The sequence below is a fragment of the Xenopus laevis genome, chromosome 5S (assembly GCF_017654675.1).
Source record: "Xenopus laevis strain J_2021 chromosome 5S, Xenopus_laevis_v10.1, whole genome shotgun sequence".
NCBI classification, from domain to species: Eukaryota; Metazoa; Chordata; class Amphibia; order Anura; family Pipidae; genus Xenopus; species Xenopus laevis.
In genome coordinates, this window is record NC_054380.1 from 117,849,999 (window position 1) to 118,138,356 (window position 288,358).

The window sequence follows — 288,358 nt, forward strand, 5'->3', positions numbered from 1 at the left end:
CATTGGTCTAGACGGTATTGATGTGTGGGTCAGGTAAAACCCGACCAACACCCGATCCTAAACCGCCCTCCCTCCACCTGCGCTTGCCTGAGCCTGACATCCAGCTTCCGTTTATAGACCAGTGCCGCCAATGTTGTCACAAAAGGGGCGGGCAATCAGGCGTGCATCTATAAAAAAGGAAGCCGAAAGTCGGAAGCCAGCAGTGCAGGGTGGGTGGGCAAAAGTGGTGCGAGGTCAGCCTGATCCCGACCCGTGGCTGGCTCACACATCACTACTAGACGGGTATACTCTATCAATCAGTAGTAAGTTAAAGTAGGGACACCCCGACATTAGAACTTGTGGTATGCCAAGTGCTTCTTTGGAAAACAAGTTCCTAGGTAAGTACTGTATATATTTACTTTTTAATTATTTGCTTGGTCAGGTAATACAAATAATGATCATAAATCCATTTCCTACTGTATGTCATTCAATTCCAGGCTGAGTAATTATTATAGTCCAAGTGCAGAAAGCTCTGTGCAGGTATGGGATCTGTTATCGGACACCCATTATCCTCCGATTTACAGGAATGTCAACTCCCATAGACTCCATTCTATCCAAATAATCCAAAATGTTAAAATCTGTTTCGTTTTTCTCTGTAATGATAAAACAGTACCTTGTACTTGACCCAAACTACGATATAATTAATCCTGATTAGAGGCAAATTTAGCTTTTTGGGTTTATTTTATGTTTAAAAGATTTTCTATTAGGCTTAATGTATGAATGATCCGTTATCTAGAAAACACCAGGTCCCAAGAATTCTGGATAACCATACCTGTACTATATTTTGGCTGTAATACTCAGGATATCACCTCCAGTTGTACATTGTTCTGGCAAAACCAAGGGCAGCTTGGATCTTTTTGCAACCAGAGGTAGCATAGACTTGGAGATATGTGAGGAAATGCCCTCTAGTTATAATTTGATCACTTTTTCCTGTGTGTTGCAGAATTTCCTCATATACTTAATAATACATTTGCAATAAATTTCCTACCACATGAACATTTTTCCCAGCATTTTAATGAATATATTTCGGTGACTTGGATGTTTTTGGCTCAAAGGGTAAAATGGTTTTTATCTTCTTAATGCTGAAGAACACCTTCTGAAGACAAAAGCAAGGGGCGACGTTGGAAAATAGCTACTGAGCAAAATCATTAATTTTCTATCCAAATCTGGAGAAAAATCATGAAAAGTTTCAGATGTCAGAAAAGGTTGATAAAAAAAAGAAAAATATCTACTTTTAATAAATCTGAAATAGTTTTTGTAGCATTATTGAGGGTGCTATGCACTTTATGTGGAAGGGAGGTGCATGAACACAAACGCACCCCTTAATGTTTACTGTAACAGCACTTGGGATCTGGCTGCCCCTCTGCACAGGACTGGAGCAGAGCACAGAGCCAACAAATACAAAGAAATCGTGTCCTTACAGGGAGGCAGAACTGTATTCATGGGGAGATAAAGCACTCTGCAATCTGGTTTGGAATTCAAAACCTGCAGCGGTGTTCTAATGTGCAAAAAAACACAAAGTGCAAAAAACATGTAGGCTTGTGCCAATTATTTGCATTTTGCACAACGCCATGCACTTCATAAATGTCCCCTAGTTTGTCGTGCATTGTCCTTTTGAGACACAGTGGTTTACGACTCCATTCTTGGAGAGTACTTTGTTAGGAAAATTAAACTGTCTTAATTGGTACAAGGGCACAGACTTCAATCCAATCAGCAATGCAATGTTTATGGCTTCCCTATGCCTTTCTCGTGCTACTAATACAGCCTGTACCAATAAATGATAAAGCCTATCACACACTGCCACCTCCTGGTCAGAACATCAATACACAGGCAGCATTATGTAGTTAATTCCAACTTTGGTATAAAAGAAACTTGACAATTACTTAAATAACAAGGTTACCCCAAAGTAAAGCATCTTCTGCAGTAAATGACAAAATTAAATGGTCTAAAAATGATAACTTTGGCTGTAACCTTTACTTCGATTCTGCAGTTAGCTTACAGGAACCAAGGTTCTTTCTCTTGTTCCAATTAAGCTGGCCATAGACGTACAGCTTTTAGCCTTTTATCTAACGAACGATCACCCTAAGGGTGAATTGATTTGTCCTCATTTATGCAGCTACAGTTTGTATGCAATTAGCTAGCAGTTAAGCAAGCACAATACAATAAAATAGGGATGCACAGAATCCCGGATATGGTTTGAGATTTGATTGAATCCAAGCTATTTTCAACAAGATTCAGAATCGGTCGAATCCAAGAGCCTGGTAAAATCAAATCCGGAACCTATCTAATTGAAAAAATGCTTGCACTTCTGCATTTCCGTGCTGTGGAAGGGTTTGGCTTTGGTTTGGTATTCAGACAAATCTGTAACCCTGAATTCGGGTATTTGGACAAACCCTAAAATGCAGGGTTCAGTGCATCTCTACAATAAAACAGCACTACATGTTTAATAAGAATAACTACTATATCATTGCCAACATGAACCATAAAATGGTTAACATGGCAACACCCAAGGTGACTGGCAAGTACTGCTGCGACTGGGCAGGATAATTTTACAGATGTTATTATTTTAATATTTAATTCCATTGCTGCATGAGCTTCAATTGCAACTTGATATAGTCAATTTTTCTCTGTTCTGTGCAGCAAGTGCAGTGACCTTCTATGGTCTATTGGAGGCGTTCAAAAATGATCTTAATATTTGTGTTCTGGCAGCTGAAAGGCCAGCTCTCACAGGCTGAGCTGACCCACAAGAGCATTCTGGATGGGATGAGGAAGCAGATCTCACAGCTCACTTAGGAGTTACATCAAAGGGATATCAGAATGGCGTCCAATTCAGGCATCGACTGGGAGAGGAAAATAGGAGCTGAACGGGAGAGAGCAGAGAGAGAGGCTGCAGAACACAGGGTGAGCTCCAAGCTGTGTTTGTAATTTGTGCATATGTTCTATCCTCTGCCTTTATCCTGTCTCATGCTAGTTCCCTTAAAGAAGAACTAAAGCTTAACTTAACAAATAGGCTAGAAATGTTGTACATTATGTTTTGGGCTTCTTTACCAGCCCAAGGCAACCACAGCCCTTTAGCAGTAAAGATCCGTGTCTCCAAAGATGCCACAGTAGCTCCCCATCTTCTTTTTTGCTGATTCACTGCACATGCTCTGTGCTGCTGTCACTTACTGAGCTTAGGGACCCACTCACAATATACAGTACACATAGAATAGAAATGTCACAATATAAGGCTGATTAGTAATTAATACAGATAATTAATACATGGCAGCACAGAAACCAGTGCAATTAGCATCAGAATTTAATAATCAGCCCTGTAGCATAAGCTTATATTACAGACCAACCTCATTTTCTGCTGGATAATTAGTGACGACCCCTAAGTTTAGCTTCTCAACAGCTGCTCAGAGCCCACTGAGCATGTGAGTGTCACAGACACTTTCCAAGATGGTGACCCCCTGTGACAAGTTTGAAGTCCTGGATCATTGCTGCTATTGACAAGCTGAAACTTTAGGCTGGTGCAATAAGTTCAGTATATAAAATATGGCATTTTTAGCCATTTTAATTTTTAGGGTTTAGCTCTCCTTTAATAAGCTTTTATTTACATTATCTTACTTTCTGTCCCTATTCATTATGCTCCCTTTGCAGGTGTCTCTAAATGCACTGGAAAACTTAAAGGGATACCGTCGCAGGAAAACATGTTTTTTTTTACAAAATGCATCAGTTAATAGTGCTACTCCAGCAGAATCCTGCATTGAAATTTGTTTTTCAAAAGCGCAAACAGATTTTTTTATATTTAATTTGAAATTTGTGGCTAGACATTTTGACATTTTCCTTAATGCCCCCAGTCATGTGACTTGTGCTCTGATAAACTTCAGGCACACTTTACTGCTGCACTGATTCTGCTGATTGGACTGAGAGGAGCTCTGTAGCTGCCTGCTGTTACCGGTGAGGGTTGCCGAATATCAGAGTTATCAGGCAGGGCTTGTCATTTTGGGTTTAAAATTAGACCTAAATGCTTATTAGCAATAATAATGGATTAGGATGTGTAAAGCTAAATTACTGAAAGTCATTATTCTGCCACCAGATATGCAGTTAGGGATGCAGTCTTATTAGGCATAGACACTTTCAGTTGAGGAACTTGCCGATGTCTTTTTCTTGGGGCAGGCTGTGAATATAAGGATATCCACTGGAGAATATTTGAATAGAGTTTTTGGGGAGGTTAAGGGGTATATTTATCAAAGAGTGAAGTTAATAGTGAAGTTCCCCCACAAGAGTGAAATTCTTCCACTCTCCATTCATTTCTATGGGATTTTTATAGGCGTATTTATCAAAGGGTGAACTTTCACTTTCACCCATTGATAAATACGCCTTTCAAAATCCCATAGAAATGAATTGAGAGCTGCGGAATTTCACTCTAGTGGCGAAACTTCACTCTTTGATAAATTTACCCCTAAGTCTTCCTAAATATTAATTATTTTCCTCCTATGAACATGTTATATACATTCATTGTTACACAATTAAAAAAGTTAGTTTTAAAACCTATAACCCCATTGTTTCTTTTTCTTTACATATTTAATTTTTTCCATATGTTCTCTTTCTTTATACATTTGGTAAATATTACAGACACTGGATAGTTCGGAGCAGGCAATTCAGAGGCTGCAGAAGGAGCTGCTGCAGACACAGGAGAAATTGGAGCTGATAGTGCAGAGAAGGGAGTCTGAAATCCAGAATGCAGTGGATAGGTAAGCCATGCTGAAAGGAGGTGGCGGGTTCCTCTAAGGAGCAGTAACATTCATCTCCTGGTTTTTATGTTATTAAGTGTAAAAATAAAATATGTATGGAATGAGTAGCAAGAAAAATCAAAAGACGATGGAAAAAACACAGAGGGCACCAATGCCCCAAACTACATATAGATACTTTTGAATACATAAAACATTTCCTATTGCTGTTGATCTCTCAATTTAATGCAGTTAACTTTTTCATTTTGATAATCCATCTCAAGTTCCAATTCATTAAATAAAGGAGAAGAGGAGTCCTTTCCATGCAGTTTCTCATATATCCTTTGAGAGAACAGAAATGGGTGTATTTTTATTGTATCAATAGCTATAATGGTGACAGTTGTTGTAGCATTACATTCATTGTTCCAAACCACTGTTTTATTTGCCCATTGAGTTTGGGCATCAGAAATCACAGCAAGTCTGGTAACCACAAGCAGCAATTTTACTTTATTAATGAATATATGGCAAAGTGTCTCTTACATGTCATCGCTATATGGTAAAATATGTGCATGTGTGACAAAGAAGCAACTTTGTACACACTATCACATCAGAGTCTGCCATCTCAATAGTTACACCTATTCTGACGCACGTCTACATTTTTTTGACAAATTTATTCGCCCATCACTAGTGTTTTCTCCTTAACAGAGAAGATTCTGTTTCAGACCTGAGCTTAATGGAACTGGTTGTGGACAGTGTTGGGATCTGTTGGTTTTATATTGTTTGTATTGCTACCCCTGTGTTTTCTTTCCCACTTTCCTGCTATATTTTTGCCAATAATTGGAATCTGTTGCTCTGAATATGGACAAAATATATGTAAAAACCCTTATGTCCATAAAGTGTCATGGTATGTCCCTTTGACATAATCAGTGGCGTAACTACCGGGGGAGCAATTGGGCTCAGGGCCCCCGGGCAGCTCGCGCGCCACTGACTCCAGCAGCAGAAAATGGCATACGGAGGGGGGCGGGGGCCCGGCTGCATGTCCCGCGCCAGGGCCCACCCCCTCTAGTTACGTTACTGGACATAATGGGGGTTATTTATCAACGTCTTTTTTTTTTTTTTGGTCGGAAAAAACACAATTTTTTTCATAGAGAGTTTTTTTTTAATTTTTGAGATTTATTAAACTCCGATTATGTTGACTGTACAAATAAAAAAGTACTCCAACTCAGTTTATGTAGAAGTCAATGGCAGATGTCATGTTGATATCCTGATCTGCGCTGGGTTTTGTAATAATAATAATACGAAGATTTTGTGTTTTTCGGATGTCAAATCCAAAAAAAGTCCGAGGTTTCGGGCGTTGAATCCAAAAAAGTTGTAGTTTTCGGCGACAAATCAGAAAAAGTTTTTTCCCCGCGCAGGAAATTTTCAGAGAAATGTATTGATAAATAGAGGGAAAAAGTGTATATGGATTTGGTCGAAGTAGTTTTCAGAAAATAGGGAGAACTTTTCGGATTTTGATAAATAACCCCTAAGTGTTTATTTGGTTACATCAGTCTTCATTCTCCCATTGTCCTCAACGAGTATATACTAGGAGAATTAAAGGCAAACCTGGACCATAGGGCCCTACACAGATTTTCCTACTCTACACTTCCCACTCAAACCCTTCAGAACTGCAAATTCAAAAAAAAGTTTTCTTTTTACAGCTTAAAAATAAACTATGTTCATGCATTGACTTGAGTTGGCTACTTTCTCCTGTCTTCTGTACCGTAGATCTCAAGAGCTGTTGAAGAAACAGGAGCAGGAGCTGAGAATGGTGCAGGAGCGGCTGAAGGTTTATGAGCAGGAGCTGCAGACTTTCAGGTCTCAACAAGGTGCAACTTTCAGTGGAGGATCACTGGAGTCTAAATTCTCTGAGGTTTGGAAGGAACAAGCTACGGGATCACCAATATCTACAGCAAATGTGGATTCCTCTGTAGATCTAGGTGAAGACCTCGCCTCTTCGGTAAGGAAGGGAAGCAGGGAAGGGATCTTTGTTTAATATTTGTAATTAGAATCAGTCCTTTGAAACGGTCAATTATTGCAAAATTATAATGTTTATTTAGATCTTTGTGTTTCTGCCCAACTTTATTATGAACTCTGTCATCCATAGTAGCCACTGCAAACTTGGGCATCATTCTGTGGTGTTATAAAGGTGATTCATTTGCTGTATATCAACTTTTCTTTGCAGTTTCCCGTTCCTCCCACCTCCCCAGCAAATGCCGTAACCTCACGCTTCCTCCAGGAAGAGGAGCAGCGAACACATGAACTTTTGCAGCGACTGAATGCTCACATAGAAGAGCTGAAACAGGAGAGTCAGAGCAATGTGGAGCATTTCACCCAGTCCAGGTAATGCAAGGGAAAGCACTTCACAAGGAGCCCCAATTAGGATAGAGGTGAACTTCACATTATAGCAAATATCTGCATTGTCTGCATTTTGCATTGTCACCAAAAAATAAATATTATGCACGTTTGTAGGCCTAAACTCTGCTTAGTACAAGTATGGAATCTGTCATCAGGAAACCTGTTATCCAAAATACTCCGCCTCCCATAGACTCTATTATATCCAACTAATCAGAAAATTTTAAAATGATTTCCTTTTTCTCTGTAATAATAAAACAGTACATTGTACTTGATCCAAACTAAGATACAATTATCCTTATTGGAGGAAAAAATAGCCTATTGGGTTTATTTAGACTTAAAGGGATCCTGTCAAAACGCATCAGTTAATAGTGCTGCTCCAGCAGAATTCTGCACTGAAATCCATTTCTCAAAAGTGCAAACAGATTTTTTTATGTTCAATTTTAAAATCTGACATAGGGCTAAACATTTTGTCAATTTCCCAGCTGCCCCTGGTCATGTGACTTGTGCCTGCACTTTAGGAGAGAAATGCTTTCTGGCAGGCTGCTGTTTTTCCTTCTCAATGTAACTGAATGTGTCTCAGTGAGACATGGGTTTTTACTATTGAGTGTTGTTCTTAGATCTACCAGGCAGCTGTTATCTTGTGTTAGGGAGCTGCTATCTGGTTACCTTCCCATTGTTCTTTTGTTTGGCTGCTGGGGGGGGGGGGAAAGGGAGGGGGTGATATCACTCCAACTTGCAGTACAGCAGTAAAGAGTGATTGAAGTTTATTAGAGCACAAGTCACATGACTTGGGGCAGCTGGGAAATTGACAATATGTCTAGCCCCATGTCAGATTTCAAAATTGAATATAAAAAAAATCTGTTTGCTCTTTTGAGAAATGGATTTCAGTGCAGAATTCTGCTGAAGCAGCACTATTAACTGATTCATTTTGAAAAAAATGTTTTTTCCCATGACAGTATCCCTTTAAGGTATGAAGATCCAAATTAGAGAAAGATTCATTATTCAGAAAACCCCAGGTCCTGAGCATTATGGATAAATGGTCCCATACCTGTATAGGAATAGCACTGGATACAATAAAAACTGAAATTCTGTGCAGTTCAGATCAATGCATGTTCTAAGCTTTGTTTCAGTTTTCTTGCTTTATAATTCCTGAGACAACACTAGTTCCAAAACATTTCTACTGTTTACATAATAACCCAACTCCTGTATTTATATATTCTCATTAGTCTCATTGCTTATCATTGTGGTCAGTAAAACTCTATCAACATTTTTATTGTCTATTCAGTAGTCATTATCTTGCTTTCATGTATCCTCACTGAAAATCTTTAATAGCTATTCCTCTTGAAGGTTTGTCCTAATATTCTTCACAATTTTATGTTTATGGGCTGTTCTGCCTGTCCGGATCTCAAGATCAAGGTCTGCATCTATTTCATATTATGTTTTATTATTAATAAATTATTTTATTGCATTGAATTGGTTTCATTTCATTTCTCCCCAAATGTATTGCAAGGTCTCTAATTGCATCCGGGTCTGCCTTGTCTGGATATAAGCAGTTGAAATGGAATAAGTGATTCACAAAAGTTTTTTTTGATGCCGGCGAATTTTTGCCGCAAATTTTCGCGGGCGTTTCGCACATTTATTCGCTGGTGGTGAATCGCGCAAATTCGCCGCGAATTCGCACCTGGCGAATAAATTCGCCCATCACTAGGAGTAAGCATATCCAATCCAATGTTTTATCTAATCCTACTCCAGCCTCCATTTCTTTAACATTTGCCAATTTCTATTCCCGCCTATCCATTATATATTTTCCTTGTTTGGGATTCACAGTATTGCTGAAAATAACACTGGTTACAATTGCTTATAATAATGTAACCCTTTCTTGGCAGGAATATCCAGGGCCACACTGTGGGGTTAACAGTATAGATCCAGTGTCGGACTGGCCCAGCGCGACAACGGGAAAAAACCCGGTGGGCCCGACCCTCATGGGCCCCTGCCGGGCCAGAACCCCTCTCGAGTTATTTCGATTTGGCAAAAGCAAAAAAACAGCACCGCATGCGCATGCGTGGTGAGTGATGCAAAGCGATGTCATTGCACATGCGCGCCGAGCGCCACCGTTGTGCATGAGTGACAAGCCGGCGCATGACAGTGGGGGGGGCAGAGGGAAGCCCTGGACAGCAGTCCTGGTGGGCCACCCAGTCCGACCCTGTACAGATCCCAAGCCTCCACTAAGCCGGAGATTTGCAAAATCTGGATAAGATAAGGGCCTCCACCCAGGGCTAAAACCAGATATTGGTGGACATACAGTATAACTCTCTGGGAACTGCAGTGGCAGTGATAACTGTACACAATGTAACAGACAAACCACACAATAGGCAGTTAAGCAGTAATTTGTAATGTTAGAAATGCAATATATGCAATGCAATAAGAATGGTTAAATAACAATAACGCAATGACTGTTAGACAGTATAATAATGATCACCCCTTGTATGTAAATGTCCACTGTCACTTTAAGAATGGTGAGTGTGCACACTATGGGGCAAATTCACTAATCTCCGAAAATTCGCCAGCGACGGCTTCGCTAACATCGACACACTTCGCCAGGCCGAAATTCGCCAGGACAAAGCTAATTCATGCTAAAATGCGAAGTTGCATCCAGGGCCCCGAACGATGGCGAAGTTTCATAAGCGTTAATTCGGCAAGCAAAACAAAGTTGCGCTAGCATTGGCTAATTTGCATACGGCGGGAAGTTAAATTTCAATGGACGTATATGTTGCAGCAAATACATTACACTACATAAGCCCAGGGAACCTTAATAAAAGACAATAAAGTTGTTACTGTATATTGCCCTACACATGAGCCCAGTGTATAGTTTATGTGCCATATGTAAGGAAATGTAGGGGGGAAGCGGGTACACTAAAAAAAAAAAAAAAATTACGATCTTTTGCAGCCTATCAAAAAAGCGTTTTTTGGGACTTAGAAAAATTTTCAATTTTTTATTGAGGACATCCTATCTACTCTATTGCACTTCGCCTGGTCTGAGGTGGTGAAGGCAAGTCTGGCGCAAGAGTTACATTCATTAAAATCTGCATCTTAGTGAATTTGCGTAGTTACGTCCATTCGCCAGAGTGAAAATTCGCTTGACGATAAGAGTGCGAAGTAGTGCTAGAATCTATCTCCTTCACTAACGAATTCATGCCAGCCCCGGAAAACAGCGAAGTACCGAAATTACGTCAAGCTGGCGAATTTCGCCCTTTAGTGAATTTCCCCCTATGAGTCTGCAGGGATATATTAGTAATTCCAAAGTAGTATGATCAGAGTTATGTGTTGCAACACCAGATTGATGCCCCCCGGGGTGTGTAAAGTAATGGTCTCACCAACTCCCAGTGATAGTGAAAGAGATCCTGTGAGGCAGAGCAGATACAGGGAAGCAGTCTGGCAGCTTTAATCCACACTGAGCTTGGAATGCTGGTGTAGGGAAAGGCTTCCTGAATTCCTGAGGAGATCCACTGCAAGTGTCACGGAGGCTGATGGGAAATCCACAGTCCAGATCTGGTGTACACGCTGGCAACTCACTACAGGGCTGAAGTCCTATCTATCCTACAGGGATTACTTCCACTAACTATCATGGCTGACTGGAAAGGGTTAACTAACTCCCAATGCTCTGACTATGGGATTCCCTATATGGGTAAATATTCTATAGGTGAAATCCCTGGCTTCCTACTCAAACAAATCAGCAGGAACGCTTGCGAGGGGACATGATTACACTTTACAAGTACATTAGAGGACATTATAGACAAATGGCAGGGGACCTTTTTACCCATAAAGTGGATCACCGTACCAGAGGCCACCCCTTTAGACTAGAAGAAAAGAACTTTCATTTGAAGCAACGTAGGGGGTTCTTCACAGTCAGGACAGTGAGGTTGTGGAATGCACTGCCGGGTGATGTTGTGATGCTGATTCAGTTAATGCCTTTAAGAATGGCTTGGATGATTTTTTGGACAGACATAATATCAAAGGCTATTGTGATACTAAACTCTATAGTTAGTATAGGTATGGGTATATAGAATTTTAATTAAAAGTAGGGAGGGGTGTGTGTAGGGATGCTGGGTTTTCATTTGGAGGGGTTGAACTTGATGGACTTTGTCTTTTTTCAACCCAATTTAACTATGTAACTATGTAACTATGTAACTATGTAACTATGGAACACTCACAGCAGAGAGAGGGTAGTGATGGGCGAATAAATTTGCCTGGCACGAATTTGCAGCGAATTCCCGCGTTTTTCCGCCAGAGAATAAATTTGCGAATCTCACATGAAAATTCGCCCGCGTCAATTTCCGATTTTCACGATTTTTCAGTGAAAATGTCAGATTTTCACGTTTTTTTGTGAAAACTTTCAAATTTCACGATTTTTAAGTGAAATCCTTCAAATTTCAAGATTTTTGAGTGAAAACCTTCAAATTTCAAGATTTCTGAGTGAAAACCTTCACATTTCAAGATTTCTGAGTGAAAACCTTCACATTTCAAGATTTCTGAGTGAAAACCTTCACATTTCAAGATTTTTGAGTGAAAACCTTCACATTTCAAGATTTTTGAGTGAAAACCTTCAAATTTCAAGATTTATGAGTAAAAACCTTCAAATTTGAAGATTTTTGAGTGAAATCCTTCAAATTTCAAGATTTTTGAGTGAAATCCTTCAAATTTCAAGATTTTTTAGTGAAATCCTTCAAATTTCAAGATTTTTTAGTGAAAACCTTCAAATTTCAAGATTTTTTAGTGAAAACCTTCAAATTTCAAGATTTTTTGAGAAAATGTTAGAATTTCACTATTTTTTCGGGAACTTTCCGATTTCAAGTTTTTTCATTAATTTTTCACAGTTTCACGAATTTTGCGGGAAATTCGCAAATTTTTCGACGAACCGAAATGGGACTAATTCACCCATCACTAGAGAGGAGAATTCTCAGGCTGGCTCTCAGTAGTTCTCTGCAGAGACCATGCTTTCTTCTTCACTTCTTCCCTGTTCACCTCACTTTCATTTTGGCTCCAAACTTCTTTCAGAGAGAGTCCTCTGTCAAAAGAAACACCACATTTCTTTCCTTCTATTGTGTAATCATGGGCTTCTGTATCAGACTTCCTTTTTTCAGCATAAACTTACAAGGCTAGGGCATGCTCAGTTTGCTCCTCTCCCTGCTGTAATCTGAGCTCAGAGCTATGAGTGAGCAGGGATAGACTCAGGCAGGAAGTTATGTCACACCAAGATAATATAAACAAATACAAGAATCCTCTGCACTCAACCCATTATCAATATATTTAAGACAGAGACATTTTGTGCATACTGCTACTGAAAAATGCCTTACCCTTTAAACAAAACAGGGATTGTTTGTCCATATATTGCAATATATTTAAGCTGGCCAACTACGTCAAAGTCATCCCATATCTGGCCAGTCCTATGCTCAATTTTATCTGATTCATTAAGAATTCTATTGCTTCATTATACATTTTACAAAGGGACTAAGTTTTACCTGCAACTTACTTGCTGCTTTCAAAGTAAAACTCCCAAACTTGGCTGCCCTTTTATTAGACACCAGTGGGATCACCTGACTATAGCTGGGAAGGGTGGGAGCTACAACATGGACCTGGTCCGTTTTTGGCGAAATTGCACCAGCGTCCAAAAAAATGGATGCCAGTGTCCAATTTTTTTGACGCCTGTGAATTTTCACGGCGGTTTCGTGAATTTCTTAGCCAGCAGCGAATCGCGGAAGTTCGCCGCAAATTTGCACCTGGCAAATAAATTCTCCCATCACTATTAATCACACATAGCAGTGGCATGGAAACTATGTCATGGGATTAATGTGTATGTCACTATTACTGTATAATGATTTATCACCTAAGGGAAATGCTAAAATACTTATAACAACCCCCCCCCCCCCCCCCCAACAAATGAAATCTTACCTGTGGCAGTTCCGGCTGAAACTCCTGCCATCAGATCCAAAGGGGTCCAAAATTTTCTGAAAACCACTCTGACCAAATTTGCACGGACTCTCCCCCCCATATTTATCAAAACATTTTCACGAAAATTTCCTGTGCAGGAAAAGAATAGATAAAATCGTGAAAAAAAACCCTAATTCCCCGATTTTTTTGTCTTTGTTTCCCAAAAACTGCGACTTTTTCTTATTTGACACTTGAAACCTGTCACTTTTTTTGGATGAAATCTTCAGATTATTGAACAAACCCAGCACAAATCAGGATTTCTTCAGGCTGTCAACGGGACATCTACCATTGACTTCTACATGAACTCAGCAGGTTTGAGTTGGAGTACTTTTTTATTCCTATTTTTTAAATCTGAAAAAATGTGACTATTTTTTTTCTATGGAAAAATAGTGTTTTTCCCCTTTAAAAGGGGAGTTAAAAGGAGGTTAATAAATCTCAAAAAAAATGTTGTACTTTTTTCTACGAGTTTTTCCCCTTTAAAAGTCAGACTTTAATAAATAACCCCCTAAGTGATACAAAGTGTAGATGTGCTGTAATATGACCTTATAATATATTTTGTGCTTTAGTGGGACCAGTGCATTTATTGCTCCTAGGAAACGTGTTAGAGAACCCCTCTGACTGCCTACTGTTACACAAGTGTCATCAATGCCTGGAAAACATCTCACACACTGTACTTCCACTGAAGTCAATGAGAGTCTCAGGAAGCAGGTGCAGTTTGCATGTCTGCTTACATGACACTAGCCCAATGCCTAGTGCTGAATAGTGATGGGCGAATTTATTTAATCCGTGGCGAATTCCCGCAATTCGCTGCCAGCGAATAAATTTGGGTAACCGCCGCGAAAATTCGCCAGCGTCAAAAAAATGGACGCCGCCATCCGTTCTTTTTGGACACCGGCGAATTTGCACCAGCGTAAAAAAAATGGACACCGGCATCAAAAACTGACGCCGGCGACAAAAACAAGACGCAAGTCGAAACGCCCCAAATTCACCCATCACTAGTGCTGAAGCCACAAAAGACCCGAAGCCATGAAAAGAGCCTAAGTTTTGTTGTACAGGATCCCGTGATTTCTTATGGTGGGCATTATGGTATGATGGTTGTTTTATAGATCATTAAGTTTTATAAAAAGAAAAATAACAGAGACAGTAAGTCTTAGTACAAGCTCTGCTTCAAAACAGGAAGAATGTCATTAAGTAATTCTGTTATTTCCCACAAGATGGCAGTGTCCTCACTATTATTTGAATTTTAATATATTATATTTGGTGAAATGTTTACATTCCTTTGCTATTAGTTTGTTCTTAGAACTAATGGCACGATGTGGTGATCCTGGGGTCCTTGTGGGGTCACTCATTGCCAGAATCCTCCTCTCCTGAAATCTTAGACATAATATTCAGAGCCAGTCCTTTGACAAAACTACTATAGGGCCTGCAGGGGATATTGTGGCTCAGTGTAAGGTGTGGAAGGGCTCGGTGCACATTTGGCACCGTTACCATGGGGCTTTTGTTACATTAATGAACCTGACAAAAAAGTCTTAGGACCCAAGACAAGGGCCGCAGTCTGCAGGTGAATCTTCAGGGTGTAGGACATTAAATACAGTAAAAGCCATTTTATGAAGGCTTTGCACTGTAATCTAGATTTCATTGTATCTGTGCAATATAAAAGCTTTATACCTCAATAAAAAAAGTTCTTTAAATGCATCCCTTCACTTTACCAACCTGGCAGTACCCGAAGCAGGTTACTACCAGCCCAGATATTATCAAAGTATATTATTTTCCTGTTGAGCAGAAGACATTTAGGCAACAGCAATGAAAGAGCATAATGACCGCACTTTACCTTGACTCTCATAGTTGCTAATAATCTGCCCGCTGGCCTGTGGCTTCCTTGGAGAGGGTTTCACTGCTGAAGAGAGAATGTGCAAGAGAATGCATTGAGGGCAGGACAGTGTATCCCACAGAGAGCAGAGAGGACTTTATATATATATATATATACAAACACACACACACACACACGTGCTGTACTATGGCCACTGCTTTGTTTTGTAGCTGTACTAATTGTCTGATTGCAACAGCATAGCTATCCAGAGAGCATTGTTCTGTAGTGATGAGCGAATTTATCCACCAGCCATGGATTTGCGCCGAATTTCACCACGCCCATTGACTTTAATGCATTAGGACCAAAAAAGTCGCCATAAGAAAAACTCCCCTTGACTTTAATGTATTTTGCAAAATTGTCCATTGCAGGCTCAGCATCTGACCAAAGGGGCACAAATCTGCCATTCACCCTTTACTGACTGTAGTGACATGAACCCACCATTATAAGATGACTGGTGGCACTGGGTCCTCACTCTCGTCCCCTCCAGTCTGCTTGTCCTGTGAAGGGACAATAAGGAGCAGGTCAATGTATAAGAAGCTGGGGTCCTGCCTTATGTCCATAACTGACAGTCAGTGCTCCCGGGATGTGATGAGCAGGGAGCTGGTGTAGTGTCAGAGCAAAGCTCACTGCAAGATGACAAGCAACACAAGCTTTTACTTCCCAATCCCCTATATTCAGCATGGGGATTTGATAGGCTGCAGTGCCACAACCCTTTGAATTTACCCCCACACCAGGGTTCTCCAGCATCAACTCTTAAGAAAAGGCAGGACAGAGCATTTGCACTTTGTGCAGCTCTCCATATTTGGACACAAGAATCAGCAGCAATGTGTATAAAAAATGATGCAAACATGTACGTATTGCAGCTTGTATACAAATGATACCCGGTGTCTGGACACATTTATTGGCATATTTCTGAAACACTATTCAGTTTATATTCATTTACATTTTAATTGCTTACAAGCATTTCTAGAATGATGTAATGTTCATTAATGCACTGAAACATCTGAAATACTGCCATCTGGTGTCTATTTAGGTTGTTGCAAACCTTTGAAGAACGGCTTTAGTGATGCACATAGATATCTATGCCGATATTATTTCACCAGAAGATCAATATATCAAGTCAATATCTGTTTTATTTGTAATAAGTAGGTAGGGCAAACTGCTGCCCTTTAATTAGCCTCATACCTCTGGCCCCAGCATAAAATAAGTCTTAGATTTCCAAACTGACTGATGCCATGATGCCCCCAGATTACTTCAGACCTGGGTTGACATCTTCCATGTTGGGGTTTATATTAATTGGGTGCAAATTAGATGGAGTGGGTGACTGGGCTGTTATTGAGGGAGAGTGAACGTGTGCCGGTGCATCTTCCACGCCCCAATTAATAGTCAGCAGCAATATTTAGTTCTGCTGGCCATCATGTGTACTTATTAAACGTGCACACTGGGTTTCCAAGCAGTTGTTGTCTACTATGGGATGCTGGGATTTCAGATGCCATGCAGGGGCAGATGTATAAACGGTGCGCCTCTAGGCTGCTTACACTCCTCCCACCCTTCCCGCTTACACAACCCCACCATTCACCTCCTTTGCAGTTCCCCCGATTTCTGGTACTGGGGACTGGGCTGATGGGAGATTCAAACAACTCAACTCAAAAAGAACTCAAGTCAAAATCTCCTTGCCACCCTAGGCCTCTGTGGCCTACCCACAAATCCAAGACAGGTGCCTTGTGTTACAATGATTGCCCTATTCTATATAAACAACACTACCCTATATAAATATATGTTTGGCAGACCCCCCCCCCCTCCAGTACTATAGGCAGCCCTGTTAATAAATATTATTGTATTTATTTTCTTGCATCTGTCATTAAAGAATCAAACTCTCTGATTGTATTTTATTATTATTTAGAGATTAATATTTGCTAAATATGTGTGTTATCTTTACATTAGAGCACATCAAATAATTTTATTAGGGATGCACCGAATCTACTATTTTGGATTCGGCCAAACCCCCGAATCCTTCGCAAAAGATTTGGCCGAATACCGAACTGAATCCTAATTCGCATATGCAAATTAGGGATGGGAAAAACATTTTCTACTTCCTTGCTTTGCGACAAAAAGTCACACGATTTCCCTCCCTGCCCCTAATTTGCATATGCAAATTCGGATTTGGTTCCACCGGGTAGAAGGATTTGCCCGAATCCTGCTGAAAAAGGCCAAATCCTGGCCAAATCCCGAATCCTGGATTTGGTGCATCTCTAATTTTTATTCCCAATCGGGTTTTGCACACTTGGTGTGAGAAGGAATCCCCAATAAAAGAAACTAGAATCAAGCGCCTATAACATTATGCACATGTTCTACAATATATTGTGTTTTGGTGCTGCATAAACAAATGCAAATAACTTTTAGATTGATGAAGAGAGCGATATTCTGAGACGATTTTCAATTGGTCTTCATTTAATTATTATTTATGGGTTTTTTTAAAATTATTTGGCATTTTGTTTAGCAGCTCTCCCGTTTGGAATTTCAGCAATAATCTGGTTTCAAGGGTCCAAACTACCCTAGCAACTAGCCAGTGGTTTGAATGAGAAACTGGAACACGAGAAGAAGAGCACCTAATTAGAATGATAAGGAATAAAAAGTAAAAACTTGGTTTAATTGAAGCCTCACAGAGCAATCATTTTTGGCTGCTGGTATCAGTGATCCTCATTTGAAAAGTAGAAAGAGTTAGAAGAAGAAGGCAAATAATTCAAAAACGATAAAAAAAATTAAGACCAATTGAAAAGTTGCTTAGAACAGGCCATTCTATATATACTGAAAAGTTATCGAGCTTTATATGATGTCTGGCCAATAGGGGGGGATATCTCACTGGCATCTATTGAATGAGGTTTCCTTTTATCTTGCTGGAGAAATAAACTAATGTAGCTCCATGCAGCTGAAGGGTTTTAATGAAAGAAAAGCTAATTACTTGGGATAGGATCCGTTATCTGGAAACCCGTTATCCAGAAATCTCCGAATTACGGAATGGCCGTCTCCCATAGACTCCATTTTATCCAAATAAAACAAATTTTTAAAAATGATTTCCTTTTCTGTTATAATAATAAAACAGTACCTTGTACTTGATCCAAACTAAGATATAATTAATCCTTATTAAAAGTAAAACCAGCCTATTGGGTTTATTTAATGTTTTCATGATTTTCTTGTAGACTTAAGGTATGAAGATCCAAATAAGGAAAGATCCGTTATCCGGAAAACCTCAGGTCCCGATCATTCTGGATAACAGGTGCTATATCTGTATATTGGATTAGCAAATGTAATTAGTTAAAATGTGGCAGTTATTGCACACAGCAATTTAGATAAGGGATAAGCAATGTCACATACTTTAGGGATTTAATTGAGTGAAGTCCATAAATTTCTGTACCTGCTACCACTGACAATGGTACAAAGTCTTCCCGCGAGTCGCAAGGGTGTGAAGTATCACATATTCCGAGGGCATTAAACTGGTCAAATAAAATTTCAAGTGTGCACCCGTGAGCTCCGCCGGGCTAAATAGCAATCAGTTCAACTGCAGCTCCAAAGGTTAAAAGAACACACCCAAATTCCTCTTCTAAATGGGTTTGTTTTGCCACACAGCCATAAATATATTGTGCCTATAAATTCTACTCACATATCACAGTTTAAAGTTCTACATTTTTAATAGAAGGAGCAAAACAGCCTACCAGGAAACTGGAGCACAATTTCATCTTGAGAGGAACATGCTATGGCTCTACACCAACAGCTCAGCCTGTGGCAGAAGATATTGCTAGGGATCCTTTGCTTCCCACTGCTCCCCATCTACTTCTGTGTTTCTTACCTGTGTGAGTATTGCATTCCACCACCTGATTAGACTACTGTTGTCTTTAAGCTGTTGTTGAACTACATCCCAGCATGCAAGAGAGTTCCAGGTTGGAAATTATTTTACTAAGCTTTTCTATGAACACTGACAGTTCTGTGGCCCATATGAGTTAAAAATCCAAGCCTTTTTATTTTCACGTAATCATCGCATATTGGTTTGGTGAGCTTTAGCTGGTTAAAAAAAGGCTGGTTTCTAAGCAATCAGTAATAAATACAACCAATCAGTATTGATTATAATAACTGAGTGTAATCTCATTGTGCCCCAAGTTTAATTGAGATTATACTCCGGTCCTAGTTTTCACAAGACGGTGTTTGGTATTTGGGATTCTGCTAAAAACTAAGAACCGGATTATTTTCTCAATGCCGACACATCGGATCATGTCATTGTGTCCTTCTTGGTATAGCATTATCCTTTACATTGGTACGCACAATGAAAATTCTACTGTGCAGGTCTGTGCTGGCATTTCTGTATTTAAACACAAGTTTTTAAAAGAGAAGGAAAGGCAATATTTACTTGGGAATGCCAAAAGTTAGGCACCCCAAGTGATTGTATATACTTACCTGACACCCTGGGCCGGTGCTCCGATCAGGAGAAAACGGCACCGGCCTAGGGTTCTTCTAGCGAGCACCACGGAGCGATTGGTTTCTTCTTCTTCTTTTTTCGCGTGGGTGTGCATGTGCAGTAGCGAGAAAAGTCGCTATTTCTACTGCATATGTGTCTGCCCTGGGAAATTTAATGAGTAAAGAATCAAGAAGAGGATCGCTCCGTGGTGCTCGCTGGAAGAACCCTGGGCCTGGGCAGCTTTTTCCTGAGCACTGGCCCAGGTTGTCAGGTAAGTAAATTTTGGCACCCCCAAATAAATATTCACTTAATCAGAGTTTTCTTATGAGCACTTTTGCACATTCCATTAGTTTTATATTTTGTAGTGAACCCCACTGCAGAAAAAAGCAATTCCTATGTTAGCAACCCATATAGCAATCCATTGACATTAATGGCAAACACCTGTCACTGCACATAATGTATAGGGTGGATTTTGGCCCAAATGATTGGCATTAAAATAAATGGCTGCCTGTAGTAACACCAGTGAGGAAAACACGCCATGTGACACTAGCGTTAACCAGGCATTCAGTCTAACTGCTCAGAATCAAAGTGCCAGCAAATCTAGAAAAAATCAATATGCAAAAGTACTCAGAGCAGCCCTCCTTTAGGAATCACAATAAGGGGCAGATTTATCAAGGGTTGAATTTCGAAGTAATGGGAAATTTTTTGAACTAGACAAATACAAGATTCCTCTGCACTCAACCCATTATCAATATATTTAAGACAGAGACATTTTGTGCATACTGCTACTGAAAAATGCCTTACCCTTTAAACAAAAAAATTTTTTGAACTCCCATATCTTTGGAATTCGAATAAAAAAAGACCTATAGAAATTTATTTTAAAAAAATCGAAGTTTTTAATTTCGGGTGAATGCTGTCTTCGAATCGACGTTTAAGCACATTCGATCGAATTCGAATCAAGGTATTTGCCCCAAAAAACTTTCATTTTTCAAAGTCCACCAAATGACTCCAAATAGGTTCTAGGAGGTCCGTCAAAGACTAAAATAGCAATTAGGCAGGTTTGAGATGGTGAATGGTTGAAGTTTTAAAGAGGTACATGATAAATTTCGATATTCGAATAGTCAAATTTTTTTCAAATTCAGGTAGAATTTTGGCCTATTCGATAGCTTGATATTCAAATTTTTTTACTTTAAATTTTCACCTTGACAAATCTGATAAATCTGCCCCTAAATGTTGAGATGTGTGATGGTGGCACATCCCAGGTCAACAATATTTGCTTACGTTAGAGTAGGAAGACAAATCTGAAATATTTGCAAATCAGAAATCAAATACAACTGTTTGGTACCTGTGTGGATACGGCTAAATTTGTTTGACAAAATATTCCACAAAGGCACATGAAAGGGAGTGCAAAATCCATTTTGGTATGCAGACTGCAGAACTATAACATTCAGCCTCTTTGTGCTACAGGTCTGCAATACCTACACAGAATTACATGGTTGCCTTTCAAATCCACTCTGTATACTGGGACCACTTATGTGTGGCATCTCTATATAGTAACTTTTCATGTTCTGTATTTGCTTCATTTTCTTCTTCACCAAAACATATTGCCTACCTCTGTTAGGTGATATGAATTTTGATATATGTAACCACCTTATTAGCATTTAAGCTTTGCTAAAAAAAATACATTTCCAAAAACAACCAATGCAAGTCTTAATATGAGTTCCTGTCTGACCCTGGGGCAAACTCTGTCTCATAGTCTCTTTATACCTATAGAAAACAGGCAATGCTTAAAAGATGGTGTTTATGGATGGATGTCTCCCTACCCTTCAGAAAAATAGGATAGGATGAACAATTTTTAAAAACCACAAATTACAAATCACATTCCCAGCCCTATACCCTTGAAGTTAGGACTTTAAAAGGCACCAGAAAGACCATCTTTGAGTTGTACCACCCGAAGCACAAGTTTGCTCCACAAAGTAGAACAGATGTTATTGTGCATTGGTGACCAAATCAGGGTTTACTTCAATTTACATTAATCATGGTGCAAGGAGGCTTAAAGGGGATGGGGTAAACCAGAAATATTGGGAGAAACCTATGATAACTAAACTCTCTAGTTACGATATATTGTTAAGCTGGCCATAGATGTTGAGATTTTTAAAAGATCAGATCCTGATCGGGAGACCACGATCTTCTCAGAATGATCGTACGAATTTACCATCAACTAAAAAGACCAATTTGCCAGGAAAACAAAGGGGAGCTGCCTGCTTGGCCCTGCAAACATAGAAAGATTGCACTGGGGCCGACAAAGATTTATTGACCTGGCCGATCAATTTCCAGACAGATGTTGGCCGAAAAATCGTAAGATGTACGATCCTTCGAATCCCACTAACCCCACAATAATTTCGAAGGATTGGTCGGGCTTCCCTAAAATCGTCCGTTCGGCAAGAAGAATTGTCGCGTCTATGGGGAGTTGCTTTCCTGTAGTGGTGTGGGGTTTGGACAAGAAAAGTAATTTTTACTTTCACAGCAGACATTTCAGAGGAGTATTCTAAAGTTGGATTACAAGGTTTTTCTATATTCAGCAGCAACCCATGTTCAAAAAGACATGTCAGGACCTGGACAGCAACAAATCTCAAGTCCGGTAAAAAGTACAGAAATACAGCAGCCTGCATACATCTGTCACAAGCACGCTCTTTTCTGCCCTTAATCATAAACTTACAGGCCAATATAATGGACACATGGTTTACCTTTTATAGGGATTTAAATAGGAAACAATTTAAAGCCACTGAAATATGATCAATTTTTAAGCCACTGTAAGAAAAGCTTATCTTCTGTTCTTTTACATTTTCATTTTTTCCACCGCTTTTGCATGTGATTTTTTTTTTATGTTCCCAGGCCTCAAAAGAAAGAAGAAAAATGAACTGGAGGAAAACAACGTAGATATTGGTGAGCTAAGTCCTTTTACTGCCATCACTTGTATAGTTGTTACATGGTTATATAGTAAAATGGACCAAAGAGTGCGCTTCTCCTGTACTTACAGTATTTATTCTCAGTGATTGCTATATGTTGATTTTCTGCAGGTCATGTGGAGAGTGGCCATTTCATCCGGAAGACTACAGGTATGGCAAAAAGTAACATGCATAAAACTGTAAGTTAAGAAAAAAACATAATTATTGTAATACCTTTGTACTATTAACACCAATATCATGTTTTCTACGTGGTCAGACTAAGAGGTTCCAGAATGTAGTGGAAAGGGAAGTGAACTCATAGAAATAGATGGGCAAATGATACAGGAAAGAAAGGGTATGGCAATGCAATGTTGTATAAACCCAGGCAGTTGGTTTGAGTTAGAGGTTGGGTTAACAGCGAACCAGGGCCAGATTTACATTGTGGGTGCCCCTAGGCCCACAACCGTTCATCGCCCCTGTCCCCTCCGGCGGGACAGGAGCAATGGCGATTGGTGCACGGAAAATTGAAAAAAATTATTGTATCTCCAGCGCATCCCCAGTGTTTCTGAACCAATGTGGGTGTGGTCGGCAGTATGCCGCCCCCCTAAAATTCTGCCGCCCCAGGCCCGGGCCTAGGTGGCCTTTCCACAAATCCGGGCCTGCAGCGAACAAAGGTAAAGGAGAGTACGTTTTTAAGGAGAAGGAAAGGTGAAAACACAGGATGGTGCCAAAAGTTAGGCACCCCTAGGGATGGGTGAATTTTTTCGCCGTGTTTCGCCATGGAAATGACGCCCATAGACTTGTATGGCGGCGTGCGTCAAAAAAACAAAAAGGCGCTTGTCAAAAAAATGTTGTTGCGCGGTGAAATTTTTTTGACGAACGCCTTTTTTTTGACACACGCCGCCATAAAAGTCTATGGGCGTCATTTCCATGGCGAAACACGGTGAAAAAATTCACCCATCCCTAGGGGTGCCTAACTTTTTGGGCGTAGACTTTAATGGGCATCGGCGACAATTCGCCGGCGGTGAATTTTAAACGAAACTGGTCAAATTTGCCCATCCCTAGGCACCCCCAGTGATTGTGTTTACTTACATGATACCCCAGGTGGTGCTAACAGAAGCACTGGCTTGGGGAATCAACTAAATACAATACTGGGGGGGGGGGGTGTTGTGCCTAACTTTTGTCACCCCAAGTGATTTAATCTTTTCTTCTTCTTTAAGGAAAGGTATTGGGGTATCAGGTAACTAAATACAATACCATGGGGGGATGTTGTGCCTCACATTTGGCACCCAGAGTGATTTTACCTTTCCTTCTTCTTTAGGGAAAGGTATCTGGTATTGTGAATTGACTAAAGTCTAAAAGAACTTAGGCCTGCAAATAGGGATTTCCATGAGTATCTTTGATAATACATTCCTTCACTCTCCTGCCACACTAGGATCAGTACAACAAGAGAAAAGTATGGTCCAGGTTTATTCACCCATAGTAGTCCATAATAAATTACTTTGCATTGGTCTCTCATTCCTTATTTTAAGTATGGAAGATCGTGTCTAGACATTGTACCCTTTGTCAGGCTTATGAGTGGTAGTTTATGGAATAAAAGGGACATTCAACCAGAAACAGACCCAACTGGTTGACCTGCATGTTGCTTTACTCTAGGGATACACTGAATCCAGGATTTGGCTTTTTTCAGAATTATTCAGATATGACCGAATCCAAGTGCCAACTCCTAAAAACCATGTGACACAAACAAGGAAGTAAAAAAACTTTTAACCACGCACTGTGTGTGCAGTTGTTTTTCACCCCTTGTTTCCCTAATTTGCATATGCAAATTAGGCTTCAGATTCAGTTCGGTACTCGACTGAATCTTTTGTGACGGATTCGGGATTTAGCTAAATCCTAAAATAGTGGATTCGGTGTATCCCTACTTTACGCATTCCCACAAATACAAAACCATACAATGTACGGCTGTATCCAGTGGTTAAGTGTCTCCAAGACTTTCCCTTTAGGAATCTAGCACAGTTATCACCTATGATCACACTAAATTCAGGTATGTAAAGATGGGGTGAAGGACATGTGCACCTGGTGAGAAGTGGGTGTGGTAGTTATGGCTTTCACCTGGTTTTGCATACCTGAGCTCCCTTTATAATTTACATAGTCTAGTCGAATCATCAAGGCATCTGCTGCTTTATAATTCAACAATATTTAGGGTGGCCGTGACTTTCTCTCGACAACCCAGTGAGAATATATAAATACTACAGTTCTTTATAAGACTAGTCAGGGTACTGCATAGCACAATAGACTAAACTATATTATAATATTCTTCCCTGTACGGTTTTTATGACCGTCTGTGGAACAAATAAAATGTTCTTCAATTAGACAAGACGCCGCGGCGAGATTACACCCAGTATTATGTGAAATAATAACTTGCTTTATTTCCCTTCACACAGAGGAGGATGGAACGTTCTGTGCGGATGGAAAGAATGAAGAAAAATGTCACACGGCATTCAGTAAGAAACATAATTTCATTTAAATCGGAAGCCGGCGCATCTCCTAATATTCAGCAGTGTTCTAGGGGTTACATTCTCTGCAAATCTGCCCACGATTACTAAAAATCCTGCAATAACACATACAGACTCTGCTACAGCTTTATTAGCTCAACTAATCTCAGCGGGGCTGATGGAAACCCAACTCAAGTTATATTTCACATCCATTTGTGCCTTACAGCTGCATGTTCTCCAAATACCTAATTTGTTGTTCTCCAAAGGGAGATTACGGCACTGCTTAGTCAGTATGTGTCTTCAATAGCAGAGATTTGTTACTGTTTAGATGGTACCAGCATATAATTATATACTTCATAACTAGCAGGATGCATTTAATAGAGGGGGAGAGCAGAAATACTAATTAAGCAATTTGTTTAACTGTGGAACCACATGGATTGTTTATTTGGTCATAGAATCATCTGACTTCTGCTTTAGAGATATTACGCCCGAGGTCCTCCAGCTGCTGCTGAACTGCAATACCCAGGCAAAGGCTGTCTGAATTTAAATAGAGTGGGAAACAAAAGCAGTTCTTGAAATTTGACATCCCTGTCACGATCCTATGATATTCTCTAGAGAGGTCTGGATCACCAAACAGCACTCTAATTCGATATGTCAGACCAACCACATGATTGTCGAAGTCACAAAGCAAGCGCTGACTTAATTTATGCAAGTTTTATTTTTTGACAACGTACTTTCATTTCAGAAATATACTACTGAAAAGGCGTTACCGTCTATGACAAAATGACATCTTTGTGGTTTATATCGTGTATTATACGGAAAAGGTTTTCCACCTCATTAGTGCATGACTATATGTAAACCCCTGACTAAACAAGACAGGACTGCTGTGCCCTATTTTTATAGAAGCAGAAGGCATCCACCCAATACATAACTTAACAGTCTAGACAAAGAAAGAGAAGCATGTAAACAAAGCACTTAGCTGACTGGGTTCTGAATACAAAATGCATTTTTTCAAGAAGGTACTGTATTTTGTAAGCTTTGTTCATATGCAATATAAAATCACAACCATAGTGCAGGCAGACTACACACTCCTCCAACGCTGGCAGGCTAACTACAAGCACCTTCATAGTTTGCAGGTCGGCTACATACAGTTTACATGTGGCACATTGGCTACATATACCAGGTTGAAGGTTGTCTATAAACCATTATAGCCTGCAGGTTGGCTCCATACATCATCATAGGTTGCAGGTTGGCTACATACAGCCTCACATGTGGCACGTTGGCTACATATAACAGGTTGAAAGTTGTGTATAAACCATTATAGCCTGCAGGTTGGCTCCATACAACACTATAGGCTGCAGGTTAGCTGCATACAGCCTCACATGTGGCACTAGGTACATAAAGAGTTGAGGCTATGTCTACATACACCATTACAGATTGCAGGTTAGATATATGCACCATCGTAGGCTGCAGAATAGTTACATGCACCATCAAAGGCTGCAAGTTGGCTACATACAACATCATAGACGGCAGATTGACTATATACAGCCTCACATGCAGCACTTTGGGTACAAAACAGGTGGAGGGTCATCTACATACACCATTATAGCCTGCAGGTTGGCTCCATACACCATCATAGGCTGCAGGTTAGCTACATACAGTACATCCTCACATGTAGCACTTTAGGTACACAAAGAGTTGAAGCTATGTCTACATACACCATTACAGCTTGCAGGTTAGCTATATGCACCATCATAGGCTGCAGAATAGTTACATGCACCATCAAAGGCTGCAAGTTGGCTACATAAAACATCATAGACTGCAGGTTGACTATATACAGCCTCACATAACAGGTTGAGGGTCATCTACATACACCATTAGAGCCTGCAGGTTGGCTACATACACCAACAAACTCCAGCATAGGTTAGCAGTTGCCTACATACAGTCTCACAAGCTGCACGTTGCCTACATACTCTATCCCAGGCTGAATGTTTGGTTCATATACTATTACAGCTTGCATGTTGGCTTCATACAGCATCATAGGCTTCAAGTTGGCTTCACCTTCATTAGATGCTACATGCATCATCATAGGCTGTAAGTTGGTTACATGAACAGTCATAGACTGCAGGTTGACTACATATACCATTATAGTATGCAGGTTACCTACATACACCATCATAGTTTGCAGGTCGGCTACATACAACTATAGGATACAGGGTCATCAATGACACTCTCATGAGCGGTAGGCTTGCTACATACACCCTTGTGGGTAGCAACTAGCAACATATATCCCTCTGGCTAAATATGACAGCATGGAATGCAGGCTTGCTAAATATACCCTTGTAGGTATGCAACTGTTCAAATAAAACTACATACAGTTTCAGTCCTGTAAAACTTTAAAGCCAGTCAAATGAGTAATAAAACTTTTCAAGACTACTGAACATACCCACTGCATTAGACTCATTACCAGACACTGCACATAAAGATTTGTTGTTGGCCATACTTATCTCGAAGTCTACAAATCCAAAGAGACTGTCCAAAGACTACAAATCCTGCAGGTTTCAATTGGGCAGTATATAGTTCATATATACAAGTGGTGGAAGTACCATATAAATTATGTTTGGATTTGTGTAACAGAAATACTGTAACTATATGTTACTTCAACAAATGCACAGGCATACAATACCCAAACCAGATGCCATAATGCCCTGTATAATGATTTTGAACACAGCACTGAAGTCTTATCCTTTCAAAACCTACATTTTAATTGAATCCACATGATATCAGAACAGCTGCACTGGTTTCAAATTAATATGTGCCCTGTGGCCTATAGAGTTCAGAGAAGAATAATAAAGTGCAGTAATAGAAATATAGAAATATAGTGGATCTCCAAGTTGTGTTACTAAATGGATTAACATTCTCAATAGTGTCTGATTTTAATGAAAATTTTCTTTTTTTTCTGGTGTGGCCGACTCCCCATTCTTTCATGCACTTTTCATGCCGACAGGAACCTCTTCCAGTGCATTAATCATTTCTGAAAATGAAAGACGTTTCCCTATCTTTCAGAAAACATAATTTCATTGACTATGCTATATTTGCATACAGCACTTTCTGAAGATGGACAATTTTGGCAGAATTTTATTATAGGATATAAATCATGCAAAGTGAAATAATGAGCTATGTCACACTAACAGAAGCCATCTTTTTTTTTTTTTCTTCCTTTTTTTAGGGTGCCGTAAAGCTGTCATTTATAACGCTAATGCATAGTTTCCAAGGTGTAATGATATATAGTTTTGGAGAAATAATAAAGAGCCTTTAGCTGGTAAAAACATTTTTATGCTCATGGTACTGTGTGCATATGGCAGTCAATAGTACTGTAACAGATTAAATCGCTGTGGGCCAGAAATTTATTGCAATAAGGTTGGTAGAAAATTTCCATCCATCCATTAATTTCCATCCATTAATTTCCATTTGCCTTAGTACCACTCCCGCATCCCATTCACTGTTACAGATATGTTATCCAGAATGCTCAGAACCTGGTGTTTTCTGTATAATGGATCTTTCCATAATTTGAATTTCTATACCATAAGTCTACTTAAAACTCATTTAAATATTAAATAAACCCAATAGGCTTTTTTTTGACACCGATAAGGATGAGTTGTATCTTAGTTGGGATGAAGTTCAAGCTACTGTTTTATCATTACAGAGAAAAACTCCCATAACTCACATTTTTGTGGTTACATGATCGCATCTGTCACATGACACTTAGAAATTCCAAGAAAGAAAGTTATATTATTAATGGGGCAAATCTACCACTACTTCTATCTAAAGAGCCTGCTCAAAGGTCTCTACTAAAACAGTACACGTTTATACCGTATAACTTTTACGCTTTATAAATAAACACTTTTATTGTGGTTATCTCCAAACATGTCATAATAAGCTATACTATAATGCAACCCTTCTTCAATAAGAAATAAGGCAAAGCATATTAGAAAGAGGACAGATAGTACAGGTATGGGGTGTGTTATGGGCCACATGAATTAAGGGCCATCACCAATAAACTTCATTGTAATCAAATAACTCAAATTTGTAAAAACAATTTCCTTACTTAGATTGTTCTCTTGGATCCTACTTAGACTTGAAGGTCTATCTATGATTCAAAGCTGGGTAGACCCAGAACAAGTCAAAGTAGAAACTGGATGATTAGAGGGTTAAAATATAATGTTGCTCTAGGGCAGGGATCCCCAACCTTTTTCACCCATGAGCAACATTCAGATTTAAAAAGAGTTGGGGAGCAACACAAGCAGGGAAACCGTTCCTGGGCAGTGCCAAATAAGGGCTGTGATTGGCTATTGGTAGCCCCTATGTGGACTCTTCATCTACAGGAGGCTCTATTTGACAGTACACCTGGTTTTTATGCAACCAAAACTTGCCACCAAGTCTGGAATTAAAAAATAATCACCTGCTTTGAGGCCACTGAGAGCAACATCCAAGGGGTTGGAGAGCAACATGTTGCTCACGAGCTACTGGTTGGGGATCACTGCTCTAGGGGTAGGAGGCAGGTAGGGCTGGGTAAGAAAGCAGTCGTAAGCCCCCTCAAGGTAATCCACTAATACAGGGACCTCAAGTGCACATCATTAGGCTTGTTATTATTTTAGAGCAGTGATCCACAACATGTTGCTCCCTAACCCCTTTGGATGTCGCTCCCAGTGGCCTCAAAACAGGTGCTTATTTTTGAATTCCAGGCTTGGAGGCAAGTTTTGGTTGTATAAAAACAAGGTGTATTGCCAAACAGAGGCTCCTGAATGTTATCAGTCCTTTACTTGGCACCGCAGGAACTTTATTGATTCTTGTGTGGCTCTCCATCTCTTTCTATATTTGAATGTGGCAATGACAGTATCCCTTTAAAGGCATATTAAAACACTAGCCATTGTTCCAAGTATAACTAGGGTTGCAAATAAGTAAACACACATTGACCACAGTTTAACTGGTTTTCTATTCTGGGCCTCCCTGGGGGGGGGACCCCACAGTTTGAGAATCTCTCTAATCTATTTGCAGTTGCTTTCTCTGCTTCCAGTGGATCTATGAGTAAAGAAATCCCAAAAAGGAGCCAGGAGGAAATATATTAAAATATTTATTAGAGATAAAAGTGCACTCACAATATTTTTCTTGTGGCATTTCCTGTGAGTCTCAAACATTAAGGGGCAGATTTATCAACGGTCGAATTTCTAAGTGATGAACTCCCATAACTTCGAAATTTGAATAAAAAAAGACCAACCAAAATGTATTAAAAAAATCAACGTTTTTTTCGCGGTGAATAGGCTGTATTCAATCGTGCAGATTCTTGCAGACACGGAGCACCAGCAAATTTAAAACATCCATTTATTTCAAAATCATTAAAATGTGAAAACAGAGCATAATGAGCTCGATAGCTTTGACTCGTTTCGTGTATTCAATTGTGCGAATCGAAGTAAGATCGTTTTCGATTGAATTCAAAGTCCACCAATTGACTCCAAATGGGTTCTAGGAGGTCCCCCATAGGCTAAAACAGCAATTCAGCAGGTTTTAGATGGCAAATGGTCGAAGTCAAAGTCTTTATGCCATGATCACATTTTTCCAAACAGTAACAATAAATAAAAATAAGATAAAAGCTTCTTACTCTGCACAGCGCATTGTCCTATGCATGGGTCCCACCAATGGGTGTGCCTGATCAATATCTATGAGCAGATAGTCAGCAGGTTTAATTTTTCCATCAGATGAGGGCAGCACCAGCGTACGGATATGGTACTCATCTGATTGGCCCGTAGCCTGCCTGTATGATCCAACTGGTAACTTCCAATGATTGTGCCACTTTTTTGGCAATATATGAATTCAGCAGCCTCACATATGTAATGGTATTTACCAGGATAAGGTACTGTATTTACCTATGGATCCATGTTTAATACACTGTTATAACCTTTAATTTTCTTTTGCAATACAGAGTATCCATGGGACAAGAAAAACCTAAAATCTCTGCAGGTAGACCTTGTGGCATTGGCAAAGCTGGATGCATATGCTACAAAGGTACAATTAATCTTGTTATTGCTTTGATATAAACCTGCACAATGTAACTACAATATTAATTCATTTGAAATGTGATATCATTAGCGCTAGTGAATGAATCATTAACTCTTGTGTATTTAACTAAACTTCAGCTGTGTGATGTTTAAATTTGTTGTTGTATTTAAAAAAATATGTACTTATGTATACACTGAATCAAACAGTACTGGAGCTGCTTCTGGGCCATGACTGTGTATAAGAATAGGGGGTCCAAAAGGAAAGTGCTACAGAAGATGAGTTTGAGCAGGGGGCTCTATTAACTTTTGGAACCTAGGAGGGGGTAAAGTCTGGGAGGGAGCACGGGCCACAGCACATGCCAAAATATATTGAGTATGCAGTGTATTGAGTAGTCCTCCATACTGTATGTTTGTCAATCTATATTCACCAATACAAACATACCTTGTGTAGGATATTGGTAACAAGAAAATTAACAAGAAACAATCTCTCTCTCTCTCTCTCTCTCTCTCTCTCTATCTATCTATCTATCTATCTATCTATCTATCTATCTATATATATATAATAAATGAAAGAAGACCGCACTCAGAGGACTTTCGCAAGAAAACAAGCCCACTCTAGCCATCCTCAGGAGGTGCTAGCCGAAACGTTGAGGAATAAACGTCACAGCCCATGGGGGCTCGTTTTCTTGCGAAAGTCCTGTGATTGCGGTCTTCTTTCATTTATTATATGCAATTTAGTTGCCAGCACCAAGGCAAGTACCTACCTTACTGCGGAGTGCACCAGTGCAGATCTATATATATATACAGGCCCCGTTTGGTGGAGAGCCCACCAAGGCCTGGGCCTAGGGTGGCAGGATTTTAGGGGGTGGCATGCTGCCAAACCACACCCACATTGGTTCAGAAACACTGGGAAGGTACAGGAGATACGATAGTTTTTGAAATTTCATGTACACCAATCCCCAGTGTTCTGGTCCCAATGATGAAAATTTGATTGAATAAAATAGAGGGCACAGGGCGACGAACGAGAGAGAGAGAGAGAGAAAAAGTTTACATCTAAACTTTTACTGCCCAGAGGGCTGAATGAAATTTACTCTCTAGCTAGTTACCTTTGAGTAAATGTGTGTGATACAGTTGCTTCCAACCTAGAGAAAAATTTTGGAATTAAATGGTTTGGTCTATAGGCTGTGGTTTATAAGAAAGAGATTATGCAGTTTTGAAGAATCAGGAGCTAGTTTAAGTTGATATAATGATGTTTATTTGAAACTGTTGCACCTTGGATACATAGTTTCCGCATCTCATTGTTTTTAGCCTTCACAGATGGTCACATTTGATACACAAAAATTATACATTTTAATTGAAGGGCTCTACAGCTTTTTGCACATGTTTAAAAACTTTTTATTTTAATTAACACGAGATTTGTATAGTCCTTGATATGGCCTTATAATACACTGGTTTTAATAGTCACTTAATAAATATGAGTAGATTCTCCCTAATATATATTATAATGTGAATAGGGTGATACTTTCTAATTAACATATGTGGTGTTTTAAATACTGACATGATGATTGGATATGAGGGTGATTTAATGATTTCCTTCACCTGTTTTCATCCTGACGACGGCTCCGTGTGAGTCGAAACGCGTTGATGCACCATGCACTAATAAAAATATTTTGATATATATCTGAAGGGTCAATGCCGTGAGTGCTTTCACTGGACTGCTATATATATAGAAAGCCGTGGTCTCACGCACTCCAGTTAATCACTTGATTTAAATTTTATTCACCACATTTTATTATATAAAAGCATTAACGTTATATATATAGTGAGTAAAGTACCCCCTCTTGTAAAATATAAGGATATTATAAGTTACCAAGGAGTTTCATGACCATATAAAAACACGAGGCCGAAGGCCGAGTGTTTTTATACAGGTCATGGAACTCCGAGGTAACTTCTAATATCCTCATATTTTACAACTGGGGGTACTTTATTTATTATAATACACAAATTTCAGTGAGTCATGTGTCAGAAATGACATCAGAACTCACCGTTTATAACTGATGACATCAGAACTCACCATTTATAAGGATATAATTTACAGGATATTCATGGCTTTTGTGTATAAATATATATTCTGTAGGAGGCTGTGATTAGTTTACAGTTGAGAGGAGAAGCAGTTTCCCATTCCAGGCTAAAGTGTTCCCTGGCAGTTCTGAAGTTGCCCTGGAGTTGCCCTAATCTTTAGAACAGAAGTTCCCATGTACTCAGCCTCTATGGATGGTTGGTTATGGAAAACCTGAGGTGGTGTTAGGAGGCCACAGTAGGAGAAGTCAGTGTGAGGAAAGATAAGCAGATAAGGGTAATTGCCTGAGCAACTAGAGGCTCCAGTGAGGAGACCAGAAGGCATAGTACTCCTTGAGTGGTTGAGTCCCTAGGCTTAGTAGCAGTCACCACTCTGAGCATCCTTCTTGTGCTAAGGACTAGTTCACTTATAACTAGGGATGTAGCGAACTGCCGATTTGGTGTTGGCGAACGCCGGCAAAAAATGCGAATGTTCGCGAACAGTTCGCGAACTTCGAACACCCGCTAAAATCGTTCGAATCGAATGATCGAAGGATTTTAATCGTTCGATCGAACGATCGAAGCATTCGATCGAATGCTTTTCATTCGATCGAATGCTTACAATCGTTCGAACGAATGGAAATCGTTCGATTTTTAGCGGTCGAAGGAATTCGAATGGTCGAACGATTTGTATTAGAATCGAACGCAAACTCAAAATGCGAACGTCGCGCGACGTTCGCGAACATTCGGCGGACGCGAACGGTCGAAGTTTGCGCGAACAAGTTCGCCGGCGAACAGTTCGCTACATCCCTACTTATAACTAGTACTACCTCAGAGTGTTGCCAATACTATGCCTGTTTAACATTATCAAGTAGATGAATTTGTCTGAAGGATCTGTGAAGTGATTAAATATTGTATTGACTACAAAGTACCACAACAGAGATTGAGTGAGATCTAGCAACTATTTATTTGTTTTGTTATAATGAAACAGTTCTGTGTAAATCATTGCGGTTAACCCTTTTTCTGCCAATACTGTGAGACCATACCTGAGAGAAAGAGTTCCATGTAACCATGCTCTACTGAGAGGTGCAGGGAGTTTCAACTATCTGAGTACAAGCAGGGTAAAAACCAGGCAGGTCCTAGGTACCAATGACTTGTCCATCTTTAAAACAGCATTACAGGTAACAAACAAGTGACAGGCACATCATTTAAAGGAGCCACACTCTATGAGCACTCTGCAGTCCAAGTTCTATGTCGATTCAACCTCTTATCTAGAGAACAGAAACCTGAGCATTAGTATATAGAGTCTGCATCATCATTCCCCATAAAGACACTTTACACTTTCTGCTTTAGATTTACATTGTAGCTAGAATAGTTAGTTTTGGCCTAAGGAGATTTGCCTAGGACATCTAGACCACAGATGGAAAATGGGTTGATGTTGGAAGAGTTTTGGGGGTGCTTTGTGTAAAATAATGTTATGGAAATCCCCCTACTTAACTGTGTCTGATATTAATCATCCTGGTTATTCATCCTTTATATTAGGTGAATGGCCACAGGACCCTTGAACTTCTAGTAAAGGATCTTCTCTGTGATGCTTCTACAGACTTGGAGAAAACACGAGCCATTTGGATATGGATCTGTCAACACATAGGTGCCTTAAACTACTCATGGTGTTTCCTTAAAGGGCTGGTTCACCTTTAAGTATGTTATAGAATGGCTAATTCTAAGCAACGTTTAAACTGGCTTAATTTTTTTCTTTTTTATAGTTTTTTAATTATTTGCCTTCTTCTTCTGACCCTTTCCAGCTTTCAAATGGGGTCGCTGACCCCATCTAAAAATAAATGCTTTGTAAGTCTACAAATATATTGTTATTGCTACTTTTGGTTACTCATAATCAACCCTGTTTTACCCAATTGCTGCCAGATCTGCCCCCTTTACATCACAACTCCACTTATACTACTTATACTGTACAGAGGGAGTAGAGATCATAAAGAGATGGTGTTTCTTATGCTTTCATTCATAGGCCAACAAAGGTATGCTTTTGCTTTTTTGCTAGAGAATGATGCAGCTGAGACAAAAAATAAAGGTTTGGTTCCACCTGATCCAGAAGCCACCTTTCAGAGCAAGAAGACCTTCTGTACTGGTTACTCCTCACTGTTTCAGAGGATGTGCAGGTAACGGGTTCTGGGGGGAAAATAAGACATATTAACCATTCTTTTCTAAGTTTTACACTTGCAATGTTTTTCTTACAAATGAGCAGTTGTGTGCATGTATCACAGACTAATTTTAAAGTACAGATATGGGACCTGTTATCCAGAACGCTCAGGACCTGGTGTTTTCTGGTTAAGGATCTTTCCTTTTCTAATTTGGATCTTTACATCTTAAGTCTACTAGAAAATCATGTAAACATTAAATAAACCCAATAGGCTGGTTTTGCTTCCAAAATGGATGAATTACATCTTAGTTGGGATCAAGTACAAGGTACTATTTTATTATTACAGAGAAAAAGGAAATCATTTTTAAAAATTTGAATTATTTGATTATAATGGAATCTATTGGAGATGGATGGATAATGGGTTTCTGGATAATGGATCCATGGATAACAGGAAAGTATTGAGGCTTTATGTGACCCTAGGCCACGATTTATAGCCCTGTGCTTGCTCTCCATTCACTATGGCAAGGGCACATGTGCTGGGAACTAAGAGGTGCAAAATTGTTCCCCAAAGAGTCCATACACTAACCTTTAGGGCAGAAACACACTCTCAGATTCGGGGAGATTAGTCCCCCAGCGACAAATCTTCTCTTCTCCGGGGCAACTAATCTTCCCGAACTGCCTCCCGCCGGCTAGAATGTAAATCGCAATTGATACGCTTCGTTTTTCGAAGTCGCCCTAAGTTGCCACACGAGGAAACTTCGGATGAATTTGGAAAACAAAGTGCTCTGAGTGCCATCCTGCAAGTGATTTCGATTATAGCCGGCGGGAGGCAGTTCGGGGAGATTAGTAGTTGCCTCGAAGAAGAGGCTTTTTACCCACGGGCGACTAAATTTCCCTGAAACTGAGTGTGTCTCTGCCCTTAACCTAATGTTGGCATGTCCAAGTGAGCACTGTATTTACTGTATGCCCTTAGTGTATATTATAGATACATCCAGTTTTACCTTGATGCTACACCACCAAGTCTTTAACCAAGTATCTATCAATCAATAGGTAACTTCCCATTGTAGGCTTAACTATTCCTACAGCTAGCTGCCCACTTAGACTAACTAGTGCATGAAATGTTTTTGTGAATATACTCAACATCATATGATCATTTGTGGATACAGCTAGTTAAGGTTAATCCTTTTCAGCTAATTAGGATGGACCTTTCTTCATACAGGTTAGTCCCTTGTAAAACTTGCCTGGCAGCTAAAAACTGATATATTAAAGTATCTAAATTTCCCGTATCTGAATCCGTGGCCGTAAAGTAACTAATGTCTTCTGGCACTGACAAGAAACCCTCTAAAGATTTAATTTTACCTACGGCTGTTTCTGACCGTATAATATTAAGAGTTTTGAAACCTATTAGAAAAAAACATAGATACATAGATGAGCATTTTTAAAAGGATTTCTTCACATTTGTAGGACCCAAGTCATCTAGCATATGTCTCCTAGCAGAAAGTATCCAGGGGACAAAGCTGTTTGGTTGTAGGGAAGTTAATTTCAAGGATGACTGTATGATACATTAATGGCGCCCAAGCGCTGATGTGATTATAATGAGACATAAATAACCTTCTGGTCAGACAGAATGACTGCTGCTTTATAACACCAAATGATCATCTTCAGTACAATCTGTGCTCCCAGTCTTGCTTCCTTCTGTCTGAGACTGTCAAATAAGCTCAAATATATTTCCAGCTCAACGCAAAAGTGTGAAAACCACAACTATTCTCTATGCAATGTGGCAAACAGACATATCCTTGTATACACATCTCTGCAAAAACAGAATGTCACTAACAGCTGTTGTATAACAATTAATGGAAAATGTGTTCACATTATAACAAAGTGTTTGCAGCCTTGCAGACATCCGGTGTAACACTGTGTGCGGCTACAGAAAAGGACAGACATTTTCTGAAGGGCCTAATCATGCATGGAACACAGTGTATCTGGAAAACAGTTGGCACTTACTAGACTGCACAATGGGAGCAGGTTACGTTGATGACAGCATGAACAAGTTTACATTTCAGTGAGTATTGAGTGATGTCATTTTGCTGTCTTCTCTCTTTCATTGGCTCAAAAAGATACATGTATAAATTAGGTAAACTTAATGAAGAGTGAAGGCAGCTTCAGTGGATAGATTTTACAGCAAAAAATTTAAAGTTTGGGAGAAGTTTGTTGAGAGAGTCCGATATGTAATAATTCAGAGATTAAATATTTTATATATTATGGGTCTCATTTTAGCATACTAAATGAACAATTGAATTTGATACAATAGGTGTGCAACTGCTGGGAACACAAATGCTATATATAAAATAACTGTCACTATATTTTGTTTTGCTCCAATGCACCCATTACACATGTAAACACTCACAAATGAACAGAAAAATCCTCTTCTAAGTTCTTTTGCAATTTCCATTCATTATTCTATTTTTAGTTTTGAAACTGTTTTGAAACAGCACCACCTGCGATAGCTGAAAATAAACTTCCTGAGAAAAGGAAGGATCTGCTGAAGCTGTGCTGCTTGAAAAATAAAGTAAGTGAGCAAAGAGTCATTTGACATTTTTCAGGTCAAATCTAATCAGTGCAATGTCACAAGCCTTTCCTTTTCTCAGAAAAGTCATTTTCAGCCACCAGTTTCCAGATGAACAAGACCACCAGCAGGTGGCTCAGTTTTTAAAAAAAAATATTTTGCAGGTGTACAGAAGCCCTGTACTTTACACCAGTCATTGAACAAGTGTAAGGTCCAGGGCTGAACCAAATTTCCTTGTACCCCAATATCCTTCCACTGTTAATGGGATTATAAGAACAATAATACAACAATATCTGTAGAACTGCAGCCTAAAACCTGTGTAGAGTTTAACATGTTTTGCACGTGGTCATTGGCATTTCAGTATTCGAATCATTCCAGATACAACGAGTTCTATTTTCTGACACACCCTGCACTCTTCATTGAAGACCACTTCCCAGAGCGGACGCATTACCAACTCCTAGAGTTGCCTTTGTTTCAAAACCAGTTTGAAGGAAATGTCCATCGTAGAAGCCACTTTTACACTCTTGGGCTGGGCTCTTCTCACCCTCATACATCTTCCATTGAGACAGGTAATGGGCAAACATCTGGCTATGGCTTAATAAATCTGAAATAAATTCTTTGAGCAGTGTCGGACTGGGATGCCAGGGGCCCACAAGAAAACCTTATGCTGAGGGCCCACTTTCTAAATTATTATACCTCCTCTCCTCACTCAACCACTTTATTCTCCTAGTCTCTTTTCTCTACATATTTTACTCTATTCTTCCAATATTAAGCATATTTGTTCCCATAAAGAGAGAATGACCATGAAATAGGCCAAATGGTTAGAAGCAAGAGGCCTACTGACCCTGGGCCCACCGGGAGTTTTCCTGGTATCCCTGTGGGCCAGTCCGACACTGTCTTTGAGTTTAATTATATTACCACTTGCATATTTTCCTCCAAATGTACTGTATGTACTGATGTAAAACAGAAAAATGTATGTTGTACTGCAAAGTCCTCTTCTTTATACTGTAGCACCACCCATATAATATAATGAGAACTCAACCTTCCAACACGGAACACGCGCTACCAAACCATATAGTCCATAAATATTTCACCAATGAAAGGCCAAGACTTTCTCAGTGCGAATATCATCACAGTTTTATTTCAAATGGTTATTCTTTTTCTCCTTTTTCTGAACCACCTATTTGCAATGATAATTTATATTTCCCTCATTTCATATACATCAAATCACTACTAATCGCTGTGTTTTTTTTTCTATCCTATCTAGTGAGAGGGAAGGCCTGTGTTACTATTGAGAGAAGTCAACAGATACAATTCATCTTTTCCTTAAATGAAACAGAGCAGCCAGGTTTGATAAGGTTGACCAAACATGGAACTATTTTTGATGTATACCCTCTTAAAACTGGGCAGCATCTTCTACAGATATTTGCTAAGAGACCTGATGTAGATAAAGCCTATCGATTAGTTCTGGATCACGTAATAGACTGCAAAGCAGTGGATAACAGTGTAAAGATTCCTACGATTCTCAGCAACCCTGTTGGTCCTAGTTGGATATCGGAGAAAGCAGGGCTCATTCAACCCTCACACGTTGATCCAATCATTAATACAGAAGATGGACGCTGCACTGTTGGGTTTGTTCTAGAAAGAACAATAAAGCTCACTAGCAATTTAAAATCTGATGAAGTAAAAAACATGCCAAACCATGTCATACAGTGGAGGCAGAAACGTAAGGTTGAGTTCCAAGTTCATCTCCCACAGCCTGGTACTTATGTTCTGCAGATATTTGGTGGTTCCTCAGGCTACATCTGCAACTATCTCATAACCTGCTCCAACCCCAGTGTAAAATGGAAACCTTTTCCTGCTGTGCTTCATAATCCAGTTGGCCCAAACCCAGATACAGAGAAAATCGGAATTCATCCTTCTTCCCACCCTGAGCCAGTCATTAATACAGAGGATGGATGCTGCAATATTAGCTTTGCACTTAATAAAGTACTCCATATCAGCAGTTGCTTGAAGTATGAAGATGTAAAACCTCTACGAAATCATATAATCCAGAAATCCCAAAAGAACAATGTTACATTTAACGTTCGTCTTCCACAAGCTGGATCCTATGTCCTCCAGATTTTTGGTGGCTCCACTGGTTACATCTGCAACTACCTCTTGATTTGTACAAACCCTAATGTCAAATGGCCTCCTTTCCCAGCTGCACTTCATAACCCAGTAGGCCCAAATCCTGAAACGGAAAAGGTTGGACTTTGCCGTCCTTCACACTCTGAACCCATCATTAATACTGAGGATGGTAGTTGCATTATTAGCTTTGCATTAGACACAGTTCTGAAACTGACCAGCAGCTTGATATCTCATGATGGCCAAAACATTCTCAACCATGTTTTACAGAAGTCCCAGAAGGATAGGATTGAGTTTAATATTTGTCTTCCACACTCAGGTTCTTATGTTTTCCAGATATTTGAAGATACTATTGGTTATATTTGCAACTACCTCTTGACTTGTACAAACTATAATTTCAAATGGCCTCCTTTCCCATCTGCACTTCACAATCCAGTTGGCCCCACCCCAGAAACAGAAACTATTGGACTCCTCCGGCCTTCACATCCTAATCCAATCATTGAAAGTGAGAATGGCTGTTGTACCATAAATTTTGAACTGGAGCGAGATTTATGCGTTTTTCCTACACTACATTCTGAGAAACCTCCAATCACACCTGGAACAGAACATCGGTACACTTTTCAAATGCATAAACAGAATACCATTGAAATTATGGTTCGTCTACCCTGTGCTGGGACCTATGTTTTACGTGTAAATATAATGCCGAACAATAGCACAGAATATACCTCACAATGTAACTATCTGATTAATTCTACCAACACTTCAGTCAAATGGCCTGTGTTCCCTTTGGCATATGAATCTTGGGCTAAGAATTTTGAGCTGGTGGAACCTTTAGATGGAGTTCTTCCAGAGAAGAGCCCCGTTTACTTTAAGCTCCGGGTTCCTGGGGTGGAAAGTGTATTGGTTAAAGCAAAAAATGATTTTCCTTTGAGTCTTAGTGAAACGGGATACTGGGAAGGAACCTGCAATACAAACGACTGTAAATATATTTATGTCATTGTTTGCCATAAGGCCCAGCCACATTCTCGTGACTACATCTTGCAGTATCAAGTGGACAACAGACAATAAAACTGTTTTGTGATTGTTTCCAGTCCTAACCCATTAGGACTATGTTTTTGTATGTACAAAATAAAGAAGGCATATTTCCTGACCCAATATAGATCTGTACATATGGAAATGTTATATTTGCTTATACGGACAATTGTATTTGTTTAAATTAATTTTCTTAACCCTATATTATTTTTTTTCTAATTTGTGCTGTCTCATAGTATTTATCATATATATGTAAACACTACATTTTACAAATAATTTTCTATATTATATTAGTTTGTTCTTTGCCCAATGTCTTTATAGGCTCAGTTTTCTTGCACAGTGGAGCCATTCCCTGTGCTACAATGTTTTGTGCTTTTCAGACACAGTGGCGATCCTGGGGTTTCTGCTGATGCTGCCCACCTCTCCTGCTCCGAGCTTAAAACGTTAGCGTCAAGGGGGGCTGCATCACTAGTGCAATGAGCGCTATAGTGCTCTCTGCATTTTTGGAGCAGAAAATTTGGCTCTAAGGGTAAGGTTACTTATGCTACTATTTCAGAAGATTAGTCGCCCAGCGACAAATGTCTTCTTCTACGGGCAACTAATCTCCACAAACTGGCGGGATGGCACTCGGAGTGCTTCGCTTTACAAAGTCGACTGAGACTTCAGGCAACTTCTAAAAGCCAAATTGATTTGACTGCAGTTCGGGGAGATTAGTCGCCCGACTAAGAAGAAGCGATTTGTCCCGAAATAGCAGCGTGTGCCCTGGCCATTTAAGTTACAGGAGGCAGCTTTTTACCCTTGTAACTGTCCACTTGCTGCCACCTGAGGCAAGGTTCTCAACTGTCTTCATGGCAGGATCGGCACTGTTCAGAAATCAGCATGAAGACAATGGTTCCATGTGGAGATGAAGCATGCAGTTGGAAAATGTTTGCTAAACATGCTTTTATTTCAAAATGTTATTTACTCAAGTCTTATAGACAAATACAAGAGTCCTCTGCACTCAACCCAGTATCAATATATTTAAGACAAGAGACATTTTGTGCATACTGCTACTAAAAAATGCCTTACCCTTTAAACAAAACAGGGATTGTTTGTCCATATATTGCAATATATTTAAGCTGGCCAACTACGTTAAAGTCATCCCATATCTGGCCAGTCCTACGCTCAATTTTCATCTGATTCATTAAGAATTCTATTGCTTCATTAAACATTTTACAAAGGGACTAAGTTTTACCTGCAACTTACTAGCTGCTTTCAAAGTAAAACTCCCAAACTTGGCTGCCCTTTTATTAGACACCAGTGGGATCACCTAACTATAACTGGGAAGGGTGGGAGCTACAAGTCTTCCTTTATTTCTTGGATATTGTGTTGGTTTATAAGGGTAGTACTGTTATTAGAACTGCTCTAGTCATAGGTGGATTTTCATTAAGGCTTGGGGAGTCAAAGCCTCCTCAAACCTACCTGACACCTCAAAGAATGAGAAAAAAAATCTCCCTTACGGAATGCCACTTGCTAAACACGGGAAAAACTCCTGCTGTGCCTGCAAACTCTGATGCTGTAGAATCCGCTTCACTCTGATTGGAGTGTTCCCCTTGAAGCTTCTCCAATCAGAGCACAGTTCTCATAACAGACTGTAAAATCAGTACAAAGGAGAGGGCGGACCTGTGGAGACACTAGGAACTGAAGGAACAGCAGAAGAGAAGGCAGATAGATAAGAAAGATCTTAAAACTTTGTGCAGTTTCCTCCCCAGCTCTGAATATTTGCAGCACCTTTCATCCCCCCCCTCACTTTATAGGTTATGAGGACTGAAGTCAACGTAATTCAAACTGCTTCACAAGCTGAAATTATTACTCCTAGTTAGGGATGGGCAAATTATTTTGCCTTGTGTCGCCACGGAAATGACGCCCATAGACTTGTATTGCAGCGTGCGTCAAAAAAAAATTTTTTGTCGCCCATAGACTTCTTGACATCAGTGGTGTAACTAGATATTACTGGGCCCCACAGCAAATTATTTTTCAGGCCCCCAAAATGTTTAGAGGTTGAGGTTGTTTCTCCAATATTTATTGAAATTGTATATGAATTAGGGCCTCATGGGGCCCCTATACCTCCTGGGCCCCCCTGCAGCCGTAGGGTCTGCTTCCTCTATAGTTACGCCCCTGCTTGACATTTTGCCGCCGGCTAATTTTTGGCGAAACGAAAATTCGTCCATCCCTACTCCTAGTATCAATGGTGTCTCACTCACCCTTGTCCCAACCCTAAATTAAACCTATCACTGAAAAGGGGAATTTTGCTTGAGGGGGTGTTTGCACATTTTTCCTTATTTCCTTTAGTCTGTTCAAAAAGTCAGGTTATAAGGGAACAAAAAGAAAAGTATATGAAAGAAGAGAATGAGATAAGAGTGGAGAGTGACAGAAATGGAGGAGTAACATAATTCTAAATTGAAGAGACTTATAAGGAAAGGGAAGTGGAGGGAGTGGGGTCAAAAGACAACACAAAAGGAAAGAGCAATATATGTGAACATTTTTGTTGGATAAAATACCTATGTTGTATTTTAGTGACCATTTATGTACATGAAACTGGTGTGGGAGGCAACTGTATGGAAAATTAGCAATTTTCCGAATCCTGCTGAAAAAGGCCGAATCCCGAACCGAATCCTGGGCTCAGTGCATCCTTAGTTTTTACACCATTAATATTCTGATATGGAAAAGCTATCGTACCTTCACTTTTGCATTGTGAAATCAGAAAGAGCCATAGGAGGTGGGGGTGTTTGTTTTAGCAGCTACATCTGATATTAACTTTAAAGGGGTTGGTTCACTTTTAAGGCAACTGTGCATTCAGTCTTCATTACACATTTGTAAATAGTTTGTTGAATGATTTGCCTTCCTCTTTCTACTCTTTCCAGCTTTTGAATGGGGGTCACTGACCCCGGCATCTAAAAACAATTTTAAGATTTTAGTGGGATTGTAACTATTTATTACATATCTTTCTATTTAGACCCTCTACTACTCATATTCCCATCTCTTGTTTAAGCCACTGCCTGGTTGCTGCAAATAAGACTTTAACAACCCAATTGCTGCTGAAATACCATATTGGGTACCTGCTGAACAAAACTCTAAATAACTTAAAAACAATAAAAAATTAAGACTTATTGCTAATCATCTTAGAATATTAATGTCTGCATGATACTAAATGTTAATTTAAAGGTGAACAACTATTTTAAGTCATCCCATGTATGGCCAACTGTAAAAATCACCCTCCTTCAATGGCTTTAGTATCTTGGGCCATGCTAAAACCAGGGCACAGTGAGTAGTTTATTAGTTCTTCTCATGTTTGAGCATGTTACCTCTGGGTGCTCTACTTTCTTCCCTCTTTCTTCTTATGGTCTAAAACCATATTGGTGGATTAAATGACTCCTAATGAAACTGACCCTAGGATGAGTTTGTAAGGGGCCCTCCAGCTGTTAACCCCTTGCAGGAAACAATAGTGAGACGTAGTAATTTTTAAATAAAATCCGGTGCACCTTAGCACCCCGTTACCATTCCGACAAGCCTTCCCGTCTCAGTAATCCGGTGCTCGACCAGCACCCCTTTACTATTCCGACCGGGACCACTCACAGTCCTTCTTCATGCCCCAGGCCTCTTTAACCCTATCCTGTGTCTTCCCTATATTCTGGATCCCTAACTTGTGGGGTATCCACGGAAAACTAATTTCCACCACACTCCTAGGTGGGGCAAGAAACTACCCATGCTAACTTCCCTATCTCAGACACCTAGTGCCTGCTAACTACAAAGTACTATGCTAGGTTCTATCTTTCTTTTCTTCCTGCTGTAGCTCTTCTTCAGGACGGCTCCTCCTTCTCTGTCAGCATCCTCCCATTAAAAGATCTTAACTCTAAGGTGTGGCCTCCTTTTATACCTTCCCAGGTTCCCAGTCACTGCTGTATCACTTCCTCTGCATGTGCTGGTTTGTTGTTGTGAGACTGTTATTTGAAATTAGACTGTAAGCTCTCTTGGGAGAGGGATTGACGTGAGCGAATCATATGTAATATGCTGGTACTAAATATAAAGGATGTAAAGATTGATTTTGATTTTTTTGGAGCTCTGAGACATCCAGACTGTCCTTGGTTCAGTATTATACTCTTAAATTTGGGCAAAATCCCCCAGTGTCCCTGTTGGCTCAGTAAGTCACAGCAGTAATTGGTAGTGGCGGGAGAATAAATTTGCCAGACACGAATTTGTGTCAAATTCCGCATTTCACTGCAAGCAAATGAATCATCTGCATCAACAACAATAGACGCGAGTCAAAATTGTCGCGCGTCAAAGTTATTCGGACACCCATTGAATTTAATGCATTTGGACCAACTAGTCGCGCGTCAAAATTGTTTTGACTACCATTGACTTCAATGCTGGTCAATTTTTTGCCGTTTCGCAAATTTCGCGTTTAACAGCAGTGATCCGCCCATTACTAGTAATTGGAGTTAAGCTCTAATGTTCCATGGTGCAGGGAGCAGGACTCTTAGCTTGGGCTAACTTTCTGTACAGCTGTCTCCTTCCTGGTGTGCTAGTCCTTTACTTGTTAATATGTTATTTTCTGCTATTCTTTCTATTTCTGCCGGGGCTATACATTTACATTTTTCAACTTAAAATGCCCCTAAGTTTGAATTTTTCATAGGCAGCCCTTATTAAAGCTAGAAGCCTGAACATTAATGAAAAGTACATGGTGTATGACGACCTGGAAAGCTTCTATTCCCGTGTAGCGCAATTAAATTATATTTTTATGCATCCCCTGCTACAAATTGGGAGAATAGATTGTTTTATTCCTTGTGTTCTGGGAAAAGTTGGCAACAAGGCAGCAGCGGGAAGCACAAAATCAGATTCAAAGAGTTGCCCTGCATGTGTTTTAACTTTTCTTCATACCCCTTGGCATAACAATTAGCTTTCACTGGATAATACTTTCTTAACCCTTGCTTGTTTCTTTAATATTCTTGGATTTATTTAGTTCAGCCTTTGAATCTTAATCCTCTTTATTAAACATTTTTTTTAAAAAAATGAGAACAATCATGGATAGGTCCAAAGTCCAAAGCATGCTCAATTAAAAATGAAGCACAGTGAAAAGCGAAACAGCCTAGAATTTACATGTACGTGAGTTTTCTGTGAACCTTGTGAGTAAAGTGATTGTCCGGCAATACCAAGCTGGGTGTATTGGTCATCGTCATGACAATCAAAACCTCTGGGGGCAGATTTATTTGAGGGCGAAGTAGCTAACGCTAGCGTTAATTCACTAGCATTACCGCCTGCAGGGACATCGACAATTTACTAACGGGCGCAGGCGTCACTTAGCTAGCGAAAGAGATAGACGATAGCGTCATTCGCACTCGCGCCAGGTGACAATGATATGGACGTTACTCCACAAATTCAATGAAATGTGGATTTTACTTTAATCAGTGGGCAGGTGCTTATGCACTGGAAGCTGGTCACATCATCCATGGCCAGTGGCCTTGGCCTGCTCACCATTTGTGGCAATGCAGGGGAGGGAAAAAATTATATATTTTTTTCACTGTGTCTAGGTTTGCCACACGGCCGGTATTTTACCGGCCTGGCCGGTAAAAATCATGGCTGATCCCAATGTTATTAATAGGCAAAAAAGATAAATATATGGGACGGCCAGTATTTTTTTCCAGGAAAGGTGGCAACCCTAACTGTCATTGGCATGCCAAGGTATTCACACTTCTCAATGATGGGGCTGGAGGCCAAATGTAATATAAGGGTGACTGCTATTGTTAATTTTGCCATAAAAGTAGGTATGTACACTGTAAATTTGTTTAGAGATGAGTTCATATTTGGTAGTTGATTTAGCCCAGTGATCCCCAACCAATGGCTTGCAAGCAACATGTTGCTCACCAACTCCTTGGATGTCAATACAGTGGTCTCAAGTCAGGTGCTGATTTTTTTTTTTAATTCTGGGTTTAGAAGCAAGTTTTTGGTTGCATAAAAAACAGTTATCAATCACTGCCCTTATTCCCCCCACCATGAACTTTTTATTAAGCTTGTTTTGCTTTTCAACTCTTTTTACATTTGCATGTGCCTCACAGGTTTAAAAGCTTGGGGACCCCCATTGTAGCCAAATAGTAAATGAGTTGGGTAGGGACAAAAGCAGAAGGCACAGAATGTCAACTTCTTTTGGAAACATTGGGATGAGGGTCTGGGGACCAAGTATTCTCCACAGAGTGGATCACTTTTGCCAAAATAGCTTACATAACCAGCTTTAACAGTTCAGCAAACCTCACCAAACCTTCACAACTGGATGCAGATGTTCTACTTATAACAGTCACAATTCCTGGGAAAAGAAAACCTAATGGGCTTTCTTCACTTACTCTAAGCGTCTGCCATTTATGGTTCTTATAGCCTTCCTAACTTAAAACTATACTATAAAGGATAATGATAAAACTTTACCAAGAGTTCTACCCTCATATCATAGAACCAAATTGGTTAACCAAGGTGATAGTATCATCCCTTACACACAAACAAACTTAACAAAGTGTTATTTAACGAACAAGCCACTGAAGTACTGACTAGGGAGACTAGGCTACTGAGTGATACAGACACAATCAGACTATTACAGGAACCTACCAGGGTGCTGAGGTGGCTTACATCTTACATACTCATTTGGTTCTACCGCTGAGAACAAGGTTAAAAAGTTTCCCTAATTAATTTCTGTTTTTGTATAATTCTTGTGTCCTCAGCTGGAAGTTAAAGGCAGAGCCAGTGCTGCACCATTTTTATCCGTATGGTAAATAAACCTCAGCTTTTTCTACTTACATGTATACCGATAAAGCTACTTCTATCATAAAGTATCATGAAGATAGCACAACCCAGCATATGGCAGCTAGTAAACTAACCAGAGGAGAGTTAGTCTACATCAATTCATTTGAAAACAAGTTAAACAGTGAATATGAACCCTTAATTCAGACCTGTCTATTTGATGTGTTCCTGCTTGTCAGAATCTCTGCCTGGCTTCATGAGTTATTGATTTCTACTTCTGCTGAGTCTTTATAAGGTGCCTAAAAATCACCCTATGTCTGCTATCTCCTGTAAATACAATAACTATAGCACCATTTTACAGTTATAGAGTCTGCTCAGCCTTCCTCTGATGCGATAACTGCTTGCCTCCCATGCATTTCATGGAACCCCCTTCACTTACAAGGAAACATTGACATTTTGTAGGAATGGGGTGAAAGTACAAAAGTATCAGGGATTTGCACAAATAACCATATGTTACTTGTGGGCAAATTTATTCTCCCAAGTTCCCTTTCTGTATTATAGCTACACACACAACTGACTTGCCCCTAATAAACTGGACATACACACCCTGGGCTATGCTAAACTGGCCTATGGAGTGTCAGCCAGACAGCGCAGATAGCTGGTGATCACAGTATATAAGTACCATCTATGGCACGGGCGATGTCGTTATACTTTTGGTTCAGATGTGACTCCTGAGAGCATTGTTAAATCCATCATGGGAGAGTTATGGTATATAAGATCGCTCGCTCCTGGGACACTGCTTCATTATGGAGGGGCTTCACTCTGTAGCCTTCGAGCCATTGCAGTTTTCTTTCTATAAGGAGTCTCTTTTATTATTGCTGTCATATTTTTATTTCAAGAACACGATTCTGTTGATTCTGTTGTGGGTTTTTTTTTTTTTTGTGGTGGGCTCTGGATATTTTGGTTTGGTGGAGGGGAATGGAAGTCAGATTGGACAGAGATAAGACTTTGAAACTGGCTATCCATTGGGTGTTGTTGGAATTGGTGAGGGTGTGGGGAGGGGAGTTGTTCAATATGGACAAAGGGGTGGACTTTGATAGTTGGCCATCCTATATGGGTGGAATGGGGAGGGAGTCTTCTGGTGGTGGGTATCTTAAGTGGACTTATTTTACCTAATAAATTGGACACTAATGTCCATCCACACCGATGCACATGGCCATCTCTTGTAGGCAATTTACATATACAGACACATATTTGTGCCTCCATAAAACACACAAAAGCTGTGCCCTGTGCTATTTTGCTAACGTCTGCAGATGTCCTGGAATACTGGGAACTAGTGTTGCACCTTACTCATTGCATCGGGCTGCAAATGAGCCCTCTTTTGGATGCCAGTAGACTTGTTAGGACTCCTGATTCCTGAGAAGGCCTATGGATATCTGAAGACATGGATGGCATCAGCTTCTGCATTAGAACTACTCATAAACACTAGTTTAGTAGTCAGCAAGCAAAGGCTCTTTAATAAACAGCACTTCCGATCTAAGGGCTGTGTAGTTGTGTTGAGAATATTCCCCTATCTGTCAGTTGTTTGAAGGTTATATTTTTTTTCTCCAGCCTTTCGGCTTTATTAGTATGTTGAATATAATCATGTTTGCCAGCTTGCATGGCTGCTGTCTATTCTAATGAAAAGCATGTTAACTGCTTGATATATTCCTTCATTTCCATAATGTTGTTTGTGTTACATGAGAGCAATGACGAACTATGGCTAGATGATTGATACACTGATTTTTTACTATAACTGTGCCCATTTCATGAGCTAAGGGGTCCCTAATCCAAGGATGGACATTAGTGATGTGTGAGTTGACCCAAACCCTACTGGGGTAACAGGGCAACCCACACATTACTAATGCAAAGGAGCCTTTTCCAACTACTGTTTTAGGGTGATGGCCAATGGGGAGATTTGACACCTGCAGTCAATCTCCCGAAAATGCCTCTTCGCAGACTGTTAAACCCTATGCCTCCCAAAGTCACCTGAAGTTTCCTTGTTAAGCAACTTCTTATAGAAACATTGGGATGAAGGGCTGGGCACCAACTAACCTCCCCAAAGTGGATAATCCTTGCCAAAATTCAGTAGTTTACGGACCCGATTTTAACAGTTCAGCAAACCTCACCAAACATTCACAATAGGTGCAGATGGTCCACTTATAAAAGTCTCTTAAAACACTGTAATGCATGGTTAAAATGGGAAAGCAGAATGAGTCAGAGGTTCTGAAATTAAGAATGGGAATATTAAAGTGGTTTCACAAAAACATATACATTTTTATATTACATTTTTTGTTTTGTATAGAGGAAGTTAAGGAGCATTGCGTAGAAAAGATATGGCATTGCTTTAATGGAGGGATGTTCCTAGTAAAGTTGTTTAGGCCATGGCTCAAAGCAAAAGGACAATGGAAGGGCAGGGGCAAAATGTAAAGAAATTAACCTGACCAGACCAGAAAGGTAGTCCCTGGGGAAGGGTCAGAGAAGGATGATGGAAAAACATCCAGTTGGTTGTTGTAGGTGAAATTTAACCATTTCTTTCAGCAGCCTGCCCAGTGCGTTTAGTCAGTAAGGGGTTAACCTGCGCTGAGTCATGATGATTACTGTCAATAGCCAGTACGGATCTCTAGTACATCAGGAGCATAACATTTCACATTTTAGAAAACAATAAACTCCTATCCACAGCAGAAGAAATGCTCATAATGCTGTATATGGTAGTCATATCCCAATGAGTTGGAAAATAATTCATTGTAAAGAATCCTTCTAGGCTGTTGCTAGAATGTTATCCAGGTGCAGGCACAATCCTATAGGCCCGCTTAATGAACGCTGGACTGGTCTTTAAGTAACTATTATAAAATGATCCTACATGGAAATCATTTTAACTTCAGCTCTAATTACCAATCTGATTCCGCAATAAAAGACTCTGTTCTTCTCAATGTGAGTTTCTCAAATGAGATATTTTGAAACTGGTTAAGTTAAAGGAGCCCAAATGTGTGTTAGTCACAGTGATATTTCAAGGGGAAGTAAAGTAGAAACTGGTTGGGGCATACTGTATGACAGAAATATTTTTAGAATTGTATTTATTAATGGGTGAAAGTTAGAACTCGCAATTTAATAAACAGGGTTATAAAAATCCCATAGGGCTGATTGGAACGTGGGTGAGTTTTTATTTATTAAGCTCAAAATTCACATGTTAATAAATCTACCCCTTAAAGAGATATGCTTTACAATATGTTATTTACCCCGTAGGCACTAATAAGTAAAACCTAAAATAATGTAAGATTAAAGCACAATAATGAACGTTTAAAATAGGAAAGGAGAATGTGTCTATTTCACAAAAAAACAAAACGTTTTATTTTATAATTTTGTGTTGTATGTCGAGGGTAACTAAAGTCTGGCAGCCTGTAGCATATAAGTGGATGCAGGATTCCCTTGGCGTCCCACAATGGGGAAAAAGCAAAGGCTTTATTAATCCATGTTAAAAGACATGCTACATGGTCCGCTAAAAGTTTTTCGGGCACAGCTGCCCTTAATAATAAGCATAGACAGGCCCGGATTTGTGGGAAGGCCACCTAGGCCCGGGCCTAGGGCGGCAGGATTTTAGGGGGGCGGCATGCTGCCCAACCACACCCACATTGGTTCAAAAACACTGGGGATGCACAGGAGATACAATCTCCATGAAAATTTGCACGAATAAAGGGGAGGGGACAGGGGCGACAAATGGCAGTGGGCCTATGGGCGTCCGCTATCTAAATCGGGACACTGGGAAAAAACCTGGTGGGCCCCAGCTCTTTTGGGCCCTGTGGGCCCAGACCCGCTCCCTGCACCACCTCTTTACTTCCATCCTGCACTTCCTGATTACCTCCTGGACCCCTGACACGCCAGCAAAATGAATGTACGCACGTGCAGCTTGTCGGAAGGTGGTTTACTGGCAGTTTGGACTTTGTGGCTCAGCGGCCCGGGGGTGGTGTGGGCGGCCCCTGAGGCTGTGACCCCAGTCCGACTCTGATCATATGCTTATGATTAAGGGCAACTGTACCCGAAACGCGTTAAGTGGACCATGCAATGTGTCTTTTAAAATGGATTAATAAAGGCTTTCGTTTTTAAAAAACTCCATCTTCTTCTTTTCCCCATTGTGGGAAACCAAGGGAATCCTGCACCCGGTTACATGCTGCAGGCTGCCAGACTTTAATTACAAAATTGCGGTGAGTCGGAGCGGTTACTTTTTTCTATTTTCTGCCATGAACTGTGGTTAAGGGATATACGTACATGGATTGAAGGCCTTGGATTAAAAATGTTGTGGTTATATAGGGCATTGGGGATCAGGGCTATTGGTGCAGATGTAAAAGGAAGTTTATGTCAAACTGTTCTGCCTCGTTGAGGGGTTTTTTGTTCTCAAGACAAGCCCAAGACAAAGCAGGTTACTAAAACACAGAATCTTGCAGGAAGGTACCAGAGACAGAGATCATTGTCCTAAAAACATCTCTAGTTAGATAAGTATGACAGTAATATGAGAGATGCAACATGGTTATACCCTGGCTGCAATCTTTCCCTTTTCACCAGTTAAGCAGCTGTTCATTGTCCTTGCAACATTGCCGTCTTATTACTGTGCCATAGCTTAGTTTGTTTTCATTAAAATGCTACTGGAGAGATTTCTATGAGCTTGTATTATATTTAATCTCCAGGAGATGGAGCTCCAGTTCAGCTCATGTGTGCCTACCAAAAGCCAAGCGTGTTCTGCTGCTCTCAAGCTGGCGTGCCTTGTGCTGCCTCACACAGATTGCTCAGGGTGAGACCCAAACACATTCCCAATACTGCCTGATACAGTATGTGCAACAGGACTGTCAGTATCCTGCAAGCCAGCCTAATATACCTGCCTAGCACAATATCTTCTCCATTCCAAAGCATTTCTGAACTGTCAGCTGTACAATAAATAGGTGTATACAGTAAACATACAGATTACAAAAGGTAAAGAGAGCCCTGTGCAAAAGAGTTTACAATCTAAAAGATTCCAGGCACGGACCTGAGCATAAAAAATATGTTTATTGCCCAACAACCCATACAAACTTAGGAAAGCTGATCTTTTTTCAACACATATATTGAAACTGCATATCAGTCTAGAGCCCATGCCCTCCTTTCTGCTGTTTCTCCAACTGCCAAACATATAGACACCAATGTGATGTAGTGGGCGATTAAAAGGTATCTATAGTCAGAAAACAATTGGTGCATGTATTGGTAGAGAGCATAAAAAAACATTTTGCAAAGGTATGTGATCTGTTATCCTGAAACCAGTTACCCAGAAAGATCCGAATTAGGGGAAGGTCATCTCCCATAGACTCCATTTTACTCAAATAATTCACATTATTAGAAATAATAAAGCAGTAGTTTGTACCTGATCCCAACGAAGATAAGATTAATCCTTATTGGGCACAAAACAATCCTATTCGGTTTATTTAATGCTTACATTATTTTATAGCAGACATAAAGTATGGAGGTCCAAATTATGGAAAACCCAGGTCCCGAGCATTCTGAATAACCAGTCCCATACCTATAATGTACTTGTTATAAAATATAAAAACATGCGTTCTTCTACTCTGATCCCACTACTAATGAGGGCTGGGGACAGTCAATGGGAACAGTGAGTGAGTCAGAAGATATTATGGAGGTGGAAGTGGTCACAGAAAGACCCAAGGGCAGACTCCCCTTTGTGACCTGAAGCTTCAGGAAACTGTGAGTATACCAAGGTTGCACCTGCACATCATAGTGCATTTTATAAGGCTTCAAGGTCAGTACACAAGCCACACATTAACATGATATTCTAAATTCCTGTTGGCTGATGACGTTCTGCTCAGGGGACAGAAGTGACCCCAGATTTCACTAGCAAGAGGATCGGAGCTGCCCAAAACTCAGCCCTGTCTTTCTCTTTATCCACTGCTGATAAATATTTGGCAGCTGGGCCTATTCTTTAAATAATTGACCCTGGGGATAAAGGTACATATAGGGTTTTGACCCAGACAGCCCGGTTTTTTGAAGGGCTGCCCGGGTCAAAACTGCCTGCCCAGTTTTCCAAATTAGGAAAACCGGACAGGATTTCCTAGGATTGATATGGCGATCGGCTAATCACTGATCGCCACATCATGGACCCGCCCCTGATGCTGCAACATGCCCCCATCGTATCATGGCCCCGCCCCATGACATCACAGCCCAGCCCCCAACACGCCTGTGCCCACCCCCCTGCCCAGAGTTCCACCACACAGAAGGTGGCAACCCTAGGCACGTGGCATGTTTTCACCAACCAAGATCTACAATATGCAATGTCTCCCACTCCAATCCATGGGAACCTTGCAGCAGGCAGGGAAAATTTTGATTAAAGGGGATATTTATCAAAATCTGAATTTTTCTGATTTATTAAAATAAAAAAGTCCAACCAAACTAGAATCAACGATTTCACCTTATTTATCATTTAAAAAGCATGATTTAATTGGATAGGGGGAAAACTCGAGAAAACCGAGAGAAAACCCAAATGGTACGATTTTTCAGAGGTTTTTTTACGAATCGTATGATTTTTTTAGAGGTTTTTCCGAAAAGCCAGAAGTTTTTGGATTTTTGCCTGAAAAGCCCGAAATAGTTGGATTTTGAGCTAATTCCAGCGCAGACCACAGAAACGTCCAAATAGAATTGAGATCTCAGATAGGGATTCAGACTTTTTGCAACCTCAGTGTATAATCAACTTCAAAAAGTTTTTTTTTTTCACAAAAAAATCAGGTTTTACAGTAAAGAAAACTTGAATTTTTGGAGTTTTTAGCATTCAGACTTTAAAAAAACAACCCCTAATGGTGCTTAGCAGGACTTCTGAAATCTGTGGCAGAAAAATGTGCTGTTTTTTTACAGCAGCAGCATAACAATTGTATGTATATAGGTTACTTTGTACTGAAACCAGAACACAGAGATCAAGGCAACACTGGGCCAGGATAGAGCAAATTAAAGCACAAAAAAGATTTTCTTCCTGGGGAGGTGTTATACTACTATATAAACCTATATTCATTCTCCCGGAGTGCCAACAATAAAGGGAAACGGGCTGGCCATGGACGATTTTCGGACCGTGAGTGGAGAGTCCCGACATTTTTCGTCCGGCCGAGATCGGTCATTTGGTCGATTGGACAGGTTAAAAAATTTCTGTCGGCTGCTGATAATATCTCTGCGTGTATTGCCGATCGTACGATTTTCAGAGGGAGACTGTCACTAGTGTTGTCAGACATAAGTATCGTACGATTGCTGTCAGGGGCAGAACATCGGCTGATCTGTTCTTTTCTACTTTATTTGATTGGAATGGTTAGTGGCAGGTTGGAGATGGGGAAGTCCGATCGTACGTTGATCGGATCTTTGCGTCTGTGACCATCTTAAATCTTTATAGAATCGGTAGTGTTTATGCAGTTGCAGATCAACTCTTATTTGTATTTATAAATTCAATATCTTATTAAACATAAATCAAATAAACTCAGAGCCTTTATTTATCCATAGGATTGCCATATAATGTGTAAAAGACAGCTGCTTATCTGCTTATCTTCATGTTTGGTTTATTGTAACGCTGATACGGCCAGGCACATGTGTGTTTAGCTTGGTGTAATGCTGATACTGTACAGTCTGATCCCTGTGTTTATACGAGTAACTATATATACAGTACACAGGCCAGCTGCATCTGATAATCTGCCAGTAGCGATAACACCTTGGGATTAGTTGGCTTTATGTTATACCATACATTTACTATTCCATTTCTCTTTTACCACTGCGCTTTTTTTTGGGAGGGTTTACTGATGGGTTACTGATGTGACCTTTAATACTTTAATCATGCATTGTCTGGTATTCTTGTGTATATATATATATATATATATATATATATATATATATATATATATATATATATATATATATTGGCTCAAAAGAAGCTAGCACACACAGGACTTATGGAGAAAACGTTTCGGCTAGGTCCCTAGCTTTTCTCAATACTATGCCATTGTAAATACTAATACATAGCTCTGCACCCAGGCACCTTATACCAGTATACGTACTGTGCCGGCATTTCCAGTTCTATATATATCGTATATATATATATATATATATATATATATATCGTATGTATATATATATCTCAAACAAGGGAAAGTTGTGCTCACCACTAGTTTTTAAAATCATTAGGCGGGGGTGCAATGAGGCTGTGACCACAAAATACATATAGACAAATAAAGATTCCTCTGCACTCAACCCATTATCAATATATTTAAGACAGCGACATTTTGTGCATACTGCTACTGAAAAATGCCTTACCCTTTAAACAACACAGGGATTGTTTGTCCATATATTGCAATATATTTAAGCTGACCAACTACGTCAAAGTCATCCCATATCTGGCCAGTCCTATGCTCAATTTTCATCTGATTCATTAAGAAATATATATATATAATACATCTAATTTGTGCTCATGAAAACTCTATTTGGAAATGAATTTGAATTGAATCTGTGCTATTATTGTGTAACACTAATTTGGTTACTGTCTCTTTAAATCACCACTTACCCTTGGCAATCCAGGGGCCCTGAGTCCCTTTTGCATTGAAAAGTACTGGGAACTGGGAATTACAGCGCAGTGCCTCCACCTAGTGAACACTGAGGAAGACACCTCAGGGGGTTACACTAGGAATAATAAAACACACAGTTTGCAATTTGAACCAATATAAACTTTATATAAACAAAAAGTAAACACTTGGGCAACTAATACCCTCTGCACTCCTACACTGGGGACACGTGGGACACTCCCTAAACCACTATTAGGTGCTTAACTGTTGCTTCACACAGTCCTTGGTAGATATCACAGTCCTTGGTAGATATCACAGTCCCAATCCTCCTGAAGGGGTTAATAATCACACAGTTCAAATGATTGTCCCTTCCCCAGAGCTCTTACTCCCCAGGTAGCGCTACCTTATTCCCCAAAAGTACCTCTCCCTTTTGAATGTTGGCAGCAGCTCTCTCGTAGCAGGTAAAGGGTTAACAGCTGTCTTCAGTATGGGGCCCCACGCTTGTATCCGTGCCAGTATCCTCCCTTGGGTGGCTCACTCACCGGGGTGCTCTCAGAGGAATTCACACTGGAGATCACACACAGCTCTGCAGCAGAATCAGTCTCACTAGTGGCACCTTTCTCCTTCTGAGTTTGCAGCAACTTGGCAGGGGACAGGCTGGGCTCAATCTCCCCAGATTCAGCAGCTTCTTCTCTGCACCTCACAGTCTTACAGCTACTCACGCTGGCTCTCTCAGCTCTCTTCCTGGGAGACCCTGTGCTTTTGGCTCCAAAGTCAGGCACACCCTTTCTCCCCAGGATGCACTGGGGTTCCCAGCCAATCGGGTCACTATCCAGCATGCAACTGGGCTGGATGATGTCACTGGAAGACAAACAGGGGAAGGATTCTTCCTGTCCCCTACATTCTCCCCTTGGACAAACCAGCAACGACCTCGCTTGCCGTATGCCCTGGCATGCCTGAACAGTAAAACAATCAATAATGTTGGTGTCACTACTGTTACCTGAGACCCTAACATTTGCCCTACATGAAGACCTGCGCTTACCCAGACCCAGTCCTTTAGATCTATCGGGGGTATCAGAGGTTTCAGGGACCACCTTCATGCCAATAGGGTTCTCCACAGTAGTCTTCTCTCGACTCAACACCTTATCCTCTTCAAGGGAGTCACTCTCACAGATGGAAGGCTCATAATAAGACTTCTGTACTGTAACATTTTTGTAAGTCTTACAATTCCGGGCCTGATGACCCATCACTTGGCACTTGTAACATCTTCCAAAGAAACTTCTACGCCTGCGGCGTACTTTACACAGTGCAGATTGGGTTTCACCTTCATCAGGAACTGGACAGTTTGGCTGGATGTGGCCAAGCTTGCCACACCGGTAACACTTAGGAATTTTCTTAGCCTCAGCTGGGGGTGGTCTGGCTCTCTCTGACAGTTGAGCTTTTAACTCCTCCAACTCTTTGCGAAGCTTCTTGTTTTCCTCCAACAGTTTAGCATCAGCAGGGGATTTCTCTGTATGCCCTGAAGTGGGACTTCGTCTGACCCTCACATAGGCATCCGCCTCCTCTCGCCGCACTCTCTCCATCAGAGCAATGTACCCAGGGGGTAACTTATCCTGGTAGTGTGCTCTAATTGTCATGGCAACAGGGTCACTATTCAGGGTCCCTCTCTTCAATTGGCGAATTCTCAGAGGATCCATTTCACCGTCTGAAATTGCACCACGGCTCACTAGCAGTCTCAGGCCTTGTTCTAGCCGCACAAGATAAACAGACAAATCTTCCTTCTCTTTTTGAAAGGTAGAGTGGAAGCGATGAAGCATCTCTGTAGCACTCTCTACAGGGCCAAACGTCACCTCCAGGACTTCAATCAGATCACCTGAAGTAGCATCAGGGTGGCCAACCATATAGGATTTAACAACATCCACGGCAGGACTGCGGAGACTCTCAAGGATCTTCCTTCTCATAGTCGTCTCGGGGCCAGTCCAATCTCTCACGGACACAACAGTGGAGTCTCTCCAGCTCTCAAAGGACTCTTCACCAGTAGGTACAGGATCTGTGCCGGAAAACACTTTAAGTCTCTTAAAATTACCATTCCAGGCCAGCTGTGTTAGTTGGTCAGTCAGTTGTCCCAGCGCGCTCACAATCTCTGGGGTATCCAGCCGGCAACCAGAGCTATGCCGACTCCCCTTGGAGACCACGCTCTCACAGGATGGACATCTCTTTACTTGACTCTTCCCAGCTGGTGAATCAAACAATGTCTTGTCCCGCAGCACACTTTCCTGTGCCTTCACAGCATACTGAGTAGTAAGGGCATCACCCTGGGAAGTTAACTCATCTGCATCATCAGACATATCAGGCAGAACAATCTTCCAGGGCCCTTCACTTTCAGCATCAATATCAGGGGGAACCCGGTCACGATCTATCTCTTTAGGGCTTTCTATAAGAACATTTAGTAGGACCCCAGCAGAATCTCTCCGTGACGCAGCCACTCTTGGGCGGTAAAAAGTCTGTTCCCCATCAAGAATTTGGTAAATAAATTCTTCTTTCACTCTGGGCACCATAGGCCCTACAGCGGCAACCTTTCGAGGGTTAAGTCCCAATGCAGTACACCACTGGCGAACAGTTTGTGGAGTTTCAAATGAAGACATATTTTCATCAAACATATCCAGCTTCCCAGTCGACATCTCAGCAGTGCCTCCAAAATGTAACACTAATTTGGTTACTGTCTCTTTAAATCACCACTTACCCTTGGCAATCCAGGGGCCCTGAGTCCCTTTTGCATTGAAAAGTACTGGGAACTGGGAATTACAGCGCAGTGCCTCCACCTAGTGAACACTGAGGAAGACACCTCAGGGGGTTACACTAGGAATAATAAAACACACAGTTTGCAATTTGAACCAATATAAACTTTATATAAACAAAAAGTAAACACTTGGGCAACTAATACCCTCTGCACTCCTACACTGGGGACACGTGGGACACTCCCTAAACCACTATTAGGTGCTTAACTGTTGCTTCACACAGTCCTTGGTAGATATCACAGTCCTTGGTAGATATCACAGTCCCAATCCTCCTGAAGGGGTTAATAATCACACAGTTCAAATGATTGTCCCTTCCCCAGAGCTCTTACTCCCCAGGTAGCGCTACCTTATTCCCCAAGAGTACCTCTCCCTTTTGAATGTTGGCAGCAGCTCTCTCGTAGCAGGTAAAGGGTTAACAGCTGTCTTCAGTATGGGGCCCCACGCTTGTATCCGTGCCAGTATCCTCCCTTGGGTGGCTCACTCACCGGGGTGCTCTCAGAGGAATTCACACTGGAGATCACACACAGCTCTGCAGCAGAATCAGTCTCACTAGTGGCACCTTTCTCCTTCTGAGTTTGCAGCAACTTGGCAGGGGACAGGCTGGGCTCAATCTCCCCAGATTCAGCAGCTTCTTCTCTGCACCTCACAGTCTTACAGCTACTCACGCTGGCTCTCTCAGCTCTCTTCCTGGGAGACCCTGTGCTTTTGGCTCCAAAGTCAGGCACACCCTTTCTCCCCAGGATGCACTGGGGTTCCCAGCCAATCGGGTCACTATCCAGCATGCAACTGGGCTGGATGATGTCACTGGAAGACAAACAGGGGAAGGATTCTTCCTGTCCCCTACAATTGCTTATAGTAAACAAGTTTCATTGAGACAAGCTACAAATGACATCACTAAGCAATGTTTATAGGAATATTTTGTTTTACAATGGGCTATTTAAGCTTTAAGGAGTTCTTTCCTATTGCATGCCATTACACCCTAGTATAACTACGACCTAGGAGTGTCCAGACTGATGTGTGATTTCAACTTCCTAATCTTTACTGCTACGGATGGATCTCAATGGAGTTACCTTCATAGGTGTTCCAAAGTCAGCCAATCAGAGTCAGTAAATCTGTATAATAATCAAGCAATCCAATCTAGATCAAACAGTATCAGATCAGGGGAAAGTTGAGATGACTGGTGAATAAGGGACGTTAATGCCTTTAAGAATGGCTTGGATGATTTTTTGGACAGACATAATATCAAAGGCTATTGTGATACTAAGCTCTATAGTTAGTATAGGTATGGGTATATAGAATTTAATTAAAAGTAGGGATGGGTGTATGTATGGATTCTGGGTTTTCATTTGGAGGGGTTGAACTTGATGGACTTTGTCTTTTTTCAACCCAATTTAACTATGTTACTAACTAACTATGTAACTATGTAACTACTGCTGTTTGTGCACTCTAAGATTAACAAAGAAGGATGGGGAAGCAATCTGGACTAGAGTTAGCAGATAATGTAATAAATGTACTAAAGTTTGCACCAGCTTGCACTTGTTAGCAATAGGGATGTCGCGGACTGTTCGCCCGCGAACTAATTCGCGCGAACATCGACCGTTCGCGTCCGCTGAATGTTCGCGAACGTCGCGCGACGTTCGCCAATTTGGGTTCACCAGTAGGTACAGGATCTGTGCCGGAAAACACTTTAAGTCTCTTAAAATTACCATTCCAGGCCAGCTGTGTTAGTTGGTCAGTCAGTTGTCCCAGCGCGCTCACAATCTCTGGATACTGCTCTGTATTGTAGGGACAGAACTCTGCAGGGATTTGAGGGACATTTTAGGTTAGGTAGCTTTGCTGGCTAGTAATCTACCTTCTACTGCAGTGCTCTGTGTGTAGCTGCTGTGGGCACTGCTGCTGATCTCTCATCTGCTGACTGCTGTAATAACCCAATAGTCCTTGTAAGGACTGCTTTTATTTTCTTTTTTGTTTTTTTACTTTGCTAGTTGCTACTATAAGAGCCCAGTGCTATTAGTCTAGCTGTGTTGGGGTGGGGAGTGGGACTGGTGTGCTGCTCCTAGTAGTTCAGCACCAACCAGAATAATTTTTTTTTTTTAATATATATATATATTTTTTTATTTTACTTATCTCACTGTTCTTTAACGTGTCCAGTGCTGTTTGCTGTTCTTCATAGTAGTGCACCAATAGTAGTGCACTTGCAGGCATTATTTGCCCAGTGTGTTCTTCAAACAACGGCCACCTAGCTGTGTGAGCTTGTTCACATTCTGTCTAAATATCAATAATAATAATCAATAATAATACCGTCTCCAGAAACACCACCTGAGTGACGTTTTTCAAGCAGTAATAATATATTCCGTATCCACTGCTGTAGTGTATACGTTGACCTTGCAGGCATTGTTTGCCCAGTCTTTAACCAAGTGCCACCTAGCTGTGTGAGCTTTTTCACATTCCGTGTCCAGAAACATCACCTGAGTGACGTAGTGTGATTTCTGCCCTTTACAGCACAAAACGCAGCGCTGTGTCAACAATGTATTTTTCAGATACATTTTTGCCCTTGATCCCCCTCTGGCATGCCACTGTCCAGGTCGTTGCACCCTTTAAACAACTTTAAAATCATTTTTCTGGCCAGAAATGTCTTTTCTAGCTTTTAAAAAACCTTCCCATTGAAGTCTATGGGGTTCGCGACGTTCGCAAACCGTTCGCATTTTTGACGCAAGTTCGCGAATATGTTCGCAAACATTTTTTCCGATGTTCGCTACATCCCTAGTTAGCAATACTTTCAGACAGGTTACCAGTTAACTGTTACCTGCTGATTGATGCAAACTTTACAGCTTGCATTACATTGTCACAACAGAACCTTGCATATCATGCTAGTTTTCCTTTGTGCCATGAAAACAAATGATAGGCAAGATAGATACAAATAAGAAATATGTATGGATCCAGGGGCGTTTCGGTGGTCCTTGCTGCCCCCTTTGCACATGACGCATACCATTTAGAGCCCTGGAGCGGGTATAGGGGGGCTGCATCGCTAGTGTGGAGAGCGCAATTGCATTCTATGCATTAGCAGAGACAAAATTCAGATTTAAAAATCAGAACTTCGGCTGCCATCTGAGGCGAGTTTCTAAACTTGCCTCACGGCAGCAGCGCCCTTGTTTGGATCTATTTTTAATGCTATATTTAGTACTCATGTTTTGACCAAAAGATTAAATTTGTGCCAGTGGTGTAGGTATAGAGGAAGCAGAGGCCCAGTGGACAGGGGACAATGTGAGCGGGGGGGGGATGGGGAGGGCAGTGGCGGCTGTTGTGTGGTGTGCCAAGAATTGAGGCTCTGTTTGGCAGTACACCTGGTTTTTATTAGGGATGCACTCAATTCACTACTTTGGATTTGGCCGAACCCTCGAATCCTTCACCAAGATTCAGCCAAATACCTAACCGAATCCTAATCCTAATTTGCATATTCAAATTAGGGGTGGGAAGGGGAAAACATTTTTCACTTCCTTATTTTGTGACAAAAAGTCATGCGGCATATGCAAATTAGAATTCGGATTCGGTTCAGACGGGCAGAAGGATTCGGCCAAATCCGAATCCTGCTGAAAATTGCCAAATCCTGGCTGAATCCTGAACCAAATCCTGGATTCGGTGTATCCCACATTTTTACACAACCAAAACTTGCCTCCAAGCCTGGAATTCAAAAATAAGCTCCTGCTTTGAGGCCACCGGGAGCAACATCCAAGGGGTTGGAGAGCAACATGTTGCTCACGAACTACTAGTTAGGGACCACTGATCTAAAAGGCATATTTACCTAGGGCTGGATTTAAATATAATGGTTGAGCAGGCTGTTGGGAAAGGTCCATACACAGGGCATTGTGTCACTTTAACCCAACAGAAATCTGCCCAATTCTTTTTGGTCAGGCATGCCAATGAGATGCCCCATATACAGGTCTACAGAGTTGGCAGTTTTTATGGGCCTTTGTTTAATTCTTGCACATGGGTTTACACCTCTGTTAACAATGCCTTAAAATTATCCTGGTTTTGTACTACCCATAATAACAAAGGAGTTAAAACTGGAATAAAAACAGTTCACTTGTCTCCTCTTTCCTGTAAGTCAGATCAATGTATTGACTCCTTAATATCCCAAATGTCCATCCATGCAATGTATTGGAATCCAATTGCGTATTTGCACTATTACCTTCACTAAAAATAACTTGTAGTCTCTTACCCTTGTAGTGTTATGGATCCCTAGTTTCTCTTACCCTTTCATATGACCTATGTGCTTACAGTTTATGAATGTTGGGGTGTCAGGTATTGGACAATTAATTATAATTCTCCTTCTCCATTAGTATAGGCAACAATGCCGCCTCCCATTGATTATCAGCAGTAAGAAGTGGTTACTGATACCAACATTAGACTTCTTATTGCTGCTCACTTTGTCATTGAATGAGGTTAACAGTCACTTTGCTGCACTGCAAGTTTAGGCTCACGCTTTCCCTTTAGTGGAAACCTATTTAGTATCAAAATGGTTATGCTAAATGATCGTACCTCTTTGCAAAGTGTTTTTATGTTCACTTTCACACCTCATTGACTGCATTAGCCGAGACGTGCCCATACATTGTCTAATCATGTGTCGGCTGTAAAACTAAACTGCAAGTCTGGGAGAAAAGACTTTCTTTGGATCACTGCCGTTCATTTAAAGACAGGGAGCTCTATAAGCGGCAGCCAGAAAGATTAACCACGGCTCGGAAATGGAGGGCTCGCTGTTTATTTTCTGCCACAGCTGTGATTTTATGAACGAGGGGCACACAGAGGTTATTCACTCATGGGCACCATATTCATTAGTGACAGTTATATGGTTACTATACAGTTTGGTAAAAGGAATTCATTTTTATATGATTCAGTACCATCATGAGTCAATATAAAGAGATAGACTTGGAGGTGGCAATGAGCCAAATTAGCATTAGAGTCCTAAGGACCACCAGAGAAACTGACATCTTGGCTTCCTTTTGCCACAAGTAAATGGATCAGCGTCAAGCAGTATAGAGGTTATATAGGCTTATGGTAAAAATTTGAATCAGGTAAGGGAATTATGCCCAGACTGCGACTGGACCCACCAGTAGATCCTCTTGTATTCTGGCAGGCCAGTCGCACAATGGGTTTGTAATGACTAAAATAAACAGTTATGGCAAATGTTGGGGGAGGGGGGTTAATTATTTAATGGTCGGGATACTATTTTCTGAAAAAGTGCACAATGCACACATATCATACATCCCAACTGTCCTGTTTTTTGGCGGGACAGTCCTGATTTTGACATCTCAACCTGCGGCAGTCCCGGGTTTGTTAATGAAATATTCTGACTTTCTCTTTGATCTCCTGCACTGAACAGCCAGAACAAGATACAATGTTTCTAACTCAATTGGCTTTTGGCAGATAGCACAAAACAGTCACCAGGTGCACTTCGATACATTTGTAACAATTTAAGAACAACAAAGAAACAACCGTAACAATTTAAAATAAGCAGGTCTCTTGGGAAAACGGTGACTTGCAGCTTAAACTGCAATTTAGCCAAACTGTAATAACACATAAAAACCACAGAAATGTGTTCAAACTTTCATAACCTGCCAAATTGTGAAAAATAAACATGGTAATTAGGGGTTGTGGCAAAGGACTCCGCGTGGAAAATCTTTCTTTCCCTCTTTCTATTTTCAAAATGTTGGGAGGGATGCCCATATCATTAACATTATCAGCACTGAAAATCTGTGGGCACTGTTGGAATGGTTATCTCTGATTCTGCATTGTGCTGGTGGCACTCTTACCATTAAAATACACCTAAAAAGTGTATTTGTATTTGTAAATACGACCAAAATTAAATACCTAGGCCAACATGTGGGGTGCTGGGCAAATAGCTCGCTGGCTTTACATTTTTATTATTACAAATACGTAGCTAAATACAGAAAGCTCCTCATTACAGAAAGGCAATTCCCAATAGAGTCCATTTTAAGCAAATAGTCCTAATATTAAGAATGATTTCCCCTTTCTCTGTAAAAATAAAACAGTTCCTCGTACTTAATTAATTAAAACTAAGCTACATGAATCCATATTGGCGGTGAGACCAGTTTTGGATTTATTCAATGTTTAAATAATTCTGAGCAGACTGAAGGTTTAGTGATCCAAATGACGGAAAGATAACAAAGGTCTCAAGCATTTTGGATAACAGATACTTTACCTGTATTTTGTATATATATATATTAATGAGGACTGAAGGGGCACAACTTGGCAGTGTATCTCCTACAGGTGTGGGACTTGGCAATGCCCGGGACCTGGGGTATTCCGGTTAAGGGATAAACTGCAATTTGGATCTTCATACCTCATTAAATAAAGCCAACAGGCTTGATTTTGCTTCCAATAAGGATTAATTATATCTTAGTTTGGATCAAGTACAAGGTATTATTTTATTATTACAGAGGAAAAGGAGATCATTCAATCATATCATATATATTAATGAGGACTGAAGGGGCACAACTTGGCAGTGTATCTCCTACAGGTGTGGGACTTGACAATGCCCGGGACCTGGGGTTTTCCGGTTAAGGGATATTACTGTAATTTGGATCTTCATACCTCATTAAATAAAGCCAATTGGCTGGTTTTGCTTCCAATAAGGATTAATTATATCTTAGTTTGGATCAAGTACAAGGTATTATTTTATTATTACAGAGGAAAAGGAGATCATTTTTAAAAATTTTGATTATTTCTATAAATTGGAGTCTATTTGAGACAGCCTTTCCGTAATTTGGAGCTTTCTCGATAATGGACCCCATACCTACAAGTTTGGCCCTGTCAGTTACTCTGCCTCTGTTTAAGGGTCTGCACAAGACCAACCTTCAGTCGAGGCAGCATAATTGCCTTTAGGCTTTGAAGCAGGTCACACAATGTAATAAAGGAAAACTTGGGGAACACTGCTCTGCTCAGCCTGGATGTGATTTCTGCAGGTTAAATGGGCCAGCGGCGTACGCTGCAAGTTTCTATATCTGAAATCTATGTCCGATTCATTGCTCTGCTTTATCCTGTTAGTGAAGAGTTGTCATTCACAGCCGCTAGATGAAAAACAATTTATCCAAGTGGAACAGAAATGAAAGATTCTTTGGGAAATTCTCTCGCACATAAATGCCTCCGTATCACAGAGAAGAGAAATATAAGATTTGCTTGTTTGAACTGATATACAGCTGGGATCATAAAAACAGAACAGAGAGTGTAAAGTCTTGAGTACAATGGGAGTCTCACCTGGATCTTTTTTTTGGATATATATATATATATATATATATATATATATATATATATATATATATATATATATATATATATACAGAACAGACACCGCATGCTGCCCTTTTCTAGCTCTGCCTCTGCACTGACAAATCACTTGCAATTATACATTCTGCTTTGGGGGTGCTGCTGAATAGACAGATATCATACTCTGGCTCATACACCTCTATGATCAGCTTTATATTGTTTTATTTGTTAAGACGCCTGACCAATCGATGGGAAGAACAGAAAGTGAAGAACAATAGCACTGGAGATGCTCTTCTCTATCTTTAAAGGAGAACTAAACCCTAAAAATGAAAAGGGCTAAAAATGCCATGTTTTATATACTGCACTTATTGCACCAGCCTAAAGTTTCAGCTTGTCAATAGCAGCAATGATCCAGGACTTCAAACTTGTCACAGGGGGTCACCATCTTGGAAAGTGTCTGTGACACTCACATGCTCAGTGGGGTCTGAGCAGCTGTTGAGAAGCTAAGCTTAGGGTTCGTCACTAATTATCCAGCAGAAAATGAGGCTGGCCTGTAATATAAGGTGATGCTACAGGGCTGAGTATTAAATTCTGATGTTAATTGCACTGGTTTCTGTGCTGCCATGTAGTAATTATCTGTATCAATTACTAATCAGCCTTCTATTGTGACATTTCTATTCTATGTGTACTGTATATTGTGTCCCTAAGCTCAGTAAGTGACAGCAGCACAGAGCATGTGCAGTGAATCAGTAGAAAAGAAGATGAGGAGCTACTGGGGCATCTTTGGAGACACAGATCTTTACTGCTAAAGGGCTTTGGTTGCCTTGTGCTGGTACAGAAGCCCAAAACATAATGTACAACATTTCTAGCTACTTCTCTAGTTTAACTTTCCTTGTCCTTTAAGCAAGAACAGCCAATCCTCATTCCATGATATCATGATGATCCATATCTCCCAACGGTCCCATTTTAAGCGGGACAGTCCCGATTTTATAGGTGTTATTCACTTTCAAAAAGTATTTCAGTTGGTTTCAGATGGTTCACCAGAATAGATACTTTTTCCAATTACTTTCTATAGTCTTTTCTATTTGTGCCTGTTTTTTTTCTAATATTGAAGATTAAAGTTTCATTTTTCACCTTGTGTTTTTCTGAAGCAGCTCTGGGAGGGTCGCTGACCCTGTAACTGTTCTAAATTGATACATTAAGTTGATACATTTGTTATCTTTGTCCCTGCTGATCAGAATCCCTGGGTTTCATTACAGGCAGTTGTTAGAATTGATACAATAGTTGCTAATACTCCAGAGATGCTGCTGAGAAATGGATCAACTCAATGTTGCAAAATTGTAACAGTTCAGAGTCTGCGCCTGAATTACTGAGCTGTCAGAGACAGGAACATCAAACTTTAAAGGGATGACTTGCTTTCTCAAATTAGGGTCTCTGACCCCATCTAAAAGATATATGTTCTGTAAGGCTCCACATTTATTGTTATTGCTGCTTTTTATTAATTCTATTTCTATTCAAATCCTCTCCTATTCATATTCAAGTCTATTATTCAAATCAGTGAATGGTTGTTAGGGTAATTTGGACCCTAGCAACTGGATTGCTGAAATCACAAACTGAAGAGCTGCTGAATAAAAAGATAAATAACCACAAATAATAAAAAATGAAAACCAATTGCACATTTTCTCAGAATATCCCCCTCTACATTATACTAAAAGTTATCTCATAGGTGAACGACACCTTTAAACTTTTTTTTTAACTTATAGAGGGGCCCTGGCCACTTATGTTTTTTTTAACTGGTTGGTGGGAGGTCTGACCACCAATGTTTTTTTTTATTTTTACTTGTAGGAGGGACTAGCCACTAATGTGTTTTATTTTACTTTTAGAGGGGAGCCCCATGGCGCCCAGAAAATTTTGTGATACGGGGCCCTCTGAATTCTGATGGCACCATCCAGCTTTCCTTTAAACAGAATGAAAGTTGAATGCATTCTGGGAGATGCAGTTCAGTAACATCTGGGCCACAAGTTTAAAGGGGTTGTTCACATTGGCTTTACCTTTTAGTATGATGTAGAGAGTGATATTCTGAGACAATTTGCAATTGGTTGTTATTTTTATTACTTGTGGTTATTTATATTTTTATTCAGGAAACTCATCAGTTTGTGATTTCAGCAATCTGGTTGCTAGGGTCCAAATTACCCTAGGAACCATGCACTGATTTGAATAAGTGATTAGAATATAATTAGAAGAGGGTCTGAGTAAAAAGATGAGTAGTAAAAAGTAGCAATAACAATAGCTTTACAGAGCATTTGTTTTTAGATGGGGTCAGTGACCCCCCTTTTGAAAGCTGGAAAGAGTCAGAAGAAAAAGGCAAATAGTGAAAAAATGTATAGAAAATAAATAAGGAAGACAAATTGAAAAGTTGCTTAAAACTGGCCATTCTATAACATAGTAAAAGTTAACGTAAAGGTGAACCACTTTATTGCCATTGGGGATTAGGAATTGTAGGAATTAACATCCCTGATTATCTATTGGGGTTCGCTCAATCTGATACCCATATAATAGAAATGTCAGGGCTACACTCACTTAACTAGCAGCTCCAGTATTCAGGACTGGCAAAGACAGGGCCTATTTATTAATGTACTCTCTCTACTGAAAGCTTTCCTGCACTGCTGGTTCTGACTCCAGAAACAATGTAGCAGTGTCCTGCTGATGTATATTGGAACGTTATGTAGAATGGCTGTTTTATTTCATTAGCTACACTTTTGCTCTAATAACAGCCCAGGCCACAGTCGCTGCACAAACCTGCTGATTCTGTGTGTCATTTCCAGCAGTCGCCAATAGATGGCAGTGTCGCTCAAACCTGCGCTGCCGGGAGAGTTTCTTTCCTTCAGGTCAATGTAAGTAATTTTCTTTCAACAATAGCGGAGGGGAGGAGGGGCTGCTATTGATTGGCTGGGGGTGCGTATTCCTTGTGTTCTTTGATTGGCTGGGAGGTGTGAGGGGTGTGTGTTTTGGACCTGAGACTGGATGGGAGACAGAGGGGGGACAGCGGGTGAATTTGGAAGAGAGGAGTGTAGTGAGATAGATGGTGGAATGAGAACTTGACCCCCCCCCCCATTTGAGCTTTTGCGCTTCCAGTGAGCACTTTACTACTGTGAGACTGGGATAACCCTGCGCCTATGGACTGCGACCCCCGCACCCCGACATGTCTGACTCCCTGCACTGCCGCCTGGATGTGCATCTCCAGCACCCGGGGACCTTAACCCTGCTCCGGAGCAGAGGAACATGGGAGATCCGTGCTAAATAAGGAGCTAATGTTGCGCTTTCTCTCTGGGACACCCTGACCAACTGCAACTTGCAACTGGATTTTTCTTCCCCTTTATTCTTCATGTTGTCTCCTTCACGTGTTCGGGGATCCTGTGAATTCTGTTTGCCTTGTGCCATGGAACTAAATGTGCTGCTGCTCCTGTTCTCTATGGGCTGCCAAGTGGGAGCTGTGGAAGGTAAGAGACAGTGGGGGGAAGAGACAGTGGAGGGAAGAGACAGTGGGGAGAAAGATGAGAGAAAGTATGGGGGTGGAGATGAGAGACATTGGGGGGAAAGGTAAGAGACAGTGATTGGAAAGATGAGAGACATTGGGGGGAAAGGTAAGAGACATTGGGGGAAAGATGAGAGACAGTGGGGAGGAAGGTAAGAGACAGTGATTGGAAAGATGAGATACAGTGGGGGAAAGGTAAGAGACATTTGGGGAAAGTGACAGTGGGGAGGAAGGTAAGAGACGGTGTGGAGGGAGGTAAGAGACAGTGGGGAGGAAGGTAAGACACAGTGATTGGAAAGATGAGAGACAGTGGGGGAAAGGTAAGAGACAGTTGGGGAAAGAGACAGTGGGGGGAAATGTAAAAGACAGTTGGGGGAAGAGACAGTGGGGGAAATGTAAGAGACAGTGGGGGGGAAGATGAGAGACAGTGGGGGGAAAGATGAAAGACAGTGGGGGGAAAGATGAGAGACTGTGGGGGGAAGAGACAGTGGGGGAAAGGTAAGAGACAGTGGGGGGAAGAGACAGTGGAGGCAAGGTAAGAGACATTGGGGGAAGGTAAGAGACAGTGGGGGGGGAGAGACAGTGGAGGCAAGGTAAGAGACATTGGGGGAAGGTAAGAGACAGTGGGGGGGGAGGTAAGAGACAGTGGGGGCCCCAACACAAGACACAAGGGGATGGGGAGACACGTGAGGATTCCCAATCCCCCAGCCCCCCCCCAAACATAGAGGTCTGCCTAGGAATGGGGGTTATTATAGCCTCTCTTCTTGTGTCATTTAGATGGAAGCCCTTGGCTACCTGTCAGCATGTCAGCCCCCCACAAGGATGTCATTTTAGGGATTGACATAACCCTTCTGAATTGTATTCAATTGTAAGGTCTCTGTGTGAGAAAAAGCCTTTTACATCAATGTGTGTAATGTAAACCCATTACTGGGAATATGCTGGGCAGATTTGGGATGTGACAGGTGTGATAGATATAGGGGACACCTGTTAGAAGCAAGAAGGTCGGTGAGTTTGGGAAGGTGCCATTCAGGTGGATCATCCAATTCAGGCATCACAACTGGGGTAGGGAGGAGCCCAGCGTCAGATGGAAAGAACATAGATAAAAGTACACTGGATTTATAAGATTGTGTCATTTCTTTTTATATATTTGGGTGTCCAGCATGTTGCCCTAAAAAAAAAAAAAAAAAATATATGTGTCTGTTTTGTTTCCATCGCCTGCTTGTATGGTTGGACCTAGTGTGATTATTGGAATAGATTGGCATTGTGGTGAGACTGTGTTCTCCAGATGTGTGCTGCTGCTGGCCTCCCTTTGCCTGGCTAACACCTCACAGGGTACCTGCTTGGGTTGCTAAGATTCTGTCTCCCAAGTCCTCCCGCTCCATTCACATGCCAATTCCAAAGGGATGGAGCTGCATTGCGGTGCTGATGGTGTTTGAAGCACAGGGTGATAGGGATGGACAGGGCTGGAAGGTGGGAGTTGCGGCAGGATGAAGTGATATCTGGGCTGTGTCTAGTCTGCTGAGCGTGACCAGAGACACTTCGTGAGCCTCTTTTCTTTCCAGAGACTTTCTACTGGAACTGCAGCAACGTGACACTGTCCATCAGTCCTGCCCACTCTTGTCTCTGTCTCGTCTCTTCCCTGCTGCCCATAGCGCCACCTGCCCTTGTTTTCTCCATTACTTCCCATTTTCACTCTTCAGCCTGTTCCTCTCAGCCAATGCTTCCAAAATGCTTCCCTCCGTAATAGGCATCAGCTACACAAGCTGATGGGTTGCATTTTTTGGAACAGAGCTGTGCTGTAGTTCAACAACCATTGGGAAGAGGATGATGGGAGTTGAAGTTCTATAGCATCTTGAGAATTTGTTCTCGATTCATAGTTGTTCTTCTTGCTACCCCAACATTTCCATAAATCCCACCAGCTTCCTTCTTCTCATTGTCATTCTCTAAGCTTTTAGATATTCCCTATCAATTCTCAGTGGCCCTTCCCAGCACATCTGTCTTTCCTCTTATATTGTGTTTCTCTGGCTCCCCTCTTTCCCTGGATTACTATTCTGTACACTGTCTGCTTTCAGCCGCTCACTAATCATCCTCAGCCTCCCTCCCTCGCGCTCACCATGCTGCCTTTTTGTCTAAAAAACCTATTTTTTCCTGACAGCAATCAGTCCAACACTTCTCATTTGCTGTGGAGCTCGTACAGTACCTCTGTGCCTCTCCCCAATGCCTTCCTCCCTCGCTGCTCCATTTCCATTCCTATTTCACCCCTGCTGCTTTAATTTTACTAACTACAATCTCACATCTTTTTCCCTTGTTATCCTTATCTGACCCTGCATTGTTCTCCTCTCTCGCTGTCTTACTTCTCATACAATTGGCCAGAGCTCCTTAGGATTTATTCAGTAGTGTGACAGTGTGCGCTGCCCTGGGGGTGCTGGGGATTTGGGGGAGAGGCTTACTTTGGACATATCCAAAGCCGTGATCTATATCACAAGGAGTTACAGCAGTGAATTTGCACCAAGCTGAGCTGATATAGTCTCGGGATCTAAAGCATGCATACGAGAGGCACTAATCATTTAATTTATGGTGCTATATAAATTGATGATGATGTTCTTCAGGGTAGCGAAGAAAAAGTAATGTGCATAGTTTTTGGGGCAAGAGGAAGTGAAGAGCTAGTAGGGAAAAGGAATTCAGAAAGGCGTGAGCAGGCATCAGTTAGGGAGTGGGGGTCGGAATTCTTGCTGAACCGACTGTTAGGTTGGATGCAAGGGATAGCAAGGGAATAGGACTTGGAGAAGGAATGTAGTTAGCTGAAGCAGGGCCTGGGGCAAAATACCTCTAAGGGGCCCTGGTGTGTGCATAACACATGACTATACAACCTGCAGCAATCCAATTGTTAGGTTCAGCTCTGCCAAGGACTGTAGGATGTCAGGAGTTGTAGTCCATTCATAACCAGGTAGCCCTTTTAAAAGCTTTACTGAGCCCATCTAGCCTTGCTGCGGAGCCCACGTTATTTCACATTATCTGCCCAATCCATCAACAGAAGAGTTGAATCTGGAAGTTGGGCAAAGAGAAGGTCCCTTACTTGTCATCTACTGCAGCAGCTGTTCTGCTGAGCCCCCCAAAGGTAGCTGGTAGGCACATGAACGGCAATTCTGTGTGTCGGGTGTGGGCATGTATGCTTGAAGAGAGGGCTTGTTACACAGGGTACAGCCTTGGGAAATTAAAGTGTTAGTGAATTGATTTGCCTAGAGAGGTGAGCTCTGAAGGAATGTTAGAAAAGGTAGGGCTGTGCGCTCAGGGATTCCATGGGTTGTTGCTACTCAGGTAACCAACTCATCTATTATCTTGGTTTTTCCTAAACAATGGAAGGTGCTGGCCCAGTTATAATTAAACTTGCTTTATCCATAAATGACCAGGATTAGATATACGGGGACCCAGACAATATGTTCCGTCTGAGGCCCCGAGAAAATATGTAATTCAAGGATGTCCAACTTGAGCTGTTATTGATAGTTCACCAACAGATTACTATATGCTCAAAATATATAACTATTATTAAGCAAGATCTTGTCCTTTATGGGGGTTTCTGTGAAGCCAGATGCCCTATTGAGCAGCCTATAAATCTGTGGCCTGTCTGTTTTCCTCTTTTGTGGAACAATTTTTTGCAAGTGTGATGTTTCTCTGAAGTCGGAGCAGACTGTGTCACATTATCCAGTCTCTCGCATTGTTCGAGGTGTTGGAAGCCATTGTGCCGCTCATACGCATTATAATGCAAGGCCTTTGCATTTGCCTAATGGAGCAGAGAGCTGCCAAAAAGGGAAAACCTCCCGCCTTTTGGGCGCTCTCTGAAAAAGATTGAGGTTGTGAGAATGCATGGGAATTCGGCAGCACTGAAGGAAGAGTGAATGGCCTCATACTGAAAAGAGCATGGAATACTAGGGCAGATGTTGCCCCATAAAAAACCTTTAGAGGGCCACTTTTACCCACCCACTGATATTAGCTTCCAATTGCACTGCATTGGCCAGATAATTACTGTTACAGGGGGCATACTGTATAAGAGTAAAAAAAGTATTAAATAAATAAATTAAATTAAGTAAATAAATCCCGTATCTTTGCTTGAGCCAATAGTGTTTGAGTTCATGGGTTAGGAGTAAGCACGCTGTTAATGTAGATTCTGGAAAGCAGCAGGGCACTATAGCTCCCAGCATCCTTAGCTACATGACATCCAGTTGATGATGCTAGCAGTATATGGTTGAACTAATATCCATATAAAGAGAATTCCTTGCATTATTCTAGACTTTAGCCGCTTTTATATACTCTCAAACAGTCAGTCATCTATTAAGACGCAAGAAACACTTTGATATCAGAGCAGCCATTTGTGAGCTCATGTTGGACTTCACACAGGCATGTGGCTTAGCATTATGAGGCTCAGCAGGCCAACGGGACTACATTTCTGTATGTGTTCCCAATGGGCTGGGACAGTTAATAAAACACACTTGCGGCTGAATGTAGAAAAGGTCAGCATTTGTCACGCTTTGTCATTGAGATTTGGTACGGTAGTTTTGGCCGTAAGATTTACAGACAATGAGCCAGCTAGCAGGCTATCGGTATATTTTTTTTAGATATATAAGGACTGTTTTGTTTCATTGCTCTATTGGAGCTTCAATGAGATTGAAAGAGCCATACACGTGTGTGTTGCATAGAGACATAGTGCTATACAATATAATAATATAATGAGAGGGATGTGTTTTGGATAAGTGAGTATTTCCAGCCACTGTGATATGTTTGGCCCTTTCTTTAAATGGAAAATTAATTTAAGACAATGTATTCCATCCATATTGTACCTCCCCAGGTTGCAGGCAGTGTAGTGACTGGCGGCTGCTTCCGGTTTGTGGCACCAACAGCTGCACTCGCACAGAGCTATCGCTCTGTATATGGGTAGTGAGACTCATGGAATGGAAGCGCCGAATCTCCCAGACAGATGCGCTCCCCGCACATGCCAGATACTGAGAAATGTCTAAACAAGGCTATGAAATGAAGCAACGGGGACATAAAATGCTTCACTGGGTACATTTCCCAACACCAATGATTCTTTGTAGGAAGATGCCTGCTGTAGATATTTACTTCTCATAACTTATAGAAACCACATAGTTGCCTCTGGGCACCAATTCAGTATGCCAACTAAAGTGCCAACCATATTCTGATGTTCCTAGGTGGCTGTGCCTTCACACCCTATTTGTCCTTGGCACGGCAGAGAAACAACTTACAGTAAAAGCCAGATGAGCCATGGATTACACTCCTTATGGAACACAGCCCGTAATGGCGGTGCTTTATTTTGTATTACATCATCACAACTTGGCACCGGCCTTGATAGGGATTGTTTGTAAACACTAGATGTATAGATTCAGCCATGACTTCACTGTGATTACTGTGGGTTCCAGGATGTCGTGCGATGCATCAGTGTTTCCAGTGGTGGAAGATCAGGTCAGTGCTTCCAAGAAGTGACCAAATGAGAAGCCACTGGGATTTGCAGCACTGTTGCATCACTTGTTTACCTGCTCTTCTCACAGCTCAGACCATTGTTTAGGATTTTGTAAGGGGAAACATGATTTCAATGTATAGGACTTGTGTTAAACATAGTTCATATCCCCTGCATAATAGATTTGTTTCAACAAAACAGTCACAACAAAGTTAGAAGTTTGTATATTGGTAATCTGATATCTACCTTGCAACGACCAAACATGGAGTAGCTTCAGTCGCCCTGTTTGCTCTGTTTAAAGAATAAAAAAAACTGATTTTTGTTGATTAAAATAAAAAAAAGTATTCGGCACAAGCCCCATTTACTCCACTCATGTTGAACAAGGGCTTATACTGGCCCTTTACGAGCCAAGGAGCTGATCCCATCCGGTCACATTACTGTTAAACCATTCATGCTCCCATGGTGACGAAATATTCACTAAAGCTGGAATTAAACAGTAACTCACCAATGAATTTTAGGGCAAGGATCACTGAAACCAAAAATTCCCCACATGGATTTATTCTTAATGAGATCATACTGTGCTCTTCCAGAAATTTGCCATTTTCTTTTTATTATTTGCTTTTATGTTTTAGGGCTTTTTGTCCCAAATCATGTGTTTTTTCATGTGTTTGTATTACCTCATCCTAATTATTATTAATTATGTGTTTTATTATAAGCTTATCTGAAAAAAAAAAATGGCCCTAAACATATTTTGACCCTGGTTATCTGAACAGTCAAATTTAAAAATGTTTAAACCAGAAATTTGTGTCGTTTAATTTAAAGAGAGAGACAGAAGCGGCACTCCACTAACATGCAGGCAGGGTCATTGGCTCACATTCAGTCAACCATAGTGTTTGTGTGTGTCTCTTATACATGCATGCATGGTGTTTTGGGTGCAGGTAAGATCCAAGGCTTCTGGCTGAACTGAATACAAAGCTCTGCAGAGACAGCTGTGGCAGATCACTTTCTGACCACCCAAAGTGGCTGTTAATGAGAACAAAGGGGCTGCACTAGAGCCTTCTCCTTTGGGAGACACCTCCCTGTGGATGAGGGATCCTTTGTAAGTCAGGAATTAACAGATAATAGACTAAGAGCAAAAACAAAGCAATTATTCTGAGTCAGTGTCTTGTGGAAATCTTTAATAATTGGTATTGGCCAATAAACATTAAAAAGCAGGGTGTCTATAATGGTGGCATAATAGATATTAGGGGGAATGTAATTAATGTCGCAAAGCGCAAAACAATCCGTGCCTAAAGCCACATCTCGCAATGAAATATTGTTCCTTAAACTGTTATTGCATTTCGAATTGTAATTGCGCACTGCGAATTGTAATTGCGCACTGCGAATTGTAATTGCGCACTGCGAATTGTAATTGCGCACTCTTAAGAAGTGCTTGAAGGTGTCGTAATCTTTTGGAGCAAACATAGCGACTTTTTCAGTAAGAAGTTTTATTACATTGACTGCGCATTGTCCCAAACTAATTCGCAAATGGCCTTCCACTGTCTGAAGTGGTCGCTAAACAGTTTCCGCGTTCGCAAAAGCTATATTAAATTTGTGCAAAGCAAAATTTGTTTGCGCAAAGGCATAACTTTTCGCATTGCGAATAGTTTTTCTGTTAGCGACTTATATTACATTCCCCCCACAATGTATCTGATTGCTAACTACTGTTCCCCAGTACATATTTCATGGACATTCTGGTGGTCATCTTTAGCAGTGCTTTAGCAAGTGAACACGATTTACATGAATCATAATCTGTAGAGAAGAGCTTATTCATATTGTCCTGATGACGAGCTTTCACTATACTCAGATCTGCTTCATTGGCAACCACAAGCCAGTTTCTCTCCAGCTGTTAATGGATTACAACTACCAGCATCCCAACACTCTTACAGGGCCAGAAGGAACGGGACATATTTCTCATAGATGGAAGTCCCCAGAAGGCAGTGATCAACCCATAACCTGTATCCTGGAGGGCAGAGCAAACATCTCTCTAGATAAATCTTTTCTGTAGAGAGAATCTAATTATATTCCCCTGACACAAATCATGCAGAGTGTCTGGGACTCTCTGGTGTGTCTTAAACATTTCCTGCTGAAATAAATGATTTCCTACGGGGCAAAGAAGGGAAATTAGAAATGAGAAGAATTGTATATTTCCCAACAGCCAAATAAACAGTAAAAAGCAGGGAAATGGTCATATGTAGAACTCATGTTAATGGTAAAATTTACTAATGATCCATGAAGTTCATTCATATACTTTTAAAGCAATACATTTCCTCTCAGTAACTTGATTCATGGTATTGGCTTCAACCAACCAAGAATGTTTTCTTTGATATTTTACACTCAAGATCACTCTAATGTCAAGCTCTGGGTTTTAATGGTGCATCTGGTTAGAAAGTGCTAGAGTTCAGTAGGGTGGTTGAGCAAATGAATAGAACAGTTTAAGTTAAGTCACGGACAGATTTATTGTAGATTCTCGTTATCCAATATCTGTGCCTTTGCTTCATGAGGAAGCGCAAGTTTTGAATTTTGAACACTTGAATTCAAGTGTTCATTTTTATTTTGGTACTTACCCATGAATGTTCTACATGCTCTATTATTTTTGCTCCAGATCACACATTCAATCTGCTGTAATCATTGCTTTCTGTAGGGACCTAATTTCAGGTGTTATTGGATTAAGTTATAGAGTTACACCTTCCATATGGGCTGTCTCCATAAATGGCCCCACCATTCAGAGGGAATCCATAAAAAGGCCCAATCTTGGCCAAATCCTGAACCGAATCCTGGATTCGGTGCATCCCTAATGTAAACAAATTGATGCTGCAAAGGTAGATGCTATTGCATTCTATAAAGAGAAATCTTATAATATGCATAACCTAATAAACGTATGGGCATTAATTATTCATAAAGACAGTTCCACTACATTCCATAGAAAATAAATGACTTTCTTTGATATCCCGGCACAGCCTGCAGTATTCATTTATTTTCTATATATTTTGCAGATCTCTAATATATTATCTCATAATTTTAAATTATAATTTTGATTAGTTACTAGAAATCTGGGTTTTTATCTCCAGTACTCCATTACTTTATAAATTATAATTTTGATTAGTGACTAAAAATCTAGGTTTTATCTCCAGTACTCCATTTCTTTCAGATATGCCCATCATATCCTCGTGGGCAGGGCATTTGGCTAAGCAGACTCTTTGGGTTTATTTTGACCTGCCTTGTGGGTCCCACTTGGTAGTTTAAGAAATGGCAATGTTGAGCCATGTTAGAGTTTTAGGTGGCCAATTTTATTTTATTTTTTATTAATAGCTAAGAGAACTAGTAGGGACCTTCTCCTGCCTGCTCTTGGTCTCTTTCTTAATCCACTGAAGTGTAAATACATCATTTAGCCTTTTTATTTCCTCCTTGTCACTAGTTATAGTTTAGTCAGTAGGGGCCCACGCATTCAGTGCTTCTGGTTCCTTGCACAGAACACTGGGGAATGTATATTTCTAAATTGAATGATTTTTCTAAGCCGAATTAACTTTCAAATTGAATGATTATTTTTTTACAGGTCAGATAACATACTGTATGTGCAAAGGAAAGAGCGCAGGGAGGGAAAAAGAGTTTATACAGTAAATTACATCCCCATGGGTATTTGTTAATCAGTAATAGAGTGCAACATTACTGAAACTGGTACAGTTCTGGGAAATAAAAAACGTTCCGTATTTCTTGCATGGCTGTTTTAATAAATGGGAAAGGGGTATTTGACAGTGCACTGGCATTCGATTTTTGAAGGGATTATCCTTCATTTTTTACAACATAAATCAGTTGTTACCAGATTTGCTTTTGATGATGCGACTCAATGGGACAGTACTTGCCGTGCAGAGTAGTTTTCTGTCCATTTAAAATCATTTGCCCTTTCTAAATGGTGCAATCAGCTTGCTTGCCAATTGTCAGACAGCATACGCGTGCCAACATTCATTAAGAATACGGATGGATGAAGAGTCTCTGAATGGCCCGTAGCAGCCAAAACATCTTAAAGTGCCATGGCAGCTTCCATTTAAACATTCTTGTACATTTCAAAACCACTTTTAAGTGGGTTCTTGAAATCCTTCCTGCCTGATAACATGGCAAAAGCACTTATCATGAGGCTTCCATGCCAATCTGGTGACACCACAGCTATGGCATCTGCTGGAAGAACCCAGGAATATTTTGCTTGTACCCTGTGTCCCCAACCCGTCTCTCTGCGCCAGCATCAATTTTCACAATCACCTATGTTATATTCACAGCAGGAATTTTCTGATTGCTGCTTCAAGAAAGATTGGTTGCAAGTCATGTTTAAACATTGCTTTCCCATCTGTTGAATGAACGATTGTTTGGCTAAGATTTCTGGATGGCTAAAGAGAAAGTAGAAATGTCAGGGCAACTTCAGAGACTTGCATAATGCAGACATCCAGGTCAGATGCTTTTTAGGAGATTTCCTGTGAACTGTTCAAACAGAGTGTATTTATCTTAAGGGTGCACAGACGATCTAGGTGTCTGATGATCCCATGTTCTCTTGCTGAGCAGGAAACATAAAAGGGGTATAAAAACAGAACGTGTTTTGGCTAGCGCTCTGTGGATATTTTTCTTGGGAGATGGAGAGGAATGTATGAAAAGCCTCAGTTAATGGAGAAGTGATATTGATCTCTCTTGTATCCCTCAATCTCTGTGCTTATTGTGTAAGAGATTGTCTATTTCCATCAGTGCACAGGAGCAATATTAGCAGCTGACATGGCAATGCACAGATTTGAGGTCCAGTACTAAGTGCTTCACCCCAAGAAGACTTTTTTTTGGTAACAGGTTACCATGAAGCCAGACTCAACAGGAAACCATAAAGCTTTAAACCCATGGTTTCCAACTGTGGGGCTGTCCCCTTGGGCACCAGTGGCAGAGGATATTAGAATTAGGAATAATTGCATTTACTCTAGTTCATAAACACTCAAGTCAATGTGAAGGTCAGTTAGAGTGAGATTTAGGATGATTTGAGGTGAATAATCTGAATAGATTTCATTCTGCTTCTTTTTCATTTGTCCTTCAGGATTTGAGGTCCACCTAAGATGTGAGGTTTGCTTGAGATGGCCTTTAGTTCTGTAACTGTATCATGATAATATATATAATATATATGTGACACATGACCCGATATATCTTTGTTTTTCAAATATTTTTGTTTGTTGTACATAAACAAGTATCTGCATAAAAAACAGATATACTGCCAAACGGAGCCACATTGTAGGTTGATATTCCACATAGGGGCTACTAAATGGCCAATCACAGCCCTTATTTGACACCCCAAGAACATTTTTCATGCTAGTGTTGCTCCCCAACTCCTTTTACTTCTGAATGTTGCTCATGGGTTTTAAAGGTTGGGGATCCCTGGTGTAGAGACTTCAGAGATCTCAGTAACAATCCAGTATAATTGTGGGTGCATCAACAATCAAATATGATATAATGCATGTAGTAGATGAAACCATGAGGTACTGAAACAAGGCAATACAATACAATATATCTTTTGAGAACTGTATTTTAAGATTATTGCTGCTAAGTGGTTCATCCATAAATGTGACACAGACCATCTCTTTTTCTTTCTCATCTGTCTTACTGGGCAGAAGAAATGGAGGGTTTTGGTATTTTACTCTTGCTATATTATTTTTATTCTTTCTATAATTTTTGCTATTATATATATATATATATATATATATATATATATATATATATATATATATATATATATATATATATATATTGATATACATGTATGTGATATAGAATTACATTTAATATATTTCTAAGTTTTCCTTGCGCCAGTTTTCTTTCTCCTCTGCCCTGTGTCTTATTCATAGGGGCAATGATTGTTGAATGATTACTAGAGCCCAGTAGATTATATTTCTATAGGGCACCCTGCACAGTACTGTATTCTGCACACTGAGGTCTGTTAAATTCTGTTAAATTCCACTTAATTTTCAAACAATGGAAATACGTCTAATCCCCAGTTAAACCATCATTATCTCTGCTGTACTAAATTTCTCTGCTGGTTTCTCAGTAAACTTGCAATGTCATGTCTTTCTATGGAAAAGAGTGCCAGCTGGCTTGTGCCTCAGATGTATCCGTTTGTACCTCTAGGTCAAAAGAGATGATGAATCTAAGGGAAGGTCGGGATTGTCTTGTTTTCCCTTGTGCAGGAAGCGCTCCTTGTTTTTCCTTTCCTCCCCGCCTTCCGGACAATATCTGGATGCACCAGCACTACCTTTTCCCCTTGAATTATTGGACAAACGGAGTTGCCCTTTGCACTTTGCTGATTCTTTTTAACCGTCAGAAAGAGAATGTTCCATTTTTTCCATTTCTTGGGTGTGTTGAAGCTTTGCTCTGTTTTCTTAACACAACTCATCTTTCAACACTATTGTACAGTCAACTCAAACAGCGACACTATTAACCCGTTGCTTTGAGATTCTCTTGGCACCAACAACAGGGCAAATATGAAGGGTTTATGGGATCTTTATTATATTTTTTGGAAACTGCCAGTATCATTTTAAAAGCCTACTCACTTTAAGGGTGCAAAAGACTTGCAGGCTGGAAGACCATGTAAATACGCATACTAACCTGTTGGGTTGTATCCCTTGAGCTTGACCAATTTCCGTGAAATATAATTTATATACCCCAAAGGCAACAGTGTCCCCAGTGGCACCATTATCATGTCAAAAATGCTCAAATACCTGGTCTGCATCACCCAGCAATGATCAATGTCTGTCAATGAACAATGTCTGTCTCCCAGACATGGGTGTCTTCTTGTTATTATTTCCCTCCCAATCATATTGTTTACAAAAAGCTATGACCAATCAGTAATTCTGATTCAACAACAGCTGAACCTACTTTCTTTAAAGTGACAGCTGAGGCCTGAGCCGTAATTATGCCAAAGGATTATGAAATAGTTACAGAGATTTGTCTGACAAAAGGCTGTCACAGAAGTATTTTATGAGAATTTTAACATCTTGAGGTTTTTGTTTACATAGAAAAAAGGGATTTTTTTACAGGACGACATATTGAGCTTAGAACATGACAATGCAAGACAGATGGAAAATTGCAATTTTTTTTCTCCTTTTTAATAAAGCGTAACATCAATGCTTCATTTTCAAGCAATGTTTAATGAACATATTAGTGAAGCCGTGTGGAGGAATTAATTGTGTGCTTGATGGTCATCACCCGACTCAAGCACTCCCACTGGGAATTCAGCTCCAGGAGTAATGACATCAATTGATCAGAGTTGGTATAATGGAACCGACCCAAACATGGGAGGAGGGGGTGGCCTTCAACCCATGGAGACAGAGATATATAAATAGGTGAAGGTTTTTACATTGTCTTGTTTTGCCTAGAGGAGCATATGAAAAAGTGGTTTATGTTGAATACTATACTACAATTGTTTAACCCAAATTTAATATAAACAGGATTCCAGTCAAATATGGTTACTGCCCAAAATTAAAAGCACAAGGGGCAAACTGCCCTGAAAATGTTCTTATAAGAGAAGCAAAGGTATAATCACTGGGGCTGCTAATATGTTAGGCATCCTCTAGTGATTATAATCGTTTACCTGATGCTCCCATTCAGTGAAAACTGAAGGGCCGTGGTTACTTCTGTAGGAGCCCCATGTTGTAATTTTCTTCCTGCTCTTGGATCTTCTCTGTGATGCTGGGCCCAGTATTCATGCTTTTACACCATTACCCACAGCCATGTTTTGTTAAGTGGGGGCTTGCAAGGTGAGGAACAGGTTGGAAGGCTAGGCCCAAAGCTAGGGATTATGGTGGGGTGTGGTTATTATTTGGATATGGTAGAATTCATATAAATATATACTGTATATATAGGCTCAGTACACTGGCACTGTTCTTGTAAAGGTTTTATATTTGTATCTAAAGACTGTTTGGGCTTCAAAAGGTGTGAAAACCAAACAGAAACAAAAATGCTGGTTGAACATTTCCTTATGCCTTCACTGTTTCTCTGCAGGCTCTCTGACCGATTTCTGGTATCAATGACCCTAAAAAGGGCTAACAACTTATTATTGGACTGCTTGAAAAAAAAAATAGTGTAATGTAATAAATGTTATGTTAAACCTGGTCTAGTAACCCATAGCAACCAATCAGCAGTTAGCCTTCTTGAAAGCAAACATCCTTTGCAACCTTTTATAACCTATACCTTGTTAGTTTGCTGCTGCTTTTCCCTTAACTGAGTTTTGGCATTAGCAATACGTTGCAACCCAAATTATAAATCAAAGTATGCTCAACAGTTAGGGGCAAATTCACCAAGGGTCGAATATCGAGGGTTAATTAACCCTCGATATTCGACTGGGAATTAAAATCCTTCGACTTTGAATATCAAAGTCGAAGGATTTTAGCGCAAATAGTTCGATCGAAGGAATAATCCTTCGATCAAACGATTAAATCCTTCGAAACGAACAATTCGAAGGATTTTAATCCAACGATCGAAGGATTATCCTTCGACCACAAAAACTTAGGCAAGCCTATGGGGACCTTCCCCATTGGCTAACATTGGGTTCAGTAGGTTTTAGATGGCGAACTAGGGGTGGAAGTTTTTTCTTAAAGAGACAGTACTTTGACTATTGAATAGTCGAACGATCGTTCGATTCGAAGTCGTAGTCGAAGGTCGAAAGTAGCCCATTCGATGGTCGAAGTAGCCCAAAAAAACACTTCGAAGTTTTTTTACTTCGAATCCTTCACTCGAGCTTGGTGAATTGGCCCCTAAGAGTTGCCGCCTGTCTGGTTTAGACCTGGATAGTCCGATTTTCAGAAGGGCTGCTCAGGTCAAAACAGCGTACCCGGTTTTACAAATTAGGAAAAACTGTCAGGACTCCCCTAGATTGATGCGGCGATTGGCCAGTCATAGCCCTGCCTTGTGATGTCACCAGCCGCCTCATGACATTACAACCTCACTCTGTGACATGGCACATCATCTCTTTATATTTATAATTATTTATTACGTTTGTCCTCCCTGTAGACAGGCTTAAGGTTGAACAGCCCTGGCATAAATATTACATATTGGTTACCAATAAGGTTGCCACTTTGTTGTTATTTTACCGGCCCGGCCGGTAAAAATTAAGGCTGATCCCAATGTTATTAGGGAAAAATGATAAAAAAGGAGATCATGGCTTGCTGTAAGATTTCCCTTTCTGTGTAAATGTCCGATGTGCTTTTATTGCACATATCAGTTCCTGCCAGCATCTGAGGAGATTATCCTGATCACTAGCGTGACTTTCTCATCACATAGTGTCTGAGCCAAGTTAAACTTGTGAGGGGAAAAACAGACATCTGGCCTGCTTCAAAGTCATTGTCCGGAACAGAAGGTGAGGCCATCGTCTATGGGAATGTGATCATCTTCTCAGTAAAAAAATCACAGAGGCTGTGGTTAAAACAATGGCTAGGAAGCGAGGGTTGGAAACCACCTAGAAACAAATCAATCCTGTATAAACCACAGTTCCCATAGGGCGCCGACTTTCAGATACCACCTGGCTGCACGCTCCAGATGTGTCTTATGCTCTCTGTGAGGAAGGAACACCCTAACTTGGCTTTATTATACTCCTTATATGTAATATACAGACGAGCAGTGTCCGCTGATATCTGATCTCCCTGTTACCAACATCCCAAATAATACCAACACCTGAACATTTGTGAGCCGTGGCAGGTGTCTTTTGTTCTGTATAGAGAATTAATTACAATGCACAAAGCACATTTTAAAGGAAACTTTACCATATTATATTTTCTTTAACAAAAAGTAAGGCAAAAGGCTTCTCATGGCTTCTCATGAACACAATTATTTTTATACTTGGGAGACACTTTATTACTTCCCTCAGCTGATTCATTTAGACTACTATGAAACAACTCCATAAATAGACTGTACTACTTCTTTCTGGGGAAAATATCTCAGCAATTTTTAGCTTCCTCTGTATTTTAGCAAAATGTGCCTTTATATATTTCTGTGTGTTACAGCCATTTACATTAATTATAACTGATTTCAGGGATCTCTGGATATGGCTGTATATTCCAGGGGCAATTTGGAGTTCCGGATCAACTATGCTGCACATCTGGTAGTATGAAGACTATAAGGCTGCTAAAGTGCTATGTGTTGACATGCCAGTAGTTCCCTGTAGGTTACATGTAAATTACGTGTTTCTGAAACACGCCTTATAAATGATAGTTCCTTCCAATGTCCCATGCTTTCGCAGCAAAGCCAGTAATCCCTCCTAATGAGTAGAGAGTCCCTCTGAATGCCTAGTTACAGAAGATCCGGGGAAGCTGCATTTTGCTGGATTAAGAACAGATAAGTATCTCCATGTTGTTTTCTTCTTTCCAGGTTAATCCATGTGTCACTTTCTCCAGTTAACAACCAGTTGATTTTTATTTTTACATCAAACTATTCATGGAGAGTGTTTTGTAAAAGCCAGTAAACTGTTTCTTCCCATTTTATTACCTAGAATGGAGGTGTTTGCTAGGGCAGAACACATTACGCTTCTGACCTGCAATATATTTTAATGGACTACTCCATGAGGCAGAGTCACTAAAGCGCCTAACGCTAGCGCAAATTCGTGAATTCGCTAGAGAAGTGGACCTACTCTAGCGCTACTTCGCACCCTTACACCAGGCGAAGTTGTGATATGGCGAAGGGACGACGTAAATACGCTAATTCACTAACTTGCACATTTTACGTTCGGCACCTCAGACCAGGTGAAGTGCAATAAGAGTAGATAGGACTTGCTTCAAAAAAAGTTGAAGTCTTTTCCTTTTTTAAGGGTGATAGGCTGAAAAAGATTGTAAAGATTGTAAATTTTTTTGGGGGCACCCTCCTTCCCCCCTACATTTCCTAACATATGGCACCTAAACTATACAGTGGGCACATGTGTTGTTACTGAATATAACAACTCTATTTTATTTTATGAAGCTTTCCCAGGCTTGTGTAGTGTAATGTATTTGCTGCTACATATACGTCCATTCAACTTTAACTTCCCGCCATATGCAAATTAGGCATCGCTAGCGTAACTTCGCTTTGCTTGACGAATTAATTCTAGTGCAACTTCGCAACCGTTCGCCTCCCTGAGCGCTACTTTGGATTTATTGAATTAGCTGCACCCTGGCGAAACTTCGCTTGGTGAAGTGTGGCGAAGGCGTCGCTAGCGCATTTTCGCTGCTTAGTTAATTTGCCCCCAAATCTGAATCCCAAAAGGGAACAAGGAACCATGGAATTTTCATATGGCATAGGGCAGACTATAAATACAAGGTAATAGACCTGTTCTCAGAATGCTCGGGACCTGGGAGTTTTTTTGTTTTTTCCATGGTTTTGCATCCAATAAGGATGAATTATATTTTACTTGGGATCAAGTACAAAGTGTTTTTTATTATTATTACAGAGAAAAAGATATTTTTAAAAAAACAAGAAAAAATTATTTGACTAAAATGGGGTCTATGGGAGCTGGCCTTCTGATAATTTTGAGATTTCTGGATAATCGGTTTCTGGATAATTTATCCTATACTTGTACCAGTTATCTCCATAATAGGGATTGTAATGAAAGTCATAAGTAGAATAATCAGAAGAGCCCCCGGTTGGACATGCCCGGTGGAACCCAAACAAATTTGTCAACAAATTTGTTTTTAGTTCCTTGCGTTGGTTGGTGGGGCAGGCTGCATGGGCCGATGAGAATGCATTGTGATACAAATCATACTAGCGCCAACCAATGTAAAATGAGCACAGTGGGGAAAAAAAAGGAAAATTGTTCTATAATATTGTGCCCAATTTTTCAGTTGCTGAGAATATGACTTCATTGTTAGGCGTTCCTTGCTTTTATATAGTTTGGCAGTATTTAATGTATCAGGTTCAAAGTTAAGGCGAATATATTGTTGTTGATAATAAAGAAGCATCTGACTTTTTGCTTATTGCTGTGCATCTGATCCCTTATTCAATAGTTGGTAGTCTGGCTAGCACCTGCAAGCCTGTAGGTAGTGTATAAATGGAAACCTTATCAATTCGGGGGGGTGAATAATGGAATTACTTTTGGTGTTTCCTTCTATATGATCAGGTTAAAATAAGATGCTATGGAAGTTTCCCGCACTGAAGTTTTGCATTGTTATAAAGTAACGCTATCATCTCTGAGGGTTATGCTGTTGGACGGTGCTGGTTTTTAGTTATGGTGCTTGAACTGCATTATTGGACCTTGTTAGGTGCCATTGGTACAAAGAAAATTGCTGTTGCTCCGGGAAACATGATAAAAATTCAGCAGAAATCCATAATCTGCTGCAAATATCCCTTTTTTTTTTATCCCCCTTGTCTTCCTAAAACAGCAAGTGTTATCCTTTCAGTCTTTCAGCAATAAAGAAAAAAAACCACAAGTGCAATTCCATTCCATCTGGAATTTGGTATTCATTTTCTTAATTCTCCCCCAACATCCTTCATCACTATCGCCAAATTATTAGCTCTGCAGACAAGTCTTTTCATTCATTTGTCTGCACTGGCATGCACTGTTATGACAATGTATTGAATATAAAAACTGCCCCATGTGTCCCGACCTGTAAAGCTGAGGTCGGAATTTTCCATAGCTGTACGTTAATATATGGAATTGTGTCACAGTGTTCGCTATGGTTTTTGTGTCTCTTTGTTCCTTTTGTTCCCTGTGCTTCCCCTCTCTAAAACATTACCAGTCTTGTAGATGTTGTATAAGAGAGGTTTGTATAAGGGAAAATGCTGGGATTTGCAGGAGGTTAATGTGCGTTGTATAAGGGAAACGGTTAGAAGCTGTACTTGTATGCTAAAGGGATGGATAAGGAAGAAAGCTAGGCTTATAAATGATGAGGCTAGTGGTTGTATAAGGGAGGAGGATAGCAGTTTTGTAAGCAATGAGGTTAGACGTATAAAGTATGATTCTAGGGGTTGTACATGGGGGGGGACAACAAGAGTTGTATAAGGAAGGTTGCTAAGCTTACAAAGGATAAGGCTAGCAGTTGGAGGCTTATATAGAATTGGACTAGAAGTTGAACAAGCAAGTATAATAGCTGTTGTATAAGGGAGGAGGCTAGAACTATAAAGGATGAGGCTAGGGGTTGTCCAGGGTTCCAAGGGGTAGGGTTGAGGGTCTAAGGGAGAAGGATAGCCTTATAAAGTATGAGGCTAGGAGCTGTACAAGGGAGGAGGCTAGGCCAAAAAGGATGGGGCTAAGAATTGTCCAGGTAGTAGTAGGGTTGAGGGTCTTAAGCTGGCCATAGATGTTGAGATTTTTAAAAGATCCGATCCTCATTGTGAGACCACGATTTTCTCAGAACGATCGTACAAATTGTCCATCAACTAAAAAGACCAATTTGCCAGGAAAACAAAGGGGAGCTGCCTGCTTGGCTCTGCAAACATACATTGCACTGGGACCGACAAAGATTTTTTAACCTGCCCGATCAATTTCCTGACAGATGTCTGAAAAATCGTAAGATGTACAATCGTTCGAATCCCACTAACCGTACGATAATTTCGAAGGATTGGTCGGACTTTGCTAAAATCGGGCGTTCAGCAAGAAGAATTGTCGCGTCAATGGGGATCTTAAGGCGGGAGGCTAGGCTTATATAGGATGAGGCTAGGAGTTGTAAATGGGAGGAGTATAGGCTTATATAGTTTGAGGCTAGGAGTTTTCCAGGGGTCCAATCTCTACTTTGACCCTCAACCCCATGTATATTTTGTATATGTCATAATCAACTTTAAAAAAATTGAATGGAACATGCAATTCTTTAGCGTCCCTAAATAACCACCCCAAAATAATTCCATGCAGTTACATTTTTGTGAAATTGAAATCAGCGATTTATTGCTAATATCAAATGCCAGTAGTTCTTAAAGAATAACAGAAAAAGCTATACATTGTTCCCTACTGACCCTGTGGGTGCTCCGAATCTTCTTATTAATAGGTATTTATTCTTATAAAGGAGCTTTGATTCTGACTGTGCTGCAAAACCTTCACCATGTTTGCTGGACCTGAACGTTGTTTGGAGGAACACCGTAAAACTGAAAAGAAACATGAGACAGTTTCTTGCAGAACCTGAATGATTGAAAACTGCGAGCATTTGGATAATTGTACATAACCTGATCCCATCATTTCTGTCGTCAGGGCCAAGAACCAGCTGGGCAGGAACTGTCTGAGGCCTAAGTTGCCTCTCTCCAAACTGTCTGGAATAATTGAAAAACACATCTGACCTAGGGGGGTACACTGTGTGGCATGTCAAATGGATTTAGTTGATATAAGCAGTACTGAGCTGGCTTGTGCATGACCTGGAGCTATACAATAGCTCAATATACATGGAAACACCCTTTAACACTCCATTTAGAGAAGAACCTCCTGAGCGGGGAGCAATGTGCGCAGAATTCCCAGAGGTAGATAGCTGCAGGCCTGCTCAATGTCTGTCAACACTGCTCACTATGCACTCGGAGAATTGCGCTGAGGTCAGCTATAATAAACCACTCTGGGTCGGGAGTTTATAAACCAACAATTACAAAATTGCTTTTATGGAGAGTGATGGAATTAGAATGTTTCAAACAAAAGTATTCTCATTTTCCAATAAAGTGAAGTAACATTTAACCCCTTTATCTGCAAAGGAAACAATATTGTGATGCACAATCAGTAGGAATGTTGTTCTTTGCTATATGCAATAATCAACACTATACCAGTGTAGGAACATACGTATGTACCGGTATACAAAGGAGCAATGATATACATTTCTGCTATGGTATAGTCTCCAGACTTATTCAGATGATTTGATTAATTTTGCTCTTGATACTTAACCATCTCCATAACTCTCCACCCATTGGTCCTTTAGTGATATTGTTATCTATAATCTACTACTCAGCGGAGTCTTAAGCAGTAGCTGGACATCCAATAAAAAGAAAAAGCAGACGGGATAGCAGTTATACACAATTATGGTACATTCATCATATACATGCATTCCATTAAGGTTATTTCAAATTGGCTGTTAATTGTTCCGGATGAGAAAGACTTAATAAATTGCTTGGATTTTGCTTGCTCACAGAACATCAGGAACGTAAGAGCGAGAAAATAATTGCAGGCGTAGAAAGGCACCAGGAGGTATTTCATTAGTTATTTTTTCCTCTTTAATTCTATAAAATTCTCACAGTGCAGCAAAAACCGGTGAATTCAACACCTCCCACCCACTCACACACACTGCTCAGATGGAGGGCCAAGCAAGAATGCAATAGTAACAATTTTAACATGACAGCGCGATAAGATGAGGTTATTTAAAGAAAAATTTCATAGGTAACCGCAAGTACTTGAGATGAGACTGTGGCTGTGGGATAGCAGGTATAGTAGGGAGAGGTGGTGCCTATAGTAACAGTGGGATAATAGTCTCTGGGAAGGGAGTGTGACTGTGGAATAGCAGGTATAGTAGGGAGAGATGGTGCCTATAGTAACAGTGGATAATAGTCTCTGGGAAGGGAGTGTAACTGTGGGATAGCAGGTATAGTAGGGAGAGATGGTGTCTATAGTAACAGTGGGATAATAGTCTCTGGGAAGGGACTGTGATTGTGGGATAGCAGGTATAGTAGGGAGAGAGGGTGTCTATAGTAACAGTGTATAATAGTCTCTGGAAAGGGAGTGTGACTGTGGGATAGCAGGTATAGTAGGGAGAGATGGTGTCTATAGTAACAGTGGATAATAGTCTCTGGGAAGGGAGTGTGACTGTGGGACAGCAGGTATAGTAGGGAGAGATGGTGCCTATAGTAACAGTGGGATAATAGTCTCTGGGAAGAGAGTGTGTCTGTGGGATAGCAGGTATAGTAGGGAGAGATGGTGTCTATAGTAACAGAGGGATAATAGTGTCTGGGCAGGGAGTGTGACTGTGGGATAGCAGGTATAGTGAAATGATGGGACTTTTACGTACTCATGACAATAATAGCCCTTGGGGTGGGAGTGTGGCTTTGGGATTATAGGAATGGTTGGATATGATAGCTTTCATGTCAGCAGTGGACATATAATCCCCTTGGGTGGGAGTGCAGCTGTGGGATAGCAGGAATTGCAGGGTGATACGGTGCTGGAAGGTATTAGGATAATAGGCAACCTGTTTAAAACGCCTGTTGCAGTAGGACACAGCAGGTATAGTAGCAGACCTGTCAGGGTAGTATCCACAAATGGCATATCATTTATAATTTTCTCTTTTGCTGATCTGCAGGCTTGATGGGGTAGTTAGGGTGGAACAACACGTGGGATGCTGAAACAGCAATTTTTGCAGCTTATAGCTTTACAACAGAGGCCTGGAAATGGTGTGATTTCCTGCACTCACTGCATGAGAATATAGATTGCAATAGTACCTGTAGTAATTAGTCAAGAGATGCTGAGACTATAAAGGATAATATGTTGGACATAAATCACGGCGCCTTGAAAAATCCCTTTTGCCCAGGGCCTCGCCACTATTAAATCAGCCCTGCCTAGAAAAATATGTATCAATGGTCTTAAATTCTTCTCATACAACCTTACAAAGATTTTATTTACACCCAGCAGCAACACAGGCCATTTCCCTTCAGCTGAATCATTAATTGGCACTTCTGCACATTGCTAGATCTTATGTGTTCTGAGACACTGACCAAGATCATTTAAATGTGTTCAGCGTCTGCCAACTTGCACTGGTCTCTTTTATGTCTTGGCCAACCCCCAATCTTCTGCTTCTTTGGTTCAAATTGTAAGAAATCACTGTTGTGTCTAACGGCTGCCAAACTCCAGCGGCCTTGGTTCTTTTCTGCCATGTTGCTAGAATATTAAACTGCACTAGCCCTGGATTTTAAAGGACAAAAATGTTAAACAATATAACTCTACTGGTCTTCTTGAAAAATGGCCTCTCTTAGCCTTGTTCTTTTCATAAAAACCAGCCTGGCATATCAGTGGCTGAGCTTTAATGCAATGTTTTCTGTTCATGAAACTATGCCAGCAAGTATAACCTAAATAAACGTAGGCTCCTGCTGGGGGTAGAGGTCAATCCCTCCATCTGTACTGGATAGTCAGTCCCAGTATATACCCAGCCTCCCAAGAGACCCATGACGGAATAGCTCTGTGTATTATTTATATAGAGGTCTGACACCTTCTTCAGCCCGACTTCATTTCTTTTGCTCAGGCTTATAATATTGTGTGAGCTGCTGAGAAAGAATAAGGACTAAAATTAATTACCCAAAAAAAATGTGTAATAATGGCGCAGATTTGTAACTGTTACCTGAAAACCCATATTGTGGAAACCATTGTGTGGCAGCCCATACCTCTTATTTTATTTGCCAGAATTGTAGCCTGTTGATATTTTTAGACTCTTTGGATACAATTGAGCGCAAACTGACAAGCAGAAATTTGCTCTTGAGATGCACTAATAATTACTTTTTTCAAGCATTCTCCTGTCTTGTGCCATAAAAATCCCTGTTGAAAAAGTGTGTGTATATATATATCTATATATATAGATATATATCCATATATATCCTGGAAGAAGTAGGAGCACACCGGTTGTTTTTGAAAAAATGTAAAAAAAAAAAATATATATATATATATATATATATATATATATATATATATATATATATATATATATATATATATATATATATAGGATTCATTCTTAATGAATCAGATGAAAATTAAGCGTAGGACTGGCCAGATATGGGATGACTTTGACTAAGTTGGCCGGCTTAAATATATTGCAATATATGGACAAACAATCCCTGTGTTGTTTAAAGGGTAAGGCATTTTTAGTAGCAGTATGCACAAAATGTCTCTGTCTTAAATATATTGATAATGGGTTGAGTGCAGAGGACCTCTTGTAGTTGACTATATATATATATATATATATATATATATATATATATATATATATATATATATATATATATATATATATATACAGGTCTCGGGGCCCAGGAGCTTTAGGGGCCCCATGAGGAACAAACTAATATACAATTTCAATAAATATTGGTAATTGGAAATAAGGCTTTATGTTGGACCTGTCTTGCTCAGAAACAAAAGACAGAGAGAGAAGAGACATAAAACCATTGTTCTTTAATTTTTACTATATTTGTTGCTGGCCAGCCTTATGCCTAGCAGACCTACTGGGCCCAGAGCAATGGCCGACTGCGTCCATTCTGGAGGGGTCATCAGTTTTGCAAGATGAGAGATAAGTGGCCTCGGAGCTTAAGCTCCCCATACACGATTTTTCTTGACGAACGACCGATTTTAGGGAAGCCCGACCAATCCTTATCGTGCGGTTAGTGGGATTCGAACGATCGTACATCTTACGATTTTTCGGCCGACATCTGTCAGGAAATTGATCAGCCAGGTCAAAAAATCTTTGTCGGTCCCAGTGCAATCTATCTATGTTTGCCAAGCAGGCAGCTCCCCTTTGTTTTCCTGGCAATTTGGTCTTTTTAGTTGATGGTAAATTCGTACGATCATTCTGAGAAGATCGTGGTCTCAGCATCTGATCTTTTAAAAATCTCAGCATCTATGGCCAGCTTTACTTAGGGGCTTGAGGCCATACTGTACAATAAAAAGGATGGGGGCCACAGTGCACCATGCATGGGAAGATAAAGTGTTATGAAAATGCATGGGGGCACAGTGTGTCATGAAATGCTTGGGGGCCATATAGTATCATTAACTGCTGGTAGTTACCGCTGTAGCATTACAGTGGTAGCAAAAAAAAAAGACGAAAGACGACAAAAGGCAGATATCATTGAATGCCTTGGTGCCCCTGTTTGAGTGCACAACACCCATTCTAGAGTGTCCAACTTGGGCCCTTCATTTAATAAGATCAGCACTGATTTGTTGCCTGATTGTTTGGTCACATCAACATATGAGACCAAAACATTGGGTGCCAAAGTCTAGTTTATAACAGGCAGGGGATGGCTGAACTCTTGTTGCATGCTGTATATGTATAATAACTTGAGAAAAACACCTTTTCTATGAATTTTGAATTATTAGTGCCCTGTGATAGGCCAACTTTTATCAAGCTGATTAAAAACATAACTGATTAAAAAAAACATGGCCATATTAATCTGGAACAGGTGGCCTTTCTAATTCAAACACAGATCCCAGTCATCATCACCCTCTTCCCTTACCCTAATCCTCTATTTAATTTTAAATGGGAGTAACATTCCCCGGATTCCTATGAGTTTATCCCTTCTGTTTAGCCTTGATGACATTTCAGTAAATAGCTCAGTATGGTATTAAACCATGTCTCGGCCTGTTTTAATAAGAGTCTTCATGGGGTTCCGAGCCTTTCACCAAAACATGAGAGCTAGGAACATACTTTAAATTATGGTGAAAGTGGGTTAATTAAATGTTTGTTTTTTTTATCTTGGATATGTAGGCAATTTAAAAAAACAAAGAAATATATATTTTTTTTCAAATTCGACTCTTATTGTTTCTACTTGACCTGTATGGCAGGATTCCCAGGGTTGTATGAAGAGAAACAAAGTGGCTACTAGAAATCAGCAGAGGGGGGTTGAGACTGGACATGGGAGCTTCTTCCGCCTAAGGCCGTAGACCTGCTACATGTCTGAGAAAAGAGGAACTGAAAACATCAAATCAAAGTGACAGGGTGATTGAGCAGGAGGTCAGGGAGCACTTATCTTTATAACCTCTTCCTAATTACAGCCATTACCCCTTGGCAGCCTCTGGTCACAGCGATTGCTTGCAAGGTTAGCAGAGACAATTCAGCTACCGAAGAACTGAATATCTGCTGAGCCTATGTTTTTTGGGTGCATCGTCTATAGAAACTGAATCTATGGCACATTGCAAAAGTTAAATGCCCGGATAGCCTGTTTCATGAATCCGTCTCATCCTGTATATTTTTATTCTGAAAATTCGTTAAATTCATGGCATTTATTTTATTTCAGGTGTGTCTAGTATTTCACTGCATTGTTGTATTTATTGTTATATTGAGTACAATGCCATGGGTGGAAGGAGAGTTGTTTCTTTATTGCAGGAACTGAACCTACAGTAAACATCTACGATTAGGCAGTAGCCAGAGCATTCCTTTTTCTGTATTTATTATTAATTTACAGCAGGATTGTAACCAGATTTTATTTGTGGAACAGCTGTTTTTTTTCCCATGCATTACCACTTACATGAAAAACTTCACCAAGCAGAACCTCTAGTGTTGGTACTACAGCTAATAAAACCGTTTATTAGACTCATCTTTAGTAAAGGATTGTTTCCGTGAGCAAGAGCAGTGAACTATAGTGAGTGGAATCTGATGTTCATCTATGATGGAAATTCCTAGTGTATATTTTAACACGCACAAGCTTTCCGTGTGCCACATTTGCCATACACATAGGGGAGACTAGAGGTGGGTGTATTTTGTCAATAGCTGAATTGCTGTGAGGCATTTGTTGATGCCTCATTAGATCATCTCAGGGAAAAGATGGCTAAAATTATGCCCATCACACTGAATCCTTTATTTTGCAGAAATGGGAAGAAGCAAATTTCTTCAAACCATTTATTGTACAGCCATGTTTGGAGTAATGTTTCCAACTGAAAGGCTAAAATAGGCTTTTTCATAACTGCCTTCAGGGGTATCCATACTATGTAGACCCGCCCTCCCTCATCCCGCGCCCGTTCGAGTCAGACTTCCCGGTTCCTTTTATAGACCTGCACCGACCCACCCACCAATGATGTCACAAAATGGGCAGGGTGCACAGGCGCACATCTATAAAAGTTCAAACCGGAAGTTGGAAGCCGGCATTTGTAAGGACGCGACTTGGAGAGGGGGGTGCAAGGTCGGCCTGAACCCGCCCAACCCACAGGTAAACCTGCGGGTCCCGTGGGTGTCGGCAGGCCCACACATCACTGATCTAGACTACTAGCGTCTAGTTTGTTCGCAGTTGAGAAATTATGTTCTACCACTCCAAGGGGTTATTTATTAAGCTCCGAATTTTTCTGGTCGGGCTTTTAAAGGGGAATTTAGATTTTTTTCAGGATTTATTAAAGGGGTTGTTCACCTTCCAAACACTTTTTTCAGTTCAGTTGTTTTCAGATTGTTCCCCAGAAATAAAGACTTTTTTCTATTACTTTCCATTATTTATTTTTTACTGTTTTTCCAAAATCTAAGTTTAAAGTTGAATGTTCCTGTCTCTGGTGCAGATTCTGAACTGTTACAATTTTGCAACATTTCGTATATTGTATCAATTCTAACAGCTGCCATTAATGAAAATGTATAGACTAAATCTATTTACAGTTTACAGGGTCGGCGACCCCCCCTCCCACTTTACGCTTCAATGTTAGAAAAACGGTGACACATAGAAAATATAAAGTAATTGGAAAAGTTATTTCTGGTGATCCAACTGAAAACAACTAGTTGTTTGAAGGTGAACAACCCCTTTAAAGTCCGATGGTGTTAAAAGTCTGATGAAAACAGTCCTCCAACTCAGACCTGCCGAGAATATGTAATAGTCAATGGTAGATGTCCTGTTAACACTTGTAAGATTTTCTGAGTTGCACTGGGTTTCCCTATAAAATTATAGCTTCCGGAATATTTTTTTTAAAAAATTGTAGGTTTCGAGAGAAAAATCCCAAAAAAATCGTAGGATTCATATTTTTTTACGATTTTATTTATTTTATCCACATAAGAAAAAATTGTAAAAATGTATAGATAAATAGGGGGAAAATGTCAGTCCAGATTTGGTCGGAGTAGTTTTCAGAAAATAGTGAGAACTTTTTGGATTTTGATGTATAAATAATTGTCATGCCATTAGCTACCAAATTGGGGTGGCAACTTAATGGTCCAAAATGATCGCCTACCGAATTTGATTTTGGGATCCATAAAGCAGGGTTCATAAATGAAAACTACCTTGTGGCATGGGGGTCAGCTGTCAAAATTCCATTAAGCCATAAGAAATACTCTGGGGTTAATGTTCTGAAAGTCAAAAAGTTTTCATCAGCCAAGTAATCCGTGGCAACCAGTATATGATGTTTCACACAGGTTATTGCTGTCTGCAGTTTGGTTGCTATGAGTTATTAAACTGGGTGCAGACTTTGCTTTAAAGGCTTTAATTACAATGCCCCATGTGTTTTTCCTCTAGCTTTCAGTAGCATGGGATGTGATTGCTGTGTATGTTCCACATCAAAATTTCATTAAAATTGTGCTCTGTCCTTGCCCTGTTGTTCGGTCACACAAGAGGGAAAGGTTACCATTCATGAGAGCCTACTTGAAAGCTTTGAACATCAACCCACCTCTGGCTGTTTCTTGTGATCCATCTCCGCCTCTGATAGCAAAACATTGTCTGATGCACAGGTGCTGACAGAGGTGAGGTCAGGAGGAGGTTGCTGTTTATTTAACTTGCTATAAGAATGGAGCAGAACATTTTGTGATGTCATAGGTTTGATGCATGTTTGGCCATTGCCTTCTCCGCTGTCACTTGACACCAATAAACAACTGCATCCTGTTTGCTCCCTGCAAATAATAACATCATCTTAGTTATATAAACAGCATAAACTATTGTAAACAGGTCATGTTGTGCTTTAAATCACTTGTGTTGGCTTCTCATCCTGAAATATATTGTGTACTTCTGTATAATATATATAGTACATACGCTTTATATATACTGCCAGATACAAAGAGCACCCCTGAGGCACCCCTGAGTTATAAATGTGGAAAGATTTTAAATGATAACAAAATACATTTATTCCTCACAAAGGATGCTGATAAACAGGTTATGCTATAATCCCATTTACTTTACAGTGCTACGCAATATGTTGGCGCTATATAAATTCATGTGTGAGGACTTACCCTGGTATCTAGTGGGAGGAGGTCTGCAGGGACGCCTGCAGCCTCTTCGGCGGGGACACCCGCCTCGCCGCCGTTCCTCTGCGCCACTCTGTTAGGCGCGCGCGGTGCTTCTTCTTCCTGGTTTAACTGCGCATGCGCGCTGGCGTGTGACGTCAGCGCGCAGTGGTGCGAAATTTGAATTATTTAAAGCCCCAGTGCAGGTTTTCCTATTGCCGTTATAGGAATTGTTCCTGGTGCTTCCTGAGCCTTGTGCTAACCTGTTACTCTGATTCTGATTCATGTTTTGAACCCTATTTGACGATCCTGACTTCTGAATCCTGACCCCTGCCTGATTACCGACTTAGATTCTGCTTTAACCCCTCTGATTGACTTCCTGGTTTGACCCTTGCCTGCCTGGCTACGTTTATTCTCTGCCTGCCTCGATCCAGCCTGATCTGACTACTCTCTTGCCTAACGCCTTGTACTACAACCTTCTGGCCAAAAGACTTTGCTCTACAGTCGTGCCCCTCTGCCTATCCAGAACCCTCATCTTGCACCTCTCGTTTAAGTCCAGGTGGCATCCAAGTAAGCCGAGGGCTCCTCCCGAGGCCCAAAGGCGGTCACACTACTGGTGAAGCACGAGCCGAGACCAGGTTGCTTGGTGTTTGTTCTGGTGTTGGGTGCCGACCGTTACAACATGTTAATAATAATAATAATAATAATAATGCTGTTAATGTAAGACTCTTGGCCAATTTTGCCTCTACTGCCTGACCATCTGGGCCAGTATGTTACTAAATTGCATGGAGGCAATGGTGATTAGAGCACATATGGACATGTTTGGACCTTTAATGAATGGTGCCAATACAATATGTACAACACTTTTGTCCATTTTACTGGAACTGTACACGCAGTCATAAACGCCCCTTAAGGTGGCCATAGACACACAGATAATATCGTACAAATTTTTGTACTATATTCAGTGCGTGTATGGTGGAAAAAGAGCCGACCGATATCGGCAGAAGACTTGGATATCGGTCGGCTCGTCGATGGGGCTGGACAGAAAATTTTGATCGGGTGCCTTTGATGGCACCAGAAAATTGGCCATTGTTAGTGCTGAATAGTCAGATACAGGTAGAATTCTATTGTTTCTACCTGTATATCCGACAATTCAGCTCTACACCTGTGTATTGAAACAAACAATCTTCCTTGGAAAGATCTTTTCCAAGAAAGATCGTAATTGTGACGTCTATGGCCACCTTTATTTTCTTTACAGAAATAGTTACTCCACTGAACTACTTTGGTTTAGTGGTGCATGGTCTAGCCTCCGGCATTTCTGATACGTAGACGTAGACACTTATTAAGCCTGGCTTTGAGTTTGTGTGACCAGTCTCTGACCTTGGTTAAAGCTGGGCTTATCTTAAATCCGAGGATTTCCAAGATCAGTAGAGACAGCTTGAATCTGTGTGATTTACTACCAAAAATCATTTCATAATAGCTCAGGGTTCTTAGTGCTTATTTGTGGTTGTAATATATTTGTTTGTGGTTATACCATATGTGTCCGACAGATTCTGGGGCAGTGACCGGAACTGTGAGCTGGATATAGAGCTGGCCAGATCAAATACCACCAATGGATTTGGGAGGGGGTTGCTCTTACCAGTAATATTGTTTGGTCCAGTATAGTGTTGCCAACATATTACTAGGGGTGCGCCTGGTAGGTGAGAACCTTACCTTAGATGGCATTTCCCTGCAAGTTACCAGTGGCTGTAAAATCCTTTCTGTGGGCTCTCTGCACTGGTGATGGAGGGGGTGGGCAACATCACAGGAGCCGCCTCAGGGCAACTTAGGTGCCACATATGCCCTTGCATATTACATGTAGTGGGCTGATTATTTCTCATATAGCATGTTCGAGGGATGGATGAAAGTAAAATGATGATTTCATATAGTGAAGTCTGTGGAGCTTTTGAGCAGGTTTGGCGGCATAAATATCCATTGGAGAACCACATATTGCCCATGGGACTCTGGTTGGACAGTCTTGGACTCTACTAGTTAGGGGTAGCCTGTGATCTCTGCCTTTTCTGTTTGCATGCGTGACCAGTACAGGGCCAGATTTAGAGTATGATGTTATAATGGATGGTCTGGGGAGAGATATTGATACATATTGGATAAATATGGATTACACTTGCTGGATACTTAAGTATATCTTTGGAGTTGCAGCCCAGCAACAACTGGAGGGCTGAAGAGACGGACATACCTAATGTGAAGAAATATCTTGCAACCAACACAAAAGGGGTTCTTTTGATGCAGAAGGTACATGGCAAATAAACGTTGGAAGAACGAATGGTCAACAAAGAATGAGGCTTGAAATGCATCACCTTATGTCTCTAGCTTCTGTCCCAGCTCAAATCCATCACCACAGCCCTTCAGCAGTAAAAATCTGTGCCTTCAATGATGCCCCAGCAGCCCTCCGTTTTCTTTTCTGTTGATTTACGGCACAAACGGCAGCTGTCAGTTACCTGAGCTTAGGGAGTGACTCACAGTATACACTATATACACACAATATACACTTCACAATACAAGACTGATTAGCAATTAATTCAGATTCATATTACCTGGCAGAGCATTGTTCATCACAATTGATTTATAATCAGCCCTGTAGTTTTAGCTTCTATGACAAATGTAACTTCATTTTCAGCTAATGTGTTGATGATTCCCAACAACTCTAAAGCTTAGCATCTTTCTACCATATTCTCTTTTTTGAGCTTTAGTTCACAGTCAGGATATGTTCTGATTTTACCCCAACCACAAAACAGTTGCATGTTGTACTGGGGGGCTTATTTGGTTAGAGCTGGGTTTCTACTCCGCATATATGAATCCATGTCTGGGAGGGACCTGCAGATATAAATGACCATTCTGAATTAGGCACTTCAATAACAAAGTTTAGCAGACACATTTTTTTCCTCTGGCATGAGAGATTTGCCTTGTACTCACGAGGGTAGGTGTGTGTGAAAGTTACTGTCTGTGCAGTGACCTAAACAAGGTTAACGGATAAAACTTGCTCTAAACATTTCTTTTGTGCCCGAGAAAAGTCCTCATCTCACTGTTTGCTAATGAGGACACAGCTGCCAAGTGTCACTGCTAATGGCTGACACAAACAACACGCCGGGCGCTTGTTTACAGCCCAAAAGTTTTAATGGTTTGACCTTTAGCTTGCACAAAAAAAGCCAGAAAAAAGTGTTCCTTACATCCCAACAAAATCTGCAGGACTGCCCATTAGAGAGGAGTGCCTAATATTTCAAACACATGTTGAAAATATATTTAATTTCTTATTCCGTCAATTTAATCCCTTTTGGTCAATCCGTTTTGCGCTGCGAGTTCCAGGCCATACCTCATTAGATGCTAGATTTATTATCGCACGGGTTATTTGCTTCACCACAGAGTATATGAGAGGCCCCTTCTGGTTTGTATGTAAGTAACGCAGAGGCACCACAGCGTGTTCCACATGGTGGTCCATTTATTTAAACACACATGCTGCTTTCTTACAGTTGTTCAGCTAGAGGGACTGTAAATCTTTGCTAAAGAGGTGTTATCTTCTCTAACATAAGAATACATACTTAGATTCATTTTCTGCATATCTGAATTTGTTCATATGTATAAGAAGAGTAACAGTAGCTTCACAAGGCCTAGGTATACATTTTGCACCAGGGCCGCCACCCACCTAAGTCCTTGTGCTGTACCTGGCATACTGTACCTAAACCACACTTTATATTAGGGTGCAATATCCTCTGTAGGTCCCATATAGGGTAGGCCAGGGTGCAGTCATACCCCAAGCCTCCCCATAGTTATGCTTCTGTGTCAAAACTTCTGAATAGCACAGTACTGGCATTGTGAATGTTAATTGTGGTAAGAAAAGCAACTTGTTTTCCTTAACCCAGGGGAATTGTTTTCTTTTCATAGGTGTAGCTGGGCATCCATGGTAACCGTATGTTGCTGTGTTTTTAAATGGACAATACAAAATAAATAACTTTCAAATATATTTAGTGCCTTTACTTGTGCTCCATACTATAGCAGCATTCATGTGGCTTAAGATGCCCACTGGGAGTTTGGTGTATGTTTAGCACGGAAAGATGCTTTAGCCAGTGAGTTGCTCCCACATCTTTCATGTTCTTTGTGGTCACCAAAACAACGCTGTACCCATTTTGGGCACTGATGTGTTGGGTCAAATCGGAATTATCTGTTGGGCCAACGATCGGATCATAGTGGGAGCCTATGGAGATCTGTCAAGACAAGACTGCGTCAACGCACTGACGTGGATTTATGCAACTTAGTTACCATCAAGTACAAAGTTCTGTTTTATCATTACAGAAAAAAAGGAAATCACTAAGAAAAAAAAAGTAAGTGATAAAGTAAATTACTGTAAGATCATTATTCAATTTACCCTTGAAGATTGCTCCCCCCTGCTTTATAGATGCTGCTCGAACAATATGACTTTAGATACATTTATACCAGCTTTGATTGATAGACGTGTCACTTTTGTTTTTATCTATTCCATCCCGCCTTGTGCAACAGTAACATAGTTGTTGAAGATGATAAATGATACAACTGTCTGTCCAAGTTCACCCTTTACCGCATATAATTCCTATTTAGCTTCTAGGTGAAGGCAAGAAAGCTGTATTTATGAAAGGTACCACCAAAGATGGCAGGATTCATATATGGGGGGGAATCCGTATCGGACTGGGATGCCAGGGGTCCACCAGAAAACCTTAGACCATGAGTCCACTTTCCAAACTATTATTCCTCCTCTCCTGATGCAACCTCTTTATTCTTCTACTTACTGTATTCTTCCATTATTAAGCCTTTTTCTCCCATAAAGAAATAGGGAATAACCATGAAATAGGCTAAATGGTTAGAAGCAAGAGGACCCACTGACACCTGGGCCCAAGGGGAGTTTTCCTGGTATCCTGGTGGGCCAGTCCGACACTGGGGGGGAATTCACAAAAATGTTGTATGAAAATGTTGTTTTTGCACTTTTAGGGCAGAGACACACGCTCAGATTCAGGGAGATTAGTCGCCCAGCTACAAATCTCTTCTTTGGGGCGACTAATCTCCCCAAACTGCCTCCCGAACTGCACTTTGTTTTCCGAAGTCGCCGAAGCTGTCTCACTAGGAAACTTCGGATGACTTCAGAAAACGAAGCGCTCCGAGTGCCATCCTGCCGGCGATTTACATTCTAGCTGGCGGGAGGCAGTTCGGGGAGATTAGTCGCCCCGAAGAAAAGGCGATTTATCGCTGGGCAACTAAATTTCCCCCGAATCTTCGCATGTGCCCTAATACCCTTAAAACTGTCTGATAGATGCCTGGTTGATTTTCAGCCAAGATAACGATTGGCCAGGCCATTACATAATAAAAGTTAATGCAGACGTGAACTTCCATTTTTTAAATGCGGAGAGATGTAGTTGGAGTTGGTTTGACAAGGTTAGGGATACTGGCTGATAAAAGTGAGACAGTTTAAGTCAAGTTTTATCTATGTCTTGTTCAGTTAGTGTCCTCTCAGATTTTAGATGCTGCATTTAGTATATCAGAGTAGGATATATCTATCCAACTAATTTGCTTAATTTCCCCCAGTAGTATATACTTGAAGTCAAGATATAGGGAATGATTTGTTTCTTTGACAGCAGTATGGGTGATCCACTCCCTGCCCTATAACCCTTCCTAAATCTAAGGTGTCAAAATCCTCTCCCTCCAGCTGTTCCACTTCCCAGGCATTGGCTGGCAAAGGATGCCGCCATTTGTACTTTACAATTTATACGTGTCACAACTAAGTGCAGCGGTGTTTCAGGAAAGCAGAACAGGCACCAGAGTGTGTTCTGCTGCTCCATTCACACAGAACGGCAAAAATACCTAACAATTATTATATATCATAACCCAGATTTTCCTATGGGCCCCTGAAAGGCCAGGGTCGCCAGTGCAAATGCCTTTTCAGATGTAAAACTAGCCCAGTATTAAAATAAGCTGGGATCAAGAGGGTTGTACCTCCTGCTGGGGTTGCAATGAAGCAACATTGGTTCCTAGTTAGTAGGGGGGAAGGCATCCAGGGAGCAGACAGGTAGTATCCAGGGGCAAGAAGGACTGAGGGCAGTAAGGGCACAGAGACTGGCTGAAGATAAACATATCTCTGAAATGACTGGCCTTGTGTTTTGCTGCATTCATCTACTGTAAAACCATGGTGCTGATAGACTGCGAGTTCTGTTGGAAGCCGATCCTCATTAAACCTAAATCTCCTTGTTTGACAAAGGAAATTATTATTTTTTTCTAACCTCTTTGAATCCAGAGCAACACGCTGGCACTTTTATAGCTGATCAGAGAACAGGCGACAGGGCACCTTGTGCACAGCCAAAATGAGCAATTACCAGCCTCATAGGCCAAGCCTGCGTTCAATCCCCCCTGCTGCCTGGCATTGTGCTACACAAAGAGAAGGAAAAATTCTCTTTTACGTTGGGACTAGATGAATGATCTTATTGGTGTGCGGCAGAAGGCAGAAAGAAAGGAGGCACAAATGAGGGGGGTTTAAATGCAGCACCATTGTATATTACCATACAGATACTAACCATATTGCCATTGGGACTACTGACAGCACAAAGTAAAATTTGCTACCATACATTATGACTGCTTTCTAGTAGCACCCGCCCCCCCCCTGCATTGTGGTCAGTCTCTATTAATCAGCCTTGCTCTGCATTTGTTAGAGACAACTTGTGTCTGTAGTTCACCACTTCTGTGCTATACTGCAAGTGCGGTCACTGTTATTCTGCTACCTCTTAATTCACTTTGCAGCCTCTTCCTACCAGGGTGGTCTTTAGTTGTTTTGGGGTCTGGGTAGCTTGGAGGGGCAAAGGTGTTTACATAAACTAGGGTTTCCCAGGTTATGGCCCTTCAGCTGTTGTTGAAGTGCAAGTCCCAGCATCCCCTGTAGCTGAGTGTTAGGAGTTGCACTTCAATGGTAGCTGGAGGGTCATGGGTTGAACAACAACACAGCTATGAAGAGTTATCATGCTGTTACCAATTTTTCCTGCTGACTGCAGATTACCCTATTGCCACCATCTTACTCTACTATCACAGTCTTACCCTTATATCACCATATCACCCTGCCATGTCATACTCAACCTCCCATTTAATGATAATCTGTGGGGCTCCAACGTGTACACAACCCAGGGACACTGCACCCCCCTCAGCAACAACTATTTCTCTTTTAAGGCTGTTGACCTACCAGCTCTCCAGTTTATGTGAACTGTTTAGTGGTGGGAGTTCCCAACAGCTGCAGAGCCATCAATTTGAAACCCCTCATCTGTTCTCTTCACCCTCCACTTTTATCCTTTATTGGACTCATTTATTCACAAGTAGAGGCTTTCTCAGTCGCCACTTAGGTATTTGAAGCAATAGAGTATTGTGTGGCAAGATGAGGCAGTATTAGCTGTGGCTGAGTCTTAAATCAAAATTCAGTCATCACATTCCTGAGATTAAATCTCGGGAACTATATTAAATGCTGAAAAAAAGAACAGCTGTAATAACTAAGGTAAATTTGTTGCAGAGAGCAGTGAATTTTTGCCCACATTACCAACAGGGTCGAGATAGCATTCCACGATTAATAAAAGCCAAGTCTTAACTGATTTAGGGTCAATAGAGTGGGTTTTGCAAAAAAATGGCCCTCTGTTAAAACTTCGAGTTACAAGACTCAGAAATCTGATCCTCAACAAATGTAAGGTATATAAATGTTGATGACTTGTGCTTCCATGCCACTTGACCCCCAACAAATCCAGTGGCCTCTGAATTGCCAGAAGTTTTATGCAAATAAAACAGTTGGGGGGGGGGATATAATAAGAAATGTTAACAAAAAAAAAATTATTATGTGAGAACTACAAAGTCCATTTTGTAAACTGCAGATTTTTTTAGTGACTCTTCCACTGCTGAGGTGCATTTTCTGGATAAAATGTCTTACTGTGAAAGCCGTCATTTTGGCATACAATTTCAAGGCAACTGCACTTATAAAAAAAAAAAAGTGCTTTGCTCAATTAAAATTCGCAATGCAATAATTGTCAGACAAACAATATTACATTGCAAAATGTGCTTTTCTTTCCATAATTTTGTGAATTTTCATTCTGTTAATGGCTTTTATTACATTCCCCCAGATGTTTGTTCATTTGCATGTTTTTAAATGTGGAAAAGTCAACAGATTGGAATACAAAGCTGAGCCTCCAGACCCACGTTGTTATAATGCGCTTGTGAAAGCCGGATTATGAGATCAAGTAACAGGCGAGAGATTTTTAGTGCGCAGGGAAATTTTAACACTTGTGAAATCGAATTTAGGGCTTTTGCTAAAGTGTTAAAGGCACCAATAGTTGTTGCAAAATAGAAAGGTTTTGTAGAAAGCAAGTTTGGTTCACATTAAATTGTGAAATGTGTTACTTATTTCTATTATATTTGCTGTGAAATTACCTGTGTCCCACCAGGGGCAATTTCTCTGCAATTACAAGGCTTACAAATTAGATTTCTGATTGAATTCTACATACACAACCCTAAATATCCTTGCATGGGCTGCGAGAATGTTTTGGCCTCTCTGCTTCTCACAGGCTCCCTTGTCTCTGCTTTCTTGTTAGCACGTGAAGCTGTCATGGTGGGGAGAAGGCAAATACAAAAACTCTTCTGTATAAGGTGCCCTTCAGTGCCACTGCTAATGACGGTCCCATTGGAACGTTTCGAGTTTTTGTAGCATTTTGTTTAACATTTTCTCAAATCTGTTCAGTCTCAAAACAGACAGACCAGGCAAGAACATGGGAACACTCTCTAGTGTAGAATTACAGTGTAACGGAAGAGTAGGACAGGAGATAATTATTACCTGGCCCCGTGTGGTCGGTCATTCTTAGCCTTGTTTGTTGACCACAAAGTGGCTGAAAGCTCTCTTTCTATGAGACTGGTGAGAGAAAGAGACAGCTGCATGTACAGGCACTTGTTTAAATTGAATGACTTTTTTACTGTAAACGGCAGTTGCTTTTTTTCCCTCGACTTCTTGGCACTTTATTCTTTTACTGGCTTTGATTTTTTTCCCTGTCTTCTTAGTTCCAACTCCTATTCAGCCATGTCTTTCCATTTTTCATCTGTTTTTCTTCTCTTCTCTTCTAGGGTTGCATATTGCTTGCTTTTGGCTACAACAGATGAGACATCATGATCTCTCTTCTACTTTATTTTCGTCTTTCACTCTACTTATTTTTAATCTTTCATCTCTGTCTCTCCTGTCTTATTTACTTCTTCATCTCCTCATAATCTCTCCATTTCATATTGCTCCATTTTCTTTCCCATATGTTGTATCTTTTTGTCCTCTTCTTCCTCTCTTTTTTCTTTGTGTCTTTCTTACTATTTTGATCCCTTCTTCTTACTATTTTGATTCCTTCTTCTTCTGTTGATCCTTTTTGCTTCTTCTTTCTGCTACTTATCACAGTTGTCTCCGTTTTCTTACTTCTGTTCTATTCCTCCCCCTCTTGTTTAATTTCTTACTGTTTCTTTTCTCCTCCTTGGTAATCCTTGCCTTGGCATGCGTTCCTCACAGTGTCCTTTATGGATGGGATTATGATAAATGGATTGGTTTTCTTCGCATGAGCTGTTCCTAACACCCTTTGCTCACATTGGGTCACACAGTAGAAAAGGGAAGGAGTGTGAAAAGGGAAGATTAGGGGAGGGATGAATGGCTAGAAATGAGTATAGAGGAAATCGGATGGGAGAACAGATTATCCATCTTTGAATTGGTTTACAGATCTGCACCTTGTGAACCACATCTACTTAATCTTGTCACTTTGTTAACAGCCATTTAAGCGTAGCCATGATTTTTATGGAAGAAATACCAAGAATATTTTTTTGGAGCATGATACAAGCAGAACCCAGAAAGGATTAGGCATTAGTATTCACCCCATATTCTAAGGACTCGCCGATGAATGGAACATTCTTGCTAAACTGCGTTTACACCTTGGAGACGGTATTATGATTTCATTTTACATTTACGTTGGATTACTTATAAAAGACTTATTTTTAAGAGGAGGAAACTTGCTATGTGTAGGCAAACTGGTTCATTGACCTGCTTCTATAGAAACATGGTTTCAGGGGTATTTAAACACAGTTCCCAAGGCTCAAAATAGCCTAGGATTTAAACACATCCTAACCAGAAAACAGGTGTATAGACTCATCTGTCCTTATGGTAAAAGGGTACAAAACCTTAGACATGGCAGGAGGAGGTGGATTTAGGTTGCAGCCTATCATTAGAGCACCCTGGTTACGAGATAAGCATGCGGAAAAATATCCCTGTGTGTTTATTTTATAGGTTTCCTGTATTATAACCTGCAATTTGGGGACAGCATTGTTCAAAATGTAGTCCTCACCATCAGTGTACATATTTAGCACAACAGGTAGAGTAATTAACAGACGAGCCACTTGTGCTGGTGACTTGAGCAGATCACTTTATCTTGCTCTTGATAGTTTATGATTACAAAGTGCAGGGCAGGATACAAACTGTCAAAAACACTTGTGCCCTGTGCCACACTTTGCTCCAAGACTCTGTGCCCATTGACACATTGTTGCCTGCATTTGGTAGCTCTGTATTTATGAGTGGTGGGCCGGAGGGTGGCACGCAGGCTGTAGTTATCAGGCCAAACAGTATGGCACCTACCACATATAGATATTTGCAGACAATTGTGGTACCTGTGCTCATATGTTTTCTATTGAGTAATAGAAAAATACAGGGAAGTAGACAGGAAAGCAATTATTTTACAAAATGCAACCAGATCTAAATGATGGTATCCTTGTAAAAAATGTTGGAAATTTGGCTTGCTCTGATACTTGAAGGGTTGGCATAGACAGAACCGCCATCAAAAATCACAGGGCACCATACGACAAAATTTCCTGGGCCCCCTGGGCTGCACCCACCACAAGCCCCACCTACAGGTCCGCCCCCCACCACACAGTAAAAAAAACAAAATAAATATTGGTGGCTAGGGTTCCCACATGTTAATAAAAAAATAAAAAGATATTGGTGGTCAGGGCCCCCCATAAAAAAAACATTTGTGGCCAGCCCCCCCCCCCATTATAAAATATTGGTGGCTAGGACCCCACATGAGAAAAAAAATTGGTGGCCAGGCCCCCCCCCCCCCGTGGCCAGGGCCCCTTAAACGTCCATGCCATCCCAAAGTCAGCAGCTCTCAGAAAGATGGGGGGCCCGGCTAATCAAGTAAGTGTGGCGTGGCGGGCCCCCCTTACCCTCGGGCCCCCTACAACTCTCCCCCTGCATAGATGCCCAAGAACAGAATAAAGTAGCCCTTTTCCTTTAATAAGCCAAATATCCTTTAGTTGGAATGGAATGCACCCAAGGGATCGGTATACATTGTCATTATGTAAAGGATGATAATAAGCTGAAGCCTTTGATGGACCAGTACTGACTCCATCCCTTTCATCCTATTACACAACCCCCACCCACCCTGCTCATCTGACTGGGAAACATGCAGCTCGGCACTTGATTCAAAGCCATTTCTCTAGTAACTTTGTCTCACAGCTGCTTCTCAGTCACAAGGAGTGCAGGCACACCATCTTCTGCAACAGACTGTCACCTGGATGCTACAAAACTCCGAAAGGTGCATACTTACTGAGCAATATTATTTCTCTCTGTCCGTGCCTTTAATTTCTGTCTTGCCAGAAAGTTCATTATCTGTGAAAGATACCCTGTATAAATAGAATTAGGGCCTCTGTTTCCCAAATACCTCTCACATAAAGGCAATAAGTGCCATCAAAGCTGTCCTACGTGATGTGAAAAGACAGCTGCTCAGAGCTCAATTCTGTGGTCAAAAAAGATGTATTTATAGGCGGATCAGAGGGCAAGTTTTTTTGGATTTGCCAAAACCCTAGGTGGTGAGTTAAACAAATGTTGCTTTCATCAGCAATTGATTTTACATATATTTTAAAACCCATTTACTAGTAAAGCGAGAAAAGACTTCATATAGAAATACCCACCTGTGTTTCTGCCTCCCATCATAGATGGTTGAATGTAAAGGGCTAAAGGGACTTCATCTTTCACGGGATTAAAATAGTCACCTAAACAATACGAATGGGCTTGTTTTCCGGAACAGCTGTTATATTTTAGGCTTTATTAAAGTGACGTATATGGGACCACTCATTGTTACTAACAGGATATCCCATACTTGTTGCACTATATCCTATCTGTGTTATTCACTATGTAGTAGTGCATTGCCCTTACTGCTGAATTCAGAACTGAATGTACCATGCTTGGAATGCAGGATACTTGGGTAACGAGAGGTTAAAAATTGACCTTCAGTGGTGACAATAATCATCTTGTTGCCCTTTAGCTGTGGGGGTGGACAGAGATATGGGCCACAGATGTAAAGCCTCTTTGGCTTCTGATGGTACAGTGGAGCTCATTTACTAATGCTGGGCAAGTATGATGTGTGCAGCAACCCATAGCAACCAATCATAGATTTTCTATCTTTCTTCTCAATTTTGCATTTTTCTTTATAGTGTTATTATCATTAAACTGTTTGGATCCAAACGAACTGCTGATTGCTATGGCTTACTGTTGGGAGCCAGTTTTTCTCATGGAGCAACCAATCAGACTTCATTTTTGTTTGTTTGCTACGGGTCGGAGTAGAATTACTTCAGTTTTGTCAATTACCCCCCTCTTAATATGATGTTTTAGTATGATGCAGAGAGTGATATTCTGAGGCAACTTGCAATTGGTTTTCATTTTTTATTATTTGTGGTTTTTGAGTTGGTTTAGGTTTTTTTTTTCAGCAGCTCTCCAGTTTGCAATTTCAGCCATTTGGTTGCTAGGGCCCAAGTTACCCTAGCAACCATTCAATGATTTGAATAAGAGACTGGAATATGAATATGAGAGGCCTGAATAGAAAGATGAGTTATAAAAAGTAGGATTAACAATACATGTGTAGCCTTTCAGGGCATTTTGTTTTTAGAATTTAAAAGTTGTAAATAGTCAGTTAAAGAAGACAAATAAGTAAAAAAAAAAATATAATTAATGAAGACCAACTGGAAAGTTGTTTTGAAAAGACCTGAGTAGCCTCTTTGTTCAGAACCCCGCACACATGGCTGTTTTACTGTAGCCACATTGTACAATGATGTCATCATCTTAACATTGCTCAATGACATCATTTCTTATTAGGATAAGAGGGACCTCTGTCTGCTGAAGCTGGAAAATGGGGTTAATGTGAAGCCTGTTCTGTACATACAGTAAAGCACCAACACATAAGGGCTCATTTACAAATGTAAGTGCAGTGTGCGCAGTACAGTATTGGGCACAAGTTATTACGTTTTTTACCCACAATGCTGCCACCGCGAGGTAGCGATACGCTTGATGCAGTTGTAGGCAATGCGTTAAATGGACACATCCATGTTTAAACACGTGGGTAATTTCAGAAGGAATCTTTGGTTTCAGGATGTCATCATTTCTGGCACGTCTGCACCCTGCATTTGATTCGTCCAAACAGACTGGTGGAGTGCTTTGGTGCTTTGTGCAAAGAGCAGCTTTAGCTGCAAGTACCGGTAATGATAGTGGAACAAGCAGGCACCAGCCCCCTCTGCAAAAATATCTTTGAGGAGTGTGGCTGGGGAGGGGAATCTTCATGCTATAGACTCAATGGTCCGGGCCCACCTGCAACCACAGAGTTTGCTTTCTCTATATTTACGCCACGGATCAACAATTGCACAGCGACTCCAGCACAACATTCCTCCCAACTGTCCCGATTTTGACAGCTCAGCCTGCAGTCCCTGGTTTCTTATTGAAATGTCCCGAGTTCTCTTTGATTTCATGCACTGATGCAGAAAAAGATGCAAAGTTTCTGAAACTTAATTAAAATAAGAGGCTTTTTGGCAGAGAGCCCAAAACACTGAATGGCTGCACTTTGATACATTTGTAATAATTTAAAATAAGCAATAAGATACAATTGTAACTATTTAACATAAGCAGGTCTCTTGGGGAAACTGTGACTCACAGCTTAAAGGATAAGTAAAGGTTTTGTGCACTTGGGGGTGCCAAATGAAACCCCTGTGCTCCTATTAGCAGAAAACTGCCCCGGCCCGGGGTTATACCAGTGAGCACCATGGAGCGATTTTCTTCTATATTTGCGCGGCTGTGCATGCACAGTAGAATGAAAAGCCGAACTTTAACTAAAAAGTCGGATATTTTGTTCAACTGCGCATGCGGTTGCCCCAGGAAATTTGAAGAAAGAAGAAGACGGAAGAGAATCGTTCCGTGGTGCTCGCTGGTATAACACCGGGCCGGTGCAGTTTTCTGCTGATAGGAGCACTGGCCTGGGGTTTCAGGTATTAAATACATTCACTTGGGGGTGCCTAACATTTTGCACCCTCAAGTGCTCCAAGCCTTATCTTCTCCTTTAAAGGGCAATTTCAGCTTCATTAGCAAAACTGTTATAACACATAGAACATTGCCCTCGAACTCTCTCTCGAAATGTCACAACCTGCCAAATTTTGTAAAATGTACATGGTAATTAGGGGGTGTGACTACAAAATGGGCGTGGTCAAAAAATCGCCACGCTACTCTCGTCTGATGTTTTTGTCTCTCTTTTAATTTTTGTGATTTTTTTTCTGGGAGGTATGGCACAAGTTATGCAACTGTGAATGCTCTTCAAAAATTAGCCAAATAGATGCCTTGTTGCCAAGTTCCACTGAAGTCTGGTTCCTATTTCACAAATCTCTTGATAACATTATAGCTCAATATACACTGTAAACTTTATGCATTGGAGTGACTAAGTTGGAGGTAGGGAGCATGGTGGGTAAAAAAGGGCATCTGCTTCTGTCTGTCTGTCTGTTGGCTGCCCTCAGCAATGCCCTTTTGTATGAGCCCTGCACTTCCTGTAATTACCAATGACTTATCAGTAATCTATTAGTAGACAATTGTTTGCGCATGGAAGGCTGACTCCGGGCCCAGGCACCGCATTGCACAGCCTCCCAGCACTTCACACTGGTGTAATTGTGAGCGCCGCTTTCTGTCCTACTCCTAATTAGGGGAAGGGAACAGATGGTTGTAACAAAGGCGCTTGGAATTAAAGGAAGACTTTCATGAGGGAAAAACTGCCAAAAATCCAGGCATCTCCCCGTTCCTTGTCTCCTCTGCTTTTTAGGAGCAACGTTCCTGATTTCTCTTACATTTATTCTAATATAAACCATATTAGTATTTTGAATTAGTGTCTCTACGTTGCCTTTGTTTAAAGGTTCGCCAAAAAGCATCATGACACAACATATGCGTTCGCATTTTATGGGTCTAGATGCTTCACCACATATCAGCGTTGCATGCATCTGTTTTATATAAGGGTATTATGCATGTGATAGGATAATAGCCCCATAATCCCCTGTAACATAAACCTTGTAATTAGTGGGATATAATTACATCCTCCATGTGCTCTGGCTATCCATCTCTACAAAGAGTGATACATAAACACACACATCTAATTTATACACATATTAATCTCCTTACACACACGCACAGACCTCCAAATATACACACACATTAATATGCTTAAACAAATATACACACATTTATACACACATGCACATACATCTCCTTATGAAAATATACTTATTCACCCATACACCCTGCAGATTACTCTCCGGATACACGCACACGTTGGCGGTATGGTGGCTGGCACGCACACGCATGTACTCATGGGTGGCATGGTGTCTCGGTTTGAGCACTTTCCCCTTGTTGTGCAGGGTTAATAAGTCCAATTCCAAGCTGAGAATCTTTATTGAGTTTGTATACTCTACCTGTGTTTGAGTGGGTTATCCTATAGTTTCATCATGGACATTTTTTTTTATCAGATCACTAATAATTGTTTTACAGGCAGGGGGTGTGAGTAAATGTAAAGGCTATACTATAATCATATATTTGGTTTCTTATGTACAACACTTTTCTTGTGTAATTGGGTTGCTGCTTTGTAATGCATGTTTGGGGGGATCCCGTTATACATAAAGCTCCGAATTACAGGGAGGCCATCTCCCATAGACTCCGTTTAAATTTTTAAAAATGTTTTTCTTGTTTTTCTGTAATAATTAAACAGTAGTTTGTACTTGTTGGTAACTAAGCTGCATGAATCCATATTGGTGGCAAAAGAACCTTTTTTGGGTTTAAATGTTCTTTGACAGGTATGGAGATCCAAATTACAGAAATAACCCTTATCCAGAAACTCCAGTTCCCTAGCATTCTGGATAATACTCTATACTACTCTATAAAAAAAAACTAGGCACTTCTGGTCAAAAGGAGGCAGCAGTGCGAGATAGAGTTAGGGCTCTTCCTGACGAGCGGTTGTAGCTGCGCTCCCCTGCGTTCCGTTTTTCTGCGTTCAGCCGCAGGGGAGCGCAGGAATAGATGCATTACATTTTTTCCAATGGGGCTGTACTCACAAAGGCGCATGTAGGCGCCGAACGTAGGAAAAATGCAGCATGTTGCGTCTCAACCTGCATTCGGCGCCTACACGAGCCTGTGTGAGTACAGCCCCATTGGAAAAAATGTAATGCGTCTATTCCTGCGCTCCCCTGCGGCTGAACGCAGAAAAACGGAGAGCGCAGCTACAAACGCTGGTCAGTAAGAGCCCTTAGATCCCCAGCAGTAGAAAAAGCAGGTGCAGCAGGAATTAATTTCTCCAAACACTATACTTATCCATTAAACTGCGTTTGTTGTTTAAAAGGCCTTTGTTCAATATGTCCCGGCCCTGCAGCATAATGACTTGGACGGTGCATATAGTGAAGGTGATGCATCAGACACATTTCGGGACCTATAGCCTCCCGCTGTTTGGGGAATTGTGGTTCAGACATATCTGGAGAGCTGCAGATTGGACCATAAATAATAGGGCTCTGCCCAGGGTCTTGCCACTACTACATGTACAAATATATATGAACAGAATTTATATTCTTCTGAAAAGGAACCTTTGCTTTCCTGCCTGGGGAAAAAATAATCTGGAAATAATTATAAGATACACGGGAAGCAGAGTTTAATATTCATTGTCAAGTGTCTGCTTATGGACAGATTGCAAGCTCTGTGGGCAGCGATTAGCCAAGAGCGGTCTACCCTTGTACACTGACAGGCCTAATTATCAGTGAAAGACTTCCATCAGCGTTATTAATGAAAAGTGTGAGCTCCGGAGTAGGAACATGGCAGCCACGCGGGAATCTCACTCCAATCAGAGCGTGCAACTTCCCCGGCTAGCCTGATTAATGAGTCTCTTCTGCATTTCATCGTCGGCCCCTCATTAACGAGGCGAGCAATGTAATTTTACACAGGCCCTTGACCGATTCTCCCGAGTGATTGATGCAATAATGAGTGTGTCTGTGTGCAGAACCTTCTATTCTTCATTGAATCTGGAGCATATATACAGGACAAACTGAAGCCACTGTGGAGCAAATACAGTTTCTTAGCGTTAGGACCATGCACTGTGGGTCTGCGGCTCTCCCTAATGTGATTTTTTCTTGGGTCCTGTGTATGGAGCCATAACACAATAAAACAAATGCATGTAATATATTGATTTCCCACACTACAGTCTCAGGGGAGCAGTTTTGCAGGACAAGACTGGGAATGGAATGAAACATTCTATAGATTTGTGTGTCCTTAAATCAAGCTTGGTTCTTATATCTGGCCAGTATCATTATTATTATTACTGTACACCACAGAGTAATATCATTGCAGCTATGATAATAACATGCAATATTTTCCTTATGTTAATTAGTGCTCAAACCATACGAGTACAGTGTTTTCTACTGCATGTTCACATTAGGCCTTATAGGGCACTTATCATAGGAAAACTGTGGAAGTGGGGGCTTGTAAGCATTTGGATATGGAAGAAACAACGGCACACAAGGATACTGCTGGCAGGGCTTCTAAGCAAGTACTAAGCGTCAAAGTCTCTGCCTATTCATTTATACACATAAGCGTGAGGTCGCATGCATGTCCATAATGAGTCAGGAAACTTAGCAATTATGGCCGTCTGCCATCGGAACACAGCACGATTTTTTTGGGCAAAAGAGCATTGTTTCCCCCAGCTGAAGTAAGGGCTCTATTAGCCAGTACCTTCCATGGGGGAAACGATTTGCCTGTGATAGGTGTCCTTAAAGGGATACTGTCATGGGAAAAACATTTTTTTTCAAAATGAATCAGTTAATAGTGCTGCTCCAGCAGAAATCTGCACTGAAATCCATGTCTCAAAAGAGCAAACAGATTTTTTTATATTCAATTTTGAAATCTGACATGGGGCTAGATATTTTGTCAATGTCCCAGCTGCTCCGGTCATGTGACTTGTGCCTGCACTTTAGGAGAGAAATGCTTTCTGGCAGGCTGCTGTTTTTCCTTCTCAATGTAACTGAATGTGTCTCAATGAGACATGGGTTTTTACTATTGAGTGTTGTTCTTAGATCTACCAGGCAGCTGTTATCTTGTGTTAGGGAGCTGTTATCTGGTTACCTTCCCATTGTTCTGTTGTTAGGCTGCTGGGGGGAAAGGATATCACTCCAACTTGCAGTACAGCAGTAAAGAGTGATTGAAGTTTATCAGAGCACAAGTCACATGACTTGGGGCAGCTGGGAAATTCACAAAATGTCTAGCCCCATGTCAGATTTCAAAATTGAATATAAAAAAATCTGTTTGGTCTTTTGAGAAATGGATTTCAGTGCAGAATTCTGCTGGAGTTGCACTAATAACTTATTCATTTTGACAGTATCCCTTTAAATGTTTTAGAGAGACAATAATATTGCTTTGAGGGTGATCTGCAGGCCACAAGGTTGATGCGACTGCCCTCTTGCAAAAGAATCTTCTAATAGTCCTACAGCTGATAATATAACATATAAATCTAGTTTTAAAGCCAATAGAATAAAAATGTTATGGGAGCATTTCTCAAACTTCAGCGAATTTCTTCATCACATGATCAGTTTTCTTCCTTTTCAACAAGCTCTAAATGGTGCCCTGGAGCCAGCAAATCTGGGGAACAAAGCATTCATTGAGTATTGAAGGGAAGAATAGAAACATTTCATGACAGTGATGCTCTCAGTATCTGCTCATTTCCACGAGCCTCTCACTTAAGAAGAAGAGCTTAACTGCCTAGAGCACTGATCTCCAACCATTGGCTCGAGAGTAACATGTTGCTCTTCGACCCTTTGGATGTTGCTCCCAGTGGCCACAAAGCAGGTGCTTATTTTTTAATTTCCTGCTTAAAGGCAAGCTTTAATTGCAAATAAACCATGTGTACTCCCAAATAGAGCCTCCTCTTGGCTGCAAGTCCACATAGGAGCTACCAATACCCAATCACAGCCCTTATTTGGAAGCCCCAGGAACTTTTTGCATGCTTATGGTATACTTACCTAGCATCACTGGGCACTCGGGCTCCTATAAGGTTAGTACCTGCATTACACAAAATGAATCCTAGTAATGTTCAGGACCAGTTAAACCAAAATATAGCTCTATGCAGGTATTTTTCTAATAATTATTATTTGTATGTATATGGCACCTATATGTTATGCATGATTCTTTATTATTCATGCCAGTACCTGTCCCAGTAGAGCTTCCAATCTAGAATCCTTCTCACATTCACACACTAGGTTTAGTTTTTATCAGTAGCCAATTAACCTGCTTAGTAGCCAGAGTCAGACCCCTCAATAGTCCTGAATTGTGGACCAAACGCCCCAAAAGTTTTGTACAAGGAAAGTCGCCAGGGATTTGGATGGATTGAGGCATGAATGGGTCAATTTTTAATTTCAGTTGTTGGAGAGGTATGTGGGAGTTGCAGTAACATGCAGCCAAATAGGAGAAGCCAGTTGGTCCATGTATTCAACCAATGGTAGCTGTACATTTTCTTTGGGCCTACTGCTTTAAATGGGACAATGATTTAGTATTACTGCATCCTAAATGATATCTGAACTGTGTATGGGCGTAACTGGGGCAAGTCACTGGTGGGGCCTAAAATGTTCTCTAAAGCTTAATTACCACTGTAATATGCTGACAGCTAAATGATGATTGGTTGCTGTCATTACTTCATTTGCATTGGGTCTGATTCGCACCATGTCAGTAAATGAGGCTGACCTTTCCTTTTTACAGGATAGTGAATTAGCTTTGCTTTAAATCGCAAATCGATTCTATTAAATTGAAACCATGAAAACTGCTCTAATAACGGCCGAGTAAATCAATGACAATTGATCTGTATTTGTGAATCACTGTGGTTTTTTTTTTGTTTGCAAATTTCTAATTCTAATCAAGCAATTGAGTCACCTCTAATGATCTTGATGTTGCAGTGACTAGACCTAGATCTCTATTTGTCGATGTAAGAAAATGTTAAGATGTTTTTTCTTTTAGCAGAACGTGGAGTGTTTTGGAAAGTCGTTTGTGTCAGCTGTGTAAAAGCATTGTAGGGGAGGGGAATAGTAGTAATAGCAGAGCAAAATGGTGAATGTAGGACAAGATGGCTTCAACAACACTTTGTATAAAGTCATTCTTTAGATGTTGAGCTTCAACACCCAGATATCTATCTATCCATCCATCCATCCATCCATCCATCCATCCATCTATATTAATTGGGCCCTACAAAGCGTATTTAAACCATAACTTAAGGCCATATCATATCTGATATAAGGAGAAAAAGCATAAAGGGCATTTTGTTTGTCTGAACATATAACATGGGAAATATTTCCTTGTGTTTGCCATATTATATGGGCACTAGAAGCAGGTTACATAGAAAGTATTATTGCTTCTCACTTTTGCATTAAACAATGATTTATAACTTTAGCCCTCACAGCAAAGAAAAGCAGTGCATTCACCCTTAGCCGTCCCATGCTGAATGTAGGCTACCTACAGCCTGGACTGCAAAGATCATTAGGCAATGATTGACACAATGTGCTTAATTGCTACACAGTCCAAGAATTATGTGCTATGGGAGAAATGAAGAATGGCTAGTGTTAAATGAGAATGAAAAACAACCTTGTGGCTTTACATCAGTGACTGTGACCTATACAGCAATTGCTGAGAGTTTGTGTCGACTCGAGTGGCAATAATAACATTTATTGGGGTAATGCATTTAAAGGTCCTAGAAGTCTAAATACCCCTAGCAGCCAAGCACACCCTGTAGTTAAAATTGAATAGTCAGCTGATCTGACCTGTCACCCCCACAGTATTTTATCAGGACATAAATATGTTGTATTCCTCAAGGGTAATATAACTTGAATAAGCATTGACTGGTAAGGCCATTACCTACTGCACACAAACATAACTGCACAGAGGAGGCCATATGTATTAGAAACCATGGAAGAGCACCCTACTATTAATACATATCTAGCCTCTTTTCTTGTTCGTCTATGGAGAAATTTGTAGCTATTAAAAGCCATATGGGAGCTCCATGTATAAATGACAAATGTTTGGTCTTTGCAACAGGTGGCTATTTTCCTGTCTGGTGTAACCTCCCCTGTGTTTGCTTCTTTCACATTCTGAGATAAAGGCTGCTGACTTTCCTCTCTGGTGATACCTATATTGATTATTTGAGTGTAGAAAACTTTACATTAATTTAAACTTGGCCTGGCCAAGAAATACCTGTGATGAAACCACTTCAGAGATGTCCAGACTGTAACCCTGCTGCCGGCACTGAAATGCAACTGCTGGCATCTGTCAACAGCTAATGTCCTTTAAAAAATACCCATAGGATTGTAGAGAGGATATTTTATTACTACACTGAAACACCATTAACTACAGGGCCCTTGTTTTTAGTTTGTGGAGCCAAAATTACAGAATGGTGTTTGGGTGCTCATGCTAGAAAATATAATTGTTCAATTATTGCACCTGTATGTCGCCAAAATACCCGTTACTAGTCCTACTATAGTCAGATTGAAATAGGTCTGTTTTACTGTATCTCTTTTATACTATGTGCAGTCTTTATTTAACTACCTACTGGTCTATTTGATTGACATTCTTAGCACCCAGCTAAACTTCCATTGGCGGGTGTAGGGCTCATTCACATATCTTGATGCAGTAAGCAAAGTGCAATTTTGGAAGCAATTGCCATATTTTATCACACAATGCAGCTCCCAGAATTCATGCGTCATTGCAACTGCTTCCAATTCACAGGACTGCATGCAGGCCTAGATTTATGGCAAGGCCACAAAGGCCCGGGCCAAGGGTGGCAAGATTTTAGGGGCGGCATGCTGCCTAGCCACATTCTAAATTTTTCAAGAGCAATGGGGATGTGCAGCTCTGTGCGTGCATAATCCCCAGTGCTCCATTGCGAACTGCCGCATCCGAAGGGGGCTTCAAAGGGAGGGCGCTTTTGGGGGGGGAGTAAGGACTCACTGACCTAGAGGCGGCCCAATTAAAAATCCGGGCCTGACTCCAAGTGTGCATTTTTTTGCCATGAATCAGATGCACCAAATATTTTCAAAGTCTGCCTGGTGTCATTTCTGGTGTTCGTTGTGCAAGTGATGTCTGCATCTGATTCTTTAGGTGTAACTGCGCTGCAGTGACTGACGCAGGGATCTTAGAAGTGGCGTGGCTGAGCACAACTAGACACAATTGAGCAGAGCACATTTAACACAAGTATCTTTATTGAAAGTGGTGTTAGAGGCAACTCACTGTGGAGAAAATCCCAAGTTGCCCACTGCGTCTGCGGACATAAATGAGCCCTTTTTTCTATAATTGGGTCTGAATAATAGTATATTTGTGCTGGGTTTAAAATATTGTGAAGTGATAAGTCACCCTACATCTAATTTCCAATACCATAACTCCGCACTGCAGAGTGAGGTTGTATCAAAGCTCTAATCTCCTTGTATTGCTGATGATACAGGGGCTCAGTACAAATATGAAGACATTTGGCATATGCCATTGATAGAAGGGAGATAACAGAAAATGAGAGAGTGAAGCGAAAGAGACAGAGGGAAAAACGGGGCAGATAAACAAGCAGCCATATAAAACCCCTTATTTGTCATGCAGGAGCAGAACTGTGTGACAGGTAAATGTTGCTTACACGAATCCCCGGTGTACCGTAGTTCTGCTCAGCAGCACACATAAATGGAACAGCGATGTGAGGTGGAAAGAGAAAGAGAGTGAAAAATTATCCATGACACCCACCATGGGGGAGATAGTAGATTTATGGGTGGGGACAATTGTCCTATTGTGTCTTTCAGTACGTCAGCTGTCCTGAACAATGCCTGACACGACTACTGCTAGTGGGCATAGAGTGTCCTTGTGTCAGCTCTTCGTATGCAGATGAGTTTGCTTGTCATTTATTGGTTTTACATTAACGCACAAGATGGACAGAAGATTGACTCTTGACATGGCCTCCAGCTTCTTCTTATGTGTCTCTCTGCTTCTTCCCAATGAGCCTCTGGCATATGTTGATCATTAACCAGATTGTATATATCCAACTCCGCATGATGTCAACGTGCCCCATATGTGTTTCAGTTTAAATCTGCTGATCTGTACTAAAGTATATAATAATTAGGTATACACAAGGCTAAATTAGTATAATCAGCTTTATTTATATTACTGCTAAGTACAGCCTCAACAAGATATATATGTATATCAACGGACAGTATGATTACAAACAGACTGATAATTACCTCAGCATGAAATTAAAGGTAATAGACCGATTTATAAAGATCGGGGTCAGTGTTTAAGTCTGTCACACATCTGAAGAGGCCCAGGTTTGGGGATTATCTTCCAGTTCCAGACGCAGATCTTTTGGGCAGTAGTTATGCCCTACTGCAGCCTTAATGTTTTTTTACCCGTGAACCACATTCAAGTGCAAAAAAGGTTGGAGGGCAACATAATCATGCAAAAAGTTCATGTGGGTGCCAAATATGGGCTGTAATTAGCTATTTGGTAGCCCCCATGTGGACTTTTAGGGCAAAGACACAGACACAAAAATCGTCTCTTCTTCGGGCAACTAATCTCCCCGAATTGCCTTTCCATCTGCTAGAATTTAAACCGCCTGCGGGATGGCACTTGTAGCACTTTGTTTTCTGAAGTTGCCTGAAGTTTCCTCGTGAGGCAACTTTGGACGACTTCGGAAAATGAAGCGCTCCGAGTGCCATCCCGCCAGGGATTTCGATTCTAGCTGGTGGGAAGGCAGTTCAGGGAGATTGGTCCCCCGAAGAAGAGGCCATCTGTCGCCGGGTGACTAAATCTACCTGAATATTCGTGTGTGTCTCTGCCCCAGTGTCGGACTGGGATGCCAGGGGCCCACCAGACAGCCTTAGACCTTGGGCCCACCGGAAAACCTAAGACCGTGAGCCCACCAGAAAACTTTAGACAGTGGATGTTTCCAAACTATTATTCCTCCTCTACTCACTCAACCTCTTTATTCTCCTAGTCTTTTATATTTACTTACAATATTCTCCCATTATTAAGCATTTTTACCCATAAAGAAATAGGGAATGACCATGAAATAGGTAAAATGTTTAGAAACAAGAGAGCCCACTAACACCTGGGCCCACCGGGAGTTTTCCTGATATACCGGTGGGCCAGTCCAACACTGCTCTGCCCTTACAGGAGGCTGTACTTGACTGTACAGATGGTTTTTATGCAACCAAAACTTGCCTTAAAGGACAAGGAAAGTTAAACTAAAGAAGTAGGCTAGAAATGTTGTACATTATGTTTTGGGTTCTGTACCAGCCCAAGGCAACCACAGGCCTTTAGCAGTAAAGATCTGTGTCTCCAAAGATGCCCCAGTAGCTTCTCATCTTTTTTTCTGCTGATTCACTGCACATGCTCTGTGCTGCTGTCACTTACTGAGCTTAGGGACCAACTCACAATATACAGTACACATAGCATAGAAATGTCACAATATAAGGCTGAGTAGCAATTTATACAGATAATTACTACATGGCAGCACAGAAACCAGTGCAAATAGCAGAATTTAATAATCAGCCCTGTAGCATCAGCCCAACCTCATTTTCTGCTGGATAATTAGTGACGACCCCTAAGCTTAGCTTCTCAACAGCTGCTCAGAGCCCACTGAGCATGTGAGTGTCACAGACAGTTTCCAAGATGGTGACCCCCTGTGACAAGTTTGAAGTCCTGGATCATTGCTGCTACTGAGAAACTGAAACTTTTATTGGTTCAATAAGTTCAATATATAAAATATGGCATTTTTAGCCACATTTATTTTTAGGGGTTAGTTTTCCTTTAAACCAATCCTTTTTGTACAATTAGTGTTTAAATGATTTTTAGTAGACAAAGTATGGAGACCCAAACTATGGAAATTTATTTTTCCAGAAAACGCATGGTCCCAACCATTCTGGATAACAGGTCCATATATGTACTATTGTTGTTTATTGATCTAGCTTTAACATATTCCACAGGGTTTTGCAGAGAGGAAACATAATTCACATAATCCCAGCCTCAAAGAAGCTCTCATTCCCATAGGCTCTATCACCTTCAAACACCATGGTCAGTAGCCAGTAAGGAGCCAATTAATCTGTATGTTTTTTGGGAGAAGAAAGAAACCAAAATAAGCACAGAGATAATTTTTTTAGATTTTTACATTGTGATCCAGTGTAATGTAGAACGGTCAGATAGATCTGTTTTATCTTTGCATACATTGAGTCAAAATGACAAAAATCCCTCTAGTTCTATATTTCCCAGAAACAACTGAGATTTTCATTCCTTTGGTTTCCTCTGGAGTTATTTTAGATAATATTTTGCTGTTTTTTTCCCATCCATTTCTTGATAAATATCAGTCTTTTGTGAAGTGCAGAGTGATAATGAAATAAGAGTCACTGAACCATAATTCTCTGTTTTTCATGAGCCATAATCAAAATCCATAACTCTGCCTGCGTCTGCTTTATCAATGCATCAAACCTGACATCCCTGGACTTGCTTGTGACCCCATCCAGCAAAGACCGCTTGGCATCCTTGATTGAATAATAAAACATTATGGATCTTGCTTAAGTCAAACCCGGCACTTTTCTAGTGTGTGTGTTTTTATATGTAACAGCAATATTCTTATTTTATTCTTTATACTGTAATGGTTGTCTCAGCAACGACATTATTTATAGTCATGCGTTTGCGCCCCAAAAATTACACAAAGGAAAGACCTGGTTTGGGGCTTCTTGAATATATGTGCTTTATATATATATCTTGCGGTTGCCTTGTCCACTAACCTTTTTAAATTCTTCATTTACAGAGACCCTTATGGACACTCGAACAGCCACTGCTGAATTGGGATGGACGGCCAATCCTTCTTCTGGGGTGAGCATCAGACATTTTTTGAAATCAGTGATATAAGTTGGAAATTTGAGTTTATTTTAGTTGTGTTTTTTCCCCACGCTGCTACAGTTATGTAAGTATGTAGGAAATGTTTTTATCTAAAAGCTGTCGGAGCTACAACCATTGATTCCTCAGAGGAGCAGCATTTAGCAACAGTAATAATTAAAGGAACAGTAACACCAAAAATATACGTGTTTTAAAGTAATGAAAATATCATGTACTGTTGCCCTGCACTGGTAAAACTGACCTGTTTGCTTCAGAAACACTACTATAGTTCATATAAGCAAACTGCTGTGGAGCATTGGCAGAAATTGAAAAACGGCTATATGGCACAGGTTAACTAATGGATAACAGATAACACCATTAGACAGACAGAGCTTATTTGCAATCTGTTGTGTAACTTGAGCTTTTTCTCCTTTGAATGGCTGCCCCCATTGCTACACAGCAGCTTATTTATATAAACAATAGTAGTGTTTCTTAAGCAAACACAGCAGTTTTACCAGTGCAGGGCAACACTGCATTATATTTTCATTACTTTAAAACACTTTTATTTTTTGACGTTACTGTTCCTTTAATATCAATACTGGCCCACCTGTGTCCCTTTCATAGTTGTTAAACAACTCAACATTCTTTAATATTGAAATGACAGAAGAAAATATGGTGAGCCGAAAGAACGCAAGTGTTACACGTAGATTAATGAAAGAAGAGTGTAGAAGAAAACATGAGAATATAACTTTTAGAATTTAGAGAGTAGAGATTTTGATTAGTGGGCATTAAGGTCAGATTTATCTGCGTTGCCTCTTCTATTTTTAGTTTTTTTGGATAGATGGAGGTATCTGCTGTTTATTGTATTTATATGAACATGTTTATCAGTGGTCCTTGTTTACAAGAGATAGTCCAGAATCGTGTATCTAGCAGGGCATACCAAAAATTGGGTAGGATTCGGGCATATTGAGGCATCTGCATAGATCAGGCATAATGGAGGCTCAGCCTCAATTCTCATGGAATTAGGGACAATTACTGTAGGTAGCGATGGGCGAATTTGTGGCATTTCGCTTCCCCGGAAAATTAGCAAATTTCCAGCAAAATTTGCGAAAGGGCGAAAAATTTTCTGGACGCCGGCGTCCGTTTTTTGGACACCAACGCACATTTGCGTCAGTTTCACAAATTTATTAGCCGGCAACGAATCGTGGGAATTTGCTCCGAATTCGTGCCTGGAGAATAAATTCGCCCATCACTAACTGTAGGCCCTCTTTCTACTTTGCCAACGTCCCACATTCAAGCCCTACTATGCCTCCTAGAGCTTCCTGGCTTTAGTGCAAATGGGAAAAAATGTCTCCAAATGCATGGACATTAATTGGCGTTTTTTTTTGTGCAAGCATTTTTTAAACCACGCAACATATTTTTTACTATCCATTTATAGTTTTGTCTCTGCAAAATGAGGTGAAATTTTTCTCTGGCAATCTAATTTTGTACCTTGTAAGGACCAAACATAGAGTAGCTTCAATTCCAATAAAGATCGCTGTATCCCTCAAAGAGATAAGGGAAAAAAACAAAAAAATATAGTGTATCGTATCTAATGCACACGCAGTGTTTTTGGCATATAGAAATTCACTGTTAAAGTAGAGACTTCTGCCTTCTTAATATGGTAAAATCACACTAAAATTTCCAGTGATTAACCAGAATGAAGAATTTTGTTACTATTAATACCCACACTTTGAATCCTGAAGGCTCTAGTGGTATATTATACTCACAAACATTAAACATTGCTTGCACTTACCAAGGTTAAAGGGATCCTGTCATCGGAAAAATTGTTTTTTCAAAACGCATCCGTTAATAGTGCTAGTCCAGCAGAATTCTGCACTGAAATCCATTTCTCAAAAGAGCAAACAGATTTTTTATATTCAATTTTGAAATCTGACATGGGGCTAGACATTTTGTCAATTTCCCAGCTGCCCCTGGTCATGTGACTTGTGCCTGCACTTTAGGAGAGAAATGCTTTCTGGCAGGCTGCTGTTTTTCCTTCTCAATGTAATTCAATGTGTCTCAGTGAGACATGGGTTTTTACTATTGAGTGTTGTTCTTAGATCTACCAGGCAGCTGTTATCTTGTGTTAGGGAGCTGCTATCTGGTTACCTTCCTATTGTTCTTTTGTTTGGCTGCTGGGGGGGGAAACAAAAGAACAATGGGAAGGTAACCAGATAACAGCTCCCTAACAAAAGATAACAGCTGCCTGGTGAGTGATATTACTCTAACTTGCAGTACAGCAGTAAAGAGTGATTGAAGTTTATCAGAGCACAAGTCACATGACTTGGGGCAGCTGGAAAATTGACAATACGTCTAGCCCCATGTCAGATGTCAAAATTGAATATAAAAAAATCTGTTTGCTCTTTTGAGAAATGGATTTCAGTGCAGAATTCTGCTGGAGCAGCACTATTATTAACTGATTAATTTTGAAATTCTTTTTTTCCCATGACAGTATCCCTTTAAAGTTGTTGACCAGCAACTTCCAATACTTTTTCATCCTTTGTGGACTATAAAGAAAAACATGTGCAGAAAGGGTTTTTACACTTTAATAAATAATACAATTGCACTCACAAAATGTGCATTCAAATTTAAAAACAATAAAAGTCCTGGCAGAATTGCACACTTTAAAACCAGAACACACTATAGAAACTTTCATTATCCTAAAAAGGCTTTAAGATTAAAATCAACATTAAAGCTGCCCATAGATGTAAAGATTTTTAAAAGATCTTTTGGTTATCGTTAGACCAAGCTTATCTTGAAACGATCGTTTAAATGTATGATTTGTCCATCAACTAAAAAGACAATATCAAGCGATGTCTAGTTGAAGCCAGGAAAACTGAGGGGAGCTGCCTGATTGGCCCTTAAAACAATTGGGCAATAGATGGATTTCACCGCGACAATGACAATTTTCTAACCTGGCCAATCAATTTTCAGACCGATGTCGGCAGAAAAAACGCTAGATGCCCGTTAGATCTTTAAAAAAGATTGTGATTTAAACATAGGTACTACTTATGCAAACTCACATTATATTGCATAAAACCATGTTCAAAATGCTAAGGGTACATATTTGAATGTTTTTCTTAGCAGCATATTATAAAGGTGCCTTATACTAATAGGCTGCACTCTTTCTGTATACTGGAGTTTCAAGTGCTGGACTTAAACACATCAGTAAAATATGTATTGGCTCAAAACACTGTCAGATGAAAGCCTTCTGAAATCTTAACCTTTGGACACCTTTCTGGATTATAACAGCCTTTATAGGAGTGACATGCTTTTGATATATTGAGCTTTCTCAGAGGCCTTGACCCGAGCAGACTTTTTGAGTTATTACTGGCTGTGTGCACATGCAGTCATTCCAGGCTGTAACTGCACTGCAAGAGACCGTTTTGCAGATTTGCACCTCCGCAGCTCTTTCCCTATGGATCCTTTCCGCTCCATGAAATTTAAGTGAGGTTTTTATGATGGACATTAATGCAGAAGCAAATATCCCCTTTAATAGTGCCAAAAAATCATGGGACAGAAACATTAGCCAGGGAGATGGATGGATGTTAAAGTGAGGGTACTAGGAGCTGCTCCTTAACCCTTTTAATTCAGGGCAGTGTGAATGAAGAGCAGTGGAGGATGGAGTTTTTATTCCTTGAATTAGAAGCTTGAACTATAAATCGAAGAATTAATTACTTTAGTTGTATCTACTGTAGCTTCTAAAGCTCCCCATAGACGCGACGATTCTTCTTGCCGAACGAACAATTTTAGGGAAGTTCGACCAATCCTTTGAAATTTTCGTGCGGTTAGTGGGATTCGAACGATCGTACATCTTACGATTTTTCGGCCGACATCTGTCAGGAAATTGATCAGCCAGGGCAAAAAATCTGTGTCGGTCCCAGTGCAATCTATCTATGATTGCAGGGCCAAGCAGGCAGCTCCCCTTTGTTTTCCTGGCAAATTTTGTCTTTTTAGTTGATGGTAAATTTGTACGATCGTTGTTAAAAATCTCAACATCTATGGCCAGCTTTCGGCAAGATATGTATATTTTGTGCAGTCCCATTGTTTAAATAATGTTGCAGTGTTACAGATAAGAAGGCCTGTGTCAGAGGCCTATTGGCTCCTAGAGGATAAGTCTGGACCAAGGAGGAAGCTTCAGGATAAAGTCTACGTTTGTGGTAACCAAAAGGGATCAGGAGTCGTGATCAATTTCCAGGCAATAGTTCAATAGGCAGGAAGAATAGAAGCAAAGTCACAGGTTCAGGCAAGGTCTAAAGTCCAGGAATATGGTTAATATAAATTTAGGAACACCCAGGAATAATATAAGTATATCCTATCATCGGACATTGACCCGGAAGTCCTTATATTTTCAAATTCTGCGCCGTTCCCAGCTGATGTCTTTGGCGGGACTAGAAATGGAGTGGATTTGGATAAAACTGTTTGGGGTTAATGACCTTGATGTAATCAAGAACAGCAGTTTTTCCGTAGGCATGAGTAGGGGCATAATAAATAGAATCACTCTATACAGAGTTGGAGCTGAGGAAGATTCCCATCATATTCCCACAGAGCCCCCTTAGCTCAACATTCAACCATAATTCCAAAAAATATCTAGGACTTCAAATTCACTCCTTATCTCACCCTATTTGAACTTCAGGTTTTCTCCACAAATCTCACCATGAATCTGAAACCTCTTCTCTATAGGGATTAAGGGCACATTATTCTTTTCTATAAGTGTTGTAGGTGCATTCCTAGCTGTCTCTTTCTAGGTATTGTGGGTAGATGGTTATTATTATGTTTGTAGGTATTGTTGGTAGATCCTTGGTTTTGTGACTGTTTTCATTTTCGATGGGTATGTCCTTCTGTGTTACTATTGTGGCTACATTCTTCCTCTCTTTATGCTTTTTGTGTACATCCTTTCGCTAGGTAAGGTGGGTACATTCTAACTGTCTTGGTCTCCTAACAATTAAGTCCTTTGTGTCTCCTTTCCTCACTTATTCTCTCTTTCTTTGTCCCTTGCACTCCCCTCCAGAGTTCCCTCTTTCTCTCGTTACAGTTAAGATCTGTAATTAGGAAACATTAGCAGCCTGAAAGCAGCTTTCATACCTGAAACACCGGCAGTAAATGCACTCAGCAGTTCTCTTCCGTGGCTATTAATGTCACTTTTATGAAGTAATGAAGAACAAAACACCCTAAGGCACTTTAAACCCTTGTTTTTTTTCTAATAGAGCACGTGCCTTTTCTGCAGCGAGCAATCTCCTTGTTTGCATGAACAATTCAAGCTTTGAACAACCTGAGTGAGGGACCCCTTATGATTATTGCCTATGTGGCGTCTATTATTATCATCCTTTATTTACAATTCAACATATTCCACTGCACTGTGCAATGGAGAAGTGACACTTTTGACAGTATGTTCAAAACACTGTTATGGAAATGCATTAAAGAGAAACTTAATTTAAACGGGATGTCTTTCTCACTTGCCAGAGTTAAAGGGTCAGACAGCATTTATTATCATCCAAAGCTCTACTCACGAAGCGTTAATGGCGGAGCTCACCTGCATCCACGGAGTGTATATCATCCAAAGCTCTACTCACGCATTTATTATCATGTTTTTTTTAATACTAAGAAGATACTAATGGGTGTATATAAAATGGTTTGGCTGTTGTAGCTGATTTTCCAGCTATGGTTGGGCTACCCCATAGCAAGCCCTAAATATGAGTTTAATCTTGCCCACCTAAGGAAGCCTTTCTTGGACAGCATCAAAAGAAACCATTTCACTAAAGGTGGCCATAGACGTAACAATTATTACCTTTCTTGGAAAAGATCTTTCCAAGAAAGATCGATTGTTTCAATACACAGGTGTAGAGTTGAATCGTCAGATATACAGGTAGAAACAATAGAATTCTACCTGTATCTGACGATTTAGCACTAACAATGTCCAATGTTTGGGTGGCTTCAAATGCACCCAATCAAAATTTTCCATCCAGCCGGATCGACGAGCCGATTGATATTCAAGTCTTCTGCCGATATCGGTTGGCTCTTTTCCCACCATACACGCACCGAATATCGTATGAAAATTTGTTTTGGATGATATTATCTGTGCGTCTATGAGCACCTTAACTGCTTTTCTTAAAAGAATTAGACTTTCCTCCAAAATAAAAAGAAACTTATAACAAACAAGGAAAATTTGTGCTCACCAATAATTTTTAAACCATTGTCTGTCATACAGACAAATGCAAGAAGTCCTCTGCACTTATGAATATACCCAAAACATTAAGGGGCAGATTTATAAAGGGTCGAATTTCAAAGTTAAAAAACTTCGAAATTCAATCCTCAAATTGCATTTCTTCGATATTCGAAGTCGAAGTTTTTTTAAATCGAATTTTGCCATATTTGGTCAAATTGTTCGATAGTACGATGAAATCCTTAGAATCGAACGATTCTAACGATTTAATCGATCGATCAAATGATTTTACTTCGACTTCTAAAAACTTAGCCAAATGTTGGCTATAGGTTCTAGGAGGTCCCCATAGGCTAACATAGCGGCTGAAGATGGCGTCCATGAACTTTGCTGGACAGAATCTGCACAGAGGGGTTAAGTAAAGACTTAGGAGCATTTGCCCAGGGTAGCAGCTTGGCTGTAGGGGAGGAGGGAGGGGGGGTCTGTGTAGGGTAGGGTTTTTTTATTAAGGGTTTGCTTCTCCTTTAAGCTGGCCAATTATGTCAAAGTCATCCCCATGGTGGCCAGTCCTACACGCTACTTTCATCTGATTCATTAAGAATTCTAATGCTTCATTATACATTTTACATAGGGACTAAGTTTTACCTGCAACTTACTTGCTTTTAAGGTTTAAAACTCTCAAACATGGTTGCCCTTTTATTGGCCACCACTGGGATCACTTGACTGTAGTTGGAAAGAGTGGGGGCTACAACATTGAGCTGGCCACTGCTCCTGTATAACCTATAAGAAAAGGGAAATTTGTGCTCACCAATAATTTTTAAACCATTAAGCAGGGGTGCAAGGAGGCTGTGACAACAAAATTCATACAGACAAATACAAGAGCCCATTAGCTGTACACTGAAGACACCAATGTTGGTTAGATTATTTCTTACCTAACTACATGTAGCAACTGCAACTTAACCGATGTTTCCTTTGGAAGTACCAAAAGTGCACAACTTTGACCAAGAGACCTGTTTAAGGCTATCAATGCATGCATACAAAATAGGCACAAAGTAACTTATTTGTAGGAGGTTTATAACAAGAACATATAGTACCTCCATGTTTATGCTCCCATTCTCTCATTGTACAGTATCTATCCTAATAATCTCATCCCTTAACCATGTATTACAACCATCCATTACTATACTGTACCCCCTTTTTTATTATATTTTCATTCTCCCCTTGTGATACCCATATTCTTCCACCCCTTGGTGTATTACATCCTAACTTTCCCATTCATTGCTGTGTTCTCCTCAATTCTCCAACCCACTTTAAATGTTCCCTTCCTTTACTCGACCCCCTTGCCATATCCCCCCACTTCTATAACTGCTTGCTATAGTCTCTTCACCTCACCAACTTTGCATACCCACATTTTACCTACACCTGTTCTCTTTTATCTTGTATTCTGCTCCCCTACCTGTTCTCTCATGCTTTATTGTATTTCCTTACATTTACCCTGACTACCCTTTTTGTGTTGCACTCCCTCTTACATTATATATTTTACCCTTGTCCCATCCCTTGCAGTAGTCCCCAACACCTTCTTATATTACCCCCCACCTCTATTCATCCCTTTGCCAATTTTACTTAAAACCGACAGCATTTTCTTGCCTGCCTTTCCTACATCTTGTCATATTTATTGCCACATATTCATTACTTTATTTTTTCTCATCTAAATATTTCACTTTTTCTTACCTTTGTCCTTCTCGCCATATACTTCATCCTTGCCATATTCTCCCCACCCTTCACTGTATATCTGACCACTTTTAAATGTTTTTCACCTTTCTCAGCTTTTTTGGTATTAGTTGATCTTCCTTCTTCAATATCTTCCAAGATTCCACCATTCTTCTGTATCAGAATTTATGGCAAGCTGTACATATGGTGTTTTATTTGTTTGAGCCTGTGGCTTTGATATCAGAATTTCTGCTGGAATATAACAAGCTTTCCCCAGTTAGAGATGACATCAGAGAGAACTTTATAATCAGGAGAGCAGAATGCAGATCCTTCTTTTAGAGCTTTGTAGGGTAATTAGCATTTAGAAATGTATCCGCACTTATTGAAAGACTCTTCTCACCCAGTCAGAAAACAGCCCAATCAGTGAAGGAAGAACTGAAAGTATTGCTGTGCAAAGACATGCCTGATTAGTTTTAATATATGCAACCATTTTATTTCAATATACAGAATTACATATACTGTATATTTTTGCTGTCTTCTCATTATTTTGCTTTTCTTCTGTATCATCTGTTACCTTCTTCCATTTCATGTCAGCCTAGACTGTATGTCTAACTATGGGCCATACTATAGAATAAAGGTGCTTTCTGGAGCAGGGAAAGTGCCTAACTGTTACTTGTTCTGATGTTTGGAAGTAAGTTGATGCGTGTGCACTAGGTACTTAAGCAAGATGAGCATGAATGTTGACTTTTGGCTCTATAAGGAGAGGTACTTATATGATAGACATCCTCAAGGCTACAGGAAACTAATAATAAGTAAAGTAATAGTGGAGAAGAAGTAGATTATAGCTTATTCATCCAGCCTGCAATAGAAAAACAACACAAAGCTTAATATGTGCAGTTACTCCCTTAATGTCTGGGAATCAGTGATTTCAATCTGCACTGATGTTGAGCTAAAGTTTGTGACTCCTCAAGGTTTCTTTTTCCTTCTGCTTCGGTTCCTGAAAGACAGTCCTGCACATTTTCAGCTTTTGACAAAATACATTTCTGCTACACATTCCCCATTCACAACACTGGGGGTAATTACATTTCTAGATTCAGCAAAGTTACGTAAAGTTTGAGTTACCAATCTGCATTTCAAGTTGATTAGAGTCAGGTTTGGGAAGTGTTCCTTTTAGCAAGCACCATTGGCTGTAGAAACTGAAAGAATCTGAAGTCCAATCATCTTTAAAATTGTGTCTCTAGAGTAGTGGTTGCTGGACTTTTTACGTTCAAGCTTCCTTTGAAGGTTCAACTGTTGGTCTGGGTCCCCCCTTAGCTAATAACAAAGTTTAAAGATATAAGACAATATCAGTCTATCACTCATTCAACCATAGTTCCCAGAATGTCTAGTTGAATAAACATATATAAATATATAAAAATGTTTTTATCTGATATATCACTCTAATAGACCCTCAAGCTCATATCTAGGAGAGAAAAATATTAATTTATCCCAAATCTTTAACTTAACTTGATTACAGGCTGTTCCAAGCTTCCCCAAATAAAAGGTACCCAAAACAATAATTTAACAGCTGGGAAATAGGGTAGAAGATCTTTGTTAAAGTCATTTAGGTTGACTCAAATTGGACTAGACACAAAAGGTCCACGAGGCCGAAAACAAAAGCTGAAGCGACCAGCAACAGCATCTACTATGGGCAGAATGTTTGAATGGAAGGGGGATGCCGGTTGGGAAAACCTCAATGATCAAAATGCCAAGTGTGCCCTAAATCTAGAATCTAAGTCATATGGCACGACAATGGTTGGTTTGTGAGAGTAGGGACCAGACTTGAGTAAATATTTTATTTACAATGCTACTCGTCCAAGCATTACAGGTAAAATACAATTTGATAAATACTTCTACTACTACTACATCTGCTAATAATAAAATCAACCAATAATAATAAAAAAAAAATATCAAGGAGCTACTGTATTCCTCTCCAAGAACATGCAGCCTCAGAATGAAATATCTCCTTCCGCTGACGCCTCTTCACACACACCTTATCCTCTCTCATCTCCTGTTTATTTCATTACCAGAACAATAATATTGCTTTTTGAGATGAGGTTTTAATTATTTGCCGAGGTGGCTTCCTTCCCACAGCTTGCAGAGTGCAAATTTCTAGAGTGCCGTGAAGTGCTATCCAACCAGATTAATTCTTTGTGATTATTATCACTTACCTTTGTGATGCAGAAATGTAGATAATGGGAAGCGGAGATGAGAGGATGCTGGGAGAGGAGTCTACCTTATGCAAGACATACTGTCCTTTGAATATAAGTTCTTCTTGTGTGGTGGGTGCTTATTAAAATTTATGCAGGAAGAGAAAGTAAAAATCTGATGTATATGAATTAAATAGGTAAATAGGGCTTTGAGCTGCAATTGCTATTGCTCTTCTTCTGCCTCTGACACCGAGAACTGTTTTCCATACGATATTATTTTTATTCAACAGAAAAATGTATCCCTTTTGAGTCTGATATAGATATATACCCTGTACGTAAGTAATAGTAACATTCCAGTTATTTCTATTCTGTAGTTGTAAAATATATATTTTTTTCAAGACAAAGTCTTCATTTGTACTACAGTCTGTTTGCCTCTTCTTTCCATTAAAAGAAAATGGATAAACAGAACTCATCATTTTCAATCAGGATTTAAAAGCCTAAAATGAATATGGCTACAAGTGCTGTATTTTATATGCCGATCCAGCAGAAAGGTTTAGATGCCCCTTTACAGTAATTATCCAGCCCTTCAAAGTCCACAGGAGCTCTCCCACATCGATCTTATTAGGCCAATCTTTTGAGTGTCAGTGTGCTTTGGGCAGCAGAAAATGAGGCTTGTCTGTCCCATGTTTCTAAGCTGCAATGTACTGTGAATGTGAATTAATTAATAATTAGCCTAGTATTGTCTGTGTTTTTGCTAACATTACCCATAAGTTTTAAAACGATAGACAATGCCTAGTAGCTTTCTGTCATATTGAAGCCAAAAAGGGCTACGTTCTATTTCAAGTCAATCCTAAAATATCGTTTTTGCATAAAGAGAGTCAGACCTGTTAAATTTGCCTTTGTTCCACGCAGAGACATTGTTCTGCCTCCACTTTTGCTCTGATAACTAAGCTTTTGTGTATGTATTGCAAGCACCAGGGACGTACATCAACAGAATGACTATGATAATTTGGAAAGGCAGCCTGTGGAAGCCGGGGCTTGTATAATTTAGCAAAATAGCTATGTGCATAATAAAGGGACTATGAGCCAGTGATTAAAATGATTGCACGGAAAGAAATGACATTCTTTAGAACTGAAATGTCTAGCTTAAAGGGATACTGTCATGGGAAAAAAAAATTTTTTCAAAATGAATCAGTTAATAGTGCTGCTCCAGCAGAATTCTGCACTGAAATCCATTTCTCAAAAGAGCAAACAGATTTTTTCATATTCAATTTTGAAATCTGACATGGGGCTAGACATATTGTCAATTTCCCAGCTGCCCCAAGTCATGTGACTTGTGCTCTGATAAACTTCAATCACTCTTTACTGCTGTACTGCAAGTTGGAGTGATATCACCCCCTCCCTTCCCCCCCCCCAGCAGCCTAATAACAGAACAATGGGAAGGTAACCAGATAGCAGCTCCCTAACACAAGATAACAGCTGCCTGGTAGATCTGAGAACAACACTCAATAGTAAAAACCCATGTCTCACTGAGACACATTCAGTTACATTGAGAAGGAAAAACAGCAGCCTGCCAAAAACCATTTCTCTCCTGAAGTGCAGGCACAAGTCACATGACCAGGGGCAGCTGGGAAATTGACAAAATGTCTAGCCCCATGTCAGATTTCAAAATTGAATATAAAAAAATCTGTTTGCTCTTTTGAGAAATGGATTTCAGTGCAGAATTCTGCTGGAGCAGCACTATTAACGGATTCATTTTGAAAAAATGTTTTTTTCCCATGACAGTATCCCTTTAAGGTCATTGAAGCACAAAAATGGTGGATTCAGAGACGTTTGTCTTAAGTATTAGAAGTGGTAGCCAGAAGTAATAAAGGACCATCTTTGCTGGCTATAAATGCTGAGAATTGTGGATCATTGCCAGTGGAATTATTGTAAAGGTGACCATACACAGAGAGATCCGCTCGTTTGGCAAATTTTCAAACGTGCCGATCTCTCCCAGAAATGCCTACCTTAAAGGGATACTTTCATGGGGAATTTTTCTTGTGTGGTGGGTGCTTATTAAAATTTATGCAGGAAGAGAAAGTAAAAATCTGATGTATATGAATTAAATAGGTAAATAGGGCTTTGAGCTGCAATTGCTACTCCAGCAGAATTCTGCACTGAAATCCATTTCTCAAAAGAGCAAACATATTTTTTTATATTCAATTTTGAAATCTGACATGGGGCTAGACATATTGTCAATTTCCCAGCTGCCCCAAGTCATGTGACTTGTGCTCTGATAAACTTCAATCACTCTTTACTGCTGTACTGCAAGTTGGAGTGATATCACCCGCTCCCTTCCCCCCCAGCAGCCAAACAAAAGAACAATGGGAAGGTAACCAGATAACAGCTCCCTAACACAAGATAACAGCTGCCTGGTAGATCTAAGAACAACACTCAATAGTAAAAACCCATGTCCCACTGAGACACATTCAGTTACATTGAGAAGGAAAAACAGCAGCCTGCCAGAAAGCACTTCTCTCCTAAAGTGCAGGCACAAGTCACATGACTAGGGGCAGCTGGGAAATTGACAAAATGTCTAGCCCCATGTCAGATTTCAAAATTGAATATAAAAACATCTGTTTGCTCTTTTGAGAAATGTATTGCAGTGCAGAATTCTGCTGGAGTAGCACTATTAACTGATGCGTTTTGAAAAAAACATGTTTTCCGATGACAGGATCCCTTTAAGGTGGGTGATATCAGACTGATCTGATTGTGAGCCTGACTGATCTGATTGTGGGCCCTAGGTCCCAACGATTGGATCATAATGCAGGTCTACGGGCAGTCGGATCGCAGGACCACATCAACTAACAGATGTGGTTCGTGATCCAACGCGATTTTTAACCCTGCTCGATCGACATCTGGCCCACTTTTGGCCAGATATCGATCGGGAAAGCCGTCGGAGGGCCCCATACACGGGCCAATAAGCTGCTATCTCGGTCTGTAGGCAGCTTTTATCGACCCATGTATGGCCACCTTAAGGCTCATGACACACCTGCTTAGACAGAAAATGTGCCCTTCACTGCTGAAGCCTAAAGCCAGTGGTTACCTTGGCATCTGCACATAGGGCAACACTGCATTATATTTTTATTACTTTAAAACATTTTAATTTTTAAATTAAATTTACTGTTCCTTTAACGATAACACTGTGCACAATGGAGCAAGACAAGGGATGGATGGAATAAGTAGAATAATACATCACAATATTTTTTTAAACTGACTCACTTTTAACAACTTAATTTTCTGCAGCTGTCCCCTAGTAGCTGGACTTTCACTGAGGCATCCAAAAGTCTTTTTGCTTTCATTTATAATTCAGTATGACTTTAGGTTATTCAATGGGGATCTTAATAATTCATTGAGCCTCCAGAAAAAGAACCAAACTGAGTTTTGTGGAGGAAAGTAGAGGACTGTCAATAAAATGGTGACTATTAATATACATTATATATCAGAGTATAATATATCCTGTGGTTGGATTTTTTATAAAAATTTTACTTTACAGTTTTTATTAGAGACCTCTCTTTCAATGACTGTTGTAAGTGATCTACTTTTATATAATCAAATTCTTATTTTTCTGCAGTGGGAAGAGGTGAGTGGCTATGATGAAAACCTCAACACAATCCGCACATACCAAGTGTGCAATGTCTTCGGGCCTAGCCAGAACAATTGGCTCCTTACTACCTTCATCCCAAGGCGTGGAGCCCATCGTGTCTATGTGGAAATGCGTTTTACTGTTCGGGACTGTAGCAGCCTCCCTAATGTCCCAGGTTCTTGCAAAGAAACGTTTAATTTGTACTACTATGAGACAGACTCAAATATTGACAACAAGATATCTACATTTTGGAACGAGTCTCCCTACTTAAAGGTGGACACTATAGCTGCTGATGAGAGTTTCTCTCAAGTGGACTTTGGTGGGAGACTGATGAAAGTCAACACAGAAGTTCGTAGTTTTGGCCCTCTAACCCGCAGTGGCTTCTACTTGGCATTTCAGGATTATGGAGCATGTATGTCTCTCCTCTCAGTTAGGGTCTTCTTCAAGAAATGTCCCAGTGTGGTTCAGAATTTTGCTGTCTTCCCTGAAACCATGACTGGGGCAGAGAGTACCTCTTTAGTTATAGCCCGGGGAACCTGCATACCTAATGCTGAGGAGGTAGATGTTCCTATCAAACTGTACTGCAATGGAGATGGTGAATGGATGGTTCCAATTGGGAAATGCACCTGCAAGGCTGGATATGAGCCTGAAAATCATGTTGTCTGTAAAGGTAAGAGTATTACACTCTTCTTATGATTTGATATCATTTGTAAATCTCTTATTGTGTATAGAAACCTAAGAGTAGAGCAACAGAAGAGCATTTGTTAGGTAAAGCAAACTACATTATGCAAAAATTAGTATCAGCGAGTAACTGTAAAACCATTTTTTGAACTCAACACTTGTGTATGGCCAAGTGTTAATAATAAAGCAAAGTTCCTTTGAACTTTTGTTAGTTGAGTTCACCCAACTATCAACTATAAAGCTGCTCCAGGCAGCCTATAAAAAGGCCACTGAGAAATAGTAGGCCATTGCTCAGAATACTGCAAAAGAACGTTACCAGTTTAAAACAGCACAAGGGTGTTAAATAATTTAAAACAAGCTCTGCAAAGACGTGAAAACTTTTATGCATAAATATTTATGATGTTACAAAAATCTTCATTCTCATAGGAACAACGTGTTCTTCAGATATCATTTCCCTTTAATCTCTCCCTGCTAGATAGCGTAACTCGAGGGTGTGTTAAATTGCCCAGCTTTTCTTGTATAGAAGAGAAAGCTTAATTCATCGCATTGATATTCCCTCATTTGCTGAACATTTTGTTACTGGCAGTTATTGCCCAAGAGACTTTAGAGGATACAGTGCTCTAACAATAATTGCTATGCGCATGAGACCTCAATATATAATATTAATAATATTCATATTTTTAGCACCCTAGATTTCTAAATGGTGCTCTGTTTCCAGCAGTCTGACAACATGATCATCTCTTTTTTTGTGCTATATCCAAGGGATGTGGGGCAACTTGCAGTACTCCAGGTGTTCTTCAACTGTGACACCGGACAACATGGAATGGCAATTCTTGCTGGAGATTTTCATTAGTACTGACCCCAATTAACCGCAACTATCAGTCCAGGAAATCAAACTTAATTCACAAATAATGTGATTCTAATTGATTTAAAGTAATGATAAGGGAAATGACTTTCTTTGTATGTCTGGTAGTCCATATAGGGTGAACAGATATTTTTGAATAGCACCACCAAACTCTTCATCTTTAAAAAGCCTTTATTTGTGCTTTTAAGGGCATCACATCACAAAAGCACAAATAAAGGCTTTTTAAAGATGAAGAGTTTGGTGGTGCTGTTCAAAAATATCGGTTGACCTGTGATGCTAATGGAAAGTGGCCATTGAAGATCGTGCACTAACCCTATAAGGAGTGAAAATCGTTGTGCTGACTACTTGTCTGCTGTCCATTTAAGGTGAAGAATCAGCCAATCAAAGACCTTATTTGGCACTCTCATAAACTTGTGGTTCCCCTACATTTTCTACATGAATGTGGCTCATGGAACCAGATATAATATATAAGGAACTGACTTTTTCCAGTAGGCACCCATGGTGGAGCTGCCTATGATTTATTTGTGAGCAGCAAAGTAAAGTGCTCTATTCTCATCGGTGGAGAATTGATTATAGCAGGGAGTGCAGTAGCAGTAGTTCTCATTGTGACATTGCCAATAAACGAGCCATAAGCCCATAATTAATAACTGATGTCAGTTAACATCTACATTTAGAATGTCGCACTCTATATTTTTCCAAAGTTAAATGAAGGAACTGCCTGTACCATGACTGTTTTCTGGTTGGCAATATTCCTGAACATTTCCTTTGGGCTTCCAGAGTAACAAAGTATTCTCTACTTTAGTGACAGCCAGGAAGAGTTTTACCTATACTGGTATCTCAATGCTAATGCTAGCCAGTCTGAATCAATTCACATCTAAAATGGATAAAGTAAGCAGACTTGTCGAATATGACATTGATATAATGAACCACTGTGGTGGGTTTTGTTCTCTATTAACAGTAATGCACAAAAACTTCTTTGGAGGATGCAAAAAAATACTTAATGGTCAGTACCATTTTTTTTCTGTAGGGGAAAGGTAAGCAGTGCTTGTAAAGGAAAGTGAGGCTGAATTGGTCAAGGAAGGAGTTTGCTTTTTGGCATAGTGTAGGCAGTTGTTAAAACTTTCTACATTACAGGTTCCATAGGGGCTGGCAAACTTATCTTCATAAAGTAAGTTATAAGTAAGTGCTTAAGTAATTATTATAAAATTATTTTAGTTTCCCTTAAAAAATAATATTTCTTGGGGTCCTTGGTCTGTCTCCCACAGTTGTCTTTCAGCATAACTGGATGTGCTCGATAGTTACACTTTACAGTGTCACGATCGGCACCCTAAATCCAAGTGCTAGGCTCCCTGGTCTCGGCTCAGCTTCCGCCTGTAGCAGCCGCCTTTCACTTCGGGAGGAGCCCTCCGCTAATCGGATGCCGCCAGGTCTTAATAAGAGAGGAGCCAAGCAAGAGTTCTGGATAAGCAAAGGGGCACAATTGTTTACAAAGGATTTTAGAAGGAAGGCAACACAATTTAGGAGGAACTAAACGGAATAGAGTGGTCAAACATGCCAGGTCGGTACAGGCAGAATTCACAGGATAGTCAGACAGGCTAAGGTCAGGATTGCAGAGTTCAGAATAGTCAGGCAGGCAAGGGTCAACTAGACTACCAGGGTAAGCCACTAGACCACCAGGGAAAGCTGTCGTTACATATAGCATTAATATAAATTAGGGGTTGTTCAGAAATGCTGGATTGTGTTGGTAAACACTAAAATTACAAACTTGGAGATGGATGTCCAGATCTCTATCATAGAGGTAACAATTAATACTATAATATGGCACACTATAATATAGTGTAGCAACAGCAGCAAGGCACTGAAGTGGTTAATCTCCAGGGATCGGGACACAAACTGCTTTTCCATCTAGAATGCTGGCCTCTGCAGTGTGAATTCAGCATAATGCAAAGTGGTACTTTATTTTCGCGCTAAATGCACCTCGGCCTTTTGGGAAAAAAACATCCAATTACTCATTGAAAGGATTAAAGAGTAGCATAAAATGGTGAGAAAGCATTTAGACAAGGTCAATGCAACCGCTTCCCAGCTCGGATGGAGATCACGGTGGCCCATATCTACAAAGCTGTATTTTTCTAGACTGCGCACTACTGGGTTTCTAGAAGTGAGTCAGGAATACAGCATGGTACCTTGTTAGCAATGGGTAAGATGGCCATAAAGTATTTATAAGAAAACTCAAAGCTGAGAATTAAGCTGCCGGAGCAACTACACAAAGTGGCAATTAAAAAGCCCACCCCAAAACATATAAAATAAATCAACATATCTAATCAGAGCTGGTGAAAGATCAAGTGGAATACAGTTAAAACTGACATAGAAATCAAGCCAAGTACTTGGGAACCTTATAGATTCATCTTTTTATATATGAAAGTATGTGGAATGGTTCTTTTAGCAATGGGTACATCCAGGTTACTTGGATGTTAGACAGTGGACAATGCAGAAGGTAGTGGACCTTGCACACCAGGTAAAATGTTGGACTTGCCTAGTGCAGGTATAGGATCCGTTATCCAGAAACCCGTTATCCAGAAAGATCCGAATAATGGAAAGGTGGTCTCCCATAGACTCCATTATATTCACATAATTACAATTACTGTCCACTAAATTCAGTTATTTGTGGACAGTGCCTTACAATCTAATACACAAAAGCAATGCTGTCGTTTCAGGAAAATCTGTAGTACCCAATAACATATCTTATATACTATAAGGATCAGAGGAGGTTGTGTGAAGGTTTCTGGTGGATGTTGCAGTGCAGTCAAAGGCGGAGGGCTGCAGGCTGGACAACCTTGATGTATTAATATACTGAATAAAAGCTTAGACTGCAGGTATCCAGGCGCACACGTAATCTATGGATTTATGTGCTATTAATTGCAAGCAGGGCAGAGAAAATGGAAAATATGTTAAGCAGTGAATAAATTGGACTCTCCATGGATTATCCCTGTATATAGGGCGCATTCAGGGGATAAAGGACTCAATTTTTAGATTTCCACGGTGTTGGAACAAATCTGTCCACAGAAAATAGCTGCCTGGCACTGAGGCATTCAAAGTAAGGCTTGGAAGCAGTGATTTAGAACAGCAAATAGCAATACACGGCATAACCAGGCTTGGAATTTAATTCCCTGATAAAAGTGGCAAGTGAAAAAAAATCTCCCCGCTCCCCTGTGCTTCTCCAAATAAGATGAGTTTCAGACTCCAGCAGGAGGAATTGAACTCAGCAGGTCTACAAACACTCAATGCCAAAAACAACAGAACCTGATCAATGTATTAAGAGTAAACACTGCAGAAGGTTCTGTCATCGGAAGTCCTGCCACAGCCCAATGGATTGCACTGCACAGTGACCTGGTGCTAGTAGGGGGGGTTATTAAAGGGATACTGTCATGGGAAAAACTTTTTTTTTCTCAAAACACATCAGTTAATAGTGTTGCTCCAGCAGAATGCTGCACTGAAACCGTTTTTCAAAAGAGCAAACAATTTTTTTTATATTTAATTTTGAACATATTGACATATTTAGACATATTGTCAGTTTCCCAGCTGCCCCAAGTCATGTGACTTGTGCTCTGATAAACTTCAGTCACTCTTTACTGCTGTACTGCAAATTGGAGTGAAATCATGCCCTCCCCCCCCCCCAGCAGCCTCACAACAGAACAATGGGAAGGTAACCAGATAGCATCTCCCTAACACAAGATAACAGCTCCCTTGTGGATCTAAGAACAGCACTCAATAGTAAAATCCAGGTCCCGCTGCAACACATTCAGTTACATTGAGTAGGAGAAACAACAGCCTGTCAGAAAGCAGTTCCATCCTAAAGTGCTGGCTCTTTCTGAAAGCACATGACCAGGCAAAATGACCTGAGATGCGCCTACATACCAATATTACAATTAAAAAAAATACACTTGCTGGTTCAGGAATTAAATGTTATATTGTTGAGTGAATTATTTGTAGTGTAAATAGTGTAATTTATAAATAAAAAATACATCATAAAAATCATGACAGAATCCTTTTAAGAACGGTTTCATTCTTGGGTGATGAGAAAACCTTGGTGCCCAGGAAACATGCTCAGGTCACTGACTTTTATTTTCCAGAGTCCAGCCTGAGGTCACTAGAAGAAAGGATGGCCACAGAAGAGATGTCCTGCAATCTCAAATCGGTCTGTAACAATAGCAGGAAGGCAGGGTGTGTGCATTTTTGCTTTCATCCTGAGTCACTTCTAAATATCACCTTATCTCCAAGTCCAACCTCTGCCTCCCCATTTCACTCATTCACAATCGCACAACTTCAAATCATATTTCCTCCTTTCAGAAATGATAAAGTGACACAAGCACAGATACCCTTTCAACAGTTTCTATACAGTGATTTTCCATCTATAATCCCTATAAACCAGATTGTGCCCTCAATTCCTGCAAGCCTTTCCATAACCCCCCATCTCTACTCCCAGTATTACACTATAATTGCTTTCTCCGTGAACGCATCTCCTCTCTCTCTGATAACTATACTTTAGATTTCTCTTTTAGAAGTAGTGATCGGAATGTTCCACCTGCCAAATGAAAATTCCGATAGAGCTGGGGCACAGTCTGTCCTAAGTAAGTAGTTGTAAGTAGTAGTTGTAAGTAGAGATGTTTGGTTCAAGCAAGCCCCACATGGAGGTCCAACTTTTGGTCAATGTCCTCTTAGTTGATCTTATGTATCAGCCATTCAGCAATAGATCCAATTATATCTAGGACAACAAATAGGCCCAGATCCCCCACCCCCAACCAACGTGCTGCTGCACATTTACCAAAAGATCACCCCCTGCCCTACCGCCCATGATAAGACTTATCTTGACTCTGGCAGACACCAAGAGGGAGTTATGCCACTGGTTATCACATTAAGTGATTTTTAAGCCAGGCTTTCAAGTGTATCTAGGAGAAAAAATAGGGATTCCTTACAAATCATGTTCCCCTTCACTGCTTTAGGCCCCCAGGGGTGCACCACATCTCTCTAATAATTTCCCAGTACTGGAATTTTTGTTCTTCTGGTGGACTTTGTTGGTGCTAGCCTGATCACTTGACAGAAAGAACACATGATAGCAGTTAAGGCGTTTGGTCCTGTTTGAATATTATATATGATAGGCCAGAGATCCCAAACCTTTTTTCACCCGTGAGCAACATTCGGAAGTAAAATGAGTTGAGGAGCAACGCTAGCATGAAAAAATAAGTACTGTGATTGGCCATTTAGTAGCCCCGTATGTGGATTGTCAACCTACATTGAGGTTCTGTTTAGCAGTGCATCTGGTTTTAATACAACCAAAACTTGCCTCCAAGCCTGGAATTCAAAAATAAGCTCCTTTGAGACCACTGGGAGCAACATCCAAGGGGTTGGAGAGCAACATGTTGCTCAAGAGCTACTGGTTGGGGATCACTGTGATAGGCAAAGGACATCACTCTTTGACAGGGTCCAGAGGTTAAAATATAATTAGTACTAGTTTAATAACAAAAATATACCACTTCACATAATCTGAACCATATGCTCTTCTAAATGAATCATCTCATCATCTTGCAGGGCTCACAGTGCAGTCTCTCTGTATCTCCTGCAACCTAGCACCTCCCCGCTTACCTGCCTAGTGTTTCTGGAATAAATTATTCACTAAATACATCCAAGGAGTTAAAAAACTTTCTGCTTATTAAAGAAACAGAATCAATCATTCCATGACTAATCATAGTTCTCTTTACACTGGCCAATTAAGCTGATACATGAAAGAGTTGTAGAATCCCTTTGAAGTGAGAGATTTCTCGCCTCTCCTGATGTAGCAGCTGTCAGCATAGCTCCATCCTTGATTTTTTTTTTTTTTACGTAGATTTTTTTGTAACCGTTTTAAAGACTCTGAGCAGAAAACAAACTAATATCTCTTAATTTGCATGACTTAGCAGGGAAGTATTGAAGCTGTCCACCATATTAATTTCCTGCCTCCTATAGAAGCTATCGGCAGATAACAGCTTGTGTTTCTGGCTGCTGAATTATTTTACGAAATCCTAAGTCATTTGTGGGTGTAACATTTTATTCAGCTTGCTGTTTTATTTTCAAGTTTACCATCGTCATCCAAGATGCTCTAAGATTCTTCTTCATTTGATCTGACACGAGGCTGCAAGATATGAATTTTTCTGCTCAAAGCACCTGCATGGTGTAATCCATAACAATTTTCAATATATAAATTGCTGTGAATGTTCATAATCACCCACACTACAGGAGGAAGAATAATCTGTCATTGATTCAGCAATGTATTTATTCTATCTTCTGAGCTCAGTATTCCTATTTATAGAGAACTCCATATTGTACCTCTGTTACCCCAGTTCTCCTTTCACTGGCTACACATTAACACACGGGGCTCAAGGGAGTAGCTTAAAAAGGGACAGAAAATATTTTACAAATGTACATTATAAAGGGTTGGGAGCGGGGCAGGCGCATGTGTATAAATAGTGGCTGACCCGAACTCGCCCGAACAGCTGGTAAACCCGTGGGTATCAGGTGGACCTGCACATAGGGTTTCCAAAAAAATACCAGCCTTCCAATATATTTATCTTTTTCCCCATTAATAACATTGGAATCAACCATCATTTTTACGGACCAGCCCTGTAAAATACCGGTCATGTGGCAACCCTACCTGCACATCCCTACTAAGGGTCATACATTGATAAAGCTTTTTATACCCTCCATAATTCCATACTTAATAGGAAAAACCAGCAAAAAGGCATGTCCAGTTACTATACATTCTAGCCGATTACTTGTTATCTATTGATGGGCGAATAAACTGTTGCGAAAATTCGCCGGCGTCCAAAAATTTTGGGCGCACCTCTGAAAAATCAATCGCATCAGAATCGGTGCACGTCAACGCTATTCGGATGCCCATTGACTTTTACGCCTGCATTGAAATTGACACGAGTTCGGTACTTTTCGGAAGCACGTCCAAAATTTACGCAAGCGTCAAGTTTCGCAGGAAATTTTGCAAATTTTTTGGGACAAATTCGCCCATCACTACTGTTAACCTGAAAATTCATGTGCAAATGTTTTGTGAGCTCAGTTCTACCTTGTTTCAACCACTGATGTTGGGGGCAGTCTGCAGGAGGTAATTTTTATTTGCCTCCCTTACTTCCAGACCCAGTAACATTGACGCCTTACTAGGAAGTGACAGGTGTTTAAGTATATATTTTTCTGAAAAAACCTCACTGGTAATGTATCCAAAGTTCCTTGAGGGTATGGGAATATTTTTTCCCTGAATTTGAGAATATTCAGCAACACATAACAGCAAGCTTGATTTTAACTTGTTATACAATTTATACTTCATGTTTTATCTTGAGACAATCACTAAAAATCTGTGTAAAGTTTAAAAGAATGGTTGATGTCAGTGCACAATGTATCCAAAGAGAAATGCTATCCATGAGAGCATTCCACACCATTAGCAGTAGTCCGTTCCATACAACCTGACTTCCCTAACTCAATAAGAGCCTGAGTTGTTGGTGGGCTGTTTTTTGTCAGTGTTGTCATTTTCTACATATGTCATAACAGAACATGGAGTTCCTTAGGGATGTGAATGATTATGACACTTGCTTCATTATAGTTTCCTTTCAGTCATGGGTAGAGCTTGTTACAGTTTTACAATACAAGAAATACAAGTCGGAGTAAAGAGAAATCAGTGATTAGAGTGCGGCTAGAGTCCCCCAGGCTAATAATTATAGTGGAAGTTGAGTTAAGGGCTGTTTACCTTTAAGTTGTTTGTAAGCTACTTTTAAATTGGTCTTCAGTATTTATTTTTGTTTTTTAATTATTTGCCTTCTTCTTCTGACTCTTTCCACCTTTCAAATAATTTATATTTCAGTCTCTTATTCATATCAGTGAATTTTTGCTGGGTAATTTGGACCCTAGCAGCCAGAATGCTGCAAACTCGAGAGCTGCTGAATAGCTAAATAATTAAAAAAAAAACCCCACAAATAATCAGAAGTGAAAAATGAAAAACAATTGCAAATTGTCTCAGCGTATTAACTCAGATGTGAACACCCCTTTAATCCACACATGGGGAGGATAATCATTTCAGAGCCATGTATTGTGCTATCAGCACAGTTATGTGTAACCCTGTTGGTTACCTTCTTAGAAAAAGTGGTCCATGGCCAGAACCAAGAGCTCAAGACCTGAGGTTCCTGATCTTTCAACCACTTTTGCTCTATATCCCGGTTTAGAAGCCTTCCCCCTTGTTATTGGTACTTAGTCTTTCTTCAAAAAAAGTGTGCCATTCATGGATAGCAGGGGTTCTGGGAACACCTGTCTGTTCTGTTATCTCTAATGCAGGGGTCACCCGTAAGCAACATTCAGATTCCAAAAAAGTTGTAGAGCAACTTAAAGGGGACCCAAAAAAATTATTCCAAAATGAACTTTAATAACACTATAAAAGTTATTTGAATCTTGTTTCCATTAGTCTGGGAACTCATAATTATAGCAAGCAGGCAGGAGCCATTTTGTGGACATTGTTATTAAGACAAACCTTGCATCATCTCAGAATCTTGTTTGTGCACCAGAATGGGGGACCTGATGTCCATCCCCCTGCCTTGGCTTCACAGTTAAATGGTGAAGAGAACGGGGGAATGTGGGGAGAGCAGTGACATCTAGGAAGTGCTGAATGGAAAGTGAAAGTAATTGTCTGCCCTGCCTCTATGCCTGAGGCATAGAGGAGGGGCAAACAATATTTGATTGACAGCTGAGATTTTTAAACGAGCTTACAACAGCTAGAATTCTTTAATAAAAAAATAGAAATTGGATTTCATGTTTAATTTGAAAAGGACTTTTATTATACAGATTTTTATGTCTGGGTGACAGGTCCACTTTAAGCATGCAAAAAGTTCCTGGGGGTGCCAGATATGGTCTGTGATTGACTATTGGTAGCCCCTATGTGGACTGACAGCCTACAGGAGGCTCCGTTTTCCAGTACATGTGTTTTATGCAACCAACACTTGCCTTCAAGTCAGAAATTAAAAAATAAGCACCTGCTTTGAGGCCACTGGGAGCAACATGTTTCACATTAGCCACTGGTTGGGGATCACCGCCCTAATCCCACCAATAACAGGATATATAATGATTATACTGTGCCAGATATGCAAGATCCAAGCCAATGTAACAAACTTCATAATGCATGAAACTAGAATTTCTTGGGGATTCAGGGATCTATGAATTGTATATATCTGTTTTTTGGTTTTTTTTGAAGATTATGACTCATTTTATAACCAACATTACCATGCCTCATCAGTAAAGAATGGCCATTTTCAAGTGGTAGCTTTATTCTTATATAGCTCTATAAAACCGTGCTGTATTCCACACTCTCTGCCCTGTACAGCTGACAGTCTAAGTGAGAGAAACAGGGAGATTAAACCACTGACTCTGCACCACAAACAGTCGCCACATATAATAACTCAGGAGTCAAACACAGGCCTCCCAAAGTCAAATGAGTCTATGTAGATGTGTATGTATGTATGAAAGTCTACATATTATCGAATTTGAAGCCTTTGGAATGATCTGCTCTCTGGGTAACAAATCCCCTTTCAGCGCTGTCAAGTTTCAGATTGTGAATGATGATCACACACTAGCAGCATATAACTTTGTCACATTATGTGTTACTATCACACGAGTATAACAGGTTCCAGCTCTCTTATTCTATCACTCGCTATATTATATTTCCGTAAACTATGTTGTCAAAATGTGACATCCTACATTTCTATGGTATAATTCCAAGTTTGGGGCTGCAGCTTCCGAACAACTGCCTCCCTCTTCTTTGTCATAAGACCTGTCCACCCTCCCAGTGAATAAGCCCTTATTTTTGCTCATCTCTCTGTGTTGAGCAAGAGACGTACAGAGTTGCTATCCGACCTTAGCCCAGTGTTGCACAGTCTTTTAGGATCTTTTATCACACTGTATCATATTTATTTGTCAGATTTCCCCGCTGGCTGGCCTTGTCTACACAACTGCCTTTTGCTTCATTTAGTGCCAGTCCTGCGAAAATTAAACCTCAGGACAGAGGGATATGGAACACCTTGGGACATTACAAAGCAATCAAAGTGTGCCGAGTATTAAGGGGGGATGCCATTATAAGGTCCACAGGGGGTCTATACCCAGCAGGCTCTTCTGTGAATCACTGATGTACAGTGTGAACATGTGTTAATGTACAGACACAGCAAAGCAATAACACCATCAACAAGTCCCATGTGCGGCTGCCTCCCTCCCTGGCTGGCTCAGACTCAAATAAAGGCACAGAGAGTGAGCAATGGCTTCCTCCTCCTCCAATTATCCCCCTCTCTGCGCAATGGTGGCTCCCCCCAGTAGTGCTCTCACCCGAGAAATAGATAAAGGGACAGCGTGAGAGAGGGCACACTAACATTCCTCTCCCAATTAAATGCCTTCTTTGCTCTCTCTGTTTATTCCTATTCCTTTCCCTCTCAATTCCCTGCCATTATCTAACAATCACATTCTTTTTTGATAACCTCTTTGTGTGTTAGCATTGATATGGTAAACATAAGCATTCAGCAACATGGAGGGGGTTACAAAGACATATTATTTAAAAGGCTAGGACAATTACTGCTGTTTTCATGCTTTCAGTAACACAGTAATAGTGCTTTCTTTTTACACTAATTCGGACACTTATCTGTGTGGTACCCATGCATCCAGCAGGGTGGGCCAGGTGCTCCGTTTAATTTTAGATTGTAAGCTCTTGGTGGGGCAAGACCCTGGAATATTCTTTGCAACTTTGGAGGCAAGTTACCAAACTGGAAGTCTGCCCCCCTAATAGGTAGGTCAGGAAAAACTCAACCCACAACCTAATAAGGTAAATGTAACCTTTAATTGGGATCCTGATAAAATAATCCCGGATTTTCTGTTTGAAACATAATGGGAATGAAGTAACTTGGGCCTTATGAGGTTAACCACCATTAGCACTTGTTTAAATAGTGCTGCAATGAAAACAACAGTCCAGGCCGATCTTGACTTGAGTCGAAAGGTGATGTTGACTTTATTCATTTTTCTCCATTCAGTGCTGCGGTCTGCCTTCATTCACAGAGAAATTGAATTATTTATTGATTTTGTTTCCATCTGCCGCTACAGTAGATCAGCGTAATTGCTCTTTCTTGGCCTGCACGGCCTCCTTCCATGCATATCATGTGAACGTTTTTTCTCACTTTTCTTTTCTGTTATTTAATTTTTCACTTTTTTTTTTACAGTCTAACTTTTCTCTGATGAAAAGTAAGCTTTGGAGAAAAGGATACAAATAAGAGGTGCTTCTTGCATGAGTGAAGCAGATCCATTGTGGCATTGCTTCTAGTTGCACATCCAAGGCCCCTGAAGTTCTTCTTTTCTCTGCTCTATTCTCTCTTTTTCTGCATCTGCATTTCTCAGTTACCTTTTTATCCTCCTTTTCCCCTAAGTTTGTGATTCCTGTTTACATTTGTAAAACTAATGAATTCTAGAGCCTAATTGTCCCTTATCTTTCCCCTTACACTACATTTTTGAGTTCTGATTCTTGTATTCTCGTTAGCTTTAAATAACCGATCTCCAGTAAAATGTTGGGGTCTACTAGAGTGGCCTTTGTGAACTAATCATGGCCATGCAGGCCCAAAGCAGAAAGTTCTGCTTTGGCCTAGGCTAAGGGAGGAGGGCCAGAATGCTGACATAGAATTTATACCAAGTAGATTTTTAGTCTGTGAGCCAGTATCATTGTGGCAGAGGGTAACACTATATTAGCTATTGATCAAAGGGAGAATGTAGAATAAGTAATATGGAAAATGGAGAGTAATCAATAACTTTAACTGGCTAACAAACTAGAAGTGAAAATGCAAGTTTTTTGCACTCTTTTTCAGGTATACTCAAAGCTTGTATCTTGTAATATACTAAATTAGACAATAGAGACTATTACCTTCTCTACATGTTACCTATGGTCTATGGCTTCCCTCTGTTGCATTCAGATTGACCCAACCAAGATCTCCCACCCAGTTGTCCTAAATTTTCAGCCGGTATTCTCCACCATTTCCCAAGGCCTCTGAAGAACTTACATTTTTCTACATGGACCAGCCTGATGCTGCTTGTGTAAGTGAGCATATTATTAGATGGATATTAAGTCGAATATTGATATGAGGTGTGCTTTCAAATTACCTACTCTGTCTCAATATTCATTTAACAATAGAACATTTTAATAGATATCATCTCCTGCTTTTGGAGCCGCTCCATTAAATTAGCATGAATCATCACAATTAAAGGTATTAAACCTTGTAGAGGTTAATATCTAATGTGAATGAAGGTGCTAATATTATTATGTCCACTAAGTGCGCTGTGCGTTTATTATATTCATTGAATAAAGATAGCCTCCATTCCTTCCTTTGCCACCTCAGCTAAATAGACTCCAGAATTGATGGAGCAGGGAGGATAAAAACTAGAATGTTGTAGTATTAAAAAAAAATCTCTTTGCTTTTTTGTAATGCATATGTGTAACCCATTTCATCCTTGTTCATTGTGTACAGGGAGCTCCTGTTCAGCCAACAAATGTATTTTTATTATTATTATCCTTTATTATATAGCTCCAACATCATTAACATCAGTCCCAGCCCTATTGCAGCTTAAAATCTAAAATACATATACAGCTGGCCATACATGAACAGATCCGCTTGTTTGGCAACATCGCCAAACTAGCGGATCTTTCACCGATATGCTCACCAACAGCAGGGCTATATCGGGGTAATCCGAACATTTGGCCCTAGGACTGAACAATCGGATTACAACGAGGAGCAATGGGCGTAATCGGCTGAAAAATGAAACCTTGCTGATCGATATTGTGGCCAGATATCGATTGGGAAGACCCGTCGGAAGCTCCCATACACAGGCAGATAAATTGCCGAATTGGACTAAGGGACAGATATCGGCATCTTAATTTACCTGTGTATGGCCACCTTAAGTTGTATTTGTTTATCACTGTACCTTGCACAGTCAGCTGGAGATGAAATCCAACTGTTGCCTATAGTAGTGGTCCCCAAATTTTGTTCCCCTGAGCCAAATTCAGTTTAAAAAAAGTTGGGGAGCAACACAAACATGAAAAAAGCCCATGAGAGTGCCAAATAAGGGCTGTGATTTGCTATTTGGTAGCCCCTGTGTGCACTGGCAGCCTATAGGAGGCTCTGTTTGCCAGTACCCCTGGTTTTTATGCATCCAAAACTTGCCTCCCCACCAATAATTCAACAATAATCTGCTTTGAGGCCACTTGGAGCAACAGTAAAGGAGTTGAGGAGCAAGATGTTACTCATGAGCCACTGGTTAGGGATCACTGGCCTCTAGGAAAGAGCAGGTTTTCAAATGTCCCATCATATATCATGATTGGGAGAATACAGTTTGAGACGAACTGTTGTTCATAAATGCAAATGGTTTTATATTGTTGTGTTCAAAAGAAAACCTTCCAAAATGAAGGACATCTGTGAGTAAATTATGAATTTAAATGAAAATAAGAAAGTATGGAGTGGTTGTACCTAGTCATGATTAGCTGCCAGTAACCCCCTTGTTTATACTGGGAAACACAGGCAATTTTGTTTTTTACTTTATACAGTTTATTAATTTTAGAATGATCTTCCAGTATAATGTTGATGTTGGCCCTGTTTTTTTTGTTAGTTCTTTTTTTAATTGTTCAGATATTTATTGTGCAACTCTATAACCTGGACTATAAACTTTTATAGGGTCCCACTTACCATAGCAACCTGCCACTGATTTGAATGGCAGACTGGAAGATGGATAAGCTCTAAAATGTAAGCTCTTTTGGGCTTTGGATAGGAGAAGGTCTGCAATAAAAACTTATATTAAACATTAAGGTCTAAGATTAACTTGTTCTCTTAACAGTTAGGGGCAGATTTATCAAGGGTCGAAGTGAATTCGAGGGAATTTTCGAAGTAAAAAAATTCGAAATTCAAAGTAATTTTTTGGATTCTTTGACCATCGAATAGGATAATACGACTTTGAATTTACTTCGATTTGAAGTAAAAATTGTTCGACCATTCGATAATCTAAGTACTGTCTCTTTAAAAAAACTTTTACTTCAATACTTCGCCAACTTAAACCTGTCGAATTGCTGTTTAGCCTATGGGGGATCTCCTGTGTGTTTTGCTAAGTTTTTTTATGTCAAAGGATTTTTTGGGAAAATCGTACGATCGTACAATAAAATTGTTCGATTCGAAGTACGATCGGAGTACGATCGTACTATGATTGTACGATGTATAAAATCCTCCAACTTCGAATTTGAATGTCGGAGGATTCTATTCGATGGTCGAATTTCGAAGTTTTTTCTACTTGAAAATTCGACCCTTAATAAATCTGCCCCTTAAAATTCGTAATCTGTTTATTGGCAAGCAGTGGATGGTGGTTGGAATGTAGGCATTACTCTCCTGCTCTCTACCCATCAATACATTTTGGCCAAAAATTACATCCGGAATGGGGTTATTTTATTCAGAAAAAAAAAAATGCATTCAAAACATCAGTCTTTAGTGAAAATACATTATTGGCCAATATACTGTATTTGGCTTTTAGGAGTTTATTTGTGGCTAAAATTTTCCTCCCATAAAAGGGACAAATTTGCTATTGGCTAGTAACTCATAGCAATCAATTAACAGCAATCAATTAACATTTACCAAAAAACAAACATCTGATCTGGGCATATATTGAACCTTTAATTACATACTGTTAGAATATTGCTGAAAAAGAAATATCATGTAGTATATATTATATAGTGGAATTGGAATAAAAACTGTAGGATACAGAAAGGGTGCTAAAATGGGGAATGTCTTATTTCCGAATCCTTTGTGTACCTGCTGGTGGAACCCCACGGTTTAGCATAATAACCATTTGGCAGATAAATATGGATTTAAAGAAGGAGAGGGAAAAAATAAACGGCAAAAGATTTTTTTTTAATTAAGATTTCCATTAACTGCTGTCATAATTTCACAAGGCAGACGTCCAAGAAAAAGCTTTTTTTTTTTCAACCAGTTTGAAAGCAGCGCAATAAACTTTTAATGCAGGTTTTAATTACCAATTATGGGCAGAACACAGGTTTCGGCAGATGTACTAGCGTGAGCTGTTAACCCTTCCCAGTGCACTGCAAGCCTTCACCGCCACCTCTGCTTGTGAATTTGAATCCACGGTTTTCCACATCATTTTCTAGCTGCTGTTCACGGATGCCTATTTATAGGCAAAGGGAGTGTAGCCTCAGTATTTATTAAAGCATAAAATGACCCTAGTGTGAATGTAATTGAGATTTTCATGGTAAGCTTCAATAGAGCAGGGACTGGTGTGAATGAAGAAGAAATAAGTGGTGTTGAACCTGGTGGAGAAAAGCTGATCTTTTGTAGAGCAGAATATGACTGTTATCCTCCATTTCCCCTTTGTCTGTACATGGTGGCAACCCTAGAGAGGACAGATGTTAATCTGCTTGTTTGCATATGAAAGGCTTGCATCAGGTCAATAGCAGCAGGCTGGAGATACCTGGGTGGATTGACATAGATGTCCAGGACAGACCATTTTCCATGCTTGTGATGATTGAGTCCTTTTGTTGTCACACTGAAATACCAGTAGGTGCCAGGCTGTTGAGGGCGTTGCAAAGAAGCTTAGATAAAAACCAGAGGCCCATGTGCTCAATATATAGAATAAAGAGAGGTTAGAGGCTTCTTGTTATTTTTAGACCTCCTCTATATTTTTCAGTGATATTTTGCCCTTATGGTGTTAATACATTGTGCAGTAAGTGTTATGGAGAGTGCTGGATTACAATGCTTCACAGGCAATTGCTAAACTGAAATGTCTCAATGTCTTTAATATATTGATAATGGGTTGAGTGCAGAGGACCTCTTGTATTTGTCTATCTGAAACATAAGTCTCCCAGAACCTCCTAATAGTCAGTATCCTATGGAATTCAACCAACAGATAACATTTACTGGTTTAGTGCAGCCTGAATAAAGCAATCTGAGTGGTTACTATAGGTTACCAGGCTTGGCTAAATCATCTAGAATTAAATATATCGGTAAAGGCAGTTTTGTCCTGTCTACCAACCTTTGAGAGGGGCCCATAACAAGAAATATTACTTATAAATGCTACATATCATTGTGTAATTGTTTGTTTAGAATATATTAGGGATATCTATCTCTAGCCCACCAGCCAAGGGCCAATTCTTTTGTTTCCAGTCCATGCAGATGAAGTATTCTAGAACTATGGCTCCTGGCAGCTGGTTCCCTATCCTAAACTCTAAAAACTGTTCTATAGCTCCTAGATTGGAAAGGCTTAATGCCAACAAATGTAAAATAATTTCACAAGGAAAAAATACCATTTGGCCATCTGTAACCCTTGCCAAATTATACCCCCTCTTTAGGTAGGTTAGTTGCTATTGTTATTTACACACAACTTGTCTTTATATAATGGTTCTTGTTGTGTGCTCTATTTGTCTTCTCCTCCCCCTGTAGTCCAGGAAGATGCTGCGACCCTTAAAGGGATACCGTCATCGGAAAACATGTTTTTTTCAAAACGCATCAGTTAATAGTGCTGCTCCAGCGGAATTCTGCACTGAAATCCATTTCTCAAAAGAGCAAACAGATTTTTTTATATTCAATTTTGAAATCTGACATGGGGCTAGACATTTTGTCAATTTCCCAGCTGCCCCTGGTCATGTGACTTGTGCCTGCACTTTAGGAGAGAAATGCTTTCTGGCAGGCTGCTGTTTTTCCTTCTCAATGTAACTGAAGGAGTCTCAGTGGGACATGGGTTTTTACTATTAAGTGTTGTTAACAGGCAGCTGTTATCTTGTGTTAGGGAGCTGTTATCTGGTTACCTTCCCATTGTTCTTTTGTTTGGCTGCTGGGGGGGGGAAGTGAGGGGGTGATATCACTCCAACTTGCAGTAAAGAGTGATTGAAGTTTATCAGAGCACAAGTCACATGACTTGGGGCAGCTGGGAAATTGACAATATATCTAGCCCCATGTCAGATTTCAAAATAGAATATAAAAAAATCTGTTTGCTCTTTTGAGAAATGGATTTCAGTGCAGAATTCTGCTGGTGTAGCACTATTTTTCCCAGTTTACAGTTAGCAGCCATATTAGGTGCTCTCTAACTGCCTAACCAACCCTGGTGAAATAAATATTCACTTAACTACTGGTCTGATCAATGTATGGGAGATTTTCTTCAGTTTTGCAATAAACTACAGTAATATATGCATGCTCGTGTCGGTCTACTTGAGTTCAGCTGTCTGTGGAGTTCTGTTAATAACAGTGAGTTGTGTCCTGTAAAGGTCCTTGCCCAGATTTAAGTGAACTATCACTAAGGACAATGGGTTGAAACAGAACATCTATTGTCTGTCTTGCAGAAGAGCTGGGAATACTAGAAAACGTTTGCTGTTTCTTTGAGAAACTATATACAGAGACTCATATGGTAATCATAAGGTATTAGATGGGAAGATACAAATAAGGGGCATGCCTCTAATGTAGCACAATAAAAGGTTATTCAGAGTAAATAATCTATTATGGTCTGTTCAAATATGTATGTATGTATAAATTTATTCGTAAAGCACTGTTAAGGAGCCGCAGCGCTGTACACTGCATAAAAGTACAATATATATAAAATTATACACAGGGAAGACAAATCATATAATACATATACACATAATTCATATCAGGACAACGATCTTAAGTGCTATGTGGTAAGAGACATACAGGGGAATGTAATAAAAGTCGCAAAGAGCAAAACAATTCGCACCAATAAGACTAAAAATCCACATCTCGCAATGTAATATTGTTCCTTAAACGGTTATTGCATTGCGAATTTTAATTGCGCACTGCGAATTTTAATTGAGCATTGCGAATTTTAATTGCGCACTCATAAGAAGTGCTTGAAGGTGTTGTAATCTTTTGGAGCAAACATAACGACTTTTTCAGTAAGAAGTTTTATTACATTGACTGCGCATTGGCGCAAACGGTCTTTCACTGTCGGAAGTGGTCGCTAAACAGTTTCCGGGCTCGTAAAAGCTATATTAAATTCGCACAAAGCAAAATTTGTTCGCGCAAAGGCATAACTTTTCGCATTGCGAATAGTTTTTCCGTTAGCGATTTTTATTACATTCCCTTGATAGTGAGAAGGAGATGAAAAAGTATACAAGGTAAGGCATAATCAGTAGGCACAGGACTAGGCTAATCTTCTAGTGCTCCAAAACGTAGACACTTAGTTTTTTCTTGAAGAGGTTGAGAGAGGATTCCTTACGGAGGAATTCAGGGATGGAATTCCAGAGTTAAGGAGCAGCAAGAAAGAAGGGTTTGAGAGGAGAGGTGGCAGTGGATGTGGATGGTGTGAGGAGAAGGTGGCTCTGAGAAGAGGGGAGAAGACGACCAGGAGTGTATAGCAAGACAAGATAAGAAATGTAGTGAGGAGCAGAGGATTCAAGGGCTTTGAATGTTAGAAGAAGGGTTTTATATGTTATATTTATGTATCATTTCTCTTAAGGCTGCTGAGCTACAACATGGTGAAGGCATGTGACCTGCAAAGTAGAAGCTACGGGGAAACTAGGGTAGGGTGGTGTTGGAAATCAATAAATGCGACTGTGTGGCATTTTTGGATAGAATTTCCACCTGGGTGCTCTTCCCATTAAACTTGTTAATTGGAGTCACATTGACAGGAAGAAGATCTGACAGCGTTCAGGAGATAAGTTAAGTGGAGAGCAGCTGGTCAGCAGAGGGAAGAGTCTGGATACCATATGTAGGCTGCCAGCTGATAAGCCAGCACTCGTGTCCCTCACTCTCCCAGCTGATCTTTCACAACTGTCACATCTAATCTATCTCCTAGGATTACCATGGCACCCAAGCTAGCTTCCAGGATTTTAATTTTCATCCTCAAGACAAGGTTAACTGTGCCCTGAGCCCTGAAATAACCAAGGGGTTCTTAGGTAACACACCAAGACAGAGAGTGGGAAATATTCCCAGTGATACAAATGACTAAGAAGTTTTACAATAAAAATGAAATCCAAGCCAAATATATATCAACCATTCTGAGTTGTGCTGTATAGTGCTTTATAGTGCTGACTAGGTGCTGGGACAAAAAAGATGTATACACACACACACACACACACACACACACAGTCTCTTAAAATGAGCCATTTCCACTGATAGACTAAGCAAAATTGCAATAAACTGAAAAGAAAAGTCTAAATAATCTGTATCTTGGCATCTGTACTACCCTCTTCAATAATTCAACGGCTACAATGAAGAACCATTTCTAAGGGGGCTGTGCTGTATTAATGATGGATAAGACACTATGTGTAGATCTGAAGCTCTGTCTCTTTAATGGCTCATAAAATATGTAGTGTTCCATACATAACTGTAGGGGTTCTATTCTCAAAGGGATGGAATATACTGCATTGCTTCTTATTTTCTAACCTTTCATCACTCCTGAGCATTGCGTCATCAAAATATTTTTAGTACCTATGACATCATCCTGCAGCATTCTGCAGACACCTGTATATACTTTAGTGTGGCGCTATTTTAATTCTAAAATGGAAACTGAACTGGAATCCACAAGTAATAATTTTGGACAGTTTTAGGGCACATCAAAGGAGCCTTAGAATGTGGCCACACTGGACATTACAACAGGCAACAGAACATTTTATATAGCTGATATTATTTTCTGTTCTTGTCAGACAGCTGGTCCAACTTCCTATCTGCTCTCTCTCTCCAGGTTTTCTTCCATGCATCCCTTATTAAATAATAATAAAGAAGACCTGACTCTGGATGGCATGGTACTCTACAATAATGTGCTTATAGGTGTTTGAGTTGTAGCCAAGACACTGAATGTACTTGCTGGGATACCCCAAAATGACTTGCATCACAGTGAGCAGGTGTTTCCTAATATGGCTGTCCATTTATGGGTGCCCAAGGTCCTCACATTCCGGTCCCTGTAGCCCCAAGGAGATGTGCTTATGCAGCGAATATGTGAAGAAAGCATTGGTTTACAAACAGGTGAGCTGCTGACACTGCAGGTTGAGATTTATGGCTGCAGGGATTCCATGCTCTTGGGGAAAAGAGAAAGAGAGGGATATGGCCAGTGGATCAATGTGCAGATTCCTTCCTTTTCCCCTTTCCTTGCTTTCTGTATCTCCATTTCTCCTCTACCCAAACTCTCCTGTTCTTTGTTTCTTTTCATCTTGCAATGATATTATTTCTTCTTCTGTAATTTTAAATGTAATCTTTCCTGCCTGGCATTCCAGTGTATTTCATAAGCAAAACAAGGATATCTGCTTATAATTATCACTTGTGGATTATATTGATGAACGTTAGATGCAAGTGGCACAATTTTGCATTTGAAGGTGCATGGCACTAATATATAAGGAATCCAAAGAACCCTGCTTTATTTCTCTCATTGCCTGGTGCACAACATGTAGATAACAGAGGTCTGGAGCATAGCTAACATCAACACTTTTCTGCAACAAAAACTGTTTACATTTTGGGGAATTTACTGGCACAAAGAGCGATGGGGTAACTCCTTGGTCAACATCTAAGGAAAGATCTTGTGGCCTTGGGCAAGTCATTTGCTATGCCTCTGATAGTGACACAAGCAGACATTGACGGCTGGCTCAGTTACTATTGACTAGGTTGGCAGATTATCCCTCACATATACCCAAATAAATCCCTTCCTTCATATGTTGATCACACAGGGTGGACAATCCTGTGGGTCAGTAGTAGTTTCAGGATGTGGGTCTCCCAAGTATTCTGATCCTTGGCCAGGGGTCCCTCATTTATTGTATTAGCTTCACTTCAGTTGTGTAACATCGGGGACTGAAAGTCATTCTAGGACACAGTGGCTTTGTAACTATAGTAAATATTTAATATTCTACACCCCTCTTTTTTGCTACAGTTCCATCTACATTTGGTTACATTTCTTAGTGAGTAGTAGCACACTTCCATAGATAGTAGGGTTCAGGCTTCGGTGTCTATTTACTACTTTTTGTCTATTTTATGTCTGAATGTGATGTCACTGTAAATAAATAACTGCCTCGCTGCTGTGACACCTTTATCTTAATCCCTTTGTTGGTTTGAGACTATACATTTTTTTTCACCCTGTGTGTTGTTGCCTGTAATCCTGACGACAGTCTCAGCAGGGACCAACTATATGTGATTAATTTCACTAGATGTATGAGTGGGCTTTTTATATAACTTGTCAATTCTGTTAATGTAGCAGCTCTTACGCCTCAGTTTGTTTATGCAAAAAGTGGGCTTTATGTCACTTGTCAATTCTATTAATGTGGCTGTGCTTACCTCTCAGTCTGTTTTTAATGCAAAGGTAAGGGCTTTACTTTGTAACCATCAAGGCCTACTGTGTTTTACACATTAGAACAGTGATCCCCAACCAGTAGCTCGTGAGCAACATGTTGCTCTCCAACCCCTTGGATGTTGCTCCCAGTGGCCTCAAAGCAGGAGCTTATTTTTGAATTCCTGGCTTGGAGACAAGTTTTGGTTGCATAAAAACCAGGTGTACTGCCAAACAGAGTCTCAATGTATGTTGACAATCCACATAGGGGCTACTAAATGGCCAATCACAGCACTTATTTGGCATCCAAGAACATTTTTCATGTTAGTGTTGCTCCCCAACTCCTTGTACTTCTGAATGTTGCTCACGGGTTCAAAAGGTGGGGATCCCTGAAACTAGAATATAAAGAAGAAAGAAAGATGCACATGGTAAATTGTTTCCACCAGATAAACTGCCTGTGCTTGTAAAATTCTTATAATCCCATCCAGGTCCAGAGATTTACACAATTATACATCTTAAGGTGGCCATACAAGTAGAGATCTGCTCGTTTGGCCAATACTGGCATTTGGATCAGCCGCGATCCGACTGGATTTTTAACCCTGGCCGATCGTCTTCTGGCCGACTTTCGGGCAGATATCGATCAGGTAAGCCGTTAGAGGGCCACACGCATGGCCTGATAATCTGCCGACTCGGTCTGTCTGCAGCTTTTATCTGCCCGTGTATGGCATCAAGGGTCGAATTTCGAATTCATGTGAGTTTTTTTAAACTCCCTCAAATTCCATTGAATACGAAATTCGATTGGGGGAAATTTATGAAAAAAATCGAATTGTTCAAACTCGGACGAGTTCTACTGATCTGAAAACTCGAATCAAATTTGATTTGAATTATACAAAACTTGATTAAAGTTTTTTCTTTGAAAAAACTCAAATGTGATGAAGGCTACAAACATAACCAAATTGATCCTTAGACCTCTTCCATTGACTTATACAGTAATTCAGCAGGTTTTAGGTGGCGAATAGTCGAATTCGAATTCTTAAAGGGCCAGAGTATGATAAATTTTGAAAATTTTTCGAATTGTTTAAAAAACTCAAATCGAGTTTGGATAATTCCCTAGTCGAATTAGCTAGTTTTGACCATAATTTTATTTTTAAAATTTGAATTTTCAATTCGACCGTTGATAAATCTACCCCTTGATGTAACAACATGTTCATGCGCCTTGCAGTAATCAGCATTTTAGCAGTGGGGTCCTTCAAATCACAGCTGGAGACAGAGGAAAGGTGGCCTAGGGCAATTGAGATAGCCTGGGACTTCCATTTGGACATGATTCTTAAAACAGAGATCCTCTAGCTGCTACAGATTCTAGAAGTTGTCTTGAACACATATATGTGTAATAAATACTAAAATATATAGGTTTATACCATGTTACCAAGTGTGGTGTTTGGCCCCTCTGGGTGAGCGGATGCCCAGGCTACACTCACACATTACTATAAATTCATCGTAACAACAGTTGCCCAGCTTCTTATTCTGAATGAGCAGTGGGTTTAGAGGTCTTTCTTTTGTTGCAAGGAGTCAGCAAAGCATCTCAGTTCTACTGGGCTCAGGAGACGGGCTTGAAATGACGTGACAGTGTCACAGAGCAAGCTCCACTGCCAGGGAACCCACAGTCTGCAACCTTTTCAGATATCATCAGGGTGACAGAAAACAAGACGAGGTGTCACTGTGCCCAGCCTGCAGGGCACTGATATATAGAATTTGTTACTCTGGTGCTTGATGCATTTATCCATGTGCAATAAACATACTGTGTGCATTTGAATTAATAGTATTTAGAGCAATATCTTGATGCACTGAATGTGTGTCAGAATCCTGATGTCTCTGATGGTGCGTGAGCTTTGGGGGGCCGAGAGCTCATAAGTCTGTCAAATGTTGGAATATTTCTCCTGTATGACTTGCTATCTCTGAATTCATTGCACCATTGATATGTGGTTTTTCCAGTGCGGTGCAAATGTGTCAAAGTTCTCTTTATGGTTTATTATTATAAGTTGGAACGCGGAGATGTCCAATCTCAGATGGATCCCTGGGGTGAAGCAGCTTCTGATATTGCCCCTGCTGGCATATCTATTTGCTGTGTGACATCCCTGCGGAAGCCTTCCATTGGATCTCCAGTCCAGCTAGGCACAATGATGTCTGTGATTTCGGCTCGGACAGCTCACATTTATAGTCAGCAGAATGTAAACAAGGTTCTCTCTGCTTGAGATTCAACATGACAAAGTGTCATTGTTTGTTTTCAACAGCCACATCCCAGTAGGAGCACAGAGACAAGAAGACACAGCTCTGCTTTAAATACACAGGAGCACTGACATACTAAATAGGAGGTTTTTTGTACTGGAAATGGCAGTAGTCACAGAATTATAGCATCAAGGACAACATGTAGGATGGTGGTCTGGCTTCTTGCATGTTATAACCTAGCATAAACATAAAGTAAAATGATACAAATTAAATGATATAATTTAAAATACAGACTGGGAATGTATAAGCTATGTCTCTCATTTAACAGAAATAGACAAAGGGCAAGGCCTGATACCAGGGCTGCCATAGGTTGTATAAAATCACATGATTGAGTCTCTGACTCATGAAATAGGCTGGATTGGAGCAATCTAATGGCAACTTGCAGTGGTTGAGACAGAGAATCTGTTTTTTTTTGCCAGCAATTACCTATTTGCTAGAAAATGTGTTTAAAAAATCTTTCTTACCCCATTAGAATCAGAAATATACAACCCACCTGTAGAGACTTTTTTTTAAACAACAATTTATATTAACTCTGTTCTTCAGACACCAAAAAAAGCTTGTATTTGTTATTACAGGTATGGGATCCGTTATCTAGAAACCCAGGCAACATTAATGAAATAATGAATTTAGGCAAATGTGGTTGGCTCACGTCATGCCAAGCTTCACAAGGATAAGTTATTTTCAGTTGCTCTAGGTGACCACATCCATACAATATAAGGGCAGGTTTTGCATAAGGAAAGGCTCCAGGCAGAACTGACTGATGTACGGTAAGGCTCCCTTTGTAAGGCTTTGGTATTCTTTAACTTTTAACATTTGTGTTCCAAGAAAATAGGTTTAATGAAATGAAGGAGGTACCATTGCCCGAGGACAGTAAACTTCTAAACCAGACTGTGGTTTGACTGTTAAAGAGATTCTCATGACACCTGGAGAGTAAGTTGTAATGTTTCTGCACCTATGGGACTGTACCCTTGTTTAGGTGCTGGCTCTGTGCATTCACATTCTACTCCTCGTTGCTCAGTGCCACAGTTGGGTGCTTCTCCAGTTTGTTGAAAAGAGAGACTCCTTCATTAACGCTTTGAATCTCTTCCCACTTGGGTGTTTTCCAATCCCACTTATTGGCCATTTTCCCAGTCAATAAGCAAAGTGGTTTTACCCATTTTCTAGGCAAGTGCCTTCCCTGTGAAATAGTTGGGAGTCATCCAGGCGCAATCCCATTAACATAATTATGTTATAATACCATGGAATAACATTTGTTTATGCAGCTCACTCAGCACTGTGCTTAAACAGTTCACTAACTACAAACATCTGTGTTACCTTCCTTTAATGACAGCATATGCAATACAATTCACATGGAATAAATGTAACAATGTACTGTATTCTTGGGAAAGAGACTGAAGCAGGGATCCCCAACCTTTTTCACCCATGAGCAACATTCAGATGTATAAAGAGTTGGGGAGCAACACAAGCATGAAAAATGATCCTGGATGGAGCCAAATAAGGGCTGTGAATGGCTATTGGTAGCCCCTATGTGAACAAGCAGCTGGCAGGAGGCTCTGTTTAGCAGTACATCTGTTTTTTATGCAATCAAAACTTGCCTCCATGCCAGGCATTATAAAATAAGCACCTACTTGGAGGCCACTGAGAGCAAAATCCAAGGGTTTGGAGAGCAACATGTTGCTCACTAGCTACTGGTTGGGGATCACTGCTGAAGAATATTACATCTAAACATCACTTTCTTGTAGCTGCCATGAGGAGCAGTGAGCATCTCTCTTTCTTAATTACTGAAGAACTAAGTTTGTTTCTTTGGGACATGGAGTAGCAGTGGCTTCCACTGCAACCTTGCAGAACTGGGGTCTTAAAGGGATCCTGTCATCGGAAAACATGTTTTTTGCAAAACACATCAGTTAATACTGCTACTCCAGCAGAATTCTGCACTGGAATCCATTTCTCAAAAGAGCAAACAGATTTTTTTATATTCAGTTTTAAAATCTGACATGAGGTTAGACATTTTGTCAATTTCCCAGCTGCCCCTGGTCATGTGACTTGTGCCTGCACTTTAGGAGAGAAATGCTTTCTGGCAGGCTGCTGTTTTTCCTTCTCAATGTAACTGAATGTGTCTCAGTGGGACATGGGTGTTTACTATTGAGTGTTGTTATTAGATCTACCAGGCAGCTGTTATCTTGTGTTAGGGAGCTGTTATTTAGTTATCTTCCCATTGTTCTTTTGTTTGGCTGCTGGGGGGGGGAGGGAGGAGGGTGATATCACTCCAACTTGCAGTACAGCAGTAAAGAGTGATTGAAGTTTATCAGAGCACAAGTCACATGACTTGGGGCAGCTGGGAAATTGACAATATGTCTAGCCCCATATCAGATTTCAAAATTGAATATAAAAAATCTGTTTGCTCTTTTGAGAAATGGATTTCAGTGCAGAATTCTGCTGGAGCAGCACTATTAACGGATTCATTTTGAATTTTTTTTTTTTTTCCCATGACAGTATCCCTTTAAGTTTAGTGTTGACCATCATACTATCTAGAAGGAGTTTATATTTTCTTTCAATGTCTCTGTAGGTTTCCTCTCTTAATCTAAATCTGTGGTCCTGTTTGGTATCCCTGGTCCAGAGATCTTTCTTAATAAACACCATGACACCATCTTACTTTTATTTCCCAAAGCTCCCTTTTGGCTTATTAAGACTCCTAGGGATTCATTTATAAATAGTGATGAGTGAAGACACTGGCTTCTCTGAAAAATTCATGGAACAGTAAAAAAAATTAGCAAAAAGCATTTAAGTCAATGACTTTTTTATCTCAGCAACAATTTTGTCTTGGTGACTCTTTTGTCTCGCCAACACTTTTGTCTTGGTGACTTTTTTGTCGCAGTGAATTGTGGCAGCAGTTTCGGAAAAATAAAAAAAAATTTGCAGTAACTCATAGCAACCAGTGTTTTTCTTTTTTTTCAACCAGCTTCAGGCAGAAAACTGAAAACAATCATCTGATTGCTATTGCCCAGGAGCAAATTTGCCCAGTGTTCATAAATGATGAACTTACGCATGAGATTCAGCTAAAATGGCCACGCACAAGTCTAGATAGCTCCACTGAAGCCTTATGAAATGCTGAAAAGATGTCAGTGAGCCTTATTCTGTTTTTTGTCCAGTGTGCCAGTGCCCTTAGAGTATGGAAAGATTAAGCATTTCTAAGTAGAGATAATGTCTAAGCAGAGCATAATCAAGTGCTTATATATAGAATAAATAATGGAGTAAATCAAGAATCATTGAAGTCCTCAATCAGGTTTCTACTCCTTGAAGTCCTGTTTGGTACAGAACTCATGTTTAGCCATGTAGACCAGAAATAAGTTCTCTAGCACTGACTGGCTATCTTGTTGTTCACTGTATTTCACTTAGTGGTGCCTTCCCTAAAGAAATGCAATGATCCTGTGGCTCAACTTGAGTCGTTTCATCTGTGAGTTTTAATCAATACAGAAGGGCACATAGAGGTTATCTTCACAGGAGAAGAGTCTCTGCAGAGTGTCAAGAAATCACCACTTGAATTACATTTCGAAGCAAGAAAATGTCAGCAAGGACGATGAGCTTCATCATGTCATTGATTCCATTCTGGCACATCACCAACTGTCATTTCTGTGAAGTCTGTATAAAAATAGTGTTAAAAGTACTTTAATGCCAATTAGAATATATTTTCTCTATAATACTAGTATGATGGTGATTAGAGCTGTCTTTAGGGAGGAGGTTTATTGAAAGGTGACTGCTTGAGCGTTGGCATGTAGTATTTACAGGTAGGGAGAGTTTCTTCACTGTGGCTGTGGGATAGCAGGTATAGTAGAGGCTGATTGTGCCTATAGTAGCAGTGGGATAATAGTCTCTGGGAAGGGAGTGTGACTGTGGGATAGCAGGTATAGTAGGGAGAGATGGTGCCTATAGTAGCAGTGGGATAATAGTCTCTGGGAAGGGAGTGTTACTGTGGGATAGCAGGTATAGTAGGGAGAGATGGTGCCTATAGTAACAGTGGATAATAGTCTCTGGGAAGGGAGTGTGACTGTGGGATAGCAGGTATAGTAGGGAGAGATGGTGCCTATAGTAACAGTGGGATAATAGTCTCTAGGAAGGGAGTGTGTCTGTGGGATAGCAGGTATAGTAGGGAGAGGTGGTGCCTATAGTAGCAGTGGATAATAGTCTCTGGGAAGGGAGTGTGACTGTGGGATAGCAGGTATAGTAGGGAGAGATGGTGCCTATAGTAACAGTGGGATAATAGTCTCTGGGAAGGGAGTGTGACTGTGGGATAGCAGGTATAGTAGGGAGAGATGGTGCCTATAGTAACAGTGGATAATAGTCTCTGGGAAGGGAGTGTGACTGTGGGATAGCAGGTATAGTAGGGAGAGCTGGTGCCTATAGTAACAGTGGGATAATAGTCTCTGGGAAGGGAGTGTGACTGTGGGATAGCAGGTATAGTAGGGAGAGATGGTGCCTATAGTAACAGTGGATAATAGTCTCTGGGAAGGGAGTGTGACTGTGGGATAGCAGGTATAGTAGGGAGAGATGGTGCCTATAGTAACAGTGGGATAATAGTCTCTGGCAAGGGAGTGTGACTGTAGGATAGCAGGTATAATAGGGAGAGATGGTGCCTATAGTAACACTGGGATAATAGTCTCTGGGAAGGGAGTGTGACTGTGGGATAGCAGGTATAGTAGGGAGAGATGGTGCCTATAGTAACAGTGGGATAATAGTCTCTGGGAAGGGAGAGTGACTGTGTGATGTAATTTGTCATACTGAATACATTTCACTGATGATGACATTAAACCCTCTGGCTGCCTTTTGGATATTGAAATGAAACAGGCAAACCTTCCTTACATATTCTTTCTATTCTAAAATGCAAACAATATCTTTAGTGTACTAATAAATACATGCAAATATATTTCGGCACACAAATAGAGGCGCACAATTGCAAGGTATTACGTGCGCTGACTGCATGAGTTACACTTTTGCATACCAGTCTTGCAGACACTAGAATCCTGTGTTATGCAGCCAAGGAGGATACAAAGAGACAAGGCGATAAGGAGACAAAACCCAAGGGCATTTGGTCCTATAATTGGAAAATTTACATTACATGACTCCTACAACCAATTAGTTTAAAAATTGATTAATCAATTTTTTACAGCACACTCTTCAATAACACATACAAAACTGTAATATTAATTACTAATGTGTCAGGCTGGCATAATTAAGATTTATTTAAAAAAAATAGTAAGGGAACATAGTATTTTTGTACATGGAGGCCTACAGCTGGAATCTCATCTCTTGACTCTTTGACTTTGTGAGCTTGTTTTGGACATTTTTGTTCCAAGCTAATTTCAGTCGTGCTAAACATTCGACTGCAATCGGCAACACTGATTTTGGGCATATACAGTACATGCCTCTCAAAATACTTATTGTGCACCCCCAGTTTCATTTCACCCAGTCTTAGCACGTGCCCAAGATGCATCGCTCTGCTGTGGCTGCAGTGCAGGTGGTGGGGATTTGTGATGTATGGGCTGACCCCATACCCACTCAGTGTCGGACTGGGCCGGCGGGACACCGGGAAAAACCCCGGTGGGCCCCGGGCTCTTGTGGGCCCCGCCGGCCCAGATCCGCTACTTAGTGGGGCGGCGCGACCCCACTTTGCTTGGGGTCGCGGTAGAATACAATGGCTGCGCATGCGCACAAACGCGGCGCCGCGCGCATGCGCACAAACGCGGCGCCGCGCGCATGCGCACTAGCCCCCCTGCAGCACTCCGGAGCGGCAGTGGCGGCTGGAGGGGGCCCTGGGGCAGTAGCCCCGGTGGGCCCCATGCCTCCCAGTCCGACCCTGTACCCACTGGATCTGCAGGTTGGGCGGGTTTGGACTGAATTTTCTGTGTCCATGGTGGATGTGGGTCACAATGAGGTACCACAATACTGTAGCGGCTATGCTTTTTTGAGACATGGCATTTTGTGACGAGCGAATTTGTCTAGTTTCGCTTCACCGAAAAATGAGCAAAACTGCAAAAAAAAACTGCAAAAAATCTGTGAAACACATTGAAGTCAATGGGCGTAAAAATGTTTTTATTGCGCAAATTTTATTTTCTGCTCAAAAAGCATTAAAATCAATGGGGCATATTTATCAAGGAGTGAAGTTAGAGATCACCACAGTCCACTAGAGTGAAATTCCTCCACTCTCCATTCATTTCTATGGCCTTTTTAAAGAATTAGATTTAGAATTAGAATTTGGAATTTATCAAAGGGTGAATTTTCACTTTCACCCATTGATAAATACTCTTTCATAAATCCCACATAAATTAATGGAATGGACGGAATTTCACTGTAGTGGACTGTGCTGCTCTCTAACTTCACTCCTTGATAAATATGCCCCAATGGGTGTTTTTTTTTTCTTAATGCAACTTTTTTGTCCAAATGGATTAAAGTCAATGGGCAATTTTTTTGCGAAAAAATTTGCAGATGGCGAAATGCGGACTTTTGCTGCAAATCCATGGTTGGTGGAAAAATGTGCCCATCACTATGCACCACTGATCTGTGGGTGTGGGTCCTATAATGGAGACATTTTGCGGGTTAGGGTTGGTTGCCCATCACTAGTGGGGATCAGATGCAAAAGAGCATGGGGGCAAAATGTGGAAACAACGATGTGTAGACTGGTGGGAGAGGGTGTAGAAATGGGGCCAAGCTTCTCAGTGGGTAAATAGCTCTGCCTCCCTCTTTGGATCCCATCCTACTAATTAGAGAATATAGGCCCCTGGAATTTCTATTGGGTTCTATTATCACTTTTGGGGGCCCTTCCTTACTGCATTTTCCCCAGGTTCCCTCAATATAAAATCTGTATTTAATCCATGTGAGAGTGCAGTTTATCTCAGTTCTCCCTTTCAGTTCCATCCTTGGTACTCCTTATCTCTCCCCTCTACACTTTCTACATTAACCTCCCATTCACCTATTTGAGATCATTTCCATATTTCTATTTGTCTGTTGCTTCATCAGCTTAATTATAGAAATGAGATATTGATAGCCCTGTAATTGTGTGGGGATGGGGGATGGGAGGGGGGGTAGGCTAAGTATTTTTCCCAATTACTGTCTGGAATTCACAATCAAGCAGAATTCAGTGGCTATATCTGCTATTGAAATCTTTGCCTCTTAAGGTGGCAATTAAAATAATATTAGCGTCATTTGTGAACGAAGCTTTGAAAAAAAAAGAACTTTTATCTTAGCTGAAAAAACAGCAATTGTATAACAGAGCAATCCTCATGTACGTTCTAGATTGTTTGGATTGAGCAGTCACACTGGAGCTCACAATAGAGGGATAGGGGTGAACAATGATTGTGTGAAACACCAACTGGCATCAACGGTGGTGGGTTATTTGGCACCTATACCCTCATATGTAAAGCCGCACAGATTTACATGCATACAGCTGAAATGACATAGACTTTAGAATTTCACTTTTTGTGCACTTTTCCTATCCTTATCTTTATACGTGGAGGTGTCACAGTCACAGATGCTGGGCACACAAAGCCCCTGCAGATGACAGCTGGGAGTATCCCATATTATACCCATATTGGATGTACACCAGAAGGGTGAGCACTCCAAACTGGATAAAGTACAGTTCTCCCAAGAGACTTGCTTATCTTAAATAGCTGCAATTGTATCTTTGCGTTTCTTGAATTTTTACAAATGTATCCAAGCGCTGATGCTGACTATTCTGGGCTCTCTGGCAAAAAGCCTCTTATTTGATTACGTTTCAGAATCTTTGTATCTTTTTCTGGCGTCAGTGCAGGAGATCAAAGAGAAACTCTGAATTTTTTTATCAAAATCCGGGTGTTGGCAGAGCTGTTTTAAAATTAAAATGGGACAGTTGGGAGGTATGAAGATGTATGTAGTAGGGTAGGACTACACTGATGTTTTCGCCGCGATCCGACGCACTGCAGGAAAACGTTGGCGTCAAATCGCATGCGACAGAAATAAGGTGAGTAAATGCATTGTCAGATGACGTTGATCGCTGCGTCTGCATCCGACAGTCGCGTCACGTTGGATCAACGCTGCGACTTCATCCGACATTTCTATCTCTTACCTTATTTCCATCGCATGCGATTTCACGCCGGCTGCACACTGCATCTGCATCCAAAAGTCAAAGCGTCGGATCAACGCTGCGACTTTATCCATTTCTATCTCTTACCTTATTTCTGTCGCATGTGGTTTGACACCGGCGCGTCGGATAGCGCCGAAAATGTCCGTGTAGTCCTACCTTTATGGGCTAGAACAATGCAGAATAGCTATACATGGGAATGTAACAATACAACTGCTATGCCCTTAAATATAGTACATAATATAGAATATTCAGAGAAAAAAAAGCTGATGGCCACACAGAGCATTTCTTCTATTTACTTTTATTGCTGAGAGCTGCCACATTGCTAGGCTCAGTGTAGGCCTTCTCTGTTGACTGTAACAGGACAGATTAAAACATTTCTAGCCACTAGTGATCTCCTACAGCAGGAGAAATGGACAAAAAGGGACCCAATTAAGAGTGAACAGACAAGATTGACCAACTAGTGGGAACAACCTGATTGGCTAACGATGTATTAAATAGGTGGTGCAGATTGGAAAGAAGGTGGTGGATAGGGCTGAATTTGCTGGAGAAAAAGTATTGGCTAGTTGAGGGTGCAGCTTCTCACCCCACACATTTTATCACAGGTTTAAGGGACAACATGAACTTAACATGGCCCAGACTTTATTGGGTCCAGAACACTCTATTTAATGGGGGGAGGTGTGGCTATGTGTGCCAGATGCACCATTAGGGCTTATAGGAGAATTACCTGGAATAGCAATCAAGCTAACGGGCAGCCCTGGTGGTGGTAAAATATTGTAATCTGTTATAATTGTTGGGAAGTTCATATGTCTATCTATACATATGTAGTCTATATATACATATACAGCTTCTCTAATACACAGGACTCAGCGTGACCCTTTTTACAAGAACCTAAAATATTTACAAGCGATACTACAGAAGAATAATTGTGTATTAATATTGCCTGAATATATATATATGCATTTCCCAAATGCGGCTGCGTGTTCCCTTTCCACCAGATCTTTCCATCATTAACCCTTGCTTGGCTTCCAGCAAAGAGCCAGACTGAGTGCAGCAGAGCACTACAGGGATAGGGTTAACTGTCGAGCACTTATTTGTTGTTGATTAGGATGAAGGAGAGAGAGAGAAGCTTCAATCCCAAAGTCCTGTGAGTGTCTCCTTGTAGGTAACCCACAGAAAGGAAATTAAGAGAAGCAAAAGGAATAACCGCTTTTTCCCTGCAATTTCCTTTGGAGATATGGCTTCTCTAATCTTAATTGAAACCCTTTAACCTGTCACTCTCTGCCGCTCTCTAGATAGTACAGGAGAGATTGATTGTGCTGCTTTATTTAGTTATTTATAATTTCCGTGCTTTGTTTTTATGGCTGGAGTTGCTGCTTCGATGTTTTTTGCTGTCCAACCAAGGTCAAAGACTAGTTGTTCTGTAAAACACAGGAACATAATTACAAACATTTTCAAGTTGAGGATCCAGAGTTTTGAGCCTTTCTCATCCCACACGGTATCTCTGTTGCACCTTCACCCTGCAGATACACATTGTGCTTTACAAGCAGCCCACCTCATTCTCTATTGGAAACATCAGCCGTTGTTATTTGCCATAACTACATTGGCAGCTCTGGCTGGTTGAATTTTTAGTATCTAATTTGTATTGGTTTAAATCCAACTAAAAACTGCTGTGAGCTATGGATCAGCCAGCTTCCTTGTTCCATAGCACAAGAGGTCTGTTGTAGGGATGAACCGAATCCCTGAATCCTTCATGAAAGAGTCGGCCTTTGCAAATTAGGAGTGGGAAAGGAAAAAGTGAAGAGATGAAAAGTCACGTGGTTTCCCTTCCCAACCCCAATCTGGATATGCAAATTCGGGGATTCGGGCCGGCCAGGCACAAGGATTCCTGCTGAAAAAGGCCGTATCCTGGATTCGGTGCATCCCCAGTTCATACCTCCCAATATTCTGGAAATGGAAAGAATTTTTTTGATCATGTCCTTTTTTTGCGGCCACATCCCCTAATTACCATGCCGTTTTACAAAATTTGCCAGGTTCGGAAACATGAACACATTTCCTGTAGTTTCTATATTTTATTACAGTTTTACTAATGAAGGTAAATTGCCTTTTAAGCTGTGACTCTAACTTCACCCAAGGGCCAAAACTGTTAGAAATCTATCATAAGTATCTATTCTGGGCTCTCTGGCAAGAGCCAATTAAGTTAGAAACATTGTATCTTTTTTGGCTGTTCAGTGCAGAGAAATCAGGACTTTCCAGTACAAACGCAGGACTGCGGGTTGAGCTGTCAAAAGCGGGACTGTTCCTCTCAAAACGGGACAGTTAGGAGGTATGCCAGTTAAATTGCTCAGAAAGAAGACATCAATGTGGAACAACCTACCACCAAATTAAGCACATTTACATGCATTGTGATTTAAGGAACAGCTTTTGTGGTTTATATGCAAAAGTGTGAGTGTTGACTTGGCTTACAGTTTTAAACACCAATCCATAATTTACTGATAAAATCAGAAACTCTTAGCTTCATCAAAACTTACCATTAAACCAGCACCTGTCACACCCTGTACTCACAAATACAGCAAATAAGGCACAAACATATACATTATCTACGCATCTATGAGATATTGTCAGCAACTGCTACAGTTCTAGTAAGACATTGCTTGTGCTCCGTGGTGTCCCCAGTGGCACACTCAGGCCCGGACTGGCAATCTGGGGGTTCTGTAAAATTCCATAGTCAGTCACTATTTATTGGGTTGAAAATGCCTGAAATGCCAGGGTTTATTTTGATTCTCAGTCCAGACCTGGGCACACTAACTCATATGGCTTCATGTCAGCCCTAATAATGATAAAAGAAGACTAGGCCTAGCTAATGCACCTTCTTATGCTAGTTAGAATGAAATGAAGAACATGCTTGAGGCAAGGGCACAGGGCAAATTGGAGTGACGTTGCAATACGACTAAGAGCCATGAACAGTAAGTGGTTTGTTCTTTTCCTCTGCTATTAGGCACGGTGGTTATGAAACAATGTAAAGTCACAAGACACGGTCTAGTGGTGCCTCTTGTGTTGACTTAAGCAGTGAAGTTGAAATCAATAGCAACACAAAGTAAATATACCGCTTGTCAGAAGCACCTGCATTTCATTCTGATGCTCTCACCGTGAGAGGGGGGCCCCGGCTGACTGTGTTATCCTTGTTCACAAGCTTCCATGTGGATTTTGGCAAAATGTCATCAACTAAAATTAATCCCCCCATGTATCTGCCATTTCTGAGTATGGTTTCATTTAAGGTCCCTTTTTTTTATCTGTATTGAAAGGTTTTTGACCTACAAGCAAATTGTGTTGGTTGTACTATAGTCCTAATCTTACTTAGGCAGCTCTCGTGGCCTCTCTCTCTCTCTGCGTGAGCCAAGTCAAGGAGCCTGGCAACTACAGTTCCTACAAAAGAAGATGTAGCAATTCTTCTTACAAATAATAAAGCTGCAGGGCTTCAGTATGTTGTACTTTGATGAGATCTCTGAGGACTTGCTTTGCTGATACTTGTGGAGCTCACAGTCCCTTGCTCTTTGCTGTATAACTAAGTCTGATTTTTCTGTTTCTCTCCAGCCTGCCCAGCTGCCATGTTTAAAGCAAATCAAGGCATGGGGATATGTGCACAATGTCCCGCTAACAGTCGTTCCACATCTGAGGCTTCTCCCATCTGCATCTGTCGCAATGGATACTATCGAGCTGACTTTGATACACCTGAGGCCCCATGCACCAGTAAGTGTGATGCTCCACTCTGCACCAGCGCACATAAATTCATTATCTTATATTATTTAAAAAAACAAACCAGAAAACCTTGTATACAACACCGACAGGTGTAACTATCACTTTTTGATCCTCCAAACCATTGGGAAGATGACTTATTTCACAAATATTGAAATAAGGCCTAATAAAACAAGTCATGACATTGTATGAGGTGGTCATTGGTCTGATATCCCTGATGAAACCATTACACCCATTAAATGAAGATCTTATGCAAACACCTGGGTGATGAATAAAGTGAAATATGTGCCATTCCACTGGAACTGCATTAAAGGAGAAGGAAAGGTTAAAATTAAGTAAGCTTTATCAGAAAGGTCTGTATAATTACACTAGTAACCTTCAAAGTAATTCTGTCCTCTGTCAAAAGGAAGACCCCATTTCTTTGCTTCTGTTGTGTACTCATGGGCTTCTGAATCAGACTTCCTTCTTTCAGCTTAAATGTCCAGAACTAGGGCTTGAGCATGCTCAGTTTGCTCCTCTTGCCCTCCCCCCTCCCCTTCCTGCTGTAATCTGAGCCCAGAGCTATGAGTGAGCAGGGAGAGACGCAATCAGGAAGTGATGTCACAGCAAGCTAATATGGCAGCTGCTATCCTAAACAAACAGAGAGAGCTTCTAGAGCTGTTTAATCCGCATTTTTTGTGGCTAATCAATTGACAACAAACTCAGTAGCTTTTGTTCTCCTTTAAAAGACCCAATTTTATTGTTCAGCACACTTTATTGCTCCTAGACATCCATGAAGACTTATCAAAAAAGGTGGTATAGCCAAGGAAATATGTATATATATATATATATATATATATATATATATATATATATATATATATATATATATATATATATATATATATATATATATATATGCACACACACAGGGACGAGCACCACAACAATATACATTTAAGCGTGAGTGCTGTTGTAGCAAAAACAATCTTTATTAAGCTCAAAGTTTCGCACCCTCACAGGGTTCTTTGTCAGTTCTTCATTTTTGTTTTATACTCCTGACGAAGAACCCTGTGAGGGTTCGAAACATTAAGATTGTTTGAAAACTGAAAAACTGAAAAAGATCCCGTGAGTGCCGTCATTTCCTGCATATTCTATACATTTTCTTACAAGCACCCGGGTGTAAGCAGAGTCAACGGTGTGCACCATCAAGCTTCGTATATATATATATATATATATATATATATATATATATATATATATATATATATATATATATATATATATATAATCAAAATTTGGAATAAAGCATTCCTGTGCCAGCACTTCCCTTAGCTGGCCGAGGAATGCTTTATTCCAAATTTTGATTATATGATTGAGAATTGGCCGTGCACCCCTGAGATTGCTTGATTGGAGTGCGGATACTGAAGATATATTACTATATATATATATATATATATATATATATATATATATATATATATATATCGTCAGGATGTGAAACAGGAAGTGAAAACACAATTTAAATAACCCACACACCTTATTATTTTACACCCACAATTAATTACTGAATTAAAGTGCACTGTCCTAAATATAAATTACCAACACTTCATAAATACATATATAACAATATGTTAAATCCATGTGCTTAAAGTAACAATTCATAGACACCAAAAAGAGGAAAAAAAATATTTATTAATTATGTTTTTATTATTATATAAATACTTACAGAACTGTGAAACTTATTTCAATTCATCAACCTAGTGCATTATACACAAAGTATAAAATCTATTTTAATTGTCAATTGTGACCACTGCTAAAACAAGTGCACGTGCTTAAAATCAGATTAAAAACGACCCTATTCCTATTTCACCAATTGGCTAAATTAATTAATTAATATGGTATACCTTCAGTATATTTTTAATAGATACTAGCTCTAAAACCACCACAATTAATAAATCAATGAATCAATAGTGGAGGTATAGAGTATCCAAACTTCATCCATTACAAAATCGCCTGGTCAGTATATGTTTTCATACATCTCAGGGACAACAGTCCCATGAATCAAACATGATTTACTATTATAGTGGTTCATATCAATACAGGCTTTATGGGGTGTCATCAATGCAGCAAATTACTCTACTTACTGTATATATATATATGTAACTGTTGGGTCTTTATATGAAAAATACTTTATTGATTCGTGCTAGTATCAACGTTTCGGCTTTCTCAAGGCTCTGGACAGGCAAAATGTTGATACTGACATGAATCAATAAAGTCGTATCCTTCTATGGGTGTATGATACCTCATTAAGCAGCACCCGGGAGTAGTGTTTGTTTTGAGATCTGGAGTGAGTGAGTAAGTGCGATTTGTACAATGGTCCCAGTTTTGGCACTTAGTCCATTAAGATAACAGGTTTCAGATTTCAAGGATAAAATTCCATATGAATCAAAGACTAAGCTCCTGATAAATAGCTAGAAATATGGGAAAAGTAAGGGTCAGTATCTAAACCAAACAGCAGACTTGGTTGGTTAGTAGATTATATGAAGACTAGTTGAAAATAAAATATTTGGATTGGTCCTCTTGCTGATATGACATAGTAAAGAGCATTTGTATTCTTACAAGTAATAGGCATGCAAAGCTCCACTAGGTCGTATAATGATTTGCTTTGATGGTACAAGAATGGATGTAGCCTTCTACTAAAGCACTGTGATTCATTTATATAGATGGTTGGGGACACTATTTCCTGGTACCACTTCTAACAAGACTGTATGATGGCCCAGTATTTTTCCACAGGGCTGTTTTATATTCATGCCAAGAACTGATTTGTGCGGCAAATAAGACACTCAGGCTTGAAATGGAACAACTTTTGAAGGAAACAGCTAGCAGCTATAGCAGAGCCTTCATTTTAATCAGCCAGAAGAGCTCTACAACATATCATTTTTCATGAAAAAGGTTATACAACTCCTTTTATGTCGTGCAAAACTTTGATTACGGAATTGCTCCTGAAGCAAAGCACGTGGGTTGTAGTTAGATTTGCTCTTAAACGTATTAGGATAAGTATTTGTGGCCATACAAACGGGGAAAAAAAGGAGATTTCCATCCATGTCCCTTTGTTTCTTAGGCAATTCCGATGAGAGATAATAATGTATAGTAGGTGTTGTGGGTCATCTCCTAGTACTAAGAATACATATGCAGTCATAGCTGAACCTACACCTCCTGCTAGATACCTCCTCAGTATCAGGATCTAGGATTCTTCCATTTATATTCTCCCTGATTCCCAGACCCTCTTTCAATAGTAGTTTTGGAAATATTACATATTAACCTCTTTTGTTGCCATGGACAGGTCATAATGGGCAGGTTCCTCTCCAGTATGATGAGATATGCCCTAAACTTACCGGAGAACATTATGAGGGTTGTTTATCAATATTGGAATTTTTTTGATTTTTTTAAATAAAAAAGTCTGACCAAACTAGAATCCACAATTTGACCTCATTTATTATACAAAAACCTTGATTTAATTGATTCGGATAAAAACTCGATAAAAAATAAAATAAATCTGAGTTTTACCCCAAAAAGCCCGATCGGAGTTAATAAATAACGTTTTTCCAAGAAATAACAATTGCTAGAGTATCAAGCAAAACCGAGCGAAAACCCAAATCATACAATTTTTTTTCGGAATTTTTCCCGATAAGCCAGAATTTTCCAGACGTTCGCTCGAAAAGCCGGAAAAGGTCAGATATTAGGGCTAATTCCAGCATAGACCACAGAAACTTCAAAATAGGATATGGATCTCTGCCATTGACTTATTCACAATCTCGGCAGGTCTGAGGTGGTGGATTTCCGGAATTGGGCTTTAAAAAAAATAAAATAAATTCGAGTTTTACCCCAAAAAGCCCGATCGGAGTTAACAAATAACGTTTTTTTCCAAGAAATAACAATTGCTAGAGTATCAAGCAATGCTAGTAAAGCCTTTACCCTTTCAGGCTATATTAAAAACTAAAACATTTACAGGCACAGAAGCACTTGAGCCAGCGTGCTATTACCACATCGATCCACATCACCGACGCACTTTCATTCTTCTGTCAGATCTGCTTTCATGCGCTAATATATCCATATTCCTATAGCGATGTGATTACTCTGAAGATATTGAGTATGTGCCATTCATGGAATATCAGATCTCTTCGGATGCATATGGTTGGGCAGGTGGCACCAGCAGTATTTTTTAGTACAATGAACCTGTCCTATACAAATAATTTTTATTCTTCTAAAAAGAGTTTGGATGTGAGTTTGCTGTTATATTGTAGCATGTTGTGGGCCAATAATCCATTATGCCATGGTGAGCCGATTCTTTTTTTAAATGATGATCTCATGCAATAAAGTATTTACCTAGAGGCTGTAGGATATTTTGTTCTCCATTATTTCTTAAGATTTTCAACAGGCCACTTTAATGTCATATTCAGGCAATTCTGTTCACCAAAACTGTCGGAACTGAACTCTGTTTTGATCCATAGCTTTTATATGTGCTAAGTAGTTTTAGAGTTTACATCTTCTTGCTCTGAGTCGGTTTTCTTGTAGGATATATGAGGCTTCCCACCTGTAAATGTGAGGTTGTTGGAGGATCAGCTTGGCTTTGGCATGTAAGCACCCGGGAGCCCTGGGTTAAGAGGTCAGCACAAATGAAGAATTTACAAAGAGTAACCTTTGCTTTCAGAGCGGTCTCCTAGGACCATTGAACAGTAATGGATTTCAGAGTACCTGGTGTTAAAGCAATGCAGATTATTGACCGCCAATGAACTGCAGAGCAGTCAATGTCGCTTCATTGCAATGCCAATGCCTTGAGAGCCTAGGCATCAAATATAATCAAGAGGCAATGTCCTGAAGAGCGTTATATGGCACAGTAATTCAAGAAATTAAGGGCCATTGGGAAACAAGAATGGAGTGGCTGTGTGTTAAAGAGTGCAACATTGCGGCATTCTGAGCGCTGATCTATTACAGAATATTGAGTGCGTTTAGAGCAAATACACTAGTGACTATTGGGTGTCAGAGTGTTGCAGAACACCTAATACTAGAGTACTGCCATGGCAAAAAAATTCAGCAATTTGCAGAAAACTGCTATTGGCTGTTGCTCATCAACATCCATTCCTGGAAATTCGATGCTTTTAAGTAACTTATTGTCAATACCGTATACTGCAGGTTACTGAAAATCTCATATAGCCAATGTAGCGAGACACAATTTAATACTATATCGTGTTATACTAGTACTGATGGACAATACATTTGGTAGCTAGTGACGGGCGATTCTCTCCCGTTTTTGCGAATTTACTGCAAAAGTCACGAAAATTTTTGAAATTTGAGTGTTTTCACGAAAAAATAGAGCAATCCGAACATTTTCACTAGAAAGTTTTCACTCAAAAAATCAAGCAATTTGAACCTTTTCACGCAATCCGAATGTTTACACGTAAAAATCGGAAATTGGCGAAAATTTTCACCAGCGAATTTTTGCGGGAGATTTGCTCATTTATTCGCCAGCGGCAAAATGTTTGCCGCGAATTCGTGCTAGCCAAATTTATTCACCCATCACTATTGGTAGCAGTGTATTCATATGGGAATGACTATAATGCTGTTGGGGCAACTAATAAACTATACACTGACGAACATGAGTGGCAGCTTGCTGTATAGGCACTTCACTGACAAACAGCCCATTTAAAAATATTTAATGGGGCAATAAAAGGTGCAAAGATTTCTACAGGTCTAGTAATTAAGAGCAACCAATCAGCAGATAATATAACATACTGGTCAGCTATTTGAAGGTTTTGCTATGGATTATTAGACTTGAGCAAACTGTAATTACTTTACCCTCTTAAAGGTATATTTATCAAGGGTCGAATTTCTAATTCATGTGAGTTTTCTAAAACTCCCATAAACTCCCATGAACTCGAAATTTGACCAATCGAAATTTATTATAAAAATCGAATTTTTTTAAACTCGGGTGAATTAAATTGACCCGAAAACTCGAATGTCAGGAAGGCTGCAAACAACTCCAAATTAATCCCAGGATGTCTGCCATTGACTTAAACAGCAATTTGGCAGGTTTTAGGTGGCGAATATTCATATTTAAGGGCCAGAGTATGATAAATCTCGAAAATCAAATTCGAATTTTTTGAAAAACTCAAATCAAATTTGAATGAATCCCGTTGACAGTTTTGCCCATAACAAAACTCGAAAATTAAAATTTTGAATTCGAATTTTCCATTCAACCTTTGATAAATCGGCCCCTTAGTGTCAGTCCATTGTTGACCACGGCCCAATTTTGTAGCCCATCAAGCGCCACTGCATTTCTGAGCTAATGGCAGTATTTAAGATGCTCAAATAAAATGCAGATTATTAGCAACCAGGGAGGCACTTGGTTTAGTGCTTCACCATCTTCATCATGTTCTGCCAGTGTCAGGCTGTTGGTAGATACTGGGAATATTGATAGATATAGTTAGGATCACTCACGGGTGTCCTGAAATAGAGGTTTTATTGGAGTATTACAGACTACCCCACATCAACGCGTTTCGGTTCTCTCTGAACCGTCGTGAAATAGAGGTTTTATTGGAGTATTACAGACTACCCCACATCAACGCGTTTCGGTTCTCTCTGAACCGTATAGAGGTTTTATTGGAGTATTACAGACTACCCCACATCAACGCGTTTCGGTTCTCTCTGAACCGTCGTGATGACGGTTCAGAGATAACCGAAACGCGTTGATGTGGGGTAGTCTGTAATACTCCAATAAAACCTCTATTTCACGACACCTGTGAGTGCTCCTAACTATATCTATATGCTGTCTTTCGAGGAGCACCCGGGACTTGATTGATTGATGGTGAGTGCTGGTTAATAATAATAATAATAATAATTATATATATATATATATATATATATATATATATATATATATATATATATTCTGCTATAACCATGGTTTGGTTGCTTGGTTGCTGTGGGTTAATAGACCTTGAGCAAACTGTGCACCATTTATTACTTCCAGTATATAACAGAACACTGAATTCAGTGCTTTTTCTTGAGTCATTGCATTGAAAGACAATAGGGGAATGACCTTATCTGCCCCTTCAGTGCTCTGCAGGGTATTTATAATATGCCAACCACCAACCCTTCATTCTAAGTTCCCTGGCTGTGCTGCCCTCGCACTGGGAGCCCACTGTGTAATGGAACTGATTAATTCCAATGAGTTAATGTGCGGCCACAGCTGCATTATGCATTCTGGTTGGGTTGGTCGGCCCAAGCAGAACCTCTGTATGAATATTATACATTGAGGAAAACTGAACATTAGAGCACTTCGGATTCACGGCATTGAGCAGGACATTATAGAATCCTAGTCAGCAGTGGCTGGTAGAATAAATGCATTAACTGCTGGACAGAGCTGAATGTTTAGGCCAGTGCTTTACAGGGAGCCGGCTGTTAGCAACTGGCAGCTCAGAAAGGAGCAATGCTTACTGCTGTAAGCATTGCTAGTCTTTTACAATGAAACACATTTATTATCTTGCCAAATGCTCCCCCCTGACCTTGTTCCACAGCATTGTGCAATTATCAGAGAGAAGAATTTACAAATTTGCCGTCTCGCGTCGCACTACCTCCACCCCTTCACTTCCCATCCCCGAAAGGTTACGCTACTGCTTTCATGTAATATTAACAATATTATTATTACTTGGGGAGGTGGAGGAGCACATTTCAGCTTAACCTTAGTGGCACTGGAAAGGCCACAGAATTTTTAATGAGAACATAAGCACAAAATGCTTTATACCTGCCACAGAAGTGCCTAATATCTGGCAGTGGAGATGAGCTTGGCCTTCAGGCAGGCTGGGTGGATATATTCCTGTTTATTTCATGTCTCTGATTCAACACAAACATGAATATGCAACTGGCTCAAATCTTGACTATTATATAGGACATACCAGCTGCCAACATGTATTTTACCCAAGGCTTGATAAAGGGCCCAGTAAGGCCCAAAACATGATGCAAAGTGGATTCTCCTTATCAGTGTTCTGCAGATGCTTGTACTTTATGGGGTTATTTATTAAACTCTGAATGCCAAAACCCCGGAAAAATTGTTTTATTTTGTAACTATACAATCCGAATTTTTAGTGGAAAAAGAAAATATATGAATTTTTCGGGATTTATTATACCCCAACTATGGAAAAAGTCGGAATCTGAAAATCTTGCATCTCTGAACTGCTGACGTATATAGGTCAATGGGAGAAGTACCAAAGATATTTTGATCTGAGCTGGGTTTCGTGCACCAATCCGAAGATTTCGTGTTTTTCGGCAAAATGCGGGAAAAAAATGAGATTTGGGTGGAAACTTAGAAAAATTCGTATGATTTTTTATCGGGTTTCTTCCTGCACAGGAAATTTTCAGGAAAATGTATTGATAAGGGGAAACCCCTGTATTGATAAGGGGAAACCCCCGTGCCGAATTGATCAGAGTATTTTTCATAAAGTAATGAGACAAATTTGGACTTTGATAAATAGGCCTCCCCATTTAATCTTTTGACCCGCATTGGGTAATACATTGTTCAGCACCTGATCCTAAAGGATAATGCACTCCATTATTGTGTGGAACATACATTTTACCCCTAGAGTGGATCTGGAGTTTTGTATTGAAATCTCAGGAAGGGTTATGACACTTGTGCAGCCAATCCACCTGCATTGTCAAAGGACAACAGATCATGGCTGATGTGGCCACATATTTGTCTCCATATATTAAACACATGTATCACATCTACTCATTGTGCTTAAGGGTGAGATGTGTGCTACCAGAACTCAATGGGATTCATTTCTCAACACTGGGCAAATTTGCGTATAGCAACCAATCAGTGATTAACTTTTTAAAGCCAGCTGCAATTAGAACAATGAATGCAGCAAATTTTACAATTTGTCTTAAATTGTTCCAGTGCTATAATCTATAACAACCAACAACAATTAGCTTTCAGTGAAGGGCAGCTGTTTTTTTGGGTGCTGTGTGTTACTGTATTGGAGCAAACCGTGCATGTTATTAAGCTTGCTGTCCTTGGTGCTGAACACAGGAAAAATACATTTGCCAGTATAAAACATAGTTGGGGTTAAGTAGAAAAAGGCACTATGTTTACCCAAGAGCAGTAACTCGTAGCAACCAATCAGCAGGTAGAATTTGTTGGTCCTGTTTAAAAGCAAACATCTAATTGGTTGCTATGGGTTACTGCTACTGGGCAAACTTAGCACCTTATATTACATGGGGGATAGTGTCACATCTGTCATAACTAGCCCCAGTGTTGCAATGAAAAGTGAGTTGTGTGCTAGATGCACATACAAAACATTTACACAAATGCATTCTCAATGAAGGCACCCCATAGACTCCAATGGGTGAAAAGAATTTGACACGCTGCATCAGGGCGACAAAACAAAAATTGCTGTTCATAGACTTCAATGCATTTTGGCAAATTTTCGAAGTTTCACAAATTTTCAGCGAAGGGGTCAGATTCGCCCATCACTGGTTATAGAAGAATCAAGGGCAGCTGAAGCCACCTGTATTCTGCTGTTTTAGAACAGTCCTTAGCAGTAAGGGTTTGTTATCCTGTAATGCTTTTCTGGGCTATCCTGCCAATTAGGAGTTAAGGGTGTCCAGCTAGGTAGTGAGCATGGGCTACATTGCAAATCTACACCCAGGGCAGAGCCTTCGCCAAATGGAAGCTTCCCCTTTAAAATGTAGTAGAACTACAACTCACAGGCATATTAGTGTAAAAAGAGATAAATGGACGCCAGGAGGTTCTTAGATGATAAAACAGGTGAACAGATTTATTATACCAAAGGCAAATGACCACAGGTTTACTTACAGAATGTATAGGACACAGCAGATGGAATCACTTTGGACATAGTAAGGATCACAGTCAGACAGAAGCGACTCCCTTAGGATATTGCAGATAGGTGTACATCAATTCCCAGTTAACCGACGTTGCCAGTGAGGGGATCGGGATCGTTCAGGTAGGGTACAGGTAGTCCTTTGCTAACTTAGATGCCTATCAACTGAGTTCCCTGGTCTAAAGGTAAACAGGCCTTGTGGGAAAGCTACTTCCTCCTACAATCCTCGTTGGAGCGACAACTGCTCTTTCTGCTACACCTCTCTGTCTTACTCTCCTAGAGAGTCTATTACAGGAGCTTACTATAATAGCTGTTCCTCGTTCACGGGGTTACCTGGTCCCCGACTTAGCACCAAAGGTGTCAGGTCCCTTTGGGGTAATTGACTTACTGGGGCCTATGGTGATCCCAGGCTCAATGGGGATTCACCTAGCAGCAGCACCAGGAGCCAAAGAGGAAGAGGCCACTCCCTGCACAACACTATATAGCAGTGTGGCAGGGGAGTGTCATTACACTCTTTGTCCAATAGGTGAGGGTGTTACACTTACCAGTATAAAGGGCTTGGCCCAATAACAAGGGAAAAGAGAACTACATACAGAAGGTAGGGGATTAACTCTATAGGGATAGGATATCCTATAGGTCCCTACAATCCTTTAGGGCAGAGACACACGCTCCGAATCGGGGAGATTAGTCACCCGGCGACAAATCTCCTCTTCTTGGGGGAGACTAATCTCCGCGAACTGCCTCACCTGCCTTCCCGCCGACAAGAATGTAAATCGCCGGCGGGATGGCAATTGTAACAAATTCGTTTTCCGAAGACGCCTGAAGTTTCCTTGTGAGGCAACTTCAGGTGACTTCGAAAAATGAAGCGCTCTGAGTGCCATCCGGCCTGCGATTTACATTCTAGCCGGCGGGGAGGCAGTTCGGTGATATTAGTTGCCCCGCAGAAGAGGAGATTTGTCACCAGGCGACTAATCTCCTCAAATCTGAGCGTGTGTCTCTGCCCTTAAATTAACTAGTGTGATGTAATATAAAGATAAGTAATGATAAGAAGCAATAACAATAAGGAACATATTTATTAATACTGGAGACAAACATCATCATCGCCATAGCAACCAATCAGATCTTTGCTTTTGTTTCTTGCAGGTGACTATAGAGTATTTGTTTTTTTAGATGGGATCAGTGACTCCCATTTGGAAGCTGGAAAGAGTCAGAAATTGAAGGCAAATAACTCAAAAAACTATTAAAAAAAATAATGCCAATTGAAAAATTGCTTAGAATAAGCAATACTATAACATAATAAAAGTTAACTTAAAGGAACAGTAACATCAAAAAATTGTATTGTTTTAAAGTAATAAAACTATAATGAATTGTTACCCTGCACTGGTAAACCTGGTGGGTTTGCTTCAGAAATAATTGTTAAAAATATTATAAGTAAGTATTATAAATAAGCTGCTGTGTAGGAATGGGGGCAACCATTCAAAGGAAAAAGGGCTCAGGTTACACAGCCGATAGCAGATTAGCTCTGTAGAACATAATGGTGTTATCCGTTATCCACTATTTAACCTGTGCCATATTGACTTTTTTCAATTTCCACCATTGCTACACAGCATCTTGTTTATATGAACTATAGTAGTGTTTCTGAAGCAAACACATCAGTTTTACCAGTGCAGGGCAACACTACATTGTATTTTCATACTTTAAAACACTTTGTTTGCTGTTCCTTTAAAGGTGCAACACCCCCATTAATTTAGGGTGCAGATGGTTGTAATGTGATGAGTAAGGCTGCTCTTTTAAGGCCAGCACAATGGCACTTACAACTGGTTTGTAAATTGGTAGGTAGATGCTCACATGAAGATGTGGTCTATTCTGATTGTAATTGATTTGATAGTGGCTGATTTCCCAGTGAGATCTCTCTGGCCTGTATGGAACTGGTAACAACCACTGTGGTCAATTTTTGCCAGATAGCTGAACTTAGCAAACACTTGGGGGCGTTATTTATTAAGGAGCAATTTTCACGGCGTGCATTTTGATGCTGAAAACCCGAAAAAAGGTGCGGTGAAAAAAAGGCCCAAAGCTGTTCCAAGTCCGAATCTGAAAATATTCCATCCAAAACCTGCCAAATGTAAAAGTCAATGGCAGATGTCTCCTTAAAGGGATCCTGTCATCGGAAAACATGTTTTTTTCAAAACACATCAGTTAATAGTGCTACTCCAGCAGAATTCTGCATTGAAATCCATTTCTCAAAAGAGCAAACAGATTTTTTTATATTCAATTTTGAAATCTGACATGGGGCTAGATATTTTGTCAATTTCCCAGTGCCGCCAGTCATGTGACTTGTGCCTGCACTTTAGGAGAGAAATGCTTTCTGGCAGGCTGCTGTTTTTTCTTCTCAATGTAACTAAATGTGTCTCAGGGAGACATGGGTTTTTACTATTGAGTGCTGTTCTTAGATCTACCAGGCAGCTGTTATTTTGTGTTAGGGAGCTGCTATCTGGTTACCTTCCCATTGTTCTTTTGTTTGGCTGCTGGGGGGGAAAAGGGAGGGGGTGATATCACTCCAACTTGCAGTACAGCAGTAAAGAGTGATTGAAGTTTATCAGAGCACAAGTCACATGACTTGGGGCAGCTGGGAAATTGACAATATGTCTAGCCCCATGTCAGATTTCAAAATTGAATATAAAAAAATCTGTTTGCTCTTTTGAGAAATGGATTTCAGTGCAGAATTCTGCTGGAGCAGCACTATTAACTGATTCATTTTGAAAAATTTTTTTTCCCATGACAGTATCCCTTTAACCATATGAAGATGTTTTAACCCAGAAATGTTCTGGTTTTTCGTGTTTTCCACGAAAACTAGAATTTTTCGTGGTTTTCGGCATCTAACTCAAAAAATGCGACAATCCGAAAAAGTTGCAGTTTTTCCCATTCCCATATATGAATAAGTAACAGCAAAATGTGGATTCTAGTTTGGGCTGAGTTTTTTATTTAAAAAAATCTGAAACATTGGGATTTTTAAATAACCCCCTTGGAATCCACAAAGGTGCTTTATTTTGGGCGGATGGATAAATGTCGGCGTTCAAAAGGAATATTTACCTTCCTAACCTCTGGAGCAGCCCCTTACACATGGAGGGCAGAAACACAAAAGGATGATGGGAGGAACTGACATCACACATAAGGAAATGGAATAAAAGGGTTTTTACGAACATGGAAACACAGGGCTTGCAAATGTGACCTTGGCCAGTAGGTGGCAGAGTAACAATGGGTAAGCATATAAGCAGCCATGAATATTAAACATAATAAAACAATTAACTGCTGGGGCAGCACAGGTTCAGAAACACAATGTCAGCAAGGTCTTGCAAGATTGGGGCATGCTGAATTCAGGCAGTAAAAAACAAAATTGGTTGAAGAATGAAGTTCCTTTAAACAATAATATATTAACCATCTTATAAGCATCAAAATCCCTCCTTTGCCTGCATTGCGCTCCAGTCTGTGTCCTCATTCATCACAAAGAATTGCCCTAGTGGCTCCACTAGCAGCTTCTTTCCCCATAAACATCAACCATAATGGCGTTCGCCTTGTCTGAGCTTCTGTAGTGTCATTTCAGTGCTTGATAAATAATAAACAGGCAACGTATATATATCTCCTCCACTGACTTTGCAATTTACTTCGTGTGAAATCGAAACACAGTAAAAAGCTTTATTTTCTTTTAAAAAGAACCTAGTTTGAGACGTAGGAGAAATTGCTGCAATCCACAAGGCATCAGAACTTAAGCGAGGGCTTTTAGATTTGTATATATATTTGTATGTGTATTTCCCTGTTGCATTCCTTCTCCCCGATAACAAGCTGCTCAGGGCGGTTTCTGTTACATGATCAATCAAATTAGCCTGATCTCTCTGTAAATCCTCCATAAATTAAAATTTTCTCAATAAAGCGGCCTGACAGTGTTCCGGTATGATGTGCTGATTATAGCCACGCAGCACACACAAACACCCAATAAAAGTGGAACCGCAATTTATGTCCTTGTTCTTTGCCATTATTGATCTTGATTTGAGAAGCTCCCTCAAAACCCGTCTCCTCACTGACTTCCCACCACTTTGCCTGTGGAAGTTTTTACTTGAGATGATAAATATTTTACCTGTGAACGTTTGAGGTTTCTATTTCAGCTGTCTCAGCTCCCCCATCCTCCATGCAGCTAACCTCATCTGTCTTGTGTTGCTCATGAGCCCAGTCTTCTTCCCAGTTCTTCAGAATACCAGTGTGGGTATATTCCATGCTGAATTCTACACAATAGGTTGGAACTTTAAAAATAAAAATGTCATTCTCTTGACAAATGGAGTAATGGAGGTTTTGCTGGGAAGGAAAAGGACAGCACTGCGTATCTTGTTGGCGCTATATAAATAAATGATGATGATTATATTAGAAGTCACCAAGCAGATAGACTTTACACATTGCTACACATTGGGGTAGTGTTGCCACCTGTCTGAATTTGACCCGGACAGCTGGCCGGTTTTCAGAAAGGCTGCCCGCGTCAAGAGAGTCTGCCGGTTTTCTAAAAAAGAAAACTGGGCAGGATCTCCTCTGACTCAGGGGTGATCCTGGCCCCTCCGCTGCCTGAGGCAGCAGCAGTTGCTGCTGCCCCCCCCTACCCCAGAAATTCGCTCTTAAAGTACCAGGAGCAGCATTTTTGCTGCCCCTGGTACCTAGTGGGGCGCTGCTGCCTGAGGCGACAGCCTCAACTCGCCTCATTGGTGAAGCACCCCTGCTCTGACTGACATGGTTATCAGCTAATCACTAATCACCACATCATAGTCCCACCCATGTGACGAAGCACACCCTGCCTGCAACATCACTGACCCGCCCTGGTGACATCATGGCCCTGCCTGAATCATGAGCCGCACAGAGGTGGAAACCCCACATTGGGCACATGGGCCATGGCACATTGGGGACATCTGCCGTGATTTCTTTGCTTTGTGCCCTGGCCTGCCCTGCATGAAGAATTGCCCAATGACCTGCATCCACCCCATAAACACAGCACTGTACTGTACCTGTACTTGACAGTTTTGTATCCATGAGGAGGGGGAAGATTCAGGCATGTACGAGTCTCTCTTCCTGCCCCTTTTCCCATCGCGTAAATTGTATGTAAAAGTGGCACAATTCATTCCATCTGCTCTATGTCATGCCATAAGGACAAGGATGCCTTCCACCCTCTAGCTTTGTTCTCTGCACCTCAAGCCAGACTTATTATTCAGCACAAAGTGCACAGCTCAGGTGGACGATCAACAATGGTGTCCATTTAATGAACACTATGGGGTCTACATAAGTGACCAGGTATTCCCTGAAAGCCACCACTCCTTGTACCTTATTTACTGGGTGCAGGTCCTTGTGGTCACTTTCCACTAAAATAATTGCAGACATCAAGAATAATCCATAAATTTCATTAAAAAAGGAGCCTTTATTGAACAAATGGCTCAGACCATAGGTTTCTCACTTTTTTGATTTGTTACCTGCCCAAATACCGAACATTGTCCACCTAAAATAGAAAATAGTCATTAAAGCTAGTACAGGCGTGGGACCTGTTATCAAGAATGCTTGGGACCTGGGGGTTTCCAGATAATGGATTTTCACACCTTAACATACCTCTCAAAATGTATAAATTAAATGTTTTGACAACGCCCATTTTTGTGGCCACACCCCTTAATTACCATGTTCATTTTACAAAATTTTTAAATTTGGCAGGTTATGAGCTATTTCTGTATTTTTTTTTCCAGTTATTACAGTTTTGCTAATGAAGGTGAATTGCACTTTAAGCTGTGAGTCTAACTTTTCCCAAGGGACCTGGTATCTTTTATTGTTACAATTACTTATTTGCTTATCTCGAAATTGTTACAAAAGTATCTTATCAGCTGCTGTGGTTGTTCTGGGCTCTCTGCCAAAAGCCAATTAAGTTAGAAACTTTGTTTCTTTTTCTGGCTGTTCAGTGCAGAGAAAAATGGGACATTCCAGTACAAACCAGGGACTGCGGGTTGAGCTGTCAAAAGAGGTACTCTCCCTCTAAAAACGGGACAGTTGGGAGGTATGACCTTAAGTCTACTAGAAAAATTACGCAAACATTAAATAAACCCAATAGGCTGTCTTTGCTTCCAATATGGATCAAATATATCTTGATATCTTAACTACAAGGTACTGTTTTATTATTACAGAAAAAAAGGAAATAATTAAAAAAAGAAAATTGGGTTATTTGGATAAAATTAACCCTATGGGAGACGGCCTTTTCATATTTCAGAGCTTTATAGATAACGGGTTTTCGGATGACAGATCCCATATCTGTACATAAAACAATCATACAGTATGTAAGCACCTTGAGAATGGTTTATAATGCTGTTGTAAAGGAAACATACTGATACAGCAATTGCAGTAATGTTATGCACAGTGCACTATGTGGTAATCAGTTAAAATCTAGAGACTCGCCTACATTGAAATACCTTCTTTTGATTTGGATTTGCATTTTTTTCCCTTTATTCTGGCAGTTCCTGCTGTATCTAAATCTTGACCCATATTTGGACTTTCCTACTTTACATTCAAACTGTAAAAATGGAATTTGGATTTAAGACTTAATTGATGTTTTTCTTCAGTCATGAGATTTTGATATAATCTTTCAGATATTAAAGCAAAAAAAAAACAGGCGAGTCTGAACTCAAATCCTTGAGATTTACAGTCAATCAGTTAGTTAAGTCCACTTTAGCCCTGTAGCTGTGTGACTTCCACCAGTCTGATGGCGCCGTAGGAGGGGTTTCTGGGAGAAGAGAGAACGGCTTGGTTGCAGGAGGTCTGCCACTGGGAAAAAATACAGATAATAAGTTATTTTAAGGGAAAAAAGAAAGAAATATAAAATGTTAACATGCGTGGCCTCTAAAACTGCAGGGATGCGGCTCTGTAGTACATGGTAACTGTGGAAACGGATTCTGGAGTCGCTTACAAAGTGTCATAATGTGTTTAAGTGTCATGCTACTCAAACGGTATTACTCTGTTAACCCTTTATGGTCTCTAATGGGCAGGGTCACCTTGAATCATGAGATGTACATTCTCTTGTGTGTACCTAAATCTCTTTGTTTCCTGTTGTGATATTATTATCATTGCTGATATGCAACGCATATTATGGTAGCTGGAATCACCCGGAGAAGTCCTCTCATCTCCAGCACTGTGAGTTGCTATTAGCACTTTCACATGCACATAAACTCATTTTAACTGAGTTCAAATGGTATTGTCCATGAAACGTGATAACATCACAGTTTGAGGATTGTATTTTAATGTATATACACTGTCAATGCACAGCATGGCTCTAGCGTGGCTACAAAATATAAGGCTCTATTGCATCCACCTGTTGTGAGATGCAGCTTCCATACTTCCATCATCCATGAGTAGATCATGTCTTCACATCTTCTGTTTTCAATAAACAAAATGCTTTCCTATTTACATCTTTAGGTTCTATATATATCTCCCAGGTGTAATACCTATATAATACCGAGTGGCCAAATGGAGCATCAAGAATCTTGAAACAAAGTATTTCTCTTATTAAGTCATGAAAGATAAAATATTCTGTATGAGACATAAAGCCAAGAAGAAACAATAATGTCCATGGTATGGCTAAAGAGCAAATGAGGTTTTATTATGTGACTACCTCATTGATTAAACGGGTATCAAGAAAATGTATTATTTTTTCTCATCACCAAAGTGCCAAAACTGGCAACTAGTCTTTCCCTTGACTTGACTGTTAATTGCATTTACATCCATCTCTCACTATATTGCTTGCAGCAAATGCTTGTAACCTCCTTCCATTATGCTTTCCCCTTACAGTATATATGTATATATACATATGTATATTGTGTAAACTACACTATGGGGCTGATTTATCAAGGGTCGAATTTCGAGGGTTAATAAACCTTTGAATTCGACCCTCTAAGTTAAATCATTCGACTTCGAATATCGAATTCGAAGAATTTAGCGCAGATCCTTCGATCGATCGAAATAAAATCGTTTGATCGAACGATTCGAACGATTTTAAGTGATCGATAGAAGGATTTTTCTTCAATCAAAAACATCTTAGAAAAGTGCTGGGGAAGGTCCCCATAGGCTAACATTGCACCTCGGTAGGTTTAAACTACCGAAGTATGTAGTTTAAGTATTTTTTAAAGAGACAGTACTTCGACTATCGAATAGTAAAATAGTCAAACGATTTTTAGTTCGAGACGTTCGAATCGAAGTCGAAGGTCGTAGTAGCCTATTCGATGGTCGAAATTCAACATTTTTTTTCATTCGAATCCTTCACTCGAGCTTAGTAAATGTGCCTCTTAGTGTCACAGGAATAATTATAGAGAGAACAGAACTAGTGATGGGCGAATTTGCGACGTTTCGCTTCGCCGAAAAATGTGCAAAATTCGCGAAACGCGAAAAATTTGTGAGACATCGCCGACGTCCAAAAAACTAACACCGGCCTCTATTTTTTCTTTGACGCCAGTGAATTATCGCAGCCGTTTTGCGGCGAATTCGTGCCTGGCGAATAAATTCGTCCATCACTAAACAGAACCAACTGTTGCTATTGCACCCAAAGGTATAGATGGTGCAGGGTGGGGTTCTTACAAAGGTGCAGTTTCATTCTCTCAGATCATTTTGTGCAAAGTTTGTGGGATAGGTGGTAGATAGGTGGTAGAGCTAGGAACTTCAGGTTTCCCTATTGGTTTTTAAAGCCCTCTTATTACATTTCCTTTCTTCGTGTGACTTGGTTCTGCTCTGTATTGGTCACATGTTTTGATCGGGAGAGGAATTCGAATTTAATTTGAAAGGGGTACAATACATACTAGTGGAGAAGAGAGTTAAACATAATTCCATAATCTGATTTAGCAGACATGGAAGTAAACATCCAGAAGACATTGTGTAGCAAAGCCATAATCTATGAGACTCTACAAAAGAGGTAGCTTCAATCTTAGATGTGCACATCTCACATATGGATAAGCAGACCTGTCCTCTGCAGATTTGGGAGATTGTTGCCATATCCCTACACCTTGATGTCTCTCTTTTATTACCATTAATAATTCTGATACATCCATGTAATCCCAGAGTTTTTTATAGTGTATTTATGGATTGATAGGATAAAACATTTTTGTCACCCTTGTTGGTTTCACTGAACTGTTTTATTTTGTCTTTAGGTGTTCCCTCTGGTCCACGCAATGTGATCTCCATAGTCAATGAGACAGCCATCACTTTAGAGTGGCACCCTCCACGGGAAACAGGAGGAAGAGACGATGTCAACTACAACATTATCTGCAAGAAGTGCCAGTCTGACCGGCGCGGCTGTTCTCACTGTGATGACAACGTTGACTTTGTTCCACGGCAGTTGGGTTTGACTGATACCCGAGTCTTTATCAGCAATTTGTGGGCTCACACTCCTTACACTTTTGAAATCCAGGCAGTCAATGGAGTGACAAACAAAAGTCCTTTTCCACCCCAGCATGTATCTGTTAATATCACTACCAACCAAGCAGGTGAGTTCTTCTTAAAAGATAAGTAATAAGTAAATAAAACATTTCATATATAGCAATATGTTTTATTCATGTTATTGGTTCTATGTAGGGATGCACCGAATCATGAAGTCAGTTCGGGATTTGGCCTATTTTTAGCAGAATTCTGCCAGAATCCCAGAGCCTGCCCAAAAAAAAAATCCGAACCCTATACAATGGTAAAAATGTGTTGCCCTTATTCTCTACCAGCCCTCCTCTGTATGCAGCTCTGTTTTGCATTATGATTGTACAGGTATGGGACCTGTTATCCAGAATGCTCGGGACCTGGTGTTTTCCGGATAACAGATCTTTCTGTGATTTGGGTCTTCATGCCTTAAGTCTACTAGAAATTCATTTAAACATTAAATAAACCCAATAGGCTGGTTTTGTTTCCGATAAGGATTAATTATATTTTAGTTGGGATCAAGTACAAGCTACAGTTTTATTATTACAGAGAAAAGGGAAATCATTTTTAAAAATTTGGATTATTTGGATAAAATGGAGTCTATGGGAGACAGCCATTCTGTAATTTGGATCTTTCTGGATATTGGGTTTTCCGGATAAGGGATCCTATACCTGTAATACATATATAGTAATCTGTAAAAAGTAAGCAAGTAATACCAAGTGACAACTATGCAGTAACAGGAACAACATTTACCCCAGTAACTTACTGCCAGTGGTGAGACATTTGATTTCATTACCTCAGTAGATTGCCAAAATCTTCCTGTTGCTTGTTTTGCTATGGGTTACTTGGCTAGGACAGACCTTGTATATATATATATAACTCCATTACTCCCCCATTATAGTTTGATCTAACACTAATGGATGGGTATTATCAGATACATGTTGTTGTGTGGCAGTCTGATCATTTTGCTCTGGCACAACCTCTTTCTCCATTCCCTATGTTCCACAATGCTTCCACTCCTTTATCACTCACCATCTCTCCACTCACGTGTTTCATTCCAACATCCATCCACATTACCCTAAATTGTGTCTTTTCCCTATATTTCTGTTTGTCTCAAACTTAGCTACTTTCAATATCCATTAATACACATGCATCCATCATACCTATTCCACCCATCTTGGCATGTCTATAGATCTGTGTTTACTTTGAAGTTGTACAAACTGATTGTTCATTCTGAACCCACTTATTTATTAAACGTCTGTGCTTCACCTTCATCTAATTCACCTTGTATCACCTATTATTTTTCTAACCAGATGTAACGACTCAGCCTGTTCATACATAAAACAAATCCGATTTATGAAGGCCCTTTAATTAAGACATTGATTTCTTTTCAAACTCATTTCTGGTTTTTTTTTTACTCATTTGTTACATACTATAGATGGGAGATTAGATGTTTCCTAGACGAGTTTCCTGTTTTTTGTTTGAAAATCAAAAGCATTCGTCAGAAAATATTCTAAGCACAAGTGTAAATACACCCAGCAAGAGCGGGTCCATCTAGGAGAGCATTTGCTTCTACACAGGCTGCCAATGTAATGGACCTCAGTAAGTGGCAGTAGGGTCAACACAATAAATGGAGGACAGAGGTTTAGATGGTCACAGGAGTAACACATTACCTGTTCCAAACATGGCAAAGTGATAGTTGTGTGACTCTCCCCTATCAGTTGCTCTAACCATCTTCACCCACTGCCAACACCTAGTTTAATGCCCAACCCCAATGAAAAGACATCCCATGCAATGGCCAGCCAACAAGGGAAGAAACGCCATTTGCATACAGACCATATTTTGACATCAACAAATAGCTCCCTCAGATGTGACCACTTAGAAGTCTTGGTCACCCTTTAGAAAGTAGCAGCACCTATCATTGATGCCAGCATACAGCGCCTCCTGGATTCTTGCTACATTATCCATGCTAATCATGCAACAGTGCAAGATCTATGAAGCCTGCAATTAACAAAACAGCAATCAAGTTAAGTGCTTAATTTCAGGAAATTAACATCCTCTTCCAAAAGGATGGGGATAGAAAACAAAAAAAGGCGGATTAGAGAAGCGGTGGGTAAACAGAAGAACCATCAGCTTTCTGCCTTCTGTGTGTACTTGATAGAGGCTCGGCATCGGGGAGGTAAACAGAGCTGACCTCAAAAAATGAAACATTATGCAAAGCAGGGCAGAATAGGATGATGGAGGAGAGAAGAGGATTCTTTTGGCTTGGAGATGCGACTGCTGGGAAGAGACAGTTAGCTTGGTCAAGAGCAGATTAACAGCCCATAATGTTGCATGTAAAATGAAGTATAAAAACTGTTTTCTGATCAAATTAAAAAAAAAAGATAGAAAAATTTAAAGTTTGAAATGTCCCAGGTCTTCAGAATGGCACAAAACTATTTCACTGTGACCTGGACAGAATTCTCACTGTCTGCCTTCAGTTATTATTCATTAAACGGGCTGCTTAAAATAATGCGGAACTAATGTTACCCATTTACAGTAAATGTCACTTTTGGAAGGTTGGGAGCATGAAGCCTGGTCTGATACCCCAGTTACTGAAACATTTTAGGGGTAATTTACAACCTCAAGCCCAGGAGCACTCCTGCACTTTTTCCTGCAGAGAGTTACACATTAAACCTCATAGATTAAAGGTACTATATATAAATATATATATGGGCACTCCATGACCTTCCATTCTTAATAGAGCACTGCTGCATTTAATTATGTAGGACCAGCTGGTAGCTTCAGGGTTGCTCTCTTGCCCAGTATCAAAAGGCACAATTCGCTTGCACCGAAAGGATCAAGCTCAAACATCTCTCACAAGCTGAACACCGGAAAAGACTCCAGATTAGTGATGAGCAAAATTTTTCACAGAGTTTAGCCGAAAAAATTATACCCGTTGACTCCAATGGATGTAAAAAATTGCCGCGGAACAAAAAAAAGAATATACGCCCATAGACTTCAATGCATTTTTTTTCATGAATTTTTGTTGAAGCGAAACAGGTCAGATTCGCCCATCACTACTCCAGATGAATTTCTGTGCATTTGCTTCCAATTTGTATGTTTATGATCTTATTAATATTGAGCTGAAGCAATTCTTGAACTAATGTAGGAGTAGGTGCTGGATATTAAGAGGTGCATGATGATTGTTGCATTGACTGATAAAAGGGTAGATTTAGACCTTTAACAGAAAAGTTTTCAATTTGGTGATTTAGATGTACAACGTATATGCTGGGTATTAAAGAAAAGGTCCAAGGGACTTCTGAAGGCCTAAATCACTCAAATCAATATGGGAAGACACTGGTCCATGAAATAAAAGGTTGACAAACACTGATCTGAAGGGCAGGCATGTTAATGTTATATATCATTTTCCATAGTCTGTTGTCCATGTGTCGCTCCCAGTAGGTCAATGATGATAGAGTATAAGCATGAGGAAGGAGCATCCTGTGCATCACCGGAGCAGAAATGGAAAAGCACGTGTAAAGTTTGAAAAATAAACTGAATGTGACACCATCATTCAGGAGAGGAATTTGTCATGAAATGAAGATTCCAAAGAGCAGCAAAGCAATAGAATCCATAAAGGAAAAGCAAACACTATTTGGCTCATTTGTTGGAGATGTTGAGATAATAAGGTCAAGACAAGGCCAGTTAGAGCCACGGAAGAAGAAACAGAATTGTATTTGTGTTTATTTTTAAAGAGATGGAATGATTCAATCAATCCATCAAACCAGCGATGGGGATAACAAAGCAGTGCTGTAAACAGAGTGGAAATGGATACCTCTGTTATGTGCTGAGTGTGTTTGTGTAGCAAACACACATGAGCTTGTGGGGACTTGGTCTGGCATCTATTAAATGTGACATGATAAAGGGTTATGAGCCCAACGTTATGTCAGAAGGTAGTGATGGCACAAGGCATAGCAAGGCCAAAAGAAGGTGACAGCCCATCTAAAACAATGCCTCTGAAAATGGTACCAGCGCTTGTGGATGCATTGTACGTAATTTCTATATTGGAGTTTGTAAGGAAACACCCCATCATACTTTGCTATCGATTCCCCTTCCTTCTCCCTTTTAAAGAAGATGGCAGCCCAGCTGAAGCATCTGTGCCAAAGGGCGGGTTCTCATTCAGGTGTGAATGGGAAAGCATTTTCTATAAAGCTTTATCGGGGGAATGTAATAAAAGTCGGTCACGGAAAAACGATTCGCAATGCGAAAAGTTATGCCATCGCGAGAACAAATTTTGCTTTGCACGAATTTAATATAGCTTTTGCGAACACGGACACTGTTTAGTGACCACTTCCGACAGTGGAAGACCATTTGCGAATTTTATAGTTTGCGCCAATGCACAGTAAATGTAATAAAGCTTCTTACTGAAAAAGTCGTTAGGTTTGCTCCAAAAGATTACGACACCTTCAAGCACTTGAGTGCGCAATTACAATGCGCAATTACAATTCACAATGCAATTACCGTTTAAGGAACAATATTACATTGTGAGATGTGGATTTTTATCCTTATTGGTGCAAATTGTTTTGCTCTTTGCAACTTTAATTACATTCCCCTGTAAGAATGTTGGAATGCTATAAATAAAGGATAATTCTAACTGTTGTGCTTTATAGTATGGTAAGCTTGGGGCAAATCAGACTTTGTTGGGCTCCTATATTTATATAATGATTGGCTGTCTAAACAATAACCTTTTAGCTAAACTTCAACTCCTACCACCTCTGCCTTTTGTTGGTGGGTCCTAGGAGTTGTACTTCAATTGAAGGGATGCAGCCATGCATGTTACTCTCACCATCTTACCCAACTGCTGCCATCTTGCCCTTGGCATCTTAGCTATCATGCCCTGTTGTGCCTGTTCATCACTCTTCCTGCTGCTATTGTTGAGATTCAGGGCATTCACTACTACTTGAACTCCCCTTAAAGTGATACTGTCATGGGGAAAAAATGTTTTTTCCAAAATGATTCAGTTAATAGTGCTGCTCCAGCAGAATTCTGCACTGAAATCCATTTCTCAAAAGAGCAAACAGATTTTTTTAAATTCAATTTTGAAATCTGACATGGGGCTAGACATATTGTTAATTTCCCAGCTGCCCCAAGTCTTGTGACTTGTGCTCTGATAAACTTCAATCACTCTTTACTGCTGTACTGCAAGTCGGAGTGATATCACCCCCTCCCTTTTCCCCACAGCAGCCAAACAAAAGAACAATGGGAAGGTAACTAGTGATGGGCGAATTTATTCGGCAGGCGCGAATTTGCGCAATTCGCAGCCAGCGAATAAATTTGTGAAACGGCCACGAAAATTCGCCCAAAAAAATTCGGGGGCGTTTCGCTAATTTTTCACCGTTTTGCGGTAAATTCGCAAATTTTCCGGCGAAGCGAAACGGTGCAAATTCGTCCCATCACTAAAGGTAACCAGATAGCTCCCTAACACAAGATAACAGCTGCCTGGTAGATCTAAGAACAGCACTCAATAGTAAAAACCCATGTCCCACTTAGACTCCTTTCGTTACATTGAGAAGGAAAAACAGCAGCCTGCCAGAAAGCATTTCTCTCCTAAAGTGCAGGCACAAGTCACATGACCAGGGGCAGATGGGAAATTGACAAAATGTCTAGCTCCATGTCAGATTTCAAAATTGAATATAAAAAAATCTGTTTGCTCTTTTGAGAAATGGATTTCAGTGCAGAATTCTGCTGGAGTAGCACTATTAACTGATGCGTTTTGAAAAAAACATGTTTTCCGATGACAGGATCCCTTTAAAGTCAGCTCTGTACAGTATCCAGACAGTATATAAACATTGATTTATGATAACACTGTTCTTTGGTAGGTGCTTGCTACTAGGTACCTTGATATTATCATGGCAAATGTATCCTCCTTTCCATACATGGGAGTTTACATGTACTGTATATAGTCAGCATGTGGTTCATCAACCCAATGCTACACAAATATTGGGGTAAATTTTGTACAAGAGTTTAGCAGTTTCTACATTAGAGGTTCTGCGTTGGAGATACATCAATTCATAGTTCATTTATTTGCATCTTGTCTCTACAGCTCCTTCTTCTGTTCCCATAATGCACCAAGTCAAGGCCACCATGAAAAGCATCACATTATCTTGGCCTCAGCCAGAGCAACCCAATGGGATCATCTTGGATTATGAGATTCGATACTATGAAAAGGTAAGGCAGGTAGCTTAGAGTTAAATGCACCAATATGGAGTAAGAGTCACTATAGGAAAGCTATGGAAGGCGATAAGAAGAGTTGTTGCCTGACAGCAGTTGAATAATGGAGGCTTAAATAAAGCTGAAACTGCACATTGAGTCAGCAACAACTCCATATACTGTAAGTGAGAGAGAACAATGCTAAAAATAGTTTTAATCTTGTAATATTCCCAGTAAACCAATATATAATAAAATATGACATTATGGTGGCCCTTTAAATTAGCTTCTTCAATTCTCTCTACAGAAATCTGAACAAACTGCAGTAAGCATCATGGCTGCCTGCACATTCATCAGAAAAGCAAAACTAAGAGCATATTTTACGGCTAATAAACCAAAAAATAAATCTTGCTAATGCTGCCTGGAACTTGATGCTTTTTTTATTAGCGCTACTCTAGGTGAATATTTATGTGTTTATGTAGCAGCTTCTTTTGACTTCTCCCTGCAAATTGCTGTTTAAGGAGAGATGAACAGCAGCTTAATTAGCGAGTATTCCGATCAGCAGCTGTATTATCGCCGATATTAATGACTATTGCTAATAATATCATTTGTACACTATCAAAAATAACTCCCCTTTGGTATCATTGACATCTATTATCTATTCTGTCTGTCTTCTATTAACCATCAGCCCTGCTATATTCATAAAGACTCTAGTCCTGATTCTGTAGTCTGTACTAATGGTTCTGATTATTAGCATCATATTAGCATTATTTTACCCACAGTCAAGTGATTCAATAGCTCTAACATTAATAATAAAGGGTCTCACTCAGATTGGATCACTTGACAATGGGTAAAATAATGCTAATATGAGGCAAAAAGGCCAAAAAACCTTCTAATCTGTATTTAAAGGGATACTGTCATGGGAAAAAATTTTTTTTTCAAAATGAATTACTTAATAGTGCCGCTCCAGCAGAATTCTGCACTGAAATCCATTTCTCAAAAGAGCAAACAGATTTTTTTATATTCAATTTTGAAATCTGTCATGGGGCTAGACATTTTGTCAATTTCCCAGCTGCCCCAAGTCATGTGACTTGTGCTCTGATAAACTTCAATCACTCTTTACTGCTGTACTGCAAGTTGGAGTGATATCACCCTCTCCCTTTTCCCCCCCAGCAGCCAAACAAAAGAACAATGGGAAGGTAACCAGATAGCAGCTCCCTAACACAAGATAACAGCTGCCTGATAGATCTAAGAACAACACTCAATAGTAAAATCCAGGTCCCACTGAGACACATTCAGTTACATTGAGAAGCAAAAACAGCAGCCTGCCGGAAAGCATTTCTCTCCTAAAGTGCAGGCACAAGTCACATGACCAGGGGCAGCTGGGAAATTGACAAAATGTCTAGCCCCATGTCAGATTTCAAAATTGAATATAAAAAAAATCTGTTTGCTCTTTTGAGAAATGGATTCAGTGCAGAATTCTGCTGGAGCAGCACTATTAACAGATTCATTTAGAATTTTTTTTTTTTCCCATGACAGTATCCCTTTAAAGAGGAATACAAGGTTTCATGGCCCCTAATGCTCTTTCACATGTCTAAGGTCTCTGTACTTGACCCCTATGATCTTCTTATGAGTAAAAGAAAATACATTTTTCTTTTGTTACTTCTCACTTCATTAGGTTTTTTGAAGTCAAAAACACCAGGGCCACCTAGGCCAATAATTATGCCATTATCTCCAGATCCATTTTTCAGATCCCATCCGTTATTTACGTTCTTAATTTAAATTACAGCCTTAAATGAGACGCCTTTTTCTCTATCCCCATGACCTTCTTGATTTCCTTTCGCTCAGAATGTAAATTCAAAGCATTGCAACACAACAGTCGATACATATGGTCTTGCGTCAGATTATCAGCATTCAGTTACCTCCTGGGTCGATATTTGTCTGACGTCCTATTGATAAACATTATCTGCGCATTCCAATATAAATAAGTGGATAAAAAATAAGTGACTGACTGATTATGAGCATGTAGGTTGCCAATAGATTAAATGCAAATGAATACTGATCCCATTAGTGCTCTGTTATTTTCTGCCTGCTTTAAAGTTGAAGATGAACGTTATTTAGAATTACGTTTTTTCAGTTTTTGCAGACTTTCACATGTTACTACAGGTAAGACATGTTCATTGTTCTTCTCTTTGTTATTATCAGGATCATCATGAATTTAACTCTTCTCTAGCCAGAAGCCAAACCAACACAGCTAGTATAGAAGGCCTGAGGCCGGGTGTGGTTTATGTGGTGCAGGTCCGAGCACGCACAGTGGCCGGCTATGGAAAATTTAGCAGCAAAATGTGCTTTCAGACACTAACGGCGGGTAAGTGAGCAATTTATGGATTAAAGAGTTAACAAATGTTTAGGGTGTAATGAAATTCTTTTTCATTCATTTTTGGGAAGCTCTGGTTACTAAATATGTCATGGAGTCAGGCATAATTTATTTATTCCAGTATGTGAATATATTAATAGCAACAGCAATACGTGTCCACTGTCAGAAGTTGGGTTGGAAAAGAGCAGGGAGGATTTATAGCAGGAAGGGGTCCCCTACCTTTTTTAATCATGAGCCACATTTAAATGTAAAAAAGAGTTGGAGAGCAGCACAAGCATGAAAAAGTCCATGGGGATGCCAAATAAGGGCAGTGATTGGCTATTTGGTAGCCCCTATGTGGACTGACAGCCTACAGGAGGTTCTATGTGGCATTACACCTGGTTTTTATTCAACCAAAACTTGCCTCCAAGCCAGGAATAAAAACATAAGCACCTGCTTTGAGGCTACTGGGAGCAACATCCAATGGGTTGGTGAGCAACATGTTGCTCGTGAGCTACTGGTTGGGGATCATTGATTTATAGTGTAATTGTGGCCATACATGGGCCTATAAAACCTACCCCCTTTATGGGGGCCCCGTTGCACTGTCCTGACTGACATTTGAGTGAAAACTGGCCAGATACAGGTTTAAAAATCCTGGTTAAGTGAGGACCACATCAACTCATTTATGTGGTCCTTGCTCTGCCCTCCTGTATCTCCTTCGTTATGATGAGATTGTTGGGCTCCATCTCAAGGTGGGCATATTGGGGAAAGATCTTGAATTGTATGGCTAGCTTAAGTATAGGGCCTGAGGCATTGGTTGAAATGCCCAGGGTATAACTCATGTTAACCTCAGCCACGTATAGAGTTAAAATTACAATAAGAATGAAAGTGGAACCCTGTAGGAAACACACACACACACACACAAAGTCCAAGAGAGCCAAAGCCAGTGCAGTAAAGAGATGTATAGCACTTCATGTTTATTCGGAAGGGGTTTTTTACAGTGAGAGCTGTGAAGATGTGGAATTCTCTCCCTGAATCAGTGGTACAGGCTGATACATTAGATAGCTTTAAGAAGGGGTTGGATGGTGTTTAGCAAGTGAGGGAATACAGGGTTATGGAAGATAGCTCATAGTCCAAGTTGATCCAGGGACTGGTCCGATTGCCATTTTGGAGTCAGGAAGGAATTTGGAGAGGCTTCAGATGGGTTTTTTGCCTTCCTCTGGATCAACTGGCAGTTAGGCAGGTTAAAGTAGAGTTCAAAAGTTGAACTTGATGGATGTGTGTCTTTTTTCAACCTAACTTACTATGTTACTATTAAAATAATATAATATGCACTTTTTTTTCTCTGCAAGGTGCCATTCTGATGTTGGGGGCACAGGGCAAATGCACTCCTACTTTACCCCTCCTAGGCCTCTACATGAATCTGACTTGATACTTTAAACTAGCATTGGCACTAAACATTTTTGTACTATAAGTGTACCAGAGTAATGGGAACTGTTGGCGGGTATATAAAACATTCAAATTTTATGGTGTATTATTAAGCCCATTGCAGACCTCATTTTACATGGCCATACACTTGAAAATACCGTCATAGGCCAAGATCACCAAACACATATATTTAACCAATGTACTGGCTGAAATTAGGCAGATCTGGTCACTTGGCTCAGATGACCTATGAAACCTAATCTTCCCAATTTTCAACCATCTATCTGTCGAGGAGGGTCCGTACATGCCAGCTCACCCATCTTAAATCTGCCCATATATGGCCACTTTTAAAGGAGAAGGAAAGGGTAAAATAAGTAAGCTTTACACCAGTAAAACCCAAGTAATGCTGCTCTAAGTCCTCTGTCAAAAGAAACACAGTATTTCTTTCCTTCTATTGTGTACACCTGGGATTCTATATCAGACTTCCTGTTTTCAGCTTAAACCTTCAGGGCTTGGGCTTGAGCATGCTCAGTTTGCTCCTGTCTCCATCTGCCCCTCCCTTTTCCCTCCATCCTCCCTCCTCTACTACCTGCTGTAATCTGAGCCCAGACAGGGCCGGATTTTCAAAGTGGGCACACCTAGGCCCACTGCTGTTTGTCGCCCCTGTCCCCTCCCCTTTATTCATGCATATTTTCATTATTTTGGACTGGAGCAATGGGGATTGGGGCACAGGAAATTTAAAAAAGATTGTATATCCAGCGCATCCCCTGTGTTTTTGAACTAATGTGGGTGTGGTTGGGCAGCATGCCGCCCCCCTAAAGTCCTGCCACCCTAGGCCCGGGCCTAGGTGGCCTTTCCACAAATCCGGGCCTGAGCCTAGAGCTATGAGTGAGCAGGGAGAGACTTGACACACCAAGCTAATATGGCAGCTGCTATCCTAAACAAACAGAGAGAGTTTCTAGAGCTCTTTACTCAGGTATTCAAAAGCATTCTGCAGAATAAATATAGTGTTATAGCTTGCACTAGTGTGGCTAATCTATTGGCAATAAACTGCTTCAGTAGCTTTCCTTCTCCTTTAAAATTGCATGTAATCGAAATCTGGAAAGGTTGCAATGCTTTTTTAATCATATCCTTTTAAGCTTGTAGCTTGCACATGAGCAAAACGCAAAAAGCGCCCACAATTATCTTCCAAGAAAATCTCATTTGCTCAGTTACTATTGTAAACAAAGCCTCAGGCCGACATATTTCAACCTGTAAGAAAAATCTCTTGGCGGAAATCTCTAGCATCGGTCCTGGAACTTATTAAAAGCTTTACATCTCACAGAATGACATATGGATGGAAGAGTTTTCAATTGAACTAAAGCGATTTCTCAGCACTTGCTAAAGTGTGATAGCCATCTCCATTGTTAGCAGCTGTCAGCAGCCAATAATTAACGGCGAAATTCACAGCTTCCGACCATAGAGAAAATGAACAGTCCATGATTAACATATCCTCGTCTGAGCACAGGTGGGCCAGGGAAAGGAACATCAGCCGCAAAGTTTCTGTTAAATGAACTCATTTGTTGTTGTTGTTGTAACATCTGCAGCTGGATAGGGAAACATCTTCTACATCGTGACAGAACATATGAGGGAAGACATATTCTTTGGATCTAGTCACTAATGACCCATCAGCTTAGTCATTGCTATGAGCAGTCCAGGAGTAAGTAGAATATTTATGTATCAGTACACACATTACTACCAAATGCTTTCATATCATTACAAGGATCACTTACAAGCACAGCCGCATTTGGAAAGAAATGCTACGATTATATAGAACAGCCCAGTAGCACTCCAATAATTTGCAACTCCATATGTACAGAGGGCAGTGTTTCAAGCCCCCCAGGCCCTTTATGAATGGGCTTGACACCATTCACTAAAGGTGGCCATACACGGGCCGATAAAAGCTGCCGACAGACCGAGTCGGCAGCTTATTGGCCCGTGTATCGGGCTTCCCCGATCGAGATCTGGCCGAAAGTCGGCCAGATCTCGATCGGATGGGGTTAAAAATCCCGTCGGATCGCGGCCGCATCTGTTCGTTGATGCGGTCCCGCGATCCGACCGCCCGTTTGCGAACGCTAGGATCCGATCGTGGGGCCCTAGGGCCCACGATCGGATCAGCCCGATATTGCCCACCTCAAGGTGGGCATATCGGAGGGAAATTCGCTCGTTTGGCGACATCGCCAAACGAGCGGATCTATCCATGTATGGCCACCTTAAGGCTAGGTCCACACAGGGTCCAAATCGGCTAGCTGAAATATGCTGGCTGATTTCAGACCTATCATGGGCAGTAGTCTCCTCTCTTTTCCACAAACAGAAGGGTTGTATTGGCTTTGTCACTAACAGACTTGGTGGATTTGGCAAAGAACCTGAGAATCTCTGCATTTAGAGCTGAAGTCTGTTTTTCTAAATGTGGAAAAGAGAGTAGGGTACTGCCCACAGTACTGCTAGCTGATTTCAGCCCCTGTGTGGCCTTAGCCTAAAGGTACTTGCATTCAATCAAACTTGTATAGTTGCACTAAATGCCATGATGTCCATCCTGTCTCATCTGCTTATTTGTGTGCAAACGCTCCTAGTTGCACACTATTTACCCTAGAGCTACTGCCCCTCTTAAAGGGATATTGTCATGGGAAAACATGTTTTTTTCAAAACGCATCAGTTAATAGTGCTGCTCCAGCAGAATTCTGCACTGAAATACAATTTTCAAAAGAGCAAACAGATTTTTTTATATTCAATTTTGAAATCTGACATGGGGCTAGACATATTGTCAATTTCCCAGCTGCCCCCAGTCATGTGATTTGTGCTCTGATAAACTTCAATCACTCTTTACTGCTGTACTGCAAGTTGGAGTGATATCAACCCCCTCCCCCCCCCAGCAGCCTAACAGAACAATGGGAAGGTAACGAGATAACAGCTCCCTAACACAAGATAAGAGCTGCCTGGTAGATGTAATGCTCCCCATAGACGCGATGATTCTTCTTGCCTGAACGACAGATGTTAGGGAAGTCTGACCAATCCTTCGAAATTATCGTGTGGTTAGTGGGATTCGAACGATCGTACATCTTATGATTTTTTGGCCAACATCTGTCAGGAAATTGATTGGCCAGGTCAAAAAATCTTTATCGGTCCCAGTGCAATCTATCTATGTTTGCAGGGCCAAGCAGGCAGCTCCCCTTTGTTTTCCTGGCAAATTGGTCTTTTTAGTTGATGGTCAATTCGTACGATCATACAATGGTTCCGAGAAAATCGTGGTCTCACGATGAGGATCAGATCTTTTAAAAATCTCAACATCTATGGTCAGCTTAAGAACAGCACTTAATAGTAAAAGCCAAGTCCCACCGAGACTGATTCAGTTACATTAAGTAGGAGAAATAACAGCCTGCCAGAAAGTAGTTCCATCCTAAAGTGCAGGCACAAGGCACATGACTGGGGCAGCTGGGAAACTGACAAAATGTCTAGCCCCCATGTCAGATTTCAAAATTGAATATAAAAAAATCTGTTTGCTCTTTTGAGAAATGGATTTCAGAGCAGAATTCTGCTGGAGCAGGACTATTAACTCATGTGTTTTGGAAAAAACATGTTTTTCCATGACAGTATCCCTTTAAGGATGGTGGCAGACAGGGAGATTAGTCGGCCATTGCCTACGAGGCAACTTCGGGCGACTTCAGAAATCCGAAGCGATCCCGCCGGTGAGTCATATTCTTGCCGGCAGGAAGGCAGTGCAGTGAGATTAGTTGCCCGCAGTAGAGGAGATTTGTCGCTGGGTGACTAATCTTACTTCTGCTACCACCCTAACATGGTAGTTATTGCAGGGTTTCACAGCAAGTTGAATCAATAGGCACACCAATCTTGCACCAAAAGAATCACACATTAATGATACATGATGACAGCGGAAGTAGCGCAATCCTGCCCCTGATAATGTTAGAAATCTGATTCATGAAAAATTGTAAATGCAGTTGTGAGTGACTACAATTATCCTTGAATTCTGGGGGAAAAGCAGATCATGGGTAAAACAAACAGTGATGTGAGTCCAAAAATTGCACTTTGCACATTGCACTGTATTTTTGAATTCCACTTTAGAAATCTAAATCGTGTGTGTACATTTACTAGTTTGGTGTAAAATTCTGGTACATGATTTTTATATCCATTGTGTCTGGGCACCATTTACGCTGCACCTCATTCAGTAAAGCAAAGAGGATTGTGGGACAAGGCACAGTTACTTGCAGATAGAGCCAAGCTACATGGCTGTTCACACCGGAATGAATATGGCTCTACAGTGGCGGAACTACCGGGGGAACAGGGGGTGCGAGCGGACCAGGGCCCGCACCCCCTCAGGGCCCCCCGGCAGCCGACTCGCCAGTGAAATCCATCGTGTACGGAGGGGGGGGGCCCGGCTGCGCGTCACGCACCAGGGCCCGTCCCCCTCTAGTTACGGCACTGTGGCTCTACTTTGAAACAATCTAGTATATGACAGTTGGCAGACAGTGTGAATAACATGGGCATTCATGGGGCTCAAACTAACTCTATCTACAGATGATTGCATATGCCAATATGTTTGTGACTGCAGTATTTTTCTTGGCTGTCAGTATAAGGTCTATATACCATATGGGTGAGGCACCCAGCTCCTCAGTATAACAGTGTTCACTTTATGGTGCAAAACATGGTGCTTTTATCCCATGTCTCCCACATTTTTGCCTCAGCGCTGTTGCTTGTTCTTGCTCTTTGTCCTTGAACTGCCACTTGTGAAGTAATCATTTTTCCAGACTTAAATGCTCCCAAAAAAGAAATTAAAAAAAAAAACAATCTTCCCCAGATCAAACCTTGCTCTGGCCCCACACTGGATGATTGAAGTGTTTTATTATTTCTCTGCAGGACCTGCATTTAGGAGCGTACCTTACACAGAGCTGTGTTCTTTACCCTTTAGCTGCCAGAGAGGTCAGGACTAAATTCAATTGGCAGTAAATCAATTGGTCAAAGTGTAATCAGGAATATAATGCTCCCAGTAAACCCAATAATCCCTAATACAATTTAGCGTTTAAAAAAAAACCCTTCATATTGATATGGTAGTAGTATTTCTGAAGTGCAATATCAATGTTTATTATTCTTAAAGGGTACATTATTTTTAGATGTTACATTTGGACCAATCCTAAGCAACTTTTTAATTTATCTTAATTTTTCATTTTGTTTGGGGTTCTTTTTTCTGAAAAGCTGTCTGGTTGTCAGGGGTCATTGTCTCTAGCAACCACAAAACTATTGTGTATTGCATTGTCATTCTTAATTTTAATTTCTCATCTTTTATGTACAGGAGTGCTCTTATATCCTATTTACTATACTAGGATTCATTTGGAAAGTGCAGGACAGGGTGCAAAGTGCTAAAAACAGATACAAACCGCCATGTTTTTTTTTGTCTTTGCATTTGCCCCATGAGTACAGAACTCCCTGCATTCAGCAGCAGTATGCAGGGGGGGGCATATAAGTGCCCCTTCTCCCACCCCTCAACTTTTCACATCATTCAGAGAGTAAAAGCTAAAATTGATCTGTGTTGAAGGCCATTACTTTTTTTGCCAATATCTATATGCATATCTGTGTGAATATATCAAAGTAACATGGTAAGTTGGGGTGAAAAAAAGGCAACTCCACTGAGTTCAAGCCTTCAAAATATATTATCAATCGCTTAAGAGATGTTTGAGCAAAACCCCCAACTTCAAGTAGGAAAAAGTCCCTATTAGGGCGTTGCTGTATTCTCCGGATCAATTACTGCCGAGTACTAGTACATTCAAATTACTGTATATATGGCTTCCTCCACCACAAAGATATCCATACTTCTTTTTTTTTTTTTAAACCTCGTCAAAGTTCACTTATTACCTCCTCTCTTGATTGAGAATTCCATAACCTGACTGTCCATACATTAAAGGGCATGTAAAGGCGAAAAAATAAAACCCCATTTTTACTTTCTTTAATGAAAAAAAACCTATCTCCAATATACTTTAATTAAAAAATGTGTACCGTTTTTATAAGAAACCTGACTGTATGCAGTGAAATTCTCCCTTCATTTACTGCTGTGGATAGGAATTGTCAGACGGTCCCTAACTGCTGAGCAGGGAAACAATCATACTTATGAACAGCAGGGGGAGCCCCCGCCTTACTTCCCAGCCATGCAGAACTCAAGCAGCTTTGTTTATGACGATCCCTAAGCAGCCCAGACCACACTGAGCATGTGCACAGTCTTAGTCTTGCAAAGATGTTTAACAAAGTTACAAGATGGTGACCCCCTGTAGCCCACTTTGAAAGCATAAATTATTTGTTTGATTAGGTTTGTGGTGCAGTAAGTTCATGTTTATGTTTAGTATACAAAATACAGCATTTCTAGCCATATACTATTTTAGACTTTACATGCCCTTTAAAGAAGCTTTTCCTTCTGGGGAATTCTCCTTCAGTCTCACCCCTTTATTATGTGATATAGTTTTTACTTTGTGTGCTTCTGGACCCAAAAGGATGAGTCGATGCATTGCTATAATACAGTTGTACTTGATATTGGAGGCTCTGTACTGTACACTTTTCCAACCCTGTGATATTTCATGATTTTAGAGGATTACAAGTCAGAGCTGAGGGAGCAACTTCCTCTCATCGCAGGCTCAGCTGCTGCAGGAGTGGTCTTCATTGTGTCTCTGGTGGCCATCTCCATAGTTTGCAGCAGGTAAGTACATCAGTCTTACCATTCTTCGATTCATTTTTCTGCTAAATAAGTACAGAATAGATTATAAGGCTTTATTTGTTATACATTAGTTAGAGAGGGCTTCCCTGCATAACATTGCTGTATAGCTGCTTCCTTAGAGTTTTTACCCTTCATTATTATTGCTACCATGTTTCTTAGGGCTGAGATCTCCAAGAATTCACATACTGTGCAAAAAAATAAATAAAACATTTTTATCTACTTCTACAACTATTCCTCACTGCAAATACGGGAAGCTTCTATTTAAGGAAGACAAAATCCAATTGTACCATTTCCAGTGCGGCGCATTATAATTCACATTTGCATTCAACCCTTGCACATCATCTAAAAATTTCTAAAAGAAAATAGTGTGGAGTGCTCTCCACTATTGGGCGTTTGACCTGTGCCATGACTTTTTTAGAGATGTGACACAGATCTTAGAATTCTAAAAGCCTCCTAGAGAGACACCATTTGTATGTCTCCATGAGGCGACATGTTTCCTCCTTTTCTAAATTGGATGTAGATCTAACTGCAATGAACTTAAGCAGAGGAGGGTTATACAAGGGTCTGACAACGTCAGTGTATGTACATTCTTAAAAACTAGAGAAAAAGATTACCTTGTATTTCCCAATTAATTACAACTTAGGCTATCTATTTTTATGATGGATGATATCTATGGATAGATGTGGATGATAGATATCATCCGTCATAAAAATAGATTAGATCATCTTTTTCTTTAATTTTTAAGAATATTTCCTCCTTTGGCACATTGTTTGATCTGCTTGTAGCAGGCAAGTTTCATTAGGTGCCACTCAATAAAAAAACACTTTACAGTCTATATGAGCCATTTGACATTTTTGCAGCTGTCAGTTTTGACAGTTCACATTCAGGTCCCCCCCAGGGAAACTAATGGACTTTACAAAACAAAAAGTAAGCACTTGTGCAGTTAGGTGCTAAATTGTCTTCCTAGATTGAGAGAGGCAGAAAGCCTTCTTCTTATTGCTTAACCTCTACCTAGTCCATGTGATGGAATGACAAAAAGAAAACAATATATATATAGAGAAATAGTATTTAGCTTCATATGAACCAAGTTCAGAAGAACATCTCTATCAATGTATTATTGCCACAGACATCAATTTTCCAGTGATCCATCCAATCCTCATTTATGGCCAAGAATTAAGGCCCTCCTAATGTGAAAAGGCTCATTAAACCTAAATGCTTTAAATAGGCTGCTTCTGACACCAGTATAACCGAGATAAGGGCTGCTATCCACAATCAGGCATATGCTTATTACATCTCACTCTTTGATTGGTTGGAGATTGATGACAAGATGATGTAATTTCTCTTAAAGCCTAAGTGCTTCTGTATGTCTCACTGACCTCTCATTTGAACTTCTCCATCTGCACCCTGTTGCCGCTATCTATAATGGATGGACCCAACACTCATTATCTTTGTCATTTTCAATCAATCTGTTCTCATGAGCCATTTCCCAAAAAGGCTTCATTGGTCTCTCTGTCAGCTGTTCTGAGCTGGAAGCGTTTGTCTCCAGTAACATATCTTGCACCAGGACTGAAGTGGAACCTTATTATAGCTAAATATAAATGAAAATGTGTTTGTGTTTTAGGAAAAGAACTTACAGCAAGGAAGCCGTTTACAGCGACAAACTGCAACACTACAGCACTGGCAGAGGTAAAGGAGGCACCAAACCCTAAAATATTTCATTGTCCTTTTGAGCTATTAAATCCTCTTTCTATCCATGTTTAAGATTTAGATTTTAGAATGTATATATATATAAGCTTTCAGACAGTTGTATGATATTTTTGTATGCATGTCTTTTTTTAGTTATCTTTTTCCCACTATTTGCTTCATCAATCTTGTACAAAGCTCTTATTCATTCCAGCTGATTGACTCTACTCTTTTTTTCCCATGTATCTTTGCCTTTATTAACCAAATGGTTGCATACTCGTCTTTTGCACCCTCACTTTTTCTATATTTGGTTTGGATATAACTGCTCCAAACTAAGGTTCTACTTTGGTTATTTTCCATCAATTCCCATCAATTCATACCAGTTGATTGACTCTACTCCATGTATCTTTGCAATTTTTTCTTTTGCATTTCCTCTTTCTCCACTGCTCTCTTTGCTTTCACTTGGCCCTCACTTTCCATATGTTGCCCTCTTATGTGTTTTACCTCCTGCCCCTTTCAGGTAGTCAGGTTTTCATTCAACTACAACAATGGTGCCCAACCTACATGTAGTGGGCCAATTTTATCTCATACGCATGTTGGAGGGCTGGATTAAATTAAAATGATGATTTCAAAAAGTCTGTGGAGCCTCTGAGCAGACTGGGGGCCATATAAAATCCTTTGAGAGCCAACTGAACAGCCCTGAACTACAAATAAACCACTCTGCTTGACTGAATATTCTGCATACATTGCCCTTGTACCCTCTTTGTAGCTCTGGTTTCTCAGTGACATCACAAGTGGCATCATGCAACATTGCATCATGGTCCATCCTCTTGTCATCTGATATCAATATTGTTTTAACTGGATAAAGGAGTTTTAGCATCTTTCCCAGGTTGAAAATATCTCTTGTAGCAACTGGGTTCTTATTGGACCACTTTGTATTGACACTGAGTAATACAATAGGCTGTCATCTATAATTACCAATTTTATTCTATATTTCTTTCCTAATTATTTATAATTGTGTGCTCATATTCACACTAAGCCTTGTATACATTACCCAAATACTTTATTTATATAGCCTATGTTTCTGTTTGTTTATGCATATTGACATAAACCTATTTTATGCCTATTTATCAAAGACCACAAGAACAAAAGCAACATGTTTGTGACCAATAGGGTTGCTGATCTATTTAAAAAGACCTTCTTAAAACCAAGTGAAATGGCAGCTCCACACAGTCAGTTCAGTCCCCATGGTATTCTATACTTTAAATTCTATATAGATATGTCTTTCAGGATGTTCCATTTACTGGAAGCGAAAATATAAAGAATAGGCCAAAGGCTGTTTTGTGGCTGTAGGGTATATCGGCGGAGAGAAAGCATGATAGATGGTTCTGATAATTCAACACAATCCCATATCCATATAAAGACAGTTTTCTTTATGTTAATGCTTGTGTTTACCTCTGCCCTTACTCCTCTGTCTACCCCTGCATTACTCCTTATGAGTCCCTGGTCTCCTTGTCCATTACTCAGAGGCTGCAGCTGCCTATCCTCACGTTAGCTGTGGCCTCCAATCGCAGGCCCTTGTCACATGTGATGAATCTTGATTTCTTGGTAGAGTTCTCCCTTCATTTATCTGCTAATAGGTATTTTATGACAGTAAATAATAGCCAGGCTGCAGGTTGTAGTCAGTGCTTCTCTGTCCCCAATCTGTCAGTCTCTACCCGTGCCCCACATTCCCAAAGCAGACTGTGGTTGAAAAATTAGGCAGGGGGGGAAGATGTGATAAGAGAAGCAAAGACAAGCCAGCTGCGAGGCAAGTCACTAAAAAGGAAAAGCCAAGGGTGATGCAGTCTGACTTTCATGGTAGTCATTATATTCAATAAGAAATATTTGTTGGTTTGGAATTCTATGGCTTTTATGCCATGGGACCAGGACTAGGGAAATATACTGAAAAGTCATTAAGACATGGCAGTGATTTAATTAGGCCAACACAATGTAGAGCAGGCACTCAAAAAGGCACTCTTACACCAAACCATAAAATAAGTAAAATATTTATTATGTCAAAACATAATACATAATAAATATTGTACTTGAATCCGCTCCCATTGCTGAAGGCTCAGGGTGTTGCACTTGCACCTCTTCCCGGACTTGGTGAGTTAAAAATTGATATTGAACTTCCATTTCTGGTTTAAGTGACTTAATTAGAGCAAGAACTCATCAGTGGACTGCAAAACCCAGCAGCCTCCAATTGGAAATGACTGATGGGAAGCTGGATAACGGTCCAACCTATGGAATGTATCCCTGTCCCTTTTTGATCTATTCTGAATATTTTCTGAATCTGTTAAGGACACAAATAACCTGGCTCGATATCAAAATCTCCAGGAGATTCCAGGAAACATAGATTTAAAAAAATGTGCTAAATTCAATTTCAAATTTATTTCTTTTACACAAAGTGAGAGTTATTGACAGCACAGAAAGAACAATGTGAGAAGTAGGGAACAGGGTTTCTCTTACCTGGGGACACAGAGATACAGTAACTGTAGGGATAATGGAAAGATGATTTCATTATACACTGAAGATAAAAGTAGGAGAAACATACGCACCGAGGGTGATGAAAGGCTGAGAAAGAAGGTTTTCTGTAAAGAGAGATACAAGATAGATTTTAGGAGATGGATGCGGAATGAGAGGGTGTTGAGTTGACTGAAAGACTAAGCGATTAATGGTATGATAGTGAAATAGAAGGTAAGATACACTGTGGGTGGGTAGGGTGCTACATAGGATCTAGTAACACAGCAATATCATTTCTTTACTTCTTGCCTTGCCGGTTAATATTCACAAAATAGTCTTCTGATTACAGGTATGGGACCTCGGGTTTTCCGGATAAGGGATCTCACCATTAATTTGGGTCTCCATACATTAAGTCTACTAAGAAATTATTTAAACAGTGATTAAACCCAAAAGGATTGTTTTGCATCCAAAAAGGATTTATTATATCTTAGTTGGGATCAAGTACAAAGTACTGTTTCATTGCTATATGTAAAAAGGAATCTTTTTCTAAAAATGTGAATTATTTGATTACAATGGAGACCATGGGAAAATGCCTTTCCGTAATTCTGAGCTTTCTGGATAATGGGTTTCCAGCTTTAGCAGTCTCAGCAAGGTTTTTTTTTTTTAGAGTTCAGATATACCATGTTTATGAGGAGGAACTTTCAGAGAATTCACTTATCCACGATTAAGTACTTGGCTTGGTTAGAACATTATCCACAAACAGCAATAGGACAAACATTATGACCACCAGGGGCTCTGATAACTTGACTTGTCTACTGAGAATGCTGCTGGCAAGCGAAGCAAAACAGCAACTTCCACTTGTAAATAGAAAAAGAGAAAGAATATCCTTTATGAATTTCAGTTTTACTGCCAACTCATTCCCTATGCTCACCCGTCTTGCTTTTTTTTTTTCAGGCTCCCCAGGAATGAAGATTTATATTGATCCTTTCACTTATGAGGACCCCAATGAAGCAGTAAGAGAGTTTGCCAAGGAGATTGATGTCTCATTTGTGAAGATTGAGGAAGTGATTGGAGCTGGTGGGTCTGCTGAAAAGTTTCTCTGCATCTTCGGCCATGGCTGCCACCTAGCTATCATACCTCCAATATTCAGTTCTCCAGGGCCAATTTCAACTTATTGCGCCAAATAATGCGCCCCTTAAAATGCATACACATAAAATGACTTTATAATATACAGACATAAATATGATGGTCCCTTATATACACATGTATAGATGGCAATTTTCCAACTCTCTATAGCTCCCAGTATCCCATAGATACCCAAAGGCCTGGGAGTCTTCAGTGATATCAGGAATGCTTATTTAGACATCCTGGTTACATTGTTATTGAATATGATATCTGGCATCCTTATGCTTTAATCCTTTAAGTACATTATTTTTTATGTGGTGTATCCTTCTGTCGAGATTGACTCTGTTCCACCTTTCAGTACATTTATAAGCATTGTTTTTTTTTATTGTTCTCATGCTAAATACCTTTAGGTGCTTACTGAATTCTTATCATCTCTAACAGGAGAATTTGGGGAAGTCTACAAAGGGCGCCTGAAACTCCCTAGCAAGAGGGAAATCAGTGTGGCTATCAAAACCCTCAAGGCCGGGTACTCAGAAAAGCAGAGACGAGACTTCCTGAGCGAGGCAAGCATCATGGGTCAGTTTGATCACCCCAATATCATTCGCCTGGAAGGTGTGGTGACCAAAAGCAGGCCTGTTATGATTATCACAGAATTCATGGAGAATGGAGCCCTGGATTCTTTTCTACGGGTAAGGCTCACAAGGCACATACGGTATCTACAGTGGTTTGTATTATAATAGAAACTCACATAGACTCCCCAAGCTAGGAGAGCAAAGCTGAAGATTTTAGCTACTCATCTTGTCATCTGAGTGATGGATTAACACCCGTTCTGCTTTATTTAATTGTCACACATCAGCGCCTCCTGCTAATCTTACTCTTAAACCAATGGTGCGATGTATTTTCATTATAGTCTGTCAGATTAAGCATGTGTTGTATCTATTATTACGCCTGCCACGTGCCTTGCACACCTGTTAATTCCATACGTACTCTGAGAGCATAAGTACGAGGCGCCTACGCTTGCAAAGTATGAGTTGATCTTGATAGTAATGTTCACGTTATTATTGCAGCTTTATAGGCTGAATAAAGAAAACTGGGACCTAACACATACAAACTGCTACAAACTTGGCTGCCATACGGGGAGTTAGTGTAACTGTAGGGTATGAAAATCAGGATTGACTCTAGAAAATTCTTTTTGAACGGCCTCAGTGTGGTTGAATTTACTTATATGCATTTAGTGTTCAACAACTGCATCTCGGAACATACAAGTATTAGGGCTACGGCACACTGGGACCTTGCGGCCACCACTGGAATTAAGCGTAAAGTAGTGGTGGTCAATATGTCCAATATGTCATTAGCTTTCCAGTTTTCAAATTATGCGGTATCCTGAGGTTAGTGGTTGTTCACCTTTGGTTTAACATTTAGTATGATGTAACTTTTTAGTATGATAAGTGATATTTCGAGACAATTTGCCGTTGGTTTTTATTTTTTATTATTTGTAGTGTTTGAGTTATTTAGCTTTTTATTAAGCAGCTCTCCAGTTTGCAATTTCAGCAAGGCCCAAATTCCCCTAGCAACCATGCATTTATTTGAACAATAGACTGGAATATGAATAGGAGTGGCCCTGAATATAAAGATGAGTAATAAAAAGTAGCAATAATAATACATGTGTAGCCTTACAGAGCATTTGTTTTTTTAGATGGGGTCAGTGACCCCCAATTTGAAAGCTGGAAAGATTCAGAAGAAAAGGGCACATCATTAAAAAACTGTAATAGATAAATAAGTTTCTTAGAATTAGCCATTCTATGACACACTACAAGTTAACTTAAAGGGGAACTCTGGCTTCCAAACCATAATTTGATAAAGAGGCCCACATAACACAGAAACCCCTAAAATATCAGTTACCTGTTTCTTCAAAAAGTATGAATAAATACCATTTTCTATGCTGTAATCCAGCAATTCTTCTCTTTCTGCATCATTTGAAATCCTGGCAGGGAAGGAGGGACTAAAACACTGATGTTACAAATTGTAACAACTTCTCAGCAGCTTACAGACAGCATGCAGGAACTACATAACCCATAATGCATTGCACTGTCATGTTCCTTTCCTTATTGAAATCACATGCGCAGGGAATTGTGCGGTTTGAAGGATTCAGGCTAAGGACAGAAGGCTGTTGATACAAAGTAACAGTAGTCAGCCAGCTCAGCAAAGTAGTCAGAGAGTTCAGCAGGAGAGCAGGGGGCTAGGCTTAAGGAACTGTCAGAAACCATTACAAATCATGAAAAGTCTGCATATTTTTTAAATGATGTATATTGCAAAGTTGCTTAAAATGTTGTAGCCCACACAGACACAATAGTCTTGATAAGCCCTGGATAAGGAACATTATTTTTCCATGTTGAGACAATTCAGCGTGGTTGGAAAGATAAAGCACTAACAACATGCAGCTGCATATGACCTAAAAATCTAATTTCAGCCTATGGATAAAAATAGGGATATTAATTGGTGCCACCGTTTCTGCAGAAAGTAGGTTATGGGATCCAATCCTCCGAGACCTCTTATGTCTGAGCAGACAAAGGAAAGCAAGGCCAGTTCTGGGAGAGTGGAAATCAGAACCCTAAAGCTAAAACAGAAGCAAAGAATAGCTCACTCTTACTCAACTGTCCCCTGGCTACTCTAATGTATAGGAGGCCATGTTCTATGCTCATTTATCATGTTTATCCTTAGTTCAGTGATGTGCAACTCGTGTATTGATCAGTACCATTTTATAACATCCACTGTTCTTTTTCATTAAAGAAAGTAAAAATGGGATTTTATTTTTTTGCCTTTACATGCCCTTTAAGCTACCTTTTCTGGGGCCCTGCGTAAACAATTTCTGCAATTTCTATCCTGATGAAGTTCCAGTATTATCCAGATCAGCAAATTAGTATGCACCTAAAATCTCACTTTTAGACTGGGCTACTATCTTCTTCCTTGTGTCCCACAGATGGAATAATTAGGCCGTAGCTGACGGATCACACACACACAAAAGATTTTACAAACGAATGGTAGTGAATTTTGGTGGCATTGACCATCCTGGAAATGTCCTGCCAACCTTCCCTTCCCATGTCCGTGGGCCAGATGGTTAGATCAATACACTCTAGCCATCCATTTGCACTATCATATGTCTGATAGACCTTCAGGATACATTGAATATTCTGCTTTTCTCTCTGTGTTCCTAGCTTAAGCTCAGAACCAATTTGCAGAGCCAATGTACAGTTTGCTTTGGAATCAATATGCCACAAGCTTTACAACAAACAAGTCTGTAGTTAATGGTGAAATGCACAGTCTGAGGATTCCCAGCCAGGTGCAGACTTACCATTTGAAAAATGCTTCATAACAGCAGTAGGGAATACTTTTTGTCTTAAACAGTAAATGTCACTATGGTTGCACTCGATAGGTTGGGATATAACAAGGAAAATGATGGTAGCGATAGGGTGATGACTTTGCTATATTTCCATTTATATTCAGCAAAACGATGGGCAGTTTACTGTGATTCAGCTGGTGGGAATGCTTCGAGGAATCGCAGCTGGCATGAAGTACCTTTCTGAAATGAACTATGTTCACCGAGACCTGGCGGCAAGAAATATCTTGGTGAATAGCAACTTGGTCTGTAAAGTGTCCGATTTTGGCTTATCCCGGTATCTGCAGGATGACACGTCAGATCCCACATACACCAGTTCCCTGGTAAGTCTCCTTGTGTTTCCACATACTGTATTTTGTGTATATCTGAACCCTGTTTAAAGGTTCTTGAAAACTATTTGGGCCTCCAAAGATTTGTTCGAGTGACAACACTGAGTGTCCTACCAGTTTGATCTTCTATAATAAATGTCTTTATACATGCCTAATACATTTTACCACCTTTAAGCTGAATTGTGCTTAATGCAGGGCAATACCTACTGGTAATGTGGTTTGTAGTCTGTTTAAGACCATGTCTGGAGCAGGTCCGGAACGAGTCATGTGATATCTTCCACCATCGCTCAGTTACTTGGCCATGCAGGAAAATTAGGTGGCCATTTAAAATTAACAGAAGATGTAATATGTGTTTTGGCTTTATTTTATGCACCTTCTATAGTCTGATGGAGGCAATTCGCGGTATAAGCTGTGCGCTGGTGCAGTTGCACAAATTTTGAGGCCAGCGCAGACAAAAAACTGTAGTGCACGCAAATTATTTTGTGTGAAAACACAGTTTTAAAATGCGCACAAATTTTTTTTTTTCTTGCTTACATAGCCGAGAAGGAATTCGAGGGAACATTGGTTGGAGGAGGTGGATAGTATGTACAGTTATGGGACCACTGGGTGTTTCTGAATAATGGGTCTTTGAATAATTTAGATCTCCATTCTTTAAATCTACTAAGGAATCTTTTAAACATTAAATACACCCAATAGGGTTGATTTTTTTTTTATCCATTAAGGATTAATAATATCTTAGATTGGATCAAGTACAAGGTACTGTTTTATTATTACAGAGAAAGGAAATCATTTTTTGACTTGAATTATTTGATTAAAATGGAGTCTATGGAAGTTTTGGAACTTTCTGGATAACGGGTTTCTGAATAAAGGATCCCATACCTGTGCTAGAAAATCATGTAAACATTAATAAACCCAATAGGCTGGTTTCCAGTTAGGTTTGATTATATCTTAGTTTGAATCAAGTACATTGTACTGTTTTATTATCACAGAGGAAAAAGGAGATCATTTTTAAAAATTTCGATTATTTGGATAAAATGGAATCTATGGGAGATGGCCTTTCTCTAATTCAGAGCATTCTGGATAGCAGATTTCCAGATAATGGATCACAGTATAAGTACATACTAAGGACCCAAGCCAAATACAGTAGCTACAGTATCAGAGAGAAAGCCTTGTTAAATAAAGAGGGAGCTGTATTTTAGTAAGGATTCTACCAGATATTAATCTATAAGACTATAAGTGAGTGACTACCAATGAAAACCACTTGTCTCTGGTCAGCTTGGCACTGGTATTTATCCCTCCCCCCCATTTAATGTATTTACTTCTTTGGCACCACTTATTCCACCCACAATCTATCCATAATGCGTATCTTGTTTCCTGGAAACGGTGGAGAAAGACTTATTACTAGTTAGTTAGACTCTAGGAACCATTCATCACCCTTGAGATAAGACACAGGTCTTGAATAGGGTATCTTCATTACGAGAGCTGCCTTTACTGTGTTCTTGGAATATTCGTTAATATTCATAGAAAGCAGGTTGCTATTCTAGAGGCAGCATTAACCCAGATCTAGGAACCAGTATTGACTAATTAGAATTTGATTTCAGAGTTTCATCTTATAGATCATGGCCCAGGCATCTCAGTGGAAAAAATGAATCGTGGTTCATAATACTATAATAAGCAGACTCACTTCACCCTTAAAGATGACTTTATTTTCTATATATAGCATTACTGAGAAATCCTTGCGGACTGTGAGCCATTTTTAGCCACTCAGGGCCATATGTGTACTATATGGTTCCCTAGAGATTTTGCAACTCAACGTTGGGCCTTTACAGCCATAAATAGTGATGGATCGAATCTGATCCATTTCCCTTCGCCAAAAATTGGAGAAACAGCAAAGGATTAAGGATGTTCAACATAAGACCCCATGATCACTACCAATTAAGTCCCATCTATGTATATGCTCCCATTTCCATGCCATATACTTTTTATGTAATCCCCTATATCTTCTACTGCAGGGGTTCCCAACCTTTTTTACATGTGAGCCACATTCAAATGTAAAAAGAGTTGGGGAGCAACACAAGCATAAAAAGTCCCTGGGTTTGCCAAACAAGGGCTGTAATTGGTTATTTGGTAGCCTCTATGTGGACTGGCAGCCTACAGGAGGCTCTACTTGACACTATACTTAGTATTTATGTGATGAAAACTTGTCTCCTAGCCTGGAATTCAAGAATAATCACCTGCTTTGAGGCCACTGAGAGCAACATCCAAGGGGTTGGAGAGCAACATGTTGCTCACGAGCTACTGGTTGTAGATCACTGTTCTACTGCCTTGTATTTTAAAGCTGTAAATGTCATCTCAAACATCTAGGAGACCCATATTAGCTAGTGTCCATTGTAACAAGTAAAGTATGTTTTGGTGAAGCTCAAGAGGCTCTACATTGTATTTTTCATGACCTCATGTGGACCACCCTTCTGACCTGCCAACACAGTAAATGTGTCTTGTGATTGTTTTTTCAGGGTGGTAAGATCCCAGTCAGATGGACAGCTCCAGAAGCCATTGCTTACCGCAAGTTCACTTCAGCTAGCGATGTATGGAGTTATGGGATCGTCATGTGGGAAGTGATGTCCTATGGGGAACGGCCATATTGGGACATGTCCAACCAGGATGTAAGTATCAGAAGATCATGCAAAGTGTGGCTCATAACGACTTATTATATCTCTAGTCCAATATGATATTTTACAGTCATATATATTATTTCTGTAATTTTTTTTAACTAAAAGAACATTTTGAAAGGACTTTCTTCTGCATTAAATCACATATACAGCAACAAGGCTCTTTAAACCACCATCTCCAAACTAAGTTGTCTTTAATGTAAAGGGAAAAAGTCATAATGCATTCAAATTACATTTATATTTCATATTTTTTTTTTTTTAATTCTGTGCACTTGGTCAGTTTTCAGACACAATAGGACAAATATTTCCAGGGACAGAAAGCAAAAATCAGTGCCTGTACCTGTCTGTCAACTTCAGAGATGGGGTCCTTGTTCTGGAGACCCATTATCCAGAAAGTTAAAAAAGTAAAAATAAAGGAAGGCCATTTCCAATTAAATAAATCTCCATTCTCAGTTGATGGCAACTAAGTTATCATAAATCCATTGTGATGGCAAAATAATACGTATATGCCAGCAGGATCGCCATCAGAAATCACAGGGCCCCATAAGACATAATTTCCTGGGCCCCCTGGGCTGCGCCCACCGCAAGCCCCACCTACAGGTCCGCCCTCCCCACCCCACAGGTCCGCCCCCCACCACACAAACCACCACAGTAAAAAAACAAAAAATATTGGTGGCTAGGGTTCCCACATGTTAATAAAAAATAAAAAGATATTGGTGGTCAGGGCCCCCCATAAAAAAACATTTGTGGCCAGGGCCCCCCCATTAAAAAATATTGGTGGCTAGGACCCCACATGAGGAAAAAAAATTGGTGGCCAATATTGGTGGCCAGACTCCCCCCCCCACATTATAAGAAAATTAACGCCCCAGTCAGCAGCTCTCAGAAAAATGGGGGGGCCTGGCTAATCAAGTAAGTGTGGCGTGGCCGGGCCCACCTTACCCTCGGGCCCCCTACAACTCTCCCCCCTGTCCCCCCCTGATGGCTGCCCTGTATGCCAGCGATCCCCCACTCTTCCTAACTACAAATGATGCTCTCCAGAGCAGTCGCCCTTACTTGAAACCCCTTCCTAAAGAACTGTCCATAGGGTGAGAGGGAGCTATGGAAGTTCTGCATAGAGTTCTATTCAGATAGCACAGAATAAAAGCCACAAAGAAAGGAAAAGGGAGGGCTGACTGATGGACGAGCACTGAAACTGCTGCTGTGTCAGATGGATCATGCTGAAAAAGAAGAAAAGAATCCACATAAAGCAAGAAAATTGGAAAGTGCAGCCAGTGCGCCAGGAAGTAATTGGACTTGAAGAAGCTTTGAACATGTGTCAGGCAGGTTGAGATGCTCCGCTCTTACTGTAATGCAGCGAGCGGTGGATATAATGAAGGGGAGAGTAGAACAATGCTCTTAACAGTGAGCGGCTTTGATTAACCTGCCACAGCCCAGGATCTATGGCTGCCCTTACTCTCTGAGCCTCTAATCATTAAGGAGGGGGTGGGAAATGGTCACTCTAGGCAGTAATTAAACCAACCCCAGTGTAGTAGTGAGAAGCTTAAAGTGCTGTATTATCTGAACATACACAGCAGGACAGGATCATGCCGCCTGTAGACAATACCTTCAATTGGCTGCAATTACATGGACCGTGTAAATGTAAACAGGCCCCCTGTTACTGTAGTGTCTTCCACACGTCTCTGCTGTCAGCTAACACTGCCTGTAATCATGGGCTTGATGAATGTCGGACCAGGGACCCACCAGAAAACCTTAGGCTGAGGGCCCACTTTCCAAACAATTATACCTCCTCTCCTCACTCAAGTCTCTTAGTCTCTTTTCTCTACATACTATACTTTATTCTTCCATTATTAAGCCTCTTTGTTCCCATAAAGAAATAAGGAATGACCGTGAAATAGACCACATGGTTAGAAGCAAGAGGCCCACTGACACCTGGCCCCACCAGGAGTTTTCATGGTATCCCGGTGGGCCAGTCTGACACTGGGCTTGATCAGGATTCTGTTACTTTAGAAGTTGGAGAGGATGCTGAGATTTGTAGTTTTATATGTAGTTTAAGAGCCATATAATGTCATTGGGAGTAGCATAATTCATAAACCCAGCCCTGCTTGTACTGCACCTCCATCTACATGTATGTAAAAAACCCATTCTTCTTTCTTTCCATACAAATAAACTCTTTACATCTCAGGTCTCATTACCTGTTAGATTTAGAGTGAATATTTATATCTGTCATCCCACAGGTCATAAATGCCATCGAGCAGGATTATCGCCTTCCTCCACCCATGGACTGTCCGGCTGCCCTTCACCAACTTATGCTGGACTGCTGGCAGAAAGATCGCAACAGCCGTCCGCGCTTTGGGGAGATTGTCAACACCTTAGACAAGATGATCCGGAACCCTGCCAGTCTGAAGACAGTGGCTACTATCCCCGCTGTGTGAGTCTGCATTCTTGTTGCAGTGAAAAAAAATGGAAAGCATTTCTTAAATATATTGTAGATATAAACCAGGGATCCCCAACCTTTTGAACCCATGAGCAACATTCAGAAGTAAAAGGCGTTGGAGAGCAACACAAGCATAAAAAAATGTCCTTGGGGTGCCAAATAAGTGCTGTGATTGGCCATTTGGTAGCCCCTATGTGGATTGTCAACCTACATTTAAGCTCTGTTTTGGCAGTACACCTGGTTTTTATACAACCAAAACTTGCCTCCAAGCCTGGAATTCAATAATAAGCACCTGCTCTAAAGCCACTTGGAGCAACATCCAAGAGGTTGTAGAGAAACATGTTGCTCACGAGCTACTGTTTGGGGATCACTGATATAAACTAACAAAAGTACTAGTTACACCAAGATTTCAAGGCACAGTAACGATCAGGCTAATTTGCTTTATAAACATTAAAGTGGTTAAGCCTCTGCTGGAGTTCCAAAATAGGGGGCAGGAGGTTAAGGACTACGGATTAGAACATAATAAAGGCTACATAGATAAACATCATAATAGGCACTCGTTGACAGTGCTGGAAGTTCCAGCAGCAATGCTCGCCCCTTTCCTGAAATATTGATTCTTTCTCTTACCTAACAGGCCTTCCCAGCCGCTGCTCGACCGCTCCATCCCAGACATTTCAGCCTTTACCTCAGTAGACGACTGGTTGAGTGCTATCAAGATGGGACAATACAGAGACAACTTCCTGAGCTCCGGTTTCACCTCCCTACAGCTTGTCGCTCAGATGACCTCAGAGTATGTATTTCTGTACGAGAGAAGTTAGATATAGCTAAATAGTATCACTTTTTATGGGCATAATAGTGATTGTTATATAGCCCTTATAAAAATGGCAGATATGTGGTATTATGGTATGGTAAAACATTCTACATAATAAATATAGCATTCTAGCTTGCACTATTGCAGCTAATCTATTGGCAATAAAATGCCCATCACATATTCCCCATAATATCACTGTTACTTGTTATCTGTCCATCTCTTTACCCCTGCATCCCCCCCCCCCAAACTGGCTAATTACCGACTGCACCTCCACTACACAGTACAAATGTGGGTGCTATAAAATGAACACAATAAAGGTCACATATTGACACAATTAATTGTTGTGTCGCAATCCTGCACGTGATTGCCAATGCTACCATCCTCCCCTTTTTAATGATTGGTGTGCCTACTGACTGTTGGAAACCCTAGAGCTTCTGCCATCCTTACCCAGGCAGTAGATCCAGCATTCCCAAGGTGTGTTGCGTCAATTGGCCTTTCATACCCATTTCCTATTGTAATAAGACCTAGGCAGACAGATCCAGGCAGATAATACAATGAGGAAGAGTAGGGTGAAACTAATAATAAGTCCTAAATTTAGTGTCCTAAGTTACATTATAGTAAAGTCAACAACATTGCCTTTGTTCCTCAGGATACATTAAATTACTTGTGTTTTATTAAAATCATTCACAAGACTCACAGTATACCCCATATCCAATACCCTTTCACTAACTCATGACATGTTTTTCTGTCTTTTCCAGGGATCTCCTCAGGATAGGGATAACGTTAGCAGGGCACCAGAAAAAAATCCTGAACTCTATTCAATCCATGAGGGTCCAAATAAGCCAGTCTCCCACCTCTATAGCATGAGACTTTGGGACATTGAGGGTCAGGGAGTACACAAGGGTGGGTAGGGGAAATGTAGTGGTCAAAAGGAGGAATGGATTATGCAGTGGGGAAACAGAACTTTGTAATTCAGGTGACAACATTTTATCAAGCATGGAACTCCCATCAAAAGCATAAGGCCCTTGCATTGAGGGTCTTCTGCAGGGCTGGAATGTTACATTGTTTCGGTTGCTACACTATGTAATGTGGTGTCATCAGACGAAAATCTAATTTTTTGGAAAAGTTGTGGGAAATGACTGGAAAAGTCTAAGCATTATAGTTGGAGACACTGTCTGGAAATAAAGGTGCTTACTTTTACCGTACTACCAATTGCAAAGGGATTATGGACCAAATGTTCCATCAGCTTCATCTGTTGCGTGGATGCCCTGTGTCCCCTCATTTCCGACACAACTGCTGCTTCAGGGAAAGAGGCTGTATGCACACTTCCATCTACTCTTTTATTTGTTTTGTCTTCATATTGAAGATAAAGTTGTATGGAAGAACAAACTTTTTGTTTTCTTCTTCTTTTGCTTGCATTTTTTGGCAAAAAAAGAAAAATATATGAAAAAAAACCCATTAAAAACCGATCAGGAGGAAAACCTGATGATGTGTCTACCTTTGTGTCCTATATGTTAAAAAATAAAAAAATAAATGAGCTACAAATTAAGTGTTTGTATATAAAGGGAAAGGCATTGGTGCCTCTAACGGATCAGAGATGACCCTGCTGTGTTTTCTTCCATATGGAGCTATACTGGATCATTAACATTGTCTTGGAAACTCAATACAGAGAAAAGCTGGCACTAGGGATAACAGGGACAACTGCTATGGCTGGTACTTGTGGATTATGGAGCGTAATATATGGCATAAACATCACTGGGCTTGGTTGGGTTCCTATATGGTCATCTTCGTGGAATTTAGTGCTCAATTTGGCCGCACCTTCTTTTGGATTAAAAGGTAAGATCTGGACTATGTAAAATTGTAGTTACTCCTTGCAAATACCTCTGTCTTACTGAGAAACACATGGAGAATTATTATTCCTACTTTTATGCACAGAAGGTTCAAAAAGGCAGCAGTGCATAAACAGGGAGAGATGGCGAATTGTTAATTTCTTCATTGTCATTTATTTCTTATGAAACACATTGTCCATCCCAGAGATAAATCCATTTATGGTTGAATCCAGATAGGAGTAAATTCAGTTAAGAATTACAAGCTGCACACTTGGGGGCATATTCACGAATGGGAAAATTTTCGCCAGCGTCAGCTTCACATCCCGCTCACCACTTTGCCAGGCACAGATGCACTACGAATACGCTAATTCACTAATATGCGAAGTTTCGTCCCGGACGGCGAACGGTGGCGACTTTACACTGGCGTTACTTCGGTGCCAGCGTATTCTCAACTTTAATGCATTTTCTATAGGATATGATGTAAGTGACAGAAGATTGAGGAATATCTAGCTTCTTTTTAGCACTTCGTTTGGTCTGAGGTGGCAAAGTCACCTGTGGTGAAAGAGGTAACGATCAGTAAAATCCACGCTTTAGTGAATTTGTGGGATAACAATCATTCGCCAGAGCGAAAAGTCGCCTGTTGATTGAGTGCGAATAAATGCTAGCAGCGGTCCCGTTCGCTAGCGAATTGGCCCCTGCGTCTTTTAGTGAATTGGTGATGCCCCTGCGGTTACCAAAACTGGCAAAAAGTCGCCAGCGTTAGCCACTTCGCCCTTTAGTGAATCTGCCCCCTAGTGATATTTTATAAATTTTAAACAGATAGATAACCCTAATGCATCAAAGGGCTTCCATTAGATCAGCTTTTGGATTCAGGTGTTAGAAAGAGATAAAAAATTATGAAGGCAAGTTAGTTTTCGTATTGGGACAGTGTTTATAAAGGTTTCTAAGTTATTCAGGCTAAGTTAAATATACACATTATTGCAGTGGTTGTCAGTTCAAAGACATTTGGTCAGAGCCCCCTTAGCTAGAATATATGTTTCCACTCCAATTACCCCAGGTGCTGGAGATCCTGATCCCTTATAGTTTTCTCACTGTAGAACCATACAGTAGTAGGAATGTAGGTAGTAAAAATACAATAAAGGAGGTCTGGTTGCTGGCAAATGACATACTCTTCTGTTTCTCCAAAGGGAGATCGTAGACTATAACCCCCAAATACAAAAATAAAAACACTGATAAGTAAAAAATAAAAATTAAATTTATTCTGGTATGCTATTTATCTCTCCCCTGTACATGTACATTTTTTTTATGTTGAATTTTATGTCCAGGTCTTTTTTGCAGAATGTTTATCATCAGCCATCTTTTATATAAACATAGCCCCATTCTGGGCTATTGTGCTCAATGGTGCCTTAGGCACTTCATATTGATGTTCTTCTCTCAAAATCCATTCTTGAAAACCTACATGTATTTTTCAAATAAAAATCTCTTGCTGTTTTGTACTCGCATTGCATATTCAAAAGTTCAAGCTAACCAAACAATATGTAAATGCTTTTGTGAAATTTCCATTGCCTGTTATTATAGTAGGTGATACATATTAACAACAATGTGCTACAGATGTGAGTGTGGCTATACATCTGAACAAACCCCTAAATAAATGGAAAATACATTATAGATGGAATGATGCTCATTTACTGGCCAATGGACTTGGACATGGGAAGTATATGGGGCTTATTCAAGTGACCATATGGGAATCATGACAAGTTGTTCTTTTGTTGCCTTTTTGTTGCACTGCAATCCTTGTTTACCCTTTGTCATTCATGGGTTTGGCCTGATGGGTCCATTTTTGCCAGTTGGACTGGTGCTTCAGCTCCATTAATAACAGGGCAACAGTCCTTATGGGCAGCATAGTGATTCAATGGTTAATGTGTTCATTTACATCAGGGATTCCCAACTTTTTTTTAAATCCATGAGCCACATTCAAATGCAAAAGAGTTGGGAGCAACACATTTCTTGGGGTGTTAAATAAGGGCTGTGATTGGCTATTTGGTAGCCCTATGTGAACTGGCAGTCTACACGAGGTTCTGTTTGGCAGGACACCTGTTTTATATACAACCAAAACTTGCCTCAAAGCCAGAATTCAAAAATAATCATCTGATTTGAGGCCATTGGGAGCAACATCCAAGTGGTTGATGAACAACATGTTGCTCACGAGCCACTGGTTGGGGATCACTGATCTATATCATGAATTTAGTCCTAGGCTGGACACCACCTTCAAAGATATAATCAACTTTAAGTCAGTAAGGGTAAGGGCATACCTGGAAACTCAGGGAGATTTAGTCGCCCAGCGACTAATTGCCTCTTCTTTGGGGTGGCTAATCTCCCCAAACTGCTTCCCCCTGCTTCAATGAAAAAACGCCTGCGCCAATGCACTTGGGGTGCTTCAATTTCCGAAGTTTCCTCACGAGTAAACTTCCGGTGACTTCGGAAATCGAAGCACTGCGAGTGCATTGGCGCAGGCGTGTGCCCTTACCCCAAAGTAATGATGAAGAGATCCAACTTGCTCAAAGGTTTGGCATCAAAAAAGTTTTACTTTCACATCCTTTACCAATACGGGGCAAAATTGCAACCTGGGCAGTAATCTATGGCAATCAATAACTGATTTGCTTTTTTAGTGAGTTGCCGGTAGAGCAATAAAATAAAACATTTATTTGGTAGCCATAAGTTACTGCCCATTTACAGATTTGTCCAGTGCTCACAAGTAGAGGAAACATAGATGTTGGGTATGGATAGACATATATGTTGCATTGTATCTTCATGTTGTTGCCACTGTTGGAACTCTTGTACAAGTTGTCCTCTCAGCAAAAATAACAAATTAAAATACAAAACTATGGTAGTAGTGATATCTATATTGGCTAACAATAAAAATAAATTGCAAGCTTTTGGAACACCAAGGCCCCTTCATCAGGCACGTCTAAGCAACAAACAGTTCAAGCAATGTAAAGTTCCCACATTAGGGTGACCTTGTAAAATTATTTCCAATCTACTTTGTTGTGTTTACTTTGAGATGTGCCTTCTATTGGCTAAATATTTACCGTGGAATCAAGGTAAGTTGTATTGAGATTTCCTGGTCAGTCAGGGACCTCACAAAAGCATCCACCAGAAGAATCAGTGGGTGCCGTACTACTCACCCCATTCTAGTGTGTGACCTGGAGTGTGGATGGGAGGTTTTCGCTGGTCTAGAGATTGTATTTTACTCTCTACTCGAAAACCGTCTCATTTCCAGATTAAAAAAATGGGTGGCTGTTTGCAGCCCCTGGTAAGGTGCCATCTGAAATGCCATTGACGGGGGCATTTTCTTTGCAGACAGTGAAATTGTACAGTACAGTTATTGAACTGTTTCCTGCTCTATATAAAAATATGCAGATGTATCTATTTATACACAGATATATTTTGCTTCTATAATGCACCACTTTCGGAAAAGCAGCATTTGCTCTGGTGCCTCGAGTAGAATGACCCAAGTGCTGGTCGTCTCTGCAGTGGTGACCTGTGTTACACCGTGAAATTGCTCTTTACATTCAGATGTGTATCTGGAGCAAATGACAATTACTGCTGCTCTTGTCTGAATTGGGTATTAATTGGACTTTTCTGTCTCCAGCAAGTCAGTTCCTAGCCCTGCTGCTCTGTAACGTGGTAAATCTCTTCATTTAGCTGGCTGCCATCCTAATTAGCGATGAGAACGGATGATCAAGGTTCCATATTGCACATTTTAGTGGTGATGATAATTGTGAATATGAACATGTATAGATTGATACCCAGGGATGAAGGTAGGGGAGGATCCAAGGTTACTCTGTCTTTTCTGATATCACCACAGTAGGAAGTAGGAATTGGCAGCACTAGATGGATATCTAAGATATACTCTCTAATTGTTTTCTCTTGCACTGCTAAGTACCATAAAAGGGGAACTAAACCTGGCTTCAACTAGATGATATTGCTTGAAATTTTCTTTTTAGTTATGATCATTAAAATGATCATTTCAAGAAAATATGCCCACCTTTAGTGTCAGCAGCACAGAGCATGTGCAATGAATCAGCAGAAAAGAAGATGGGGAGCTACTGGGGCATCTTTGGAGACACAGATCTTCACTGCTAAAGGGCTGTGGTTGCCTTGGGCTGGTACAAAAGCACAAAACATAATGTACAACATTTCTAGCTACTTCTTTAGTGTCAATATAGTGTAGAAGTGGCATGATCTGGGTCTTCAGTGCTTATTCTCTGCACAATTAATCCATCCTTAGTATGGACTTCTGACTATAGCAGCCACCTTTGGCTTCATTGTGTGTTCCCTACATATCAGTAGACTGTCTGTTGGATGCAACCAGGACTGTGCGATATTCACTACATTTCCATTGGGGTATCCAGATGTCCCGTTGTGGAATGGGTGAAGATGGCAGAACGCTTATAGGCTAGTTCAAATGAGAATTCACAGGACAAAATCGTCAGCTATGGGTTAGGGCAGGAAGATGGTCAAATCCAGAATCAGAACCAGTAGCTACTAACATTACACCTATCATGGGCATGGGAATGGTGCTGGATTGCAAAGAGCAGACACAAACAATGGTTGAGGAAGTGTAAGCATAGAAATTGACCACAAACAGTGATTTGTACAGCCTGTCCAAGTTCTTAGAACCCCCCACACAGGCCTCAAATGGCAAGGTATGAGCAAAAACCCTCAATATTCCCCCAAAGACTAGCTTCTACGTTTGAAAAAATGTTCATTGTGATGATATTGAGTGACTTTGCAATGATTTTCCCAGTACATCGGACATGTCCAGTTCCAACTAGTTCAAACACAACCAGGGTCCTGTTCTCAACCCTGGGGCACAAGTACTTGAGCACTAGAGGGTACAAAAGAAGGTTACTTAGGATAGTTTTCATGATGTCTTAGAGCAGCAGTGATAGCGATTCCTCATGTGCCAGAAGCTGGGGCAAATAAACCAGTACTGTACCATTATTACACGAGCTTTAAGTTGTCCCATGCTTATAAATGTAGTAGAAACTGACAGTTGGCAATGGTTGGATAATAGGATGTATTGTGCTTTTCCATAGCCGCATTTCTCTGTCTCCTCTGTATTATTTGTCCCTGTGTTTTATGGCAATAATTCTGCCTCTTTTATTGTCACCACCAAGTACAAGATGCTTTTCAATTGTCACTTTCATCACGACATTTCTATGGCAACAGTAAAATCCCGGCTTAGTTCCCCCCCCCCCCAATTGCTTTGGATTTGCTCAGTGCCTTGTAACAGCTCTTTTCGACATATTTCTTTTCTCCTAAAATATCAGTTCGGCCTAGAGTTTGGGACAGGTAACTGGAGGGCACAAAACTTGTGGGATGCACAATGCAAATAACTTACTGCATTCAAAGATGAGCCTTATTCTGTATATAAACTCTTGCAAATGTTCTCAGTGTTAGTGATGAGCGAATCCAGCCATGGATTTGCGGTGAAATTCAGAATTTCGCCATATGTGAATTTTTTCGTGAAATTGGCTGCGAGAGAAACGCCTATAAGCAAAAACACCCATTGACTTTAATACATGTGGATAAAAAAAGTTGTCATAGGAAAAAATTCCCATTGACTTTAATGCATTAGGACAAAAAAATCGTCATAAGAAAAAACGGCCATTGACTTTAATGCATTAGGACAAAAAAATCGTCATAAGAAAAAACGGCCATTGACTTTAATGCATTAGGACAAAAAAATCGTCATAAGAAAAAACAGCCATTGACTTTAATGCATTAGGACAAAAAAATCGTCATAAGAAAAAACAGCCATTGACTAATGCATTTGGAGAAAAAAGTCGCCATAAGAAAAAAATGCCCATTGACTTTAATGCATTAGGACAAAAAAAGTCGCCATAAGAATAAACAGCCGATGACTAATGCATTTGGAGAAAAAAGTCGCCATAAGAAAAAAACGCCCATTGACTTTAATGCATTAGGACAAAAAAAGTCGCCATAAGAATAAACAGCCGATGACTAATGCATTTGGAGAAAAAAGTCGCCATAAGAAAAAAATGCCCATTGACTTTAATGCATTAGGACAAAAAAAGTCGCCATAAGAAAAAAACGCCCATTGACTTTAATGCATTAGGACAAAAAAAGTCGCCATAAGAATAAACAGCCAATGACTAATGCATTTGGAGAAAAAAGTCGCCATAAGAAAAAAACACCCATTGACTTTAATGCATTAGGACAAAAAAGTCGCCATGAGAAAAAACACCCATTGACTAATGCATTTGGAGAAAAAAGTCGCCATAAGAAAAATACGCCCATTGACTTTAATGCATTAGGATAAAAAAAGTCGCCATAAGAAAAAAACACCCATTGACTTTAATGCATTTGGAGCCAGAAAAATTTAATTTGTTTTGCAAAATTTCAGTATAGATTCGCTCATCACTACTTTGATTGCTGTTAAAGGGCAAGAAAAACCCTTGCAATGCCAAAAATGTATGTACATATAAGAGATTATTTACTACATGCAGGGCAAGATGTGATCTATGTGCTGCAAAACGGAGTGCAGAAAGCCATCTACTAACTCCAAAATATGTGTCATTATTTTGCAGCCCTTGTGCTTCTGTCTGAATGACGTCTATAATGTTCAGTCTGTGCTTCAGAAACATTCTGCATTATTTCTAGAATATAGAAAGTAACGTTACATTCCCTTTGTAGGACTTTCTGGCTTAAATCAAAGTGAGGTTGTGCTAAACTGAAGCAAATTTTTGTGTTGGAGTTGGTATCTGTAATTCCATGGTTTGCACAGCAGTTGTGTCAATTGGTGCAGCAGACTCACACATCAGTGCTGCTTTAAAGGAGAACTAAACCCTAAAAATGAATATGGCTAAAACTGCCATGTTTTATATACTGAACTTATTACACCAGCCTAAAGTTTCAGTTTGTCAATAGCAGCAATGATCCAGGACTTCAAACTTGTCACAGGGGGTCACCATCTTGGAAAGTGTCTGTGACACTCACATGCTCAGTGGGCTCTGAGCAGCTGTTGAGAAGCTAAGCTTAGGGCTCGTCACTAATTATCAAGTAGAAAATGAGGTTGGTCTGTAATATAAGCTAATTATTAAATTCTGATGCTAATTGCACTGGTTTTTGTGCTGCCACATAGTAATTATCTGTATTAATAACTAACCAGCCTTATATTGTGACATTTCTATTCTATGTGTACTGTATATTGTGAGTGGTCCCTAAGCTCAGTAAGTGACAGCAGCACAGAGCATGTGCAGTGAATCAGCAGAAAAGAAGATGGGGAGCTACTGGGGCATCTTTGGAGACACAGATCTTTACTGCTAAAGGGCTGTGGTTGCCTTGGGCTGGTACAGAAGCACAAAACATAATGTACAACATTTCTAGCTACTTCTTTAGTTTAACTTTCCTTGTCCTTTAACTGGCGCAAGAGTGGCAAGTGCAACTCCTGCATGCGCACAGTTACACTGGAATTCTTAGGATAAATGCTGCATTATGGGTAAACGAATATGACAAAATATATGTCAAAATAAGTACAAGATTATAGATGTAATTTACTTACTGGTTGGGGTGTATTCCAGAGTTGGATGTGTGCACCCTATTCTTTAGGAGCAACTACTGTACAGTAATCCTGGGATACTGCCTTGTTTGGAGGAGGTGAAAGCTCAAAAGTTATCCTGGATCGATAAGGGCAAGCACACGAAATTCAGTACAGGTATGGGATCCGTTATCAGGAAACCAATTATCCAGAATGCTCCGAATTAAGAAAAGGCCATCTCCCATACACTCCATTATAATTAAATAATCCAGACTTTAAAAATGATTTCCTTTTTTTCTGTAATAATAAAATAGTAGCTTGTACTTGATCCCAACTAAAATATAATTCATCCTTATTGGAGGCAAAACCAGGCTATTGGCTTTATTTAATGATTAAATGATTTTCTAGTAGACTTAAGGTATGAAGATCCAAATTACGGAAATATCTGTTATCCAGAAAACCCCAGATCCCAAGCATTGTGGATAACAGGTCCCATACCTGTACCAGAAGCAGGAAGGACTGAGTGGTGCCGAGTGCACAGACATACAAGGAGTACATGCTGACACAAGGCCCCTTAGGGCAGAGACACATGTGGAGATTCGGGGAGATTAGTCGCCCAGTGACAAATCACCTCTTCTTCGGGGCGACTAATCTCCCCACAATGCCTTCCCACCGGCTAGAATGTAAATCGTTGGGATGGCACACGGAGCGCTTTGTTTACCGAAGTCACCCGAAGTTGCCTCACGAGGAAACGAAGCACTCCGAGTGCCATCCCGCCGTCGATTTAGATTCTAGCCGGCAGGAAGGCATTAGTCGCCCGAAGAAGAGGCGATTTGTCGATGGGTGACTAAATCTCCCCGAATTTTCACGTGTGCCTCTGCCCTTAGTACTTTCTTTTTGCCCAGCTGTAAACAAGCCTCTTGTGTTTTAATCACTGTATGCGCCACAGTTTGTTGAGTGCACTGTTTGTAGAGTGCATCTGCTTCTTTTTTAAACCCAATCTTGGCAAGATTACATTTTGTTGTGATCTAGATTCATTATTTTTTAAGAATAATATAATACTATTTTTTAATTAATATTATTTAACCCCAATAATAGACTTTCAATACAAGGAAATGGTTTTATACCATAAGGTTTCTATTAGATTTCTAGGAAAGATGAAAAGGAACATTATGTAAAATTAGATTTTCATAAATTAATACAACTTGACCTTATTGTGTTACTGAGGACAAGCAGATAACTGCTATTCCCTATTTAGGAGCATCAGAAATGGAGGGTGGCAGAGCGATGGTGTCTCCCCTCCTGCTGAGAACGTTCATCTTTTCTGGGTAGAATTCTAGGAAAGACCTTTCCCTTGGCGAATGTTGTGTTGCATCAGGAAATTCAGTCACCAACCTCATCCTGATATATGCTCAAGATCAATGTGTTTGTTAAATACAGGCAGAATGGTTTATGGAGCTAATTCTGAGCAAGCGCGGCAGAGATTTTAATTTTTAAATGCTGCCGAGAGAAAGCTTGTAAAAAAAAAGACAGCTAGCTCAGCAGGCTCCCAGTGCTTAAATAACAGCCAGTCAGGATCATTATTTGTATGAAGGAGCAGTAAGAAACAGCAGTTTCAATATGGAAGCAGTTAGCTTCTCATCAGCTCATCTGTCCTTGCCTGATACCCCATGTTCATTAATATCAACCCCCCCCCCAACACACACACGTTTTCAGGGCACGCCTTGGCATTCATTTTTCCAGCACAGAAGGCTGTTGTGGCTATGAGGGAACCTTTGCTTTCATTGGCAGTTCTGAAATACATTGGCTTGGTCTCAAGCTGTGATGTTATTTTAGTGATGTCATCCATGCCCTTGGGCTAATCTGTGTGTGATGATGTCACTGAAGTTATGGAATATCTGAAACCAAAGTTATGGAATATCTGGAGCCCATGGCGGTAACATTTGCACAGACAAGTTTGGTGGAAGGGATCCTCCATTCAGCTTGCTCTTTTTCTTCACTTGAAAAACAGACTGAATTTTTCGAGTACTGTTAAAGGGATCCTGTCATCGGAAAACATGTTTTTTTCAAAAAGTACGAGTTAATAGTGCTACTCCAGCAGAATTCTGCACTGAAATCCATTTCTCAAAAGAGCAAACAGATTTTTTTATATTCAATTTTGAAATCTGACATGGGGCTAGACATTTTGTCAATTTCCCAGCTGCCCCTGGTCATGTGACTTGTGCCTGCACTTTAGGAGAGAAATGCTTTCTGGCAGGCTGCTGTTTTTCCTTCTCAATGTAACTGAATGTGTCTCAGTGAGACATGGGTTTTTACGATTGAGTGTTGTTCTTAGATCTACCAGGCAGCTGTTATCTTGTGTTAGGGAGCTGTTATCTGGTTACCTTCCCATTGTTCTTTTGTTTGGCTGCTGGGGGGGGGAAGGGAGGGGGGTCATATCACTCCAACTTGCAGTACAGCAGTAAAGAGTGATTAAAGTTTATCAGAGCACAAGTCACATGACTTGGGGCAGCTGGGAAATTGACAATATGTCTAGCCCCATGTCAGATTTCAAAATTGAATATAAAAAATCTGTTTGCTCTTTTGAGAAATGGATTTCAGTGCAGAATTCTGCTGGAGCAGCACTATTAACTGATTCATTTTGAATTTTTTTTTTCCCATGACAGTATCCCTTTAAAGGAACCCTTCTAGCATTTTCCTCTCATTAAGCAGCAGAGAAATTGAGGGTTTTCATATGTCAGATCCCCTAGCAAGCAGCCTTGAAGATCCATCCGGTCCCCGAGTAGCTGGTGAGCTTGCAATCCATCATCTTGTTATATAGAGTGTTTGGTTGCTAAGGGAGAAAGAAACTCTTGTTGGGTCTGTTGGGAGTTCAGTAGACCTCAGTGTGTTTTTCTAATGAGAACAAAATACCCATCTATGAAGCTTTGCTTATCTAAAGGCTGGGAACTTGCTTGAGTACTGGAGAAATGACTTTGCTCTCTCACTAGTGGTGCAGAATCAGTGATTAAATCTGCATTGCTCCACAACAATATGGGGATGGACGAATTTGACCCATTTCGCTTGGCAAAAAATTAGCTGCTGATGAACATTTTGGCGAAATACATTAAAGTCTATGGACGGCAATTTCTTTTTCATGTGCAGCAATTTTTTTCTTGTGCAACATTTTTTTAATCCATTTGAAGTCTATGCTCGTCTTTTCAGTGGGCAAAACGCGGCAAAAAAAATTCTGCTCATCCTACCATTGGCAGAAGAGTGACCGGCCCCTTGCTGTGCCGTTGAGACATAAGAGCATTAGAGAGCTAGGATTTATTTAGGAATATGTAATCTCTGTATACTCACGGAAACTGCTTATCATTGTTTCCCAATAGGACCTTAAATCTAAGTTATAGAAGAATAACTTGAAAGCCTATCCCTCGTGGGCTTTCATACTTAGCTCAATGTGATGTAACTACTGTACCTGCTGCTCTTTAATGCAGATTGCTTGTGCCACCTTTACTGCTGGTCACCATGTTACATGTCAATGAATTACAATGCCACTAAGGCTTGCTCCCTCTAACAGCAGCCTCCACCTTACCAGTTAGTAGACATTCTCTTCTTGCATCTGCTTTAGACACAGCCCTATGCCTCCTATTTGTTACCTTCTTTTGGTAAGGGTTTATGTGGGGTGGGGGGAGGGTGGTTCCACATACATACTCCACTGACTAAAACATTCATTTAAGCCCTTAGACTACTGCTACCAATAACTGGTGTCCTGGACCTCCACCTTTCACCCTTTAGACCAGGGATCCCCAACCTTTAGAACCCTTGAGCAACATTCAGAAGTAAAAGGAGTTGAGCAAAATTAGCTTGAAAAATGTTCTTGGGGTGCCAAATAAGGGCTGTGATTGGCCATTTTAGCCCCTATGTGGATTTTCAACCTACATTGAGGCTCTGCTTGATAGTGCACCTGGTTTTTATGCAACCAAAACTTGCCTCCAAGCCTGGAATTCAAAAACAAGCACCTGCTTTGAGGCCACTGGGAGCAACATCCAAGGGGTTGGAGAGCAACATGTTGCTCACGAGCTACTGGTTGGGGATCACTGCTTTAGAGTCTAGATTTGTTGCTAGAATCATCCTGCTCTTGCTCTGTTAAAATAATGATCCCCTAACTAAAGGTGGCCATACACACACTAATATTTTTGTATGATATGTGGTGCTTGTATGGCAGGAGATGAGCTGACTGATATCGGCAGAAGACTTGGATGTTGGTTGGTTCATTGATTGGTTCAGGTGGAAAATTTTGATCGGGCGCCTTTGAAGGCACTAGAACATCGGCCATTGTTAGTGGTGAATTGTTGCGTTTGTATTGAACCAAACAATCTTTCCAAACGTCTTTGGCCACCTTAAGAGGTGCTTGATTGCTGGACTTTAGGTTCCTTTGATATAAGGATATGTATATTCCCAATACTCTGATCACACGATTACTCAGTGCCAGTAAAGGAATACTTCATCTCTCTCCTTTCTCTATCCAGCCAATATACAAAGAACTCGGTGTCTCTCTCCATCTGGAATTTCTTTCCTTATATTGAGAGACTGTACTTCTATATTCTCTTTGGTGTGTATGAGAAACAGTGTGAATATTTTATATAATATGTATATCACAGGGCTGGTTATACATGGGAATGATTATGGAATCACCTTTTTTCTTAATTAGGGATGTAGCGAACTGCCGATTTGGTGTTCGCGAACGCCGTTCGCGAATACCGGCAAAAAATGCGAACGTTCGCGAACAGTTTGCGAACTTCGAACACCCGCTAAAATCGTTCGATTCGAACGATAGAAGGATTTTAATCGTTCGATCGAACGATTTTCATTCGAATCGAACGATCGAAGCATTCGATCGAATGCTTTTCATTCGATCGAATGCTTACAATCGTTCGAACGAATGGAAATCGTTCGATTTTTAGCGGTCGAAGGAATTCGAATGGTCGAATGGTCGAACGATTTGTATTCGAATCGAACGCGAACTCAAAATGCGAACGTCGCGCGACGTTCGCGAACATTCGGCGGACGCGAACGGTCGAAGTTCGCGCGAACAAGTTCGCCGGCGAACAGTTCGCTACATCCCTATTCTTAATGAGCACATTTTGCCCTTTCTTATGAGTTTTGATATACTGTATATGACTTGTTCCTGGTTTGATTTCCTTTCATGTGAATAAATATCTCATATAATCCTTGTATGGAGCATGCACACTGAGTGAGTATATCTGTTGTAATGTCCTTGCTCTCATGCCATGCCTATTGTTTATGCATACACCATCCTCCAATCCGGATGCCTTATTAATTCACTATTAATTCATCATTACGCAGGCTGTGCCTTTCTCTTTGTGTTCAGCACAACATGTGTTAAATACCTCTCAGCAGCACCCAGTGGAGAAGCAGCTTTGTTTCTCCCCTCCCAGCACTTCATTTATTTTAGGGTTTCATTTCAGCCTTCCAAGCATGAACCTTCACTCCCCCTTCTGCATCTGAATTTAAATGCAGGACAGAAATAACTTGGGATGTCTGGCAGGTGCTACAAACAGGTATTGCTCCCCCCGTGCAGGGGAATGTCAAAGACAATGGTGCAGTCTGCTGTAAGTGTGACTATAGGCACAGGGAGATGGAGGAATGGCAACAGGAAATAAAGGGGAAGTATACATAAGTCACAGAAATACATGTTGGTAAGAAAGAGAGATGAAACATGTATACTACAAAAACTCTAACTGGAATTAATGTTCAGCCACAACTATCATTTTAAATAAACTGAACTACAACACTCTACCTGTAGCAGTAGACTGGGACAGTCCCGCTTTGGCAGCTCAACCCGCAGTCCCGGATATGTACTAATATGTCCCGAGTTTCTCTTTGATCTCCTGCACTGAACTGCCAGAAAAAGACACAAAGTTTCTAACTTAATTGGCTCTTAATTGACAGAGAGCCCAGAATACATACTTAACATACTTTTGTAACGGTTTTAGATGAGAACTTACGCAACTTAAAGGGCAATTCACCTTCATTAGCAAAACTGTAATAACATATAAAAACCCAAGAAATGTGTTACAACTTTCATAACCTGCCAAATTTTGTAAAATGGACATGGTAATTAGGGGATGTGGTCACAAAATTGGGCGTGGTCAAACTAATTTCGCGGCACATAGCGCGGCAAATCTTTTTGTCCCTCATTTTGTTTCCAAAATGTTGGGAGGTATGCCTGTAGTAAACTGCAAAACCACCCTCGTACTTTTGAAACGCTATCAAGAAAAGTAACCTGCAAGGATACATCTAATATCATCTTTTTTTCTGTGAGACAATGGTGCCTCAACTGAAGGCAAGAGGGGTAATATACAAAGTGCCAGGCAGGGTGCAAAGTGCTAAACACATGCAAACTGACATATGTTTTGTCTTCTTTTGCCTGCCCTTTTTTTTGGAATTTCCACAGGTCTGTCTCTGTACTTAGTACAGAGACCTTATTGCGGCCTGTAAATGCCTGTGTTTGGAAGGCATCCCTCCTCCACAAGTCCCTGGCCCCTAAGCCCCTGAGAGCACAGACTGATAGAAGCCCTGTACAGACAGAACTCATCAACAAAGGGCTCTACACCTATCACTGGATTTCCAACCTGGTGCTAGGTGCAGAGTGCAGACAGACCCCTTACTCTTTAAATAAGCTCTAAAGGGCACCCATTTGCCCTCTTAGTACTCTAGCTGTCCTACAGCGGGTCGGGTACCTGCAAAAAATTCGGATACCCTGTGGGATGATGGTAGGATTTTCAGGTGCGGGTATAGATGCGGGTCTGCGGGTTGCGGGTCGGGTTGCAGGTCTCATCTAAATTTCTTATCTTATGTTATATTGTTTATATTTTACTCCTTTTAAAATTTTACAAAATTTGTTTCTGTCCCCGCCCACTTTTGATGACGTCATTCCGGTTTGCAGCAATATCACTTCCTGTGGTCAGCGTGATGCGGATCGGATTGCTGATAAGGCAGTTGCGGGTCCAGGTCGGGTAGCGGATCAAAGTGGGTAAATATGCGGGTTGCGGTTCAGGTCGCGGGTCCAGGTCTTATAAATTAGTTCTGCACAGGACTCTAGCTCTAGCATTAACATCCAGGGTCATAACAAATGACCCATTAGAGCCCTAGATATGAGTCAGTTGCACAAGCTGCACATTTCTTTGGCAGAAAAAGGGCATCATAAAAGTGGAGAGTGACTAGCAGCCAAACAGTGACAGCAATACACAGACAATAGCAGATATGGGAAAAAAGCAATTAAAACAATGACAGAGGCACAGACAATTACACTGATGATCAGCAGTTACAGAGGCAGTAATACCTAGAACAGCAGGAGAATTCAAGGAAAGGGGTGGGGGATTCCCAGGCTATAAAAGCAGCTTAGAAGGGATTGAAAGAAGATTGGAAGCTCTTGTCATTAGGAGCCTCCAATGCCATTTTTATACTGGAAATGATGTTAATTACATTTTTGTGAGACTGGATTAATGTAAATTGCTGTTCAATAAATGATGATATTAGAGAACAACTTCTTGAAAAAGGACCTTCACAATATCTATATGCTCCGTGCTTCTGTCTGTTGTTCTGTACCTGGTGTGGAAATACAACTCCAACCACAGAGGTAAGGGCCCCACAGTCTTTGTAAACCACAGATGTTGAAATTGATTTTCCAACTGGAAATATGAAGTAGGGCTGGAGAAGAACAGAAGGGAACATTATGCATTTGGGATGAAGGATAAGGATTCTGGAAACTGAACTTTGGATGTTCCCAAACTGTGGGGCTGGGCCCATGGGGAATGGCTAGAAGCATGTGTGACAGGTATTAGGGGCATCAGCATCAGGTACAGTTAGGGAAAGATTTGGGAAGAATGCCTATTGCTGACCTAGATACACCTGAAAGACCAACTTAAAGGTCAGTTTGAGTTTTTGGTGAAAACATATCTGATGTCCTAGTTAGTCATCTAACTGTAGATGAATGTCTGACAAACCGATGTTTTCCTATATCTGTTACCTTGTTATGAGCTAAGCGAGACCCTGGCCTAATTATTTGATCTCCAAGGGGAACTTGAACTGAAAAAATTAGACAACCACTGCCTTATGGGCACAGCAGCCACTGTACAGTAGTCACCAGGAATTACATTTATTTTCTCTTTGTCTGGACTAAACAAGTTTATCCCAATGCAATTCCAGACTTAAGAATAAATGACAAGATTTGAATATTTACAATTAAATATTGTAACAAGTTTCTTGACGCCTAAAGGCATTTTAATTTTGCATTTTCCACCACTTATATATTTATGCCGTGCCAATATGTAGTGAATGACAATGAGAAGAGCTACGCGCTGCTGAAACATATTCCCTTTGGCTGTGTGCAGTACAGAACCAAAGTTATAATTCCATCTAAATCACAGTCGTTCAATGAACAGGATCTTTACATTTCTAGGAACAAATTCCATTATTAAATTATAGTTATAACTTAAACCAAGTTCAGTTTTCCATTCGTTTCACTACTTACAGGACTGTAGAACCCGATCCATTGCTTGTGCTTAAAGGGATACTGTCATGGGAAAACATGTTTTTTTCAAAACACATCAGTTAATAGTGCTGCTCCAGCAGAATTCTGCACTGAAATCCATTTCTCAAAAGAGCAAACAGATTTTTTTATATTCAATTTTAAAATCTGACATGCGGCTAGACATGTTGTCAATTTCCCAGCTGCCCCTGGTCATGTGACTTGTGCCTGCACTTTAGGAGAGAAATGCTTTCTGGCAGGCTGCTGTTTTTCCTTCTCAATGTAACTGAATGTGTCTCAATGGGACATGGGTCTTTACTATTGAGTGTTGTTCTTAGATCTACCAGGCAGCTGTTATCTTGTGTTAGGGAGCTGTTATCTGGTTACCTTCCCATTGTTCTGTTGTTAGGCTGCTGGGGGGAAAGAATATCACTCCAACTTGCAGTAAAGAGTGATTGAAGTTTATCAGAGCACAAGTCACATGACTTGGGGCAGCTGGGAAATTGACAAAATGTCTAGCCCCATGTCAGATTTCAAAATTGAATAAAAAAAAACCTGTTTGCTCTTTTGAGAAATGGATTTCAGTGCAGAATTCTGCTGGAGCAGCACTATTAACTGATTCATTTTGAAAAAATTGTTTTTCCCATGACAGTATCCCTTTAAGAACCTCAAGTACATGTTATTTTTATATAGTGTTAATATATTCTGCATAATTTCATAGAGATTATATTTCATCCACTGCCCGTAGAGTTTACAGTATAAGTCCCTATTTAATCATTATGGTCAATTTTAAAAGTAACCAATTGACCTGTATGTTTAAGAAAATTCCCAGGACAAAAGCCAAGTATGCATCTTGCTTTAATGATTAGTTTTGTATTTGACAATTTCATTGTATTCCAGGGATTCACTGGGACCACCCTAAAAGCTGGAGACCCATTTTTGGGTTCTGACCCATAAGCAGAGACAGCTGTTTCCCTAACATTATAAAAAGAAGAACAGGTGATGTCTCTTTATGTCACATGCGATAAGGGTTCAGAACTCCTAATGGTCTGTGTTCCATTCATGTATATTAATATGATATTACAGTCTTGAGTACAGCAACAAACCCTTTAAAAATTGGATGTAAGCACAACAATGAAAGCTAATACAATTTTAAATAGTGATGGGCGAATCTGGGGCGTTTCGCCGATAAATTCGCGACACTGTGAAAAATTTGCGCAACGCCGACGTCCATTTTTTTTTACGCCGGGAATTTTCTATGGCGAATTTTCCTTTTCTAGCAGATGAATTAGAGCTCACTCAAATAACTGATTCCAATACAAACAAAATCTAACAAAATAACTGCCTTTTGCACAAATCCTGCATGTAGAGAGACAGGATTTCTGGTGATTTTAATAGAGTGAGCTCTAATACATCTTCTAGGCTAAAGGAGCCCCCCCCTATAAGATATATTGGATCATTCAACTGACACCCAACTTCTGAATGAAGACAGAATGAGGAGAAATATGCTGACAGAGGAACAGTGAATATAAACTTGATTATCTCAGAAACGGTACAGAATGTTTAATTGCTTGTATTTAGAAAGTTTCTTATTTCAGTATGATAGAGCTAATATTAAATTCTCTTTTTTGCGAAGCTCCCCTTTAACATCTGCTGGAGGGCACCTTTCACGTTGATATTCCTTCCTTCCACTTTATATACACAACTCCTTTAAATCAGTCACTATGCTCCCCCCCCAAACCAAGATTCCCTGTGATATATGACTCTTCCATGACAGTAACCAGTAAACGGATTAAATTCCACGAGTCGTGTATACACATTATCTACTCGGAAGTGTTTTTCAAGAGTAATTGCTTTGGAAAATATGGAAGCGCACATAAATCTTTCTCTCACTCCTGGAAAGATAATCTTGCGGAGATAAATCCTTAGTCCCAGAAATGATGAGCTTTTGAAGAGAACTGCACTTAATTCATAATAAAAGAGAAACTCATTTAGGAGAAGATTAATCTTTTATTGCTTGGCAAATTAGATCTATAAGAACTGTGCATGTTTTCCATTTTTGTTTCATAATTAAAGGTGAATAGTTATAAAAAGTTGCTGAGAATAACCCCTGGAAAGTGCTAAAGGCTATGGCTAAACCACCTTTGAGTGAATACAATTCAAATGTTGTTATTATGTATTAGAGGGTAGGATCTGTTATATGGAACCCTATTATCCAGAGATCTGCCATCAGCACTTCCCATATTCCTGTTCCATTAAGTTTTCCTCCTTTTGGGTCCACAATTTGGCCTTGTCTAAACCATGACTATTGGAAGGTATTCGTCTGTATTATATATTACAAGTTATACTATATCTTCCTGATTGCTAAAAAATGCCAGCCTTTATTCCATCTATGGAATCCCCAACCTGAGCATCATAGGCTGATGGCTCTCGGCTCTAGGAGAAAATTGGGGAAGTGTAGGTATTTTCTAGTTTGCCCTGGTCCTTTAAGTGCTTCATTTGACTCACCAACTTTGCTAGAGAAACAATACTATAGATTAGACTGTCCCTCATAACATAGTCCCTAAACAGAGGCACTGGGCCAATTAGGCAAATTGAGAAACTCACGTCTGGTGGCAGCCCCCCACTACTGGTAAATTTAAGAGCAATTATGCTTCTCTGTACTAGTGTCCTGAACCCCCAAACCCCCCCTGGACCCCCTCTGGCACCAAAAAGATTAGTGTGGGGGGGGTGGCAGCAGTAAGCCACCTCAGATTGCAAAAAGTCCAGGATCCCCCCCCCCCTAAAATTCTGCTGCCCTAGGCTAGGACTTTTGTGCCCTTTCCACAAATCCAGACCTGGTGTCATTAGTTTTTTTTGTTACTTTTTGGCCCTGACAGCACGTGGCCCTACTGCCTGGAGGCAAGTGACAAACAGGGTTTTTTTTTAAACTAGTGGAAGTGCTCCATTCTACAACTTCAATAATCCTTTCCCCCATGGCCCCCCAAGGCAATTTCAGGTGTTTTAGCTGCCACATTTTTCTTTCACAGTGAAAACAAGGTGGCAACAAGGTAGAAATCACCATTGCTGCCTTTGGAAATTGCGGGAAGTTTGTTAGAAGGGGCAATTTTTACACTAACTGGCCTTTTTCAAAGTTCCCTTAATAGATCCTCTCGGTATTGACTCAGTAATTCCCCTATCGGTATAACAATTGTTCAATAACTACAGCTTCATAAAAGTACATGTTGAATTCATTATAGTTTATTGCTTTGTAAGCTCTTTGGGGCAAATTTACTAAAGGGCGAAGTGACTAACGCAGGAGAAAATTCGCCATTTTGGACTAATGGTCGCTGGCGTAACTTCGCTAGCGAAGGAGATAGACTCTAGCGGTACTTCGCTCCCTAACGCCTGGCAAATCTGCACTCTGGCGAATGGACATATCTACGCAAATTCACTAAGATGCGGATTTTACTGAACGTTACCTCTTGCGCCAGATTTGCCTTCGCCACCTCAGACCAGGCGAAGTGCAATAGAGTAGATAGGACTTCCTAAAAAAATAGTTGAAAGTCCCAAAAAACACTGGCGTCTTTTCCTTTTTTCAGGATGATAGGCTGCAAAAGAGCGTAATTTTTTTTGGGGCTTCCCTCCTAAATTTCCTAACATATGACACATAAACTATACACTGGGCTCATGTGTAGGGCAACATAACAACTCTATTTTATTGAGGTTCCCTGGGCTTGTGTAGTGTAATGTATTTGCTGCAACATATAAGTCCATTGTACTTTAACTTCCCGCCGTATACAAATTAGCCAACGCTAGCCTAACTTCGCTTTGCTTGCCGCAGTAATGCTAGCGCAACTTCACCATCGTTCGGCACCCTGGACGCAACTTCGGATTTTAGTGAATTAGCGTTGTCCTGGCACATTTACGCCTGGTGAAGTGTTGCGCTGTGAGTGAAGCCGTCGCTGGCAAACGTTCGGAGGTTAGTGAATTTGCCCCTTTGTGTCTTTGCGTCTCTTCCTTTCTAGAATTGTCTCCAATTAACATTTGGTAATTCTTGGCATTTCTGCTACTCCATGCAGTGCTTCATTCACCCAGTAATGTAATTGTACCTCAGCCGTAAGCCAGGAAAGATGTGTATTAATTAGGATTTTCCTCCCCTTCGTATATTTAGCAGAGCTTGCTGGAGGTTAATTTCCGTACCTGCACTTTTCTTGTGGCAATTTGCTAGCGAGTTCCCATTACATGTTAATAGTGCAGAAATGTCAGAACTCTACAGGAGTTAGCAATATGACTAAAGAGCAAAACTGGCGTAAGTGCTATTACGAGCCTAAATATTCTGCTACCACACCCTGCGTGCATCACACTTAACCTTTTCTTTTAATCCCATTTATTTCTCTGCTTCAACTTACCTGTCTTGAGAGATATGATAAAAGGCTAATTTTTGTTCAGCCCGAAAAGGATAATGTTCCTATCTGGAATTATAGGTCCTCCAGTCACGTATCAGTGGTGCCGAATCATGTGTTACTGTGTTATTTGGCAGCTCAGTAGCCTGGTGTTTTCATTACACAGGTAACATGAAAGAGAAGAGAATATAACCGTTTTGGAATAATTACCCAAAACATTTCAAATAAATAATTATTTATCCATCATTGACTATTTCATGCTTTATGTGACCTTTAAAGACCACTTTTAAATGTTTTAGTTTGTCATGAATCGATATATTCTAGGCAACACTTTTTTTGATCTGATCTTTACTATATGTTTTTTTAATGATTTTTCATTAGACAATAATGTGTCTAAAAATGCTGCCTGATTCTGACAAGCACAGAGAAGTTGAAATTCCAAGCCTGAGAACAAGAAAAGTGGAAATTATTCACAAAACCACTTAAAAATTATACATAAGGGCTAATTGCAAATTGTCATAGAATATGACAATTATCTACATCATCTTAAAGGTTAAGTTAGGTGAGCTACAACATCAGTAATTTAGTACTATATTCCTGATCTATACACTAGTTACTTCTAGAAAACAAATCTCTCTGAATTTTGTTTACTCTTTATTTTTTCCCTAGTCATTTTTTGTACTTTTCTTCTCTCTTATTATACAGTAGCTAGATTGTTTTACTGCTCCTTTTTTCTGTTCTTGTGGGATATATGGGCTGGACTCATGGGGCCTTCAGGCTGGGTAGGTTCAGGTGCATCTACATAGGGGCAAATTCACTAAAGGGTGAATTTTCGCCATCGACTGCTTTGCCACACTTCGCTTCACTTCGCAAGGGGCAAATTCATTAGCATTATGCTAATTCACTAAAATGCAAAGTTGCATCTCAGCTGGCGAACGCTGGCAACTTTTCGCTAGCCTTACTTCGTCAGTGCGAGTGTTTCCTAGAGAAGTTTCATTAGCTTTCATTTCTGCCTAGCGAAACTTCGTTAGTACTCCTATACTTAGGTCAATTTGAATAGGGCGGGTACATAAAAGTCTCATGGACGTCTTTATTAGAGATGTTGGTGCAAATGCTTGAAGTGGCCACTTTTTATTGAAAATGTTCAAGGAAGCAAAATAAAGACTAAAGAGATGCTCTAATGTCCTAGACATAAGCCCACCCTAAAACAAATGTCTGGAAAAAAAATGTTATGTCAAAAAACTTTAATAGTCAGGACCTTTGAAGGCAATTCCACTTTAAAAAAGGATAAGTCGAAAGCGTATTTGAGAACTTTTATGAATTTCCAGCATACAGAATATGATGTCACTGACATAAGGTTGAGAAGGATGTAGCATTGTTTTATCAGTTCGTCTAGTCTAAGGTGGCGAAGGAAACTCTGGTGAAAGAGTTAACGTTCAGCTAAATTTGCAATTTAGTGAACACCATTCGCCAGAGTGAAAAGTCGCCTGGTCATAGGGTGCGAAGGAACATTAGCAAATTGTCCTTTATGCCTGTTACTAAATTGGCAATGTCCCTATGGATTGGATTTCTGGCAAATTTCCGCTAGCGACGGCCACCTCGCCCTTTAGTAAATCTGCCCCATAGAGTTCAGGGTGGAGCAGCTTGACATGGACCAACTGCAACACAGAGCTGGTGCATGTAGTTTAGTTCCTCCTCAACCTCAGGCCAACTTGTGTAAGGGTTGGCAAAGGTTGTAGAGGGTGGAATTGGGTGGGAATGGGTTGAAAAGCGAAGGATAAGGTGGGGAGGGGTTGGAAGAACAGGATAGGGTGGGCAGATGTTGGAAAGAGTGGGGTAGAGTGAGCAGAGGTTGGAAGGGTGAGATAGGGTAGGTAAAGATTGCAATAAGATTAGGATATATTGGCCATGGGTTGGGAAATTCCTAACCCAAGTATTACCTCTCAGTACATAGTAAGAAATTATTAGCAATAGTTTCTGTATGGTATCTTTAGGACCAGAACTGTCAGTCCCTTTGATGCTTCTGGCAGTTATTTAAGAGTTCCAGTTATGTTTCTGAAGCATTTTTCCATTAGCCGCTGCGTGTCAGCTCTGCTTCAGCTTCTGCAGCTTCATTGTTGTCATGCACAGATTTGTCAGTATGTAATCGTGTGTTCATTGTTCCTGTCTCTCCTTTCTTTTCACTCTTCTCACCATGAGCATTTATTTATTCTGCCGCAGCTCAGATACATCAATATAAAGCAGTTCTTCAAGGATTTTCCGACCAATCAAAGTAGAGATCATTTTGTTCCATGTATTAAACTCTCTCTCTCTCTCTCTCTCTCTCTCTCTCTCTCTCTCTCTCTCTCTCTCTCTCTCTCTCTCTCTCTCTCTCTCTCTCTCTCAATTGGCAAAATATGGATAACATAGATTCAAAAATACATACTAAGCTCACTGTAATTAACATAATAACACCCTAAGCCTCACATCGTATTATATATAACTCAGCTGGTACAGAGACCTAGAATCATAGGAGGATAATGGATTTGTATGATTAGAAGGAGAGAAAGAGTTCAGTGTATAAAGACTGAATGTTGGATAGTCTTGATATAGAATATGGGTGGAATATTCACCATTTATTCCTGGAACTGAGCTGCTTCCCTTTAACCTTTATTCCTGTATTTTGGATCTTTATATGGATCTTTTTTTCCATGTAATAAAAGGGTCAGTGTGTGCTCCAGTTCATGTTACTCATCTACAGGTAGCAGTCAGCTGTTTGAAGGCAAACATTAGTTATGAGACCTGGATAAACATTGCCCTTCTTATTACATTAGGCCATATATGTTCTTTGTGTATTTCCTCTTCGGTGCTGCTTCTGCCATACGTCAAGGTAAAATCGCTCCTGTGATTCTCAGCAACAAAACTGGTGCCTAATCATTTCCTGAATTACCACTTCTAATTCACCTGCTCCATATTCCGCTCGGTTATCCGATGCTCTAGTTACTCCAACATGAAGAATGAAATGTTATATTGCTCTCAAAAGGCTTGAGGCACCAGTTCATTGCTGTGAATCTTTAGAGTCTGCTCCTGATTTGGTTTATGCATTTGATCACAGTGCCTCGCGGATATAAGTTAATAAAACTATTTACAATTATGTTTTATATTAAATGTTATTTTATTGCATAATTCTGTATGTGATGTTCTGCTAGGGGATACAAACAATTACCACAGTTGTAATATTATAGGTGTTTCAGGGTGACTCTGTTGAGCTTAATGGCAGCAAAGAAAAATTACCAATGATTAGTGGAGTTGCAAAGAAAGTTACTGTTCCGCAACTAAAAAAACACCACTTTCATTTATATATGTTACATACACTTATCACAGGGGAGCTCTAAATCATTTTGCCTAAGGCGGCTCCTGCAATGCTGCCATACAACACTTACCTTTCCTGCATCTCCAGATTTCCAGTTTAATAACCAGAAATTCACCTCTTAAAGTTACCAGGAGCAGCTTTTTGCCGCCCCTGTTAACTAGTGGGCTGCTGCCTCTTGAAGCAAGCTCCTCAGCTCAACTCATGTCAGAAGCACCCCTGTTTGATGCCATAGGACCTTGCCTAAGTACAAATGCTTTTATGCTATGCCCCAAAATGATCTCTCTTGTCTATGAGTGTGACATTTACAAAATGAGTATAGATTAAAGAAAAATGACACCCTTCCATCTAGGATGCATTCTCAATTGCAGTTCAGTCTACACCCACACCTTCTTTGGCCTTCTAGGTGTTCAAGCTATGTACAAACATGTCTTCAACCGCAGTCAATCCTCACAGAATGCATGGATAAATGCGGCACATCCCTACTTGCCATTCCTAGTCTTTTTTTTTACATTCTCTTTACTCCCTTCACTTTGTTCTTCTACCTTTGCTCCTCTATACTTTAAATCCCTTTTTGCACTCCAGTTTCCCATTTTTGATTAATTTTGCTTGCCTTTCCTTTTCTATCAATTCTGGCCTGGAACATAGTATTTGTACTTGGATAGAGAACTGGATGAAGGAGAGATTACAAAGAGTGGTGGTTAATGGAACATTTTCTAATTGTGACCATTGGCTCTTTACTGGGTCCTTTGTTTTTCAACTTGTTTATTAATGACCTGGAGGAATTGAAAGTAATATTTCTATTTTTCTGATGATACTGATGAGTCCAATGAGGTTCAATGTTAATAAATGCAAGGTTATGTATTATAATATAAATGCAAGTTATACACTAAATGGCAGTGTGTTGGGAGTTTCCTTAAATGAGAAGGATCTAGGGGTCTTTGTAGATAACACATTGTTTAATTCTGGGCAGTGTCATTCTGTGACTACTAAAGCAAATAAAGTTCTGTCTTGCATAAAAAAGGGCATTAACACAAGGGATGAAAACATAATTATGCCTCTTTATAGGTCCCTGGTAAGGCCTCATCTGGAGTATGCAGTGCAGTTTTGGACTCCAGTCCTTAAGAGGGATATAAATGAGACTAAGAGAGACTAAGTGCAACTAAACTGGTTAGAGGGATGGAAGAGTTAAATTATGAGGGGAGACTGTCAAGGTTGGGGTTGTTTTCCCTGGAAAGAAGACATTTGTGAGGGGACATGATTACTCTAGTACATTACTCTAAGTATATTAGAGAACATTATAGAAAAATAACAGGATATCTTTTTTTTCCATAAAATGGAATAAAGCACCAGAGGCCACCCCTTTAGATTACAGGAAAAGAACTTCCATTTGAAGCAACGTAGGGGGTTCTTCACAGTCAGGACAGTGAGGTTGTGGAATGCACTGCCGGGTGATGTTGTGATGGCTGATTCAGTTAATGCCTTTAAGAGGGGTTAAGATCATTGAACCAGCATAATAGCAATTCATAGGCTATTATGATATTACATTCTACAATTAAAACAGATATTGGTATATATAATTTATGTGTGTGTATAGAGCAGGGGTCCCCAACCTTTCAACCCGTGAGCCACATTCAAATGTAAAAAGAGTTGGGGAGCAACACAAGCATTAAAAAATTCCCTTGGAGTGCCAAATAAGGGCAATTATTGGCTATTTGTTAGCCCCTGTGTAGACTGGCAGCCTACAAGAGGCTCTGCCTGGCATTTTACTTCGTTTTTATGCCATTAAAACTTGCTTTCAAGCTTGGAATTGAAAAAAAGGCATCTGCTTTGAGGACCCTGAGAGCAACATCCAAGGGGTTGGAGAGCAACATGTTGCTCACGAGCTACTGGTTGGGGATCACTGGTATAGAGGGGTCAGTGTGTGTATGTGTGGACGCTGGGTTTCATTTGGAGGAGTTGAACTTGATGGACTTTTTTCAACACAAATTAACTATGTAACTATCATCCTTCCACTTATTATTCCTCTCTCTTCATCTTTTCTTCCCCTTCCCTTATACACTATTCCACCATTAACCTCATCTTCCTTTCATTCTCTCATCCCCTTATTGTTTTGTGCTCTATTTTTCTCCCCTTCTCATTTGTCTTCTGCTATACACCTTCTGATCTGTTTACCTCTTTAGCTGACCTCTATACTCTCCCCTTCATATTGGTCTCCTTATAAACCACAAACATGGCTCTGATGTTACGTGTGTGATCATAGCTATGGAGTTGAGAATTGCTGAATACTGTCTAAGCTTCATGTGTATAGAGATCGCAATTTTCTCCAAATACACATGCCCAAGTGCTATTTTCACTGTGTGTTGTTGTCCTTCAAAGTAGTAAAGTGCTGCATGACTGTAGAACATTTTGTGTTGGTCTTAACAGACTTATTATCATTTACATTACATTATACTTTGGCGTGTCTACAGATTCTGCTGTACTCTTTCGTCTGAAATGTTCTAACTGGTTGTATACATTATAGGAATACTTTGTAATCAGAATAGAAACTATAATATGATATCACTGAGATTCTTACTTGACTTAGTGACGTAAGAATCTCAGTAATATCACTGTGCAGCTGAAAAGATAAGTTAACATAATACAGAGCGCAAAATGTACTGTTAAGTGTACTTTGTAGAGATGGGCGAATCTGTGGCGTTCGAAAATTTTTGGAAATGTATTGAACTCAATGGACGTCAAAATAATTTTGACACGCAACAATTTTTGTCTAAATGCATTAGTCATTGGGCGTCCGAATAATTTTGCCGTGTGACAATTTTATGCGTGTGACAATTGTGACGTGCAACAATTTTTTTTTCTGTTGCGGCACATTTTTCTCGTACGATTTTTTGGTGAATGTATTCACTGGTGACGAAATGCAGAAATTCACCCTGGATCCATGCCAGGCAAATTTATTCGCCCATCACTAGTACCTTGTGATATGGTGGGTGCAACTAGCTGGCTCCCTTTCTGCCACCATATACAAAATACCACCATTGCTGCAAGTCTCCACATTGCAATGAAACTTAGGGTTAGGTTCAACCACACTTTATTAAGACTTGGCCAAGACTCAATAATGTCACATGGGCTTATAAAAGATTACATTTGATGTGTTGCACAAAATACATGAATTTTAATAAATGTTTTATTTTGTTTCTTTGCAGAGTTTTGCCCAGTGACTGATCATTGCCAGTGGAGATCACCTGCTGATTTAAGAGTTAACCTGTCCATGGAAGTTGAATTAACAGTCCCCTTCCTGTTGCCTCTCTACCCCCGACCCCCTTCTGCTTCCATGACAACCACATAGCTGTATATTTCTGTAAGTCTCTGCATTGTACAATTCCCCCCTTCTCTGATTTGTCACGTGTTCAAAATGTTGAAGTTTGTAACAGTTATTTCAAAGAAGAGAATATGAAAATATTGTACTAAAAAAAGTTAAAAAACGAAATTGCACTCAATAAAAAATGAAACAAAAGAAGGCCTTACGCAGTGTTTCTGTATCTGAAATCCAGCAATTGCTTTAAATGGGTCTCATACAATTCATAGCAAGCACTACATAGGAAAAAAAATCAAGACGCCAACAAATAAGTTACAATGGCAGTTTGTGGTTTTACCTACGAAGTGATGCCTTGCAGTGTTTCTGAATGCATCTGTGTGTGTGGATGGGGTGAGAGGTAATAGCAATTTATTTGTAGGTAAAAGGTAAATCTTGTGTCAAAATTCATACATTTGAATTTTAATCCCTCAATTCAAATGTAAATTTGGAATGTGAGATTTATCACACCTTGACCCGCAAAACAGTTCTAATTCGAATATTCGCCACCTAAAACCTGCCGAGTTCATTTACAAGACTGTTGAACCATTTGAATATGTTAATTGCCTTCCTGAGTTTTTTTCCAGAGGGAAAACTCAATTTGAATTTGATTCGAATTCTATACAAATTTTTGTGTCGGGACTATTCGATCAAATATTAGAGTAAAAAAAATTCACATAAATTCGAAATTCGACAGTTTATAAATTTGTCCATTAAGCTTCATATTCCCTGAATAAATAGTTAAATGTCAGTTAAGCCACTTCAGGCTTAAAGGAGAAGTCAACCCCTTCAGCGCTAAAATACCTACCCCTCCTCTGTGTTTCCCAAGGCAAATGCTAGTTGCTACTTACCTCTCGGCGCAGGTCCTGTCCACGGAGTTCACAGGCGCCATCTTCTCCCATGCGGTATTCTTCCTTGATTGCCCGGCGTTTGGCGGTGCATGCGCAGTAGGAGCATTTGCCGGTTCAGCTCTACTGCGCATGCACCGAAAGTCATGAAGTTTCTGTGACTTTCAGAGCATGCGCAGTAGATCTGAATAATTATTTTGATTTATTCAGAAATTTCTATTTAGAGGAAAGAACTTGTACATAGGTGGAGATGTAATGAAAGGGTTAGGAATCTGCTTTGGGACAAAAGATGAGAGATGGGGCATCCATTGTTGATGGTAGGATAGATTCCATACAATAAGAGATCTGTATGCAATATTTAGAACGAGTGGGAGCAACTCAAATTTACCCTTTCTATTCGAATTCTCTATTTGAAGCATTATCTCATTTTCAGGGGCAGATAAAATTCACACTAGTGAATTCCCAGCAGCTTTACATTTATTAACACATTCCTAACGGTCAGGAAACATTTACAAACATGGCTTTGATCAATTCATCAATTTGTCAGAATGCTTTAAGCAGAACTTTATTCTGTTCCCTCGGGAGTGCGAAACGATAACATTATATTGCAGGAAATTAAGGTGCCTTGGGTTCAATTTAACTTTTTTAAAAAAAGATAATTAAATCTTAAGGGATTGATTGTATGTACGTAATCGGACGAAAGATATGTCTGACGAATCTTGCCTTACAAAGTTAGAGAATGCAATTTTCATCTGAAGGTTATGATGGGATTAGAGCTTGTCAGTAAGGCAATTTGCAAAGAGGAAAAAAGATTCTTTTCTTTAAATAAGTGCAGATGGATTTAAAGAAGATTATTTTATCCCACGATCAATAAAGGCTTCATCTCTGTTCTCTGTAATCCTGGTCTAATCCAAGGACATCCCACCGAATTTCCATAAGGTAAGATAAGCGTATAAAGAGCCCTTGTGGATGCAGGTTATTAAACAAATAAGTCATTAACGGTTTCAATGATACTTTCCTTTGGGAAGATACCAGAACTCCTGTTACTTATTTATTTGTGTCCCATTTATACACTAAAACCAAAAGCATTATGTGTAATATTTTATTATTCTATTAGGAGGTTATTTACTTAAACCCAAATTTTTCTGGTCGAGGTTTGAAAGGGGAAAACACATTTTTTTTTAAATTACTAAAATGTTTTCAGATTTATAATACCCAGAGCCTGTTAAAAGTCAGAATCTGAAAATACTCCATCTCAACTCCAATTTTTTATTTTCCGAATCTGAAAATACTCCATCTCAACTCCAAGCAAGCATGGGTTTCATACCATAATCTGAATAATTTGTGGTTTTCAGTCCATAATTCGAAAAATTCAAAGTCAAATCCAAATAAATAAAAATGATTCAAATTTTTTTTTTACTCTTTTATCAAGTCTTTTCCTGCACTGGTTTTTTAAGTCATTTTATTGATAAATTAGGTGAAATTTTAATAAAATAATGAGAACATTTTTAGTTTTAGTAAATAACCCCAATAGTGTCAAATTGCCTTTAGGGTCTTCCAAAATTCATAGATCCCAAATACAACATACATGGAAATTCTATATACAATGGACAATACCTGTGATCTGGGAATCTCAAATGTACTCTATCTTTTATAAAATGAATCTTTTACAGTATATTTCCACTATGAACACTGAAAGAACATATGAGATTGAACATTGCCACTAAATATTGGTTTCAGAAATAATCCTGCAAGATATTTAATAATAAAAATATGTTTATGATCATGAAATGCTTTTTTACAATTTTGGGGCAATTTGACCACAGCATCACAGGGACCACAGGAGGAATTTTCAGATGCATTTTCAATATATAGGGGCCCATTTACTAAGCTCGAGTGAAGGAATAGAATAAAAAAAAACTGGGGGGGCGTGGTTAACCGCCGAGCATGGCAGTCGCATAAGACCGGAGCTCCGCTACACAGACCCGGTGTCCCGCATGCAGTGGATTTGAATCATGGGCAAACATGGCAAAGCTAAAGAATATGATGGAGAGGAATGCAGGAGCATTAAAGCCAAAGACTCACAACGCTTATTGAAACAGTTCTTCACATCGACGGACTCTGAACAGTGTCGTCAGGTATCCAAGATGGCGCCACGGCGTGCTAGAAGTCCCGCGGATGAGTCCGACAGCGAATCTGTAAGTTCTGAACAGATTACAATTGCGCATTTAAAATCACTTCCTACTAAAACGGACTTAGCTGACATGATTACACAGTTTAAAAGCACGCTTAAGGAGGAAATAGCGGGCATAAAAACGGAGATGGCCTCTCTACACTCACGTGTTATAGAAATTGAAACTAGAAATGACTGTGTGGAAACCACGGTGGAGGCCCTGACTGCTGCTAATATGCACTATACTAAAGTCATTGCCACAATGCAGAGGAGATTGGATGATTTGGACAATAGAGGGAGACGCAATAATCTCCGTCTCAGGGGGATCCCGGAACAGCCTGAGGGGGAAAACCTTATGGACATTGTGTCACAACTATTTTGGCAAGTGCTAGACAAACCAACTTCATTTGATATTGATTTGGAAAGAGCACACAGAGCACTCAAACCCAGGGGTACCCCCAAAGATAAACCCAGAGATGTTATCTGTTGTGTTACCAGATCATTGGTCTGAAGGAGGAAATTCTAGCTAAAGCTAGGAAATTGAGATCCGTTTCATTCATGAACTCGGAGGTTATTATTCTACAAGACCTCTCCTGGTACACATTACAACAACGCAGATCTATCCAACCACTCCTTCTGAAGCTGAAAGACAAGGGGCTTCTATATCGCTGGACATATCCCTTTGGTATACAAGTATCCAATGAAGGAAGAACGGCGTCGCTCTCAAATCCTGATGACGTCTCCCAATTTTGCAGAATATGTGGCATTGAGGAACCAGACCTGTCAGAATGGGAAAAACTTACATTGGCTCCTGCTATCCCGGAACTGCCCGATAAAGAAAGCTGGACTGACGTATCCACACCTAAAAGTAAGAAGAAAAAGAACAAAATGACACCAGAAAAGTGCCACAAACCAGACGGCTGACAAGAACAATGGACATTCTCTATTCTCATCCACCCTAACCAGGGTTATGGTATTTTTTTTTTCTTTTTCATGTCTCTATTTTTTTTTTTCTGAAAAGTTCCTTACTGTTCATGTGACTGCTATGATATGTGAGTGAATTTACTTAACGTTGAGATTCTTTTACAGTTTTTGTGGCATATTATGGAGACCTGCTTTAGTCATAATCTAGCAGTTCATGTTGGGTCATGCTTACATTTTTCTTGATTTGTACACCGGGTGTGGCGACAGCGAGCCCACACAGCCATAGTTATGGTGCTTATCACCCCCCCAGGGGTTTCCGACAGACCTTTTCTGTCGATTCCTAGCCACTCGTGTAGAAGGCTACTACTACCCCAATACTATTTTGTTTTGTTTACGTTACCTACGTTTAATAGATGTTTATTTTTTGGTTCTACTACCATTGTACCACACAGTGCTGCAACGACTAATTTGGTATTTGCCTACTTTCAGACCATACTTTTTGCTCGATTGCGGAAGCTTTTTTCACATGCTAAGTTTCATACTTACCTGATTACCAATGGCTGAGGTCAATGTAATATCCTTGAATATCAATGGGTTGAACATTCCTGAAAAAAGGAGTAAGCTGTTTAGGGAAATGTATAAGCAAAAAGCACACATATTGATGTTACAAGAAACCCATCTTAGAGGGCATGATAATGTATTAGAGAAATTTAGTAATTACTCTCAATGGTTTTTAAGCAACAATCCCGACACTAAAACTAAGGGTGTGGCGATAGGTATACATAAGCATATTACCTACCACAGTATTGCTACTATTAAGGATGAGGAAGGTCGATATGTATTTACTAAGGGCACTTTATTCAATACCAAATGCACACTGGGAAGTGTCTATCTTCCTAATACACACCAGGCTGCTTATTTACTCAAATTGCTACAGACCTTAGAAGCCTTTGCTGAAGGCCTAATTTTGATAGGAGGTGACCTGAACATGGTCTTTAATCCTTTGTTGGATAATTCAAAAGGCATTTCGCCATTACCGTTTGCTATTTTGAACAAGGTAAAGAGAACTCTCAGTCGTGCTAGATTAGTAGACACATGGCGATGTTTTCATGAAAATGAAAAAGATTATACTTTTTTCTCTAATGCTAGACAAACTTATTCTAGGATAGACTATATTCTGATGTCACAACAATATCTTGATTGGATTTCCTTCTCAAAAATACATAGTATTATTTGGTCTGACCATGCCGCAGTACAATTAAAATTGCGGATACCCCACAAACCATGTACTCCCTGGAGGTGGAAATTGAATGAATCACTACTGGATGATATAGATTGTATTACGGAACTCCATGATACTTTAGCTACTTATAGAGAAGCCCTACAGACTGATCCAGCATCATTACATTCCAAATGGCAGGAATTAAAGTGCTTGGCAAGGTGAATTTTGATTAAACATGGGTCCAGGTTGAAAAAAGCGAGACAGGAGCAGACACAAAAATTGATGGATCAGATTTTACATCTAGGGGAGAAACACAAAATTACTCAGTCTACTGATTTACTGCACCAACTGACATTGGCTAGATTAGAATTACATAAATTACTTAATGATCAAATTAAACATGTCCTATCTAGAGTTAGACAAAAATACTTCGAACATGGCAATAAAACGGGTAGACTCTTGGCTAAAGCACTAAAAAATAAACAAATTCAGGCCAACGTTAGACAGATTAGAGACTCGACAGGGAATTTACAATGGACCCCCAACAAAATAGCAGAAACATTTAAAGAGTATTATGAACGCCTGTATAATCTCAACACACTCTCCGTCAAAGGGAAGGCTACCTTAAGAGAAACGATTAAAATTTATTTGGATTCGAATGCACTCCCTCGCATACCCGAGAAATATAAACAAACCCTTGCAGATCCTATTACGGGACTTGAGATACAGGACGCTATTAAAAAACTGAAACTAAACAAAGCACCTGGTCCAGACGGCTATACTGCTAAATTTTATAAATTATGTGAATCCAATATTGTACCGGTCTTACTCCCTTTTTTTAATGCTGTATCCAAGGAATCTCCATTGAACTCCGACTTTTTGTTAGCCCATATATCACTTATTCCAAAACCGGATAAAGATCACACAGTTTGTGGAAACTATAGGCCAATTTCACTCTTAAATTTAGATCTTAAGATTTTTACTAAAATTTTAGCACAAAGATTGAAACCGACTCTCCCACACTGCATACACAGAGATCAAGTGGGTTTCGTACAAGGGAGAGAGGCAAAAGAAAATACAATTAAGGTAATTAATGGAATGATTTGGAACAGCAATAAAAAAACGCCATCCTTATTGCTCTCTACGGATGCGGAGAAGGCGTTTGACCGAGTTGGTTGGGACTTTTTAGAGCTAGCATTGGAAACACTGGAATTACCTAAATTATTTATAGACAAAATTATGTCCCTCTACACTATACCTTCAGCACAGGTTAGGGTTAATGGAATTTTGTCTGCACCCTTCAATATCCGAAATGGTACCCGCCAAGGATGCCCACTGTCCCCATTGCTTTATGTGATCTGTATGGAGTACTTATTAGTGGCACTACGAAAAAATGTAGATATTTCAGGTTTGCAATCTCCTCTTCAGCATCATAAAGCAGCGGTTTTTGCAGATGACTTGCTGTTATTGGTTTCTAATCCGGTTGTTTCCCTACCTAATATTTTAAAGGAGCTTCATTTATATGGGAGGTTATCCAATTACAAAATCAATATGGGGAAATCGGAAGCTTTATCGATAAATCTCACCCCAGCCCTTCAAAAGCAACTTCGAGATTCCTTTCCGTTCAAATGGCAAGACAAAATGATTAAATATCTAGGAGTATACATTTCAGCAGACCCTAAAGATCTTTTTGACTTGAATTATGTACCTCTTCTTAAAGAAACTAAACTTACTCTTCTGCGATGGGGGAAGAAAAATCTTACTTGGAAGGGCAGAATTAATAGTATTAAAATGAGTGTTCTACCCAAATTTATCTATTTGTTTTCAACTCTTCCTATAGCAGTTTCTAAAACATTTTTTAAAGATTTGAATGGTATGATATTTTCTTATATTTGGCAATCGAATAGGGGGAGACTGAACAGGAAAACCCTATACCAATCTAAACTGAAGGGAGGTCTTGCTGTGCCAGATTTTGAATCCTACTATCAGGCAGCGATCCTTTCTCTAATATTGGAATATACTAAACCAGATTCGCCGATTCAATGGCGTACCATAGACAATATATGGACAGGCCATACCTTGGCTAGCCTACCATGGATAGGTAAAGAACACATCGCTCCAGCGGCAAAGAAGCAAATTTTTCTTAGTAACAGTCTAACAGTTTGGCATAGGCTTAATAGTAAGTACCAGCTAGCACCCTACCCTTCCTCTCTGACACCTTTATCTAATAATGTAGAGTTTCTGCCGGGTTGTTTAGATGCAGGATATGATACTGCTTTTGGCATGTCTAACCCTCTGGTTAGGCATCTCCTGTGCCTCCTAGGTCCAGGTGAGGGAATAAAAGATAACTGGCATAAGAGAGATGAGTGGAGATGTTACCAAGTAAAACATTTTCTACATTCGCTTCAATCTAAAGGGTCTTTAATTAGACCTTTAACTGATTTTGAACAATTATGCATAATTTCAGCCCCCCTGAAACATGGGCTATCATTATTATATCGATTAATTCTTAATAGGAAATACCCAGATTACCCTGTTTTTACCAAGAAATGGGAGGAGGACCTTCATATTACACTGACTGAGGGTGAATGGGATAGAATTATTTTGAATGTCAATAAATGCTCCATTAGTAATAGATTGCAAGAATCCTCTTATAAACTATTATCCAGATGGTATAGGACGCCAGTAGCTCTTAAAAAAATGGGCTTGATAGACAATGACTTTTGCTGGAGGTGTAAGGTCGAACCTGGTACACTGGAACACTTATGGTTCAAATGTTCTTTACTACATTCATACTGGAATACTGTAATGGCGGTTTGTTCTAACATTATTGGGGAACCGGTTAACTGGGATGCTCCAGCTATCCTACTTTTTCACAATTTTGATCCTGTGAACTCTTCCAAACGAGACTTACTGAGACAGTTATTAATCGCAGCCAAATCTCAAATACCCTTATTATGGCGGACTACTACTCTTCCTTGTAAAGATAAATGGTTTCAAATAGTTAATGATATCTGTCTCATGGAGGAGATGACAGCTTCTTTGAATAATAAATATAATACTTATATGGCCATTTGGCTTCCTTGGAGAGAATATATTGCGCAGATAGACCAACAAGCAGTGGGCTGATAGGAGGGATGTCTTTTCAGTTACTTTTATTTGTTCTACCAATGTTCAAATTTACGGTATTATAACTTACCTTTATGGATATGGCTGGATCCTGCACCTATTTATGGGGGAAACAACAAAAAGTTGATCTTGCTTGTTTATATGGTTCTGAAGATGATGTCGATAAAGCAGCATTGTAGGAATGTTTGGTGAAAAATCTAGTCGAATACATACTATCAATGGTTAGTACTTTTTATGATTTGTTGTTATTCGTGATGTATACGAGAATACTATTTGTAAACTACCTGATCGTATTTCTTGATTACTGTACTCTGTATGCTTCATGCATGTTATTTTCTATATTTGTTCAATAAACAAACTTTGATTACAAAAAAAAAAAAGAATAAAAAAAACTTCGAATTTCTAATGTTTTTTTGGCTACTTCGACCATCGAATTGGCTACTTCGACCTTCGACTACGACTTCGACTAAAAATCATTCGACTATTCGTCCATTCGATAGTCGAAGTACTGTTTCTTTAAAAAAAACTTCGACCCCCTACTTCGCCAACTAAAACCTACCGAGGTGCCATGTTAGCCTATGGGGAAGGTCCCCATAGGCTTTCTATCAATTTTTATGTTGAAAAAAATCGTTCGATCGATGGATTGAAATCCTTCGATCGTTCGATCTCAGTATTTGCGCAAAATCCTTCGACTTTGATTTTTCATTTGTTCGTTCGATCGAACTATTTGCGGTAAATCCTTCGACTTCGATATTCGAAGTCGAAGGATTTACATTCGGCAGTCGAATATCGAGGATTAATTAAACCTCGATATTCGACCCTATGTAAATCTGCCCCATAGTGTCCAGCCTTTCCCACGGGAATTTCCTATGGGGGGATATGTTGTTAGAACCAGTACAACTGTAACTATAGGTTGGGCAGCCCTGAGTTATACAGTATAATAACCATCCTCAACAATTGTTTTCAACATACCTGCATTATCAAGGGCTCCTCTATTCTCAGGAACTGTAGGAATGGACTTGACTCTAGATATTGATCTAGATATTGATTTGGCCACTTGCTACAAACTGAAGATCCTTGTTGAATCAAGAAGATCTGAAATACAGCGAATATCCTGCAGAAACAGATGCAAGCTCCCGTTTAATGACTTGTATGGAAATAAAGAGCAACAAACATCTGTTACTGCAGATGGAAACTAAAGAAATAATTGTTTATTGTATAAAATATTGTGTTATAAAAATCCACACCTTTCGTCCACTAAAGCTACAATAAACACTGTGGCTTTCTGCAGATGAATTTACTTTTTCCATAATATAGTCAGGGGGGGTCATTTATAAAATTCGCGCAGCGCATATTTTTCGCAAATGATTGTATTGCGCATGTTTTTTCCTGAGCGAAAATATTTTGCACTGCTCTGCCCGTCTTTTTGTTTTTTGCGAATTTGCATTGTGAATAAATTTTCTCAAATGGCTGGCAAATGAGACAGCAACTTAAATTGCCAGTTTGCGAAACTGTTTTGCGAATATTTTATCCACCACCAAAGTTGTGGCGTAATTGAGTCGCAGAGTGTGCACATAAATATTCGCAATTTGCGAATTGTGATATATTTAAAAAGCTCCTATAGACATTCGCATTGTGAAAAAAAAATTTGCAATTCTGTTTGCACCCTCTTATTCAGCTTTATAAATATAACCATGCGCAGGGACTTTATAAATGACCCCCCCTGTCTTAATCATTTCTCATTGCCTTAAGATCATTGAGGCCCAGATCCCTGAAGTGTTTATACTGTACGTGGCAGTCAGGATATTACAGCAGACACTTGCACAACTAACACTCATTCGGGGAATGTAATAAAAGTCGGTAGTGGAAAAACTATTCGCAATGCGAAAATGTATGGCTTTGTGCAAACAAATTTTGCTTTGCGCGAATTTAATATAGCTTTTGCGAACCCGGAAACTGTTTAGCGATCACTTCCAACAGTGGAAGACCGTTTGCGAATTTTATAGTTTGCGCCAATGCGCAGTAAATGTAATAAAACTTCTTACTGAAAAATTTTACGACACCTTCAAGCACTTCTTGAGTGCACAATTAAAATTCACAATGCGCAATTAAAATGCGCAATTAAAATTTGCAATGTACTAAAAGTTTTAGGAACAATATTACATTGTGAGATGTGGATTTTTATTCTTATTGGTGCAAATTGTATTTCTCATTGCGACTTTAATTACATTCCCCCATCGTCTTCAGCTCACTCCTGTTTTAGGTTCAGAGATAAGGCCTAGAAGGGGAATGAAGTTTTACCTTTGCAGATCTGGACATAAACATGTGACTATGAATTAATATACTAATCAATATACACTGCACAACAACACAGACAACAGAGTATTACAGAGTATTACAGAGGATATCTCTGTTGCCCTCCACCTTACGCTGTAATTTCCATAGCACAGCAGGCATTAGTGAGCTTATATTGTAAATAAATTACCCATGGTGAAAGGAAACTCACAAACACAAATAATCCACACACATTTCAATCAGTAATTTACACACATATAAGCGTAGTGTAGCTAGTCCAACTGTCTCTCAGGTGCTCCGTCCATGCACCTGCATATACCAATGTAAATTCAAATAGGAGGACAGAAGGACAATATGCAGGATGACTGCTAATGTGCAATTTATTGCTATCCACACGACATGTTTCGGGCGTCACAGGCCCTTTTTCAAGTGTGAGATACAAGTGCAATGTAAGACAAATAAATAACCACAGGGGGTGTGTTACCCCACCCCCACACAACATAGAGGTTAACAAGTGTAATTAAGAAACATTGAATCCGTATTTAAAGAGATAGTGCAATGTTACAATTGTCCTTTTGTAACTGTCAGATCCTATAGCCTGATTCACACAATAAAGTCCCAACGTGTACCTGAAATATTATTAAAAGTGATAATAGTTATAAAACTTAATTATAAAAATATTAAATATGTAAAAGTCATGAAAAAGTTGTTAGAAAAGTACTGCTCTTTATAAGCCTACTTAACTAAACGTATGATGCTCAACATGTATTAATCATAAGCTATACTTGCTACTTAGTAATCTCAATGCATTTTACTAAATATTCTTACCCACAGTAGAAAAAATGAGGAATTATTCAGAACCTGGAAAAAAGGAAAGATATACATAAAATAATCTTATTACAGAAAAGGAGATAAACTCCAATACTCATTAAGACCCATGGGTGACATAGTATTTAGCTTTTTTATCCAAAGCGCTTCACGTTGCAACAACAGTTTGGAAAGATTTCCTCCTCTTTTAGGTAATTTTACATGTTCCAGTGCCAACCATTTAAATTGTATGTGATTATGACCATGGGAGGCGAAATGTCTGGATACAGGGGTATCGGACTGGATTCCTGTTTTAGAATTCCTGATATTACCCCTGTGTTCTTTTATACGCTCTTTCACTGCTCTGCTGGTTTGGCCTATATACGCTAATCCACAAGGGCATTTTAGAATGTATATCACATTTTTTGTTTCACATGTACAGAAATCCCTTCTGTCCTCCTATTTGAATTTACATTGGATCCACACACATTGTTCCATGTTGGAACCCAGCTCGCCTGTAAAGCAGCAACGCTGCTCACTTTATCCTGACAAAACAATTCAAAGAAAACAGAGGCCTAAGCACAACTGGTAATGTGTTAATGTTTTTGTTGGCAGATTGAAGCTTGGGGGCACATTTACTAAGCTTGCGTGAAGGATTCGAAGTAAAAAAACTTTGAATTTCGAAGGTTTTTTTTTGGGTACTTCGACCATCGAATAGGCTAGTTCGACCTTCGACTACGACTTCAACATTGAATCGAACGATTTGAACTAAAAAAACTTCAGCTACCTACTTCAGCACTTTAAACCTACCGAGCACCAATGTTAGCCTATGGGGACCTTCCCCATAAGCTTTCTAAGATTTTTGTGATCGAAGGAAAATCCTTCGATCGATGGATTAAAATCCTTTGAATCGTTCGATTCGAAGGATTTAATCATTCGATCAAATGATTTTCCTTCGATCAAAGTATTTGCGGTAAATCCTTCGACTTCGATATTCGAAGTCGAAGGATTTTACTTTGATGGTCGAATATCGAGGGTTAATTAACCCTCGATATTCGACCCTTAGTAAATGTGCCCCGTAGTATAAGTTCTTCACAATGATCTCCTGTGTAGTCCTCTACAATTATAGAGAGGCACAATTTGATTAATCCAATGAAAGGCATGGGATTAAATTGATGGCAGATTAAATTTTAGCATTTTTGAAAACCCCCTAGATCAAGGATCCCCAACCTTTTGAATCCGTGAGCAACATTCAGAAGTAAAAGGAGTTGGGGAGCAACACTAAAATTAAAAATGTTCCTGGGGGTGCCAAATAAGGGCTGTGATTGGCCATTAAGTAGCCCCTATGTCAGGGGTCAGTAACCTTTACTATCAAAAGAGCCATTTTGCCCCCTTTTCCACTAAAGAAAAATAGTCTGGAGCCGCAAAACATAACACAGCTTATAAATGTTTAAAAGTTTTAACCTTTTTTAATTTTAGCTGTTACAACAACAGCATACAACAAACAGAAGTGTGTATGTGTAGGCCTACTTTGAAATAAATTAAACACCGAATATCCCTATTAAATGCTAGTGTTCTCATTGGTTTAATGTGACTTCTGTTTCTGAAGCTCCATGCTGATCTTCTCTCTCTTGGCTTGAGTGTGTGACTGCGGTAAGGACCATGATGAATCATCTTGCTGCGGCTCGGTCTTGCCTGTCACTCCTGGGACATCTATACAGCCCTCGCACCTGCTGACGGCTTCCTGAGTGTGCGACCGCAGTAAGCTAACCATTAGCTTACCACGGTCGCACACTCAAGAAGCCACCAGCAGGTGCGAGGGCTGTATAGACAAAGTGACAAAAGTGGCAAAGCTGCAAGACTGAGCCGCAGCAAGTAGGATGAAGAGCCGCATGAGGCTCCGGAGCCGCGGGTTGCCTACCCCTGCCCTATGTGGATTGTCAACCTACATTGAGGCTCTGTTTGGCAGTGAACCTAGTTTTTATACAACCAAAACTTGCCTCCAAGCCTGGAATTCAAAAATTAGCACCTGCTTTGAGGCCACTGGAAGCAACATCCAAGAGGTTGGAGAGAAACATGTTACTCACGAGTAGGGATGTCGCGGACTGTTCGCCGGCGAACTTGTTCGCGCGAACATCGGCTGTTCGCGTCCGCCGCAAGTTCGCGAACGTCGCGCGACGTTCGCCAATAGGCGTTCGCGTCAAAATCGTTCGACCATTCGATCGCAAAAATCGAACGATTTTCGTTCGATTCGAACGAAAATCGTTCGATCGAACGATTAAAATCCTTCGATCGTTCGAATCGAACGATTTTCGGATGTTCGAAGTTCGCGAACTGTTCGCGAACTGTTCGCAATTTTTGCCGGTGTTCGCGAACGGCGTTCGCGAACACATTATCGGCGGTTCGCTACATCCCTACTCACGAGCTACTGGTTGAGGATCACTGCCCTAGATGAATGTTTTGATTTGTTTTTTGAATGGTTTGTCGTAGTAGTGTGCTGAGTAGTTCTACAGTCTTGTGGAATGCTGAAATCTGATGGTCAGATGGGCTCGTGTGTGATTTCACTATGAACAAATGGACGATTGAACATCAGCACCTTTGATAGCTCCTTGGTACATGTTTTGTCTTTTGCCCCAGCTCACTGCTCAGAAGTTCTAGGACACTATGTTAAGTATATGAAGTATATGATTTTGCATATTCTTACATTTTAATATTTTACATATTTTTTTGAAGCTCGATGGACTTCAGTACATTAAGTACATGTATTATTGCATTTGGTAATACCTAATGGAATGCTACAATCTGATCTGGTCAAATAGAATGGGGTTCCCCATTGTGGGCAGTTCTGTGAATCAAAAGTAGTTGCTGCTTTTCTCTTAATTGTAAGGACTTTCAGTGAAATGTTTTGTTGTATTATTTGTCCCAATCAATGATTTGTGAAATGAGACAGAGCACCTCAAATATGCTGGACCATTACACTTGAAGGCTCCGTGTTTATTGAGCCAAAAGTAGTTGTTGATGTTCCAGTGGATGAAAAAAAGGAACAAACTTTTTTTTATTTAAACTGTATATAACATGACTTGAGGACAAAAGTGAAAACCAGAAATAGTGGTCTACCAATTTTTTTTTACACTTTTCCCACAGTCACCAAAATACACAGCAATATACAGGTATGGGACCTGTTCCAGATAACAATACTTTCCATAATTTGGATCTTCATACCTTAAGTCTACTAGAAAATCATATTTACCCAATAGACTCGTTTTGTTTCCAATAAGGCTCTGGTATCTTTTTTGGGTCATGTACAAGATACTGTTTAATTATTACAGAGAAAAAGGAAATAATTCTTAAAAATGTGGATTATTTGGATAAAATGGAGTCAATCGAGTCTTCCATCATTCAAAGCTTTCTGGAGAGCGGGTTTCTGGATAACGGATCCCATACCTGTCCAACTTGTCTGGCTTATTATTAGGGATGCACCGAATCCAGGATTTGATTCGGGATTTGGCCAGGATTCGGCCCGGCCAAACCAAATCCGAATCTTAATTTGCTTATGCAAATTAGGGACGGGGAGGGAAATCACTTGACTTTTTGTCATAAAACAAGGAAGTAAAAAATGTTTTCCCCTTCCCACCCATAATTTACATATGCAATTTTGATTCAGTTCGGAAGGGTTCCTTGTGAATGAAGAGGTCAGTGTTTCCCATTTATTTATACAGATTCCCTGCTCCACTGGAACGTAACTTTATTTTGGTATCAGAGGCATATAAACACACACTAAAGTTATTTTATACAGAGTCCAGGTTGCCTAACAATTTCTTAAAGGTTTAAGGTTTTTATGAGAATCTGAAACACAAGGGAAACATATAAACCCCATTCAGATCCCTGCATGTAATCAAAGTCACAACTAAAGGGCTGTACCTGAATCCCTACTCAATCTTTGGATGTTGCTAAATGCTGAATGTCCACAAAAGCATGTTCCAATACCAAATCCATACCCTAGTTTTCATGTTATTATTTGAGAATAATGAAAATGGAATTATTAGGGAATAGAAATTTATCTGTAGTTGTTTAGACTAGTGATGGGCGAATTTGCGCCGTTTAGCTTCGCCGAAAAATTAGCGAATTTCGCGCGAAATTCGCGAAACGGTGAAAAATTCGCGAAACGGCGCGGCGTCTCGTTTTTGACGCCGGCGCCCGTTTTTGACGCCGGCGCCCGTTTTTCCGACGCCGGCGTCCGTTTTTGGCGCCGGCGTCCGTTTTTCGAAAAAAATTTTTTTGACGCCGGCGAATTTTTAGCGCGAATTTTCGCGGGCGTTTCGCGAATTTATTCGCTCGGCGCGAATCACGCAAATTCGCCGCAAATTCGCGCCTGGCGAATAAATTCGCCCATCACTAGTTTAGACTTTTAAGCCCAGTGTCAGATTGGGACACCAGGGGCCCACCCAAAAACCTTAGACCGGAACCCACCAAAAAACATTAGACCAGGGGCCCACTCTCACTATTATTATTCTTAGTCTCTTTTCTTTACATACTATAATACTATTCCATCTATTAAGAAATAGGGAATTGCCATGAAATTGGCCAAATGTTGAGCATCAGGGCCCACTGACACCTGGGCCCACCGGTAGTTTTCCTGTTATCCCAGGTGGCCAGTCCAACTCTGTTTAAACCACCTAACATAAAAGTATTGCAAAATTGTAAAGAATTGCACGCAAATCTAGGCCTTGCTTTTGTATCTAGTCCATTACATTAATTAAAATCACTATTTAGACCCTTATTTTTTCTTATTCCGAGACATACAGTACACTTTGTCTTGGAGCATGGTATAACATATCCCAAGTGCTTGGTATATCATTTGTCATAACATATCCCAACACATTTCACAAGACCTCTTTAGGATAAGGCGCCTTTTAATTTACTTTTTTATGTTCCAGGAAAAATATGAGAACAAGATGTCCCTTTAAACGATGACATTGTCAGAGACAGGTAATATTTATTGCCGTTGCCTGGTTACTGACTAAAAACAACAATCAAAAGGCAATTCACGTAACGCATAAAATAAACAATCCCTCGATAAATATATTAATCGTAATTACCCTTCAGAAATAAACAGCAGCGCTCTGTCCTTCACGTGACATTAATTCCAATAACGCAAGAGTGAAGTGGAGAAAATCTCTAGTATAAATAAATAAGCACTAAATGGATAATAGAGATGAAAGAAGAAAATGCCGCTAGCCATCAGTCAGTTTACATAGGAACAAATATGTCAAGCTCCAAGGAAAAACACTTCAGTGGTCTGGGTAAACAAGCCTTATACAGAGTTCAACAGAAACCACCTTTACATTTGATATGGGCTAAGGTTTATTTAATTATTGAGTTGACTGCCATGGGAAAACCCTTAAAGGAAAAGAGAAATAGAGAACCAACAAACTGGCATATACACAATTTATCCAACTTCCATTCCAATGTAGTGTACATCTCGATTTTAACGCTTATATTTATCTGCACCTTACTGTACCAATGATGTTTCCTATCCACCTACAGGACCAAAGAAAATAAATAGAAAATTGCCATATTAGGAACTAAGGGCCGCCGCCTGGGATCCTACGATTCATGGTGCACACAAACAAACCACTTATGTGACCAATCAATGGACAAAGTTCTGTCTTTTACTCCCACACTTCTTCTTGTTACAGTTAGAGCTGCAGTATTTCTGGTCAGATGATCTCTGAGGGAGCAAACACACGATCACAAAATGGGGGCTCAAGGTAAAAGATGTAAAAGGACAATATTTACTTAAATATATATTCCAGTTTGGAAAGATTCTTTAATATGCCACTTTAATATCAATATGATATGAACTATTTGTTGCTTAAGTATTCATTTTGGGGGTAAAGTTTTCCTTTAAAGGGCATGTAAAGGCAAAAAAATAAAATCCCATTTTTACTTTCTTTAATGAAAAAGAAACTTATCTCCAATATACTTTAATTAAAAAATGTGTACCATTTTTATAAGAAACCTGACTGTATGCAGTGAAATTCTCCCTTCATTTACTGCTGTGGATAGGAATTGTCAGATGGTCCCTAACTGCTGAGCAAGGAAACAATCATACTTATGAACAGCAGGGGGAGCCCCCGCCTTACTTCCCAGCCATGCAGAACTCAAGCAGCTTTGTTAATGATGATCCCTATGCAGCCCAGACCACACTGAGCATGTGCACAGTCTTAGGGGCCAATTCACTAACTTCGAGTGAAGGATTCGAAGTTAAAAAACTAAAAATTTCGAAGTTTTTTTTGGGCTACTTCGACCATCGAATGGGCTACTTTGACCTTCGACTTCAAATCGAAGGATTCGAAGTAAAAATCGTTCGATTATTCGACCATTCGATAGTCGAAGTACTGTCTCTTTAAAAAAAACTTCGACCCCCTAGTTCGCCATCTAAAAGCTACTGAAGTCAATGTTAGCCTATAGGGAAGGTCCCCATAGGCTTGGCTAACTTTTTTTGATCGAAGGATATTCCTTCGATCGTTGGATTTAAATCCTTCGAATCGTTCGATTCGAAGGATTTAATCGTTCGATCGAAGGAATAATCCTTCGATCATTCGATCGAACTATCTGCTCTAAATCCTTCGACTTCGATATTTGAAGTCGAAGGATTTCAATTCCTAGTCGAATATCGAGGGTTAATTAACCCTCGATATTCGACCCTTAGTGAATCAGCCCCTTAGTCTTGCAAAGGTGTTTAACAAAGTTACAAGATGGTGACCCCCTGTAGCCAACTTTGAAAGCATAAATTATTTGTTTGATTAAGCTTGTGGTGCAGTAAGTTCATGTTTATATTTAGTATACAAAATACAGCATTTCTAGCCTTATTCTATTTTAGACTTTACATGCCCTTTAAGTTACTGGTCCTTTAACTTATGTCCAAAAACCATTGCTGGTTCATTCTCCATTTCTCCCAAAGGCATCCAAGAGATGAAGAATCATTTTAATAGGGTAATCACAAAGCCATGAAATTGTTAGAGCAGTTAAGGTTTTCCTGGGAAGAATGGTAAAAACCTCTCATTTTACTGCACCTTAAATAAACAAGAATAAATGCACAGATGTAAATACACTAAAAATGTATATTTATAAATATACATTTATATTTATAAATACACTATAAAGATTTTTTGATATTTTTTTGTAATTTCCCAGAACTATTACAGATTTAGTTGCAGTAGTACAGAGTTCCATGACCTTCGGCCTCGTGTTTTTATATGTTCATGAAACTCCTCGGTAATTTATAATACACTCAATTTTCATCTGATTCATTAAGAATTCTATTTCTTCATTATACATTATACAAAGGGACTACGTTTTGAGAAAATTGAGCATAGGACTGGCCAGATATGGGATGACTTTGACGTAGTTGGCCAGCTTAAATATATTGCAATATATGGACAAACAATCCCTGTTTTGTTTAAAGGGTAAGGCATTTTTAGTAGCAGTATGCACAAAATGTCGCTGTCTTAAATATATTGATAATGGGTTGAGTGCAGAGGACTCTTGTATTTGACTATATGTATTTTGTGGTCACAGCCTCATTGCACCCCCGCCTAATGGTTTTAAAAATTAGTGGTGAGCACAACTTTCCCTTGTTTGGTATATATATATATTTTTAGATTTGTTCCTGCATAGATTAGTGTAGTAAAATAGATAACTTTTGCATTTTATCAAAAAGCAGTATCAAGCAGTTTGCTGCTTTAATAGGATCAATTAACAGAACCATAACGTAATTTAGTGAATGACCCATTTCACAGAAAATTAGCGAAACTGTGAAAATTTGCCAAAATGCATTAAAGTCTATGCACAACAAACATTTTTGATGCACATAATTTTGTTTCGCACCTTGAAGTCTATGGGTTTCATGTTTGCAATGAAACTTGGCAAAAAATTTCGCTCATCGCTAATTACGATAGCAGTGTTTAGCAGGGCAAGGTTAATAAAAATAATAATAATATGAGGAGTTAATTTGTAAGGACTATTCTGAATGATAATATATAAAAAATAAAAAATGCCAGAGTCAGAAAATCCAGAACTAAATGTTATACGGACACACAGGAGCATTAATTGCTACATGCGGCATGCTTCCCTACCAGTGTGTACTCCAAGGCCGTAATTGGAAATAAAAACACATAACTTTTAATAGTCTTTTAATTAGCTGTTCAGGTGAACCGTAATTAGGGAGAAGTCCATCAATTTATGCTTCTTTAATAATAATAAAAAAATCTGATTCAAGGAATGCAATTTTAATGTAATTAGCAGTTAAGAAAAATATGCAACTTTAATGTTCGGTCAAAGCATTCAGCAAAGTGCATTAATTAGGAGCAATAGGAAAGCAACTCCTATTTTAACCTGCTATTACCGAAACTTAGCGGTGGACAGAGCTCTGACACTACGACTAGGAACCCATGGAGTTTGGATAATTTGTCCCGAACACAGCTTTTATGGAATTAACTTTCACGGGTGTGTTAAAATCACAGTTTTATAATAATAATTGACTTTAAAGTGTAGGCTAATTGAACAATAGCAAAGCTCAATAAGTAGGACACAAAGGGCATTTGGTTGGACCCCAAAATACAAAAAGCCTTTAGGGCTCTTACACACGGGCGTTCCGACCTGCGCTCCCCTGCGTTCCGTTTTTTGGCGTTCAGCCGCAGGGGAGCGCAGGAATAGACGCAAGTCATTATTTGAAATGGGGCTGTACTCACTCAGGCGCGTGTAGGCGCCGAACGCAGGAAAAATGCAGCATGTTGCGTCTGAACCTGCGTTCGGCGCCTACACGCGCCTGAGTGAGTACAGCCCCATTTCAAATAATGACTTGCGTCTATTCCTGCGCTCCCCTGCGGCTGAACGCCAAAAAACGGAACGCAGGGGAGCGCAGGTCGGAACGCCCGTGTGTAAGAGCCCTTAAGGAAACACAAAGCAAATAGGAAATTTATAATAGATATCTTACATTTTATAACAATAGACAATGTCAGTAGATACATCATAGGTGTCAGCCCTACAGCTATTCTGCCAGCTGTAAAAGGGACTTTCTGAACGTTCTGCAGGACATCTTTTCATTCTCATTAATTATTTCTTGTGAAATCTAGAACTTGTGAAACCTAGAACTCCCTCTCGGTGTATGGCAGGAATCATAGTACACAGGTTTTTATGTAGCTAGGGAGGTTTGGAATTAGGCATCTCTTACATTGTATTGAAGGACATTTTTCTTGGCTGGACAAACTTTCACTAAAATTCACTCCTGGGCTGCTCTATATGGTCTTTGCTGCAGATTCTCAGCTCTTTTTCATCCATGGCACAAAATTGTGGATCTGTACTGCAGGGGTTTCTTTGTTATCTTTCTGATGTCTCACAAAATGTACCCTGTCTTAGCTACGTCTATATATATAGTATTTAGGAGCACACACGGATATTGCTTCAAATACTTTATCCAAGTTTTCACAAAATCCCCCACATCTACGTGTTTCGGTTCTCCTTGAACTGCCTTCGACCATCCATATAGAAATGCTTTGCAAGTAGCAATCATAGCAAGAATAATGCAGACAGAACATCATTATATATAAATGTTTCCCATTCGTGCAGCTTAGTCGAATTGTATTGAGACAGGGAATGGGGTTCCCTGGACCTCTCTCTTTAGTAAGCTTGAAAGTGGGTCATCCTTGTTATACACCTTGAGTATGAGCTGGAAAACAAGGAAAGCCCTGCCCTTCTCCAGTGGTGCTTTCAGAGATAGTTCCAGACTGAGAACAAAGATGGTTCTTTGTTCTTTGACAATAAATCAAAGTGAGATAGGATGGGCAGAATGCCCTTTTGTTTTATGTAGAAATAATCATTATATTTTGTCCTTAAAAAAATACTCTTTGGTACTTAGTAAAATAAAGCTTAAGCGTAAAGGGATTCTGTCATGATTTTTATGATGTAGTTTTATTTCTAAATTACATTGTTTACACTGCAAATAATTCACTCTACAATATAAAATGTAATTCCAGACTGTTGTTTCTACTACTTAATGTAATTGAATGTGTCACAGTGGGACCTGGATTTTACTATTGAGTGTTGTTCTTAGATCTACCAGGCAGCTGTTATCTTGTGTTAGGGAGCTGTTATCTGGTTATCTTCCCATTGTTCTGTTGTTAGGCTGCTCGGGGGAAAAAGGGAGGGGGGTGATATCACTCCAACTTGCAGTAAAGAGTGACTGAGGTTTATCAGAGCACAAGTCACATTATTGCGGCAGTTGGGAAACTGAGAATATGTCTAGCCCCAAAATTAAATATAAAAAATCTGTTGCATTTTGAAAAAAACATTTTTCCCATGACAGTATCCCTTTAAATATTAATTTATTTTTTTCCCAGCTTTTAACAGGAAAAACTTGATACAATGTCTGTATATGTTGCCTTTTTTGCTGCATTCTCTCTCCTCTATAAATATCTGACAAATAACATTTTTGATCAGCGAATCAACTGGTATTTTTTTCTACACTTCCTTCAAAAACCCAGTAAGTGAGATTTTTATCTGTTTCTTTATTATCCACCTAGAGATGTGGCTCTGAGCATTCAATATCTAGATAAATATATCAAATATATTGCTCATACCTTGTTTATTTACCAAGCTTTGCATCTCCATGATCCTCTCTAACTCCTTGTTTACCCAGCTCCAATATTAGCTTTCTTCCAATGTATTATCTTCCAAACTCATTTCCTGTTCACATCCATTTCCCCATTATGGCACCACACAACCCGGGGGTGTAACTATAGAGGAAGCAGACCCTGCGGCTGCAGGGGGGCCCAGGAGGTATAGGGGCCCCATGAGGCCCTAATTCATATACAATTTCAATAAATATTGGAGAAACAAGTCAACCTCTAAACATTTTGGGGGCCTGAAAAATAATTTGCTGTGGATCCCAGTAATATCTAGTTACGCCACTGACACAACCCTTTGGAACTGCCTTACCATAAAACAGAAAGCTACACTTATTAGATAGCACTTATTAATTCATTTATTTAAAGGTTCCCTGGACTTTCCAAACATTGAACTTTGCTGCTTACCTGCTGAACTGTGCTTAAAGGGCATGTAAAGTCTAAAATAGAATAAGGCTAGAAATGCTGTATTTTGTATACTAAATATAAACATGAACTTACTGTACCACAAGCCTAATCAAACAAATAATTTATGCTTTCAAAGTTGGCAACAGGCTGTCTCCATCTTGTAACTTTGTTAAACATCTTTGCAAGACTAAGACTATGCACATGCTCCGTGTGGCTGCTTAGGGATCTTCATAAACAAAGCTGCTGTTCATAAGTATGATTGTTTCCCTGCTCAGCAGTTAGGGACCATCTGACAATTCCTATCCACAGCAGTAAATGAAGGGAGAATTTCACTGCATACAGTCAGGTTTCTTATAAAAACGGTACACATTTTTTAATTAAAGTATATTGGAGATAGGTTTCTATTTCATTAAAGAAAGTAAAAATGGGGTTTTATTTTTTTGCCTTTACATGCCCTTTAATATAGGGTCCAATGTGTAAAAGAAACGGATCCGCACACACACCGATTAGTGCAGTCGGGGATTATCCCCTTTTATTCAGCCACCAAACATCAACGTTTCGGGGGGGAACACCCACCCTTCATCAGCTTGCAGGATTGGTGAACTACAGGTGTGCGGTAGGAGAATTACACTTTAATATAGGGTGCCTTGGGCTGAAACAAGACAAGGAACATTCTAAAATCAGAATTAATTGCACATTTTAGAAGTTAGTGGAGACCTGAATGTGTAATCTCTGTGGACCTTTTCACCATTGACAACATGCTGTGGAATCTTATTGGGTTGAAAGGGGCCCAGGAAACGCCAAAACGATGTAGTTTGTCATTTTATAACGTGCTAGTTATACTACTAGTGGAGGCTTATTTATTAAAAGTCAGATTTTAGTGGTTTTAGAGGTTTTTGAAATCACGACTAAACTTGTCATTGAATATAATAAAAGACCCAAATATAAAAAACTCAAAAGAAAAAAAGCACTGAATGATGTGCTCAAATATACAAATACTTTGAAAACCTCAAAAACCTAAGTATTTAAAGCAATCTCTAGTGAAAATAAATTCGAAAAACCTCTGAAAGTCCGAATTGATTTAAAGTGATCCAATAGGATCAATCTTGAAGATTTAGAGCTTTTAAAAATACAGGTATAGGATACGTTATCTGGAAACCCGTTATCCAGAAAGTTCTGTATTACGGAAAGGCCGTCTCCCGTAGACTCCATTTTATCCAAATAATACAAATTTTTAAAAATGATTTCCTTTTTCTTTTTTTTTATAATAAAACAGTATATTGTACATGATACAAACTAAGATATAATTAATCCTTACTGGAAGCACAACCAGCCTATTGGATTTATTGAATGTTTAAATGGTTTTCTAGTAGACTTAACGTCTGAAGATCCAAATTACAGAAAGATCCATTGTCCAGAAAACCCCAGGTCCCGAGCATTCTGGATAACAGGTCCCATACCTGTATAAAAAAAACACATAATTCTTTAGAAAAAAAATTGCAATTCGATTGTTAGTAAATGGGCCCCTCAGTCTCTGTGTTCATGTTGTTTTCTCTAACACACCTCTATTTTTATCTTTCCTTTTTTTCTGCTACAGGTATGGAACCTTTATACATAATGCTCAGGACCTGGGGTTTTCCGGATAATGGATCTTTTAGTATCTTGGATCTTCATACTTGCAGGATTCGGTGCTACAAATTCAGCTGAATCAAAAAAAAAAAAAAAAAAAAAAAAGAGAGAGAGAGAGAGAGAGAAAGAGAGAGAGAGAGAGAGCGAGAGAGAGAGAGAGAGAGAGAGAGAGAGATATTGCTTTACTAATTGTGTAAAATATGAGAGTATTAGAAGTCACCTTGGAGTTCCATGACCAGTATAGAATCACTCAGCGTGTCTTTACATGGTCACCCAATTCCTTTGTGACTTGCTATGGAGATTGCTCCAGTAACATAATGATTTACACATACACAAAGCTGCCAATAGTAAATGATGTCCATTATGTATTAATGGAAATACATGGCTATGAGACTGCTGTATATGACTTGTCAACCATTGACACTGTAGGTCTCCATGCATAAATATTCATATATATTGACTGACTATATTGAGGCATGATCTATATATTAAATGTAAATTTACTAATTTACTAAAGAGTAGATTTTCGCCTCTGAATGCTCCGCCACACTTTGCGCAACTTCGTCAGACTTTAATTCGCAGTGCATACGCTTATTCAGAAAGATTTAAATTTTAATCAAATTTATGTCTCAGCAAAGTGTTGCCAGAGAAAATTCATCAGCGCAAGCATTTCATAACGAACTTTCGCTAGCGTTACTTTCTGCCTAGCAAAACTTCGCTGACACACTTACACTTAGGTAGTGATGGGCGAATTTATTCGCCAGGCGCGAATACGCGGCGAATCTGTGTGAAACGGCCGGGAAAATTTGCCCGAAAAAATTAGCCGGCAACAAAAAAAAAATTCGCTGGCGTAGAAAAAAAACAGATGTCGGCGTCAAAAACGAGACGTTGGTTTCACTAATTTTTCGCCATTTCGCGAATTTCGCGAACGGCGCAAATTCGCCCATTACTACACTTAGGTCACTTTGAATATGGCGGTCTTATATATGTTTTTATTAGAGATGTTGGTGAAATTGCTTAAAGTGGCCACGTATTATTACAAACATCCAAAGAAGCAAAATAAAATAAAGACAAAAGAGATCCTCTAATGCCCTAGACATGAGCCCATCCTAAAACAAATGTCTCATGACCCTCAAATGGTTAAAAAAAAAATACAGTATATATATATATATTTAACAGTTACAACTATTCCGGCATACAGGCTATGTGATGTCACTGATATAAGATTGAGGAGGATGTAACTTCATCTTATCAGTTCGCCAGGTATAACCTGGCAAAGCAGACTCTGGCGAACGGGGTAGCGTACTAGAAAATTAATGAATTTGTGGAGTAACGTTAGTTTGCCTGAGCGAAAATTAGCCTGGAGAAAGGGCCCAAAACTTTGATAGCTATGTACTCTGTCACTAGCGAATTGTCCTCTACGACTGTTAGTAAATTGGCGATGTCCCTGCAAAGTGTCATTTTGGCGAATTTTCTCCAGCGAAGCCCACTTCGCCCCAAAGCTTCCTTTTGTGAAAGGAAGGGGGAGAGGGAGCCTGTTCTCTGTGCACAAGTTGTACCCTGTAACTCATAATTACTTGGTAAGTTAGGTTGAAAAATACAGTGTACTGTAGATATATGACCATTGAGTTCAACCATTCTGTGTGTAAAATAAACATGCCTGACTGCTAGCTGATCCAGAGGAAAGTGAAAACCCCTATCGAAAACCTCCTCAATTTGCTTCAGAGGGAGAAAATGCAGTTTTGATTCTCAGAGGGGATTCAACCAGTCCTTGGATCACCTTCTACAAAGAATTTATTTTAGTATCCCTTTCTTTTCCCCTTTGCTCTAAAAAGCCAATCAACCATCCTGTTTTCTGTTAAGGGCCAGACGGGCCAAAATCAGCCATCTGAAATCCACAGGCCGATTTCAGCCCGGACCGTCTGTGTTTGTGTCCGGAAGCCTTGTGTTGACTCCAGTGCAAACACAGTCGGTGGATTGTGTTGAAGAAAAGCAAGACTTTGCATTTTAAGCCAAAATCTGCTGAGTGTGTTTGTGCTGGAGCCAACACAAGGCTTCCAGACGCGAACACAGAAAAGGAGTCTGCTAGTGGTCAGGGCTGAAAACGGCCATGTGGATTTCAGCAGGCTGATTTTGTCCCCATCTGGCCCTAGCCTAAATGTCCTTTCTCCAGTATAAACAAGCCCACCTTGACTAGTCTTTCTTCCATACTTTTACCTGCTTAGTCTTTGGACTTCCTCTGTTACAATAATATCTCTTGTGTGCATTGTGAAAAGAATGACCCTATCTTCCTACATGTATTTATATTTTTATTTCCTATGACTCTATACCCCTTTGAATACAAGACAATACCTTTATAGCTCTAAATTGAATATACAGATATGTGATAATTATCCATCCAGAAAAATTATTTAAACGTTAACCCAAAAGGATTGTTTTGCCTCCAAATGCATTCATTGTATTCAGCAGCGTAACTAGAGGGGGGCGGGCCCTGGTGCAGGACGCGCAGCCGGGCCCTGGCCCGCTCGCACCCCCTGCTCCCCCGGTAGTTCCGCCACTGATTGTATTATACTTAGGATCAAGTAAAAGGTACTGTTTTATTATAACAGAGAAAATGAAAATACTTTTTAAAAATATGGATTATCTGATTAATGAAGCCTATGGGATATGGCCTTTCTGTAATTTGGAGCTTTCTGGATAATGGATTCCAGGATCCCATACCTGGCAGAGAACAGGGACATATCTTTGTGCATTCTTATGGAATGAATGCAGACAATTTGTAATATCAGTGCACATAGGAAATTATGCACAAGATCATTTCCCCAGTTATTTTTAGCACATTAGACTAAAAGATGCGATATATCTGCTCTAGTTTGATGCATAATTCAATGGGACACATTCACTAAGCTGTGTGCACACGCCTTATAAAATGTCACTGTCCTTCTTTTGTGCATAGGTCGACACCAAAAATATGGAACATTGCCCGGGACCATACTTTATTCACTCATTAGTAAACCTTGGCTTGTTAATTTAAGTGGCACCCAGATCAGCAGCTTTTAGAGGGACAGCCCTATAGCTGGAAAACTTTTAGTCAATCACAATGAGAGTTTACTTCTCTGTGGCACTATGGGAATAGCGGAAGTAAAACTCAGATTATGTATTTTGATCTCATACACAATAAAATCATGTGAGTGCATACAAGTACAGGAATCGGACCTGTTATCAAGAATGCTCAGGACCTTGGGTTTTCCGGATAACGGATCTTTCCATAATTTGGTTCTTCATACCTTAAGTCTACTAGAAAATCAAATAAACCCAGTAGGCTAATTCTGCTTCAAATAAGGATAATTATAACTTAGTTTGGATCAAGAACAAGCTACTGTTTTATTATTACAGAGAAAAGGAAACCATATTTAAAAGTTCAGATTATTTGGATAAAATTGAGTCTTTTTTTTTAAGTTGGAGATTTCTGGATAACAGGTTTCCGTTATCCCATGCCAGTATTCTGATCTCAAACACCTGTGCAACAGTGGGCAGCAAAGCCAAGCGAACAGTACGATCGTTCGAGTTGCATTAACATATTAATATGCAGCCAAATATTTGTTTCTGTCTTATGTTGTCTCATTAATATTCATTAGAATATCAACAGCAATATAACTAGTTCCCGAATCAGTAGGTCATTAGCATATTAATAGAAATTAGCGCGGCTACAATAACATACAAGTGTCTGTGGATGACATTCGTTACGTCAATAGCCACTTTAACCTTTTACCCACATTAGATTTTTGCCAAAACATTATATTAATGGGAGTATATGTATATTTCTATCAAAGGGGGGCACTTAGCATTTTTTTTTTAAATACAGCGTTTGTATTTTTTATTTTGAGTGTCACTGCTTTAAAGTAGGTAATAAATCCATGTGCTAATAATAATAATAATATTGTGTGTGTGATTCCAGTGAGTTCGCTCTGATGGTTCAGATGATCCTGAACAGAACTGCAGAAATATCAATAGAACTATTATTTTTCAAGAACACCGAGTTCCATATTTCCTTGATTCTGAAAGTCAAATAAAATAATGTCATTTTGTTGATTTTTTGCATTTTCTCTAGCCTTTCATGCTGCTTATGAGCTGTGGTATATGTCATAATTAATTTTATATAATTTAGCCCACAAACATACATTTTTCCAGCTTACTGTCCCACTACATAGAAAAGCACTACTGTAAAGGATACAAAATTAAGTCCAGATATCTTTTTTCATGGGTTGCTTTCAAATCCCCTGAAACAGGGTCACCAACAGTAGCCATGGGGCTCTATGCTATATTAGTAGGATCCTACCCCTGGGTGCCTTAATTATTAACACATTGGCAATTTGGACCCCCTGGATGGTGGGACCTGCCAACAAGTTGAATGAAGCCCCAGTCCAAAAATGCTATACATACATGGCCATGCCCTTGGTATGCCAAATATTGCCACACCATGCCTATGTTATAACTACACCCTTTTTTACCTGTAAATATCACTTTGGGACCCCTCTACTATTGGTTCCTTGATTGGAGAACCCTGTGTACCCCACGGATGGCAGGACCCCTACATTTAAAGCAACCTCTCCTCATGCATCCACATGTATAATCAGTTTAATACATTAATTAATCCTGTACAAATATCAGCAGCTGAAAAGAAGACGGGAGCTACTGGGGGAATCTTCTAAGATACAGATCTTCACTGCTGTGATGGTTTAATCAATAAAGCCCTTCTAGTTGGAGTGTTCTAGAAGGTTTTTTTTACCCAACTCAGATCTTACTAAGTACAGAATGTCGGCAATCTAAAATATAGGGTCATGGCCAGAACTGTGCTGCCCTGCACTGCCCCTTATGGGAATATGATTGATAAGGTCAATATAGGAAGATTTTAGAGACAAAAATTAACTTTTTGGAATTTTTTGGACGGATGTCCACCAGTACTTACAGTGCCAGACACATATCCATTATAGTCAAGAACAGGCATCTTGTTTTCATCAGAAAAAAAACCCCACAATGGGCCTATGAACCTTAATTCTTGAAATTATAAACTGTACTTAAAGGGGAAGGAAACCTCGTCGGTGCTAACCCCCCTCCCCCCCTCCCGTGTATTGCCCCCCTCCCTCCTCCCCCCTGGCCTACCCCTCCCGCTGGGCAAATGCCCCTAACTTGTTACTTACCCTTCTGTGCAGGTCCAGTTCAGGGAGTTCACAGCCGACATCTTCTTCCACGCGATCGTCTTCCTCCTTTGACCGGCGTTTTGGCGCATGCGCAGTAGGAGCATTTCGCCGGTACGGATCTACTGCACATGCGCCAAAAGTCACGCGCATGCGCAGTAGATCGTACCGGCGAAATGATCCTACTGCGCATGCGCCGGTCAAAGGAGGAAGAAGATCGCGTGGAAGAAGATGTCGGCTGTGAACTCCCTGGACTGGACCTGCGCAGAAGGATAAGTAACAAGTTAGGGGCATTTGCCCAGCGGGAGGGGTAGGCCAGGGGGGAGGAGGGAGGGGGGGCAATACACGGGAGGGGGGTGGGGGGTTAGCGCTGAGGAGGTTTCCTTCCCCTTTAAAGATATAGGGGCAGATTCACTAAAGGGCGAATTGTCACCAGCGACCGTTTTACACACATCGCACCACTTTGCCAGGCGCAAATTCACTAATATGGGAAATTGCACCCTGGGTGCCGAATGCTGGCAACTTTTCGATAGTGTTACTTTGGCAGTGTGAGCTTTTTATAGTGAAGATGCGCTAGCGTTCATTTGTGCCTAGTAGAAATTCGCTAGTGATCTTGCGCTTAGGTCAATTTGAATATGGCGGGTAATTTAAAGTTGTATGGACGTCTTTATTATAAATGTTGGTGCAAATGCTTGAAGTTACCACTTTTTATTACAAATGTCCAGGGAACCTTGACAAAGACAAGAGAGTTAATATAATGCCCTACACACAAGCCCACTGTAACATTAATGTTCCATATGTTATAAAATGTGGGGGAGAAAACCGGTTACCCAAAAAAAGTCTGTTGAGACTTGTGCAACCAATTCTGCTTAAAAAAGGAAAAGTCGCCAATGTTTTTTCCTTAAATGCATGTTCGGCACACAGGATATGATGTAAGTGACAGAAGATTGAGGAAGATCTAGTTCCTTTTTAGCACCTCGCCTGGTCTGAGATGGCAAAGTCAACTCCGGTGAACGAGGTAAGGTTCAGTAAAATTCACACTTTACTGAATTTGCGGAGTGAAGATCAGTTGATAGAGTGAAAAGTCGCCTGGCAATTGAGTGCGAATGACGCTAGACACGGTCCTGTTTGCTAGCGAATTGGCGCCTGCGCCTGTTATTGACGATGTCCCTGCGGATGGCAACGCTGGTGAATTGTCGCTAGCGTCAGCCACTTCTTCCTTTAGTGAATCTGCCCCATAGACACCACCTCTCTGAAAAGACTATGGGGGTTATGTAATAAAAGGCACTAAGTTTGCCCAGGAGCAGTAACCCATAGCAACCAATCAGCTGATAGAATTTACTGGTCACCTGTTTAAAAGCAAACATCTTATTGGTTGCTACGGGTTACTGCTCCTGGGCAAACCTAGTGCCTTTTATTACATATGGTGCTTGATGGTCATTAAATGGGGCTAAACTGGGCACTATTCAGTGGGCTACAATGTCCATTTGTTTAAAATAGTTGTTAGATCATTGTTAGATCATGGCCTCACATTCAGCTATTAATATTTACATCTCAGAGACATTCATCTCAGTAGATATTGCTAAACATTGCTTTGCTTTTCTGCCAGATAAGGGGTAAAAGAGCAGAGGAATAAATAAAACCTCAGGCATATGGCGAGCTGTAGAGAAATATAGGCATTTCTAACTGTTTCCCAGTCAGATCATCATTAGCCGCACACAGATGTTGAGTTTCATATCATTTAAAATACTCCTGGCATTAATTGTTAATAGCATTTCTGGGCCAACTCGATACAGTAAACAAGGAATGGCAAGTCTTGCACTACAGCCAGTAAAATACTGTACTTCATTTTTAGGATACCACAAGGCAAGTTTATAAGATGCAATCATGTACCTAAGTATGGGATCCTTATCTCACATATGGACAATAATCCACAACCTGCTGCAGAAACAGAATGACGGCACAGAATGTAATTGGGCATTGCCAAAGTCCAATGGGCGCAATGGGCTTCAGTGGGGAAAGGAAAAGGAGAGCTGCATATTAGACATTTAATGGTAATGGAATAAATAACATTTTGCAATTTGTTTTGTAACAACCAATCAATCAATAGCATTAACTGGTCAGCTGGAAACCAAAGATCTGATTGCTTGCCATGACTTACTTGAAGTGGGCTGAGTAGGCATGCACCAAATCCAGGATTCGGTTCGGGATTTGGTCAAGAATCAGCCTTTTGTTTTAGCAGGATTTGGATATGGTTGAATATCTGGTATAGGTAAATCTAAAAACAACTAGACTTGCTGAGTAACCATTGGAGACTACTCATCAGCAGCTTCTTCAATTCAACTGATGGTGTGGGAAGTTCTCGGCATATAAACCCTTCCACTAATCCAATCACAATGGCACATTGTAACTCTTCAAAGAGGTGACATCTGAAGAAATTCACAGAGGTGTTGATTCTGTGTAGTTACTGTGATAGGATTATCCAATGTGTCATGCAACTCATGCAACTCCTGCCTGGCCTAACTGAATCCTTAAAAGACCAGTAATATATAAAAAAAAAAAATTAAAAAAAATTTGTTTGTACTTAACGAAAAAAAAACCCACCAAGACACATTTAACTTTAAATTTGCAAAATTTCCACTTGCGCTCCTCTTCAGAAATGGCAACAGGGCGTTGATCCATCGTGCGGCGCTCAATTTCTCCTCCCTGGCTGTCTCCTATAGAAGGCAGGAGAAATCAAGCGTGCGCTGTCACGGCCGGCACCCAACACCAGAACAAGTGCTCGAATCCTGGTTCTGAGCTAAGCTTCACCAGTGGTGTGACCACCTTTGAGCTTCGGGAGGAGCCCTCAGCCTAATCGGGTGCCACCTGGTCTTACGAGAGGTTCAAGCAAGTGTTCTGGCAGGCAATGGGGCACGGCTGGTAGCTAGAGTCTTTGGGACCGAGGATCACGGTAACAGACAAGGATAAGGCAGAAGGATCGTCAGACAGGCTGGGTCGTGGCAGGCAGAAAGCAAGGGTCGTCAGGCAGGCAAGGGTCAAAACCGGGTATCAAGCAGGAAGGGTACAAGCAGAAGAGTAGTCGGATATCAGGCACAGGTCAGGATACAGAATTCAGGATGGTCAAGGTACAGGCTGGGTCAAACACGGATAATCAGATTCAAACAGGCAAAATAGCACAAGGCTTCAGAACAGAGCACCAGAAACAAGTTCTATCACGGGCAGTTTGCTGGGAGTGGAAGTGGCCTATTTATACCCTGTTTGGGCGCCAAGGTTTTCGCGCCAAAATCGACGCACACGCGTCAGGATCGACGCGCGCGCGTCCGCGTCAAAATAAAGGAAACGAGACGCGGGCGCGCGCGTCCTAAGGAGGCAAGATGGTGGAACCACGAGGCGGGCGTCCCCGCGGCCGGCGTGGCGGGCGTCCCCGCGGCCGACTTACAGCACCCCCAATCCCAGGTAAAACAGATTTCCTTACATTACCCCCCTCTCTAGGGGGGGACACCGGACCCCCAGGCTTCCCAGGAAACTTTAAATGGAACTGCTTCCTAAGACGATCAGCCTTGATGTCATCAACTGAGACCCAGGAGTTCTCCTCAGGACCGAATCCTTTCCACCTAGTGAGGTACTGGAGTTTGTTACGTACCATTCGGGAATCAAGGAACTCCTGGATCTCAAATTCAGGCTGACCGTCAACTTGCACTGGAGGGGGAACAGAAGTAAGGCGAGTATTAGCGGCAGGTTTAAG

At 40.2% G+C, this 288,358-nt stretch overlaps 3 protein-coding genes across 4 annotated transcripts; all 3 read left to right on the forward strand.

The window, feature by feature from the left end:
* Nucleotides 1-249: 249 nt before the first annotated feature.
* On the forward strand, nt 250-7,372 carry LOC108718205 (centrosomal protein of 63 kDa-B-like). Its single transcript, XM_018265893.2, has 5 exons — nt 250-377; nt 2,749-2,940; nt 4,660-4,778; nt 6,522-6,753; nt 6,979-7,372. Exons 2-5 carry the CDS (start codon nt 2,857-2,859, stop codon nt 7,138-7,140), a joined length of 597 nt encoding a protein of 198 aa, XP_018121382.1. The 5' UTR covers nt 250-377; nt 2,749-2,856; the 3' UTR covers nt 7,141-7,372.
* Nucleotides 7,373-18,417: 11,045 nt separating this feature from the next.
* Nucleotides 18,418-41,017, forward strand: LOC108718199 (kyphoscoliosis peptidase). 2 transcript variants are annotated; one of them, XM_018265885.2, is made up of 10 exons: nt 18,418-18,860; nt 22,355-22,405; nt 22,540-22,578; nt 24,855-24,914; nt 30,886-30,968; nt 34,562-34,670; nt 35,076-35,193; nt 37,057-37,236; nt 38,119-38,309; nt 39,008-41,017. In XM_018265885.2, the coding sequence occupies exons 1-10, from the start codon at nt 18,764-18,766 to the stop codon at nt 40,933-40,935; spliced, it is 2,856 nt and encodes a 951-aa protein (XP_018121374.1). In that variant the 5' UTR covers nt 18,418-18,763; the 3' UTR covers nt 40,936-41,017. The 2 variants fall into 2 exon arrangements, with proteins under 2 accessions (XP_018121374.1, XP_018121375.1); XM_018265886.2 differs by having other exon boundaries at nt 18,423-18,860; nt 37,066-37,236.
* Nucleotides 41,018-69,316: 28,299 nt separating this feature from the next.
* Nucleotides 69,317-229,590, forward strand: LOC108718198 (ephrin type-B receptor 1-B-like). The gene is made up of 16 exons (XM_018265884.2): nt 69,317-69,849; nt 124,409-124,473; nt 138,194-138,875; nt 175,096-175,251; nt 194,336-194,671; nt 200,677-200,801; nt 202,986-203,148; nt 211,186-211,294; nt 212,934-212,998; nt 216,455-216,577; nt 217,067-217,314; nt 220,130-220,345; nt 222,865-223,014; nt 225,255-225,448; nt 226,089-226,244; nt 227,024-229,590. The coding sequence occupies exons 1-16, from the start codon at nt 69,735-69,737 to the stop codon at nt 227,130-227,132; spliced, it is 3,012 nt and encodes a 1,003-aa protein (XP_018121373.1). The 5' UTR covers nt 69,317-69,734; the 3' UTR covers nt 227,133-229,590.
* The last annotated feature ends 58,768 nt before the right edge of the window (nt 229,591-288,358 follow it).

Bases quoted from the DNA above. Each gene is read 5' to 3' on its own strand.
- LOC108718205 (XM_018265893.2), top strand. From the start codon at position 2,857: ATGGCGTCCAATTCAGGCATCGACTGGGAGAGGAAAATAGGAGCTGAA. The intron at 2,941-4,659 runs GTGAGCTCCAAG...TAAATATTACAG, and splicing joins GAGAGGCTGCAGAACACAGG to ACACTGGATAGTTCGGAGCA. The intron at 6,754-6,978 runs GTAAGGAAGGGA...TTTTCTTTGCAG, and splicing joins GTGAAGACCTCGCCTCTTCG to TTTCCCGTTCCTCCCACCTC.
- LOC108718198 (XM_018265884.2), top strand. From the start codon at position 69,735: ATGTTGTCTCCTTCACGTGTTCGGGGATCCTGTGAATTCTGTTTGCCT. The intron at 175,252-194,335 runs GTAAGTGTGATG...TTTTGTCTTTAG, and splicing joins ACCTGAGGCCCCATGCACCA to GTGTTCCCTCTGGTCCACGC. The intron at 203,149-211,185 runs GTAAGTGAGCAA...TCATGATTTTAG, and splicing joins CTTTCAGACACTAACGGCGG to AGGATTACAAGTCAGAGCTG.
- LOC108718199 (XM_018265885.2), top strand. From the start codon at position 18,764: ATGGCTCTACACCAACAGCTCAGCCTGTGGCAGAAGATATTGCTAGGG. The intron at 34,671-35,075 runs GTGCCTTAAACT...CTTTTTTGCTAG, and splicing joins ATGGATCTGTCAACACATAG to AGAATGATGCAGCTGAGACA. The intron at 35,194-37,056 runs GTAACGGGTTCT...ATTATAACAAAG, and splicing joins CTGTTTCAGAGGATGTGCAG to TGTTTGCAGCCTTGCAGACA.